We start from the raw sequence: 288,358 nt of genomic DNA on the forward strand, positions 1-288,358 counted from the left end.
CACACACACACACACACTCTTTTTGCATATCTCCTCTGTTGCACTGCTGTCTGTCTTTATCTTCCCTGATTTCTAGAATCGTTCATGTATATTAGGCATTCATGCCCACATGCTAAGTCACTTCAGTTGTGTTCAACTCTTTGCGACCCTATGGACTGTAGCCTGCCAAGCTACTCTGCCCACGGGATTCTCCAGGCAAGAATACTGGAGTGGGTTGCCATGCCCTCTTCCAGGGGATCTTCCTGACCCAGGGATTGAACCTGCATCTCTTAGTCTCCTGCATTGGCCGGTGGGCTCTTTACCATTCGTGCCACCTGGGAAGCCCTAGTTTACTGTAATATGTTTCTGGACATACATGTTTTAAAATTTCCTAATTCATAAAATTCCAATTTTCTGTTTTATATCCTTTCATTTTAACCAAATCTTTAATCAAGTGGATAGGAAACTCAAATATAAGGACCAAAATGTTTCTGAATTTTGTTTTATTATCTTGTGGGCAAATACACTGGCATATTTTCTCCATGTGAAAAAACATAATTCCAAACTAACTGATAAAAAGCCAAACATGATTGAGGTAACAGCAATCCTTAGTTGATCCTTAATAAGGTATTTTCTTTAAAAAATTTTTTTTGTAATTTAAATTTATTTATTTTAATTGGAGGCTAATTACTTTACAATATTGTACTGGTTCTGCCATACATCAACATGAATCCACCACGGGCATACATGTGTTCCCCATCCTGAACCCTCCTCCCTCCTCCCTCCCAGTACTATCCCTCTGGGTCATCCCAGTGCACCAGCCCCAAGCATCCTGTATCGAACCTGGACTGGCGATTCATTTCTTATATGATATTATACATGTTTTCATGCCATTCCCCCAAATCATCCCACCCTCTCCCTCTCCCACAGAGTCCAAAAGACTGTTCTATACATCTATATCTCTTTTGCTGTCTTGCATACAGGGTTATTGTTACCATCTTTCTAAATTCCATATATATGTAACACATATGTAACGCATATGTATTCCATAAATATGTGTTAGTATAGTGTATTGGTGTTTTTCTTTCTGGCTTACTTCACTATTTTCTTATGTATTGAAAGAACCTCTATAATCAAACTGAGCTAAACTTGACCAATTTCAATTTATTTATCTTTCTTTTCTAAGTAAGAGTTTCCAACTGATTGCACTCAGAAAAATGTGTAACACCATCATTATGTAAATATTTCCCCTTGTTTCTCTTACTATTTGCTTTTCCTAAAGCAAACTGATTAATATTCCTGAAGCTTAAAGAAAGGAGTCTTACATAACCTGTGAAATGTGGGACTTGAGAAGGTAGGAATGCAATTTTATGATAAACTATAAAGGAATTTAGGCACACGTGATTAAGGCATCAAACATTCATTAAAGACCATGGTCTGCTGTGGAACACAAGAGCATTTTTATTTAGGAAGCACGATTTATGTTCACTTCTTTAAATAGCATTTCAAGCAACATAATTGAAGCAAAGCTGCAGCAGTTGGCAGTGTGGTGATGAGGAAATTGGACAGGTAGGTGGGGAAGAGAGTTGCTGCATATAGTTGGATGCAGTACAGGAGTGGGAAAGAGAACATCAGAGGGAGGGAGAGTAAATTAGCAGCGAAGAGAATCAAGGTGGTGAAGTCGGGTGTTTATGTACTTATTTTATTCCCTGGGTATGTGTGTATGTTCAGTCCTGTCCAACTCTTTGAAACAATGTGGACTACAGCCCGCCAGGCTCCTCTGTCCATGAAATGTTCCAGGCAAGAATACTGGAGTGGGTTGCCATTTCCTTCTCCAGGAAATCTTCCTGACCCAGGGATCAAACCCAAATCTCTTGTGTCCCCTTCATGGGTGGGTGGATTCCTTGCCACTACACCACCTGGGAAGCCTTGTCACCTCATATAAGGAATTACAGGCAGTTTACAGAGAATATATGCTACATACCAAAAGAGCTAGCTTTCTTTTCCCTTCCTTCCTTCCTGTCTACCTGCCTTGTCTCCTCCTCCTCTTTTTTTTCCCCTTTCTTCTCTCTTTTTTTTCCCCCACAGACTGCTCCTTTTCAAGAAGGAATGAATTACTAAGAAAATGAAATATAAAGAAAACACTCAAATTGCCCCATCTTTTTTCAGTGAAATGAGTTCACTGAGCACAGGCTTGAATATCATGTCAACGTCAAATCATTCTTAGTTCTCAATTTCTTTACTTATGTGTCATGAACCATGCTTTTACAAGCACTGAGCTATTCAAACATAAATTAAAACTGAAGAAAGCAGACAGTCACCTACAGCATCCAGAAAACCACATGTTAGAGAAGGAAGCACTCCTACTCATTTGCTCTTGAACATGGTCCTTGGCGATGCTTGCACTTATATACGTGCCTCTGGTTTATGTGTAGTAGTAGGAGTCACTATTTTCTGCTTTGTAAACAGTTTTCAGTTGGAAATGCATTCATTTATGTGAATCCTAGGAAGAACAGAATTAGAACAGATTTCAGAGATTCATGGAACCTGGCAATGTGGTGACTACATAACCTCCATTTTCTTTTTCTCATCCTTCCTAAATGAGTCTCAGAGTTTGTTGGGTGAGGGGAGGTAAGTATGAGGGGAGCCTGACAGGATTTGGCTGTATGGGCTCTTCCCCAGTGTTTGAACCCTCTGTGTTACCATTTTCTGGAGGAGGAAATGGCAACCCACTTTAGTATTCTTGCCTGGAGAAACCCATGGACAGAGGAGCCTGGTGGCTACAGTCTTTGGAGTTGCAAAGAGTTGGACATGACTAAAGCAACTTAGTATGCTGCACGCACATGCTACCAATTATGGGCATAAAGAATCAGAGGGGAATGGATATTGACAACCTCCACCCTGCTGTGGGTTTCTAGCTTCTGAGATGTGGGGAGTTTAGATCGATCTCACATTTCCCTTCAGGGGTGGGAGAGGTTCTAGAGAAAGGATGGGATCGTATGCTTGTTCATGTGGAATAAGAGGCACATATGTCATAAGAATACAGTGGGAACAATTATGGCAGGGTAATGGAAGATATGGCTTATGTTACAAGAGACCAGTGATGCCCAGCAGAGTGCTACCGCCCAGCTACTGCAGCTCGCAGACAATGAGATAGAAAAGCAGTCACCAAGCAAACAAGGAGATGGGGGAGGCCTTGCAAAGATGGCCATAGAGGAGAGCACTCTGTCATCCTGGTCTCTTCTTACCCCAGATCCAAGGAGGGAAAGAGTCAGGAAGGACCAAGTCCTTCCACTCAGAGCCACGTGAACTGCCAGCACCTGCTGGCTGGTGGAGTGGGGAGAACAGCTAAATCTCACAGGAGATCAAAGTCTTCAGATAAAAAGATCTGAGTCTTAGAAGCTGAATGAGACCAATTGGGCAAAAGTGACTGAAACCTTACAGAATCAAGCTGATATATTGACCAGGAAGATACTCCTTAGGGGGAAACAGTGTCTCATCAAGTATTAGATTGTGTGTTGCGTATGTCTGCTCAGTCATGTCCGACTCTTCAATCCCATGGACTGTAGCCTGCCAAGCTCCCCTATCCATGAGATTTTCCAGGCAAGGATACTGGAGTGGACTGTCTTGTCCTTCTTCATGGGATCTTACTCCTGCATTGGCAAGAGGATTCTTTTCATAGTCATCATTGTGTTATGTAAATGTAGGTGTCATCTATACTGTAGTGAAGATAGCATTTATAGTATCAGACTACCTGAGAAAATTTAGGCAGAGAGAGAGAGCAGAGGGACCCATTTAAAGGCTCCAAGATGCTTCAGTATTCATAAGTAAGGTAAGGAGGAACTTGTGAAGGAGCTTAGAGGTGAAAAATAGGAGATTGGTATCATAGCAAGTTGAAGAATAAAAGCAAAGTCTTACCACCATAGATCCTTCTCAACCAGAGATGAATCTTCCTTTGGTTCCTTTAGTTCTTTGACAGACCTAGTCCATTCGTCCATTAGTTGTTGGGACATGTTGGGACATACTATAATTGATAGGAAGATTAAAAGTGTCAGTGAACCAAAAACTTCATGAAGCAACCTTTTAGACCCAAGTCAATTGTCTTCAGTTCATTTGATTAGTAACAAAATCTAACAGATAGAAAGCACCATGGGGCACATTTCAGTTTGAAAGTTTTTGTGGGACTGGGAGAAGAACTGAAACAAAAAAAGTGCAGTTGAAAATAAAAACAAAAAACCAACCAGCCAAGCAAAAAATGACTAGAAAATCAGCCAGTATTCATTTTCACTCCCATTTATCGAACTGCTAAACATAATTGCTGCTTCTCTCATTTGGTTCAGAAAGTTGACATTTGAGCAGAGACATCCATTTTTAGGCAGAGGTATAATAAGTATATTATATACTGATGGCTTTTACTGCCCAAGCACCGTTAAAGTGAATAATCTTAAAAATGTTTGTCTGGAATGAGTGAATATTCAAATGAATTAAAGAATGCATGCAATGTGTATCATACTCCAAACAACAAGAAAAATTTGAGAATGTATGAAAAGTTGAATTAATATTTCTCCATCTGCTTTCTAAGAAGGGCATCATTTTCTAGTTAAAGAATGTCATACAACTTATCCTAATAGAGCTTAGGCTCTGAGAAGCTTTTAATTATAAATTTTGTTTTGACTTTGTGGTTCAAATTATCTAGTGGAGCTAAAAAATTGTATATATAATTTTAAACAAAGATTTAGCTGTTAGGATTCAGGATTAATTTTCACAATTGTTTAGTTGCATTCTCTCCCTTTAAAAAGGCTCAAAACTAAGACAAAATGACTTAAACAATATTTTATCCATCACTGGAACATTATTGTCTGAAGCCACTTTGGACTGAAAGATAATTTTAGCATTTTCTAAACTCTAGAAAGCAACTTTAAACATTGGAATCTAGAAATTTCAATCAATGCATCAATTTCTTTTTAGGGAACAGTGGTAATTAGGTTTTTGCCAAGTAGAAAAGGGGCTTTCTGGCACAAAGATATACTTTCTTGATCATCAGTTCAGTTCAGTCACTCAGTCGTGTCCAACTCTTTGCGACCCCATGAATTGCAGCACGCCAGGCCTCCCTGTCCATCACCAACTCCTGGAGTTCACTCAGACTCACGTCCATCGAGTCGGTGATGCCATCCAGCCATCTCATCCTCTGTCGACCCCTTTTCCTACTGCCCCCAATCCCTCCCAGCATCAGAGTCTTTTCCAATGAGTCAACTCTTTGCATTAGGTGGCCAAAGTACTGGAGTTTCAGCTTTAGCATCATTTTTTTTAAGTAGCAATTATTGCCATCCAAGGCTATTTTTAAGTTGTTTGCCCCTGATTTAATGTTTGTGATAATCAGTTCTGGCTGAGGGAAAGCTTGATTTAATTACTTAGCTGGCATAAATATCACAAATGATTTGCTCTAATAAATGTGAACAGAAAGAAGTGATTCTTGTTTTCTTTAAAATCCTTAATAGTAGGAATTCACTTTTGAAATTTTATCATACTTTGTTCTCAAATCACTCATTTGCCAATGGTACATCTTGGTTCATTTCTGCAGATTTCCTATACTTGTGCTGCACTGGGGCCAGTTTTCCAGGAAGCCTGGCTAGATTTTCAGCCTCAGGGGAGTATGTTCAGCACAGCGGTAAATGTGGGGGGAATTTGGTTGGTGTTGAGTCAACTTGGATGGTTCAATTGCCAGGAAATGGAGAAGCGGAACTACGTCAGAGTTATTTGTTGGCCATGGGGCAGGGTCAAAGTTCCTAAAGGTTGCCAGCAGTCAAGTCAAAGGGCATCTGGTGTGGTATACTTGTAGACTCTCATGGCAGCCAAAATAGTGTGTGTGGAAAGTTAGTACTAAAGAGTTCTCCCCATCCTGGAGACAGGGCAGCATATTTGGGAATCAGCTATATATATATTTCCTTCCTCTTCTTAAAGAGTTATCTTGGTGGCTTAGTCTATAAGGAGACTGCCTGCAATGCAGGAGACCTGGGTTCGATCTCTGGGTTGGGAAGATCCCCTGGAAAAGGAAATGGCAACCCACTCCAGTATTCTTGCCTGGGAAATCCCATGGACAGAGGAGCCGGGCGGGCTACAGTCCATGGGGTTGCAAGAGTCGGACATGACTGAGCGACTAAACCACACATCTTCTGATACTTTTTATAGTTTTACTTAAATTTAAAAATGTTCACAGGTAATTACATAGAGGTAGTAAAATATTAATAAAGTAAAAATGGTATATAATGACAGGTAAGTACCTCTTCAAGCCTTCAGTTCTCTTTTCCAGAAGAAACCGCTGTACCGGTGAGTTGTATATCCTCCCTCCAGAGATAGTCTACGTATGCATGAGGACACATGTGTGTATATAAAGACAATTTTAAAACATACAAATTGTGTCATACTGGTTTGCTCTTTATTTCCCATTTAACAACATATCTTGGAGTTCATTCCTTATCAGTACCTAAAGACATTACTCCTTTCCTGCTTTGAATGGGTTCTGTTGTCTTTTTTTTCTTTTTTGGTGTATAGTTGCTTTAAAATGTTGTGTTAGCTTCTGCTGTACAACAAAGTGAGTCAGTTGTATGTATACATATATTCCTCTCCCTTTTGGGCCTCCCTCCCACCCTACTCGCCCATCCCACCCATCTAGGTCATCACACAGCACTGAGCTGAGCTCCCTGTGCTATCTATTTTACACATGGAAGTGTATATATGTCAATCCTAATCTCCCAATCCATTGCACCGACCCCTTCCCCTGCTGTGTCTACATGTCGGTTCTCTACATTTGCATCTCTAATTCTGGCCCTTCAGATAGGTTCATCTGTATCACTTTTTTAGATTCCACATATAGGTGTTAATATATGATATTTGTTTTTCTCTTTCGGATTTACTTCACCCTGTATGACACTCTCTGGGTCCACCCATGCATCCTATTCCAGTATATTTGCCTGGGAAATCCCGTGGACAGAGGAGCCTGGCAGGCTACAGTCCATGGGGGTCACAAAGGGTCGGACACAACTGAGCGACTGAGCATGCATGAGCTGTGCTGGGAGGCATTGTCTCCTGCATGGAGGACTCCAGGGCTGTGTCTCCAATCTGTGGCTCACACAGCTCATTCCCCAGGGCAGGTGTTTGCCTACCTACATAATCTCCCTTTTCCTCTGAGTCACCTCCCAGGGGCACAGGTTGCTTTTGTTCCCGTCCTACCTGATTATACGTGTGTCTTTCGTATAGCCTTGGCGGCATTTGAGTCCTGCCAGCTTAGAGTTAGGTTTCAGTAGAATTGTTCCATATGTCACTGTATTTTGCACGTGTGTGTGGTGGGAGGGAGGTGAGTTCCATATCTTCTTACTCTTCTGTGTTGGTCAATCTGGGCTTCATCATATTCATAGGTTCTATTTCTCTATTAAAATCCAAAAATGGACAAAATATAGTAAATATTTTGTATTTTTATGTATTTGTTCACTATCTCCTTTAGAAAAATAATCCTAGAAATTTTGAAGTTCTAGTCTAGTTACTCCAATGTTTAGGTTATCTATTTGCTTACTTCTATTGACTTTTATCTCTATATTATTAGAGATTAATCTTTTTTTTTTTTAGAGTTTTTTTTTTTAATTTTATTTTATTTTTAAACTTTACATAATTGTATTAGTTTTGCCAAATATCAAAATGAATCTTTTTATGCCTCTTAATTATCTGGTAATTTTATTCTATTTTATTATTGGAGTATAATTACTTTACAATGTTGTGTTGATCTCTGCAGTCCAATAAAGTGAATCAGCTATATGTATGCACTTATCTCCTCCTTCTTGAGCCTCCCTCCCACCTCCCCATCCCACCTCACGCCTCTAGGTCATCACAGAGCACCGAGCTGAACTCCTTGTGCCATACAGCAGCTTCCCACTAGCTGTCAGTTTACACATGGTAGTGAAATATGTCAATGTTACTCTCCCAATTCAACCTACTCTCCTCTTCCCTCCTGTTGGGTGCACATGTCAGTTCTCTACATCTGCATCTCTATTTCTGCCCTGCAAATAGGTTCATCTGTACCATTTTTATTTAGTAATTTTTATTGTATGTACTACAGACTAAAGGTCCATGTCCCTCCAAATTTTGTATGTTGAAGCCCCAACCCTCAATGTGGTTCTATTTTGGCATAAGACCTTTACAGAAGTGGGGTTAAAGGAGACCTTAAGAGTGGGGCCCTGATTTGACAGGGCTAATGTTCTCTTAAGAGGCGATAAGGTGCCGCTAGTGGTAAAGAATCCAGTAGTCATGTATGGATGTGAGAGTTGGACTATAAGGAAAGCTAAGAGCTGAAGAATTAATGCTTTTGAACTGTGGTGTTGGAGAAGACTCTTGAGAGTCCCTTGGACTGCAAGGAGATCCAACCAGTCCATCCTAAAGGAAATCAGTCCTGAATATTCATTGGAAGGACTGATGTTGAAGCTAAAATTCCAATACTTTGGCCACCCGATGCAAAGACCTGACCCATTTGAAAAGACCCTGATGCTGGGAAAGATTGAGGGCAGGAGGAGAAGGGGACGACAGAGGATGAGATGGTTGGATGGCATCACTGACTCAATGGACGTGAATTTGAGTAAATTCCGGGATTGGTGATGGACAGGGAGGCCTGGAGTGCTGCAGTCCATACTGCAAAGGGTCAGACGTGACTGAGCATCTGAACTTAATTGAACGGTGGTAAAGAATCCACCTGCCAATGCAGGAGACACAAGAGAAGCAGGTTCGATCCCTGGATCAGGAAGATCCCCTGGAGTAGGAAAGGGTACCTTGCTCCAGTATCCTTGCCTGGAAAATTCCATGGGCAGAGGAGCCTGGTGGGCTACAGTCTACAGGGCTGCAAAGAGTCTCATGCAACTGTGCACTGTACAGAGCACAGTAAGAAGAGATACCAGGGTCTCTGCAGTCTCACAGAAGAGGTCATGTGAGTACACAGTGAAATAACAGCCACCTAAGAGCCAGCAGAAGAAAAGGCCTCATAATGCAACCTACTTAACCAGAACCTTGATCTTGAAATTCACAGCTTCCAGAACTGTGAGAAATAAATTTCTGTTGTTTACTTTACTCTGTCTGTGGTATTTTGCTATGGCGGCCCAAGCAGACAAATACTAATGTCTGACATTATAGATGATGATTAGAGAAGCTCTGGATTGTGTTCTCTTTCTCAACAGTTTTGTTTCAGCAGGCAGTTAATTTACCGGTGGATTAGCTTGTCCCTCTCAAGGTCTCGCCTTAGTCTTCATTCAGGGGAGGGAATGTATTTCACATTTGCCATTCTTCTTAGATTCCTGTTCTTATTCCCAAGCATGACTCTCACTCCTAGGATATGGGCCTACTGAGGTCTCAGTCAAAGGTCCAGGATGTTCACCAAGTTCTCTGAACTCTGGCTTGGGTCAACTCCAGTGTCTCTTCGAGGACTCTGAGATCTCTGAAATCTCCGCCCAGCTTTCAGACACCACACAGCTGTTCTTCTCCTAGGTCTCCCAGAGACTCATGAGACAACGTGCAAGCTCATGGACTGGCCAAGGTCCCAGGGGCATGTCTATGCAAATATCTGGAATTCTATCTCTGTGACGATCTTCTACAAGATTTTACATCTGTTCCCAGGCAGAGGGAAAGTCCAGCCATGGCCCAAATCAGATTTTCCTTTGCCTAATATTGAAGCAACTGAGCACGAGCAATATCTAATTAAATAGAGAATAACAACAATAACGCCTATCCACAGACCAAAAAAAAAAGTCATTTGCAGCAACAAAATCAGGAAATGGGTTTGATTTCTTGCCATAAAACTTTAAAATGAATCTTCTAATGGAACAAAAGATTATGGTATAGACAGGCTCTGACTTCCTGCAGCAGTTTCAGTGAGTCATCAACTCCTGAGTATTCTTTTCACCAATAATGAATACCTCCAATTTTGGAGAGAAATAAACTGAGCAACTATCCTTTTCCTCTTCTAACAAGAGGGACAGGGTCAGTGGGAATGGCTTAAGAGAGAGTGTAGAGGGCTCCGAGAATGAATGGAGACTCTCAAGTCTGGGGGAATCTTTTCTTTGGAATAATGTGGATCCTGATTGCCTATGCTAAATCCTGGCACTCAGCCATTAACAAGGCTGCACAGAAACTGCAGTGACCTCTCCTCTTTGTTTTATCTTCACATCTCAGCATGATAGACAGAGTGAAATGCTTAGCCTTCAAGCCATGGCTCCACAGTAAAAAACAAACAGGTTTCAGATAAGGGAGGAACAGAGCCAGGAAGAATTGGTTTATTATGTATTGCAGCAAATATGATATCTGATTAAAATAAACAATATAATAAACAGAAAAATATGTTTTTCAAGAAAAAAGGAGGAAGGGGATTACATACACAAAAGAAGGGTAATAACAAAATAAATTAAAAATATCAAGGAAAGAAACAGTTGAATATACTCCATTATACAATACAGCCCATCCAAGACTTTCTTGAGAACATTACATCAGGAAGAAATGAAAAGGGATGAATCAAAATAATCACGAGTAGAAAAACTACAGTAAAATAATTGAATAAATTTATTTCATTTAAATATAGGACTAAGTTTAAACCCCTTTGGGACTTAGAGTTACAGAACAAATACAGATATTATAAAATCTTGATAAAAAATAATACAGAAGTAAAAATATAGGGAGAGGGATGGGGAAGTAAGAGGCTAATTTCCTCCTTATTAAATGGCAAGAAGTCAACTGACATTGACTAAAATATGTGGTTAAATATGAACCATATAGGGGTTTCCCCTGTAGCTCAGCTGGGAAAGAATCCGCCTGCAATGTTTGAAACCTGGGTTTGATCCATGGGTCAGGAAGATTTCCTGGAGAAGTAAATGGCAACCCACTCCAGTATTCTTGCCTGGAAAATTCCATGGACAGAAGAGCCTGGCGGGCTATAGTCCATAGGGTCAAAAAGAGTCAGACACGACTGAGAGACTAACATTTTTACTTTCAAAGTGAGTAAATATCTAAAGTGAAGACAAGCTTTTAAGGTTCACTTTCATTTCTTTATCTTCTGCTTAATTTAGTGTATTTATTAAACTAAAAAATAGCATTTATTTATTATTAAAAGGATATGATGGCCCTCAGCATATCTACATGCCATTTAATATCAGTATATACATCCATTGATTCATTTATGTTCTACAGCATCTTTAATGAGGTTCTCTTATGATAACAATGGTTATTTCTGGATGGCATCATTTGGAGTGTGATTTTCTTCTCTGTATTTTTCAACTACTCCAATTATTTGCAATGAACATGATTAGCAACTACATACACACACACACATTTCAGTCTGTAATGGGTATTTTGGGCTTATACTGATGATTCATCTACTAATTTTATGTTAGAAGTTTTAACTTAAGCCTGAAGTCAGGCTGAGGGACCAGCGGACAACAAGAGCTCTCTCAAGGGCTATTGCTGCCTAGCAAGCAAATATGCTGGGATATTACTCTCACAGAATACAGGCTACTGAAGATATTGAGGCTTCTCCAGTGGATCAGTGGTAAAGAACTCGCCTGTGATACATGAGCCACAGGAGACACGGGTTGGATCCCTGGGTGGGGAAAAATCCCTGGAGGAGGGCATGGAAACCTACTCCAGTATTCTTGCCTGGAGAGTCCCATGGACAGAGGAGCCTGGTCATCTACAGTCCATAGGGGCACAAAAAGTTGGCCATGACTAAAGCGACTGAGCACACATGTATGTGCTGAAAATATCATACAATGGGTATCAGGCTCCAATATGGTGGCTACTTCTCTGTGGGTACAGCATGTCAAGAGCTGTAGGTGTGCCTGCAAGTGCTTCCCTAATGAAAGGGGAATGCTGGCCTACCTACATGGGCTAAGTAGAAGGATGGAGAGAACAGATTTTGTAGACAAGTTCCCAAGAACTGTTATAAAAGAAGCCTGGCTTGGACCCTCTTCAATAATTCCAATTATGTAAGAGTGGCAAAGTAGGAATTCAACTTAAGTCTCTGTAAGTAGGAAAATAGGTATCTACATATAGATATGTAAATACAGATATTTTTGGTAACTCCTTCCATAAATACTGGAGAAGGAAATGGCAACCCACTCTAGTACTCTTGCCTGGGAAATTCCATGGATGGACAGTCCATGGGGTCACAAAGAGGCAGACACGACTGAGCAAATTCACTTTCTTTTTTCTTTCTTTCCATGAATACAGGGTTTGATAGGAGAGGAAGGTAACATGTGAAACCTAAACACCTTAAAACCATAGAATTCCATGTAATTGGATTTCTATAAAATTCCATATAATCTACCTGGATCATTCACCATGACAGAAGCTTTGAAAACTTCCTGTATGCTGAGACACTTCAATCTCTCTCTCAGACCTCCTTCCTGAGCTTCAGACTCATATGTTCAACTTCTTACTAGCTATTCTATCCCAAATTAAGCATGTGCAAATAAATCCAATACGCACACTCCCAATTTGTTCTCTTCATTCACTCAATGGTTTTTTGAACACCCACTATGTGCCACCATGATCATAGATCCTGGAGGTACAGAGACAATTATGCTATATCCCTACATTCAGGAACGTCAAAGTTTCATGGAGAAGACTGAGAAATAAAAATGAGTACAATGCAAATGTGATAATGGAGCACAGGGTGCTAGGAGACATAGAGTTGGGTCATCTAACGCAAGTGTGTTTTTAGCAGTAGGACATAGGTCTGTGATCAGAAAAGTCACAGAGGAGACAGTATTTGAGATTTCTCAAAGAATTCTTAGGACAACTCCTAAGCTGCAAGGAGATTCCTGCCTCTGTCCCAGACCCAACTGCTCTGGTCAGCGTGGCCCACAACTCATGGCTACAGTGGCTTTTCAGGTGAGCTGGCCCTGGAAACAGCCTCCCTGTTTACATCTCTCCCATCAAGAACACACTGCAGATTGTACACTCAGCCCCAGGTCCCTGTCTGCTCTACGTGATAGCTTCCTGGAGTCCACCTGGTATCTTGCGAAGGATACCTATGTTTCAAAGGAAAGAAATAACCTAGGTGTTTCCTGTTCCTCTAACCAGAAGTGTCATAGTCTTTGGAAAATCATTTAACCTCTCTGAAATGCACCTCCTCATCTATGAAAGGATAATAATTTTAAATATGAGTGCTTACCTCAAGGAGTGTATAAATACCAAATGAGATAAGAGATGTGAAAGGTGGTCTAGCATAGCATGACTATTAATTATCATTGCTAGGTTTTGAGGACGATGGACAGCGACTTCAATTCAACCATTATAAATGCTGATCTTGCAAGGAGAGTGTGAAGCTTTTGGAAATTTCTCAAATATACAGATATGAGTTTCCATTAAATTCAGTATGTGGGTCATGGTGGAGAGGTCTGACAGAACGTGGTCCACTGGAGAAGGGAATGGCAAACCACTTCAGTATTCTTGCATTGAGAACCCCATGAACAGTATGAAAAGGGAAAATGATAAGATACTGAAAGATGAACTCTCCAGATCAGTAGGTGCCCAATTTGCTACTGGAGATCAGTAGGGAAGTAACTCCAGAAATAATGAAGGAATGGAGCCAAAACAACACCCAGTTGTGAATGTGACTGGTGATGGAAGAAAGGTCTGATGCTGTAAGAGCAATATTGCATAGGAACCTGGAATGTTAGGTCCATGAATCAAGGCAAATTGGAAGTGGTCAAACAGGAGATGGCAAGAGTGAATGTCGACATTCTAGGAAGCAGCGAACTAAAATGGACTGGAATGGGCGAATTTAACTCAGATGACCATTATGTCTACTACTGTGGGCAGGAATCCCTCAGAAGAAATGGAGTAGCCATCATGGTCAACAAAAGAGTCCAAAATGCAGTAATTGGATGCAAAATGACAGAATGATCTATGTTCGTTTCCAAGGCAAACCATTCAGTATCATGGTAATCCAAGTCTATCCCCTGACCAGTAATGCTGAAGAAGCTAAAGGTGAATGGTACTATGAAGACCTACAAGACCTTTTAGAACTAACACCCCAAAAAGATGTCCTTTTCATTATAGGGGACTGGAATGCAAAAGTAGGAAGTCAAGAAACACATGGAGTAATAGGCAAATTTGGCCTTGGAGTACAGAATGAAGCAGGGCAAAGGTTAATAGAGTTTTGCCAAGAGAACACACTGGTCATAGCAAACATCCTCTTCCAACAACACAAGAGAACACTCTACACATGGCCATAATCAGATGGCCAACACCAAAATCAGATTGATTATATTCTTTGCAGCCAAAGATGGAGAAGCTCAATATAGTCAGCAAAAACGAGACCGGGAGCTGACTGTGGTTCAGATTATGAACTCCTTATTGCCAAATTCAGACTTAAATTGAAGAAAATTGGGACAACCACTAGACCATTCAAGTATGACCTAAGCCAAATCCCTTATGATTATACACTGGAAGTCAGAAATAGATTTAAAGGACTGGATCTGATAGAGTGCCTGATGAACTATGGATGAAGGTTCATGACATTGTACAGGAGACAGGGATCAAGACCACCCCCAAGGAAAAGAAATGCAAAAAAAGCAAAATGGCTGTCTGAGGAGGGCTTATCAATAGCTGTGAAAAGAAGAGAAGTGAAAAGCAAAGGACAAAAGGAAAGATATACCCACCTGAAAGCAGAGTTCCAAAAAATAGCAAGAAGAGATAAGAAAGCCTTTTTCAGTGATCAATGCAAAGAAATAGAGGAAAACAATAGAATGAGAAAGACTAGAGCTCTCTTCAAGAAAATTAGAGATACCAAGGGAATATTTCATGCAAACATGGGCTCAATAAAGGACAGAAATGGTATGAACCTAACAGAAGCAGAAGATATTAAGAAAAGGTGGCAAGAATACACAGGAGTACTATACAAAAAAGTTCTTCATGACCCAGATAATCACAATGATGTGATCACTCACCTAGAGCCAGACATCCTGGAATGTTAAGTCAAGTGGGCCTTAGGAAGCATCACTACAAACAAAGCTAGTGGAGGTGATGGAATTCCAGTTAAACTATTTCAAATCCCAAAAGATGATGCTGTGAATGTGCTACACTCAATATGTCAGCAACTTTGGAAAACTCAGCAGTGGTTACAGGACTGGAAAAGGTCAGTTTTCATTCCAGTCCCAAAGAAAGGCAATGCCAAAGAATGCTCAAACTACCGCACATTTGCATTCATCTCACATGCTAGTAAACTAATGCTCAAAATTCTCCAAGCCAAGCTTCAGCAATAGGTGAACCCTGAACTTTCAGATGTTCAAGCTGGTTTTAGAAAAGGCAGAGGAACCAGAGATCAAATTGCCAACATCTTCTGGATCATGGAAAAAGCAAGAGTTCCAGAAAAAGATCTATTTCTGCTTTATTGACTATGCCAAAGCCTTTGACTGTGTGGATCACAATAAACTGTGGAAAATTCTGAAGGAGATAGGAATACCAGACCACCTGACCTGCCTCTTGAGAAACCTATATGCAGGTCAGGAAACAACAGTTAGAACTGGACATGGAACAACAGACTGGTTCCAAATAGGAAAAGGAGTACATTAAGGCTGTATATTGTCACCCTGCTTATTTAACTTCTATGCAGAGTACATCATGAGAAATGCTGGACTGGAAGAAGCACAAGCTGGAATCAAGATTGCCAGGAGAAATATCAATAACCTCAGATATGCAGATGACACCACCTTTATGGCAGAAAGTGAAGAAGAACTAAAGAGCCTCTTGGTGAAAGTGAAAGAGGACAGTGTAAAAGTTGGCTTAAAGCTCAAAATTCAGAAAACTTAGATCATGGCATCCAGTCATGGATGGCATGGCAAATAGATGGGGAAACAGTGGCTGATTTTATTTGTTTGGGCTCCAAAATCACTGCAGATAGTGATTACAGCCATGAAATTAAAAGATGCTTACTCCTTGGAAGGAAAGTTATGACCAACCTAGATATCATATTAAAAAGCAGAGACATTACTTTGCCAACAAAGGTCTGTTTAGTCAAGGTTATGGTTTTTCCAGTAATCATGTATGGATGTGAGAGTTGGACTATAAAGAAAGCTGAGTGCCGAAGAACTGATGCTTTTGAACTATGGTGTTGGAGAAGACTCTTCAGAGTCCCTTGGACTGCAAGGAGATCCAACCAGTCCACCCTGAAGGAGACCAGTCCTGGGTGTTCATTGGAAGGATTGATGTTGAAGTTGAAATTCCAATACTTTGGCCACCTCATGCGAAGAACTGACTCATTTGAAAAGACCCTGATGCTGGGAAAGATTGAGGGCAGGAGGAGAAGGGGATGACAGAAGATGAGATGGTTGGATGGCATCACCAACTCAATGGACATGAGTTTGGGTGAACTCCGGGAGTTGGTGATGGACAGGGAGGCCTGGCGCTGCGTTTCATGGGGTCGCAAAGAATTGGACACGATTGAGCGACTGAACTGAAATGATGTCTCTTCTAGCATCTTAGCTTCCAATCTGGCCCAAAATTTCATTCCAACCGTTTACTAGCCTTGAGGACAAGTTTTGCGCTCAGTCGTGTCCAACTCTTTGCGACCCCATGGACTATAGCGCGCCAGGCTCCTCTGTCCATGGGATTTCCCAGGCAAGAATATTGGAGTGAGTTGCTATCTCCTTCTCCGAGGGATCTTCGCCACCCAGGGATCGACCCCGCGCCTCCTGCATTGCAGGCGGATTCTTTACCGCTGAGCCATCCGGGAAGCCCCAGGACAAGTTATTTATCCTCTGTTTTCTCTTGGGTCTCATGGGGATAATTAAACATGCCTCTAAAGGATGGTGTGAGGATGATTTGAAGTAGGGAATAGAAAACATCACGCAGTGGTGCATTCACACGCGAGGTTTTAACCAAGGGACGAGGTCCTTCTGTGAGAACCCAGAAGCCGGGAACTGAGGGGGGCCAAGCGAAGAGTGTCTCGGGTGCGGCGAAGGAATATGGATGCTCACACTCTGCAGCTGGAGGCAGCCTCGAGGGGGGAACCTGGCGCTGGCGCCGGTAGGGGGCGCCGGAGCGCCGCACTGCAGCATCCCGGCGGCCTCCCGGGCTGAGCTCGCGTCCTGCCGCAGTCCCTCGGCCGCTAGTCGGAGCGAGCGGCAGCGAGGAGACCCCGGCCGCTCCGCCAGCGCTTGCCGCCGCTCCCACCCACGATCTCAGCCCAGCGGCTGGGAAACGCCCCCCGCAGACTGCGCTGCGCAACGTGGGAGGGTTAGCGGTCCCGGGGACCGGCTTCCGAACTTGCCAGGGGACCGCAGCTCTCCCGGGCCTGGAGAGTGTGAACAGGTGAGTGTAATGCACGTGCCCAGGTGGCCCTTTCGGGATGACTTCCTGCAAACCCTTCGGAGCCCCTGAACGCTCGGCCTCTGGGGGCGGTCCTCTTGGTCCCTGGGTCCTCCCAGGCAGGGGTTGGGGGTCGCCGAGAGGGTGATGTGAGCGCCAACGCCAGGGGCTTAACAGCACCCTCCGTTCGGGGCTAAGATCAGAAATGCCTTTTTGACTCAGGTTCCATCCGCCGCCTAGATTGAGAGCAAGTGACCTGCAGTCCACCATGGGCTTGTTTATCATTCCAGGATACCTGTTGCTTTCTGAGCAACGCTATAGCCAGGGGTCTCCTACAATCTTCCTCGTCCCCGTGCGTGCTGCGTTGTGATAAGATGAGGGACAATTCCTGGTAATGAGACTGGCAAAACTTGGTTTCAGAGCTAGAGAAGGAGTGGCCCAAAGAGAATCTCATCCCACCGTCAGATTAGAGTCTTTGTTTCCCTAAATACCTGCACTTTATTTTGATGAGACCATAAACACAGAAGTTGAAACAACTATTACCTTATAAAGATGCTTGTGTTTCCCACCTCCCCCCCCCCACCCCAAGAAGATGTAGAAAGCAAGGACTGTGGTAAGTATAATAGTTTAGGGATTTACTGTGAATAAATTTTTTTTAAAAAAATAAATAAGATCAGCTTATTAGTGAACTAAATGTCATAGGCCTATTGGATTGTAAGCTCTTTGAAGATGACCATTTGTGATTAGCATGTATGTGAGATGAATCAATGCATGCATTAACAGTAACAGAATTTGGAGTCTTCCTAAGCTTTCTTTTGGTACCTTTCTGTTTCGGAAAAAGATCAATACACCTTTAATCCCTCAAATGAACCTCTTACCTGTGATTTTAGCTTTAGTAGTGACAGAAACTGAGAATTTTTTGTTCTATTAAAACACTGTCCACCTAAAAACTGAACGGCAGCTTCGAGACACAGACAGAAGACTTCTGCCCAACAACATGAAAACGAATGTTTTCTTCCATCCATGTTATGGAAGGTCTTGGATCTTGAATTATTTTGAACATCAGAGACTTGGCAACAGGTCCCTCATTAATACAACTGACACATTTATCTTTGTTTCCTGTCTTTATCAAATGTAACTTTTTCACATATTCATGTGAGAAAATGTTCAAAGATGTATGTCAGTTTTGTGTCTCCCTTTAGGGGGTTTTTCTTAACATAACCTAAAATTGATGCTAAGTAGCTGTATCTTTATTACGTTATATATGAAACATTCAACCCACACAATTTCTCTTTCTTATGTGAAGTTCCTATGCCTCTGAGGCCATTTGGGAATTACTGAAAAACTTGACTTAACAAGTGTTTGTTTATTTTTTTCAAATTACATTTGATGGCTACTCTCTTGAAGCATAAATCAAATAGTAAATTATTTGGATTTTTATGGGCATGGGAATGAGCAGTCCTGCATGAGATAGCAAATTGCTGTTTATACAAGCTCCAGACACTTGCATGTTCTATGTTTCAAAGAAATGCTTGCCATTCTTATTTGGAATTCATTTAGTTAATATATCTCAATAGATTATGCTTCTGTGATGCTTCTGTGATGAAGCACTGAACCTTAAACACAGAGGCCTTTTCTTAATGAATGCACATAAAATGACAACAAAGTTCTTTTATCTTTAGCTGAAAGTGTGGGACTGGACACATTACAGATGTTACAACTTCTGTGTTTTGTGCTACTAATGATCACGAAGGAGTTTTTTCATTATTTTGATGAAGTAAACAGCAGCCAATGCTAATGTTGACCTTTCTGTCCTTCGGAGGAAGCTCTGACACTGTGGAAGTCAGCAAATACATAATTTGTGAGGCAGAGGTCAGTGGTTTAGATGCATAGGGAAGGAAACAATTACATGTTAATGTCTTTGTAGAAATACTTTTTCAGGAGAACTTTTCCTTTTTTTCTTTCTCTGGAAAAGCTCTTTTAGAAAATTTGTAAATGCCAAAACCCTGGCAGGAGCGGTTCATATGTTTAGATAACAGACTTGAAAGTGAAGTCTTGTATTTAAGATGAAAACATCGATTGCAGAAGTTCAGAATGGGGAAGCCTGCAGTTCATGTGAAAAATGTGAGCCTTAATATGAATATAACCACCATGCCTTGATGAAGAGGAAGAATCCCATGAAACTTGTGCTGGGTCATTTGTCAGGTCACATTTCAAGGGGTTGAATGCAAAGGATGCCATGTTTTTAGAGTGATTAAAATGGCAAATGCCAGAGAAGGGAGCTGCATATGGTCAAAAGGGAAGGTGAGGGTCAAAAAGCATAAACAAGAACAGACGTCTCTGTGTAGAACCAAGGAAGAGGACTGGTCTCACTTTCCTAGAAGGTAGAAGTCTAGAATGGGACAAAGGCTCCTAGTAATTGCTAGGTACTTGAAGGGCTCTGAGTGAAAGAAAATAAAAAGTTGATGTTATGCTGCTCCTCCCCTCCCTCCTGGAAGTGGTAAATTCGACCCTGAGTGGTTATTAGATGGTTGCCTGGTCATATGAAAGGGCTCCTGTGATGGCTGGAGGATTTTTTTTTTTCATTAACTCCAAGACTTTCCAATTTTACATTTCCATGGTACCAAGGACCTTGGCGTCATTCCTAAAGCACCCATAATATAAAGTGGGCTTGCATCCGTGCTAAGTTGCTTCAGTTGTGTCTGACTTTGTGTGACCCTATGGACTGTAGCCTTCCAGGCTCTTCTGTCCAGGGTATTCTTCAGGCAAGAACACTGGAGGAGTTGCAGTGCTCTCCTCCAGGGGGTCTTCAGGGACTGAACCTGCATCTCTTAACGTCTCCTGCATTGGCAGGCAGATTCTTTCCCACTAGTGCCACCTGGGAAGCTTACGTTTACATAATATCACTTACCAGGTGGTACTAGTGGTGAAGAATCTGCCTGCCAGTGCAGGAGACATGCAGGAGACGGGGGTTCTGATCTCTGGGTCAGGAAGATCCCCTGGAGGAGAAAATGGCAACCAACTCCAATAGTCTTGCCTGGAGAATCCCATGGACAGAGGAGCCTGGCAGGCTACAGTTCATCGGGTCACAAGGAGAGACATGACTGAGCACCCAAGTATTAGGACAATGCTATAAACTAATGTACTTGAGGTTGTTATAATAGCATTTATCTTTTGTGTTCCAGGGCATTGTGCCTAGGAAAATGTAAAAATATCTAGATGTTATGTATCAGTTTTAGGAATGTGGGTATCTGTCATATGACTTGACCTTGTGATCTAGTGAATGGAGATAAAACTTAAACCTTGAAAGGCAAATTCAATCATATTACAGTGGGGTTAGCTAGTAGAAATGTGTATTAGTCAGCCCAAAGGGAAATAGAATTCCAAATGTGACTGTCCCCATCGTGTGTGTTTGTATATTGGGTATTTACAGGCACATGATAAATACTTATATTTACAGACAAGGATTTGTTATCAATTACTGACATAAAACATTCTTTGAGGAAGTGCTTTTGAAAATGCTATCTTATGTAAAAAAAAAAAAAAAAGAAAGAAAAAAGGTATGTTTTAGAACCAGACAGATTGAAGAGCAAGTCCTGGAACTATCATTTTTTAGTTGAATGGTTTACAGTAAATTCCTCGAGCCCTCTTGCAGGATTGTGGTGGCGATCACAAGATCAAAGATACTGATCAAGTCAATGATTCTGGTACATAGAAGATGCTTAATAAATATGAAATTCTTTCTCCAGTCATTTGTGAATTCGCAAATCTCTTTTGTTTAAGGATTGCAGATTTACCATGATATGGTGAATCCCAGGGCTGGAACCACAAAGATCTTCTCAGCTCTTTAGTTTGAACCACAGGGAATTGTCTACCAGCACCCAGCATGGCTAAAAGTGCAGAGGTCAAACTGGCAATATTTGGGAGAGCAGGCGTGGGCAAGTCAGGTAAGGTGTTTGTTGTGGTGGTAGTAGTGTGTGTGTGTCTTTGTGTGTCTTTGTTACTGACTCAGCAGGTGTGGGGAGGGGAAGGGGCGGTTGGCATATCTCCTATTCTCCTATGTGGCTCTATTAGAATTCTCTTTAACTCAGATTTTCATTTTGCATAATCAGGTTTTATGTCCTCTTTTGCTTCTTTATGGTAAAGCAGCGCTGTTGATAATACACAAGGCAATGGATACGTCAGAGGTCTTGATATTCCAAGGAACGATGTCCGACTTCCAGAGAAATAAGATTGGATAAATTAAAAAATACATTTGCTCTTTTTTTTTTTTTTGTCTATATGAAATCCTGAGGGGCCAATGTAATATCTCATCAATCTCGATATGCTCAGCAACCGGCTCAATGTCAAGCATGTGTTGAGTGCTGAATAAATGCGTCTTTACAAGGAGAAGAATTCTATTATTGTTATCCAAAGCAGGGTTCGACTGCTTGTTGCTCAAAAGTCAATAAAGAGGACAGATTGGTCGAAAGGAAAGTTTGCTTTATTTTGGATTCTGGCAACCAGGCAGGGAGAGAGGACATCTGTCTAAAGGCTGACTTCCCTGCACCCCAATCAGGGCACATGAATTTTTATAGACAGAGGGAGGGGGCTACATGCAGGGACCACACAGTCAGCTCTAACAGTCATCTTGAAATTGGTCATCAGTGGTCTGACCAGCATCATCTTGATTGTTTTTAGTACAGTTAATTTTCAGTTCCCTGGGTCAGTTTGTTTCCATGTCCTTGAGGCCAGTTCTCAGAATTCCAGTACTCTTGCCTGGAAAATCCCATGGATGGAGGAGCCTGGTAGACTGCAGCCTATGGGGTCGCTAAAAGTCGGGTACGACTGAGCAACTTCACTTTTACTTTTCACTCTCATGCATTGGAGAAGGAAATGGCAACCCACTCCAGTATTCTTGCCTGGAGAATCCCAGGGACAGAGGAGCCTAGTGGGCTGCCGTCTATGGGGTCGCACAGAATCGGACACGACTGAAGCGACTTAGCAGCAGCAGCAGCAGCAGCAGCATGTCACAGCTACAGTCTGGTCATCCTGTAGTTAATCACTCCACCTGGTAGGGCTTTCAGTATCTATAAGACAGCTCACAGGATATGGCTCAGAATCTTATCTACAACCCTTGAGAAGGAACTAAGGGTCCTTGACTTTGCTTAATGACGACATTATTATTATTTGGTCTCCTCTGACTGTTTTCCTTTGTTTCTGCATGTTCTCACTTCTCTGATTAAGTGTATTCTTTGGCTAACGTTTTTCCACAGACAAAAGGCAGGCAGAGGACATGGGGGGAAGGGCCATAGGGTTCTGCTTCATTTCGTTGTCACTTGACACATCTAAAATCAGGGAGGACTGTGAAGGCTGGGATGTGTCTGAGCTCAAGTGAGACAGATATTGCCAGCACCTCTAGGGTGAATTCAAATGACCAGATTGTGGTGCTCCTCAGTAACTGAGAACCTTTAGTGTTTCACACCTGAGGAAAGGTTTGCAGACCTTTCAGGTAAAGGGCAAAATGGTGGAAGTGAAAAATGTGTCTAGTCCAACTTGAAAAACAGATCTCAGATTTTATAATTAAAGAGTGCTAAGCAGGTGTTGCTAAAATGCCAGGGTAACGTGTTTTTTCAGAGGACATTGCTTTAGTCTCTTACCGGAAGAAAGACTCATAATTGACTTTGTCCACTGAGATTTTCGGAGAAGGCAATGGCACCCCACTCCAGTACTCTTGCCTGGAAAATCCCAAGGACGGAGGAGCCTGGTAGGCTGCAGTCCATGAGGTCGATAAGAGTCAGGGACACGACTGAGCGACTTCACTTTGACTTTTCACTTTCATGCATTGGAGAAGGAAATGGCAACCCACTCCACTGTTCTTGCCTGGAGAATCCCAGGGATGGGGGAGCCTGGTGGGCTGCTGTCTACGGGGTCACACAGAGTCGGACACGACTGAAGTGACTTAGCAGCAGCAGCAGCAACTGAGCTTTTGGTTCTCAAGGAAGGGCTCTAACAGATATAGCGTGTGTGTGTTCGTAGAGAGAAGTCTGTTCAGATCATCCAATACAACAGGTCATCCATATAGTCTTAAACACTTACGTCGTTGTTGTTGTTCAGTCATTAAGTCATGTCTAACTCTTCACAACACCATAGACTGTAGCCCACTAGGCGTCCCTGTCCTCCACTATCTCTCGAAGTTTGCTCAAATTCATATCCCAAACACATATGAGCAGTCGTTAATTCTGTGACCAACCTCTCTTTCCAAATCGGCTCTCTGGTTTCATTTCAGCAGTAAATACTGCCTGCTGTAAGTCTTTCTCTCTCTTTTTCTCTTAATTTTCTTGAGAGGGCTCTTTGCCATCACTGTTTCCTCCCACTTGCTATTTGCTTTGGCCTTTGGCAGAAACCAGGTAAAGAAAGTAATAGACAGTTGGCAAGGTTAAGAAACTTCCAGCCTTCACAAGCTCTAAGATTGTTAAACTCCTCCCTATTCATCTTAGTTTCCTGACGGCAAGCATGCATGCTTGCTTCCATGCATGCTAAGTTGCCTCAGTCGTGTCCGACTCTTTGTGACCCTATGGACTGTAGCCTGCCAGGCTCCTCTGTCATTGAGATTCTCCAGGCAAGAATACTGGAGTGGGTTGCCATGCGCTCCTCCAGAGGAACTTCCTGACCCAGGGATCGAGCCGGTGTATCTTATGCTGCCTGCATTGTCAGGGGTGTTCTTTATCACTAGCGCCACCTGGGAAGCCTTCCTGATGGTGTAAGAACCTAACTTTTGTAGCTGGTGGAATGATCTGGAGAATGAGGAGAGTGTTTTATTGAGTGGAGGATGAGGCAGTGTGTGGGAAGATTCGTTCTGCCCACAAGAGCTGGCCTGAATTTTCACCAGTGAGGGATCAAGGGTTAGAGCTCACTGTTTAACATCCATTCATTCACAATTTTACACAGGCAATAAGGGAAGGGGAATTTTTAAACCTTATGTCATCACCAAAAGAAAGTCTACATGCTTTGGAAAGTGAATCATGAAAATAAAAGTACAGTTGAGAGAACAACTTACTTTCTGTTCCGTATGCATGCTGCGTGCTGAGTTGCTTCAGTCATGTCTGACTCTGTGCGATAGTATGGACTGTAGCCCACCAGGCTCCTCTGTCCATGGAATTCTCCAGGTAAGGATACTGGAGTGGGTTGCAGTGCGCTCCTCCAGGGGATCTTTCTGACCCAGGGATTGAACCTGCATCTCTGACGTCTCCTGCATTGGCAGGCAGGTTCTTTACCACTATCATCACCTGGGAAGTCCGTGTACCCTATAACCATCCCTTTTTCATCTGTATTATCTCTTAACAAACTGGGTGTCTCCTTCTGTCAAGACTGATCCATGAATCAGAGCATAGACCTCAGTTGGCTTTGTCTTCCCCAAAGTAGTTTCAATCCTTGTCTCAAGGATTCCTCTCATTCTCTACTGACCTTTTCGCCTGAGCATTTCTTTGTCCACCACTCCATCTTTTTCTTTTCTCCAAGGTTATTGAACATGGGCTCTGGCCTCAGTGTCTTAACTTTTTTTTTGACTTCCTGTTCATTGCTTAAACATCTTTCACTGTGATCATACTGCTAAAACTGATTTTATAAAAGTCAGGGCTTCCCAGGTGACCCAGTGGTAAAGAATCCACCTGCCAGTGCAGGAGACACAAGAGATGAGGGTTTGATTCCTGGGTCGGGAAGATCCCCTGGAGGAGGAAATGGCAACCCATTCCAGTATTCTTGCCTGAAAAATCCTGTGGACAGAGGAACCTGTTGGCCTACAGTCCATGGGGTTTCAAAGAGTTGGATATGACTGACCACACACACACCACTGATCAATAACCAACCAATCTAATGAATCTTTCCCAGTTCTTAGAACTCTTGTTACCGTTTAACACTACTGCTTACTCTTTCCTAAAACTCCTGCCTTCCCAGGCTACCATTACATCACCCTGCTTGGCTTTCCTGCCACCTCTTTTTTGACCCTAAGCAGCTGTTTCAGGGCTGCTGTTTACTGGCCTACCTCTCAAAGATCGGGGCTTCCAGCTTCCACATACTATTCTCTGATCCTCACGTTCCATACCCTCAGGGAATGAGCCCTCAATGCCCAGAGCTTGAAGATAATACCTGCACAAGAAGTCCACATTCTGCCGACCTTGGTTTTAATTTATGGAAAGTGCAGAAGTGGAACTTGTTTGTTAAGGTCCTTCCCAAGTCTTAAATCCTATGATTCTTGATTAATAACTCTTCTTTGGACTGCTTTCTCATTCCACCTTATATACATTCTGCCATGGGTGTTTATTTTCGTTTAGGTGAAGATGACAGTGATAGACCACATGCCTTTAAACAATTGCCTTTTTGTCTGTCATCTATAAACAGGCAGTGTTTTCCTATTTCAACATGAGACTGTTTTCCCGAGACCTTGTAACCACACCTCCCATTTAAAAAGAAGTGCTGGTTTAACTTATGTATGGGAGTCAGTTCTGAGACCTTTTCCCAGAGTTCAGTGAAAACAACCACAGAGGACTTGATAACCTATCAGCTTTGAAACCAGACTCTAGCCATGGTGAATTCATGTTTATTCTAGTTCTTTATTAATATGGATTGCTCATCTCTGCCTTGTCATTGTACTCTACCTTCACCTTCCTATTGTACAGATTGTATCTGTTTTGTAAGTAACTTTTGTGTTTTTTTCAGTCTGCAAGAAATTATACCTTCTGGAATGTATTTGGCTCCTCACCTACTCAAATGCCTCCCCAAATGACCATGATCTACCTGTGGGCTCAAACAATCCATTTCTTACCAAACACCCAGCGGAAAAAGTATTCCTAGGAAGGGCGGGCCAGCAGGTGACCTTGGAGTGGTAGAAACTGGGTGTCTCTGCTTTGAACCTGGGTCTAAGTGTCAGACACGACTTGGCAACTGAACAACAGCTGTGTGAATTGCTTCAGAGGCTCCAAGCCTGACATGGCCTATCTGCTTTCCCCCACACTCAATACCAATTTGGAATTTAGTGTGCTTAGTTACTCAGTCATGTCCAACTCTTTGAGACCCCTTGGACTGTAGCCCACCAGGCGCCTCTGTTCATGGGATTCTCCATGCAAGAATTCTGGAGTGGGTAGCCATTTCCTTCTCTAGGGGGTCTTCCTGACCCAGGGATTGAACCCAAGTCTCCTGCATTGCAAGCGGATTCTGTACAGTCTGAATCTCCAGGGAAGCCCAGGCATTTAGGGTAAATAAGACCAATTGTCTATTTGCTAACAGTGGCTTGGGTGGCCTGGAGTCAAGTGCAAAAGCCCCTGAGTCCTACTGTTAGGTCTGACTCCCAGTTCTACACTTTATTAGCTGTGTGAACTTGGCAACTTTGACACGGCACTTAAATCCTCAATTTCTGCAATTATACAAAGATTATAATAGTGCCTATCTCAAAGAGTTGTTGTTAGAACTGAGTGAAATATTATACACAAGTTTTTTAGATTGGTATCCGGCACAGCGTACGTGCTCAAGTATATTACAGTTTTCAAGGTGTGCCCTTTAAGTTTGTTAGTTAGTTGTCTAATGAAAACATCCAAAGATATGTTTCTACTCAAGTGAGTGTTTGGGTTTTCATTAAAAGTCAGAAAACTTATAATAACAAAATTCTGTATCACTGCTCAGCACGCACACACACACACACACTTTCTGTCTCTCTCTTCTTAAATCCACCGTCTGGTTTATGTCAATTACAGCTTGACCACTGATGATCATAACAATACTTCTCCTGGCTAATATCTTGGAAATCTTGGGGAAAAACAGCCAGAAATATTTTGGTGTCCTTAATAAATTAAACCTCTTAAATTTGAAAGCGCTTCTGGTATGTAGTTGATGGCTTCCTAAGCCCAGGTAACAGATAAGCCCTCCATGTTTAAAACAGACTTTAACGGTAACCAGAACTCTTTGGTTGACAGGTTGACATTAGACGCGTCAGCACGGACGAAATTTAATAATGTGTTAATTACCAAACACATGGGGTATGTCTGTGTGTGTCTGTGCATTGCAGTATTTACAGGGTCTTTTGGATCAGGAAGATTCTTCTTCCTTCTGTCTAGTCTTGGCAGTTCTTGCAGTCCTGTCTTCAAGTGATCTTTCTGGCTTAGCAAGCTCACTGGTTCAGCATGGGGAGCACTGTGTGGATGCTTCAAAGTGTAGAGTCAAGGGAAGCCCCGAGTTTTCCCAACCCTTTCCTTTTTCTGTTGCCCCAGCAGAGCAAATGTTTTTCTTCTCTGGCTAAGGATAAGGCAGCCAGTAATAACATTGCATGTAGGACATAGATTTTCCTTACATGTTTGCAGCAGCCTCTAATGTGACAAGTAATGAAAGCAAAAAGACCTGTTGTAAAACCTAGAATGCACACCATATTTATTATGTAAATGCTTCCTGGATTCACAGTATTCAAATAGGTAGTATGTGTGGGAGGAGCCGGAACAGTAACAACTGAAATTTTCAGCTCCGTTTCACAGTTGACATTCTCATTTTAGGACTGAAATATTGTGTGCCTTACCTAAATATATTTCTTGAAAGGGCTAGTCTCAAAGTTAATGGAGTAACGCTTGTTCTCTAATTCAAAAGCCAGTTGATTCACTCATCCGTGAAGGCCTAAGTGCATAGATTCAGATTGCTGGGCTGTAAATTGGGGTGCCAAATGCAAACAAGCATGTGATACCGTTTCCCTTGGCACAAAGAGATTTCTTTTTTCTCTTCCCGTCTCTTGCTCTTGTTTGATTTTCCCTCTCTCTCAATTACAAAAAGTTTTGAAAAGTTCTTTTCATTTTTTCTTCAAGTAGGACAGGCAAGGACAATGCTGATTTTAAATGTAACTCTTCCAATATGTATCAGACACTGCTTTAATATGTATGTGTCCTTTATGGCTGAGTTATGTTTATGAGATCACATATAATTAATGTATTAAATAAGAACAATATTAGTGGTGTCTTGGGTAGGTCAATTTCCTTAATGCTATAGAACTAAGCTTTATGTTTTAGAACTTTTTCTTTACCCAAGTAGTTGCTGCTGCTGCTGCTAAGTTGCTTCAGTCATGTCCGACTCTGTGCGACCCCATAGACGGCAGCCCACCAGTCTTCTCCGTCCCTGGGATTCTCCAGGCAAGAACACTGGAGTGGGTTGCCATTTCCTTCTCCAAGTAGTTACACCAGTCTATATCCTTCATTTATACTGAACAGTGTAGTGTGATGCTTCTTAAACATTGTCTCCAATGTACTTTACAAAAGAAGGAGAAGGGGACTTTCCTGGTGATCCAGTGGTTAAGACTTTGCTTTCCAATGCAGGGGGTGTGGATTTGACCTCTTATATGTAAACTAAGGTCTCATATGCCTTGAGGCTGAAAAACCAAAACATGAAACAGAAATAATATTGTCACAAATTCAATAAAAACTTTAAAAACAGGCCACATCAAAAAAATCTTAAAAAAATAAATAAAGGGAGGAGAAAGATCTAGGGGATTGGGTCATATAAGCATCTCATTACAGTCACGTAATTCTATTGCATGTTTTATTGATTACATAAATATAGGCAAAATTTAATATCAATAGTAACCTAGATAGCATATTCAAAAGCAGAGATATTACTTTGCCAACAAAGGTTCGTCTAGTCAAGGCTATGGTTTTTCCTGTGGTCAGGTATGGATGTGAGAGTTGGACTGTGAAGAAGGCTGAGTGCCGAAGAATTGATGCTTTTGAACTGTGGTGTTGGAGAAGACTCTTGAGAGTCCCTTGGACTGCAAGGAGATCCAACCAGTCCATTCTAAAGATCAGTCCTGGGTTTTCTTTGGAAGGAATGATGCTAAAGCTGAAACTCCAGTACTTTGGCCACCTCATGCAAAGAGTTGACTCATTGGAAAAGACTCTGATGCTGGGAGAGATTGGGGGCAGGAGGAGAAGGGGACGACAGAGGATGAGATGGCTGGATGGCATCACTGACTCGATGGACGTGAGTCTGAGTGAACTCCGGGAGTTGGTGATGGACAGGGAGGCCTGGCGTGCTGCAATTCATGGGGTCGCAAAGAGTCAGACATGACTGAGTGACTGAACTGAACTGAATATATAATATTAACTAAAATAGTGTATATAATATTATCATTAAATTATTAATAGTAACGTGTGAATATTAACATATCATGCTGTTTGAATATAAAAATTATTTTCTCTAAAAATCAGCGACCCAAAGGGACTCTTCATAAAGATATAGCAAGTTGATCTGTGGCTTCCATACACCTAGGCATCGGGTGCAGTTCTAGGAACAAGCAGGTTCAGCTGTGTGCATCACATGATGTGAGCATTGACTCCTGTACTTTACCTACTTAAGAGCCAATCAGCTCTTCAAATTCTTGTTTATTCTTGCCCTAAGACTACACAGTATAATCTTAATGGTAAATTTTCTTTAGCTATTTGTTTAGGTAAAAAGAAGGACAGATTGTGTTTCAGGTGGGGGCAGAACTTCCATGGCTCCTGGAAGAAGTCTGTGTGTGTATGTGTGTGTGCATATGAAGACGCCTTTCCTAAGTAGTTGTTGAAATTTAAAGATTACCAGCAATGAGCTCCATTGGTTATTGTGCAGTTAGTTGATGGTTAGAGAAGTAGTTGTTTCTTTTTTTGTGTGGATTGTATCACAGAGAGGAAAGTGGCATTGAGATGTTTCAATGGGGCTGGAAAAATAGTTGTTCTTTTGTCATAAAATATGGTAATGTGGCCTTGGAGGTTTTATACCTTCCTTTACCTGCAAAGATAGAAAACCAGAAAGAGGTAAACAGCCAAAACAAGTTGATTTTCTTTCAGTTGTTCTACCCCAAGAGGAATAAAAGGGTGTTTTCAAATTGCAGGTGTCTACCTATGTGTGAGTGCTAAGTCACTTTAGTCGTGTCTGACTCTTTGCAACCCTATGGACTATAGCCCACCGGGCTCCTCTGCCCATGGAGTTCTCCAGGCAAGAATGCTGAAATGGTTTATCATGCTGTCCTCTAGGGGATCTTCCCGACCCAGGGATTGAACCCACGTCTCCTGAAGCTCCTGAATTGCAGATGGATTCTTTTACTGCTGAGTCAATGGGGAAGGCTATCCCTAGGGAAATGTACAAAAACTCAGACTTCTATGCAAGGCGTAAGTCACGGTGACCTTTATTGCATGCCCAGGAAGTCAAGCAAAAATGAGGGATCATGCTTATAAGGGTTTAGAAAATGGAAAGGAAAGAAAGAAGAGGAAAGAAAAAATTAAAATCATCAAAATCAGTTGCTTATTGGTGGCTAAACATTTTTGTAGACTGGCAGTGACCAATTCTTAAACTTTTCTTTTAAAAATATATATAATTAGGAAGAAATGATACTGGAAAACAAACAAAATCAAGAACTGTTTTTCAAAGTCAAAAGGGCATATCTCTGTCCTAGATTTTTTCTGTTGAAATATATTATTAGAATTCAGTTGTCCTTTATTTTTATCTGATAGCTAATTTACTCGTTGAAATACTTCCCTGTAGTTAATTATCAGTTGCTAGCTGGTTCCATTTTGATCTTGTTTTCTTGGCAACTGACAAAGACGAACTTTGAGGAAAGGGAGGGGAGAAAATTGTAAATCATCCTTGTAATTCCCCTTTTTATTACTGGTATTTCTCCAACTTATGGGTTTGGGGAAATCAGCCAAATTTTCAAGGTGGTACTGGCCTTGAAGCCAAAATTCCAGTGCAAACGCGTCCTTGTTGCTTGTGCTGCCTTTGAAAATTGATGTGGTTTCAGAAAAACAGCCATAATATCCTCCATCCCATTAAAAATGAAAGTAGTTATATTATGAAAACAAGGCAGCCTGAAATAGCTAATTTCAGCCTGGAATAAGAAAATATCTAAAACTCCTATACATACATGTGAGAGAAAGGACTTCCCTGGTGGCTTAGACAGTAAAGAAGCTGCCTGTAATGCAGGAGACCTGGGTTTGATCCCTGGTTTGGGAAGATCCCCTGTAGAAGGGAATGGCTACCACTCCAGTATTCTTGCCTGAGAATTCCATGGACCAAGGAGCCTGGTGTGCTACAGTCCATGGGGGTCACAAAATATATATATATGTAAAAGATTATTACCTAGATCCTCTGGCTCCATAGAGCCACAGCCAAGTCACAAAACCCAGTTTATGACTGTGCAAAGCTTTTGCAACTTTGCTACTAAATGTTTTCATTTTGTAATACCCTATTCCTTTCAAACACCGTGTTAGAAAATTAAATGATCATTAGAATTTTGTAATATGAATTTTGTTTAAAAAAAACTAAAGAGTTTATTTTTTTAAATTTTATTTTATTTTTAAACTTTACAAAATTGTATTAGTTTTGCCAAATATCAAAATGAATCCGATTTCCAGTAATCAATGAATTACCAATGCGTGACAAAGGGCCCTGGGAGTCCCAGATAAGTTGCCAGTCAATTCAGTTAACATTCTCAGCAACCTTGTGTATATGGACGTTCCCCTAAAATGCAATATTCCATTTCTCACAGCTTTGGATTGAACATAAGAAGGCTGTTGAATCATCTCCTATGAAAGGATACAGTTTTTTGCTATTATCAAAGAAGAATGTGATGTACCATATTCTGTCAATATGATCTAATTTTTTAAAAAAGTGCCCAACCGAACTGACTATCAGGATTGCGGTTTAAACTTCAAACCATCCATCACTCTGTCTTTTCATTCATCTGTCAAATGATACATCTATTTGCTTTTTTTCCTGTGATGCCAGTCAGGTTGTGAAGGTGCTTTGAAAAAGTACAAGTGTGATATAAAATATGCTCCTAATATTATCATATTCTTTTAAAAATTAATTAATTATTTATTTATTTAATTTTATTTTGGGCTGCCCTGGGTCTTTGTTGCTGCATACAGGCTTTCTCTAGTTTTGCAGAGCAGGGGCTACTCTCTAGTTGCGGTGCACAAGCATCTCACTGTGGTGACTTGTCTTGTTGCAGAGCCTGGGCTCGAGGGCATGCAGGCTTCAGCAGTTGTGGTGCATAGCACAGGCTTAATTGCTCTATAGCATGTGAAATCTTCCCGGACCAGGAATGGAACCTGTGTCCTCTGCACTGGCAGGCAGATTCTTATGCACTGTACCACCAGGGAAGTCATCATGCTCTTGTTATTGATATCTGTGCAGTTCTTCCCCTGTGTTCCTTAACATTTGTGTTTGGAAAAGCAGTATGGTCAGTTTCCTGGCTCTCCATCACAGGGGGCTGGATGGATACGCTCAGGCCAGTAGTCATCTGTAAGTGTTCTTCTGCTGAATGTATACCGTTACAGACTATCGGAAGGTTATAGATTTTCTTCTGAAGGGATTTGTACTTTCAAATGTGTGAAATGAATGCACGTTGAGTTGGGGTATTTTTTTAGGATCATTATGTAAGAGAGTCAAAAAGGGAGGTGGGTTTGGGAAAATAATTTGAACTTATGCCTTATTGGAGAAGGAAGTATGGCATATTATAGAATTTTTTGATAGTCAAATTTTATCCTTATTAAAAAATTAAAGTTTTAAACATTTACACATTTTTGATAGAAAGATTTCTCAAAAGTATATATAAATATATGTATCTATAAAGTGTTAGTTACTCAGTTGTGTCTGATTTTTTGTGACTCCATGGACTATAGACTGACAGGCTCCTCAGTCATGGAATTCTGGAGGCAGCAACAGTGGAGTGGGTTGCCATTTCCTTCTCTGGGGAATCTTCCCAACCCAGGGATTGAACCCAGGTCTCCTGCAATGTAGGCAGATTCTTTTACCATCTGAGCCACCAGGGAAGCCCATATGTATCTATATGTTTCCTTATAATCTTAAACTATGCTTTTGTTCATTCAATTATTCATTCAACAAGTATGTGTTTAATACCAACTCTGTGTTCTAGAATAGCTTGCTCATGGTACAGGATTCATATACATTCTAAAAAGGCAGAGTAGCTATTTCTGCTCTTTATTATGTCCCCAGAGCAGATGAAGACAGCATCCTCAATACACTGAATAAACTGAGTTGGACTTATGTGGTCAGCAAATGCCAACTGTCACTGGAGAAGCCCAGTTGTCTACGAAGCCTCTATTGCAAGATGGTATCTCCTCTCTTCTTTGAAACAGGAAAGTAAGCAGGAAGCCCAATTGTGGAGAGCTCAGCTATTTTTATTCTTGGTTTTCCATTGCCTTCCTTCTACAAGTATATTAGAGAACCATTGGAGAGAGAAAACTATGAAGTGTTGCTTTTTAGAAATTATGAAAGCTTTTATCACTGCTGTACCCTTAAGAGCCTAAGCTCTACGCTTTTTGAAATTTTAGGAAGAGTGAGCCTATAATTTCAAGATACCTTAAATAGCAAAATGTGAACCATGTCTCCCAAGTGCCTTTCTTCAAAAATCTATTTAGAATCAAACTTAAAAATCACCACCAGCAAATCATTTTTGTAGCCTATATGGCAACTGAACTTTCTTCTATTTAATTTTTCAGCACTGCTTTATTATAAGACATAGGTTGTAAAAAATAAGCTATTTGTATTGTAAGCTGAAAAGAATGAGAAGCATAGAGTAGATTTGCAGCAGTCTGTTCTGAGGATAGCAAGAAAAATAAACATTTCAACTGTGCCTTTAGATTTGCAGTCAGGTTGATGGAAACAAATAGCCCCAGGTCGTTCACCTTAAAAGCTAAATAAAGAAACAATTGGCCAACCAGAGGTGTAGAATTGGTATAAAATTTAAAGACTCAAGAGGCAGTTTTCTATAACAGGTTAACCTGGGGTATCCTCTAATGCACATTAATGAAGTCTCCTTTATATACAGTTGGGAAGGTCCCCTGGAGGAGGAAATGGCAACCCACTCCAGTATTTTTGCCTAGAGAATCCCATGGACAGAGGAGCCTGATGGGCTACAGTCCATGGGGCCGCAAAAAGTCGGACACGACTGAGCAACTAATACTAAAAACACCATGTGGTCTATACATGCTACCTAATTTCATCAAGAATCATATATATATATATATATAAGTGTGTGTGTGCATTCGTGCTCAGTCCTGTCTAACTTTTTGTGACCCCACGGACTGTAGCCTGCCAGGTTCCTCTGTCCATGGAATTCTCCAGGCAAGAATACTGCAGCAGGTTGCCATTTCCTATTCCAGGAGATCTTCCCAACCCAGGGATTGAATCCCAAGTCTCCTGCATTGGCAGGTGGGTTCTTTAACACTAGTGGCACCTGGGAACCCACTCTGTGAGGCAAATGGGATCTCAGTCCCCCAACCAGGGATCAAACCCTTGTCCCTGTGAAGTGAAAGCATGGAATCTCAATCATTGGATTGCCAGGGAAATCCAAGAATCACATATTTTAAATGTGATTTTTAAAATCACATATTTTAAATGGTCTCTTTATCATAATCAAAGTGGTTTCCTCGCCTGCCTTTGAATATCTTGGGTGAAGGGAACTCAGTATGATGGGAAATAGACCATTCCATTCTTGGGCAACTGTATCAATTATAGTCTTCCAGAGAAACAGAACCAATAGGACATACACTCACTTGCACAAATTATGTATGTCTGTATTTATCTGGGCTAGCAAGACTGACTTGCCTGGAGAATCCCAGGGATGGCAGAGCCTGGTGGGCTGCCGTCTATGGGGTTGCACAGAGTTGGACACAACTGAAGCGACTTAGCAGCAGCAGCAGCAGCAAGACTGAAATCTGTAAAGGAAGGTGGCAGACTAAAAACTCAGGGAGGAGTGAATATTGCAATCTCAAAGCAGAATTTCTTTGACTCTGGGAAACCTCAGTTTTTGCACTGTAAGCCTTCCAATAATTGGATGAGGCCCACCCACATTATTAAGAATAATCTTCCTTGTTTAAGGTCAACTGATTGTAAATGTTAACCATCTCTACACAATAGCTTTACTGCAACTCCTACAAGATTTGATTGAATAACTGGGTCCTAGAGCCCAGCCAAACTGTCTCATGAAGTGATCACAAGTCTTCCAGTTTGTTATTTTACCTTCTTTGGAACCAAAGGCCGTTCATCAGCTTTTACTCATTAGCTTAACTCCCTTAAAGTTCCACTGTTATTGTTTAGTCGCTAAGTTGTGTCTGACTCTGCATCTCCATGGACTGTAGACCTCCAGGCCCCTCTGTTCATGGGATTTCCCAGGCAAGAAATGCTGGAGTGGAGAGTTCAATAGAGCACTTTAAATCCCTCTTCCTTAAGATAGCCCTGAACATATTTGAAGACAGCTATCATGCCTCTGGGGGCTTCTCTGGTAGCTCAGCTGATAAAGAATCTGCCTGCAATGCAGAAAACCCTGGTTTGATTCCTGGGTTGGGAAGATCCCCTGGCAAAGGAATAGGCTACCCATTCCAGTATTCTGGGGCTTCCCTGGTGGCTCAGATGGTAAAGTATCTGCATGCAATGCAGGAGACCTGGGTTCGATCCCTGGGTTGGGAAGAACCCCTGGTGGAGGAAATGGCAACCCACTCTAGTGTTCTTGCCTGGAAAATTCCACAAACAGAGGAGCCCACTGGGCTACAATCCATAGGGTCAAGTCAGACACGACTGAGCACAAACGCATGCATAGCCTGCCTCCACCCATGCCTGAGTTTTCTCTTCTATCGTCTAGTACTCAGAGGGTATTTCATTTGCTCTGCAGAGATCACAGTTTCTGGCCACAGCATCATCCTTTCTGTCCTATCCCAGCTGTGCATACCATGAAGTGTGGGGCTTAGAAATGAGTGCAGGTGTTTCAGATGTGGGATGCCCAATCCAGATCAGAGCACAGCTGTGGTTTTGATACTAGATCCTTTGCTTCTGCTTAGACATTCTAAGGTCACTGTTGCTTTTACAGTGACGATGGGCACAGTGTTGACTCATGGAATGTATACTGCAAATGAAGTATATATGTTCTTTTATATACATTTTGCTATACATATATGTATGTATATATATATTGCTATATATATATGTATATGTATGTGTGTTTATATATATATATATATATATATACTGCTGCTGAGTCAAGTCTTCCCAAGCCTATACCTGAGGGTATGTATATTTCATTTAGGAATAGAAGTTAATTTTGTCCCCTTAAATACTGTTTTGTTAAATTTAATTCATTCTTCCAGCCTGTCAGGAGCCTTTTGGATCCAGCATGTGTATCATCCTTCACTCCTTTCTGTCATCTAGAAATATGTTGGTTTTGGAACATTTTAGGCCCTGGATGCTCTTACTGAATCATAGAATTTTCCACTTTGGTATTATTTAGCTCATAGAAATGATGAAGGATCCCAGTGAGTTTTTTTGGATTATTTTCAGCTAGTAAAGAAAAACAAAGCTCTTTGGTTCTTGGTGTGAGGACATTAACACCATATCACATTACTTCTATGTTCATTAACTAAGTTCTGTTTAGATGTGCCATAAAATAGGTTGTCTGGGAGAAAGCCTTGCAGTTATAATCTCTTGTTTGCCATTTTATTTAACATTTTTTGTCTCACACATTCTTGTCTTAGGATTCAAGTTATCTTGTTATATATAAAGGGCATAACAGTGATATACTCTTATTGGTCCAAATATCTATTCCATACAGAAAGTCATTTTCTAGTCACATTCCAGGATATGTATGTATGTTCTGTACTAAAATAATTGAACTTCAGTTCAGTTCAGTTCAGTTGCTCAGTCGTGTCCTATTCTTTGCAACCCCATGAACCGCAGCATTCCAGGTCTCCCCATCCATCACCAACTGCTGGAGTCTACCCAAACCCATGTCCATTGAGTTTGTATGCCATCCAACCATCTCATCCTCTGTCGTCCCCTTCTCCTCCTGCCCTCAATCTTTCCCAGCATTAGGGTCTTTTCAAATGAGTCAGCTCTTCACATCAGGTGGCCAAAGTATTGGAGTTTCAGCTTCAACATCAGTCCTTCCAATGAACACCCAGGACTGATCTCCTTTAGGATGGACTGGTTGGATCTCCTTGCAGTCCAAGGGACTCTCAAGAGTCTTCTCCAACACCACAATTCAAAAGCATCAATTCTTCAGCTCTTAGCTTTCTTTATACTCCAACTCTCACATCCATACATGACTAGTGGAAAAACCATAGCCTTGACTAGATGGCCCTTTATTGACAAAGTAATGTCTCTGCTTTTAAATATGCTGTCTAGGTTAGTCATAACTCTCCTTCCAAGGAGTAAGCGTCTTTTAATTTCATGGCTGTAATCACCATCTGCAGTGATTTTAGAGCCCAAAAAATAAAATCAGCCACTGTTTCCCCATCTATTTGCCATGAAGTGATGGGACCGGATCCATGATCTTAGTTTTCTGAATGTTGAGCTTTAAGCCAACTTTTTCACTCTCTTCTTTCACTTATGTGATGCAAATCAGAGATGACTTTGGGAAAGAGTTTTCTCCATTGGGTTATATGGGTAGAGATAACAAACTTCAATCTGCCTCAGGATAAGCTAAGATGTGTGTGTGTGTGTGTGTGTGTGTGTGTGTATGCGCACATGCATGCATGCTCAGGTATATCTGACTCTTTGCGACCCCACGGATTGTAGCCCATCAGGCTCCTTTGTCCACGGGATTCTCCAGGCAAGAACACTGGAGTGGGTTCCCATTTCCTCCTCCAGGGGATCTTCCTGACTCAGGGATCGAACCAGTGTCTCCTGCATTGGCAGGCAGATTCTTTATCATTGAGCCACCTGGGAGGCCTCCTAGAATCACATGGAAGACTTGTTAAAATATAGGATTCAGGTCTCCATCCCTGAGGTTCTGATTCAGTAGGGCCCGAGCATTTGTATTGCTAACAAATTCCAAGAGGATGCTGGTGCTGCTAGTCTGGGGACCGCATTTTGCGAACCATTGTTTAAGTTTGTCGAGTGTTCAGTTTCCATTTGAAATAGGTGTTTTCAGCTTTGAAAAGGCATATAGCTTTTTGTGAGCTGCATGTAATAAACACTGAGTGCCAGGACTGTCATGAGTAACCAATGATACAAAGGTAAATAAAACAGACAATCTTTCTGCCCTCCTGAAGCTAATATTCTAGTGGGAGTAGACCTGGTGAGCCAAAAATACTCCGCTGGGGCAGAGCGAATGTGAGACTTTTCTGTAGTTTCTTAAGAGTACACTTTTTATTCACTTTGTAGCAAGATAAGTTTTGTTTAAAACATAAAACAGTGTAAGCCTCAAAAACTGTGACACACTGAGCTTTGTTTTTAAGATGATACCTTGAGCTATTTGGCAATAGTAGGGGTATATTAGGGCTTCCCTGGTAGCTCAGTTGATAAAAGAATCTGCCTGCAATGCAGGAGACCCAGATTTGATCCCTGGATCGGGAAAATTCCCCTGGAGAAGGAAATGACAACCCATTCCCGTATTTTTGCCTGGGAAATCCCATGGACAGAGGAGCCTGGCGGGCTACATAGGGTCACAAGAGTTGGATACAACTTAGCGACTAAACCACCACCACCACAGGGGTAGGTTGGGCTATATTACTGGAGTCCGGGAATTAAATATGGTCTAAGACCATGGTACCAAATATTATACTGAGAAAAGCTAAATAGACCACATAGGAATTGAAACTGATAAGCTTGAGTTTATTAAACCATGCTGAGGACTTCCCTAGTGGTCCAGTGGTTAAGAATCTGCCTTCCAATGCAGGGCATGTGGGTTCAATCCCTGGTTGGGGAACCAAGATCCCACCTGCCACAGGGCAACTAAGCCTGCGAGCCACAACTAGAGAAGGTCAGCATGCCACAGCTACTAAGCCTTCATGCTCTAGCGCCTGCGCTCCACAAGAGAAGCCCATGCACCGCAGCTAGAGAAAGCCTCCTACTGTAGATTAGCTTTAATTAATATACAATAGTTATTCTTTCTCCAACATTTGGAAAAAATAATTTTCAATCATTTGCTGACAGTGGCATTTATAAAACTTATGCAATGGTTGTATAGACAGAACTGCAATATTGAGAAAAGTTCATGAGTTTCCACTGTTTTGGATTGAAAGATAACATCTTTTTCTCAATGATGCATTTCCTGTTTTTTTTTTCAAAATATTTTTCAAAAGTCCTCTTTTGTTTTATGCCATTGGGTAGTCATTTAAGAGGTGAAGCCAAAAATTTTAAAGTTAGAATAAAAAGTTGGGACTATGTATCTGTCTGAAAAGCATTTGACTTCTTTTTGCATTAAGAATCTCATAAATTACAACTGAACCTAATAACTGAGCCAGCTTCCTAGTCATTTGGCAACATGTGTTGAGTTAGATGTTTTAAAGGAAGACTCAGCCACACTTGGTAGTATGAGTAATGGTTGTCTGTTCCAATGCCTGGGACTATTTTTCCATTCAAATGTTTTATATCTTGAATTTATTTTTCTAGCAGTGTTCCAAAACGAGGTGAAATCAGGAGGACAGTAACCATGCATTTAAGTACTTGAGTCCCAGAATTTAACCCATGATTTCTTAAAGTCTCCCATTTAACACTTTACAAAGATTTGTGAAATTCCTTCTATGTTCCCAACTCTCCACCTTCCCATCATATTCCCAATAAAATGCCAGTGTTTGTGGGAGAAGTCCAGAGAACTCTATGATTGTCCTTGTCTCCAAGGACCTTAATGTTTTGTTGGACCTGTCTGACTAGAACTCAGCTGGTGATGGTTTCTAGCCCCTTGATGGACTTTGACAAATTTCAGTTCAGTTCAGTTGCTCACTTTTGTCCGACTCTTTGTGACCCCATGAACTGCAGCATGCCAGGCCTCCCTGTCCATCACCAACTCCTGGAGTCCATCCAAACCCATGTCCATTGAGTTGGTGAGACCATCCAACCCTCTCATCAATTTATGTCTCAAAATATTTTTAGAAAATTGTCAGAGTTGCAGAAACAGAGAGCACTTGTATACCCTTCACCTAGCTTCCCCACAATGATTACACCTCACATAACTACAGCTCATTATCAAAACCAGGAAACTCACATGGACAGGGTATCAGTTGTATAATATGGATACAACTAAGCTGCAGCTCTTAGAATGATTGATTTTTGACACCATTCAGTCTCAGGGTCCATTTGAAAAGACAAAGGGAGAGCAATACAGAAGGAGAGACTTCAATTGTTTTAAAATTTGTAATTATTTATTTTGTAGTTTGTTTGAAACAGGCTTTTACTAAGGGCTGTGGATTGTAATTTTGTTTCATATGTTTCTTTCATTTCATAAAAAAATTATGAGATTTAAGTTTTCTCCTCCATCAGTTTTTGAGGTTTATTTTTGTTAAGGAAAATGGATCCACAATCTTTGGACTTTGCTGACTGGATCCTCATAATGTTGTGTAACAGTCCTCTATCCCCTGTATTTCCTGTAAACACAGGAAATTGGTAGTTGGATCCAGAGGATTCATTTTTTTCAGTTTTTTTGTTTATTTGTCTGTTTTGTAAGGTGCTATTATGTATCTCTGTCAATCAGTGTCTGGTGGAAATTGACATTCATTGTCTAGAGTTATGCTTTCTAGAATAGCACTTTCCAATAGAAATTTATCTGGTGATGGAAGAGGTCCATATCTATTTTTACTTATTAGTTGTAGTATTTTTTATAAAGAGAAACTTCCTCTTAACAACTACTTTGCTACTATGAAGTTCAGTTTATACAGAAAAGATAGAAAAAAATTGCTTACTTCTTACTATTATCAGCTGTCAGAATAATAAGTTGTTTCCTTTTCTTTCTCAAAAAGTGATACATCTTCACTCTTCTGTGGTTTTTGCTGTTGTCATATAGTGACAATGTGTATTTTATTTTACTGTAGTCATTCTTGTTGAAGTTCAAATTTGTCCATCCTTGGCTGGAAGGGGTTTACTCAGATCTCATCATGAGTTTTTAAAAGGTGAAATTCTATAAGCTATTTACTATCAGAAATTATATTTGTTGAGATCTGTGCAAGTTAGTGTCTTAAATTGTACATAAGATGGCATTCTAGCAGTTGAGTTCAGACCATATGTGCTATAGGGATTAAGAAGAGAGAGAAAAATCAGTGGGAAATACTTGGGGAGGTTTTGGGGGAGGCACTGAGACTGAAATACTGTACATTCATTGGGGTTTTTATGATTCTCTCTCATTTCTTATCTTTCAAAATTATGATGTTTTCTTCATACCAATTCACATATGTCATTAATATTGGAGTTATGAGGGGAAAACGGATAACCAAGTGATAAACGAACGGGATAGGAACTGGATAATGCTTAGGGAGAGTGAAGAGCTTTGGGAATCCTGCTGATTCAGTTACAGGAAAGGCCCTTTTAAAGCTCCCCAGTGCCAGCTCTTCAGCCCTCATTTCCCTTCAGTGGCAAGAACACAGGTTTGGAGCCTGACAGGCCATATGTTAACTGTGTGTGTGGTCAGCTTGCTTAACTTTGGTGCACTTCAGTTTTGTCTTCAGTAAAATGCAGAGGATAATAAGCATCTTTTATTAGGGCTGTTGTGCACCAAACCCATGTGAAATCTGATGATAACCAGCAATCATAATAATTAGCTAATGCTTATAGCATTGACTATAAGCCAACCACTGTTGGAGGGCTTGACACATATGAATTCATACAATCATCGCCACTCTTCTATGAACTGGCCCTATTATTATCCCTTCTTAACAGATGAGGAGATTGAGGAGGATATAAATAAGTTGCCCACGGTCTTACAGGTAGAGACGGGACTCCAGCAGACAAGATTCAAACCCAGGCAGTTTGTCTCCTGTGTCTGTGCTTTTACCTTCAGTAATTGAAAAATGTCTAACAAAACGCCAGGCCAGAGTTGTAGATGCTCAGAGAATGCCTTCTTTCTTTCTCCTTCTCTTGTCTTCTCTTCCCTGTTACTTGGGAACTTTCATTTAGATTAATCAGTATCTATGAAAAGTACTCTGGGCTTCCCAGGTGGCTCAGTGGTAAAAAATCTGCCTGCCAGTACAGAAGCCACAGGAGATGTGGGTGGGATCCCTGGGTCAGGAAGGTCCCCAGAAGGAGGAAATGGCAGCCAACTCCAGTATTCTTGCTTGGAGAATCCCAGGGACAGAGGAGCCTGGGGGGCTACAGTCCACGGGGTTGCAATGAGCGGGACATGACAATGATCGCACATGCATACATGCCTGAAAAGTACTTTAGGGTACTTCCGTGGTGGCCAGTGATTAAGACTCCAGTTTCCAATGTGGGGAACATGGGTTCAATTCCTGGTTAGGGACCTAAGGTCCCACATGCCACAGGGTGTGGCCAAAAATTTAAAAATGAATAAAACAATTTAAAAAAAGAAAATGAATGCATTTCTTAAAGAAAAGAGAAGTGCTTCACTTCACTGGAACCACTACTAAGGAAAAATGAATCAGGACAGAGGAAACTGTGATTAAACTACCAAGAGATATTCTGGCTTTATATTACAGTTTTCTTCAGCTCAGTTTTTAAAATAATATTTCTATTCCAAATTCTGCCTATGATTTCATGCTAAAACCTCTTATTGGACTTGGAGGCGCAACTATATGTGAAGGAGGTGTTACTGGAGGAGAGTGGAAGTTGTAAAGAAAGATGGGAGAGCTTAACATTGAATATGTGAAAAATGTGAAGTGTGTTAAATATCCTCAGTGGGAAGGGAGGATACATTAATAATTTGACCTGGAAGGGCACCAAAAGCAAAACTCAGAAGCGATTTTAAAATGTGCAAGTCCTGGGATGTCAAGATTAAGGAAAATAGAGAGTCAAGTCAAAATTTTAAATGATGGGATGTGTTAAAAATATTGGATTGCAGAGTTTCTTCATTATTTATCACAATAGGAGGTTGTTTTTTTCCTCCACTGAAATACAAGATGTTCTTGTGAACCAAATAGCTGAAAGACTCAGGCTCCTACACAGGGCAAAATGCCAGAAGTCTTCAAACATTTTATGAGGGCAGATTGGGTAGGATTGGATCCCATCAGATAACTGGAGATCTTTTATCTGCTATGAATAATTCATAATTAATTATTGCTGGAGAATTATAGGTCAATAAATATTGAAGACTAGGATACTTATAAAGGCAAAGGGACCACTGTCATCACTGTTGATGATTGTTTTTGATTCTGTAATTCGTTATTCAAAATTATGTTATGGTGGTGTGTTTTGGGTGAATAATTGCTGTAAATAGCCTTGATGGTGAAGTGGAAACTTTACATACAATTTTCTTAAGTCATTTTTTTCAGATTCAGTGAAAAGGAGATTTTGTTCCATATGAATTCAGAAATTTCTCAAACCAACCATCACAAGGAAACATGAGCTTTTGTTAATTGTGTTTTATTTAAGGTGTAATGAAACAAGATTTTGAGGAGGGGTATGAAATTGCAAGACGCTTACTCCTTGGAAGGAAAGTTATGACCAACCTAGATAGCATATTCAAAAGCAGAGACATTACTTGGCCAACAAAGGTCCATCTAGTCAAGGCTATGGTTTTTCCTGTGGTCATGTATGGATGTGAGAGTTGAACTGTGCAGAAGGCTGGGCACCGAAGAATTGATGCTTTTGAACTGTGGTGTTGGAGAAGACTCTTGAGAGTCCCTTGGACTGCAAGGAGACTCAACCAGTCCATCCTAAAGGAGATCAGCCCTGGGATTTCTTTGGAAGGAATGATGCTAAAGCTGAAACTCCAGTATTTGGCTACCTCATGTGAAGAGTTGACTCATTGGAAAAGACTCTGATGCTGGGAGGGATTGGGGGCAGGAGAAGGGGCCGACAGAGGATGAGATGGCTGGATGGCATCACTGACTCGATGGATGTGAGTCTCAGTGAACTCTGGGAGTTGGTGATGAACAGGGAGGCCTGGCGTGCTGCGATTCATGGGGTCGCAAAGAGTCAGACACGACTGAGTGACTGAACTGAACTGACTATCTTTTATTTATGCAGTGTAGCCTTTTCATAGTTAGTTAGTGAACACTTTTATTTAACTTGGTCACCTCTGGTTTATTCATTGTTGTTGTTCAGTTGCTGTGTCATGTCTGACTCTTTTATGACCCCATGGACTGCAGCCCTCCAGGCTCCTCTGTCCATGGGATTTCCCAGGCAAGAATACTGGAGTGAGTTGCCCTTTCCTTCTCTAGGGACCTTCCTGGACCAGGGATCAAACCCTCATCTCCTGCATTGGCAGGAGGATTCTTTTACCACTGAGCCACCAGGGAAACCCCCAGTATGTTCATTATAATCTCCCAAATACCTTTGTCTGTCTGCTCAGTCAAGTCTAACATACCTTGTGCCCAGTGCCAGTAGCATTCACACTGTAATAGGTTTTATTTCTAACGTGTTCTAGTTCGAATGGCTCAAAAATTACTGTAGAGTAATTTTATTGGAGTGAAAGGATTTCGTTTTATTGAGAGACACATGCAAGCAAAAAGAATTTTCCAGGAAATATCCAGTTCATTTTAATCTTGGAATGCTGTTTCTATAAAGATGTATTGATAAAGTTAGAAACAAAACTGAATTCTTCAAGTCCCACATTTTAAAGATACTGGACTAGCCATTAGATCAAATTAGATAATTTTCAAATCTCCACTGTTATCTGATGAGTGTGTATATGTGACTATGTGTGGCTATATGTGTGTGTCTGTGTGTTAGCTAAGAGTGCTAGTTCAGAAAATCTGAACCTCAACCAATTATGAATGGCTCTATTTTCTACATTTTAAACCCATGAAAAATTTTAAGATACTAGTGGGTTTAATATTTAGTCTCTACTTAATCTCATACTTAGCATTTCCCTCCATATGTGGCAAGCACGAACCTAGAATATAGGAATATCAGAAAAAAACATGTAACTAGCTCTACCCTGGGAGCAGAGAGTTGTAGTCAGAATGGGAAGATAATAATGGCCTAAAGTGGGCATGGTGGAACATGCAAGAAAAAAAACACTTTCAATACAAAAACACTTCCAAATATAGTTTCATCACCAAGTGGAAACCTTGATAAAATGTGTAAACTTTAGAGACAGCAATTGAGTTATTTTAAAACACTCATATTGGAAAAAAGGCTACCTTATGTTGCCACCTAGAGTCTCAGCCATCCTAGTTTATCTGAAATAGATAATAAGATTCCAGACTTTTGATTTGGGATTTTTGGACTTTAGTAGATACTGGAATGCGTTGAAAATATTAAGGATCTTAGGATGGCATGAATATATTTGCACAAAGAATTCCCTTTAGGGGCCAGAGAGAGGAATGCAATGGATGGAATAATGACCGCAAAGATGTACAAATCTGTACATATTTACAAAGATGTACAAAGATGTCCTAATCTCCAGAATCTGTGAATATGTTACCTTACAGGGCAAGAGGGACTTTACAGGTGTGGTTGGAGTTATCAACCTTAAATTGGGGAGTTTAGCCTAGATTATTCAGGTGTGCCCAGCTTAGTAGGGAGTCACATGACTCCCTATGACATAGAAGAACCTTTCCAGGCTGAGGTCAGAGACCAAGGTTAAAAGGAATTGTGAATAAGAAGAAATGGACACAGATATGTAATGCAGTTGGCTTTGAGGGTAGAAGAAGGTGAACTTTAGGCAAGAATTATGGATAGACTCTGTAAGGTGACCCTGTGGGCTATAGCCCACCAGGCTCTTCTGTCCATGAAATTCTCCAGGTAAGAATACTAGAGTGGGTAGGCTTTCCCTTCTCCAGGGGATCTTTCCCAGTCCAGGGATCCAACCCAGGTCTCCTACACTGTAGGAGGATTCTTTACATCTGAGTCACCAGTGAAGCCTATTGAAAACTCACAAATGAAGCCCAAATCAGACTTGAGGGTGACCAAGTGGATGGGGATGACCAATATCCTGAAGAATCCTAGCTGGTTAGTTTCCAAGTTTAGGGAATTGCCTTGAGCAATTTCTTGGATGAGGCATGACCTGAGAGGACTTGAGTCCTGCATCTTTCTTGGTAAAAAAGGGGGTTGCCTATGAGTACTGCACAGAGAGGAGGCTACTAAGATCAGACCATATAGACTGACCAGTGAAAGCATCCCCACGAAGAGAGGGGACGGGAAGATAGAAACCAAAGAAAGTTAGGTACAGGGGTTGTAAATGAAAGAGGACCAAGGGCCCAGGGGTAGAGCAGCCAGACCAAGAGACAGCCTCATAGACGAAATGACAAGTGAGCTTCAAGCATCTCTGCTTTCAGTGGGCCCTGGGTGATCAGGTCATGTTGAAGACAGAGACCTAAACAGCTGATGATAGAGGATGAAAGACTCAGGCTCCTTGACACAGGAGCTCCCTTTCAGTGCCCCTGGGTAATGCAGGGCGCTGTGCCTTCTTTCTCTCTCTATTGCCTACATCCATGCACACGCACACTGAAGACAGATGGGGCGGAGACCTCCACTCCCCTCAGCCTGTGCAGTCAGGCATTTATCCAGTACAGGGCCGACATTCCAAGATCCCTTCTTTCAGTTTCTGATATTCTCTTGCCTGGGTTTGCGGACACCTAAACAAGAAAGAAGAATGCTGCTGCTGCTACTGCTAAATCGCTTCAGTCGTGTCCGACTCTGTGCGACCCCATAGACGGCAGCCCGCCAGGCTCCTCTGTCCATGGGATTCACCAGGCAAGAACACTGGAGTGGGTTGCCATTTCCTCCTCCAATGCATGAAAGTGAAAAGTTAAAGTGAAGTCGCTCAGTCGTGTCTGACTCTTAGCGACCCCATGGACTGCAGTCTACCAGGCTCCTCTGTCCATGGGATTTTCCAGGCAAGAGTACTGCAGTGGGGTGCCATTGCCTTCTCCAACTAATTCACTAGTTTATTATGCAATAAAATAACAGAGGCTTCGAATAAGTTAAACTGGCTAGTAACAACTAATCAGTTTTCTTCAGTGCTTACTGTTCTACATAGGCAGGATAATTAATTCACGGATGGTCTTTCTGGTCTATCTTCAACTATTCTTACACTACATAATCAATTAGGGACATCTTTTTACAGATATATGAAGAGAACACAGGTAGCTTTACGTAAGTTGAGTTTGTTAAATCTATTTGTTATGACGGGATTTCTGACACAAAAATTGCTCACTGCACACTGAACCCCAGAGAAGTGATGAAACAAGACAGCTGATGTTAGGAGGTATGTGGAAGTGGGGTAGGGTGAGAAGTCATGGATAAATTAAAAACTGGCAAGTATCTGCTGAAGCAGAGCCGCTTTTTAGGGGGCATAAGAAAAACTGATAAGTCACCATTTTGGTCTCTTTAGAGAAATCCATTTGTTGTTAAGAACTTAAGACCATTTACTACCATTCATGCTGCAAAATGCAGTAGTCACACTATTTCCAAAAGAATCCTAAAAACTGTAGTGCAAAAGAAATCGAAGAAGATAATTACAAAACCATCAACATTTTTCAAAGAAATGTGCTCAAAACAGTGACTTTTACAAAAAATGTGAATTTGTTTTAAATGAAAAAAGAAGAATAGTTTACTTTAAAAAAGAAAAAAAAAAAACAAAACTTTTTGTCTGCATTAGAAGGTATATGGGATCTTAGTTCCCCAACCAGGGATCATACCTGTGCCCCCTGCAGTGGAAGCTCAGAGTCTTAACTGCTGGACCACCAGGGGAGTCCCAGAATAGTTTACTTTCTATAATTCCAGCTATATCTCATTTAATAGCTCACCACAACACAGGAAATGCAGGTCTTGTTATAATTTCTGTCTTCCCTATGATGCTTGGAGAGGTTTAACAACTTGCCCCTAAGCATCCATGGTATAAATGGCAGAGCCAGGACTTGAACCCAAGTTGGCTGACTCCAAACACCAGCTCTCATCAGTTTCAGGCCCTGCTCCAACTATTTCCATGGAGATGAGCTCAGTCTCAGTAATCCAGCCACACCAGTCACAGAATACACATCTCTCCCAGTAGCTTCACATTTAACTCTTTGCAATCTAGGAGATTCTCACTGGTCCCCAAAAGATGCTTCGTTTCGTGACACCTGCTAATAACTATGATTTTACAGCCCAGCAGCCAGGCTCTTTGGATTCAAATCGTGGCTATGCTAAGTTATAGAATGCAGGCCTTTGTGTGTGTTGATCTGCACAGTAGCCCCAGCCCCCAGACTAGGTTTGATACATTGTTGTTGTTGTTTAGTCACTAAGGCATGTCCAGCTCTTTCCCACCCCCTGGACTGTAACTGACCAGGCTCCTCTGTCCATGGGACTTTCCAGGCAAGAATACTGGAGTGGATTGCCATTTTCTCCTCCAGGGGATCTTCCTGACCCAGAGATCAAACTCAAGTCTCCTTCCCTGGCAGGAGGATTCTTTACCACTGAACCACCTGGGAAGTCTTGACACTTTGTAGGTGCTAAATAAATATTTGGAGAATAAATGACTGCTTCAGTTGTCACTGTAACTACTAAGTGGAAGAATCCATGAACATACTTAGAATGGCGACTGACAACGGTACTCTGCCAATGTGAGCAATTGTTATTGTATATGAAACTGACGTGGCTGGTCTGTGGTCCAGAAGGTCTGTGATCCCTTGAGGAGGTATGGTTATTATACGATTCCTGACCTTTCATATTTCTCTTCTCAGTCTCACCTAGGACTGTTTTGTTTCAGTGGCAGCAATTAAAGATTACGCAGTATTTCTAAAATATAAACTGTGCTATGAATTCTGAAGAATAATCTCTCCTCTGCAGTATTGTTATATATAAAATACCTTTCTCCGAATGAATTACTGACAGTAATTGGCAAATCACCACTTCTAAAGGTCTTTCAAAATCATTTCTCAGCCCAGAGAGGTGGATTTTGCTTTCACTTTAAACCAAGAGCTCACAAGACATCAGATAGCTTTCCCTTCAAATGTGTTTACTTGAGTTGATTCTTAGCATATATTTTTGCATAAGATTCACAGCCTCTGTAGCAGAAAAGACCTGATTGACCTTACTGCCAGGGCTTTGAACTTGAGCATGGCTTCACTTTAATATGAAGCCCAAGCATGGGGTTGCATCTGTTTGAGAAACCCATGTTCAGGGGAAAATGATGATGCAGACAAGGTGTCATTTTTCTTACATGTTTCTGCCAACCTTGTAACAAGCTGATAATGTTAATTATCTCTTTCCCAGAAGCCAGGGTTGACTCTTCCATCAGAAATGCTCTGCCTGGGCAGAACAAAATGTTCTTTTTTTCTTGTAAATAAATAAAAACTCTGCCTCCACACCCTTTTATTGGGAAAGGTGGTATGCTCCTTCTCACAGCATCTCTCCTCCTGGGCTGCTTTCTCATTCAACTCAAGATGATTCCTGTTCACCAAATCATTGACTAGAGAGGTCTCACTTATGCAAACTTGTGAAGGAGTAGCAACCTCTTTCTTGGATTTTTAAATGTCCTAAAAGGAGGCAGGAAGTGATGGGATCATATTCTTCAGGTGGTTAGGGCTCACACACTCAGCTTTCATGGGGCATGTTTGCAGCCCACTGAGTTTCATGGGTGGATATGGCTATATCCCATCCACATGCTTGTCTGTTTAACCTGTAATGTGTCTCACGATATGCAAAACCTAAAATCATCTGACTGAGCGGCTCTTTGCCTTCTGTTGTCCAATTTAAGCCATGATCAGGGGACAGGAGCATGGGACAGAACAGAAGCTGTGAGCCTTCTGGACAGGAGGATGACATATGAGCAGTGTATCCATTATCAGTGATATAATTTCCGGCATCTGCTTCCCTCAGTGTGGTGCCCTGTGGCAACCAATGTTGGTTTCCTCCCACCTTCCTGAACTGATTTTCTTTTGACTTCAGTTCAATTTGAGACAAATAAATGCTGATGGATGTGGGTAATTAACTAAACCAACAAGAGAAAAAAAATTAATAATCCACAGCCAAGTTTTCTGTGCATTAACAAGGTAAATGGAGATTTTCCCATGGATGGCTACAGAACCAGGATGCATAATCATTCACAAGGCAGAATGAAGGCCACCTACTTAGCAGAAAAAAAAAAAAAAATGAGTGGGCAGAAACTACTGAGAGATTAACAATGACCCCTGTTGATCCAATTGTTCATTTCCTAATTAGGCATGCTTGGCATTCAGGGCAGCACCCTTTGTGTGTGAGGTGGGAAGTGGTGGGCGAGTGAGATGGTCCTATAGCTTTGACACCTCATTCCTTTACTGCCACTTTAGATTCATTCTCAGCTGTATGGGACCTTACCCAAAGCAGGACCTTATTTCTGAAGGCAGTATGGGAATCTCAATTCTGCCAGCATCTCCAGGTGGCTAATTAGAATCTTTCCATTTCAACACATGTTTGTTTGTTAGCCATGACTCTAATGATGTTCACAAGGGCTAGACCCAAGTCACTTTGCAAGCATTCATTTGAGAAGCTCTCTAGCTTTCTGGTTGATGCATTAAACTTTTCCATGCAGTGTATTATGGAAGATAATATAGATAGGATATTTCAAAAACCAAAGCAATCCTCAAAACTCCATTTCTGATAGATGTAAAGGGATGACTCCTTGACATAAGTTACCACATACCATCTGGCAACTGGAAATTGGTTTTGCTAATATAGTGCATTTTGAGTTGGTTATGGAAATCATGGGCTTCCTAGGTGGCTCAGGGGGAAAGAATCTGCCTGCCAATGCAGGAGATGCAGGAGACTTGGGTTTGATCCCTGGGTTGGGAAGATTCCCTGGAGGAGGAAATGGCAGCCCACTCCAGTATTCTTGCCTGGAGAATCCCATGGACAGAGGAGCCTGGTGGGCTACAGTCCATGGAGTCACAAAGAATTGGACATGACTGAGCATGTATGCATGCATTCATGCATGAAGATCATGGCTGGAGAGCATAACATCAACGGTATGATTTTTTCTGTGGATTTCATCAAGTTCTCAGTGGTCAGACCATCGACCCAGTATCCTGCAGCAACCAGAAGTTGAAAAATTGACAGAGCAAGGGATCCTGCTGTTGTCAGCAGCATTGCTCTAGCCAATAAAGCAAATGAGGACTTCTTTCTTGGTAACTGCTAACTGGACATCATGCGAAGCATGCCTGGAAAAGATGAGATCCAGGCTTTTAAACCTCACCACGACTGTATATCGGAGAAGGCAATGGCACCCCACTCAAGTACTCTTGCCTGGAAAATCCCATGGACGGAGGAGCCTGGTGGGCAGCAGTCCATCGGGTCGGTAGAAGTCGGACACGACTGAGCAACTTCACTTTCACTTTTCACTTTCATGCATTGTAGAAGGAAATGGCAACCCACTCCAGTGTTCTTGCCTGGAGAATCCCAGGGACGGGGAGCCTGGCGGGCTGCCATCTATGGGGTCGCAGAGTCGGACACGACTGAAGCAACTTAGCAGCACGACTGTATATACGGTGCAAGAGTCTGAGCTAATGAAATGCCAGTAAAAAAGTAAAGCATTCCTCTTACAGATTTCACTTGAACACCAGTTTTATTTTTTCCAGATCAGAAAACTTCTTTTTTTCTCTTTTAATTAAAAACATTCAGTCTAATAAAGCCTGTTGTCAAAAGCATAGGTTCTGGAAGGAGAATGTGGAGAACTGAGGAGCAGCAGACCGTATGTGAGAAGGGATAGGAAAAGGGTGTTTAAAGAGATCTGTTTCTAGGGACCTGGAGAGGATCATTTACGATCCTCCTGGAATGCCTTCTGCCTTTGCTCCCTGCACAGCAGGCCTGGAATGTGTTGCTGAAGGAAGTCAGGGTTTGTTGTCTAGAGTCCAGCCTGGATCCTGTAAATGCATGTCAGGCAAGTGTGGCTGTCCAGCTCCACACGGTTTCTTTTTCATCCTTCAGCAAATAATATAACATAATCCCCGAAGTTCTCAAACTAGGGAAATAATCTTAAATCCCTGCCCTGAGTTTGTGAGTCATTGTTTTGATTGTTCTTGTAAGGGTACTTACCTTTTTTTCCTGCTGGCAAATAGAAAATCTCATATTCAAATTCTCTTGAAAGAAGGGTGGGAAAGTCGAGAAGAAAAAGAAGCAAGCCTCTTTTCCCCATTCACGCCATTTTATAGTATAAAAATATGAAATTTAAAGACACTTGCTCCTTGGAAGGAAAGCTGACAAACCCAGACAGAGTACTAAAAAGCAGAGATATCACTTTGCCAAAAAGGTTAATATAGTCAAAGCTATGGTTTTTCCAATAGTCTTACATCCAATAATATGGATGTAAGAGTTGGACCATAAAGAAGGCTGAGTGCTGAAGAATTGATGATTTTGAATTGTAGTGCTGGAGAAGACTCTTGAGAGTCCCTTGGACTGCAGGGAGATCAAACCAGTCAATCCTAAAGAAATCAACCCTGAATATTCATTGGAAGGACTGATGTGGAAGCTGAAGCTCCAATACTTTGGCCACCTGACTCGAAGAGTGGACTCATTGGAAAAGACCTTGATCCTGGGAAAGACTGAAAGCAAAAGGAGAAGGGAGTGGCAGAGGATGAGATGGTTGAATGTCATCACCGACTCAAGGGACATGAGTTTGAGCAAACTCTGGGAGATAGTGAAGGACAGGGAAGCCTGGATAGTGAAGGACAGGGAAGCCTGGATAGTGAAGGACAGGGAAGCCTGGATAGTGAAGGACAGGGAAGCCTGGCTTGCTGCAATCCGTGGGCTCACAAAGAGTTGGACATGACCTAGCGACTAAACAACAACAATAACTGGAATCTTTTGCCTGCCTCTGAAATGTGAGAATGTGAGAATGAATGGTGAAATAATAGCCAAGTGTTCACAGGCAGATTTTTCTCACTTGAAATAATATTCATCATTTCCTTTACTTACAATATCTTTTCATTCCAATCCAGACCCCGAGTCAGAATGCCAGATTATTCAAAATATCTCTCAGCTCTAGGTTCAGTGCTCTTTCTACTACACTGTACTGCCATGTCTCCATTATTGTGTCCTGGACCCACAGAATTTCTAAAACTCATTGTAAGTGTGTCTTTCTTTGAAGAAAACAGAAGAGAGGACCCCATTGTGGGGAATGTGGGAATGAGTGCACAGATAAGACTGTCACAGTGTCAGAGGAACAGGTATAATTCTGTACTGAAAGGAACTGGAATTCCTTGGAGAAGGGGTCCCAAGGCAGAGCCAGGTGAATGAAAGGTGAGCGTCTTATGGCACCAGAAAGTGAGGAAGTGCTGAGAAATAGGAGAGGAGAGAGGCATATTTACCAACTTGCAAGGGCTCCCACTGGCCAGAGCTGGAAGAATTCAAGCAAAGTAAATAACAACATAAATCCAATAACAGTATTGATTATAACCCAATGGATAACATGGGTATCCTTGAGTCCACACTGATGGAAACAAATAACCAAGTAAATAAGTAAAAGAGGAAGAAATAGCAAGCCTTCTTTACAAAACAATTCCAGTGAATAAGTACAGACTGAATGAAGGGAATAGAACACCAGAACATCACTGTAATTATTTCTGCAGGCAACCATGGATGGATTTCATGGGTGAAAGTTTAAGCCCAAATGGGATATCTGCATAGTTTCAAGAGATCTCCCCTAAAATAAACATTTGCTAATTGCAAAAGAAAAAAATAGTAAAGTTACAATGAAAAGACTTGACAAGCACCACTTTAAATAAGCACTAAAGGGGAAATTAAATCAATAAGTAAATAAGTTAATCAATTAAATAATCACTAGGTATAAGGCATATCGAAATGGTACTATTCACCTCAGTGTCATTCTTTCCAATAATGTATAATCCTGCTCTAATCATGGATTAATGCCAGACAAACCCACATTGAAGGATAGTCTGCAAACCAGCTGGCTAGTACTCTTTAAAAGTGTCAGGAAAGTTGAGAAAAGGGAAGTCTGAGGAACTGTCACAGAATATAGGGAAACTAAGGAGACATGACACAGAATGCAGCATAGCATTCTGATGGTATCCTGGAAGAGGGGAAAAGGGGCGTTATTGGAAAACCTGGTAAATTCCAGATAAAATCTGTAGTTTGGTTAATAGTATAATATCATTGTTAATATATTAGTTTTGATCATTTGATCATGGTTACATGAGGTATTATCATTACATGGATGTGGTGAAAGGTATACGGAGCTCTCTATTTTTATAACTCTTCTGTAAGTCTCAATTTACCTCAAAATGAAAAATTACTGCATCTGTGATTTTTATTTAGTGAAAGTTGCTCAGTCATATCCAACTTTTTGCAACCCCATGGACTATACAGTCCATGGAATTCTCCAGGCCAGAATACAGAAGTGGGTAGCCTTTCCCTTCTCCAGGGGATCTTCCCAACCCAGAAATCAAACCCAAGTCTTCCTCATTGCTGGCAGATTCTTTACCAGCTGAGCCACGAGGGAAGCCCAAGAATACTGGAGTAGGTAGCCTATCCCTTCTCCAGTGGATCTTTCTGACCCAGGAATTGAACCGGGGTCTCCTGCATTGCAGGTGGATTCTTTACCAACTGAGCTCTCACTTTGTATTTTTCAACACTGGAAAATACATGAGTGTAAGACATCAAGGATGGTGGCAAGATAGCAGCTTTCAAGAAAACTTGGCATTTGTTCATTTAACAGTTACTCAGAGATTTAGCAGCTAGCTGGCCAGGTAGATCCTAACAAAGCAGTAAGTGCCAGGATAAAGGAAGTACATAGTTCTATATGAAAACACAGAAGCAATGCTTAACTTAAGCTTGGAGAATCAGACGTCACGAAACTGAAGAAGAGTACAAACAAGCCAAGTTGGTTGACTGGAGGGGGGATATAGGGTTGAGGGGGGTGGGTAAAAGACACTAGGAACAGTATATCAAGGTGGAAGCAAGAGATGACTTCCTTGGTGGTCCAGTGGTTAAGACTTCACCTTCCAGTACAGGGGGTGCAGGTTCAATCCCTGGTTGGGGAGCTAAGATCCCACATGCCTCAAGGCCAAAAAACCAAAACATCAAACAGAAGCAATATTGTAACAAATCCGATAAAGACTTTAAAAATGGTCCATGTCAAAAAAATAATTCTTGAAAAAAAAATTAGAGCAAAAGAAAAAAAAAGCATAGAACTTTTGAAAAACAAAGAAATAGCTAACTTGTTATTAGTTTTGTATTTTAGAAAACACTCTGGCATCCTTGTGAGGACCAGGTTAAACAGGAGGGTGGGACAGTTAGAGAGGCAGGGAGACCATGTAGGAGACTACTGCAACAGTCCAAGCAAGGGAAAGCAATGGCCTTGACGCCATGGTGAGGGCAGGTCTCCTGCATTGCAGGCAGATTCTTTATTGTCTGAGCCACCACAGAAACTTTAAAGAGAAAGTGGAGAGATTTAAGAAGTTTCAGGAAGGTATAAGCAACAGAAATCAATGCTAGACTGTAAGAGGATGGTGAGGCAGAGAGAGGATTTACTTTTGTTCAGTTCTAGATGTTCAATTCCACATCTAGAATCTATGAATCATTTCTTAGGCTACAGGTAGATTGATGCTATCTTGTATGGCAGTGGCCTGGGACTCAAATATGAGTATTTGGAGATTTAGGATGATGCTAGTGTGAGTGTGACAGACACACCCTAAGATGATCCCTAATGAGTTAGGTCCCTTTCCCCTTGAGTTCAGATAGAACTTGTAACTTGCTTCTAACCAACGGAAAATGGCAAAGGTAATGAGTGTCACCTCCTGTGATCAAGTTACATTATAAAAGACTATTTCTTAGCAGACTAGAGTGAGAGAGACCCTGATGCTGGCTTTGAAGGAGTAAGATGCTTTGTTTTGAGAAGGCTAAGTGGCAAGGAATTATGGGGTAACTTCTATGAGTTGAGAGCCCCCCACCACCAACAGCCAGCACAAAATGAAGAACCCACAGCCACGAGAAATTGAATTCTACCAACAACCTGAAAAGACTTGAAAATGAATCTTTCCCAAGTCAAGCTTCTGAGGAGACCACAGTCCCCAACTGATCCCTTAATTGCAGCTGGTGAGACCTTGAGCAGTGTAGTGAGACAAGAAACTATGAGCTACCTTTAGGAGGCTTTGAGCCCCTATGTTTGTTGCAATTTGTTATGCAGCCACAAAAAATGAATACACTTTTTCAGGTGCCTTTATTCCCTCTTTTGTATTTCCTATCTTAAGCTCTGTTCGTTTTCTCCGTATCTTCACCAGACATCTTCTTGTTTTTATCCATACTTAAATTTTCAGCAATTTAACCCGAATGTTCCAAAAATCAGAAAATCTTATGATCCAAAAATCAGAAAATCTTTTTGGCTGTAGTACCAGAATCTGGGTTAACTTAAAAATTAAGGAACATCTTACCACCTTTGGACAACTCTAGAGCTTGATGTGTACATAACCCATGATCAGTGTCATCTGCTTCTAGATTTTGGAGCAACCCAAAGGTCTTCCCATTGTTCAATCTCTGAGGGCCTGTCATGGACTCAAGCTGCCTTGCATGCTCTCCTGCATCCCTTACCATAGGCCCTGTCAAAAACATCTGATGGAAGATGTTTTTAGGATTTAGGCTGTCAACATCTGCCTTAATTTTTGCACTTCTTAAACCTCCTAATCTAATCGCTCAGCTGGACTCTATATAGGGCAGCCTCAACTCCTCTCTGTCTTACTATTACAAAGAAAAGTAACATTTTAAGTTAATATTAGGAAATGGATAGATGATTATGAAAAGAGCATAATTAGAAATGTATGGGAGAAGGCAATGGCACCCCACTCCAGTACTGTTGCCAGGAAAATCCCATGGATGGAGGAGCCTGGTAGGCTGCAGTCCATGGGGTCGCTAAGAGTCAGACATGACTAAGTGACTTCACTTTCACTTTTCACTTTCATGCATTGGAGAAGGAAATGGCAACCCACTCCAGTGTTCTTGCCTGGAGAATCCCATGGACGGAGAAGCCTGGTAGGCTGCAGTCCATGGGGTCGCACAGAGTTGGACATGACTGAAGAGACTTAGCAGCAGCAGCAGAAATGTACAGCGTCTAAGAAATCATACAGATTCCTTAATGTCTGGCTTGTATCCTGACTGAAGTAGGTGATAATTGGGAGACTGTGGCTTTCTGTCTTATTCATGAATTTTTGAGGATGGGATTTATTCATACCAAGTTCTCCCCCTTTTTAAAAGATTTTTTTGATGTGGACCATTTTTTTAAAAGTCTTTATTGAATTTGTTACAGTATTGCTTCTGTTTTATGTTCTGGGTTTTTGGCTGCCAGACATGTGGGAAATTTGCTCTCCAGTGAGGGATTGAATCTGTACCCCTTGTGTTGGAAGATGAAGTCTTAACCACTGAACCACCAGGGAAGTCCTGCTCTCTACTTCTCACTTATAGAGAAGGTCATGTAAATTTCTCTCCCAGAAGTGCTTTCTTCCTAACACTGTAGCTATAGAACCATTTACTCAACCAATATTTATTTACCATCTACTAAGGCAATGGCAGCCCACTCCAGTACTCTTGCCTAGAAAACCCCATGGACAGAGGAGCTGCAGTCCATGGGGTCACAAAGAGTCAGACATGACTGAGCGACTTCACTTTCACTTTTCATTTTCATGCATTGGAGAAGCAAATGGCAACCCACTTCAGATTCTTGCCTGGAGAATCCCAGGGACAGGGTAGCCTGGTGGGCTGCCGTCTATGGGGTCACACAGAGTTGGACATGACTGAAGCGACTTAGAAGCAGCAGCAGCATATACCAGCCACCTGTCTGAGGCTCTGGGAATATAGCAATGAACAAACTATTAAAAACAATGGAATTTGCATTCTAAAGGGTCAGAGATAAAAGTGAATATTTGTAACGTGTGTTACATCAGATGATGATGGCTGTAATGGGAACAAAAACACAAATTTGGGAATCTAAACAGTGTGTTGAAGATTGCAATTCTAAATAGACTAATCAGAGAAGATTTCAGTAAGACTGCATTAAAGCAAAGATTTGAAGAAAATAAGGGAGTGAGTCATGTGGTTATCTGAATAGAGAACATTCCCAGCAAAGGGAACAGTGAGTACAAAGGTCTGATGTCAGCAAGGACATCGAGAAGGAAGCCAGTTTAGTTGGAGAGGAGAGAAGGAAGAGAAAGACATCAAAGTGATTCTTGAGGCTGATGAAATCATGCTGGTTCTGGGTCACTGTAGAGACTTTGACTCTTACTGGAATGACACAAAAAGCCATTTGAATATTTTAAGCAGAGGGATGACATGATGTAGCTTATGTTTTAATACAACTACTCTAATTTCTACACCAAGTATGCAGTATGGTGTGTGTTGGGGAAAAGAGATTGAAACCAAAGGTTGGAAGAGAGAGGCTAGTCAGGAGACTATTTAATAATTCAGGTAACACAGTGCAAATACAGAGCAACTGCATCATCACAGAAAGTTCTATTTGATTTATCAAGAAGAGGGACAGTCTGCAATACCTTGGCTGCTTCTAGGGACTGATGTCAAGAAATTCCTTGATCTCTTTACTCTGAAAGGATGTGAGGGGCTAGGGTGTTCTCTTAACTCATGCCAGTGGAGAACAGAGAGCTGTGGAAGGAATTCCTCCTTCTATTAAGTAGAACATTTAATTCTCTCTAAGAATTTTAATTTGGGTAGAAAGGCAAGAATACTAGAGTGAATTGCCATTTCCACCTCCAGGGGTTATTTCCAAGCCAGGAATCGAATCTGGGTCTCCTGCATTGCAGGCAGATTCTCTACCATCTGAGCCACCAGGGAAGCCCCCTTATTTCTCTCTAAGAATTTTAATTTGGGCTAGAAAAGCCATTTGAAGGAATAGCAAATAAAATCTAGCTATTGAGCATTCATTACATGCTAAATACAGTTTAAGTATCACATTGGTATAAGAACACATTATATGTGCCCATTATATATGAAATACAGTCAAAATGGTATCTCATTTTTTAAATTTTATTTTTATTAGATTAATTTATTTATTTTAATTGGAGGCTAACTACTTTACAATATTGTGGTGGTATCTCATTTTTAGTTCCACACTAAGTATATAAAGCATATCTTCATTTCTTGGTAAAGTCACAGTTCAGAAAAAAATTAATGACATGTTCAGAATAGGAGCTAGTGTTGGAACAAGAACTGATCCCAAAGACCATTCCCTGTTCGTCGCCGTACTTTGTACTGCCTCCTTTCTGAGCATTTCTTCATGCATGATGATCAAAGAAGAATGTTAGTAGATTTGAATTCTCTGTATATCTGTGTAACTTCCTCAATATAGTGGTAGAAACACTGTGACCTTCTTCAGGTAATAGTGGTTACTCAACCTTGGATCTTTGAGCAGACTGTGCTTTCTTATCCTTTGTTGAAAGCCTGTTCTGTTAGAGCGTGAGAGAAAAACATCTCTTCACTGAGAAGGCATTAAAGCTGGCCATGTGAGCAAAAGAAAACACTGGTGGCAGTACATGCACATTGGATTGGGTGAAGGAGGGGGACATAAGTTATGGTCTTGACTTTGACACTAATTAGCCTTGTGACTTTGAGCAAGTAAGTCATCCATCTCTCTGGATATCCATAGCTCATCCTTAAACTATGACTACTGCCTGTCTAAGAACCTTTCTAGCTCTGGCACTCTAGAATTCAGTTTGGTATTCTTTAGTCTTATTTACTTATTATTTATTTACTTATTATTTATTTATTTAGTCTTATTTACTCTGACAGGAAGAAATTTTCTAGGTCCTGTATCTTCGGTATTTATTTCCTGATAATGTAGAGGATAGCAATATGCAGTCTTATAAAATTATCATAAAGTTTTGCTTCACTATAATTCCCCTAGTATAATGTCAAACAGGGTCTCAGAGTATTTCATTTTGCTATTGAAAATGGGACTTTGCTGGCGATCCAGTCATTAAGACTCTGTACTTCCAATACAGGGGGCATGGGTTTAGTCCCTGGTCAGGCAACTAAGACCCCACATGTAATGCACTGTGGCCAAAAAAAGAAAAATAAGCAAAATACCAAGAAGCAGCAGTATATACAGCAGTATATATGTACTACCTTAATTCCCGTTTGTACCTAACATTGTCAAACTTAAGAGCTGAAAATGTTATATCTGGTTGTTGACGTGTGAGCAAATTAGTTACAGTGCTAAAACTCCAAACCTAAAACCTTTCAGACTGCCAGTCAAATGATATTTAAATTTTGCATTAATATATTCATACTTAGCATTTGGTTGTGCTAAATACTACATTTACTCTCAGGTGCATTGTAAGCTTTGCTTTCCAAAAAGAGTAGTGTCTTTTACTTAGGATTCATCATGATGCCTTAACTCAAACTCTGATTCTCCCACCTCTTGAAATCTCAATTTTCATAATGTCTATTCATCCCTCTTCCCACCTTCTCAAGAATGATCTTGATCGTGACTCCCAGTTTAGCCTGGGGTAACGGAAAAGTTTTACCCCTAGTTCAGAGACTCGAAGAGTGAGAGATGAAATAGGCAGTCTGATTATCTCTGGAGGAATCTTAATTGAAACCAAATTGTCCCCTTTGTTAATTTTATTTTTTAAACAGGAGGAGAGAAAGAAGAAGGCAAAAAACCAAGCACCCAAGTCCTCCTCCATTTTCCGCTTCATAGCGAAGTTAACAAGAGGCTTTTCCTGGGTATTATTCATTGACTGGGATCATTTTGGCTGTCCCCAGGGCCATCGACTCTTCCCAGCTGCTCCATTAATCTCCGGGAAATCCCCAGGGCTGCAACTGTCACTGTATAATTAAATGCTTTGTTATTTTCTGCGTGGTCCTGTACTTTAGCAGCTTATTTTCATTAATAGCAGGGCCTGTTCTTTGTCACTTACCCCATATGGCTGTGAAAAAGTAGCCTCTAAATCTTTCCTCTTTTTTATTTCTTCCTCTTTTCCTTATGAATCAAGCAGTTCACTTCCCTCCTCCTCTATCACCCTCCTCCCCACCCTTTCTCCTCCTCCATCCCCTCTCTCTTCCCCCTTCCCACCACTTCCCCCCTCCCCCTTCCCCTCCTCCTCCTTCCTCCTCCTCCAACCACTTTCTCTCCCCCTCCTCCCCCTTCTTCCTCCTCCTCCAGCCACTTTCTCTCCCCCTCCTTCCCCTCCCTCCTCCTTCTCCAACCACTTTCCTTTCCCCTCCTCCTCCGACCTTTCCTTCTCTTCCTCTCCTTCTTCTCCATGCTCTTCTCTTCTCCTTCATCTCTTTGACACCAAGACAAATTCTCTAAGTAGTGTATCAGATTGATATTCACCATTTTCTTTTCCTGTTAACATTTTCCTCCCCAGAAGATCTAAAGCTTTAGAATTTATTTTGCATTGCTTTTTTATCCCCCCCCCCCCCACAGGGGGTTAATCTTTATCTTGAGCGAAGAAGGACTCAGCAAACATCCAGACACCATGGATGGCTATGAAAGCAGCATAGGAGAAAGAATCAGCAATTTCACTTCTTAATGTTGTCATCATGCTAGTAATTTCTTTTTGAAAATTTTATTTATTTTTAATTGGAGGATAATTGCTTTACAATGCTGTGTTGGTTTCTGCCATACATCAACATGAATCAGCCATAGGTGTACACATGTCTCCTCTCTCTTGAACCTCCCTCCCATCTCCCACCCCATCCCACCCCTCTAGGTTGTCACAGAGCACCAGACGGAGTTCCCTGTGCTATCAACTTCCCATTAGCTGTCTATTTTACACATCATCATGCACTAGCATTTCTTAATTGCAGTAACAAGGACTATACTTTGATAATAATACAGGAAGATCTCTTAAAATCATTATTTTCCCCAGAGTCCAACCTCAGAATTTTTGCCTAAGATACCTTTTGTTGTTGTTTTTCAGTCACTAAGTCATGTCCGACTCTTTTGCGACCTCATGCACTATATAGCCCACCAAGCTCCTCTGTCCATGGGATTTCCCAGGCAAGAATACTGGAGTGGGTTGCCATTTCCTTCTCCAGGGGATCTTCCTGACCCAGGGATTGAACCTGCACCTCCTGCCTTCGCAGGCAGATTCTTTACCACAGCCCCCCGGAAGCCCAAGATACCCTATTATTGCTCAAAAGTGATGCCATTGCTTTCACACATGTTGAAGGGGTTTCTTGACAGTAAATGAAATCTTTTCCTCCAGTGAAAAGTAGTGGCTTCCCAGGAGATCCAGGGGAATGAGGGATTCTAAGGGCAAATTTTCACTGATTTGATCTGCAAGCTCCCTATGGAATGTTCCTTCCCATCTTTGTTTCCCCTGTCAAGTGATTCTCAGTCTTTGGGGGCACATTAGAATTAGGTGGGGGAGCTTTCAAAATCTTGATGTCTAGATCACAGCCAAGACCAATGCTAGAGGGGACTGTTACAGGGAGAGGTTACTAATTTCATAACTCCAAAGGAGACATGGGTGGTGAGAAATGACTAAGAACTCTCCCGGGAGGCCCAATGATTACATGGTTATAAATTTGGCACCTGCCTAGCTGTATCACCTTCTCCTTACATGGAGACAGTATAGTGGATCAAGTGATGATTAGACTCTGGAATCAGACCCGGATAAGAACTACCACTGCTGCCTACAATCCTGGAGCGATGCCCCTGGCCTCTCTGGCCCTCAATCCTGTCATCTGTAAATGGAATAATTTTCCTAATGCATATATGTCCCATGAAGTTTCAGCAAAAATACATTTTAAAAGCACACACCTGATCTGTGACACTTCCCAAGAACCTGGTAAATGATGAAGGCCTTGTTTAGCACCTTGTTTCTGTTCCTACAAACTCATATGGATGATCCAGTGCTCACTCTTCTCTTTTGTGCCTCCATAGTTTTATTTTTGTTTTTCATTCTAACCATAAGAAGCCATCTCCTTGTTTACTAGGCAAAGTAATATATATCCTTCCAGGCTTAGCTTGCTTTCTGTGTGTGAAGCATTCTTCCCCTTCTCTAATCTGGAGGAGGGCATGGCCACCCACTCCATAATCTTGCCTGGAGAATCCCATGGACAGAGGAGTCTGGTCAGCTGCCATCCTTAGGGTCGCAAAGAGTCAGACACAAGAAGCAACTGAGCCCACAAGCAATCAGACTTAAATTTTCTTTTGGTAATTTTTCTCCTGCACTTTATATCTTCCTTGAAAAGTGTAAAAAGTATGCTATTTATTAAAAGATTCATCTATCTTTCCACTGAGGCTTCTCCAGTGGCTCAGCAATAAAGCATCCACCTGCAATGCAGGAGACGCCAGTTCGATCCCAGGGTCGGGAAGGTCCCCTGGAGGAGGAAATGGCAACCCACTCCACTCCTGGAAAATCTCTTAGACAGAGGAACCTGGCAGGCTACAGTCCATGGGGTTGTAGAGTCAGACATGACTGAGCGACTGAGCATGCATGCATGCTATATTCCCACTAGATTCTAGTTACTAAGGCAAGAACTAAGTGATTTTGCTTAATATCCCACTGCCAAGTATAATACCCAGAACAGAGTAACTGTTCAATAAATATTTTTTTGAATGAGAACGAATGAATTCCTTTAATACAGTTTTCACACACACACGCACACACACACACCCAAAAGGCTGGAGTTGCCCAGAATGCTGTCATGAGTCAGGAAGGAGAAGACATAGACTTCCAAAGGTGGAGGTTATCTGGTAGGTAGAGAAAAGAAACTCGAAAGTTGAAAAGAGGTGGTCAAAAACTGCTGACCTCTTAAGGAAAACTGGTTTTTGTTTTTTGTTTGTTTCTTTTGCCATGTGGCATGTCACATCTAGATCCCCAACCAGGGATCAAACCCATACCCGCTGCAGTGGAAGCACAGAGTCTTAACCACTGGATCAACAGGGAAGTTCCAGGAAAAAATATTTTGATTGTTCTTTGAGGGTTCAAATTTTATTTCATTAAATTTGAGCCTGGAAGATAGTTAAGGATAGGGGAGCCTGGCATGCTGCAGTCCATGGGTTCACAAAGAGTTGGATCCCGTTTAGGTACTGAACAAGAACAACAAATTGAACTGAATTGCAAACTTCCTGAGGGATTTCATATCCACTTTGGCCCCCTTATCCACTGACTCCCACGCTGTCAGTGTATACTGGAATTATCTGGGAGCTTTAAAAAAATTCTTTGACCACATCCTAGACCCAGCATCAGTATTTTTTAAAGTCCCCCTCTAACTTCAGTGAGAAGCCAATATTGAGAGCTATCGCCTAGCACAGAATCCAGCTTAGTTTGTTGCCCACAGTGGAGGTTCATAGTCTGTTTTCTAATTGCATAAATGAATCTCTCACTCGTTACCTAACTCCTTTCTAGCTTATCATAGCTGAGAATGAGAGCAAATAGCAGTGTTTTCCAAATAGTGAATTAATCAACCCTACAAGTCTTCAAAACAGACAGGAACAACTAATTTGTAGCTTTGGGGAATGAATGTTTGTTATTACTATTGTTTTCTTTTTTGCATGTGCTCATCTCTGCTGTCAAATTAATATATTATGTTCTTAGAGTAGTCAGACAACTCTAGAACTACTGTGGCAGAAGATGGTGATTCAGGAAGGGAAATAGAGCAATGGGAGCCTCTGTTTCTGCCAGTTGATCATTCAGGTATTGTTACCCTTACCAGAGCAAACAGATGATTTGCCTCTCAAGAGGCCATTGACCGTTCAACACATAAAGCTTGGTAGGAATTTCCCGAAACTGCTGCTCTGGAATTAATTATTAGTGTCAGTGAAGGATTTCCCAGCAACATAAGGTAAAGGGAAGAATCCCCAAGGATCGGGACTTCCCTGCTGGTCCAGTGGTTAAGACTTCACCTTCCAATGCAGGGGGTGCGAGTTTGATCCCTGCTTAGGTAGCCAAGATCCCACATGCCTCCTGGCCAAAAGAACAGAACATGAAACAACAGAAGCAAAATTGTAACAAATTCAATAAAGGCTTTTAAAAAATGAAAGCATAATTGTTATTAAAAAAAAAAAAATCCATGGGGCTCAAGGTAGCATTCACTCCCAGAAGTCAGAGAATGTTTACTGTAAATTTGGAGACAGCAGGTGAAGGAAGAGAAGAGATTTAAAATGAATATCACTTTTCCACTCTGGTTTCCTTACCATCTCAGAAATCAAGGAATTCTGACTTCCAAACCAAACCTCAGAGCCAATGGATTCATGTTGAAGCGCGCAGTGCCAGTGTGCTGCTGATGGCTTCTGCAACACTTGCATGCCATGGAGGGAAACTCTTAAAAGCTCATCTTTCGTTAGCATTCCTTGAGGGGGTGGATAGGATGTGCCTTATAGATTGGCACAGATGAATATCATTAAGGAGACTGACTTTGCATTGTTCAGAAGTGCGTTACCATAGAAGAAGCAGTTTAACTCTTTCATCTTCACAGACCTTGCATGTCTGAGGCCTTGTGTGTTATGAAGATATGTAATATTTGTACTAGCTTTCTATTGCTGTATAATACATTTCTGCACATTTAGTGGCTGCACACAATTCCTAATTATGATCTCAGTTTTCATGGGACAGTTGTCTGGGATCATCTCAGATGGGTCCTCTGACCCTAAGGGGTCATCTTAGATGGGTTCTCTTTTCAGGATCTCAATCCAGGAATCACTGGCATACAGTTTCATCAAGAGGCTTGACTAGGGATAAAATCTGCTTCTAAGCTCATTTAGGGTTTTCATAGAATATATTGCCTTGCAACTGTGTGTCTGAGGTCCCCATTTCCATGCTGACTATCAGCCAGGGTCCTCTGTCAGCTCTAGATGTGCCCATAGGTCCTTGCCACACAACCTTCCTGCAACATGGCAGCTTACTTCTTCAAACCCAGCCAGGGACTCTCTCTCATCCCAGTCTTGTGTAACATATGATTATGGGATGGACATTCCAACACCTTTGCCATATTTCATTGACTCGAAGCCAAACACAGGCTTTACACTCAAGAAGATGGGTGGCGGAGTGGCTTACACATGTTGTGACTCAGTGCTGTGACTGTATTGTGTGTGTTGACCACAATATTCTGAACAGGCATTTTACTGAAGTTGTTGATTTATTAGAACCAACTCAGTAAAGTTGTCATTGTGTGGAGTAGAAGAGAGAGCCTTGGGATTAATGTGCTTTGCAATCACGTATCTCCATGGTCTTTGACTAGTTACTTAAATTCTGAGACTCAGTTTTATTTTCAGTAAAGTGGGAACAACTAACATCTGCTCTATAGAGCTGTAAAGATAAAATTACACGTGCATTTGGAAATTCCTGTATGTTGTCCAATCAATCTTAGTTTTCATTAAAAAGCATGATCAGTAGAGATTATTTTAGTATGTCTGCATTCTTTAATCCCAAAATTAAGTCAACAAGATTAAATTCTTCTTTAACTCAATATCTGGAATTTAACAGCCTATCTGGCAACAATATAACTTATTTTCTCTAGATAGTATTAATTCCCATAGGGAGGGGAAGCTTTCTGTTGAATCCTCCAGGGCTAACTTATGTAGAGGGAAAAATAATCAGACAAATTGAGGTAATTTAATTACCCACGACTTTTCCCTCCCTACAAAAAGGGTGAAAGAAGCACATTTTTTTTAACATGAAGTTTATAATGAAAGTCTTAGAATATCAAGCTTTAACTCACGGAATTCTATCCCAGTCCATACTACTCCTTTTTAAGGAATGCATTTGAGGTTTAGCTTGTTAACAGATAGTATTTTAAGAATATAGAACATACCTTCAGAGCAAAGAAACTAAATATTTTGTGTTCTAGATTCTAGTTGTTGCAACATTGCATGATTTGGATTCAAAGTATGTGTATTCTGGCAACTGTGGCAATCAACATCGGATCTAAGTGTTTTAGGGGGAATGGATATTATATAAATATAGCCACAAGGAAAAAAAAATACCATGGACATGCACCCTTCCCTAAGATGTTGCCTGCTTAGGAATAAAGTAAATATTGGGGAAATTATAGGGAAGCTTTTTGTGCCATGCATAAGAAACACACATGTCTGTGTTTGACAAATTACTGGAGCTGCTTTTCTGTCACTTTCCGTTAGAGTTGGGTTAAGAGAAAATAAAATTATATGTAAGACAGACTATCCTTTATGCCTGCCACCACTCTTCTCTGTGGTATTTCAAATTTTGTCACGTAAGGAAGACATTATGAGTATCTCAGTTCATACTCTGAAAGAACTCCTGAGGGTTAGCCCACTTAAGAAGTATAGTTGCCCCCAAACTGATTCAGTACTATGCATTTTTCATAATTCGCTTCTGACGGCTTTGATAACACACACTCTGTCATTGTGATTTGGTGTCATTGGATGCTATTAAATTCGTCAGTTCAAACACACTCTCTTCCCAGGTTTACAGCTTGTAATAATGATCTGGATCTGTGTGCATTTCTGATGCATTAGGCTGGTATGACCACGTAGCATGCATAAGGAAAGTTAACTGGGTTTAAAAGCTCGGTCATTATGACTTATTGTGTCTTCTCTAAAAAAAAAAAAATCATAGGTCAGATTTCTTTCTTTCTTTTTTTTTTTTTTGAAGAAGCAAGCCAAAATTTTAGAAAAACCAACAAGATCCATTTGAGGAGAAATAAGACCTGCTTTCCTGCAAAACTAGTCCTATATACAAAGGAGCATCTTCTCTTTATGTTTGAACTAGGTCCATTTAGTTTCATTACCTGGCACTATCAGATCAGATCAGATCAGTCACTCAGTTGTGTCTGACTCTTTGCGACCCCATGAATTGCAGCACGCCAGGCCTCCCTGTCCATCACCAACTCCTGGAGTTCATTGAGACTCACGTCCATCGAGTCAGTGATGCCATCCAGCCATCTCATCCTCTGTCGTCCCCTTCTCCTCTTGCCCCCAATCCCTCCCAGCATCAGAGTCTTTTCCAATGAGTCAACTCTTCGCATGAGGTGGCCAAAGTACTGGAGTTTCAGCTTTAGCATCATTCTCTCCAAAGAACACCCAGGGCTGATCTCCTTTAGAATGGGCTGGTTGGATCTCCTTGCAGTCCAAGGGACTCTCAAGAGTCTTCTCCAACACCACAGTTCAAAAGCATCAATTCTTCGGTGCTCAGCCTTCTTCACAGTCCAGCTCTCACATCCATACATGACCACTGGAAAAACCATAGCCTTGACTAGACGAACCTTTGTTGGCAAAGTACCTGTCACTATGTTACTGATATATTATTTTCATCATAGAAAAGTATAAAATGTACACATTTTTAAAAGATGAGATTAAAATTAATAGAAAGAGCAGTTTGAATTTTTTTTTTTCCTGCGTCCCTTGGAAGACTATTGGTGTGGGTGAGGAAACGGGATAAAAGGTGTGGTGATTCACGGCTTTCTTCCGTTCTCTGATTGGTGCTCCCCATCACATTCTGACAAGTGAGTGTCACTGGGTTTGAGGTGGGTGTCTTGGTTACAGGAGATAAGGAGTGACAGTGCTGTAGAGTACATTTCCATAAATTCACATCATATGCTTAATTTTTGGAAAAGTCAGTTGGCTTCCTACAAAAATTTGATAGTAGGACGGAGAAGTGATGGCAGAGATATTAGGGCTCTTCATTAGACTCTTCGGAGAAGATGAAGGGATACATAGTTGAAATAACTAATGAGAACCTACTGTAGATCACAGAGAACTCTACTCAGAACACTGTGGTGACCTAAATGAAGTGAGTGAAAGTCACTCAGTCATGTCTGACTCTTAGTGACCCCATTGACTTTACAGTCCATGGGATTCTCCAGGCCAAAATACTGGAGTGGGTAGCCTTTCCCTTCTCCAGGGAAATCTTGCCAACCCAGGATTAGAACCCAGGTATCCTGCATTGCAGGTGGATTCTTTGCCCACTGAGCCACAGGGAAGCCCAAGAAACCTGGAGCAGGTAGCCTTTTCCTTCTCCAGTGGGTCTTCCCGACCCAGGGATCGAACTGGGGTCTCCTGCATTGCAGGCAGATTCTTTACCAACTTGAGCTATCAGGTGACATAAATGGGAAGGAAATCTAAAACAGAGGAGAGATATGTATATGTATAACTGATTCACTTTGCTGTTCAGCAGAAACTAATATAACATTGTAAAGCAACTATACTACAGACAACCTGGAGGGATGTGGTGGGGAGGGAGACAAGGGGGGTGTTCAGGATGGAGGAGACTCATGTATACATATGGCTGATTCATACTGATGTATGGAAAAAATCATCACAGTATTTTATCATCCAGTTGAAATAAATAAATACATTAAAAAAAAAAACACACACACAAACCTGAGCATTATTCCCAGCTGGGTTCATGGCAGGCTAATCCTAAAATGTGTGAGTTTACGCTTAATCAGGATGAGCTTTTTCTTCTACCCTATTCATGGGCCTGTGTAATAACTTTGCTTTTTATGGATTTAGGATAAACTGTAATAAAACAATAGAATCGGAAAGACTAGAGATCTCTTCAAAAAAATTAGAGATACCAAGGGAACATTTCATGCAAAGATGGGCTCAAAAAAGGACAGAAATGGTATGGACCTAACAGAAGCAGCAGAAATTAAGAAGAGTTGGCAAGAATACACAGAAGAATTATAGAAAAAAGACCTTCAAAACCCAGCTAATCATGACGGTGTGATCACTCACCTAGAGCCGGACATCCTGGAATGCAAAGTCAAGTGGGCCTTAGGAAGCATCACTACAAACAAAGCTGCGGCTGCTGAGTCGCTTTAGTCGTGTCCGACTCTGTGCGACCCCATAGACAGCAGCCCACCAGGCTCCCCCATCCCTGGGATTCTCCAGGCAAGAACACTGGAGTGGGATGCCATTTCCTTCTCCAATGCATGAAAGTGAATAAATAAAGTGAAGTTGCTCAGTCGTGTCTGACTCCTAACGACCCCGTAGACGGCAGCCCACCAGGCCCCTCCGTCCATGGGATTTTCCAGGCAAGAGTACTGGAGTGGGTTGCCATTGCCTTCTCTGACAAACAAAGCTAGTGGAGGTGACAGAATTCCAGTTGAGCTATTTCAGATCCTAAGAGATGCTGCTGTGAAAGTATTGCACTCAATATGTCAGCAAATTTGGAAAACTTAGCAGTGGCCACAGAACTGGAGAAGGTCAGTTTTCATTCCAATTCCAAAGAAAGACAATGCCAAAGAATGTTCAAGCTACCACACAACTGCACTCATCTCACATGCTAGCAAAGTAATGCTCAAAATTCTCCAGGCCAGTCTTCAACAGTATGTGAACCGTGAACTTCCAGATGTTCAAACTGGTTTTAGAAAAGGCAGAGGAACCAGAGATCAAATTGCCAACATCTCTTGGATCATTGAAAAAGCAAGAGAGTTCGAGAAAAACATCTGCTTTATTGACTATGCCAAAGCTTCTGACTGTGTGGATCACAACAAACTGTGGAAAATTCTTCAAGAGATGGGAATACCAGACCACCTGACCTGCCTCCTGAGAAACCTGTATGCAGGTCAAGAGGCAACAGTTAAAACTTGGCATGGAACAACAGATGGTTCCAAATTGGGAAAGGAGTATGTCAAGGCTGTATATTTAACTTATATACAGAGTACATCATGAGAAATGCTGGGTTGGAAGAAGCACAAGCTGGAATCAAGATTGCCGGGAAAAATATCAATAACCTCAGATATACAGGTGACACCACCCTTATGGCAGAAAGCTAAGAATAGCCTCTTGATGAAAATGAAAGAGGAGAGTGAAAAAGTTAGCCTAAAGTTCAACAGTCAGAAAACTAAGATGATGGCATCTGGTCCCGTTGAGTTCAGTTCAGTTAAGTTCAGTTGCTCAGTCCTGTCCAACTCTTTGTAACCCCATGAACTGCAGCACACCAGGCCTCTCTGTCCATCACCAACTCCTGGAGTCCACCCAAACTCATGTCCATCGAGTTGGTGATGCCATCCAACCATCTCATCCTCTGTCATCCCCTTCTCCTCCTGCCCTCAATCTTTCCTAGAATCAGGGTCTTTTCAAATGAGTCAGTTCTTCACATCAGGTGGCCAAAGTATTGGAGTTTCAGCTTCAACATCAGTCCTTCCAATGAACACCCAGGACTGATCTCCTTTAGGATGGACTGGTTGGGTCTCCTTGCAGTCCAAGGGACTCTCAAGAGTCTTCTCCAACACCACAGTTCAAAAGCATCAATTCTTCGGCACTCAGCTTTCTTCACAGTCCAACTCTCACATCCATACATGACCACTGGAAAAACCATAGCCTTGACTGGATGGACCTTCGGTGGCAAAGTAATGTCTCTGCTTTTTAATATGCTCTCTAGGAGTAAGTGTCTTTTAATTTCATTGCTACAATCACCATCTGCAATGATTTGGGAGCCCAGAAAAACAAAGTCTGATACTATTTCCCCATCTATTTGCCATGAAGTGATGGGACCAGATGCCATGATCTTAGTTTTCTGAATGTTGAGCTTTAAGCCAACTTTTTCACTGTCCTCTTTCACTTTCATCAAGAGGCTCTTTAGTTCTTCTTCACTTTCTGCCATAAGGGTGGTGTCATCTGCATATCTGAGGTTATTGATATTTCTCCCAGCAATCTTGATTCCAGCTTGTGCATCCTCCAGCCCAGCGTTTCTCATGATGTACTCTGCATATAAGTTAAATAAGCAGGGTGACAATATACAGCCTTGATGTACTTCTTTTCCTATTTGGAACCAGTCTGTTGTTTCATGTCCAGTTCTAACTGTTGCTTCCTGACCTGCATACAGATTTCTCAAGAGGCAGATCAGGTGGTCTGGTATGCTCATCTCTTGAAGAATTTTCTACAGTTTATTGTGATCCACACAAAGGCTTTGGCATAGTCAATAAAGCAGAAATAGATGTTTTTCTGGAACTCTCTTACTTTTTCAATGATCCAGCGGATGTTGGCAATTTGATCTCTGGTTCCTCTGCCTTTTCTAAAACTAGCTTGAACATCTGTAAGTTCATGGTTCACGTTTTGCTGAAGCCTGGCTTAGAGAATTTTAAGCATTACTTTACTAGCGTGTGAGATGAATGCAATTGTGTGGTAGTTTGAGTATTCTTTGGCATTGCCTTTCTTTGGGATTGGAATGAAAACTGACCTTTTCCAGTCCTGTGGCCACTGCTGAGTTTTCCCAATTTGCTGGCATATTGAGTGCAGCACTTTCACAGCATCATCTTTAGGATTTGAAATAGCTCAACTGGAATTCCATCACCTCCACTAGCTTTGTTCCCAATATTTCATGGCAAATAGATGGGGAAACAGTGGAAACAGTGGCTGACTTTGTTTTTGGGAGCTCCAAAATCACTGTGGATGGTGACTGCAGCCATGAAATTAAAGGACACTTACTCCTTGGAAGGAAAGTTATGACCAACCTAGACAGCATTTAAAAAGCAGAGACATTACTTTGCCAACAAAGGTCCATCTAGTCAAGGCTATTTCCAGTGGTCATGTATGGATGTGAGAGTTGGACTGTGAAGAAAGCTGAGTGCCGAAGAATTGATGCTTTTGAACTGTGGTGTTGGAGAAGACTCTTGAGAGTCCCTTGGACTGCAAGGAGATCCAACCAGTCCATCCTAAAGGAGATCAATCCTGAGTGTTCAGGACATGACTGAGCAACTGACCTGATCTGAACTGTAATAAAATAATTTTTCTAAAATGATATATGCAGATCAGTTATCTAAAGAAAAGAAAATATCTTAATAGCTTTCTAATTTCTTTTTGACATCTCATAATGACAAATTGTAAAATAAACATATTCTAAGGCATAAAACTTTACATAACATCAGGAAAATACCCTTCCTGTGTTAGTAACTGTACACCTGAACTAGAAGTTTGGATTGAATGCCGTATTTCCTGCCTTCATTGGTTTTCTTTAACAATAGAGATGTTGTTGAGTTGCTTTTGTTCCTAGCACATGAAGAGATGCTCATTGGTGACCTTCCTTACCCCTTGTGAGACCAATGGCAGCTGAGAGAGTCCTTTCCAAGGTTTTGTTCTGTTTTTTCCTTCTTTGTTGTTATGCTTAGCTGTGTCCGACTCCTTGCAACACGGTGGACTGTAACCCGCCAGGCTCCTCTGTCCATGGAATTTTTCAGGCAAGAATACAGGAGTGGGTAGCTGTTCCCTGTGCCAAGGGATCTTCAAAAGATCGAACTTGCATCTCTGGTGTCTCCTGCATTGGCTGGCAGATTCTTTGCCAGTGTACCACCTTCCAAGGTTTAACATGACCTGAAAGTCGCTCAAGTAGTGTCCAACTCTGCGACCCCATGGACTGTAGCCTGCTGGGCTCCTTTGTCCATGGAATTCTGCTGGCAAGAATACTGGAGTGGGTAGGGGTTCCCTTCTCCAGGAGATCTTCCCAACCCAGGGATCAAACCCGGGTGTCCCCCATTGCAGGTGGATTCTTTACTAGCTGAGCCACAAGGGAAGCCCAAGAATACTGAAGTGGGTTGCCATTTCCTTCTCCAAACAATTTCGATAGACGCTTACATGTTTTGGCTGCCAAAAAGAAAGGCTTTTGTGTATCAGTATATATTTCAGGAAGATGGCAGAAATTTTTGAGTTGCAAACAAGACAAATAATGAGTATACATTACACATTTAAATTTGTAAACAAAATTATTTTTATTTAGCATTTACTTTTTAAAATTCTAAACTAAATTGCTTAGTCAGTGTTAGTACTCTGCTGCTGCTGCTAAGTCACTTCAGTCGTGTCCGACTCTGTGCGACCCCTTAGATGGCAGCCCACCAGGCTCCCCTGTCCCTGGGATTCTCCAGGCAAGAATACTGGAGTAGGTTGCCATTTCCTTCTCCAATGCATGAAAGTGAAAAGTGAACGTGAAGTCGCTCAGTCGTGTCTGACTCTTAGCGACCCCATGGACTGCAGCCTACCAGGCTCTTCTGTCCATGTGATTTTCCAGGCAAGAGTACTAGAGTGGGGTGCCATCACAGATTAGTATATGTTCTGTTTGTGCCACAGGTTTATGTTAAAATTTAAATAGAAATGTGACTCAAAAGATGTTTTAAACCATAAAAAAATGACATGATATGGCTTATTATTACATTATATATTATTACATACATTATTATTACATTTCAAGTTATTATTACCTTCACTGCAATTTATGTCTTTCAGCCCGCATATCTTCCATCATACTTTTTCATAATGTTTGGACACAAATCTCCCTTTAATACCCTCTTAATGAGATAATGTCTGTTAAATATTTTGAGGTCATCAGGAAGTGAAAGATCATTGTTGTTAACTCAGAACATAAAGATGAACTGTTTATATCACTTATTGTTGATGTCATTCTGAAATCAACATGTCTATGTAGAAAGCACATGTTTTGCAGTTTTGCAGTTTGGCAGTTGACTCATCTTTCCTAGAATTATATATAGTTTAATGGCTTTAGAGGAGGAGAGAAGAAAAAAGATATGTAATTTAGGATGTGATCTTACATCTTTGAGTCAACATTTGATTTTTTTTTTTTAACTTCTGAGATTCTTACTAGCGAACAGCCTTCCTTTGGTTCCAGTACGTTTAACCCTTGGCAGGACTTTCTTTGTATGGATGGACTGTTCTTTTAGCAAGAAGCCAGGAGGCCTTTTTCAAGCTTAATCTGCCAGTTAGTTCTTCTTCTGAGATAAAGTTGTCTCACGAACTATAATTTAATTCTTCAAAGTGTGAAAGAGAGGGACTTCCCTGGTGGTCCAGTGGCTAAGACGCTGCACTCCCAATGCAAGGGGTTCAGGTTCCATCCCTGGTTGGGGAACTAGATCTCACATGCTGCATATGGAAGATCCCACATGCCACAACTGAGACCTGGCACAGCCAAATACATAAAATAAAAATAATATTTCTTAAATGCCTTCTCATAATAATTTTTTAACAATATGATAATTTAAAAAATATATATATAAAAAAAAAAAGTGACTGAATTTCCTGGTGGCTCCTGCCAGTGGTCACAGTGACAGTCTTCCAAACTTTAGTGTATGAATACCAGAACCGTTTGGCCGTACCTTTGTAACAACCTCCCTGGGCATTTTTCACCTGGCTATAAGTATGACCTCCCTTCTCACCTTCTTTTTCCTATTCTCCACTCTCTTCTCATTGATGTAAATTTAGAGGGCCATCTCAGCAGGCTTTTGTCTTTTCCTTTCTTCCTATATGGGATGGAGAGTATGTTCATACAGATATAATAATAAAATCTAACATTTACAGAGCTATTCTAAGGTTCCAGGAATTGTTCTGAACATTATATACATATATATATATATATGTATGTAAATTTATGCTATAACAGCTCTCGGAAAGTTAGCATTATCCCTTGCTTATTGATGGGGAAATTGAGGAGAGGAGGTTAATTTTAAGGAAGTGGCACAACCAAGATTTCAAACCTAGCAACACGGGCACCAACACCCTGTGTTATGTCCCTGTTGTTCAGTGTCCAACTCCTGGTGGCCCCATGGGCACATGGCTTCCCTGTCCTTCACTATCTCCCAGAGTTTGCTCAAATTCACTTGAGTTGGTGATGCTCTCTCCCTGTAATTATTTACTGTTCTGTCTTTAAGTCTTCAAATCCCAACTATTAGCCAACTTGATAAATGGCATATCTGTGAATACAAACAAGAAAACAAACCCCATGCCAGCTTTTGAATTGGGTGTGGAATTTCATAAAAGTGTCCTAGCTTACTATTTCACATATTGTTCCAATTGTTAAAATTCTTCATGACAGAGAGGACTCCTTTACTGGCAATTGGGTTCCTGGGTTAACTCCACATGACTCAGTCATTATGGGAATAGCTCTGGGCCTCCACTGGGGGGGTTGAGGGCTTTCTTTGGATTGCTACGTATATGCTGGTTCTAAATGAAATCAGAGTGTCGGAGGCAGAAGATGAACCAAAAACAGATTTTTCGAAGCTATTGATGTCTGTGCTTGGTTTCTTCTCAAGAGAAAAAAATAAATAAGTTTAAAAAACAAATGTCTGGACGCAATAGAATAGTCATTCTTCATCATTTGTACATGTGAGAAGAATTGAGACTGAGAATGCATGAGTTATCTTTATAATTCATGGTCTGCCTAAGAAACTAGGAGCAACGTGGCTGTGTGGTCTTATTCCCCAGTTTACACAAAGAATACTGAACCTAACTGTGCATGCATGAAGTTATTTTTAGTCCCTTGTAGTTTCTTTGTATTTTGTTGCTCGAGGAGAGGTGTGTCCAAGTGCAAGCATTGCAGCATTGCAAAGGGTCCCATATCCCAGCCTGTCTCATTCTCCACAAGACACTCTACACCCTTATTGTTAAGGACTAAAGAGCCACAGGCCTCTTCTGAAACTTCTTCCTGCTGGACAGGGGCCTCAGACTCTGGCCTACCCTAGAGGTATAGAAGTTCCTCGCTGACTGTTACAAGGACCTGGGCCACTTTCTGCTGGAATGGGCTGAATTCCTTGAGCTATGAGCCTTACTTCAAATTGTTGGAACCTAAAAGACACAAACTTAACCAAAAAGTTAAACAAACAAAAATAAGGAAAAGAACAACAATAGCCACTGAAGGGCCTAAGAGGGGAAGAAACCAGGTGAACTTTGGGCTTTCTTAACTGTTAACCAGACAAGGGAGGTGATACTTCCCTGCCAAATTTATGAAGCTGCTCTGCCTGGGTATATAGCAGTTAGGGCAAATTCTGGACAAAAGATACCGAGACTGAAAAAACCAACTGCCACTTCTGAAGAGCCTGAACAAAAGCGGGTACTACTCATGCCCCTTGCACACAATACCACCTAAGGAGTGGGCCGACTACATAATCCACCCCTCTCACTTGACCCCTGCACACATCCCTACCCTATATAAGGAACAAACTCACCCCCACCTTGGGGAGCAAGCAAGGGAAACTGTTGTTTGTTCTGACTCCCTACTGCTGCAGCAGGGGCCCCAAGAAAGCCTTGCCTGGAAAAAAAAAGAATACTCGATAATTCTGCTTTCCTCTTTGAAAGCTAGGGCCCCCCACCCCCAGTTCCATGCCTCGCCAAATCTAAAGGGGAAAATATGTCCCCATGGAGTCTTCAGTGAGGCTTTTACCACTGAGTGAGGCTGACAGCCATCTCGGGTTTATCAGCAGTGCTGTGAACGAGCTTGAGTCACCCAGCTTCTAGCAGACAGGAGGGCTCCACATTTTCCCTGTTGCCTTCAGCCAGTATGACTTCAGTCTCCAAGCCTGTGCCTCCAGTTGGAGGCTGTTGGGGATGATTTATTAGATTTGCCTTAAGGGTGTAGAGTTTTGCGTTTGAACATTCTTGGCCACAGCCTGGGCAGCTACTGCTCACAGGAAGCTTGGCTGTTGGGACTGCAGAGAGGCAGGGTTCTTTCTCCTGCCAGAGTCAGAGCTGGGGCCTCAGGCCTCCCCCACTCAGGGCCCCAGGTCTCCCCTCCGCACTCCAGGACTGGAAGGGGTGGTTTGAAGAGGGCTCCTGAGGGCCTGAATGGCCCTAGGAAGGGGCTCTTAGGATCCACAGTGGATGTGACTTATGGGTTCATTTCATCGGAAAATCGGGCTGCAGCTTTTTTTATAATTTTTCATTGAAGTATATTTGATTTACACTGTCGTATTAATTTGGTGCACAGCAAAGTGATTCAGTTATAGATAGATATTCTTTTGCAGATTATTTTCCCTGATGGGCTGTGCTGTGCTAACTCACCTCAGTTGTGTCTGACTCTTAAAACCCCATGGACTGTAACCCGCCAGGCTTCTCTGTTCATGGAGGGAGGTTGCCATGCCCTCCTGCAGGGGATCTTCCCAACCCAGAGATTGAACCCACATTTCTTATGTCTCCTGCATTGGCAAGCGGGTTCTTTACTACCGTACCACCACCACCTGGGAAACCCATTATAGTTTACTACAAAATATTGAGTATAGTTTCCTGTGCCATGCAATAAGCCCTTGTTTTTTATCAATTATATATATATAGCAGTGTGTACATGTTAATCCCAAACTCCTAATTTATCACTCCTAATATCTTTGGACTTTCCTGGTGGCTCAGACGGTAAAGAATCAGGCTACCTGGGTTCAATGCTGGAGACTGGGGTTCAATCCCTGGGTCAGGAAGGTCCCCTGGAGAAGAAAATGGCTACCCATTCCAGTAGTCTCTCCTGGAGAATTCCATGGACAGAGGAGCCTGGTGGGGTACACTCCATGGGGTGCCAAAGTGTTGGACACATTTTAATACATCTTTGTAATTTTATAATTTAAAAACCATTGTTCGCTTCCTATAGCAGTCTTTTACGGTAAAATTCCAAGATCTCCTGTGAAATGACATTCTTCTCTGTTTGATGAGATTTTTTTTGACTTTTCAGTCTAGAAAAAGTTCAATTCTAGCCAAGAAATACTGTTTGTTTGTTTTTTTTAATTATTTTCTTGCACTGGAAACCTCCCCAGCTATGTTCATGTGGGTGAATTTCTTGTCTCTTCTTTCTTCTTCCCCAACTACTAAACTCAACCCATCTGCTTTTCATTACAACTTTGGCCTGGCCACTGACCCTGATGATCTGGTCCAAGCTTGGGAAGTGCTGTTCTATGTGCTTCCAGACACGATCTTTCGAAGCTCCTGCTGTGTGGTGGAGAAGCTGCAAGAAAGCATGACCAGAATTGCAGCTGCCCACACTGTATCCCTCAGTGCCTCATTTAGCTTTCTCTGTTGATCGGTAATTTTCTCCATGAAAAGCCATGAGTCACTCTGTTGTGACTTTCAGAGATGGCAATTGGAATAAGAAAACTCATAGGCATTTTCTCACACATCTCTTAATGTCTTGATATTTGGGGATGTTACATGGCAGCAAGCAAATGTTTCCTAACAAATTTTTGGAGAAAGAGGCAACCTAAATTTGGAAGCTAATGCATTCAGGGGAATCAGCCAGACACTTCAATTTTTTTTAATGGAAATTCACAAAATCTATACATTGAACTGAAATATGGTGGGACAGAAGGTTGCTTTCAACCAGGTACAGAACTCTCATCCTGGCTTGAACAGGGATTGCTAGCAGAGACCTTAATGCAGTTCTACAGTTCAATTTATTAATAGTTAGATAAAAATAGTGCCTAGCCCTAGCTTTCAGCCTTGCTCCAGATTACACTGGTTTTGAAAATCCTTCCCTTCTAAACTGCCTTTGAGATTGCAAAAAAGTTATGGCTGATCAGGTAAGAGAAAATCACTGCTGTCTTTAGAAGCAATTGAATTTAATTAATATAATACAAATTTAACTCTGACAATAGAAGAGTTTAATTTGGTCCCAGGATAGCTAAGTAGTAGCCACCCTCATGAGCTTCTGTGGTGGCTCAGTGGTAAAGAATCCACCTGTCAGTGCAAGAGCCGAGGATTGGATCCCTGGGTCAGGAAGATTCCCTGGAGAAGGAATGGCAACCCACTCCAGTATTCTTGCCTGGGAAATCTCATGGAAATAGGAGACTGGTAGGCTACAGTCCATGGGGTTGCAAAGAGTTGGACACTCTTTAGTGACAAGACAACAACAGCAGCCACCCTCAGCCACTCCTCACTACACACACACACACACACATACACACACACACACACACTCATGCTTACTTTCTTCCTCATCCCCTCACCCCATATAATTACACATTCTTGCTTGCTCTCTCTCTTCCCTTCCTATTATTTCTTTTCCTTTTATATCTCTGATGTCCAAAATCTTCATTTAACTGGGACATGGGGAAATGATTATGTTTTAGGCAACACACCAACTAAAGAAATTAAAGTTATAATTTCAACATGAACTTTTAGTAAATAGTTAAGAAACTTTCACTGTAGGTATTCACGTCTTATAACTGAGATAAAAGAGTTGACCTGATTTCTGTAACTCTAGAAAAGCACACAGTTATTTACAGAGCCTCTTCAGTAAAGGCTATTTTTTTTTTCACATCTTTAAAAGCAGAGACATCACTTGGTCAACAAAAGTCCTTATAGTAAAAGCTATGGTTTTTCCAGTACTCATGTATGGATGTGAGAGATGGACCATAAAGAAGGCTGAGCCCCAAAGAATTAATGCTTTCAAACTGGTGGTGGAGAAGACTCTTGAGAGTCCATTGGACAGCAAGGAGATCAAGCTAGTTAATCCTAAAGGAAACCAGCTCTGAATATTCATTGGAAGGACTGATGCTGAAGCTTCAATACTCTGGCCACCTGATGCAAAGAGCCAACTCACTGGAAAAGCCAACTCACTGATGCTTGGAAAGATTGAGGGCAGGAGGAGACGGCAGAAGATGAGATGGTTGGATGTCATCACCAGCTCAATGGACATAAGTTTGAGCAAACTCCGGGAGATGGTGAAGGACATGGAAGCCTGGCATGCTACAATCCATGGAGTTTTGAAGACTCAGATACGACTGAGCAACTGAACAACAAGGGTTGATCCCTATACCTAATCTCTAAAACACAGAGGAATCTGGAGAATGTTGCAGTGTACATGTCCTGGATGAATGTCCTGGGGTTTGTAGGAGTCAAACTTTTGTTTCAATGCAATCATTTAATTTATGTTTATGATTTGGCCCTCACATCAGGTTTTGTTATCCATATTTTACAGATGAGAAAATTAATGCTCAAATATAATACATAACTTGTATAAGATCACATGGCAAGAGAACTTGGAACTCAAATATGAATCCAAAGCATATTCTCTCCCCAAATAAAACAGGCTGTAAAATTGATGAAAAAAAAAAGAAAAGAAATAGATGGATATTGTTTTGGGTACTTTCCTTGATACTATATCAATCATTTCTGATATTCTTTTCAGAGTATAGATCAAGCCTATTCACTACTGCCAAGGTCCCAGTCTTCATATTTTTACTATAATCCTTCAAATATGTAACAATAAATATTGTAGAAAACCCAAGAATGTCATTTTAAATGGAGTGGGAAAATACAAACTTCAGTCAGAAGAATGGTTGAAATAATAGGAAGAATGTCATCAGTAAATTTCTAAAGAGCTTAAAGCTACTCTTAAATCTTTTATATTGTAGAATCAAGTTCTTAACACATAGTCAAAATACAAGATACTGCAGAGTATCTGTCCTTTATACCATTAGGCTTTCCCCTTCCTTGCTCTAATTTAGCATTAAAAATGTGAACTCTGTTTCCTCAGTCATCCAGGGAAGGGCTTTTAAATATTTTGGGAAAAATACTGAAAAAGGCAAATCTGGAAATGATAGCATGCAAATGTCTAAATATATGCTTCCAGCTCCCTTTGTTCTTTGGGCTCTGAGTTTCTGGTTAATACAACAAACAGTAAAGTGTGATATCATGTTTTTAAGCAGCAAAAATAATAGATGATAAAAATAGAAAAGAGGTGGAATCAAGAGACATCACAATTTTAGCCTCCTATGTCTTTTGCATCTTTATTCCTCATGTCCTTCATATAGGTTCTGTCTTTATAATATAATAATATATATAATATATTATAATACATGTAATAATTATATATAATAATATATATAATATAATAATATATATAGTAAGTCCCTTATATAAAAATGAGTTCCATTCCGAGAGCACAATCATAAGTCCAGTTTGTTTGTAAATCCAACCAAAATTAGCCTAGGTACCCAACTAACACAATTGGCTATATAGCCTGTACTGTGTAGGTTTATAATACTTTTCACACAAATACGTAAACAAGCACAAAAAATTAAAAAAAAAAAACATTTTTAACCTTATAGTACTTTGAAAAGTACAATAGTACAGGACAGCAACTGGCACACAAGGGCTGGCAGCGAGTGAACAGGCAGGAAGAGTTACTGACGGAGGTGGGAGGAGGTGGGAGACGGCAGAGCTGAAGGATCATCAGTGATATGAGACAGAGGGCAAGCTGCGATTTCACTCACACCTGACGTTGATGGCACAGGTTCTGGTTCCTTGATGGTTTCAATTCTATCTACCCTCTTGAAAAAACAACCCAGTGAGTTGAGGTAGTACTGTACCAGCCACCTCACCGCTGCTTTTAGGCTTGTTTCCGGACATTTTGGGCTTGAAATAGAGATCCTGTACCACTGTACTCTATACAGTACAGTCAGTAAAGTACACAAAAGCACAACCACTTGAAGATGCACACACAGGACAGTGTGTGGACACGAGACACGTGAACTAACTTACGTGATTGGACATGCAAACCTATGTTGACATCTTTGAAAGTCCATAAATTGAAGTTTGTGTGTAAGGGACTTTGTGTGTGTGTGTGTGTGTGTGTGTGTATTTGGCCTCTCTAGATTTTCAGCTGTAGTCAATGTGTTTGTAGGCTGTGAGACTGATAAAAATGCTCCTTTAAGCGGACAGTTGCCTTTAATTCTGAAGTACTGTGATTATTTTTGCTGCCTTTAATGGTCAAACATGGAGACTTTGGACTTACTAGAAAGACATGCACTTCGAGGTGCTCTCTTCGCAGGTGGCTCTAGTGGTAAAGAACCCTCCTGCCCGTGCAGGACATGCTGGAGACGTGAGTTCGATCCCTGAGTCAGGATGATCCCCTGGAGGAGGAAATGGCAACCCACTCCAGTATTCCTGCCTGGAGAATCCTGTGGGCAGAGGAGCCTGGTGGGCTACAGTCCATGGGGCCATAAAGAGTCGGACACGACTGAAGCAACTTAGCATGCACAGTAAGCAGTGGTATGAATTACAGAAGAAATTCGTAAACAAATTGGCTAAATTATAGAGGGAGAGTTTTTCTATATGAATGTTAAAGTTTTTAAGAAATTAGAAGTGATCATGTCAAAATATACTCTTAAATTGATTTGAAAGTAAATGAAAAGATTATACACACCTGTATAGCATTTAGATGTAGAAAAATTGAGTGATGACATTTTAAGGAAAATCATTTTCATACATTATGATAACATTTTAGTAAGATATCAGAAAGATAGTAGTCAAGTAAATATGTTTACCCTTTTTGTTTGTATTGTTCGTACTTAAGGGGTGTAAGGGGTAATTAGTTAATGTGTGTGTGCTTAGTCGTGTCCAACTCTTTGTGACTTCATGGACTGTAGCCCATCAGGCTCCTATGTCCATGGGATTTTGCAGGCAAGAATACTGGAGTCGGTTGCCATTTCCTTCTCCAGAGGATCTTCCTGATCCAGGGATCGAACCCATGTCTCCTGCATCTCCTGCATTGGCAGGCAGATTCTTTACCACTAAGCCACCTAGGAAGCCCAGTTAGTTAATGGGAGTGAGTTATTTTTTTGAAAGATCAAATATTATTAGAAAAGTGTTCTAAGGCAATGCATTTCCCAATGGAAGAAGAAACTAGATTAATCTAGGATTTAAAATAAAACAATTAAAATATCTTTAAAGAACACAAAAGAAAGTACCAAGTAAAATTTTGTGTGTGCTGGTATTTTAAATTATATCCTTATAATCATGAAAGATGGGTGGAATTTTTTCTTTCCATTATTTCCTAAAGTAGTTATTCATCATGGTAGGCAGTTTGAAAGATATGTGTCAGCATTCTGACCGTTAGCCTTCTGACCATTTTCAAACTGCAATGTTCCTGACCTTCAATAGTGAAAAACTAACTTTTTCAGCATATGTTTTACAATTTTCATTTTTCAGTGTCCTATTTCAAGCTGATAAGAATCTATGCAGGTTCATGTACTCAAACAGGTGTGTACACTGAAAAACAACAGCAATATAATTATAATACCTGTTACAGGAAGACAAAAAAGTTCTCCTATGTTCTGCAAAGATCTGAACACAGCATAGAAATACTGTGTTCTGTTCTGAGTACCAACAGCAACAAAGGCACAATCAAAATAAGGGAAAAGAAAGGAGGGCTACATAGGAGATTTAATGTTATTTGTAATATGAGGAACCATGTGATATGAAGAAGGGACTGGAAAAAGTTGGAAAATTTATGTTTATGCCATATGTCATAAATTCGTGAACTTTGAACTACATGTAATCTCCTAAATTATATGAAAACAAAGATCAAAAACTACTTATACTGTATGAAAAGTTTCAATTGAATTACATTTGTCTTTAAATATGAATAATGGTAGGAGACTCATGGAGTGGCCAGATGAAGACCTCTGTAAATTCACCTTCCCAAACAAGCAATGAAAACACTGGCAAAACCATCAAAATTAACGATTTTAGACCACAAGAAATTAGCTAAAGTCTTGTAACAATCTGAGAATAGTTTATTCAGGAAGAAAATACTGAACCTTAAGAACTATAGGGTTTGTGGCATTTTAACTTGGTCGATCTACTCTTTTATCACTCTTTTCCCAGCTCTGCACAGTGACCTTGGACAGCAGTGTCACAACCGTGTAACTGTGAAAAACGGCAGGCTCAGAGTCACTGGAGGGACAGGCAGGTCAGGTTTGGAGCCCCACAGAAAGTTCTACCTAGAGAGCATTGTCCCTGTTTGACTTTTCTCACAGTCTGGGGAAAAGCCCAATTCAGGATGTTGTTATTTGATCAGACTCAGGACACCTGCTGGAGAAAAAAAAACCCTATCTCCAGGGCATTTGTCAGAAAAAAAAAAAAAAATCAGTAGTGATTGTTTAACATCACAGACAAATGAGCTTGACTAGGAACATAAAAAGGAAGAAGATAAGGGAAATGTGACATTCACAGGAGGTTTTGAAAAGTCTGTAGTGTTCCTGGGGATCTGGAAGGTTGGACTCGTGTACAACTATATGCATGCTCAGAAAAGACCTGAGAGGGCCTCAGTCTCTCATGTGTGGCTGATCCTAAAGCTCTGTGCAAGCAGAAAATGAAGTCTGAGGCAGAGTCATAAACTGACTGCCCAGACCTTGAAGTTGTGTCCCAAAACACAGAGACAGCCTGATAGAAAAGGTTGGAAGGCTTATTTTTGCTGAAATTTTTAACTTGGTCCTAAAATTCATATGGAAATTTAATGAATCTAGAGTAGCTAAACAATCTTGATAAAGAGGAACAAAATTGGCGACTCATATCCCCAGATTACAAAACTACAATAATCAAGAAAGTATGCCACTGGCATAAGCATAGAAATATGGAACAGAATTGACAGCCCAGAAGTAAATCCATATTTATGACCAATTAATATTTGACTGAAGGATCAAGACAATTGAATGATGAAAGGATAGTCTTACCAACAATGGTTTTGTGACAAGTTAATATACACATGTAAAAGAATCAATGTGGCCATGTACCACACCATATAACATTTCTAACTCAAAATGGATCATAAATCTAAACATAAGAGCTGAACCTATAAATTTTTAGAAGAAAAAAGAATAATAGTATTTATGACTTTGGGTTTGTGAGATGTAAACACAAGCTACAAAAGGAAAAAATAGATATGTTTGACTTCACCAAAATTAACTATTTTTCATGCATCAAAGGACATTACAAAGAAAGTGAAAAAACAACTCAGTGTGTGAGAAAGTACATCCAAGTCAAATATCTGATAAGGGACTTATATCCAGAATTTTATAAACAAGCTTTATACTAAATGATAAAAAAGATGAATAACCCAAATTAAAAATGAATAGAGGGTTTGAATAGACATTTCTCCCTGGAAGATATACAATGAACAATAAGTACACAAAGAGATGCTCAATGTCATTAGCCATTAAGGAAATGAAAATCAAAACCAACAATGAGATATCACTTTGTACTCACTAAAATGGCTGTGATGAAAAACAGACAATGATAAATATTGACAAGGATGTCAATCCCAACTTTAAGTTGGGATTCTCAAAAAGTGCTGATAGGTGTGTAAAATGGTGTAGCCCTTTGGGGAAAAAAATGACAATTCCTCAAAATGTTAAACAAAGAGTTACTATTATGGTCAAGCAAGTCTTCTAGCTATGCCAAGTTGCTTCAGTCATGTCTGTCTCTGCATGACCCCATAGACAACAGCCCACCAGGCTTCTCTGTCCACAGGATTCTCTAGGCAAGAATATTGGAGTGGGTTGCCATTTCCTTCTCTTTCTCTTCTAGCTATATACCCACCCAATAAATAAAAATAAAACATGTGTTTACATAGAATCATACAAGTGAATGTTTATAACAGTATTAGTTATCAGTTCAGTCATTCAGTCTTGTCCAACTCTTTATGACCCCATGGACTGCAGCATGCCAGGCTTCCCTGTCTATCACCAACTCCCAGAGCTTGCTCAAACTCATGTCCATGGAGTCAGTGATGCCATCCAACCATCTCATCCTCTGTCGTCCCCTTCTCCTCCTGCTCTCAATGTTTCCCAGCATCAGGGTCTTTTCCAGTGAGTCAGTCCTTCCCATCAGGTGACCAAAGTATTGGAATTTCAGCTTCAGCATCAGTCCTTCCAATGAATATTCAGACTGATGTTCTTTAGGATGGACTGGTTGGATCTCCTTGCAGTCCAAGGGACTCTCAAGAGTCTTCTCCAACACCACAGTTCAAAGCCATCAATTCTTTGGTGCTCAGCTGTCCTTATAGTCCAACTCTCATCCATACATGACCACTGGAAAAACCATAGCTTTGACTAGACGGACTTTTGTTGGCAAAGTAATGTATCTGCTTTTTAATATGCTGTCTAGGTTGGTCATAGTTTTTCTTCCAAGGTGCAAGTGTTGTCAGTGTGTCTATTAAATACTTATTTTGACTCATCATCACTCCTAATCACAGTTTTACTGAAGTGTGCTTTCTTGCTTTCACTGTTTCTCAGTGTTCGTGCCCCACTGAGAACCCTTTCTCGGTTCCAATGGCCAGCCTTATTTGCCATTCTTACATAAACCCTGTAAATCATGCAAATTTGGTCTCTGAACTCATCTGGCATTTATTCATCATTTATTTCATTAGTCTTTTAATTAAAATATTTGTTAAATATCTCCTATATAAGTACTATAAGCTCAAGGTCTAGATATGTGGGGAAAAAACAGAAGACCACAAGGCGGAGTAAAAAATAATGGTATTAATTCACACATATGCAGCAAGAAGGCCCCAAATCAGCTCTAGTCACCAGCTCTGATTGTTGTTGTTGTTCAGTCACTCAGTCAAGTCTGATTCTTTGTGACTCCATGGACTGAAGCACACCAGGCTTCCCTGATCTTCACTATCTCTTGGAGTTTGCTTAAACTCGTGTCTGTTGAGTCGATAATGCTATCCAATCATCTTGTCCTCTGTCGCCTCTTTCTCCTCTTACCCTCAAACTTTCCTGGCATCAGGGTCTTTTCCAATGAGTTGGCTGTTCACCTCAGATAGCCAAAGCATTGGAGCTTTAGCTTCAGCATCAGTCTTTCCAATGAATATTTAGGGTTGATTTCCTTTAGGGTTGCCTGGTTCAATATCCTTGCAGTCCAAGGGATTCTCAAGGGTCTTCTCCAGCACCACAGTTTGAAAGCTTCAATTCTTCAGCACTCAGCCTTCTTTATGGTCCAACTCTCACATCCGTACATGACTACTGGAAAAGCCACAACATTGTCTATGGAGAAGGAAATAGCAACCCACTCCAGTACTCTTGCCTAGAAAATTCCATGGATGGAGGAGCCTGGTGGGCTACAGTCCATGGGGTCGCAAACAGTCAGACACGACTGAGCGACTTCACTTCACTTCACTTGTCTATACAGATCTTTGTCGGCAGAGTGATATCTCTGCTTTTTAATATGCTGTCTCGGTTCATCATAGCTTTTCTTCCAAGGAGCAAGTGTCTTTTAATTTCATGGCTGCAGTCACCATCCACATTGATCTTGGAGTCCAAGAAAATAGTCTGTCACTGTCATTGCTTCCCTATCTATCTGTTTTGAAGTGATGGGACTGGATGCCATGATCTTCGTTTTTTGATTGTTGGATTTTAAGCCAGCTTTTTTACTCTCCTCTTTCATCTTCATCAAGAGGCTCTTTAGTTCCTCTTCACTTTCTACCATAAGGGTGGTGTCATCTGCATATCTGAGGTGGTTGATATTTCTTCCAGCAATCTTGATTCCAGCTTGTGCTTCATCCAGTCTAGCATTTTGTGTGATGTACTCTGTGTATAAGTTAAATAAGCAGGGTAACAATACAGCCTTGACATACTCCTTTCCCAATTTGGAACCAGTCCATTGTTTCATGTCCATTTCTAACTGTTGCTTCTTGACCTGCATACAGGTTTCTCAGGAGGCAGGTAAGGTGGTCTGGTATTCCCATCTCTTTAAGAATTTTCCATAGTTTGTTGTAATCCACACAGCTTCCCAGCTGTGATTACAGCTTCCCAAACAGAGGGATGCACACATCCCAAAGCAAGATAATAACATCATGCTGCAGTGATCCTCATAAGCCAAAGAGACCTGAAAATCGTCATTTGTGCTATTCAGAGTGCCAATAAATACATCAATTTGTGTTGGTAAATCAAAGACAATAATAACCTATGCATATAGGTGAGTTTTTCTAAAGCTCCCTTAAGTTGTCTGCAGAGCAGACAATATGCACAAATATAGTAAAAGAAAAAGGTAATTTCTGTTTCCCCTGGTTGTTAGGGAAGTGATTTATATTTTTAAAAGGTGACTGTTGGGACTTCCCAAACTGCACTTTCAGTGCAGGGCGCACGGGCTCAATCCCTGGTCGGCGAACTAAGATTTCTGCATGCAGTATGCAGCCAAAAAAAAAAAAAATGTGATTGTTTAGGGTCATTTTCTCTTTGGGGAGCTAAAGTATTTAGGAGGCACCATGTATGGGAAAGCTATGTTATCTTCAGTGAGAGCTGGTAGTGTCATTTTGACCTAGAGTGCCTTAACACTGCAGAATTCTGCAGGTTTCCTTAGTTTGTGGCTGCTCATAGTCTGCTCTACAAAACACGTTCGTTCAGAACAAAGGTCTGTGCCCAAAAGTTACACTAGAATCTAGCCTTCAGACATATTGCACTTAGAGATCAGAAGCATTGGCCCCTGCATGTTTAAGAAATGTACTATGGTCCTAAAACTTATGACTCCAGAAAGTGCACCTTAAAAGTGAAGACTATTTCTTTTTTACAATAGACTGTGTTTTAGAGCAGTTTTACATTCATAGCTAAACTGAATGGACAGTATGGAGAGTTCCCATGTTAATTTCTACTGTCCCTCCTGCCTCCCCAGTTTCAACATCCCACACCAGAGGGTGTATTTGTTATAATTAGTGAGCCTACAGTGACATATCAAGTCACCCAAGTTTATGTTAGGGTTCACTCTTTTAATATTTATTTTTAAATGATTTAGAACATAAATTTTATTTAAATAAAATTGTGTTTTTGTGTTAAAGTGGTCCAAAGTCTTGATTATCATTAGAGTTGTTGAATTCAGTCATAATGGCCATTTTTGTATGTTTATGTCTTACTTTATATTTGGTGGGGTTTACAAAGATTAAAAATACAAAACACTGTGCAATCTGAGTCTTAATATCTGGTCTCAGAATTCCTGCATTGAGATCCCCCTCTCTCGCTCTCTCTACCACACATTTAGATGGATGATGTCTTGGTGTGTGCCCTCCTTGTTTCATTGCTTATGTCTACATTCTGTTAATGTTCCCACCTCCTGCTATCTAAAAGGAGTGTGGATTAGTCATTAAAAGAGGAAGTTTAGTATAGGTAAAGAATTGCTGTTACATGAATGCCTGGCTAGGAACTCATAAAAATAAAATTCTGCACACATTTCAAGGGAGCGCTTTCTAGCTGAAAGAAATGTTACAGATCTGTCTTTATAGGCTGGCACACATTGAACCTGTCATGAGCTGAAACCATTTAAACCACACTGCTTTGGGCATTATAGATCAAAATTTGGGCTTATGGCTCATTTCTCTGGCAAATCAGAGGTAACTCCCATTCTCTTGTCTTACTTTCCTGCTTTGGGATCCCTTGTGGCTGTTCGTTGTCTCTTCTACAAAACACGTTCATTCAGAACAAGGGTCGGTGACCAAAAGTTACACTAGAATCTAGCCTTCAGACCGATCTATTGCACTCAAAGATTGGAGGCACTGGCCCCTCCATGTTTGTGAAATGTACTTAATAACCATGATCCTAAAGCCTACAACTCCAGAAAGTGTACCTTAAAAAATGCTAGAAACTAAGTCAAACTATTTCATCCCAAAAGTCATTAAAGTAATTTTCTTCACAAACAAAGGAGAAAACTTTAGTATATGGATGAATCACACCCTTTGGTTGGCTATCTGTCTATCTGCCCATCCATTATTTATCTATCTACCTATCACCTATCTATCTACCTACCTACCTGTTCTTTAATTATTTAAATGTGGTTTCCCATAAGAAAAGCATCTTAGTGACAGAAAGACCATGGACTTTTTGAGAGGACTGGGTTCTGCTCCTTACTGTATGCTTGGGAAGACAATAAGAATCTGTATGTTTGTTTATCCATCTGTAAAGTGGAGGAAATCATATTATAACTGTACAGGGATTTAAGAGCTGAGAGGGACCATGTATCTGAATGTGACTTTATTACTCATACCACAGCAAAGAAATGTCAGCACTGCTGTGATGGTCAGTGAGTGTGGAGCCATCATCCTCTCTCATCAGAATCCAGGCATACATTTGAGAAACTGCTCACTATGAACAGGGACCAGGGCGAACTAACAATCCATCACTGTGAATACAGGGCACCTGTAACACACCACCAAGAAGAAGGAAACCTTGCTGTTTTCTAACACAAGTTTCCAAAATGCAGTCACTCTTGTTATCTCATTCTTATTTTGATCATCAAAGCCGCACAGTGAAGTAGTCCAGGCACTGATTATTGGCTCCACTTTACAGTGGAAAAATGTCTGGGAGGTCAAGGGCTTCTCTGGGTTTTGGAACCAATGGGCATTAAAGCTGGATAGAGGCTGTCTTTAGATTCAGAAGAGGACATGTACTCTGCTGAGCTGCTCACTGGATAGTCAGGCAGGTGGACCAAGTGAGGCAGAGGTTGGACTGTGCTTACACTTCACTCTGGTTAATAGTGGGTGATTGAAGCTAGAGGGACACAGCCATGTCATTAATACTGAGAATGAAAAAGAGCACATAAATTTCAGGAAATGTAGCCTTTTTAGGAAATTAGGAACTGTACACATTTTGTTGTGTACAGTGGAGCCTTGGAGCTCTGAGTGTGACAACAAGAAAGGCTAAGAGCTTAATTGGTTAATTATTAATGGATGGGCTTCCCTGGTGGCTCAGACAGTAAAGTGTCTGCCTACAGTGCAGGAGACCCAGGTTTGATCCCTGGGTGGGGAAGATCCTCTGGAGAAGGAAATGGCCACCCAATCCAGTACTCTTGCCTGGAAAATCCCATGGATGGAGGAGCATGGTAGGCTACAGTCCATGGGGTCACAAAGAGTCAGACACAACTGAACGACTTCACTTTCACTTTCACTTTAATGGATGGGAAGCAATCATAAGCCAAACTTGCAAGTATAATGAAGGGGAAAACAGATCTAAAAGGGACCTTACCTTCTCTCAAGGCCTAACTCTTATAAGACTTTCAAAGGACAAATTGTAAATCTGTGTTGCCCATCTGAAAGCCTTTGACCATTTGAAAGCAATGGTTTCTATTGTGGAGAATGGGCTCTAAGGCACGTGGGCTCAATAGTTGAGATTTCCAGGCTCAAGAGCACAGGCTCAATAGTTGCGGTGCAGGGACAGAACCCATGTCTCCTCCATTGGCGGGCAGAGTCTTCACCACTGAGCCACCAGGGAAGCCTCATCTTCTACATTTTTAAATGTGCTTTCTTCTATGCTAGGTGCCATCAGAATCAACTCACGAGACTGCCTATTTTTGAGGCACATTTAAAAAGTGATTTTGGATACCAGCACGTGAGTTTGAGTAAGCTCTGCGAGTTGGTGATGGACAGGGAAGCCTGGTGTGCTGCAGTCCCTGGGGTCGCAGAGTCGGACATGACTGAGTGACTGACCTGAACTGAGCTGACAGATGCTGGCCCTGAAGAATGTGATTCTCAATGTGTGGTCCTTGGAACACAAATGTCAGCATTGTCTTGGAAACGCAAGTTCTCAGGTACCACCCCAGACCTACTAAATCAGAAACTCTAAAACTGGAGGTCCAGGAATCTAGATGACAACCCCAGCAGGTGATCCTAGTGATTCTGAACTTTGAAAACAACTGCTTCAAAAGAGTCAGGCTTTGTCGTGGGGAGGTGGAGTAGGGTTCTTCCAAGGCAGAAGAGGTTGATAATAATAGAAGTGTCTTTGGAATTTTCGCCCAGACTACAAATGACAGTCTACATTTGACAGACTGCAAATGATAGGGTCCTCATGAGTCTAAGGCCTTCTCCACCCTGTGCATACAGAAATGAGTGTCTTGCATGATCTCCAGTGGTGCTGACTGTCTACCACTTACACATCCTCCCTCAGAGCTCCTGTAATTACACTGAGGAGATGATCAGGGCAGCTCAGTATAGTCATGGAGCAGACTGTGATCCAAGCACGTCCTTCTATCTCAAAAAGACTGACAGGGAGAGATGGAGAGGATAATAGTCTAAGATGAGCAAATTGCAGATGAATCCTGTGGGGTTGGAGTGATGGGGTTAGCTGATCCCTGAAACCAGAGTTAATTTGCAAGGAATCTAAAAATGTACAAGCTGGGAGTGTTATGGTTATTGCTATTTGTTTAAACTTCTTGGGTCTCCCTGATACTAACTCCAGGGCACCATAACCTGGGTTTGGGGGAAAAAAAAAGGTTCTACTTGTGAAAGCCTACATCACAAATCTGGGTAGGACTGTTATTTAAAGCGTCTCTGGTCCTTGCATGCTGCAGATGGAGACACCTTCCCATGGTAACTCGTAGCACCACCCGTGACAACAAAACCAGTTGCCCAAGGGTAGACAGTGCGTGTGTGGAAGGAGGGAGCCCAGAATCCCACATCATCCATTCTGTGAGGACCCTCAGGGAAGCACAGAGTGTATATTTTCTGGAAGTACAGTTTATTATGTTGTTTGAAAATGTTACTCTGAGCAACAGATGTTATTTTTGGAGGCCGAGCAACTTTGTTTTAGTGAGAAAAGCCTTGGCAGAAGTTAAAAGATTGTTGGCTAGAAGAAGGGGTTGGTATGTGAGCTTCCAATCCTGGTCTCTTGAGTGGTACTGGGACAGTTTACATGCAGAGGCAGAGGGCTGTAATTTGCAGTCTGCCAGTGGCCGCTGCTCTGTCATGACTAATGCCACTAGGGCTTAGCAGCAAAGCAAGGACCCTTCCTCTTATCTTCAGCTCTCAAGTGCCATAGGGAGAAGGAACGGGGTTGACAGCTGATTGTGTCCTCAGATCCACTGGGGTTTCAGGACACCCTGTTTCCCATCTTTATTTAACTCAGAGTCTGCTCTGAAGGAGCAGATTGAAACCTTGAAGAAAGAGCAGAATCCTCAGTGCTAAGAGGATTATGTGCCATCTGCTCTTCTATTTACATTTTCAGAGTGACGCACTGACTTCATGGAGAGAGCACTTCAGTGGAAAACTTCAATAACACCCTTTTTGATTCTCCTTGGGGCTTCCCAGGTGGCACTAGTGATAAAGAACTTTCCTGCCAATGCAGGAGACACAAGAGACGTGGATCCAGTCCCTCCATGGGGAAGATCCCCTGGAGAAGGAAGTGGCAACCCACTCCAGTATTCTTGCCTGGAGTATCCCATGGACAGAGGAGCCTGGCGGGCTACAGTCCATGGGGTCTCAAAGAGTCAGACATGACTGAAGTGACTTAGCTCACATGTGATTCTCTCCAGAGAGAAAAGGTCAAGATTCCAAAGTAAATTTAGTTGTGTTTCCATCTTATTCTCAGACCCCTTTGAATCTTTTGTGTTGATTAACCTGTCTCATGGATAGCAAATAACTGAAGGACAGATAGAGAAGGAAAGCTCAATTTGACTGCTTATGGACCAGGGGCAATCTGAGTGCAGAGAACTGAATGGCGGCTCTGTTGCCCCCAAGGCTGGTAGTCTCAGAAAGAAAGCATGGTGCTTCTTGGGAAATTCTTATATTGGCTATATCCAGGAGGTCCAATCTGGTGGGTGGAGACACAGATCCTGGGGTCATAATGGTGATGATCCAGGATGTCTCATAGGTGGCTGATGATCTACTCGTTGTGGATCAATATCTTCATCCAAAATTAAGGGTTTAGGCCTTATATCCCTTAGAGGAGGGAGTTAATAAGAGCTGCTTACTAACAGGCTTTCAGAGTCTCAGAAAAATGCTTCAGGATCAGAATGGATTCTTGTGGTGAGCTGGAGGTTGACTTTATAATAGCCCAGACACTTTGGTTGTTTAGGGAAACTCTAAAGTTTGGCAAATAGACAATGAGTTTGGAGCTTACTTCAAAAGTACTGAAGAGGAGGATGGACAAATACAGACCCGTTGGTAACAGAAGTCCTAATGGAAAACTTGCTTCACTTGGGACTGGCTCAGAGATCAATGCAATGGGGATCTGCTGGAGTCAGACTTTATTAACTCTGCTATGTGTTCTGGTCAACAAACAGTAATTTCAGATTCATTTCTGCCCTGTTTCTGCCTTGGAAATGGACTACATTGCAAATGGACTGCATTGTTTAGGCTCCCATGTCCTTTGCCCGGAGAAGGCAATGGCACCCCACTCCAGTACTCTTGCCTGGAAAATCCCAGGGATGGGGGAGCTTGGTGGGCTGCCGTCTATGGGGTCGCACAGAGTCAGACACAACTGAAGCGACTTAGCAGCAGCAGTCCTTTGCCCTCCTTTTATGTTTGGCCAGTATGAAGCAATGACAGAAGATTGAAGGGCTAGAGGAGGGAAAAACCACCGAATGTCTCCGTCTTTCTGTGTCTGCTCCTTGTTGTCTCCTGTAGTAACAACATTTCTTCTTAAATTCTCATCACTTCAAAAGAGCCCCTCCTTCCATGAGACACACTTCCTTCTGGAAGGCTCCAGATGCTTCGCCCTGGTTACCTATTTCCTCCTGTTATTTCATCACCTCTTCTTGTGGTTACAGCTTTCCACTTCTGCCTGTCCATCTCCATCTCGCTTTTCCATTCTTTCATTGTTTTCAACAGCAATTCCTCTCTATTAAAGGTCTTCTCTTTGAAAGACCCATGGTGGTTTCCTGTACTCCTGGCAAGACCCTAGGGTACACTCCTGCTGAGCAGGTGTGGAATTGCATCAGAGACCGTCTAACTATTAAATTACTTCCTTTCCCCTGTTTCACATTTATGTCCTATCCTCTACTGGAAACATTTCCTCTTTCCTTTTTTTTAAATTGAGTTATTTCTGATGTGTTTCAAGATTATTTTATTTATTATTATTATTTGCTGTGCTGTAGCATGTGAGATCCTAGTTCCCCAGCCAGGAATTGAACCCACAGTGGAAGCTCAGAATCACAACCACTGGACCACCAGGGAGGTCCCACGTTTCCCCTTTCTAGCCTTATCCTTCACATCCATGTTTAATTTTAGTTTCTTGGTGTCATTGTGTCCTTTTCATCTCAAATCTGTATATTCATCTTAAAATTAGCTGGCACCGCTTGAAATACAACCTAGGAAAAATGGCTCTATGAGTCACAAAATGAAATTATAGATGTTAATTCCCATCCCTTCTTCTCTGCAGCCTGAGTCATCTACTTTTCCTACTATGTTATTCCTTTCTCCTATCTGAATATCAGGCCACCTGGCAGGGGTAGCATCTGCCCAAATTTGTGCAGTGCTTCTGGCGTTGCTGGCTCATCGTGAAAGGAAAGCACTCATGATCTCCACCTACATCTGTCATGTTTCAACAAAAGGCAGAAATGCCATGTCACCACTGGAGCTAGGGATCCTCATTAACACAGCCGGGGGCTCCAGAGAAAACAATAACTTGCATTGCTTCAGCAAAGTCTGTTAGAATTTTTAACAAAAATTTATACTTATCATGAATATTCCATAAAGCAACTGCTAATGGTAGAATTTAAATTTTTCACAACATAGATGTATATTATAGGATTCCAAGATCTGGTACTTATTCATGATGTCAATAATTAGCTGTGTGACCAGAAGCAAGACTTTCATTTCTGAGTTTATTTTCACATTTACAAAATAAGGTAATTGAACTCAATGGACATGAATTTGAGCAAACTCTGGGAGACAGTAAACGATAGAGGAGCCTGGCATGCTGCCGTCCACGGGGTTGCAAAGAGTCTGATACGACTTAGTGACTGAACAACAACAACAAATCTCTAAGAGCCCATGAATATAAAGTTATAGCTGTACAGTAAGTTTGGTTATTGCTTGTACTGCTTCAGCGAAGTTTGTCAAATTCTTAGCAAAAATTTATGCATACCACGAATCATCCCATAAAGCTACTGCTAATGGTAGAATTTAAATTTTTCACAATATAGATGTATATTATGCACTCATCATGCTTTATTTTTCCTCCTTGAGAGCAAAAGAGATTGTTATGAACAAAGAAAGAAAAACCTGTCTCTTCTGGCTTTTCCTTCTTCAATACTCTTACCTATATTACCCCCCTTTTCCTTTAATGTATCATGCATACTTAATATTATCCTTCTACCCTAGAAGCAGTGCTAAGGGTGAGACAAAAGCCTAGTGGGGTTTTTGGTTCTGCATTTTCAGTTTGCGTAGTTAGTTTTCATATACTCAAGCTCTCCCACCCTTCTTAGCTTGGAATATCTTAACTTTGGTATAGTGGAGGACTTGATTCCCTGATTTTTTTTTTTCTTTATCTTGATTGACCCACCCATTCTTTCTCTTGGTGGCAGTGCTCTGTCAGGGTGATGTATGGGCTTTGTTCCATTTTGGGCATAATTAGAGTGGGCAGCCATTTCAGTGATGAGATTTGAATTCTTCTGCCCTCAAACTTTCCTCTTTTCAATCCCCTCCTGTTGTCCTGCATGAGGACATTGGGTAAGAGATTCATTTTGACAAAGATAGTGTCTCATTTTTCAAGTCTCAGTTTATACAACACTTTCTCAGGAAACCTTTTCATTTCTATCCCTAGCGTGTGTTAGAGTATATTTCCTTACTGCCCTATATTTCTTTACCAAAGAGTGCAGGTACTGGAGCCAAGTTTTAAATTCTTCCTCTGCCAGGTAGTAACTGTGTGAAAGTTACTTCAGCTTCACAAGACTTAATTTTTAAAATTGTGAAGTGAGAATAATAACTGTATGTATGTATGTGTGTGTGTGTATTGCAGTGTAATTCTTTACCACTGAGCCACCACGGAAAGCCACATATATATATATTCCGTGGTGGCTCAGTGGTAAAGAATTACACTGCAATACACAAGACCCAGGTTCGATCCTTGGGTTGGGAAGATCCCCTGAAGGAGGGCATGGCAGTATTCTTGCTTAGAGAATCCCATGGACAGAGGAGCCTGGTGGGCTGTAGTCCATAGGGGGTTGCAAAGAGTCAGACATGACTGAACAACTGAGAATGCATATATATGTGTGTGTGTGTGTGTGTGTGTGTGTGTATATATATGTATGTACTCATGTTTTGGGGAGAATTTTTCACATGAAACACTTAGAACAGTGCCTGGCAATTAGTCAGTGCTCAGCAATATTACCTGTTCTTGTTAATATTATCATTTTTTTAATTAAAAAAATTTTATTTTGACTGTACTGGGTCTTCATTGTAATTTGTTTCATTGCAGTGGCTTCTCTTGTTGCAAAGCATAGGCTCTAGGGTGCATGGGCTCAGTTGTGGCTAACGGGCTTAGTTGCTCCACAGCATGTGGGATCTTCCCAGACCAAGAATCAAACCTGTGTCCCCACCATTGTCAGGCGGATTATTTATCACTGAGCCACCAGGGAAGCTCTGCTGCTACTGCTGCTAAGTCACTTCAGTTGTGTCCGACTCTGTGTGACCCCATAGACGGCAGCCCACCAGGCTCCCCCGTCCCCGGGATTCTCCAGGCAAGAACACTGGAGTGGGTTGCCATTTCCTTCTCCAATGCATGAAAGTGAAAAGTGAAAGTAAAGTCGCTCAGTCGTGTCCGACCCTCAGCGACCCCGTGGACCGCAGCCTTACAGGCTCCTCCACCCACGGGATTCTCCAGGCAGGAGTACCGGAGTGGGTGCCATTGCCTTCTCTGAAGGAAGCCCTAGTTGTTATTATTATGATTGTTGTTGACATTATTGATTGTTTGATCACCTCTCCACCACCAAACTGTAACTACCCGAGAGCAGAGATTGTATGTTTCTTCTGCATGATCAGAGCCTGAACTGCTAACACAGAACTGGTGCTTGATAAATATACAGTGAGTGAATGAATGTCTCAAATCTCTTCTAAAATGAATGTATCTCTGGGAGAATTAATTGAGTAACTCAGCCATTCAGACTGAGTGAAGGGAATCTGGCTAGATCCTGAAGAGGCAAAATACAAATGAGAAGAGGGCAGAAGTGGGGTCCAAAGCATGTGGAGAGCAGATCTGTGCACTGCACCAGGGTCTTCAGTGACTAGCTCACTCCTTGAAGAAGGAAATGGCAACCCACTCCAGTATTCTTGCCTGGAGAATCCCAGGGACAGAGGAGCCTGATGGGCTGCTGTCTATGGGGTCGCACAGAGTCGGACACAACTGAAACAGCAGCAGCAGCAGCAGCTCACTCCTGAGATAAGAGAGGCTTCCAGGGGAGATAAAGAGGCTCCAAGCGATATACTTCTGTTGACTCTGAGGTTTTCCTTACGATAGCCCATTTTTATTGGTGTTCAGTCGTTAAGCCGTGTCCAGTTCTTTTGCAACCCCATGAACTGTAGCCTGCCAGGCTCCTCTGTCCATGGGATTTTCCAGGAAAGAATAGTGGAGTGGGTTGTCATTTTCTTCTCCAGGGTATCTTCCTGACCCAAGACTCAAACCCATGTCTCCTGTATTGCAGATGGATTCTTTACTGCTGAGCCACCAGGAGAGTGTGATGCAGTGGCATACTTTATTTATACCAGATAAACTGGAACATTCAGTGATGCCCCTGCTATTGAGAAGCATTATTCCCTAAGGTTTTAATGATTGTGGAGATTCCCAAATGTATTTTCCCAACTCAGTTCTGAAATTTCCATCTCTCCCATGTGATGGGAGCAATTAAATTCTTAATCCAATAATCAGTGTAATGTCCTCAAATGTCTTTGAACAATGTGTGTGATCATAATTAATGTGACTCTGTCACATGCAGAGTATTTTATTGTGCAGATTTTCTTTTACTATAATAACGTGTGGGACAGGTAAGGTAAGTATTATTATCATCCCTTTTTTAGAGATGATGGAATTATGATTAAAAGCTTAAAAGACATTTTTAAGGTCACATCCCAAATTCTACATACCTTCTACTGTGCGGTTCTTTTAGGTTTTCTTTATGGATGGAACATTTTCAGAATTTTCCAAATATGTGGGTTTTAAGGAGCCACATTTCAGTTGTATCTGCATGTCTCTTACATCTGCTTCAATCCTTGTGTGCTGCATTCTAGCTCATGAAGTGGCCTGGGAACAGCAGGGTTACTATACTACCCAACGAGGGTCATAGTGCTTCAGACTGAGAACCAGTGAAATCAACACAATCTAAGACTAATTCTTTAAGTTCAGTATCAAGGAAAGGATTTAAAAGAAAAATGACATAAATGTGCTACTATATATATATGTAAATAATATATACTTTACATATATGTATATAAACATATCTATATATGCATCTATATGTATATATATATATAGATGATACATGCTATGTATATACTATACTATATATATATATATATATGCTCAACTACAGAGAAAGTATATCAGCCATTAAAATGAAACACATTTCCAGTTTTATACAAAACAAATTTGTCATAGATGTGAACTAGCTATGATTATTTTTCTCTTTTCCAACATTTAAGGCAATCTCTACTGCTCTCTTCCTTCTTCTATGAATGATAGAATATCACAATTTTCCTTCCTTGTCTAAACCATCTGTTGAGTCTCTAAGCCCCTAAGTCTCTGTTTTTCTATTCTCAGGAAGATAAGCTTGGTTAAAATATTTTTGTCATTGGTTTTGTCTTTGGCCTGATTGATGCTCATATCCATAAGTATAAAGAAGTGCTTAAAATCAACAACTGATATAAAGAAAACCACAAATCATGAAAAGCAAAACACATAGTTTAAAAAATACACATATATAGTTAAATCAATCATTAATCATTATTCTCCTTCCTGTTAAAGCAAAATGAATCATCTTTATCAAAGAATCAAAGATTTATTTCTGTATTAGCAAGGCAACAAATTTTGCAGAAGAATGAAATACTATTATTGTTGTGTTCAACAAATAAATAATGGGAGCCTGTCAAAAGGACATAGGATTCATCTTGAAAGGGTACTTGCTAGACAATTCTGGGACAAAATAAATATTGATAATAATGGATTTCAACCTTGAAAAAATAATATATGAGTCCATGTCTTTTAAAAGTATCTATTTTATTATTTGGCTGCATAGGGTCTTAGTTGCATCACATGGGGTCTATCGTTGTGGCCCACAGACTCTCTAGTTGTGGCTCATAGGCTCAGTAGTTTCAGCACATGAGTTTACTTGCTCCAGAGCATGTGGGATCTTAGTTCCCTGACCAGGGATCAAACTCACATCCCCTACATTGGAAGGCAGATTATTAACCATTGGACCACCAGGGAAGTCCCTATGAGTCCAGGTTGATACAAACAAACGACTTACTTAGGAATATCAGTTGTGAAATGAACAGCAGATTTAGGCAAGTACCATTTGAGAACCACTGTAGTGCTAATTGATTAAAGTAAGAGTTGTATGTGGATACTGAAAGTTCCAATGGGTGAAAGTTTGATGAGGATCAGGGTGTTAATAATTGCATAGTCTTAGAGGATCTCTCACCTATTATTTATTCACTGGAAACAGAAAAATAGCAACTTTACAGTGGAGAAATCTGAACAATGCCACCTTCATCAGGTGATTAAAGTTAACTTCACCAATGGAGGCACAAACCAACCTGTGCCTTCTAATATAATTGACTGAGAAGGACGCACCATAACTTTTGTTGTATTTCTCTCCCCAGATGTGTAAGCTGTATCTAGTCAATTGCCTTGTACTCTCCAAAAATGTCAAAACCTTGAAATATATATATATGTATATATGAGTAAAGAAATATTCCAATTTTAGAGCAAGTTGAAATGATAATAGCTAATTTCAATGTTTGCTCCTGGATTAGATACTGGACAGAAAGAAAAAAGTAACTATATAAAGAGTATTATGAGCACAATTGAAGAAATGTGATATTGACTGTGGATTAGATAATATTAGTGTGTCAATGTTAAATCTTCTGATACTGGTAATTGTTATAATACAAAATATCCTTGTTAGGTACACATATTGAAATATTTAGAGGGAAGGATGCACAATATCTCCAACTTACTCTCTATCGGTAAAAAATAAAAATGCAGATTGTATATAGTATATATTACATAAAGAGAGAGAGAGAGAATGATAGAACCAATGAGGCAAATTGTAAACAATGGGTGGATCTCAATAAAGAATATATAAGAATTATTTATTCTATTCTTGTAGATTTTTCTAAGTTTTTCTAAGTGTCCCCCAAAAAGTGACCAAAATATTGGATAGCAAAATTTCCTCTTCAGCAGACACCATCATTTGTATTTCACTATGATGAAATGCAGCGAAAGAAAATAAAACCCAGTCTCCAAAAATAAGCAGCCAAAGCTGTCATTTCCTAGTCATCAGTTATCTTTGTGTATGAGTTCTGATTTAGTTTTGTTTGTTTGTTTGATTTGTTTCGTTTTTATTCTTTGCATCCTTAAGTATAAAGTGGAAACCAAAAAGAGTGAAAAAGGGACATTCCTATTAAATTTAGCCCTACCACTTTAAGACAGGAAGCAGTTGATCAGTTTTAGGACCATATTTTTATGAAACGGGAGTATGGTTGTTTCCCAAGAATGGCCATAAATTACATCCTTCAACTCAGCCCCAACTAGTGGGAATTCATATGAAAAATTACTTGCTAGTTCTCTAGCTTCCTGCACGTCCCTCATGACATTTTGGCAAAGCAAAAGTAGGGGTGGCTGGATTGTAAACTATTTCCCAAAATTACAAAATATTTTGGAGCTGATACCAGACCTATGCTCTTATCTGCTGACTGCACATAGTTTTAAACTATTCTGGTATGCCCTGCACATCTGCCTCAAATGCAATCTAAGTGGCCTCTTTTCTTTAGCCCTCTTGAACCAAGAGGTCCAGAGGTCAGAACAAAAAACAGAGCTCATCCGCTAAAGGGAAGATCCTAGAGCAGGTCCAAGAAAAGGAGCTGAATAGGAAGACAGGCTGAGAGATGTCTGTTAATCTGTAGCTGCTGCTACTGCTGCTGCTAAGTCGCTTCAGTCATGTCTGACTCTGTGCAACCCCATAGACGGCAGCCCACCAGTCTCCCCCGTCCCTGGGATTCTCCAGGCAAGAACACTGGAGTGGGTTGCCATTTCCTTCTCCAATGCATGAAAGTGAAAAGTCAAAGTCGTATCCGACTCCTAGTGACCCCATGGACTGCAGCCTACCAGGCTCCTCTGTCCATGGGATTTGCCAGGCAAGAGTACTGGAGTGGGTTGCCATTGCCTTCTCCAATCTGTAGCTGGTCCTCCTTTTTTCATTTCATGACAGGTGAGGGATACTTTATGGCAGGCACTGGTTTAGTACATTTGGGTACATTGTCTCATTTGGTCCGTTAATATTTCTGAGATGGGCACTACTTTTATTTCCACTTGGTAACTCAGATAACTTAAGTTTAGAGTAATAAAATGTTTGACAGGTGTGAGCTGAAGGGTTGTGATTTGAAAAATTTGAATGAAATGTTGCCTGACTTCAGAGTAGGCTTTACTAGGCTTTGCGTGCATGCAGTCTCTTCAGTCATGTCTGACTCTTTGTGACTCTATGGACTGTGAACCGCCAGGCTCCTCTGTCCATAGGGTTCTCCAGGCCAGAATCCTGGAGTGGGTTTCCTTGCCCTCCTCTAGGGGATCTTCCTGACCCATCTCTTATGTCTCCCACATTGGCAGGCTGAGACTTCCCTGGTGGCTCAGATGGTGAAGAATGTTCCTGCAATGTGGGAGACCTGGATTCTATCCCTGGGTTGGGAAGATCCCCTGGAGGAGGGCATGGCAGCCCACTCCAGTATTCTTGCCTGGAGAATCCTATGGACAGAGGAACTTAGCGGGTTATAGTCCATAGGGTTGCAGAGTCCACAGAACTGAGCAACTTTCGCTTTTGCATTTGTTTACCACTAGAACCACCTGGGAAGCCCATGTACCCTGTTTTATTAACTGTAATGGATCCCCTGCTCTACATTTTTTCCCCTGAGGACTCACGGTGCAATGATAATGTCAATCACTCTTGCAGAATATGTAGCACATCTTGGTTTAGAAACTATTATCTGTTTTCTGAACCCAGTGATTTCATCAACAAACATTCCTCCAATCTACAGGCTGATAGTATTTGATCCTTAATGGTGTTACCTCTTGGCATACTATTAATATAAGATTTTTAAGTGACTTCTGAATCCTTAGAGAGATAGAGATTAACACTTCTTTGATGTGGGCCCTTTTAAAGTCTTTATTGAATTGTTAAAATATTGCTTCTGTCTTATGTTTTGTTTTTTTGACTGTGAGGCATGGGGTATCTTAGCTCCCGGACTAGGGGTCGAACCCGTGTCTGCTGCATTGGAAGGCAAAGTCTTAACCACTGGACCATCAGGGAAGTCCCAAGTTAACACTTTTATGAAGTGGGTAGTCATAATATGATTGCTCTAAAACTGATGAGGTGTTTGTGGCAAACTTCTGTATCAGGATGGGTAAACCTCTATAGCAGTGTTTCTAACCTGAGGTCCAGACCCACCAAACAGTCTTCAGAGGGTCTGTCAGCTTGGATGGGAATATATTTCATCTTCATTTTCACTAACATTTAAATTTCATATAAGTGAATCTTCCATTATGACGTTGATACAGATCAAAGTGTTGTTAGCAATACCATGCCTGTCGACACTAGAAATCACAGATGTTTTCAGTCATATCAGTTGCTGCTCCTATTTCAAAATGTCACTTGTACTCATAATTAACTTGAAATTATGATAATTATTAGATTATTATTAAACTCATGACTAGAGCTTATGTAAAATGTTCAAGAAGCATGTGTAATTGCTATATCACAAGTTTGTTTCTTTAAAACAGTACATCAATATTTTAATAGTGGTATTTCAACCCAGGTTTTATTTGTATTTATATTTTTATATTTTAAAATGTTATCCTGTTAATTGATTTACTAGCTATCCCAAAATGGTGCATGGCATGCAAATGGTTAGGAGTTCTGTTCTCTAGCACAAACCCCAACATAGACTGAGTAGGGAATAGCCTGGCTTAACAGCTGGCTGCTTTCAGGGTACCCTGGAAAATTGCAGTGACCCCAGGAATGAATAAAAGTTCTAAATGCTAGAACAAGATAATTGTTAGGTTCTACCAAGTACATCCTACCCAGTGCTGCAGCAACCTTCTCCCCGCTCAGCCCCAACCCCTTCCAGAATCCAGAAGTCTGGGCAGTTAGTTATTCTGCTCAGCCCCACTGCTGTACTCCTTCCTACTCAATTTTAATGAAAGCAGCTCTCCTGGCAGCAGCTCAAGTGCAACCCCAGTGCTCTGGGGAGCCGGGCCTGTGTCAGCAGGCCATGGGGGTGGATCAGAGCCAAGACTTTTGTGACTCTCTCCACCCTCATTTTCCCGAGAAAACACAGCCCAGGAGGACTTTGCTGGAGGGTTGATCAATTTTAGCTATATATTTACTTTGTTGAAAACTTCAGTTGTTCTTTTATGTGTCATTTTCTCTAATTTCATGTGTTTTAATCCTTTCTTTTGCAACAAGCGGAATTCTGGTCACACCTACACAAGGGCACCAGGTGTGTGCATATTCTCCAGATACTTACAATACATCACAGGCACTTGCTAGAAAATGAAAGATGGAAAAGTTAGTAGGGTTAGATTTCTTTATATGTTCCAAATAAAATGCCTGCTTCCTTTCCTTTTTGTTTTTTTTTGTCTGTTTGTTTTCTTATTGCTTCATATATTCTTCATCTAGGTTTCCTTATTTGATCTTTTTATTTTACTTTATTTATTTATGCAATCTGAATAGTTCTTGGCTGAGCTGCTCATCAGAACTGTTCATTTTATATGTAAACTATTCAGTTTCTTTCCTAAGTCTCTATGGAGCAAGGATCAAGACAGTGTGGCATCAATGTCTAAATGCCTAAGTACATGTAACTCATGGGACTTCCCAGGTGATACTAGTGGGAAAGAACCCGCCTGCCAGTGCAGGAGACTTAAGAGACGTAGGTCCGATCTCTGAGTTGGGAAGATCCCCTGGAGGAAGAAGTGGCAGTCCATCCCAGTGCTCTTGCCTGGAGAATCCCATGGACAGAGGAGCCTGGTGTGCTACAGTTTATTAGGTCACAAAGAGTCAGACACGACTAAAGCGACTTAGCACAACAGCACATGTAACTCACATTTCAAAAATGGAAAATGTGTGATACTATCATCACATTTAAACTAGCTTCTTTGAAGCTCCTTCATCAAATACTAAGACAAGTCCCTTCTGAGGTTTAATATATCTTAAAAATTATAACTTAAAAATTCCACTTGCATGCAAGTTTTAAGTCTTCATCTGACCCAGATGATATCAGAGATAATGTTCATAAACATGATTTTTGAGTATGACCGAGGCAAGTTCTAATCTGCGTTATTGCCCGATTAGGCACGGGACCAATGAACTGCCACATTATGGAAGTACCAGATGTATCAATGGATGTCCATGATCGCTTCTTGTAATCCCAGTATTTTTTACATTCTACAAACTATTCCACGAATCAGACCTACTCTAGCCATTTGGCCAAATTTTCCTTGAAGATCATGAAATGCAGTAAACCTCATATTCTTTTCTAATTATTTGAACAATAATCAAAATCGAAGGTATTTGGCTTCATAAGGCAATATATGAGTTTCTGCAGCAGATTCACCCTCCCAATTGCTTTGCTCTGGCCAATTCTAAAAGGAACTTGCCTAATGTGAATGGTAGAGTGAGATGGTCCAGCACTGGACCAGATGGTTGGCTCTGAGGGCAATCTGGATACAACTTTTGTGCTCTGTTAATTGCAGGAGACTTGGTGGTAAATGGCAAACTACAAGACAGACATCAGGAATAGATATCTGGATTTATTTCTGGGGGCTGCATAACAAAGTACCATAAACTGGGTGTCTCAAACCACAGAAATGTGTTATGGTTCTGGAGGCGAGGAGTCAAGTTAAGGTGTCAGCAGCATGGTTCATTCCTTCCTTTCTAAATATTTGTTTATTTATTTGGCTGCGCGGGTCTTCCTTGTGACATGTGGGATCTTTAGTTATGGCCTATGAACTCTTTAGTTGTGGCATGTGGGACCCAGTTCCCTGACCAGGGGTCAAACCCAGGACCCCTGCATTGGGAGCCTGGAGTCTTAGCCACCGGACCACCAGGGAAGTCCCAACTGTGTACCTATGGAGGCTGTAGGGGAAATCTGTTTCTGCCATTCTCCCAGCTTCCTGTAGCTTCAGGCATTCCTTGTGTTGTAGACGGCGTTCTCTCTGTGTCTTCACACTATCTCCCCTCTGCACATGTCTGTCTCTGTGGCCAGATTTCTCCTGTTTATAAGAATGTGGTCACATTGGATGAGGACCCACCCTAATGATCTCATCTAAACTTGATCATCTACAAAGACTCTATTTCCAAATAAGTTCTAATTTCATGTTCAAAGGCAGTGGGAGTTAAGACTTCAATATCAATTTCAACTCAGTCCATGGAATTCTCCAGGCTAGGATACTGGAGTGAGTAGCCCTTCCCTTCTCCAGAGGATCTTCCTGATCCAGGGATTGAACCTGGGTCTCCTGCATTGCAGGAAGATTCTTTACCATCTGAACCACTCTAGACCCTAATATCAATTCAACTCATAACAATATCTTTTATGAAAAACCACCAGAGAGAATAATTTGTAACTATAAGTAAAATTTATGTGAATCCTACAGTTTAGCTTCTGTTAATTTTTTTAATCCTAGACATCTTATTTAGATGATAGAATGCCAAAAGTATCATGAATGTTCTTGTTCTATAAATTATCAAAGCTATTCAATTATTCCTACATTTTCCAGGAACTGTGGTTCTCTATTGTTTTCTCATAGACCTTGTTGGCATTTTTCTGAATTTCATTGCTCCCCCTACATTTCATAAACCCTAGACTCTCCCTCTTTAATGCCAGATAAGCACATGTTTAAATAATGGGTAAAGGATTGCTTTTGTAAGTAAAATACACATCTGAGATCCTGCTATTTGGGAAACTTGATTCAATTTCATTCATTTGAAACACTCAGAGTCTGTACCACTGCTTAATATTTTTCATTGTCCACAACAATAACCTTCACAGTGGTTATCTATGTTCTTTTAAAGTAGCATAGAATTGTAATAAAATTTAAAATTGAGCACCCATCACAACTCCCCCCCATCCATTGTTCATTTTCGGCTGCACTCTGTGCAGCATGTGGCATCTATTTCTCCAGTCAGGGATGAACCCCTGCCCCCTGCAGTGGCAGTGCAGTCTTAATCACTGGACCCCTAGGGAAATCCTTCCCCGTTCTTCCATTCAAGAAAAACTAAAGAAACCGTGGGTAATCCTAAGACCCTGTGAATTGCCTGGAAAAACACTGACCCAGAAAAGAAATGTGTAACAAGTCACATTTTTTTCCATTACTTAAGGGAAATTGTGGTGTTAATTTTTTTCTTAATCTCTGGGCTAAGTATAAATCTGTGACTCACCCAAACTACCTCATTCCTAGACCATAAATATTAGGAGTGATGACTTATAAGGGAGGTCATGTTGACGTGTGGTGAGTAAATGCTTGTCGGCACATATTAATTTAACAAGAAAATAGCACTTTCCTAAGTAGCATAACATAAACAGTAGAGAAGTCAATGTAAGTGGAAAGCAGTGTTATTTTTGTAAAGCTATGATGGCAAAAGAATCCTTTTTTTCACCCCCAAATAATAATGCAATTGTATTAGTCTTTAGAACCTAATAATACGTGTGTAGATCTGGTTCCAATCAAAAAAAGTTCTATTAAGTTTCCAATCCTATGGGAAAATTAAATTTAAAATATATATATATTTTGTTCATTGCAAATTTTTATTCCTAGTACATGGAAAACCCCAAGGAGGTGTTCCAGCTGCACTGAATTTTCTCAAGTCAAGTTATCCATGTTAAACTTCACTCCTAGGGCACTGCTACGTAACTTGAGTTTCAGAGGCAGAAATGGGATGGTGTCATGTGTTCTCTGTTCTTGGAATAAAGCTCTACTGTGTCCAGGATCAGGCACGACACACCGAGGACCTCAGTCTCCAAAAGGTGGCTTGCTTCGTAGTCTACTCTGTTAAGAAAAATTGAACACTATAGAAAACAGCTTCAGAAAAGAAAAAAGAAAAAAAAAAAAAACCCACCTATTACAGTAGGTGGGACAGGAATATCACTTGATCTCTAAAGCAGGTAAATTGGTGCATTTAAAAGTTTTCTAAGTCCATGTAGACTGTCACAAATATTAAATGAAGGGCTTTGGTTTTCCTTAGTCATGAAATTTCTACTTCTGTAACTTTGCTAATGCTGGTTTCTGCTTTCTTTTCTGCCTGTTTTAGTAGTACATGGTTCTCTGCTTTTCTCAGATGGCTTTCCAAAATGACCCTGGCTGATATTCCCATCGGTCAACCACAGTATTTTGCAGTGCACAACAAAATAGCATCAACCTTCTATATTTTATAGTTCCTAGGTTATCTCATGTGCCTCTTGGTTATCTCAGAAGCTCTTTGTCTCCAACGTACAGGCAAGAGGGTGGTCTTGGAGTTAATTTATACCATGGTGGTGACAAGCTCAGGACTTAGCCCATGAGAAACACTCAACATTTGTTGTAAAATGACATATTTACAATCAAATGATTATGGCAGTTTAAGAGTCCTAAGAGTAAGGGGACCCTCTGTCCATCAAACCTTTCACAAGGAAGAAAAACCTCATCTAATTTATGCAGAAAGAGCAAGCAAAATAAAAGTGGAATTCTGTTGACCTAATCCCGTCAGCTTTCTCTGCTTAGAACTAGGGGGTGAGAAGGATGTTCATGTCTGTCTTGAGGGCTCAGACAGTATAGAATCTGCCTGTAATGCAGGAGACCCAGGTTGGGAAGATCCCCTAGAGTAGGGAATGGCAACCCACTCCAGTATTCTTGCTTGGGAAACCCCATGGACAGAGAAGCCTGGCGGGCTACAGCCCATGGGGTCTCCAAGAGTCAGACACAACTAACATATTGACTTTTTTTTTTCCTCAAGGAGGTTCATACCTTTCCTGAGGAAGTGTTGTTTATACTGGTAGTGCCCTCTAGCGGCTGATAATGAACTTCTTGCTGCTGCTGCTGCTAAGTCGCTTCAGTCGTGTCCGACTCTGTGCGACCCCAGAGACGGCCTTCTACCAGGTTCCTCTGTCCCTGGGATTCTCCAGGCAAGAACAGTGGAGTGGGTGCCATTTCCTTCTCCAATGCATGAAAGTGAAAAGTCAAAGTGAAGTCGCTCAGTCGTGTCCCCGCCTCTTACCGACCTCATGGACTGTAGCCTACCAGGCTCCTCCGTCCATGGGATTTTCCGGGCAAGAGTACTGGAGTGGATTGCCGTTGCCTTCTCTGAGAATGAACTTCTTGGGTCACTCCAATCCATTCCACCTTCAACTACCAGTTAGCACTCTCCCAATCCCACTCCATTTCAGCAGATTTCTCTTTCAAAGGGACTTGGGATGCTACAGTCTACCACAAATGTTGCTAGTGTGCCCTTTCTGAATTCAACTGAAGTGAATACCAGTTTTTACCCTTCCAAGTCATTCAGATGCCTGCGCGTGTGCAATTTAACTGTTGCGTGCAAACCCTTGGCTTGGGTGTGTTTATGTAAACAGTTCAAAGCTGTGGACTATGTGTCTGGCATGCTGCTTGCAAGACACAGAAGAAAAATCAGCATGTTTTCCATTTACAACACATGTGGTTCTTATTGCCTTACAGAGATTGGTTCTTGTTTGTACTTCATTTTATTTTTTTAAAGTGAGTTTTCCACGGTGAAATAAAGTGTGTTCATTATAGAAAATGTTGAAAAGACAGAGGAAAAAAAAAAAAATCACCCAGAATTCCACCAAAGCCAAGGCAGATTTTAGATGTAGCCTGACAAGATAGCCTGCTTCCCTGAACCAGGGAACGTTAGAGCCTGTCCCCTGTGTGTCCTCAGGGAACAGGTTCTAAGGGACTGAGAGTGAACGTGTCATTAACCTCCCTTGCAGCTGTTTTCTCAATTTATAAAGTGCAATGATAATATGGGATTTGTTTACTTTCATTTTCTGTCTCAAATTAGGTCCAGTAATTGCATAATAATAGCAGCCGTTTATTTATTTAGCACAGAATTTCAAAGTCTAACCTTAGAGTTGCCATTTGCCTCCTGGAGAATAACAATTCAGCCCAAGCTTGATTCATCCCTATAATCTCCCACATCTCTGCCAGGATTTGTTCTTGTAATAATAATAACTGCCATTGATTAAGTTCTTATTATAGAAGATAATACAGTGGTTAAGTATGTGGCCTTGAATTTTAATTCAGGCTTTTCCCCCTCATAGCTGTGTGATCATGCACGAGCCTAAAGTCTGTTCTACAGTTTCCTGGTTTGTCAATAAAGGCCCTGCCCCACAGGATTTTTAAGAGAAAACTAAGTCTTTAGAACAGACCTGGGTACCTGGGAAGCACTCTGTAATTGTTAGGTATTATTACTATATTGTAATGACATATTTGACATTATGCTGTGGGTGTATGTTTAGTTGCTAAGTCGTGTCCAATTCTTGCTACCCTATGGACTGTGACCTGCCAGGCTCCTCTGTCCATGGCACTTTCCAGGCAAGAATATTGGAGTAGGTTTCCATTTCCTTCTCCAGGGGATCTTCTCAACCCAGGGTTCAAACCCACATCTCCTACACTGCAGGCTGATTCTTTACTGCTGAGCCACCAGGGAAGCCCCAGACATTATACTACATTCTTTTTAGTAATTATGCCACTGAACCCTCGTAGCAATCCTGTGAGTTAGATGTGCTCTACCCTGTTTCAGCTAACAAAAATAAAGCAGAACCTCAGTGACTTGTCCAAATCACACAGCAAGTTACCAGTAGACCTAAATCCTAGCCTGGATTTGACTATCATAAAGCCTGAGCTTGCCATCCTTTTTGGATGGAGTGGGTTAACTATCACTTTGTTTCTTTAATTTTTCTTGAAGTATAAGATATGTGTGTGTATATATATATATATATATATATATATAAATGCACAGATCACAAGTTTAAAGCTATGTGAATTTTCACAAATGAAGTCAACTGAGAAGTGAGCATCACAACTTTGACAGATCTTTTGGACATGTCCTTATGGCTGCATCCAGTCACTAATGCTTCCAACAGTCACCACTAAGCTCATTTCCAAGACATAGATGGGTTTCCCTGTTTTAACCCTTTTTGTGTCTGACCATTCACTCAGTTTTATGTTTGCAAGATTCATCTTTACTGTTCATTTTCATTACTATATAGTTTATATCCATTGACAAATCCCAGTGTATCCATTCTACCCTTGGATAGTTGGAAGATTTCCAGTTTGGGACTAATATGAATATTGTGCTATGTGCTATTGTGCTAAGTTGTGTCCAACTCTCTGCAACCCCATGGATGGTAGCCCACCAGGCTCCTCTGTCCAAGGGATTCTCTAGGCAAGAATACTGGAGTAGGTTGCCATTTCCTTCTCCAGGGAGTCTTTCTGACCCAGGGATCAAATCCAGGTCTCCTGCATTGCAAGGCAGATTCTTTACTGACTGAGCTGTGAAGGGAAGCCCCAAAATATGAATATTGTTATGAATATTGCTGCTATAATAGTGTTTGTACATGACTTTTGGTGACTATACATATACATATAAGACATAGGAGTAGCGGGTGCGGGAGAGGACCTCCCTGGTAGTCCAGTGGTTAAGACTCTGGGCTTCCAGTGTAAGGGGTGTGGGTTTGATTTCTGAAAGGACAACTAAGATCCTGGATGCTGAGTGGTGCAGTCAAAAAAAAAAAAAAAATCTAGTAGCGGAACTGTTGGGTTTTTGAGCAAGCATATTTTTAGCTTTAGTATTTATTGCCATATTCTTTTCCAAAATAATTGTAGCAATTTATACTCCTTAGGGAGTTCACTTTTAACCTACTTAAGATAATTCGAGGCTACTTTTTATTTTTAAAACCATTAGGACAAAGATAATTTGTTCTAAATAATTTTTGGATTTAAAAAAGAAAATCAGTTAATAATTAGCTGCTCCTGTAAAAGCACATGAGTTTAAATTTACTTACACAATAGAAATGACTCCTTTTTGATGTAGTTAAATACTATCATGTGAATAAACTATCAAGAAATTTAAAGGAATAAAAAAAGTAAGCAAAGCTGTGGTATTTATGGAAAATTAACTCATGGACAGAATAGCTTGCTTGCTGATGTGCTTGGAAGCATATTACACAGTCATCCATAAACTCTGTGCATCCACACAGAACTAGCTGTTTAATATCAGGGATCTTGTCTTTATCACTTGCGAAGATTGTGGAAAGATAGAAAGGGATCACATTAGAAAGTCCTAATAGTTTGCAAATTCTTAGTAGAAAATCCACTGCTCAAAAGAAATCTTATTTTGAATTGCAAAATGTTAACCAGAGGAGCTGCTATGTTAAAACAAATGTGAGAAGCCTCTCATCTCCACCTGTACTGCTTCCCTTCATTGCTCCTGGCAAGCTCCAAAGACAATGATAGATCCAAGGAGCAGGACATGAGAATGAAGGCCTATATCCTGCATGATAAAATGCACTTGTGTTGCATGACCTCAGTCAGCAGGTAGCAACTCTCAGGAACAGTATGTCAAGGAAGGATCATAAGGCCACAGTGAGCGCACAGGGCAAAGTATGCCATGATCAATTAGTAATGCCTGTCACAGGCATGGAAAGGGGTAGTGAGTGTCTGTAGGCTGCCCTTAAATATCATTCATATATATGATATATATTGATATAGACACACTTTCTTTTATGTATTTTATTTCCTAGTAACTCCAAACTCAGTAACAGAGTGGTTGATATGTTGGCATAGTTAAGCAGACAGCTAATTGTTTGGTAAAGATAGGCTAAATTGTAACATAGGAATCACCGAGGTACATATTATCTTTTTGTATTTGTCCAGAATAGCTTTGGGGATAAATTACTAAAAGTGGAATTTCGTCCATTAGCATTAAATCTCCCATACTCTTCTATAGAATTGAACTCTGCCTCGCTGATGTGTAACTCAAGTCGCATTTTTCCCTATGCTATTGTTATGGTGAATATCTATTTCTGCATCAGAACTGCAAAGCCCCAGGGTTTAAGTTATGCCTTGTTTATCTATATTTCATCCCTCTCTCCCACCAACTGAGCCTAGCACAGTGTTTCCTTTTTCCATAATAAATGTGGATGCATATTTTTTGCTTTAAATAATAATGATACATTTTAAAGACATGCTAAGAATTGTGTCATAATTCAGCTTATGTAAGGAAAGCCTGAGGTGAATTAATAAAAACTAGGAGAACATTTTCTATGTTTTAGTATAGAACAAAGAAACAAACACTGTCTTGTTCTTCTCAGTTACGATTATGGACAACATTAACAGTTAAAGGACCACTAATGAATTTAATGGAACTGTTGTCCTGATCATTGATATTCATTGTAGAGACCAAAATTTCAGAGCTTAATATCAGAGCGGGAATATATGAATATTAAAAAAAAAAATCTCTAAATGCCTACAAAATCACTGGTTTTAGCAAAAGTGACCTTGTCTAGTTCACTTCATGCACCCCCCTCAGTGCCTCTGCCCTTGGCATCAATGACTGATTTATCAAGCCATCTCACATAAAGCTTTTCCCCTGATAAGTAATATGTTTAGATTATTTTATATGAAGTTTCTTGTACTGACATCATAAAGACATTTTTCCAGGGTGTTTAAGTGTTTATGATTGCAGGACTCAGCTCCACATTCTTTCAGAAACAGGAAGGTTCACTAAAGCAGACCATTACTGGCGTTGTTCATCACTTACTATTTGTTTTGTTTTTGTTTTGTTTTTTAGGCCAGTTTGGGTTTGGTATCTACTTTCTTTTCCTTTTTTTTTTTTAGTTTTACATTATGATTTTATTATGTGTTTTCACCTAGAATACTACAGCAGTGATGGTATATCTTGTGTGCTCAGTCACCTGATAATCATTTCCCCCATTATGCCTGATGTTCACTGTTTCTTGGAAAAAAATATTTATCATTTGAGTTGAACTTTATTTCAGAAACTTAACATAACTGAGCATACATTAATAACATGATTCTTGTAAAACTGTTTGAAAATACCAGAAGTGATAAGAATATGTGTTACATAAGAGCAGAGTGTAATGGAAACTTATAAGAACAAGGCTTGATCAATTACAGGCTCCACTGGTCTCTACATATTTTATTCATCCCTTCTTGTTTTTTTTCCAGTAAAAAGCTGGAAAATATTCTGTATTTTCCTTTTGGAAAATACAAAAAGTCCCCATGATGGCCAGTCTACCTAGTCTTCTGTGTCCTTTGCTTTTATTACCTACAATTCACTTACAGTTTGTTTTGAATGCACCTGTAACCCTTGTCTTCTGGAAAGTTTCTCCCTCTGGCTTTTTTCTCTCTGTTCTGTTGTTTAAGAAGATACTGCTCTCATTGGCTGTGTTGTGTCTCTCCTTTCAATTTTTGCAGTGCTTTCTTAGATCTACCTAACCACTTTCTCTTTGAGATATCTCAGATTTTATATGCCTCCAATGTTATTTTGAGGGAACCTACTGTACTTTACATATATGTTTGACATGTTTCATGTGCACAGACTACTATTATCCATCAAGACTCATAGACATGTTGCCTGACTCCAGAGACATATTTTTATAGAAGTGGTAGGATTAGCCCCAATTTTATGAACATACCTTTTTCAAAGTACAAAATAATTCAGTGGTCTCTCTTTTCTGGTTTGGCATCTTAGTACATGAAATTCTCACAATCTACCTTCTAATGCATTTGGATCTTGTCTTCAGTTAATCATTCTAGAGCAATGTTTTGTTTACTGTTGAATGTTGCTAAATAGTTCATCACATTTTGATGGAGGTATTCTGGATCAGTGGGTATAATTTCAGATACAAGTTCTACACATACATGTATTATTTTTTCAAAGTTTCAGTCTCCCCTCATCTTATAGAAGAGGATGCTAATTTATGCACTCTTCTAAAAAATAAATATATATGCAAAATTACAGTTACAAAATAATTTCATTTTATTCCATCTTTATTCAGATTATTTCAGCCTAAATTAACTAAAGACTATCCCCCCAAATAGTCATCTCATTTGGCTCCTAAAGACACAGTATTAGTTCAAGAATGTTACAAAACAATCTTTTGCTTACAGAAAATTTTACAGTATGAATAATGTTCATTTTCAGACCCAGATTTTTGTCTTTTTGATTTATAGTATTAACTTAAGGTCACAGAATTCTGTGAACCAGAGTCTTTCTGGTCACCGTATAATTATAACTTTCATCCTCTGTTTACCAGGGGATAGTGAATTCATTTTGTTAAGATGAGATCTGGCATGAACCTTACTCCAGGCTTCACTAAGCAAACATAGCTCCCCTCCTTTTTTGAGGTTTCACTAAATTAGATTTACAAACTGGACATAATTAAAAGCTTTAGAATACCAAGGAAAAGGCAGATTTGAGGGAGATGGAGATTTTCTTTTAAGAATGATTGACTGAAACCAAAATAAAAAGAAAACTGAAGAGAAGGGTTGTTAATGTAATTTTTTTCTAAGTTGATTTTCTTATAGCTAATCTGCATGCTTTTGTATGGCTTGCCAGTCCAATGTAAAGGCCAAATCCCTAAAGATAAACAGGATTTGGGAGGCTGCCTGCTCAGAAATTCAAGGATTAACCTTCACTGTGTTCTTGACTTGCTACTTTCAGTCTAGGTGGGTCCCATCTTCTGTGCCTCAAAAAAATTGGTTTCAGTTTATATACACCAAGGGCTTCTCAGGTGGCTTAGTGGTAAAGAATCTGCCTACCAATGCAGGAGACCTGGGTTTGATCCCTGGGTCAGGAAGATTCCCTGGAGGAGGAAATAGTAACCCACTCCAGTATTCTTGACTGGATAATCCCATGGATAGAGGAGCCTGGCAGGCTACAGTTCATGGGGTCGCAAAGAGTTGGACATGACTTAGCAACTGAGATGCTTGCAGGCAGTTCTAAGGCAAATCAAAAGAGTAACTTTGTACTTTCCATGATGGCACAGTAGATAGAACAGCCTGACCTTTCAAGTTGGTGGGCTTAGATTTGATTTCTGATAAGGCAGTGTAACCCACTGAGAGAGCACAGGTAAATTGCTCAGGCCATTTGAACTTTAGGTGCCTCATCTATGAAAAGAAAATAAAAATATCTAATTTATCTTGCAAGGATATTGCATGAAACATATATACAGGGTGACCATGTAATTTATCATCTAAATCAAAAATACATTTGAGAGTAAAAGTGGCATTTTTAAAAATTATGCCAAGGCAATAGCAGTAAAATAAGGCTCTCCTGGCAAAACAAAAATATAATATAACATAATATAATGTAATGCAATATAATTATGTGCATGCTAAGTTGCTTCAGTTGTGTCTACTCTTTGCAACATTATGGACTATAGCCCACCAGGATCCTCTGTCCATGGAATTCTCCAGGCAAGCATACGGGAGTGGGTTGCCATGCCCTCCTCAAGGGGATCTTCCTAATCCAAGGGTTGAACCCCACGTCTCTTACTGGCAGGTGGGTTCTTTACCACTAGTGCCACCTGGGAAACCCTATAATGTAATTACTATATATATTAAATATAACATAATATATATGATATTTATCATAATACAAGGAGCCTGGTACATTGTAGCATACGGTGTCAATTTCTTTACCTTTTATTTGGAACATTTATAGTTTTTAAAACACTTTTATATATAGCATGGGATTTTATAATCACAGCAGTCTTGTAAGGTATATTTACTTGTTCTGCTTTTACAAATAAAACCACTGGAGCTCAGAGAGCATAATTTCCTTGCTTTAAATTCTTTGGAAAGTTGCAGAGGTAGGACTCAAATCTAATTCTTACCATTTCAAGTGTAGAGTATTGTATTTCCCTATACCACAATTTCTCCCAAAGAGCTTGTAAACACACTTTCTGTGTAATTTTGGGCTCATGTGGCTGGTATAATTTTTTCTAAGACCACCTAATTTCAATCTCCAATCGTATTCTGTTTTCTGACATAAACTTAAAATAGCCAATTTTTATGCGTTTAGTCTGAAACTTCAGATTTTTTGCAGTGGACTTAGAGTCCACTGTGGGGTTTTGTTGTGATGTGGAAGATATTAATGCATGGATTTCCATCAAGCACTGGAAGTTCTTCACCATTGTCCCTGTAGGTGTCTGCTGGCATTGATATTCAGGCAGGTTCATCCCTCTGGGCTCTCTAACCATCTCATCCTCTGGTTAGAGAGTACAGAGGGATAGCATCACCAACTCAGTGGACATGAATTTGAGGAAACTCCAGGAGATGGTGAAGGACAGGGAAGCCTAGCGTGCTGCAGTCCATGGGGTCACAAAGAGTTGGACACAATGGAGAGACTGAACAACAAAACAAAAAGAGTACGTAGTTTATATATATACGTATGGGCTTCCCTAGTGGCTCAGATGGTAAAGAATTTGCTTGTAATGCAGGAGACTCAGGTTCAGTCCCCGGGTTGGGAAGATCCCCTGGAGGAGGGCATGGAAACCCACTCTAGTATTCTTGCCTGGAGAATTCCATGGACAGAGGAACCTGACAAGCTACAGTCCATGGGGTCACAAAGAGTAGGACACGACTGAATGACTAACACTAATATATATATACATATATATGTTATATATATTCACATTCACATATAAATATATATTCATATATATATATATGTCCCCAAAATATTTTTTCACATAATCTGTGAAATTAGGTAATATGAGAAACTTGAGTCATAAAAAGCTAAGTAAAACTAAAAATGAATTATTAAATACTTGTTAATTGAACTGTTTCTAGTCCTAAGATGCCACTATTGGTCAGGGAAATCCATTTTGCATCGCCCACATGAAAAATGCTGGAATATATATAACATACGGCTGAGCTAAAAGAATAGTAAGAGAGTACTGAAGAGGCAGAAATAACAATAAGATCAAGAAGCCCTGGAATCTACTTATCCTGTAAAAAAATCTAAATTGCAATCTGATTTCAGTCCTGAAATGTAAAGAGCTTCTAAATCATCACTTTTATCCTTACAACAACAACAACAAAAAGCTGAACACACAAAGTTAATTACTTTTTCTGGTCCAACCAAAAAAGTGAAGTTGGTAAGCAATATACCATATTCTGAAATCTAGAAAGACGAGTACAGAAAATGATATCTAAGATTAGCTTACCTGGACATAAGCTAATGGAACTATCTCATGAACAGGCAAGAGAAGAGAAGTCACAGAATCATAGAGGTACAAAAAAACACTTGACAAAATCCAACACTCATTCATGCTGAAAACTCTCAGCAACCTAGGAATAGAGAGGAACTTCCTCAACTTAAAGAAGAATATCCACAAAAAACCAACAGCAAACATTATAATTAATGATGAGACACTAGAAGTTTTCTTGCTAAAATCAAAAACAAGGGAAAAAATGATTCTTTTCACCACTCCTTTTCCACAGTGTAGAATGTTCTAGAAAATGCAATAAGGCAAGAAAAGAGTAGAAATAGATTGGAAAGAAAGAAATAAACTGTCTTTGTTCACAATGACATCATCATATATGTAGAAAATCTCCAAAAGTAGACAAAAAGAAAGAAACCTCTTGGATATAATAAATGATTATAGCAAGGTTGCAGCATATGAGATTAAAATACAAAAGTCCATTGTCATCCTTTATACCAGCAATGTGCTTAGTTGCTCAGTCATGTCCTACTCTCTGCAACCCCATGGACTAGAGCCTGTCAGGCTCTTCTGTCCATGGGGATTCTCCAGGCAAGAATACTGAAGTGGGTTTCCATATCCTCCTCCAGAGGATCTTCTCAACCCAGGAATTGAACCAGGGTCTTCTGCATTGCAGGCAGATTCTTTACCATCTAAGCCACCAGGGAAGCCCTTATACTAGCAAAGAACAAGTGGGATTTGAAACTAAAAGCATAATATAATTTTTATTAGCACCCCAAAAATGAAACAATTGAGTAGATACATAATAAATATGTTTATGATGTATAGGAGAAAACTACTAAACTCTGATTTTAAAAACCCAAAAACTAAAAAACTCCATGTTTATGGATAGGAAGACTCAATATTGTCAAGATGACAGTTTTCCTCAACTCAACCTAAAGATTCACTACAGTACCATTCAAAGTCTCAAGGCTATTTTGTGAACATAAACAAACTAATCCTAAAGTTTATGTGGCGAGGGAAAAGACCCAGAATAGCCAACCCAGTACTGAAGGAGAACCAAACTGAACTGATACCACCCGACTTCAAGATTTACTATAACCTGAAACAATGGAGGAGGCTTCCCAGATGGCTCAGTGGCAAAGAATCCATCCAATCCATCCAAAGAATCCAATGCAGAGACGCAGATGTGGGTTCGATCTCTGGGCTGGGAAGTTCCCCTGGAGAAGGAAATGGCAACCCACTCAAGTATTCTTGCCTGGAAATTTCCATGAACAAAGGAGCCTGGCGGGCTACCATCCATGGCATCGCAAAAAAGTCAGAAACAACTTAGCAACCAAACACAACAGAATCCTACTATGATCCAGCAATTGTACTCCTAAATATTCACCCAAACTGTCTGGTAACTTCTGTTACATAAACACCTTCATGTGAATATTCATGATCAAAACATAATTGCCAAAAATTGGAAGCATCCTAGATGTTCTTCAGTTGGTGACTGGATAAACTATAGTATACCCATACAATGGAATAATCTCACAAGCCAGGGCCTGACACTGAAGAAGTTAAAATGCACATTGCTAGGGAAAGACCTCAGACTGAAAAGGTCACATAGAATTCCAATTATGACTTGACACATTTACTAGTGGATAGGAGTGAAGGAGCAGTCATTCTGTCTTTTTATTTTTTCTTCTGTAGTACTAAAATAGCTCCTTCACCAGTCCTCCTATCTCCAGCTTTACCTACATCCCCCTAGTTCATCTTGGCACTGAAACAGCAGTGACCTTTGTAAAACAAAAAGCCATCATGTCATCTTTGTGTTTATACTATGCTAATGGCTTCTCATCATCTTACACTGTCTTAGCTTGGTATCATTTTAAACCTAATTGGAAATGTCTTAGCTCTTTATAATGTGGGTCCTTTTCCAGCCCAATCACTCACAGCTCCTATTAGTTACACTCTTATTTTGCCAGGCTCTAGTTCTCCATGTACATTGTGACTTTTTAAGGCCCCATGTTTTGGTTTTATCTTATGAGGTTATGCAGGTACCTGTAGGAGTGATGATGGGGCTACAAATGGAGACACCTAACTGCTAGAGGTGAGACCCCTAGACTAGAGTCATAGGCACAGCCTCTTATTTAAGGCTATTAATTTCAGTTCAGTTCAGTTGCTCAGTCGTGTCCAACTCTTTGTGACCCCATGAACTGCAGCACTCCAGGCTTCCATGTCCATCACCAACTCCCGGAGCCTACCCAAACTCATATCCATTGAGTCGGTGATGCCATTTAACCATCTCATCCTCTGTCATCCCCTTCTCCTCCTGCCCTCAATCTCTCCCAGCATCAGGGTCTTTTCAAATGAGTCAGCTCTTCATATCAGGTGGCCAAAGTATTGGAGTTTCAGCTTCAACATCAGTCCCTCAATGAACACCCAGGACTGATCTCCTTGAGGATGGACTGGTTGAATCTCCTTGCAATCCAAGAGACTCTCGAGTCTTCTCCAATACCACAGTTCAAAAGCATCAATTCTTCAGCACTCAGCTTTCTTTATAGTCCAACTCTCACATCCATACATGACTAGTGGAAAAACCATAGCCTTGACTAGATGGACCTTTGTTGGCCAAGTAATGTCTCTGCTTTTTAATATACTGTCTAGGTTGGTCATAACTTTCCTTCCAAGGAGTAAGCGTCTTTTAATTTCATGGCTGCAGTCACCATCTGCAGTGATTTTGGAGCCCAGAAAAATAAAGTCAGCCACTGTTTCCTCTGTTTCCCCATCTATTTGCCATGAAGTGATGGGACCGGATGCCATGATCTTAGCCCATATAGGCAGGAGGCAAAATGAGTCTGGAGCAGAGGCCATGTGAAAGCAGAATAAATTGCAAGATACTTGGTTCTTTATAAAAGAAGGCATTCGGTGGGGATCATATGAGATATTCTTCTGCTTGTCTGGGATACTGAGTCACTCTGAATCACTTTAATGCTCCCACAAATTCTATACATTACAGTTGCCAATTTCTTGGGTGTTCTAGTAATACAAGCACAGGAAAAGAAACTCAGAAATTAACACCAAATGTGTTCCTCTTCCAAAAATGAGTAAAAATTAAAAATTCAAAGTTTAAGACCAAATCCTTTGATAAATTTAGAAAAATCCTTAATATAAGATACATAATTCTATTTCAATATAGTGCCTTGGTATGAAATATTATTCTAATGAAAATAATTATAAATTATTAAATTAAAAACTATAGCCTAGGAAATTTAGTGACTTATTTCTTAAGCATCACTTACAATTACATTATAGTTGAAATGAATAATAATTTCCAACTTATATAAAGCTGGTTTGAATTCCTTGGCACAGAATCCAAAGCTTTTCACTTATTAACTTTCAAATACAAACTAGGAAACAAAACCAAATCAGTTGATTACCATATTTCAAAGTTAACTTCTCTTGTTTCTATTTTCAAGTTAAATTCAGGAAGAATTTATTGTTAGTCAATCATACAAGCTAATTTTTAATTTAAAATTAAGTTTTTTTTTATTTTGCATTCTTTATAAGCATCCTCAAACCTCTACTGTCTATCAAACATTAAGTATTACAAGTCATGGTCCTGCCATTTTCCCCATTCTGATTTGTCATCCTAAGGCCCTATTGTCAGTACCAAATCCTTCCCTTACCATTCCATAGCAAAATAAGTCAATTTTCAAGACTTGAAATGCACTGAAGCTAGACTCCGTGGCTAGGTTTCCAGATACAAAAGCATCTCTAATAATTCTTGAAGATTACACCATTTATCTTTAAGAATTTCCCTGTATAGAGAACTGACATTAGTTTTGTAACTCTTTCTCAAAGTGATATTTTTGTCAGAATACAGGACAAGTCAAAATTTTCAGGCTTAAACAAATAATAATTTAAAAGCAATACTTAGACCCCCATCTGGAACCAATTTACTTCTCATCTGAACTTCTGGCATTATAAAGCACCCACTTTTATATTGCATTAATTTTAAATTTCCATTAAATTGCTCAATTTCCATGTTTTTATGGAGCTTCAATTTTTTAATTTCAGTTTATTTTGACCATCACAGGAAATGGAGCAGGGAGTAAAGGATTGGGGGTGGTACTGCTTCAGAAACTATATGAACAAATTTTTGTCCTCTGACTTGATCTGTTCAGTTTTTTAGTTCAGCTAGAAATTTGAGGAGTTGACATGGAGAAGAAAATAGGAAGTGAAAGAATGAGAGAACCAATTCAGCGTTAAGATGAGACTGAAGATAGAGTTCTGTGCTCAGTCCTCTGTTCTTATTTTAAACTTTCTACATGGGGCATCTTAACCATGTCCTTTGCATTTGCAAATCCCTAGATCATTCTAGCAGTGATCAGTTCTGTTCAGCTTCATGCTGTGATGTCAGCTGCCTGTGGGACAATGCTTACCTATAACTGGGATATGACAGGTATTTAATAGACATACATTGAATGTATGATAGATGAGTGAATGAATGAAAGGATATAAGATAGATGGATGGATGGATGGATGGATGGAAGGAGAGATAGTATTTCTCTACCTGGATATTGTCATTAATGTCTCACATTCAAGTCCAATCTCACCTGCTCCTAACTGATTTTTTCATTATATTCTGCCTCAGAGAATAGTGCTACTCCTATACTTTTATTCCGTATGGACCAGTCCCTCTATCACTCTCTACAGCTAGTCAGTGAACAGTTTCTATAGGTAACCAGCTCAAATTAGGCCACCTTTCTACTCAGAATCTGTGTGCCCATAGACTTCAGAGTAAAATTCAAGCTCTTCAACGTGATGTATAAGCTCCTCACAAACTACCCCCTACATAGTTCCACCCACATACCACTCAACCTACCCTGAGCCGCTTGCACTCCTAAACCAACCAGAGTCTCTCATGTCTAGGCCTTTGAACATGATGCTCTTTGCTCACAGTGCTCTCCCTAAGTTAGCAAACTTTCAATTATCCAAGACTCAGCTCTCAATTTAGGTCTAATATGAAGTCACTGCAAAGATCTTGCTTAGGGAATCCTCTCAATCTTGCTTTCTTTCATGTCTAGCACAGTGATCAATAAATATTTAATGATTAAATAAATGTGTTTAAAACTCATATCTGTGGGGAGGAGAGAAAGACTTAATGAGAGAACCAGATGGAGAAGCATTTGAAAATTACTGAATTTAGATATTAGTAATTCTATCTGAAATCTGAATTCTGTGTATACATTTATTGCTCTGAACCCCTCTGTAAGATCTGACATCTCAGAAGATAAAACAGAATATATAAATGTGTATAACAAAATCACTTTGCTGGGCAGCAAAAATTAACACAACGTTGTAAATCAACTATACTTCAATAAAATTTTCAAAAATTACAAAAAAAAACCCCCTGACATTTCAAGTCGCACAATTTCCTGGTGCTTTTTTGACATCTCATTTCCAGTCCAGCCTATCTCTATCCCTTTTCGGTTAAATTTCTCAGTTCAGAAAACGCTTTTAGCCCCTTTGAATAGGGGTCCTAAGATTCCACAGTGCCATATTCTTGGTTTCAGCCATCACTTACAACTGTTAAGCCCCGATTTCAAAGAAGTGTGCTGGCCTCCACAGGTCTTTCTAGATCAATTCTCTGTGCTGAGATTTGCATAGTTTTCTCCTTGATTTGAGGCACAGTGGCCCATGTTTCTTGGGGGAGGTTAGTGTAGTCACAGAAAGAGAAGACTGCTAAAAGGAAGAACAGAACCTTGGGTTGGTGGTTCAAGAGAGACCCAGGAGTAAGGTACAGAAGTGTCAGATCCAGGTGGGATGGAGCTGGGGAGAATAAGGGAATTTGATTTGGAAGCTTAATTTGACAGGAGGATGATAGAGGTCCAGGTGAGGGAGGAAGAAGATAAAACTGAACTTCCTCTTACCCTTTAGCCAAACCCCATCCATCTTGAAGATGGAACAGAAGCAGTCACAGGATTGACAATTTATACATATTACTCTGATTTTGTCTCTTACACTTTCCTTTCTGGAAAACACAAGGCTTTCTCACTTTGAGGCACTTAAGTTGGTTAAACTCACCTCAGTCTGGCCTCCTTTCATTTACCTGGGCATCATAACAGGACTCAAATTAGATAATACTCTAAATTAGCTGCATGTCTTTTGATTTTTCCTGGAATATGCAAAAGTACAAATTCTAAGCTTCTCAAAAATAGGAACTGCATCTTATTTTCTGTGCTGTCCCCTTTGCTGCCTACCATGTTCCCTGACACCCCATTTGCGTCACTGAAAGAAGGAACTTGTTAATGACAGAGGAAATGAGTAAGAAAACAGTTGTTTATCACATACTAATTTATGTCTGTATCATTACATACCTGTTTTTTTTCCCCTTTGCTGCATCTTTTAAAGACCTTTTCAAGAGAAAAACAAAGATCTTATTTATGTAAAAGTTTCCTTCTTGCATCTTGAAATTGATATTCTCTTTCTATGTTGCCATGGTTTCTGCTCATGGATATTCCCTCCACTCTGGATGAAGAAATCTAGTCAAAAAATGCACTTTTCAAAGCGTGCTTCTTTGTCAGATGTAAGCTCATAGGGAAAAAAATTTAAACCATTCAGAATTAAATCATATTCATAGAAATATTAAAATATAGTGGTAAATATTGGACATTAGAAAAAGCATGCATTTTAGAGTAAATGAACCCAGTTCAATCCAGTTCTGTCACTTGCCTGCTCTGCAAAACAGACATGTTTATTACTTTTCAGTTCAGGTCTCTTATGTGTAAAATAGGAACATTAATTCCTACTTTTGAGAGTGCTTATGAGAAATAAATAAGCTTGTAGTCAATATTCAATATAAACTCCCTTTTGGTAGTTACCATTCCAGAAATCCCATTAATGTCTTTATTTAAATAATAGCTAAAATCTACTTAATGGTGTTCCTAAAAGTATATATACTTTAATCCAACAGCTCATATAATTATTAACTGGGTACTGAGTTCTAAAAAATTAATTTATTCAGCAATAAGCTGTCTACCTAGATCTAGAGTAGAACTCAACCTGCTTTTGTAAATAAGCTCATTTTTATTTCTCTGAAGCTTATGACCACTGAAGGTTTGGTGTTAGGGGTGATGGTAATAAGAGGTCTAGGACAGTGGTTCCCTCTGGCCCAAAAGAAGGGACCTGGTGGGTCTTGAGGTTGACCAATCAGATTTTCAATAGGCATCGGAACTAGGCATTGAACCTGAGAAGTGATGCCTTATAGTCAATGGAAGTTCCACCGTAAAGAAGATTTTTGCAAATAATAAAAGCACACTAGAGTACTGACTTGAGTACAGTAGTAATATGGGGGTCAAATAGTTTATCCAGATTTTAATTGTTTCCTCACTCATCTGTTTAAATATTTATTGAGCACATATTATGTATCAGGCAGTATTCCAGCCCCAGGAGACAAAGGGGAACAAGGCTTAATCTCTGACCTCAGATTATTCACAATTTGTAAGACATACAGGAATATAAGTGAATATTTTGTATGGCAGTTGTGCACATTCTATAATAGAGAAGAAACAAATGACAATTTCGTATCGCCATGGGCAGTGATTATGGCTTGGGAAAGTCAAGGAAAAGGAAGTGATATTTCACTAGTTACTATAAATAGAAATGCTCTGGTGAGCAGTAACTATCTATGAGTTCATTGCTTTCTAAATACATATTTCAATATCCCTTTCTTTGATTTAGTTCCATTCTGGGTTACCTACATAATATGCTTACTAGGTTTTAGCTTCTTTGGGCAGGGTGAAAAATTTTAAAAAAGGACCAGCCTGGAATCGTTTATGTGCCGTGCTGAGTTGCTCAGTCATGTCTGACTCTCTTGCGGCCCCGTGGACTATAGCCCACCAGGCTCCTCTGTGGGGATTCTCCAGGCCAGAATACTGCAGTGGGTTGCCATGCCCTTTTCCAGATGATCTTCCCAACCCAGGGATCGAACCCAAGTCTCCCACATTTCAGGCAGATTCTTTACCATCAGACCCACCAGGGAAGCCCAAGAAAACTGGACTGGGTAGCCTATCCCTTCTCCAGGGGATCTTCGCAACCCAGGAATCAAACTGGGGTATCCTGCATTGTTGGAGCATTCTTTATAAGCTGAGCTACCAGGGAAGCCCTGAAATCATTTACATAACACTCAAGTGAGGATCTCCGCATTGTATGTAAAATTGTAATAAATAGGTGGCAAAGGGGGTGACAGAGGATGAGATGATTGGACGGCATCGCTGACTCAGTGGACATGAATTTCAGCAAACTCCAGGAGACAGTGAAGGACAGGGAAGCCTGGCATGCTGCAGTCCATGCTACAAAGAGTCGGACCCAACTGAGTGACTGAACAACAAAAACAACCACCAACTACATTCAGATGAAGCGAAATATACCATGAAGATGATTGCATTGTCTGTGTGTTAGAATGAAAAGAGTGGGTCACTGCTTCATACGGAAGTGATAAAAGAAGCCCAGGAATGTTCAGAAGCATGTGTCTAGAAACTCACTTTTTTCTAGAGACATTTCAAGCCTTTATTTTCACCACAGTTTTGATCCCTTTTTTGTCACAAAAGCAGTGTTAGGTAACAAAAGAATGTATTTTCTTCAAAATGGAACCTATATGTAAAATACATACAACTTTCTCCCAGAAATTTTTCAAATTAAGAGTTTAGTAACAGAAGAGGTGGACACCAATAAGAGTTTCCAGTGGCAAATTCCTCATCCGTATTTAAAAAAGAAAAAGAAGCATCATCATACACTGAATGAATGAGGGTGACACACTGAAAGAATGTGGCTCCTGGTGTCAGACAGGAGTTGGCACACATTTCAGGAAGGAATGTAACTAATCTGAGCTTCAGTTTCTTCTGTGAGGTACACACATACCTATATATAGGTGTATCTCTATGCATAGTCACATCCTGTACTGTATGCGTCCCATGCTGTGGAGCAATGAAGAGTAAAGATAAACATGTAAAGATATAGCACAGCACCGACCTGAGAGCACACACTCAATAAACAAAACTTGATAACAATATGGACAAAAACTGCACTGTTTTTTGACTCTTTTCCCGTTATAATCTTTATGATATTGTTTAGATTGGTGTTGTGCTTAGTAGAGTGAGAAAACAATTCCCAAGTGGTATTGAATTCTTTCATCCTTTTCCATTATTTTTCAAATACTTTACTTATTGTGGTATCTTCCCTATATATCATAAAATTCAAGCTGAAAGCAATTTAGTATTGATTTTTGCCACCCATTTAATCTTGGTAATCACCATTTCTTCTCATTTTTGCTGGCCAAGTGGTTACGTTGTAAGTAGTGTGATGAAGTGCAGAGGAGGAGGAAGAAGAAAAGAGATATTCTATCTTCTATGTGTTACAATATTGAGAAGTTTCACATTTAAGATACTGTGTAAGTTTATTATAATGTCTTTTCATGGTTTTTAATCTTTTCTATTCATTTAAACACTGAAAAAAATGGTTGCAAAAAAATTAAAAAAATAATTCAGATAACAAGTGGTAAATATACTTACAACCCAGAATGGACTTTTATTGTGCTAATATCGCCCATATTTCCTTTCTTTTCCTATAACAAAATTTTTAGTTTTTCACAGAATGATTAAAATTTTTTGTGAAGTAATTGTCCTAAATTTAGTAGACTCTTGTAGAAAGTCATTTAAAATTATTTAAAAGTTACCTGGTTTTACAACTTGGAAGTAAATATATTTTTTAATGAAAGTCCTACAGGTTACAAACAAAAACCACATACATCACTTAACACATATTATTCATGATAAGTTTTCATTATGATGTGAATAGACAAGATAATAAGCACCATCTTAGCATATATGACATCAAGGATTTTCACTCAGTGTGTTACCAGGATCAATGGCAAGTTCAAAAGTTATCCAAAATGGCAGGTGAAAATTAGTATTCCTTGAAGTACTCTCAATTGAAGCAGAAATTCTTTTCTTATCCTAAAAATTCTGACCTAGCCATTTAAAACACTTTTCAGCTGAATTCTTTTCTTCAATCAATTGCCCAAAATTCTATAAGCGCGTGGTAACTTTCCTATAATAAATGCTTATTCTTATATGCTGCTGAGCTTTGAAATATATTTGTTACATGGCAATTCCTAATTGATACAGAAAGGAAAGCTTTCATACAGGAGGTTATATTTGGGTTAAATTTTGAAGGACGATTAGGATTTCACTAGTTGGATAAAGACTTTCAAAGCAGCAGTAACAATGTGATTAGAAGCATTAAGAGATGAATCTGTATGTTCGTTTAGTACAGTGAGTGTCCTGAGGTGATGTAAGGAGTGCTGTGAAAAGTGACTGAAATTCATGTTGCAGAGGAGATGAGAGTGAGGATCCACAAACTACAGGGTGATGCTCTTATCCTTACATTATTTATGAGAAAGCCAGAGTTTGGAGAGGACAAGTAATTGGCAACTGCTTTAACTGAGAACACATTCAATACACATCCATAAAGAGATAAAAGTTCCTTTCAGACAAAAAGACTATATTTTTAATAATAAGAATACATCCTTAAGAGAATATAGAAATGACAATGATCACAAATATTTAGGGAGTTGAGTACGCCTAAGTGTCTTATGAAACAATTGTATCAGATACCTTGTTAATTAGGCTATTTCATGATTGCATAAGTGAAAAATAATGATATAACAGGACTTTTTTTTTTTTAAAGAATATGAGCTCAAAAAGTAACCTTTGAAAGTTCTTTCTGAATGTCTTTTGAGGATATCTCTTAACTATTTTTAAAGTGGAAGAAAATCATGGGTGTTAGTTTTCATTTACTTTGAAAAGTTCATTTTTTTTTAAAGCTAGTTTACTGTGCAGATTATATCTGGTCATTTTTCATTTAAAAATATTATTCTAGTCCTTAAAGCTTATACTTCTAATGTCTGCTTCATTGTGATAATGACATCAGGAATTATTCTGAATAACTGGCCCAGCCTTGTTAACCTTTAGAAATAGTTTGACTATTTTAATGTAGAAATTTTACCTGCTAACTCTTGCTTTTAAACAGAATTTTAATCCTATTCATTTATTACCTTGATGTCACTTTTAATAATTTTAATAAATTTCTTTGGATCAAATTCTACTTAGTGAATTTTCCATTTCACTGGAAACTAGCTTTCATTGATAATTATGAAATTTAGTGCCAGGAATACCAAAAATAAACCACATGTAAAGAAGAATTACTCAAGTAGGTTATAATTTAGGCAAAATGAGGAAAATGTTACTGTCTAAATTAGAGATTTTTTACTTATTTAATGGAAAGTTATGGGTTTTCAAGGCAATGGGGAGAAAATAAGATATTTTATAATACAGAGACTTACTTGTAACTAATAAAAAATGTCAAACCTTAAAACTTAGGAAAAAACAAAACCATATGTCAGATTCTTAGTGGAAGTAATTATTATCAATACCAACATTTTACATCAAAAGAAGACCTTTGCTCAGGATTGTTGGGATGGAAACCACAGAATATTTAAAAGATAATTAGATCAATTTTACAGTTTTAACAAACTTTAAGAAATGTAATTTGTATAAGCATCATAAAATAAACATTTCAGCTTGTATATTTACATGACATTTTAGGAAAACATTATAGCATGATTCTGCTATAAATTCTCTTGGGTTAATTTTTCTGCTTATTCTCTCGATGACTGGTTATTACTTAACTATTAAGAGGAGTGAATGGTAGATTGATACATCTTTTTTCTTCTATTCAGCAAGTATTAGTATGTTCAAGTCTACATGTGCCAGACACTAGAAAATAGTGATGAACAAAGCAGATCCCATGCCTTCATGAAATATACATTCTAGAGAAGGAATCAAGTAAAATGATAACAATAATGATAATAACAAAGAAGCATTTTAGTTGTTTTAATTATTAGTAGTAGTGGTGAGGGTGGTGATGTTGATGGTAGATTTATGGAAGGGGAAGGCATGACTGAAGGAAATAATCTAATCAGCTTTGCTCACTATTGTTCATTCTACTTTAGCCATACTGGCTTGCTTAATGTTCCTTGAGCATATCAAGTGCATATTCCTGTTTTAGGACCTTTGCAATGGCTGTTCCCTCTTTTTGAAATACTATTCCCCCCACATATATTCCCTCATCTCTTTCTTCTATCAGCTTCTCAGCAAGAATTACCCTGGTTACCCAATCTTAAATAGCAACTCTCACACCTTCATCTCCCAATGTGGAATCCCCCTTACCTTACTCTCCCTCTTTTATCCCTTAGCACTTACCACCTCTAACAGACTATATAATTTATTTATTTTTTTAATCTGTCTCCTAGTAGAATATAAGCTTGGTATGTTCAAAAATCTTTGTCTCAATTGTTTACTGGATTATTTGTTGTTGTTGTTCGATCCCTAAGTCATGTCCAGCTTCTTGGGACCACCCCCCCCTCCTTGGACTGCAGCACACCAGGCTCCCCAGTCCTTCACTATCTCATGGAGTTTGCTCAGATTCATAGCCATTGAGTCAGTGATGCTATCTAACAATCTTGTCCTCTGCTGCCCTCTTCTCCTTTTGCCTCCTGTGTGTCAAATGCTTATCACATGTTATGCAGGCTTCCTAGGTGGCTCAGTGGAAAGAATCCACCTGGCAATTCAGGAGACCCAGGAGACACGGATTCAATCCCTGGGTCAAGAAGACTCCCCAGAGAAGGAAATGGCAAACCACTCCAGTATTCTTGCCTGAAAAATTCCATGGACAGAGGAGCCTGGTGGGTCACAGTCCATAGGGTTGCAGAGTCAGACATGACTAACTGAGAACACACGCAATATGAAAAATATATAGAACCAAAAACTAAAATCATTCAAGAACCATAGCACTTTAGAATTGTTCTGCCTCTACCACTCTGCAGCTTCTAGAAGTATTTCCACAACTACGCAGGGCACTAATAGATTCTTAACTAAGATCTGGACATTTAATAGTGATTTAGTTCTATTCAGTATACTAGGTTTTGAAAGGTAGTGGCATGTCTAAAATATTTTAGAAAGATTTCTTTGAAAAATTATTAAAGTTTAAATGGTCTAGGAACCAGGGTACTTCAAACTTCAGTTGTATGAGAAATTTTGTTAATTTTAATAGCTCATGGCTTAAAGATGCCAGATAAATGAATTTTGCTAGGTCACAAACTTTCAAGCTAAAACTCCATATTACAACAAAAATGTGAAATGCTTTGAATACTGCAGGCAGTTATGTTTACTAACACTGACAACTGAAAAGCAGAAAAATTCTATCTAGAGCTTTCTACTTACATGCAAAAAAAAATTTTAAATGACTCAGTCTCAAGAGAGTGAATGGTGACAGACTCTGCAAATTGAAGATAAAACCACAAGTACATGCACTGTGGGAAGTTCCACAGGGTCAGTGGCCTTGCTACTTTTGGCACTGCAAATATTTTGGCTCAAATCCAGCCTCACACTCTGTAATTAGAAAGAACATTGCAGCTTTCGGTCTACAGCCAAGCCACGTATCCTTGTGGTCTGTCTCATGAACTTTTCATTGCTATTTGCACTGCAATCTCTCATATAGGCCACCATGGCAGGGAGTATATACCTCTGTTGATCTTAACAGAGGCAGTAGGAAGAGGAAAGACTGACAGTGCCTTTCAATTAAATAGTCTTGTTTCTCCAAGGAGTATCTTTAGAATACTACATACAGGGCATTTCAGTAAAAATAAATAATGTAATTTCAGTAAACACTGATTCTTTAGTTAGGGTCAATGAGATCCCAGGAAGACCATGAGGGTATTCAAAGGGCTAGTGAGCCTGCTGAAATTATATACTAGACTGTGTGTATATACATTTCTCCAGGGAAAGAACCCAAAGCTTTCATTCTAAAGTATCAGTGATGCTGTCCTCCAAAAATACTTTTTTTTTGTAGATTAAAAACCATTGTTTTCACCTATAATACAAGTCTAAGAAAATGTCCAGCATTTGTCCCATCAGTTTTTTAAGAATAATAGAATCCACCTCTCTCAGCATCACTCTTTGTCTGACTCATCTTCTAGTTAAGTGTTAGCCAGATGGCCTCAGCCTTAAAATCAGTATTAGACAATGGAGAAATTACAGGTTTTGGAAATAGCCTTTTTGGAGTCACATCCTGGCTCAGCCACTAACTGGCTAGATGAGCTTAGTTGAATGAGTTAACCTCTCAGAGCCTCAGTTTCCTTATCTGAAAAACGGGATCAATCCTAGTACCTGCCTCACAGGGATGAAGTACTGGTCGAGGAGATCATGGAAGTGAGGTGCTTAGCATAAGTCCAGATCCTGATTCTTTCTATAACTACCTCATCAGCTTTACTTTTGATGGGCTTTAATGATTCACTAATAAAATCCTTAATTTTGAATATTTTTATAATACAAATGGGGCTTCCCTGGTGACTCAGTGGTAAAGAATCTGCCTGCAATGCAGGAGATCCAGGTTCAATCCCTGGGTCAGGAAGATCCCCTGGAGGAAGGCATGGCAACCCAATCTAATACTGTTGCCTAGAGAATCCCATGGACAGAGGAGCCTGGCATGGGACAGTCCATAGGGTCGCATAAAGAGTCGGATATGACTGAAGCGATTAAGCAGAAGCAGCAGCGTGACACAAATATCTTTTCATTACAGTAAAAATAATCACATTTTAACTGACCTGTATCAATCATTATCAGTATTCAAACTTTAGACACCAGTATTGTGATGCTTTATGGTTGAATTCATTGTTTTGCTAAAAATTGAGTATGTGTGCATTTTCGCATTGTGATATTTTCAGCTCCAGGATTAAAGGGAAAAAATCTAAGCTGTTCATTAAGGTACAACAAACCGTTAAAACATTATACCAATTTTTAGGCCACAATATGAAATTTTAAAATATTTGAATAAACATAAATAGATATATTGAGTTTATTTGCCAAAGAACCATAAAACACATATAGTTTTATGGGCTATTCCTCTTTCTGGAAGAGGGTTAAAAGCTATGAAGAAAATTAACAAATTTGATTGAAATGTTGTTCTTTTTTCCCACAGCTCTTGTAGTGAGATTTTTGACCAAACGATTCATCTGGGAATATGATCCCACCCTCGGTAGGTCAAATTTTGTTTCATCCTCCTCTCCAATCAAAGTTTTGACCTGAAAGAAAGAATGACATTTTCTGTTGCAACATTTTTAAGCATCTTGCAGCTGTTTGAGAAGTGCTTTATCAAATCACGCAAAGAGCCCTGTAAGAAGATGGATGTGTGTTGTATGCTGTCTGTGCTTAGAACTCTGCAGGATTTTAATGCATAGGTGAAGAAATCAGGTCAAACCTGAGACAAGAAGGAAATGGGTACAACGTGATGCTCTTCCATCAGGAAATGAGCATCATTCTAGTGGGAGAAAGAGGATGCAATGGGTGTGGCTAATTGGGTATGGGAGAGAAGGGCATGGGGAGAAGAGAATAATAGTAATATAAAGCTTGTGAATGCTCATTTTGGGAAAATGTATAAATAAACTATGTTTTTCCCCCCTCTTCTCTCCAATGAATCTGATTTAAGCCTATTCAAAATATAAAAAAGAAGCAAAAGTTGATATCTGTAGATCTTGAAAGTAGCAATAATATTGATGGATGAAGTATTCATCAACTGTATTTTTTGCAGTCCAGAGCAGAGTCCTTATTGGTAAGCTATTTAGTTCTCATCTTCAAAATAACACTGAAAATCCATGGGTTTCAAATTGAGCTTAAGTTTGACTCTGAATTAAGCCTTTGAGTTTTTGTTTGTTATGATTTGGGACCCTAGTTGGTTTTGTAAAGGTCAACATCGTTGAAATCCAGAGGAAGAAGGAAAGGCATACATCATTTTATTACCAAGCACAGTGTCCCAGACCAAGCTGGCCTCACTCAGAATGATGAAATGGGTAAAGATGAGTCCCAGGTTCTTTTCTGCTTTTGTGTTTGTTACTACAGGTTTACACCATCCAGCTTAAAAGGGGGCTTTCTTTGCCCTTGTGAGCTCCTCTTATTGCTTTCACTCATTCATCCCACAAATATGTATTAAATGCCTCCTATGAGTTGAATGATTCTCGATGCTGAGGATAAACCAATAGGCAGAAGGGGAAAGCATGGGCTTTGTTAAACTTACAGTTTAGTGAAGAGAGAAGAGTCAGTAAACAAATATATGTCAAATAGTGATAAGCGCCATGAAGGGAAACTGAACAGGAAAGGGGATAGAGAGTGATCTTGTATTTTATCTAACTTCTTAACTTTTTAATCTATAGAATTGATTGTAGTGAGAAGTACAAGGTAAAGATGCAACATTTTTCCCAAAGAGTTGACCAATTGTTCTCCTATGACTTACTAAATTATCTCCACCTTTCCCCACTACTTTCAATGCTACCTTTTAAAAATACATGGAATCATGTACCCAAGGATACAATTCTAGATTTGCTTTTCACACCAATGCCAGTACCACACTCTTCTGATAACTGTAGGTTCCTTAGGACATGTTGATACTCAGTACAGAAAGCCTTTCTTCTTTACTTTTTAACAGAATTATCTTGTCTCCTATCTCTAGTTTATTCTTCCAGGTCAATTTTTAAAACTATACCATAGCATGAAATAATTTTGATTGGAATTGCATTAAAATTATACATTCCTTTGAGAAGATTCACAGCTTTATGATATCCATTCTTTTAATCTAAGAGAATAGCATGTCTCTACATTTATTAGTCTTCTCTGGTTTTGCTTTTAAATAAAACGTTTTTCAACATCAATAATTTTTGACATGGTTTTAGTATAGACACAATTTAATCTTAAGATGATATATTTGTATCTAAAACATTGAACTTGGTTTGAAAAAAAATCATTATCTATTGTTTACCCCATCTATGTAAATGCTTACTCTCCTCTTATAATTTTATTACTTATATAAGCTTTAAAAAGATTATAGCCCCTGAGAACCTTAATGATTTATGGGAGTTTAATAGAAAAATACTAATTTTATTTATTGATATCAGTACAACTCAACAAAAGATGAAGCTTCTAAAAGATGATCTTAAAATTTTTTGGATGCTGTCTGAGATTTGTTTCGGTAACTAATGTTGCTTTTTAATTAGTCTTAGGTCAACCATTTTCCCTTTGGTTTTATTCCTTCTGAAAAACAAATGCTATTAATAGAAATCTCCTGCACCAGTTATTTGTACCATGGGCTTCCTTCACTATGAATAATGAAACTTTATTGAGTGACCTTGTACTGTTCTGCTCCACAAGAATTGCAGCTGCTAGGCAACAAGGGGGCTCATCTGACTTCAGGCGTATCAGATAGATGACTCACTCCCAGGTGAGGCTTTCATTCAGTCACCCTGGAAACTGGATGTGTGTGTGTGTGTGTGTGTGTGTGTGTACACTCATATACAAGAAGTCACTAATGTTCTAGCCTAGAGGAGTTCCAATCCATTTGATTCAAGATGAACCAAGCATTTCCTGGGCAAGCGTGCATGTGTGCTAATTCGCATCTGTCATGTCCTACTCTTTTCTGCTCTATGGACTGTAGCCTGCCAGGTTCCTCTGTTCATGGGATTTCCCAGGGAAGACTACTGGAGTGGGTTGCCATGCTCTCCTCCAGAGGATCTTACGGACCAAGGGATCAAACCTGAGTCTCTTGTATCTCCTGCATAGGCAGGCAGGTTCTCTACCATTAGTGCCAGCTGGGAAGCCCTTCCTGGGCATAACTTCATACTATTAGAGAGTTTCAAGACCCCCACCCAAAAGGAAAGCTACCTTTGAAAGCAAAGTAGCTTATTTGTAAAAAAAAAAAAAAAACCGTTTTGAATTCTGAATCCAGAGCCGTCCTCGAAAATACAGTGCTGTTTTTCAACCTGTAACAGAATTTTTGCTCCATGAGAAACTGAAGACTGTGAATGTCCTTCAGCATATTAACAGCCCTGGAATATCTATTGCTCTGAGATAATTCTGTAAAGAAATTGTTTGCTAGTATAAGCACAAGTGATTTTCAAACTTTTAGATTTTTTTTTTAAGGAGAGGAACTCTCATAAGAATTCCAGTTACAGATGGAGGGCTCAGAGGGTGAGGGAGAATTAAAAATTCTAGTGGCACTTCCATTTTCGTATAAGAAGGAACTATTGTTAACATCCACGTGTTTTGAAGGATATAAACTAAGAAAAAAATCAGTCCTTGACATTGGACAATGTTATTTTTCCTTAAATTTTTCTCATTTCACCATGGACCAGTAAAATCTTTGTCAGAGGTCAGAAGTGGTCTGTGAATTGCATTTAAAAACTACCCATTCTCAGGTGGTGCTAAAGAATCTGCCTGCCAGTACAGGAGACACAAGAGACTCCGATTTGATCCCTACATTGGGAAGATCCCCTGGAGAAGGAAATGTCAACTCATTCCAGTATTCTAACCTGGGAAATCCCATGGATAGAAGAGAAGAGTCAGACATGACTGAGCACATATACACACAGACATACAGACACACAGACACACATACGCTGAAGCCTAGAGAATTTGGGACTGGACCACCTAACCAAGAAAACTCCCTGCATGATGGAAGTGGCAGCAGTTTTCTGGGTGCAGAACAGCTTCTGTGTCCTGTTTAGATTCCAAAAGAGCTGAGTATCTACCTACCAGTCATATTACCTTCAGAAAATGCTGATCGTGGTAGAGAATACAAAGACTTAGATCATGTACAGTTGTGGTGTGTTTGTGTGCTTGTGTGTGTGCGCACACCTATGTGTGTTGGGGGCAGTTGGAGAGAGAGAGAGAGGGAAACTATCACTACTTAGGAGGCATTGTACTCTGTTTGAATGGATTAAGGCTCACATACAAATGAGAGTGGGAAGTGGGAGACATATTGGACCCACTGGTGCTCTGATTTTGTGACTGGTTCTCCCTACCTGAACTACAGTTCCGTTTGATTGGAAAAACTCATAATAAGAAAGAGACACACTCAGAACAAATTGTCTCAACTGGATACTAAAGCAGAGGTGCTTAGCCAACTTGCAGAACTGGTTAATATTGGCACAGCAAGGAACTTTGAGATCGTCACTTGGCAAATAATAAAACAAGTCCAATGAAGTCAGTTTATCCAAGATTACATGGCTATTTTGTGGTTAGATCAGCAATAGAACTCCAGTTAGTACAATTCCCACTCTAGCACAAATCATTACTAACTGTTGTTGTTGTTGCACTAGCCAAATGTCCATATTAATATGTTGAAATTTGCAAAAGAGCTAAATTATAAAAGGATTAATGGTATGAAACATCCCTCTGAGCACCAGTTTCTCTTAGTATGCAAAATATACTTCAGCTTATAAAATTATATGGAATGCAGGTTTTCAATCATGTATCTCTCATATACACTGAACTTGAGATATATATTTAATATGCCTAATTCCATCTTGGACTTCCCTGGTGGCTCAGTCAGTAAAGAATCCACCTGCAATGCAGGAGACTGCCTGCAAAGCAGGAGACCAGATTCAATCCCTGTGTCAGGAAGATCCCCTGGAGGAGAAAATGGCAACCTACTCCAGTATTCTTGCCTGGAGAATCCCATGGAGAGAGGAGCCTGGTAGGCTACAGTCCAGGGGTCACAAAAAATCGATCACAACTACATCACTACCACCACCAGCACCACAATTCCGTCTTGAAACTAATGTTGATGTTGTTGTTCAGTCACCAAGTCGTGTCCGACTCTGCAACCCCATGGACTGCAGCACACCAGTCTTCCCTGTCCCTCACTATCTCCTGGAGTTTGCCCAAATTCATGTCCATTGAATCGGTGATGCCAACTGTTGATCTTACAGTATTCAATATTTGGTTCATTTTGAAGTATATCTTAAACAATCATCCCCTTACCCTTCAAGAAAAAAAGACTAAAATAATCATTTTTTTGTGAGTATGAACGAAAAGTATTTCCATTCTCCATTTTTTCTTAACTTTCTTCACAAAAACTTACACATTTTTTCTTAACTTCCAGAATGAATAGTAGAGTTTCATTCCATTCTAACAGTACTTAGTGCATTTTTTAGAATTATCTTCAGAAAAGCTAGCACACCAATGTACATTTTGCCTCTGTAAGCAATATTTCCACTGTTTTGCATGAAGCCATGAGTTCCTAATGAGAGAGAGAAGGGACTTAAAGAAAATATTCTTCCAATGGCGTGAAACCAGCGTTCAGCTTAGATGAAATCACTGCTGCCTCCCGCTGCTGTCTGTGGCCGACATTCCCTCATTTCCTGCCTTTCATCGTTTCATTTCAGTTAACAAACAGCCAAAGAATCACACAACTTCATACCATTTTCTTTATATTTTATTTCCCCCCTACTGTGGCCTTCTGTGGTTGAAATACATATCCTATTTAGCATGGAGGCAACTGAGAAAAATGTCCCTGTCTGTCAGACAACTTGTGGTGCAAAGAGATGGACTAAAGCCCAGAACTCTGTTTTACAGGCTCCAGGGCTGATGCCAGTCCTTTAAAAGGGAAAGCAGCACAAAGGTCACAGCAGAACAGTGGAGAGAGAAACAGAAAGGGCCTGGATCCTGGCATGTGCACTGCCCTCTGGGCTTCTCCTCTCAGAATGGAGCCCAGAAGATAAAAAGGAAATAATTGAGAGAACGCTTAGAAATGAGTAGTGGCTGTCAGTGGTATTTTAGAGCATTCAATTATACAAAACAATAATCTCCCATTTAACGTAACAGAGGGGAGTGGAATGATTTAGAATTGAGAATCATACATACCCTGTAAGGATTACATATTACAGGAGAATGATGATAATATAAAATACACTTATTAAAATATATTGAACATAATCTCATTTTCATTTTTTTTAATTGACAAATAGTCACTTACAAAATTATATTAGTTTCAGGTGTACAACATAGTGATTTGATATTTTATAGATTACACACTATATAAAGTTATTATAAAATATTGGTTATATTCTCTGTGCTGTACAGTTATTTACAATAGCCAAAATAAAGAAGCAACCTAAATGTCCACTGACAGATGAATGGATAAAGAAGAGGTGAGATATATACACGTACACATGCAGGCAATGGAATATTGCTCGGCCGTGAAAAAAGAATTGAATCTTGCCATTTGCCACAACATCGATAGACCTGCTTAGTGAAATAAGTTAGATAGAGACAAATACTATATCTTATCACTTAAATGTGGAGTCTAAAAAAAAATAAAACAAACATAACCTCATTTTAAACTTTTATTTTTCAGAAAATACATCTGCAGTGTGTCGTGCCTTTGTGAATGATGACCACATAAGACTGATGACTAGGTTACACTACTTAGCTAAGCTTCCTTTCTGTGATTTGTATTTTGAGTAGGAGATTAGATTTACAGCAAAGTAACACAAAACTGTGGTCAAGAAAGAACTATAAGATAGTTGATGAGTTGAAAAAATGAAAGAAACATGAGACATATAATAGATAATAGGTAGGTAGATAGATTATAGGAAAAAATAAAAGCAATGGCTTACCGGTTACCCCTTTAGGAAAGAAATTTCTAGGTTTATTTAGTTGGTTGATTGGTTAGTAACTTGAGTACTTCAGGGGCAAATAATTGAGTTAATACTTAAGTCAATCATGCTGCTCTGTTCCCAGCACCATGTCATGTGTATGTGAAGGCTTTCTATTTCTTCACTTTATTTTTCCTGCATCCCCTATTCTGACACCATTGCCTTCCTCTGTTCCCAAAGGCATATAATCTAATACAGTTGATACTTAGCACAGTGGTTCAAAATCTACATTCCCAAAGCCAGTCTTCTGAGCTCCAGTCTTAACTGTACCATTTACCACTTAACATCTGTGTGACCTTCGGCAACTTATTAAATGTTGCTGTGCCTCAGTTTCTTCACATAAAATAGATCTGATAGTATTACATACTTCATGAAATATTTGTAAGGAATAAATAAGTTAACATGAGTAAGGCATTTAGAACAATTTGTGTTCAAAGGGTAAGCAGTATGTGTTAGTTATTAAATATTTTTTGAAAAAAATTCTATATATGCACATATTTTAAATTTGTATACATTTTACCATGCTATAGACCTACCTGTAGAGGTACTCATGTGATTTTCTTTTTTTAGTTCTTTAATGTGTTAATTGCACTGATAGTTATAAACACTTTGTATTCCTGAAATAAACTCTACTATTTTATAATGTATTTTTCTTATTATACTGTTGGATTCAACTGGATATTACTTTTTTAGAATTTTTGAATCTATGTTCAAAAATAAAATGAACCTACATTTTTTTTTTCTCTTCTCTTCTTATTACTTTTCTAACATTTCTTGTTGCAATTCATAGTGGGTAGCTATCCCTTTCTTTTTCCCCTAGAACAACTTGTTTAATGTTTAATAGAAATCTATAAAGCCAATTGGGTAGTCATTTTTTCTCATAAGAAATCTACAGTTAACATTTAAATTTCACAGGCTATTGACTTAGTTAAGTGTCTTATTTCTCATTGTACCAATCTGTGCATTTTTTCCTCAAAGAATTAATCAGGCTTTGAAATTTGTTTGGTATACAGTTCATAATGTTATTTTATTTCTATTTCACCAGAATGTGTAATTACTTCCTATTTTTATGCTCATTTTTGTTTGATTGCACCTTCTCTCTTAATTTACCAGTTAGTTTTCTCTGATCTTTACCTCTTCCCCCACCTACTTCTTTTAAAATTTTCAAGTGCCATGCTTTGCTTTTGTTAACCTTATCTAATTTTTTCTGCTATTTTTTCTTTTATTTTTCTCATATCTTCTTGGATTTGCTTTGTTTTCCTCTTCTAATTGTTGAGTTGAATAATTTGTTCACTTTTTTCTGTTCTAAATACCTTTTTATTATATCATCATTTGGAATAATACAAGTACATTAACTCCCTCAAACCTGCCTCTGGTGTCTTCCCTCATCTCCACCCTGGTATTTTGGTATCATCTAGAATTATGGTTCTGAATTGCTTCTGGTATAGTCTTATCACTTTGCTTGACTCCATTAGGACCTTGAATTCTGTTTTGCTGATGAGAAGTCCAATGTCAATCTGAATCACGTGCTTTTGTAGGTGATGGACTTTTTTTTCTCTAGATCTTTTAAAATTTCCCTCTTTGTAATTAATATCTTTACATTTTGTCATAATAGGTTGAAATTGGGGCTTTTCCCCTTGTGTGTCCAGTCAGTCCTTTTTAAAAACTTTTATTTATTGAAGTATAGTCAATTTGCAATGTTGTGTTAATTTCTGCTATCTGGCAAAGTGATTCAGTTATACATATGTAAACATTCTTTTTCATATTCTTTTCCCATTATGTAAACCATAATGGGAAATTATGGGAAAACCATAATGGGAAATTATTCACAGAATATCGACTATAGTTCCCTGTGCTATACAGTAGAGCCCTGTTGCTTATCTAGTCTATCCTAATAGTCCTTTTAATGTGAAGTCGTTCAATGGCTCTAGTCCTGGGAAATTCTCAGTGACTACAGCCTTAGCTTCAACTATTTTCCACTCTTCTGTGTATTTTATTCTCTCTTTGAGGCTCATTTTATAGGAGAAAATAACATGTCTATTTCTTTCCACACCTCATATTTTGCTTTCATACTTTCCTTCTTTTTATCACTTACTAGTATTTTCTGGGAGAATGTTTCACCCTGAACTTCATCAACTCAGTCAATCATGTGTTGAGTACTTTATGTCATTTGTTTCATTTTCATGTAGAGCAACACCATTTTAATGCCTGGTTTTCGTTTCATGTCAGAACCCTCAGAGCCACCTAGTGGTTGTATTCTTCCTGATTTCTCCTGAGCCCAGCAGAGCTTGAAGATTACTCTGATATTATCTTGAAGTGAAAGTGTTAGTCTCAGTCCTGCCAGACTCTTTGCAACCTCTATAGACTCAATAGCCCTCCAGGCTTCTCTGTCCATGGGATTCTCCAGGCAAGAATACTGGAGTGTGGAGCCCTTCCCTTCTCCAGGTGATCTTCCCAACCCAGGGATGGAACACAGATTAGACTGCAGGCAATCTATCCTGCATTGCAGGCAGATTCTTTACTGTCTGAGCCACCAGCCTCCAACTGGTACTAAGCAGCCTCTTCTATCTCAGCTTTGTTCTCTCTCTCCCTCGGTCCTCTACTGTGGGTGACTGTTCCTTACCAACCCCTGAACACCCAGGTCCAACCACCTTCTACCACCCCAAGGGTTCCTCCTAGCTTTCTACAGTCACTTTTTAAATGAATAGCGATCTGCCTTCCTCTAATGTTTAATACATTCCTAGAATGGAGGTCTAGATGGAAATGAGCAGCTCCTGTCTGTCTGCTATTGTGTCAGGAACAGGAATTAACATGATTCCATAAACTGTATTTTTAGGAGTCTCAAGGTAGAATGCCATTGTGGGAATCACTTTCTCTTTTTAGGATGTGGAAGTCTCATTTTAGAGAGAAAAGAGTGTTAGAAAGCTTGCCTCACAGGAGAATAAAATAATAGAAAAAGGGAATCTCCCACGCTATATCCTGAGCATCTGTGGATCCCATATTAGAATCTGTTACTCCCAAGAACTTAAGAGTATAAAAATGGCACCTTCTTCCACCTCTTAGGCTGCACGTTTTTTTTTAATGCTTTGGAAACAGGTATACATTGGAGACTAATTTATAATATCAAGGATCAAATCTAATTATGCATTTATTTACCATTTTACCTTCGTTTTGCTCATTCCCTCAGAATCAACCTACCGACACCAAGCAACCATTGATGATGAAGTTGTCACCATGGAGATACTAGATACTGCTGGGCAGGTGAAAAAAGAATTCAGCTCTAATATTTCTGGATAAATAAAAATGAAATGTGCATAATATGAACAGAATTAAGACACTTTTCTATAGTTAACTAATGATGCCGAAAGATTTATCTAGTTATGCTTTATATTAGTTTATTTGCAATAGCTTATATATATGTCCTGATATAAATTACTCAGTGCTCCAAGTGTTTTGAAAATACCCTAACATTCATATGCTATCATCTAAAGTAGAATTGCTCACCTCTATTATGGGGAGATCACAAGATATTAATATTAGGTTTTCATGGTTAAATGTGTTTTGAAATACTCTGATCAAGTTAAATATATATCTTTACTGGAGAAGTTCTCAGCACCTTTATTATGCTTATATATAAGTTGAATCTTAAAGAAATCTACAATATTTATATTCTCGACTTATATAACCTTAGAATGTTTTTTCAGAATACTTTAAGAATCTTTTCTGTAATATTTTTTCTAAACCTCATCACATCAGATTAAAAATTTGAGCCACATCATTGAACGCTAACAACTGATTTTAAAATGAAACTAACATACATTTGCTTTGCAGCCAGTCAGTTCTGAAATTATAAACAGTTTATAGGAAGGCTTGGTTCCCAAGAATACAAAGAAGTGAGTGAAAGTTGCTCAGTTGTGTCCGACTCTTTGCATCTCCATGGACTATACAGTTCATGGAATTCTCCAGGCCAGAATACCAGAGAGGGTAGCCTTTCCTTTCTCCAGGGATTCTTCCCAACTCAGGGATTGAACCCAGGTCTCCTGCATTGTGGGCGGATTCTTTACCAGCTGAGCCACAAGGGAAGTCCTCCCAGGAATACGGGTGACCACTAAGAATGAGAGTTAGGAAGCTGAAGGATATCATGGTGCTTTTTAGTTACTACTTGATAAAACTATTTAATCCAAGAAATATATTTGCAGCTAGTTATACAGTTTTCCTTCTCATCACTACCTGCTCCCTATATATGCTCTCACCTTCCAGTACTGATTCTAAAGAGAGAGACAGCAGGAAAATACATGCCTGGAGAAGTCATCTGAGCCTATAATGGCAATGGCAATACATTTTCAAATCACACCTGCTTAAGAACGCTTTCAAATGCTACCTTCCTAAGAAGGAGGGATCACCCCTTTTGAGAATCACTGCAATTGAGTTTCTATCATTATTGAGACTGCATAATATATCAAAGGTGCTGAGATAGAAAATGAAGCCCAAATCCCTTAGCTTTTACTTTGACTCTATACAATTTTTCACTTTTTTTTAACTTGGTGGCTAATTGTCTCTAATCTGAAGAAACAATTAAAAAACAAAACAAAAGCAAAACCGCTTCACTAAGCCATGCCTCTAATTCTGATCTCAGAGGATGGGGTAAGGTCTACTTGTTTGTTACCTATTGGCCAATTGTTTAATTGTAATGAAAAATCTCAGAGGCAGTGTGCTCAACTAGGAGGATAATTTCTTTATAGTCCTTGCAATTACACATTTAATGATGTGGCAAGAAAAAGTTAGAAGCACAAAGTTAGGTTCCGTGCAGTTAGAAAATGTTTAGTACCCTAAGTTATGCTTCTGTTCCAAACTGAGAGGGTCAGCTTGTTCAGGCAGTTTACCAAGAATTTCAAACACTGCTGAATGTAAGGAATGGTTGTTAAAGGATCACTGTTAGCAATTGCAGCATCTATACACTGCAATTACTTCCAGGTCTCCCGACTGCTGTTTTTTCCCTGCCAACAGGAAGATACCATTCAGAGGGAAGGACACATGCGATGGGGGGAAGGCTTTGTGCTGGTCTATGACATTACTGACCGAGGAAGTTTTGAGGAAGTGCTGCCACTTAAGAACATCCTGGATGAGATCAAAAAGCCCAAGAACGTGACTCTCATCTTGGTTGGAAACAAAGCTGACTTGGACCACTCCAGACAGGTCAGTACAGAAGAAGGGGAGAAGCTGGCCACAGAACTGGCATGTGCTTTTTATGAGTGTTCTGCCTGCACTGGAGAAGGGAACATCACCGAGATATTCTACGAGCTGTGTCGAGAGGTACGTCGCCGGAGGATGGTCCAGGGCAAGACGAGGCGACGCAGCTCCACCACGCACGTCAAGCAAGCCATTAATAAGATGCTCACCAAAATCAGCAGTTAGGCAACTTCGTCCTTGGGAAGACCCTGCTCAGCTGGGTTTGGGTAATTGGAAATATTTTCTTGCCCTTTTTCTTCCTCCAAAGAAAAGAAGATACTACATTCCTTGTTCTGACTCTGGGAAAAGTTTGGGCTTCCCACTGGTCCCAGCCTTCCGTATGTTGGGAAGTTGCAGAGTGTTTTAATGCAATTTCATTTGACAATCTCTCTTTTGCCTGCTTGAATAAAACATGCTCTATTGCAGTTTGAACATGTAATCACCAGATTCTAAAATGGCTGGGTTCGTATTAAGCTATTTTTAGGCATCTTCACCTTGCTTCCATAGGTTGAAGTCTTTTCAAAAGCATTTTAAATTCTATTCCTTGTCAAAACCTACAAATGATCATCCTAAAAATCTAAGATAACAGAAAATACAGGGCTTCCCAGGTGGCGCTAGTGGTAAAGAACCTGTCTGCCAATGCAAGAGACACATTGGTTCTATCCCTGGATCAGGAAGATCCCCTAGAGGAGGGCATGGCAACCCTCCAATATTCTTGCCTGAGAGAATCCCATGGGCAGAGGAGCCGGGTAGGCTACAGTCCATAGGGTCACAAAGAGTCGGATACTATTGAAGCGACTTAGCATGCATGCATGCAATAGAAAACACGATGAAAACACAGTAAGAGTAGCTGAGACATTGTACTGAAGAATAGAGCCTTAGTTTCTATTTGAAGTGAGGCTTTTCTGAATGATCTTAAACCATCTAGTTTTTCTTTAACCTTTGTTCTGTTCTTAAATTCAAACATGCACTCACGAAGTTTTCCATTATCACAGAGAGTTTCATTTCAACTTGAGTTGACTGTCTCCTTGATCTGTTTATTGATCATTGCATCCTAATTATTCTTCTGTGATTCCAACAAGACTTAACTATAACAGAGACAGCAGGACCCCTCATTTCAAATCTGCCAGGCCATTTCTCATTAAGCCCAGGTGAAATAAAGACAAAAGGAATTTTTTCACCAAACCCTGACTTTATTGAATGCTAATAGAGGATTTAGAATTGGAAGTTTATTCATTTACATTTCTTTCTATGTTTATCATCTTAGCAGAAAGACAACATTCAAATAAACAGGGGAATTAAAAATGAAGCTTAACTACTCTTCTGTTGAGGACCCCAGGTTCTGTGCCAGGCACAGTAAGAAGAATTAGCCTCTGATTCATTTAAGCTGGCTACATGGCTTCTAATATTTTGGATAAATTAATTCACTTAGAATTCAGAAAAGAGTGAGTGGTTAGAGTTCACTATGCCTGAATAAATGTGTATAAAACAGATTCTTATATTGTGAAACAGTCTATAACTGATAAAGCTTTATGATTCTTTTTTCCCCTATTATGCCCCCATATATTAAGATTTGGGCACTTTATTTTAGAAGAAAATATATATCTTTTACATATGTGTGTATTTATAAATGCATAGATATATGTATAAAACTTTATAAGAGTTGGAGGCTTTAATTCACCAATGCATTTGGACAACTCGGTGTAATTGACTATTTTATGTGAATATAATAAAAAGCATAATTTTCACATTCTGTCACATTCAGGCAGTCTTTCTTGTGGTAACATGAGAAGTTTGCCATTTTAGGAGAGATTTTGAAAGACTATTGGATTGCAGAGTTGATGACTTATTGAATGTGATGCAAAGAAATAAGCACCTGTTCATAATAATAGCTACTATTTTTAGAGTCCTTACATGCTATTGTAGGCCCTTCATGTCTTATCTCATCATATTCTCACAATACCCCTATGCAAGAGATAGTATTATGGTCACAGTTGTAAGGATGAAGATACTGAGCCAAAAGGGAAAACAAGTTTGCACAGCTATTTAGTGGGTAAAGCCAGGATTTGAACTCAGAGAGGCAAAATCAGACTGTAAGCCTATACTGTGATCCACCATAGTGTCTTAGTAGACTTATTCTTGAGTCATCGGTATGAAGAAACAGAAAGGAGAAAATTTAGGGAAGACTTGTTTTATTCATGGGGCTTCCCTGGTGGCTCAGTGGTAAATAATCCACCTGCCAATGCAAGAGAGAGGGTTCCATTCCTGGGTCAGGAAATCTGCTGGAGAAGGAAATGGCAACCCACTCCAGTATACTTGCCTGAGAAATCCCATGGAGAGAGGAGCCTGGCAGGCTACAGTCCATGGGATCATGAAAGAGTCAGACACAACTTAACAAGTAAACAACAATAACAACTGTTTCAGTTATGCTTTCATTTGTTCATGAACAAACATTTACAGATAAACTGGGCATGTAACTTGACACATTAGTCCATCTGATGGTTTCTGAGCTGAACCTTGAAGAATGCAGTTAACCTTTGAACAGTGGAGGGGGTTAGGGGTGCCAACTCTTCACACAGTTAATACCCATATGTAACTTTTGACTTCTCCAGAACATAACTACTAATAGCCTACTGTTGACCAGAAGCCTTACCAATAATATAAACTGTCGACTGACACATATTTTGTATGCTTTATGTATTATATATTGTATTCTTACATAAATTAAGCTAGAGAAAATGTTATTAAGAAAATCATAAGGAAGAGAAAACACAGTTACAACACTATACTGTGGTGGGCTACAGTCCATGGAGTCACAAAGAGTCAGACATGACTGAGCAACGGAACACATATACATGCACTCTGTTTATCAGTACTATAAGTTTGTGTCATCTGTTCATAAAATGAATCATCTATCAGTACATACAGAAATATAGTCTTATGTATTACAAAGCACTGTAGATGTTATACGTATTATATTTGATGTCAACAATGGAAAAATCTGTGAAAAAGAAATTTATATTTATTTCATGCATTGATAACGAAGAAGCAGCAATATGATTCCTTTATAGTAGCCTAGTGTAATCAGTATGATTGCTTCATGTTGGCCTAGCCTATACACAATGAATGACTCCATCATAAAATTTGTATGGTATACAGTATTACAGTCAAATTCATAACACAGTATTGGAAAATTTACATTTTTCAAAAACTTCTTACCCATGACAATAAACTGATACATAGTTCCCTCAATTTTGGGAGAGTGGTATACTGTACTGTAATATGATTTCTTTTAAAACAAAGTTATAAATGGCAAGAAAACTAACACATTATTAATTTTATAGTAAATATCACTCACCTTATACCTATATGATCTCCATATCTACATATTTTTAGTGTATTCATGACATATCTTTTTCTTAATTATTTCTAGGCTATGTCTTTTATCTGCAAGTTTTTTCAAATTGTCACAAACCTCCAAAAAGCTTTCCAATGTATCTGTTAAAAAAAAAAATCTACACATATGTGGACCCTTGCAGTTTAACCCTGTGTTGTGCAAGGGTCACCTGTACATACAAGTTATCTAGGAAAGAAAGATGGTAAAAGTATCTAATCAAAAGTAATAGCACGGAACCAAAATATGGAGACATGAAAGGTGATGGTAATGTAGTAATTACGAGTTTAGAGAGCCACATATATCATTCTTCAAGAGGAAAAAAAGAAGGTGGGGAGACAGAAGGGATTATGAGAAAGAAAAAAAGATAAGGGATTCAGAAGTAAAGAAAACATGTCACATCTATTCATAAAACTACAGGTTTAGGTAACTACATGTTAAAGGACCAAGTAGGTAACTTAGCTGTAATTCATTTTCAGTAATGTCCATTTAGACAGGGCAGGGAAAATGAAAGCAGAGAAAATTTGTTTTTAAAATGTCATCTTCTAGAAATACAATCTCTTTCATTCTCTCATGCTATACTTGGGGATGAAACTCAGCCAGTGCCCGTTAAGAATATGCTGCTAAGGAGGCCTACTGTATGTAATATCTCGATGATCTCTTAGGTCAAACACTAACGAAGTGAACTTAACAGTCCCCAATACCAGCGTCTTCCTTAGCCAGATGTATACATATCCAGACCTGTTAAAACATAGAACTACTGGCAGAAGTCCCAACTGGTAATTACAGAAGAACTTGAGATTGCACAAATATAAATTAGTTATTCCTCTCATGCCTCAGGCTTCTCCACAAAAGATTATAAACACACATTGGTTCTTTTACACAGTATTTTCATGACAGAAACCTGTGTGTTCTTGAACAGTAATGATGGGTTGTTATTACCACACTACCACTACCGATATTTGCTTTCTTGTAATTGTTTTTCTTTCAACAGTCAAAAGACTTTTTCCATATATTGTGTTTGTACTCATATGCCTCACAGCACTGAGAGAAGTCAGGATCTTTCTTTTAAGTAATACTTGTGGTACATAACCATAGATAAATACAACATCTTGCATTCTAAGTGTGGTAACATTCAAGCTTTCTTATTAAAACAGCCTCTGTCCACTTTGAGGATAAGAAAAGTAGTCAGTTCATTTGGCCAAATGTAATCAAAGTAAAGTTGAATTAAGGGTAAAGTTGTTGAGCTAATCACTTATTGGGAGAGTCTGAGAAGAAAAAGGACAAATAATTTTTTTCTCCATAGGTTTGGCATTTTACATTTAGTGAAATCTGTATTCCCATATATATGGGTCTATTTGAAGACTGTTCTGTTTCATTGGTCTGTTTGTTCATTCTCTAGAACCATGGTATGTTAAAATTGTAGCCTAGTAATATGTAACAATTACTCCTATTATAACATGATTTTTTTTTCAAAGAACATTTGCTCTTTATTTTCATGTAAAATTTTGTGTTCACCCTGAAATATGTACAATAAGAGTGGTAAGCTTGCTTCTTTGTGACTGGAGTAGTGATACTCCCAGAGGTGATCAAAATTAAGAATAAATTTTTTTATTTGGGCATTACTGTACTCTGGGACTATGTAACTATTTGGTCTAAAAATAGAATCAGAAGGAAGATTTTCTGTTTGTGCTTAGAAGGTAGTGTCTATTTTTACCAAGCCTTACTAAGATATAATTGACAAAACATTGTGCAAGTTTAAGGTGTACAACCTGATGATTTAATGCATGTGTGTATTGCGACCACAATAATATTTCTTATCATGTTTATCACCTCACATAATTACCTTTTCCTTTTTTTTAATTTAAATTTATTTATTTTAATTGGAGGCTAATTACTTTACAATAGTGTATAGGTTCTGCCACACATCAACATGAATCTGCCACGGGCATACACGTGTTCCCCATTCTGAACCCCCCTGCCCCCTCACTCCCCGTACCAGCCCTCCGGGTCATCCCAGTGCACCAGCCCCAAGCATCCTGTATTGATACCTTTTCTTTTTTGTGGTGAGACTACTTAAGGTTTACTATCTCGGCAACTGTCAAATACAGTATTTTTAACTGTAGTCATCATACTGAATATTAGATTCCCTGAACTTATTCTTTTATAACTGGATGAGTGACTGGAACTTTGTACACATTGACCAAAATCTCCCCATTTCCCCTACTTCCCATCCTTGGAAACCACCATTCCACTTTGGTTTGGCTTTTTTAAAGATTCTAATGTAAGTGAAATCACATGATACTGTCTTTCTCAGACCTATTTCACTTAGCCTACTACCCTTAAGGTCCATCCACGTTGCTGAAAATGGCAAGATTTCTTCTTTTGCCTGGTGAAATAATATTCAGTAGTGTATGTGTGCATCTCCTTTTCTTTGTTCACTCATCTGTCAATGGGGACGCTTAGGTCCTTAGATCCCCAATGTAAGGCCCCTTCAAGATCTCCAGGGGTGCAGACAGGAGTGTTTTCTGCAGGGTTCCTGAGCCATCAGGATTGTTTATGGACTCTGGCTGGAATGGACTGGAGCCCAGGTACAAGACTCTTTCAGAGTTTGCATTCAGACTAAGTTTCAGAGGCTTACCTTTAGGGGTTCTCAGACTGTGGTCAAGAGGGGCTGGAGTGGGTTCATGAGCCTCTTCTGTTATCCAGTACACAGGTGGGCGTGACTCCTCCAGGCTTCCTCATCTGGTGCTAGTAACAGACCCAAACCCAAAGGGACTGTAGCTGAGTTGTTATGGGTATGGAACTGTTTGTCTGTAGGAGACCACAGTTCACAAGTTAGCCATTTGGTGATGAACCTGCCTTCTTAAAATGGCCCTCAGTCTTCAACTACACTTCAGTTTCACAGCCTCCAATCTGGATCCCAAAGCTCCCACGAAGACACTTTTGTCCATGCTAGTGCTGTGTGTTCAGTCCTGTCTGACTCTTTGTGAGCCCATGGACTGTTGCCTGCCAGGCTCCTCCATCCATGGGATTTTCCAGGCAAGAATACTGGAGTAGGGTGCCATTTCCTTCTCCAGGGAATCTTTCTGATCCAGGGATCAAACACATATCTCTTGCATCTTCTGCACTGGCAGGCAGATTCTTTACCACTGAGCCACCTGGGAAGCCATGTCAAATTATTATTGCCAAGGGGAGGATATATGCGAGGGACAGCTTATTCAGTCATTCTGCTGATGTCACTTCTAAATAAGTTAATATTACTGGATGTATGAATGGCAATGAAGCAAGATTCACTTTGCTTCAGTAGGCACAGTCTTATTTTCAGTGTTAAAATTATATCATTTATCTGGCCATGATGGCGTTACAGGGACCAGACCAGATGTTTTTACATATTAAACAACTAGAAAGAACCAGACAAAATATTTGAAACAATGGTTTTCAGTCTTTGAATGACAAGCAGTGCAGTATGATAATCCCTGAGAGAAGGGAAAGAATGAGGTAAACCCTATCGCTGTTCCAGTTTCCTGCCAAATGGCAGGTTCCAAGAAGCAATATATATCAAAACAGAGCTGGCAGTTGTACTGAGTTGAGGAGACAAAAATCGGAGTTTGGGGAGGCCAAGTTGATAAGACCGTGTTGGACAGAATGCTCTGACACGACTGAAGCAACTTAGTACAAGCACACACGTGGAGAGACCTTCAGAAGGGTTCCTTATAGTCTTTGGCTGAGTGTGGATCTTTGCATGGTGAGAAACAATTCCTCAAGTTTGGAGAAAAAAGCCCTGGAAAGAAATAGGCCAAAAACTGGGAGGTGCGTACATAGGGCTGACAGTACTATTCATATTCCCACTGGCCAGGGTGAAAACACCTTGTAATACACAGGGCATCAGGTAATATGCAGGACTTAAAAAGCATATTGTGTTAGTTATGAGTCTAAATTAGCCCTAGACCCAGCTGCCGTAAGAAAGCTTAAAAAGATGTCTGAATTTTTTTTTTTCAATCTGAGTCCAGGTAACTTGATTTTGTGCTGGAATAATACCTAACTCACTATACAAAGGTATACAATGAATCCTGCACTCAAGATAAAAATTGCAATGCCCGGCATCTAGTCAAAAATTACCATTTATGCTGGGAAATAGGAAAATATGACTCATAAATAGGAGAAAATTCAGTCAACAGGAGCAGACCAAGATATGCCAGAAGATAGCATTAAGAAACAAGTAATTTAGCTCTTCTAAATATGACACATATGCTTAAGAAGATAGAGACATTAACAGTATGAGGACAGAAATGAAAGATATAAACAAGGCTTAATTGTAACTTCCAGAGATTGAAGATACAGTATCTGAAATAACACAACAGTAGGATTAACACTAGATAAGGTCCTAAAAAAATCACAGGGGAATTTAATGACATAGTACTAGAAATAATCCAAAATAAAGAGAGGAAACAAGACAATAATAAACAAAGAATCAATGGCAGCTGAAACAAACTCAAACAATCTAACATACATATAATTAGATTCCCAGAAATAAAGGAAAAGGATGGTGGAATAAAGAACTATTTGAACAAATAATGGCTGCAATTTTCTCAAATTATAAGCTCCACAGCTCGAAGAAGCTCACTAGACATCAAGTAATGAAAAGCAGAGGAAACAACACCAAGGAACATCAAAATCAAATTCCTGAAAAACAATGAAAAAAAGAACATTTAAAAAGCAGCCAAGGGTAAGGATAGTAGGTAGAAACATGAGTACAGTGAAACAAAAGATGATAAATGTAATTATATTATTTGAAGATGTGCAATGATAAGTTCAATGAGTATCATGTAAACCTAACAACCATTTAAAACAAAAATGAAAGCAAGAACAAAAACATAGATGTAGCTAATAGGTCAATAGTGTTTATAAAATGGAAGAAATACTAAATTCAAAAAAAGACAGTAAAAGGAAATAGGAAAAAATAGCAGATGAGCTAAATAGAAAACATGAGCAAGATGGTAGCTTTAAATTTAATCATATCTTTAACTATGTTAATTGTAACAAGTGGAATAGACCATAGAAGGGCTCATGTGAACCTTCCAGGGTGAAGAAACTATCCTATATTATGATTACTCTGATAGTCATATGACTACATACATTTCTAAAGCTCATCAATTTGTAAGCTTAAAACTGGCTTATTTATTGTATGTGAATTCTATCTCAAGAATGCTGAGCTTTCAGTTGGCAATTCAGCAAGGGGGACATGTCAAAGAAAACCATCCTGAAATCTATTTAAAACAAATGTTCAATATCTCAGAATAGGTTTCTAATTTGTACTTTTCCCACTCTTAATAGAGTATCAATGTTGAATTTTAAAATAATAGTTCCATTTGAATTGTCCATGCTCCTATGTCATTTCGGGCTCCCTGGCCTGAATTACCTCTAGTCACCAGAGACCCATTGCAAGTGAATGTCATTCTGTTCTTTTGTGGGCCCAAAGACCTTTTTACTTTTCCTTTGGAAACACAAATGAGCACCTGAACTTATGGAATTTTGGACTGTGCATGTGTACATGTGTCTGTCTAGTCTTTCTTTACCTATTTTATGATAGAAGAAAATAATTTGGTTTATTCCCTGGCAGAGTATTTTTAAGAATAAAATCTCATTGTTCAGCAATCTAGGGAAGCGCTTGTTGATGCCTTCTTGATGCTCCTTAATGATTTATGAGAGCCTATAAACATTGTCACAGAAAACTTTTGTTCCATCATCCTCTTCATCTTCTCCTTGTTATGGGAACCAAAGGGCTTATTGAGAAAAACAAGGTAGGTATTGAAACAAATACAGGATATTGATTGCTTCTATTCCCTGAGCCTCTGAGTCAATCAATCTATACACAGGAAGTGTCCAACTACAATTTATGCTCCTAGCATTTGGTTGTAAATTGGCTTCTTGGGATGTTGAATGCAATTTCCCTGGAAAACAAAGCTATAAATCATATTTAGGTTCCCCAACCTATCCATGGCAGCCTGTTAACCCATAACATTGCACTTTTCTTGATGAGAAATACTTTTAAAATAACATTTCAAAAAGGATAAACATCTTTCCAGCATCCTCTCATCTTTCCCACACATTTTGGTATTCCCCCTCTGCTTCCCAGGTGGCTCAGGCAGTAAAGAATCCACCTGCAATGCAGGAGATCCTGGAGAAAGGAATGGCAACCCACTCCAGTATTAGTGCCAGGGGAAATCCCACGGACAGAGGAATCTGGTGGGCTGCATTCCATAGGGTGACAAGAGTTGACCATGACTTAGCTACTAAACCAACATCACCTGTCCCTTGAACCCTTCACTATATATACGTTCTTTGGAAAATGGGGCAAATCAGGGATTTTTTTAAGAGTAAAATTGATTACACAAACAAATCTAATGGGTGATATTTCAAGTAGCCTAGAAAAGTGAAAGGAAATATTTTATGCAAAATAGGGGAATGATTTTTTAGAAAAGAAGGATGCATATACCAAAAGAAGTACCGTTTATATAAACAAAAACAAAAGGAATTTGTTTATCACTTAATTCAACAGCATTTGCTGCAGTAACACCTTTCTTGAGCCTGCAGACTGCTACTGGTTATCATTTTTAAAAGAGGATTATGTTTCAAATGATTGGAAAACAACATGTTAATATAAGACAAGCATTCATTCATTCAAGCATCAATACTATGCTAACAAATGCTGTGAATTAGTAAGTGTTGCCTAAACTCACTTGGCTATGGGGTGCACCTCACTGGATTCTGTGAAATATACTTTAGGAAATAATGTTTTTATCCCATGAAAATGTGTCTTCTACATCATCATGGTTTCCCATTAATAATGGAGGATCTCTTTTAGGTTGTACTGTCCTTTTGAAGTAGTCCTGTCAGTGAAAATATAATGTGAGCCATACATGAAGGTCACAATTTTCTATTTTCAATTTATCAGATCATTAGTAATTGTCTAAATGATCCAGCAATCCCACTACTAGACATATACTCTGAGGAAACCAAAATTGAAAAAGACACATGTACCCCAATGTTCATTGCAGCACTATTTACAATAGCTAGAACATGGAAGCAACCTAGATGTCCATTGACAGATGAATGGATCAAGAAGCTGTGGTACATATATACAATGGAATATTACTCAGCCATAAAAGAGAACACATTTGAGTCAGTTCTAATGACGTGGACAAACCTAGAGCCTAGTATACAGAGTGAAGTAAGCCAGAAAGAGGAAATATAAATATCATATACTGATGCATATATTTAGGATCTAGAAATGTGGTACTGACGAACTTACTTTCAGGGCAGCAGTGGAGAAACAGACTTAGAAAACAGACCTATGAACACAGGGGGAGGGGAGGAGGGAGAGAGTAAGACGTATGGAGAGTAACATGGAAATGTACAATACCATGTGTAAAATAGATAGCCAATGGGAATTTGCAGTATGACTCAGGGAACTTAAACAAGGGCTCTATGACAATCCAGAAGGGTGGGATGGGGAGGGAGATGGGAGGGAGGTTTGTGGGGGAGGGGACATGGGTGTATCTATGGCTGATTCTTGTTGATGTATGACAGAAAACCACAAAATTCTGTAAAGCAATTATCCTTCAATTAAAAAAAATAAAGTGGCAAAAAATAAAGTATGTAAAATGATTTACATTTAAGGTAAAAAGAAACACATGAAATTTTTTTAATGTATTTTGTTTCAGCCAGCATGTCTGATATATGATCATTGAAGCCTACAATCAATATAAAATGAATTCACACAATATTTCACAATTTTTGGTACTACATCTTTGAAATCCACTGTGTACTTTTACACTTACAGCACATTTCAGTTTGCACCAATTATATTTAAGAGTTTAATAGCCACATGTGGCTAGTGGCTACTGTATTGGATGGTGCAGCTTTAAAATAGTGTAACATCTATTGCCTTAATCCTCCTTTATTCTGAAGAAGTCCAGTCATAAAAAATTGAAATTAGAATCGTAAAATTTTAGACATGAATGTGTTCTTGAGGTTGGTAGGCAGGTTACATTCTCTTGGTCCCTGATATACTGTATGGTTTTAAAATGGAAATGGTAAAGATCTGAATTTATAAAAAGAATCGCTGACTTTACCTTAAAAAACAATCACTACAGAATTCCCCTTGAAAATGGTCCACCTCCAGAAAATTTAATACATGATTCTTTAAAATACAAATTCAATTTGCAAACACATTTTCCAGACTTCATCTACTACATAAAGTGATGCCACCTGCTCATTTTTGCTGCGGGGCTAAAAATGGGGCATGGTTTGTAGATTAAAGAGCAATCCTTGTCTGTTGCTATATTTTCATTGTATGAGGCCCCAAAGCCAGCTGTACAAACATATAACAAACTCAGCAACCACAGCCAAGTCAGTAATATGCTGGTCTTTCTCCATTTCTCTCAGGAGAAGAGGCAACTAGCTTCCATTCATGTGCTCAGCTTCTGTCCTTAAGCCAAATGATGTCACTTAGAGCTTGAATTTTAGAATTTACTTTGTTAGCTTCTCTAGCCAACTCATTCTATTGGCTTTGGGGAAAAAATAGAAATAGGAAAAAAAAATAAGACATGTACTAGGCAAATTGAGATTTATTTATCTATGCGATCTTTACCAAACTATTCTTCAATAAAAAAATTATAACATTTCACATCCATACTGATTTTCTGTAATAAGTGGGTTTCTAGTTTTTCTATTACTACTACTACTAAGTTACATCAGTCATGTTTGACTCTGTGCGACCCCATAGACGGCAGCCTACCAGGCTCCCCCGTCTCTGGGATTCTCCAGGCAAGAACACTGGAGTGGGTTGCTATTTCCTTCTCCAATGCATGAAAGTGAAAAGTGAAAGTGAAGTCACTCAGTCGTGTCTGACTCTTATCGACCCCATGGACTGCAGCCTACCAGGCTCCTCTGTCCATGGAATTTTCCGGGCAAGAGTACTGGAGTGGGGTGCCATTGCCTTCTCAGTTCTAGTTTTTCTAGCGTAGCGTTATTGACCTAATCGCTAGTTAACTGTCAATACATACTGAACATGTACCCCTGAGAAAACCAAAATTCAAAAGGGCATATGTACCCCAATGTTCATTGCAGCACTATTTACAATAGCCAGAACATGGAAGCAACCTAAATGTCCACTAACAGATGAATGGATAAAGAAGACGTGGTTATACATACAATGAAATATTACTCAGGAATGAAAAGGAACGAAACTGGGTCATTTGTAGTGATGTGGATGAACCTAGAGTTTGTCTTACAGACTGTAGTTAAGTCTGAAAGAGAAAAACAAATATCAAATATTAACACATATATATGGAATCTAGAAAAATGGTGCTGATGAATCTATTTGCAGGGCAGGAATAGAGGCACAGGCATAGAGAATGGATATGTGGACACAGAGAGGGAAGGAGAGGGAGGGTAGGATGAGTTGAGAAAGTAGCATTGACATATATACACCATGTGTAAAAGAGCTAGGTAAAGGGAAGCTGCTCTATAGGACAGGGAGCTCAACTTGGTGCTCTGTGATGACCTAAAGGGATGGGATGGGGTGGTGGGAGGGAGACTTAAGAGGGAGAGGATATATATACACAATAGGCTGATTTGTGTTGTTGTACAGCAGAAACTAACACAACATTGTAAAACAATTATACTCCAATTTTAAAAGTAAAAATAATAATAATAATAATAATAAAAAAAGGTAAATATGAAGCACTCAAACCAACCAGTGTATCAAACAAAAGCTTTTATGGGAATAAAGGAATATGATCCTAGGATATGTGAGAACAAAGCAGACAAAGCCCTACCCACCCAGGTATCTTAAGAATATAGAGTGCTGATAATAATATTCCTGATATTATCTTAGGAATAATGCCCCAAAAAACAAATAAGAGAGGTGCTATTGTGATCATCTTTCCAGCTGAAATTATTAACAGTGAATCAACATCCTGTCTCCAGCTACCACCTTGGCTAGAAACAATCCATTAAAGTCACAGCTCAGAGTGGGGCACAAAATTTCTGCTGGACAAATGATGCTGATAAATGACCAGATCTTGACCATAAAATTTCATGACCAATTAAAGCAGATTTGAACTCTTCTCACTAACTCTAATGACTGGGCACCTGTCCACAAACCGTATCTGATTTCTGCAGGGACTAGACCTAAACTGCACTCTGGATTGCCAACCCACCAGATGTTACCTCCATGTTGCAAATCATGTCCTTTCAAAAGAGTCAAGGGTGAATCATGAGTGCAAAAATCTGAACCCGTAAGTAGATAACTGTTTCTCCTGGAACCACTTGGTCAAACCCTACTGGCTGCATACCACAGCTGAGCATCACGTCCCATTTCAATAGAGCTTGTTAGAATACCTGGGCTTCCATGATGCAGCTGAGTACATACTCCCTATGGCAGAAAGTGAAGCCTCTTGATTAAAGTGAAAGTGGAGAGTGAAAAAATTGGCTTAAAGCTCAACATTCAGAAAATGAAGATCATGGCATCTGGTCCCATCACGTCATGGGAAATAGATGGGGAAACAGTGTCAGACTTTATTTTGGGGGGTTCCAAAATCACTGCAGATGGTGATTGCAGCCATGAAATTAAAAAACACTTACTCCTTGGAAGAAAAGTTATGACCAATCTAGATAGCATATTGAAAAGCAGAGACATTACTTTGCCAACAAAGGTCCGTCTAGTCAAGGCTATGGTTTTTCCTGTGGTCATGTATGGATGTGAGGGTTGGACTGTGAAGAAGGCTGAGCACTGAAGAATTGATGCTTTTGAACTGTGGTGTTGGAGAAGACTCTTGAGAGTCCCTTGGACTGCAAGGAGATCCAACCAGTCCATTCTAAAGGAGATCAGTCCTGGGTATTCTTTGGAAGGAATGATGCTAAAGCTGAAACTCCAGTACTTGGGCCACCTCATGTGAAGAATTGTCTCATTGGAAAAGACTCTGAGGCTGGGAGGGATTACGACAGAGGATGAGATGGCTGGATGGCATGACCGACTGGAGGGAAGTGAGTTTGGGTGAACTCCGGGAGTTGGTGATGGACAGGGAGGCCTGGCGTGCTGCAATTCATGGAGTCGCAAAGAGTTGGACATGACTGAGTGACTGAACTGATAGCAATGTTTCTCCAAATACAGCCCATGGAATACTTTTAATAGAGTCATCTGGGAAGCATGTTTAAAATTTAAACTCTGGGCCCACTCCAGTCCAACTAAGCCAGAATATATAGGAGCAGAGCCCAGAAATCTGCATTTTAACCAACTCTCTAGGCGGCTATGACCCGCGCGCTGAGCTCAGGCGGCTGCGACCAGCGCACTGAGCGCGGCCAAGAGGAGTTACCCCACGTCCAAGGTCAGGGGCAGCAGCTGAGAGTGCCAGACTGCGATGGCGCAGGAAGGGCAGAGAGGAGCTAACCCACGTGTGAGGTCGGGGGGGTGGCCGAGAGGAGATACCCAGCGTCCGAGGTCAGGGGCGGCAGGCGGGAGGAGCTACCCCATGCCCCTAAGCCCCAGGCCAGGGGCCGCGGAGGAGCAACGCCACGCCCGAGGCCAGGGGCTGTGGCCAGGAGGACCAACCCCATGTCCACGGAGCTATGTCTGCGCAGGCGCAGGAGGACCTAGAGGAGCTATCCCACGTTGAAAGTCAGGAAGGCCGGCGTTGAGGAGATAACCCTCGTCCAAGGTAAGAGAAACCCAAGTAAGACAGTAGGTGTTGCAAGAGGGCATCAGAGGGCAGACACACTGAAACCATACTCACAGAAAACTAGTCAATCTAATCACACTAGGACCACAGCCTTGTCTAACTCAATGAAACTAAGCCATGCCTGTGGGGCAACCCAAGATGGGCAGGTCATGGTGGAGAGATCTGGCAGAATGTGGTCCACTGGAGAAGGGAATGGCAAACCACTTCAGTATTCTTGCCTTGAAAACCCCATGAATAGTATGAAAAGGCAAAATGATAGGATGCTGAAAGAGAAACTCCCCAGGTCAGTAGGTGCCCAATATGCTACTGGAGATCAGTGGAGAAATAACTCCAGAAAGAATGAAGGGATGGAGCCAAAGCAAAAAGAATAACCAGCTGTGGATGTGACTGGTGATAGAAGCAAGGTCCAATGCTGTAAACAGCAATATTGCATCAGATCAGATCAGATCAGTCGCTCAGTCGTGTCCGACTCTTTACGACCCCATGAATCGCAGCACGCCAGGCCTCCCTGTCCATCACCAACTCCCGGAGTTCACTCAGACTCACGTCCATTGAGTCAGTGATGCCATCCAGCCATCTCATCCTCTGTTGTCCCCTTCTCCTCTTGCCCCCAATCCCTCCCAGCATCAGAGTCTTTTCCAGTGAGTCAACTCTTCGCATGAGGTGGCCAAAGTACTGGAGTTTCAGCTTTAACATCATTCCTTTCAAAGAAATCCCAGGGCTGATCTCCTTCAGAATGGACAAGTTGGATCTCCTTGCAGTCCAAGGGACTCTCAAGAGTCTTCTCCAACACCACAGTTCAAAAGCATCAATTCTTCAGCGCTCAGCCTTCTTCACAGTCCAACTCTCACATCCATACATGACCACAGGAAAAACCATAGCCTTGACTAGACGAACTTTTGTTGGCAAAGTAATGTCTCTGCTTTTGAATATGCTATCTAGGTTGGTCATAACTTTCCTTCCAAGGAGTAAGTGTCTTTTAATTCATGGCTGCAGTTACCACCTGCAGTGATTTTGGAGCCCAGAAAAATAAAGTCTGACACTGTTTCCACTGTTTCCCCATCTATTTCCCATGAAGTGATGGGACCGGATGCCATGATCTTCGTTTTCTGAATGTTGAGCTTTAAGCCAACTTTTTCACTCTCCACTTTCACTTTCATCAAGAGGCTTTTTAGTTCCTCTTCACTTTCTGCCATAAGGGTGGTGTCATCTGTATATCTCAGGTTATTGATATTTCTCCCAGCAATCTTGATTCCAGCTTGTGTTTCTTCCAATCCAGCAATATTGCATAGGAACCTGGAATGTCAGGTCCATGAATCAAGGCAAATTGGAAGTGGTCAAAAAGGAGATGGCAAGAGTGAATGTCAACATTCTAGGAATCAGCGAACTGAAATGGACTGGAATGGGTGAATTTCACTCAGATGACCATTATATCTACTACTGCGGGCAAGAATCCCTCAGAAGAAATGGAGTAGCCATCATGGTCAACAAAAGAGTCCAAAATGCAGTACTTGGATGCAATCTCAAAAACGACAGAATGATCTCTGTTCGTTTCCAAGGCAAACCATTCAATATCACAGTAATCCATATCTATGCCCCAACCAGTAACACTGAAGAAGCTGAAGTTGAATGGTTCTATGAAGACCTACAAGACCTTTTAGAACTAACACACACACAAAAAATGTCCTTTTCATTATAGGGGACTGGAATGCAAAAGTAGGAAGTCAAGAAACATCTGGAGTAACAGGCAAATTTGGCCTTGGAATACGGAATGAAGCAGGGCAAAGACTAATAGAGTTTTGCCAAGAAAATGCACTGGTCATAACAAACACCCTCTTCCAACAACACAAGAGAAGACTCTATACATGGACATCACCAGATGGTCAACACCGAAATCAGACTGATTATATTCTTTGCAGCCAAAGATGGAGAAGCTCTATACAGTCAGCAAAAACAAGACCAGGAGCTGACTGTGGCTCAGACCATGAACTCCTTATTGCCAAATTCAGACTGAAATTGAAGAAAGTAGGGAAAACCACACTAGACCATTCAGGTATGACCTAAATCAAATCCCGTATGATTATACAGTGGACGTGAGAAATAGATTTAAGGGCCTAGATCTGATAGATAGAGTGCCTTATGAACTATGGAATGAGGTTCGTGACATTGTACAGGAGACAGGGATCAAGACCATCCCCATGGAAAAGAAATGCAAAAAAGCAAAATTGCTGTCTGGGGAGGCCTTACAAATAGCTGTGAAAAGAAGAGAAGCAAAAAGCAAAGGAGCAAAGGAAAGATATAAGCATCTGAATGCAGAGTTCCAAAGAATAGCACGAAGAGATAAGAAAGCCTTCTTCGGCGATCAATGCAAAGAAATAGAGTAAAACAACAGAATGGGAAAGACTAGAGATCTCTTCAAGAAAATTAGAGATACCAAGGGAACATTTCATGCAAAGATGGGCTCGATAAGGGACAGAAATGGTGTAGACCTGACAGAAGCAGAAGATATTAAGAGATGGCAAGAATACAGAGAAGAACTGTACAAAAAAGATCTTCACGACCCAGATAATCATGATGGTGTGATCACAGACCTAGAGCCAGACATCCTGGAATGTGAAGTCAAGTGGGCCTTAGAAAGCATCACTACAAACAAAGCTAGTGGAGGTGATAGAATTCCAGTTGAGCTATTCCAAATCCTGAAAGATGATGCTGTGAAAGTGCTGCACTCAATATACCAGCAAATTTGGAAAACTCAGCAGTGGCCACAGGACTGGAAAAAGTCAGTTTTCATTCCGATCCCAAAGAAAGGCAATGCCAAAGAATGCTCAAACTACCACACAATTGCACTCATCTCACAAACTAGTAAAGTAATGCTCAAAATTCTCCAAGCCAGGCTTCAGCAATACCTGAACCATGAACTTCCTGATGTTCAAGCTGGTTTTAGAAAAGGAAGAGGAACCGGAGATCAAATTGCCAACATCCGCTGGATCATGGAAAAAGCAAGAGAGTTCCAGAAAAACATCTATTTCTGCTTTATTGACTATGCCAAAGCCTTTGACTGTGTGGATTACAATAAACTGTGGGAAATTCTGAAAGAGATGGGCATACCAGACCACCTGATCTGCCTCTTGAGAAATTTGTATGCAGGTCAGGAAGCAACAGTTAGAACTGGACATGGAACAACAGACTGGTTCCAAATAGGAAAAGGAGTACATCAAGGCTGTATATTGTCACCCTGTTTATTTAACTTATATGCAGAGTACATCATGAGAAAGGCTGGACTGGAAGAAACACAAGCTGGAATCAAGATTGCCGGGAGAAATATCAATAACCTCAGATATGCAGATGACACCACCCTTATGGCAGAAAGTGAAGAGAAACTAAAAAGCCTCTTGATGAAAGTGAAAGTGGAGAGTGAAAAAGTTGGCTTAAAGCTCAACATTCAGAAAACGAAGATCATGGCATCCGGTCCCATCACTTCATGGGAAATAGATGGGGAAACAGTAGAAACAGTGTCAGACTTTATTTTTCTGGGCTCCAAAATCACTGCAGATGGTGACTGCAGCCATGAAATTCAAAGACGCTTACTCCTTGGAAGGAAAGTTATGACCAACCTAGATAGCATATTCAAAAGCAGAGACATTACTTTGCCAACAAAGGTTCGTCTAGTCAAGGCTATGGTTTTTCCTGTGGTCATGTATGGATGTGAGAGTTGGACTGTGAAGAAGGCTGAGCACTGAAGAATTGATGCTTTTGAACTGTGGTGTTGGAGAAGACTCTTGAGAGTCCCTTGGACTGCAAGGAGATCCAACCAGTCCATTCTAAAGGAGATCAGCCTGGGATTTCTTTGGAAGGAATGATGCTAAAGCTGAAACTCCAGTACTTTGGCCACCTCATGCAAAGAGTTGACTCATTGGAAGAGACTCTGATGCTGGGAGGGATTGGGGGCAAGAGGAGAAGGGGACGACAGAGGATGAGATGGCTGGATGGCATCACTGACTCAATGGACGTGAGTCTGAGTGAACTCCAGGAGGTGGTGATGGACAGGGAGGCCTGGCGTGCTGCGATTCATGGGGTCGCAAAGAGTCGGACACGACTGAGCAACTGATCTGATCTGATCTGATCTAAATGAGGATGGTGTACATCTATGTATACTGGGTAGAATTGAAATGTTGTTACTGAATCACAGGAAGACACCAGGATTCTTGGCCCCTGGAGGAGAAGAATTCAATCCGGGGCCAGAGACGAGGCTTGATCGCTCAGAGCTTTTGTGTAATAAAGCTTTATTAAAGTATAAAGGAGATAGAGAAAGTTTCTGACATAGGCTTCAGAAGGGGGCAGAAAGAATACCCCCTTGCTACTGTTAGCAATGAAGTTATATACTCTCCAATGAATCAGAAGAATGTCTGGAGGTTGTAAAGACCTCACCAGACCTACTCCCACAATTTACATTTTAAGATAACAGAATTAGCCAGAAGGTTTAATCCAGAGATGGTCTTCAGGCAGGGTACATTATTGTTATATAATCCTTGTAAAGACCAGATCTACTCCCATAATTTACATTTTAAGATAACAGAATTAGCCAGAAGGTTTAATCCAGAGACTGTCCTTAATCCAGAGACTGTCCTCAGGCAGGATACATTATTGTTTTATAATCCTAAGGAATGTAGAGAAGGAAAAAAGTTTGTCCTTTCTTCCTCCTTGAGAATTCCAGACCCCTCTCTCCTTGGGGACCCCTAGATTCCTTATCAACCTGCCTAGGAAATGACTGTCTCAGAATGACAGTCTTTTCTGGAGTGCCAATGAGACAGAGCAAGAAACCCATATCACATATATCGAGTAACTATTTTCTGAAAAATCTGTGAATCTCATGGGGGTGAGAAAGTATCTCTAAATTGTTACCATTTCTTGCTACCCTACAAAACAGTATGCCCTATCTTCACATTTCTGTGAAGGAGACAGAGTTCTCCAATGTCCTCTGAATTATAAGAGCTTTGACAAAAGCACCTGGATAATTTGTATAGCTCCTGGAGACAGGATGAAACTGAGATGCTAATGAAGTCTCTCACTTCCAACTTTACAGTAATACTTGTTTAATTAAAATGGTATAAAGAATAAGGCCACAATCCAGCACCTGAATACCAAAGTCTCTCTATCCATATTTTTTTGTATCCAGAATAGACCTTGTCTCAAAATAGCTTTGGCATCAATTTATCAGGTTTCTTTAATGGGAAATTCTTACTTAAACTGGGCAGAAATGGTTCTAAGGTATGGAAGGAAGGAGACAGATTAATTTCTGATTCTTCTGATACCAACCAGGGTTCTTGGCCTTCCCCAATCAATAGAAATTAACTAGATGTCAAACAAGAAATTCAGGCAAAGCTTTATTGGGGTTCCTGTGCCTGCTATAGGAGGGAGAGAAAACAAGTAACAGATTCCCTTGCTTGCTCCCTGGGGGGTGAACTGATTCTTCATATCGGTTGAAGGCAGGGGTATGTCCAGGGATTGGGATGGAAGGGTGGCTTAGGTGGTTTGTCCACCCCTATGTGGTGCTAAGTGCAGGGGGACATGCATAGTACCCTGTTTTTGCTCCTGACACACAGTTTTTTGCTCCCAACTCTTCAGAAATGGCAGTTGGAATTTTTTAGTCACTGTGTCTTTTTTTCAGCATTTGCCCCAACTGCACATGCACACAGTTATCTTTACTGCCATACAGCTTCTTCTTATTTTGTTGCTCAAGTTGAGGTGTGTCCAGGTGCAAGCTTTGCAGCACTGCAGTAAAGGGGTCCAGGTACCAGCCTGTCTCACCTCCACAGGGCAGTATGCCATAAGGTCAGCATCTCCCAGCAGGCTGTAAATAGTTAAACTGTTAAACATCTTTAGTGACATTAGTACAAGGATAGGGACCTCTTCACTTAACTCTGCAGAGGGAAAAATAGAAGCATTTTCAAGCTTGTGAGGAGATACCAAAGCCAAATTATACCTGAACTTCCCTGGTGGCTCAGATGGTAAAAAAAACTTGCCTGCAATTCAGGAGATACACGTTCAGTCCCTGGGTTAGGAAGATCTCCTGGAGAAGAGAATGGCAATCCACTTCAGTATTCTTGCCTGGAGAATTCCATGGATTGAGGAGCCTGGCAAGCTACAGTCCATGGGGTCACAAAGAGTCGGACAAGACTGAGCGACTAACATGTAAAGGGAAAAGGGAATATTGTTTAACCCAGGTATTGGGAGAGTCATGGAGAGATAACTACAACTGTCATCTGAAGCTCTTTTTATATCAAACATCCAGATTATTCTGCATATAACAAAGATCTTGTATCTAGACACCAATAATTAAAAGTTATAAAATCTAGAAAGAATTGACTACTTGGAAGGAAATGTAGAAGGAAGTGGGTAGCCATTTCCTTCTCCAGGGGGATCTTCCCATCCCAGGGATCAACCTAGATCTCCTGCATTGCAGGCAGATTTTTTATGATCTGAGCCACCAGGGAAGCCCAAAAAGGGACCATTTCTGGCTAAAGAATATTAATACTTCTTAGCATACAATAAAGCAAAACAAATTTACAGATACTTTATTGGAATTGTAGAGGAGAGATAAGCATAAAACTTTCCAGCAAACAAAGATTAATATATAGAAATTCGCTGATATCTATTATAGAAAAGTAAAGGGAGGTCCAAGAGGGAGATGATGTATGTAGACATATAGCTGACTCACTTCATTGTACAGCAGAAATTAACACAACACTGTAAAGCAGTTATAGTCCAACTCAATAAAATAAAAGGCATTGAGATTAAAAAGGAAAAAAATTAATAAGATGTTCATTCGATGTTGAATTTGTTTGACTTTTTTAAATGTAATAAGCATTTGTAAGAGTCTTTGACCATCTAGTCTTGTTTTTATTACAAGGAATTTATTACAAATTCCTTGAACTTTTCCAGGAAAAGTTCTTCTATCATGGGGAAAAGGAAATGGTAATCCACTCCTGTATTCTAGCCTGGAAAATCCCATGGATGGAGGAACCTGGTGGGCTACAGTCCATGGGGTCGCCAAGAGTCAGACACAACTGAAGCAACTTATCATACACGCAAGCATTAGAAATATTTTTATCAGTACATGTTCAGTCATAGCTGACAGAAACTGCAATCTAGCTTAAGTATGATTGTGAAGGTTAGGGATAAGGGCTTCAGGCATTGATGGATCCAGGGGATTAAAATACAAAAGGATTCTGTCTCTCTTTATTCTCTGTGCACAAGACAGGAAAAAACAGTTACTGAACCTGAGTCATCTCCAACCGCTTTTCTCAGCTCCTTCTGAATCAGTGTTGTAATGACTGGCACTGCAAAAAATTTGAAGCAGTTTAAATCTTTCCTGTATCTAAAATTTTAGTATAAACACATAACATTAAATTTTACTTAAAACACTGGTGTGCACACACAAACATGAACACACCAACTCTTAAAATCTCACTCCATCAACAACAAAAAAGAAAATGATTAAAAAGGGACTAAAAGACTTAAATAGACATCTTCAACTTTAATGAGAATATATATTTAAAGTACTGTATGTGATTGTCCTGTATCCTGATTATTTTACTCATATTTCTGTTTTCATGCAAATAAATATGCAATTACAGCATAAAAATAGAAAGAAAAAAAAAAAACAAACAGTTACTGGCCAGCTCGAGAGAGAGAGTTTTTGATGATATTTTCTGCTAGGAAAAAATTTCACATACCTTGCTTTTCCTGACACATGTATTAAACTCATCCTTAAACCATTCATTGTATTCAGTGGGTTGAGTACTCTAATTACCCACGATCATGTTTGCTGCCAGCCCCTCTAGCTGGAGAAAAGCTCAGCTGCATCCAGATAACAGGCACTGACTTCCCTATAAGAAAGAGAGGTTCTAGTTCTAGGAGAATGGGAATCTAGCAGTGGGTATTTCTGTTTCTAAAGCACAGAAGCAAACAAAATGGAGCTCCGTGTGAAACAGCCAGTGTGCTAGTACATGTATTTCTCTTTGTTGCTATCGCTCAGTGGCAAAAAGTGTTAGTCACTCAGTCATGTCCTACTCTTTGTGACCCCACTGACTGTATGTAGTCCACCAGTCTCCTCTGTCCATGGGGGAATTCTCCAGGCAAGGATACTGAAGTGGGTAGCCATTTCCTTCTCCGGGGGAATCTTCCCATCTCAGGGATCAACCTAGATCTCCTACATTGCAGGCAGATTTTTTTTATCATCTGAGCCACCAGGGAGCCCCAAAAGGGGCCATTGCTGGTTAGAGAACATCCCCTGGCCTGCTGTTTTCTTCTATTACAACCATCACAGCTAGTAGGAAAGGACTCTCAACTCTTCAGTCTTTGTAGTTGGGTTGGGCACACTGGTGTTTCCTGACCTGGTAATAAAAAGATCTTCCAGCTAGATCTGAAGTGGTTTCATGTCACTCAGCAGCTAGGCTCCCCCAAAAAACATCCAAAAATTCCTCCCAAGGTTCTTTCCATGATCCCTCTGTTCTAACCAAAAGAAATGGGCTCGGGCTTCCCTGGTGGCTAAATGGTAAACAATCCACCTGCCACTGCAGGGAGCATGCGTTTGATCCTTGATCCAGGGAGATTCCACATGCTGCGGGGCAACTAAGTCCTTGTACCACAGCTACTGAGCCTGTATCTAGAGCCGGGGAGCCAAAGCTACTGAAGCCTACACATGCCTAGAGCCTGTGCTCCACAGCAAGAGAAACCACCACGATGAGAAGCCCATGCACCGCAACTAGAACGTAGCCCCCCTTGCTTCACCTGGAGAAGGGCCATGCAAAGCAACGAAGACCCAGTGCAGCCACAAATAAAATGAACAAATATTTATTTTAAAAAAAGAAATGATCTCATGGGCCCATGCCTGGGTGGTTCCAGTCCACATCTCCTCTTTCAGCCTCACTGTTTCATCCCTAGAAAACTAAGATCATCTTTAGATTTTCTGTATGAATTTTGTTTGTCCAGCAGCTCACCATTAGCTCTTCTTTTCATGATTTTTGAATTAAGGATTCTGGATACTATGCATTTAGCGATCTGGAGCCCCTCCATTAGCAAGTCGTGTAACTGACAGGCTCCATCATCTTAAAATCACTTTTAAAATATTTTTTAACTTTATTTACTTATTTTTGGCCCTGCTGGGTCTTCATTGCTGCATCAACTTTCTCTAGTTGCAGCAAGCATGGGCTACTCTCTAGCTGTGGTGCTCAGGCCTCTTCTTGCAGTGGCTTCTCTTGCTGTGTGTGGAGCACAGGCTCTAGGGCACGTGGGCTTCAGTAGTTGCAGCTCCTAGGCTCTAGAGCACAGGCTCAATAGTTGTAGCTCAGGAGGGTTTAGTTGCTCTGGGGTGTGTGGGATCTTCCTGGATCAGGAATTGAACCCGAGTCTCCTGCATTGGCAGGTGAGCCACAGGGGAAGCCCTTAAGATCACTTTTTACTTTTAACTTCCAAACCTCTGACCACTGGACTAGCTGTAAGTTTCTCTTTCTCTCATTGGGAGGTATCTTATCTCTGTTAGTATATTCAGCTATTATGAGGTCTTTATCATTTAAAACATGCCTGCAGATTTCTGCTCTGTTTCTATGTACAGAGGACTCTATATTCACATGTTATGTAAGACTATGTGGAAAAATCATCTCTGCATTTCACGGTCATCTTTCTAGATGAAATTTACATTTCCATAGTCATTTTTAAGCCAGGGAAATAGTCTGCCTGTGATTATGCTGCTTCCTGTACCTAGAATCTTATTTTTGTCTCTACCCCTTTATACCTCCAAATATTTACACTCAAGAGTCTACTTCTAGAAAACTATTTTAGAGAAAGAAAAAAAATGCAGCAAAGACAATACCAAAGGTATTGAGGTAATCACACTGTCTCATAACAAAAACAACAACAACAAATAATGAAAGAAAGAAAAAAAAAGAGACAGAGGAAGTCATTTACATATCCAGTAATGAGATGTATTTAAAATTATAGTAAAGGCAAATACATTTTATAGACATTGAATATTATTTACAAGTTTTAAAAAAATATAAGAAAGTGCTTATGACAATTTTTGAAAAGATAAATGGGATATAAATAATTCATGTAAATCTCAACCACATAAAAACTATGCATAAAAAGAAGAAAAATGCAATCTTTAAATAAGATTATCTTTTACTAGTCTTGGTGTTTGTCAAATAATCTGCATATGCATAACTTTCAGAAGAAAAATAAGTTATTGGCAGTACTAAAAATAAATACAACCTGATCTTAAGGATTAAACTTAAAAACATCTTTTCAGTGAAACTTCCACTGACCTTTTTCCTTTTCCTCCTTTGTATTCACAGATTACTTGGCTTATGATGAGCCCTTTTTAACTTCCATTGTGGTGATTAAAAAGCAGAGACATTACTTTGCTGACAAAGATCTGTCTAGTCAAAGCTATGGTTTTCCCAGTAGTCGTGTATGGACATGAGAGTTGGACCATAAAGAAAGCTGAGCACTGAAGAATTGATGCTTCTGAACTGTGGTGTTGGAGAAGACTCTTGAGAGTCCCTTGGATTGCAAGGAGATCCAACCAGTCAATCCTAAAGGAAATTAGTCCTGAATATTCATTGGAAGGGCTGATGCTGAAGCTCCAATACTTTGGCCACCTGAGGCAAAGAACTGACTCATTGGAAAACACCCTGATACTGGGAAAGATTGAAGGCAGGAGGAAAAGGGGACGACAGAGGATGAGATGATTGGATGGCATCACTGACTCGATGGACATGAGTTTGAGCAAGCTCCAAGAGTTGGTGATGGACAGGGAAGCCTGGCGTGTTGCAGTCCATGGGGTCACAAATAGTCAGAAACAACTGAGCAACTAAACTGAACTGTGGTGATTCATAGTTTTTTCAGTCTCATGAATCAGATAACTGTTCAGTTAACTGTAGAAGTTGTGCCTTATTTGCTTTTGGTTTCCATAACCCTGAGGCCAGGGTCTTCTAAAAGCTTAGTACTCATTTGCAATGTGTTATATTAAATTGAAAGCATAAAAATTGCTGTTCTCTCAGTTTTTTGTTGCGACAGCTTCTATCTTCTATATGATGAGCTTCTGAGGATGTGGCAAAGCACTTTAAAAAAAAAATTAAAATAGCATCTGATCACAAGAGCCATCAGATATCAGGACCTGAATATAAGACCAGTCTCTGGGTGAAAATTGATATTGCTCCCAGAAAAGAGTGAAATTAAAGGGACAACATACCAGAACTAGAATTATAGCCCAATGACAAAACCAAAATTTAAACCTTGGGAGCCTATACTCTTAATCTCTGTCTGAGATAGGAATGTCACTTTTGATTTGATATGTCTGTGTCCACACAGTCACCATCAAGGCTTGGTTTTGATCCTTGATCCTAGCTGTGACTACCGAGCCAAAACCACTAGCTTAAAAATGTCTGCTTAGTCAAGTCAGTCATTTGTTTCCAGGGGACCCAGAATAAACCAGAGTTGTTAAGATTTTTTTTTTTTTTAATCTGGGGTTAGTAAATTGATCTGTGGTCTTGGTTTGCCAAAAATATGACCTTACATGTGAACTCTGTATAGTTAAATATGGACCCAACCAACTCAGATTGCAGGATTGGACCAGCCTCAGTCAGAATTTGGAAATAAGCAATTTGCCTTAAGTCTCCTCCTTTTTCCTTATTCGTCTCTGCTCTTTCTGTCAGTCTGTTTCCCTTCCTTTCTCTCTTTCTCTCTCAATGTCTGCTTATCACAATTTGCTGTATAGCAAATGAATGTTTATAACTAAGACCTAATCTCAGAAAATAACGTCTTAATTATATTCCTTAATATCTTGAAGTGAATAGATAATCCACAATAATATGCTTTTAAATCCCCTTTCTTCTTTTTACTCCTAGTAGAGCTCTTTTGGCACATTTCTGCTCAAATCCTAAAAAAAAAAAAGCTAAAACTCCTCCCCTTCTTTCTCCTCCTGTTTGCATATTTCTCCAGATTTTGCGTTATAGAAGCTCAAAGGACAAACCTAAAAGTGACAGGCTTTTCTTTGGGTGGACAATAAAGAGGAAAAAAACAGACAGAGTAAAGCTGAAACCAGTTTTGGTGACAAGGGAGAGAGGAAACACCTGGAAATGGTTTATATTTTTCAATTTACTGACTATGCCTGCTTTCTATAAATACCCGTCAGTCTTCACATAGGAAAGAAAAACTCATTTTCACTTATTACCCTCAGTCTATATTACTCTCCTTTCCCACTTTCTTCATATCAGTCATTAGAAAACCTGAAAACAAATACAGCAACAATGTAAATATTGAGTGCTTCCTGTGTGCTAGACACTGTGATCAATAAATTTCATGCATTATTTAATCCTCAAATCAAACTTGTAAGTTAGAATATTACCACATTTTAGCAGATGAGGACATGAAATTTTATGTAAGGTGGTACTTTCCCAAGGCCATTCATCTAGTACATAACAGCAGACCAAGGGTTAAACCTCTATATCTTTGACTGTAAATAGCCAAATTATGAAGTATTGCTTTATACTCTATGAATATAACAAATTAAAATATAGTATATATTGATTATCCCTTATTTCTCATACATTGTATGGGACTTGTTTCTACATGCCTACTGGAAAAGAATAACATACCAAGAAAAATATTCACATGTACTCCCAAATTATATCTTTAGTTTATTTTAGGACTAGGTCAATAAATTGTGGCTTTCAGGAATCTTAGAATATGGCTTTAACCTCAGCTTTGAGTTCAGTATCTAACATATAAAAACCATGGCTAAGTTTCAAAAAAAATTTTTGGTGTAGAACACTTGGAAAATTTTAATTAATTTTAAAATGTGGTAGTTATTGTGGTCCATTTCTGAAGCATTGGGTTGACCAAAAGGTTCATTTGGATTTTTCTGTAATAACTTATAGAAAAACCCAAGCAAACTTTTTGACCAATCCATAGTAATAGGAACTTGAACTTGGAATATAAGACAGTATTATTACTAAAGCACAAAAGTAAAAGAGAATCAGTGAGGTAAAAGTCAGGTCAGGTACAGGGGAGAAATTAAGGTAAGAATTTTATCAGAATGTGAGGAGAAACAATAGAATTTCTGTTTATGGTTTTGATAATCAGTCTTGGCTTCTCGTATGGCTCTAGAAGAAAAGATAAGGAATCTTATTGAAGTATTGTTTCTCAAATAGAAAATCATGTATTAAATTTTACAAACCTCTAAAGGTAAAGGCAGGGACCATATGTTCATTTTATTGTTAAAGAATTGGCTCATGAGAAAAATGTGTTCAAGGACACTGTGTTGTGCTGTACTTAGTTGCTCAGTCATGTCCGACTCTCTGTGACCCCATGGAGACCCAGAGGGTCCGCCAGGGTTCTCTGTCCATGGGGATTCTCCAGGCAAGAAGACTGCAGTGAGTCGCCATGCTCTCCTCCAGGGGATCTTCCCAACACAGGGATCAAACCCAGGTCTCCCGCATGTGGGCAGATTCTTTACCATCTAAGCCCCCAGTGTGGCAGACAGGATAATGGCCCTTATTATTGTGAATCATTGAATATGTCATCTTACTCAACAGAAGGGACTTGGCAGATGTGAATTAGTAGAGAACCTTGAGATGGGAAGTTAGCCAATCTAACTTAGATGGGTGTATCTAAGATTAGATGTATGTAATTAAGTGTATCTTAGATTAGATGGGTGTATCCAATCTAATCACTTGGGTCCTTCATTGCCTAGAGTCAGAGAGAGAGATGTACCAATGACAGAAGCAGGGTCAGAGAGCTATTGATTCAACCCACCACTGTTGGCTTAGAGGATGAAGGAAGGGAGCCATGAGCCAAGAATAGCAGGCTGCCTCTATAAGCTGCAAAGGACAAGTAAATATATTCTCCCCCTACCAACACCCCCTAGAAAGGAAACTAGCCCTGCTGGCTCCTTGATTTTAAGCCAGTGTCAGACTTCTGACCTCTGGGGTTGTTAGATAATAAATCAACATTGTTTTAAGCCAATACATTTGTGGTCATTTTTTCAACGGAAAATGAGTGCAAGTACACAAGTTAACATATGGTAGAATTACCCTCGGAGAAGGCAATGGCACCCCACTCCAGTATTCTTGCCTGGAAAATCCCATGGACAGAGGAGCCTGGTGGGCTGCAGTCTGTGGGATCGCTAAGAGTCGGACACAACTGAGCAACTTCACTTTCACTTTTCACTTTCATGCATTGGAGAAGGAAATGGCAACCCACTCCAGTGTTCTTGCCTGGAGAATCCCAGGGACGGGGGAGCCTGGTGGGCTGCCATTTCTGCGGTCACACAGAGTCGGACACAACTGAAGCGACTTAGCAGCAGCAGCAGAATTACCCTATTTCTACTGATATTTGAGTACTGCCATCTGTCAGCACTATATTCTCACTTCACGTATTACAGCCTACAAAATAACTTGCAAGAGGGATGTTCTTCCCATTTTTCAGATAAAGAAAGTAGTTAATTACACACCTATGTGCATATGATGGCTCAGCTGGTAAAGAATCTGCCTGCAATGTGGGAGACCTGGGTTTGATCCCTGGGTTGGGAAGACCCCCTCGAGAAGGGAAAGGCTATTCACTCCAATATTCTGGCCTGGAGAATTCTATGGACTGTGTAGTCCATAGGGTCACAAAGAGCTGGACCCGAGTGAGGTACTTTTCCTTTCACTTTCATGTTCATATGATATTAGTCAAAGAGCTGTCTTTGCCATTGACAATACTGTAGGTTTCTACCATCCCATACTGTTTTGCAGCTCAGGGCTTTTGCCTTCTAACAGACTGCCTTCACGATTCAGCCTATTGTTAGCAAAATGTTGAACTACATGGAATCTTTTTCCAAACATTCCTTGGTGTATGTTTAAGCAGTACATTTAAGTAGCTTGAGACCCCCTAAAGTAGGACTTCTAACCAATGTGTGCTATTCTGAACTGAATTGTGCTGTTCCCTGTCACCTGCCCCCACCCAAATTCATCTTTAGAAGTCTTAACCAGAGTACCTCAGATTGTGGCTATATTTGGAAGTGGGGCCTTAAAAGAGGAAATTACGGTAAAATGAGGACATGAAAATGAGCTCTCATCCACTGTGACCAGTGTCCTTATAAGCAGAGGAGACAGGGGCACAGACAACACAGATAGAAACATGATCATGTGAGGACACAGCACAAGAAAGAGGCCACCTCAAGGCAAGGAGAGAGGCCTCAGAAGAACATGAACACACCTTGATCTTGAACTTCTAACCTCCAGAACTGTGACAAACAACTTCTGTTGTTTGCCACTCAGCCTATGGTGCTTTGTTGTGGCAGCTGTAACAAACAAATACACATGCCCTTCCAAGAATAAGGTCTCGTTCCTGTTTCCCAGAGATAGATTTAATTGGTCTGAGTGCTCTTCACTTCACTTCAGTTCAGTCGCTCAGTCATGTCTGACTCTTTGTGACCCCATGGGCTGCGGCACGCCCCATGGACTGTAGCACACCAGGCTTCCCTGTCCATCACCAACTCATGTCCATCGAGTTGGTGATGCCATCCAACCATCTCATCCTCTGTTGCCCCCTTCTCCCCCTACCTTCAAACTTTCCCAGCATCAGGGTCTTTTCTAATGAGTCGGCTCTTGGCATCAGGTGGCCAAAGTACTGCAGCTTCAGCTTCAGCATCAGTCTTCCAATGAATATTTAGGGTTGATTTTCTTTAGGACTGATTGGTTTGATATCCAGCCAAATGAAAAGGTAAAGAGTGCTGCTTATGTACCAGGCTTTTGTTTATTTCAATTTAGATCAATTTTCTGGTGATTTTTTTGTTTTAATTTTAAGATTTACAGCATCTTTTTAATAATATTTATTTATCTTGTTTGTTTATTTGGCTGCACAGGGTCCTAGTTGTAGCATAAAGGATCTTTTGTTGCAGCGTGCTGGATTTTAGTTGCACTGTTGCCACATGTGGGATCTAGTTCCCCAACTATCAGTTGAACCTGGGCCCCCTGCATTGGGAGCGTGGAGTCTTAGTCACTGGACCACCAGGGAAGTCTCAGATCAATTCTGGTCCTTTTAGATAAATACAATCTTTAATAGATGGAGAAGAATAATATCCAATAATTCAGATGTATTTACAAAATGTTTCTTTCAATATTGTTGTTCAGTTGTGAAGTCGTGTCTGACTGTCTCTGACCCCATGAACTAACTGCAGCACTTCAGGCTTCCCTGTCCTTCACAACCTCCCGGAGTTTGCTCAAATTCATGCCCATTGAGTCAATGATGCCATCCAAACTTCTGTTGCCCCCTTTTCCTCCTGCCCTCAATCTTTCCCAGCATCCTGGTCTTTTCCAATGAGTCAGCCCTTCGCATCAGGTGGGCAAAGTATTGGAGCTTCAGCTTCAGCATCAGTCCTTCCAACGATTTTCTTTAGGAAATTGAATGCCTGAATACTATATAGGGCAATATTAGCTTTTGAAACAGTAGGAAATTAGCTTTACCTAGTTTTTGTACAAGTATTTTTACTGAGAATTTTTCTGTATCTGAGCTATGGAAGGTACTTACCTAAAGGAAAATTTGCTATTATAGCTTAAATGTTGAGAGAACAGTTTAAGTTCTGACTCTGCTCCCCTCTGGGGGTAGCTTTAGTCTACCTCACTTTCCTGCCTCTACATTTCCTACAGTCTTATACCCTCACCTTTTCTTGAGAGTACAGACAAAAGGGATGTTAGTGATAGAAATGACCGTGCTAAAACCATTGAACACAATTTTGAAATATCCTAGCTTGAGCTTCACAATAAGAAAAACTTGCTTCCTTTAATAAGGACACTTTTTTAGTTCCTCTTCTTACCTGAAATGTTGCAAATAGCAACCTTTTTTCTCAGTATCTCCTGAAGGCTTTAAGAAAAATCATTATTTTAGTAGCTATTTATGACAACTGCATGTATGAAAAGTGCTGCTTACTACTCTGGTCTCGGTAAATTGAAAGAGAAAAATTAGTATTATACTTCTAGAAAGAGAGGGTAAGGAACTAGAGGCTGCCACTCAGCTGATGCCAAGTTCTTTACATGGTCAAGGTCAGCTACCTTCATCCTGGAATGCAAAGACTGAAATGGTTCCAAGCTCCTTTCTGTTTTAGTATCTTCCTGAGAGGAGAAGGGTTTTTAGTAAATTCTCAGCATGTACTCACTTGCTCTCCAATTGAATCTGCAGCTTTAAGAAAAGCAATTCTAAATGTGGTAGCTATTTGAATTTTTCAAATTGGTGTTATTTAATGCCAGTTCATATCAATCCAATTTCTTCTAATGTTCTCAGAGCATTAATTACTTCAATATCCTCCTCCAGCTCTGTTTCTATGCCCAGAATTTCCAGGGAGCAGCTTTATTCCATGCAGAGGAAAATGGCCCCTAAGTCTGAGTAACTGATTCAGACATAAAAAGGCAGTTCTTTATTATGCCATTTGTTTCCTCAGGCTTCATATTGGGCAGCAGTTTGTTCAAGCACTTGGCATGAGTGATGATAAAACATTAGTGTTTGGCATATAAATGCCAAGCACAGGTATTTTTTGCATCATTCGAAGGCCCAAATAGCAGGCAAATTTTAGTTGCCTCCTCTAAAATGCCTTTAAATTTTTCAAGTCATACATTCTGTCACATAATCTTATATCCTATTTATTGTGAATCTACATTTATATAATGGTCTCATGCTTCTTCACTGAACTTTATGTCTCTGTATACTCTCTTGAACCTAAGACAGAACTAAGAAGAAAGTTGGTGCCAACTATTTCTTTTATTTAAAACTAGAAAAGAGCTTGTCAAAATATAACTTTTATGACAAACATGTTTATTGATATTGTGAAAGAGTACCTATGACTTAAATAGATAATGAACATAAGTAGATAATAATAAGCATAATAGATAATGAACAGCAGAGGGAAGACTCCTTGTACTCAAAAACTTTCTGCTCTTCCCTACATAAAGGACCTCTTTACTTATAAATATAACCCATAACACTTGCTTTCTTTTTCCTGAATAATTCAGAATTATTTGCTAGAATTTATCTGCACTGAAGACAGGAATAATTATAATCCAAAGTGTATTTAGTATGATGTCAAGTCATTTCTTCCAGATATAGAAGAAATTGGTGATAAATTTCCAGTTATCACTGATGAAAGGACTGGTGTGCCACACTGGTGCCACAGCTCAATTTTTGAGACCATTATACCATCAGTGTGTCTATGGGAGACCTTCTTGGAATCAGAGGCTAATTATTTGCTGAAGTAAATGCTTGTTGTTTGTCCCAACATTTTAGAGACTAGTAGCATTCAAGGAATGGGAAAATATTTCCAGCTTACTTTTTAAAATCACACCAAAATGTGATTTTAAATGAATATGGTTTACACCTGCTAAAAATAAGGTGACCATGTTTACCATCCAAACTGAAGCACTTTGGAGCCTAAGAGAGGATTATTTATAAGTTTGCCGAAAAAATAGGCATAAACTAAGACTGTCCCAGGAAAAATGGCTTCTACGTTCACCCTACTCATAAATACACTTTTGCCACAATACCAAGGAAAGGTAATTTGTGCTGTGAAGTATATTATTCCTCTAAGAGTACCATGGTTTTCATCAAAAGTCTGCAGTCTTTTACTATCTGCAGCATTTTCTCCTGCCTGCTGGAATCTAAATGTCAATCCAATGAATAGAACTCACAACTATGCAAAACAGAAAACTCAAAATCTGACCTGTCCAACATCAGAACTTGACCTTTTTCAATGCTCTGTCAATCCCACCCCAAACAACAGAGTGAGAAATAGAATCAATGGTTTTGTCTAGACAGTATCAATCAATGTCATCCCTCAAAAAAATGAACAAACATGGAAACTAATAGTGAGAAAGTTATCTTGAAGTGCTCACAATTAACTCATTGCATGTATCACCATACAGAGAAGCTCAAAAATATATGGCTATTATAAATCCATAAGCCTTGCCTAGGCAGAGCCCCTAAAAACTGTTCTGATTCTAGAATTTGAAACTTTAGGGAAAAAAGAATAGAGTAAAAAATTTATTCCACATAACTGAATTTAGAACAAGAACCTTGTTCTGTAATAGAAAAGAAAAAATACATTGAGTGTGAGATGCTTTTGCCTCGAGACCTCAGGGAAACAGGAAATTATTTCATTCATTTCAGATGACACTTCTGTTCAAATGAATGTGTATAGGTCTTAAGAACTAAGGTGCTCCTGGGACACAGATAAAAGAAGGCAAAGGCTACTTTCTTCTGGGTAGCCTGCCCTTCTGTGATGGGGAAGAAGAGAGACAATATCCCCATCTAAATCAGGCACTTCCAGTATCTTTGTACTAGAGAAGGCATAAAAGACTGGTCAAGGTCAATCTTTGGTTTGAGTTATACTCAATATCTGTTGTTACTATTCCAGGGTCTGGCTGATGATAGAATATTATAAAAATAACTTCTGGGGAAAATGTAACTGAATCACTAGAGCTTAGTTAATGTTCTTCACAAAAGGCTTGTGTGGCCACCTGATGCAAAGAACTGACTCCTTTGAAAAGACCTTGATGCTGGGAAAGACTGAAGGTGGGAGGAGAAGGGGACAACAGAGGATGAGGTGGTTGGATGGCATCACTGACTCAATGGACATGAGTTTGAGTAGACTCCGGGAGTTGGTAATGGACAGGGAGGCCTGGTGTGCTGCAGTCCATGGGGTCGCAAAAGTCGGACATGACTGAGCGACTGAACTGAACTGAACTAAACTGAAGTTGTGTCTGACTCTCTGCTACCCCATGGACTGTAGCCCACCAGGCTCCTCTGTCCATAGGGATTCTCCAGGCAAGAATATTGGAATGGGTTGTCATGCCCTCCTCCAGGGCATCTTCCCAACCCAGGGATCGAACCTGTGTCTCTTATGTCTCCTGCATTGGCAGGTAGGTTCTTTACCACTAGTACCACCTTGCAAGCCCCCACAAAAGGCTTACACACTTTCAATTCTGTAGTCAGAGAGTTTTCAACCTAGAAAAATCAGAATTTGCAGAGTAAGAGTATTACCGTGCTCTCCTTTGTAAGAAGAAGCTTAAATACAAATAGATTTTGTGGTTTACCTAAGATCACCCTGAGTGGGTGGCAGAGCTAAGGATGCAAAATACAAGTACCCTCTGTTTTGTTAGACTACTGGGAAGTGAAGGATATTTTAGGCATTTCAAGAACAAAGTGTTACCACAATGTTTTTGGTAAAGAGCACACAATATGTTTTAACATATCATGTTGACCGTTGATTCACAAAGTGTGCATCAGCGTCTCTGGGGAACTTGTTAGAAATGCAAAAATTTTGCCCCCCTCCCAACCAGATCTCCATGTTAGTTGCTCAGTCACGTCTACTCTTTGTGACCCCATGCACTGTAGCCCTCCAGGCTCCTCTCTGCATGGAATTCTCCAGGCATGAATACCAGAGTGGGTAGACATTCCCTTATCCTGTAATGCAGGAGACCCGGGTTTGATTCTTCAGTCAGGAAGATCCCCTGGAGGAGGGCATGGCAACCAACTCCAGTATTCTTGCCTGGAAAATTCCATGAACAGAGGAGCCTGGAGGGCTACAGTCCATGGGGTCTCAAAGAGTCAGACACAACTGAACAACTAAAACACACTTTTTTCCCCCAGACATTTCAAGTTAATGAATTTAGCCTTTTTGTATGTATGGGAAGATGCAAATTCTGGGCTCACTGAAATCATTCCTTTGACATACACCTCAGCTATCTGGGCCAATATTCTGTATTTTCCCATCCTGAGTCTCCTCAGAAACATTGGCAGGTTGCTGCAGTGGCTGAAGGCTTGATGGTAGGCATCCTGTTTCTACCTTGAATTCCCTCGGGGCTCACCATCGAGGCAGCTATACTACGATGGCTTGATAGCGGCAACATCCTTTGTTTACTGATACAGCAGGTAACATTTTTTCATTGATAGAAATAATGTGCAAGTCTTGTATATGCCTTCTATTTCCAAAGTATACTGTTTTTAACATAAATAAATTTGACCATCAGAGCAGAAAAGAATCACTACCACAATTCTATCTGAAACTTAATTTGGGAAGGTTTCTTCTAGCAATATGTAGAATACTTCTGGTCATTGCTAGCAGATATGATTGAATTTATTTCAAGAAATCCCATATGTGAGCAGTAGCAACATCAGTATCAGACACTCATCAGTATGCCATAATTTTCCAAGAAAAGAAACTTCAGTTTTCATTGTGGGCAGTCAATTAACTTTTATGAGTTCTTGTGACACTAATATAACCTCTGATTCCACCCCCAAGAGCTCATGTAACAACACTGAGTATAATCAATCTGAAAAAAATTAACTTTGATAACCAAGGAAACATAAAAACCAGTGTTTTTAAATAGGAAATTGAATACATGAATTTATAATTTTACTTAGCAATTCAAAATGAAAGGTCAAACCATATCCCTGGGCCAGGAAGTAGGAATGACTGTTGTTAAAGTGTAATTTAATAAGTGAATAAATGGCCAGATGATCTTGCAGTCATGGTAACTGATTTCTCTGTGACTATACTGAAAACAGATTTGCCAGAGAAAGTAAAAGCTCTCATTCTATTTACGCAGTCTAGATTTCACATAAGACAAAACATTAGGAGATAAACAGGCATTTGCTGCTAACATTTACAATATATGCTGTTGAAAAAATGATACCTAGGATGTCTGAGGCAATGATGCACACTTGATTAACCATTGTTCTCTCTGATTACTTTTCCAAAGCAGTAAATAGGCATATATTAAACTAAAAAAGCATAAAATTTTCAAACATGAATCCCAAGCTAGATTTCTGAATCTGCTGATACTAGAAGCAAATCTGTGGGACAGTGAGCTTACCTATAAAACAAAGGCTTTTGATTAGATTTTAGAAAAGACAATGATGAAAGGTATTCATAGATTTGAACATTCGAATAGGCCACATAGAGAAAGAATCACACTTCTCACATTATAATGTCATATAAACAATTACTACATTAGGTTTAGTTCAGTTCAGTTCAGTTCAGTTGCTCAGTTGTGTCCAACTCTTTGTGATGCCATGAATCACAGCATGCCAGGCCTCCCTGTCCATTACCAACTCCCGGAGTTTACTCAAACTCATGTCCATCGAGTCGGTGATGCCATCCAGCCATCTCATCCTCTGTCATCCCCTTCTCCTCCTGCCCTCAATCCCTCCCAGCATCAGGGTCTTTTCCAATGAGTCAACTCTTTCCAGTATGCATATACAATTTATATGTGAAAGTGATCCAGTCATGTCCGACTCTTTGCAACCCCATATACAGTAGCCTGCCAGTCTTCTCTGTCCATCGAAGTCTCCAGGCCAAAATAGCTATTCTCTTCTCCAGGGAATCTTCCCAACCCAGGGATCAAACACAGGTCTCCCACATTGCACACAGATTCTTTACCCTCTGAACCACTTATATACACCCTTAAATTAAATATCTATAAATTAAATACATATGTATATACACATATATATATGTATATGGTAATACATAATTTTCCTTGAAACCCCATGAACAGCATGAAAAGGCAAAAAGATAGGATATTGAAAGATGGACTCCCCGGGTGTTAGGTGCCCAGTATGCTACTGGAGATCAGTGGAGAACTAACTTCAGAAAGAATGAAAAGATGGAGCCAAAGCAAAAACAACACCCAGCTGTGGATGTGCCTGGTGATAGAAGCAAAGTCCGATGCTGTAGAGAGAAATATTGCATAGGAACCTGGAATGTTATGTCCATGATTCAGGGCAAACTGGGAGTGGTCAAATAGGAGATGGCAAGAGTGAACGTCGACATTTTAGACTGGAATGGGTGAATTTAACTCAGATGACCATTATATCTACTACTGTGGGCAAGAATCCCTTAGAAGAAATGGTGTAGCCATCAGAGTCAACAAAAGACTCCAAAATGCAGTACTTGGATGCAGTCTCAAAAACGACAGAATGACCTCTGTTCATTTCCAAGGCAAACCGTTCAATATCACAGTAATCCAAGTCTATGCCATGATCAGTAATGCTGAAGTTGAATGAGTCTATGAAGACCTACAAGACCTTCTAACACCCAAAAAGATGTCCTTTTCATTATAGGGAACTGGAATGCAAAATTAGGAAGTCAAGAAACGCTTGGAGTAACAGGCAAATTTGGCCTTGGAGTACGGAATGAAGCAGGGCAAAGGCTAATAGAGTTTTGCCGAGAGAATGCACTGGTCATAGCAAACACCCTCTTCCAACAACACAAGAGAACACTCTACACATGGACATCACCAGATGGTCAATACTGAAATCAGATTGATTATATTCTTTGCAGCCAAAGATGGAGAAGCTCTATACAGTCAGCAAAAACAAGACTGGGAGCTGACTGTGGCTCAGATCATGAACTCTTTATTGCCAAATTCAGACTGAAATTGAAGAAAGTAGAGAAAACCACTAGACCATTCAGGTATGACCTAAATCAAATCCCTTACGATTATACAGTGGAAGCAACAAATACATTCAAGGGATTAGATCTGACAGACAGAGTGCCTGAAGAACTATGGAATGAGGTTCATGACATTGTACAGGAGACAGGGATCAAGACTAACCCCAAGGAAAAGAAATGCAAAAAGGCAAAATGGTTGTCTGAGGAGGCCTTACAAATAGCTGAGAAAAGAAGTAAAAGGCAAAGGAGAAAATGAAAGATATACCCATTTGAATGCAGAGTTCCAAGAATAGCAAGGAGAGATAAGATAGCCTTCCTTGGCAATCAATGCAAAGAAATAGAGGAAAACAATAGCATGGGAAAGACTAGAGATCTCTTCAAGAAAATTAGAGATACCAAGGGAATATTTCTTGCAAAGATGGACACAATAAAGGACAGAAATCGTATGGACCGAACAGAGGCAGAAGATATTAAGAAGAGGTGGCAAGAATACACAGAAGAATTATACAAAAAAGATCTTCATGACCCAGATAATCACAATGGTATGACCACTCACCTAGAGCTAGACATCCTGGAATGTGAAGTCAAGTGGGCCTTAGGAAGTATCACTACAAACAAAGCTAGTGGAGGTGATGGAATTTCAGTTCAGCTATTTCAAATCCTAAAAGATGATGCTGTCAGAGTGCTGCACTCAATATGCCAGCAAATTTGAAAGACTCAGCAGTAGCCACAGGACTGGAAAAGGTCAGTTTTCATTCCAATCTCAAAGAAAGGCAATGCCAAAGAATGTTCAAACTATTGCCCTCATCTCACATGCAAGCAAAGTAATGCTCAAAATTCTCCAAGCCAGGCTTCAAGAGTATGTGAACTGTGAACTTCCAGATGTTCAAGCTGGATTTAGAAAAGGTAGACGAACCGGAGATCAAATTGCCAACAACTATTGGATCATCAAAAAAGCAATAGAATTCCAGAAAAACATCTACTTTTTTATTAACTGTGCCAAAGCTTTTGACTGTGTGGATCACAACATAGTGTGGAAAATTCTTCAAGAGATAGGAATACCAGACCACCTGACCTGCCTCCTGAGAAACCTGTATGCAGGTCAGGAAGCAACAGGTAGAACTGCATATGGAACAACAGACTGGTTCCAAATTGGGAAGTACGTCAAGAATGTATATTGTCACTCTGTTTATTTAACTTATATGCAGAGGACATTATGCAAAATGCCAGACTGGATGAAGCAGAAGCTGGAAACAAGATTGCTGGGAGAAATATCAATAACCTCAGATATGCAGATGACACCACCCTTATGGCAGAAAATGAAGAAGAACTAAAGAGCCTCTTGATGAAAGTGAAAGAGGAGAGTGAAAAAGTTGGCTTAAAATTCAGCATTCTGAAAACTAAGATCATGGCATCCAGTCCCACCACTTCATGGCAAATAGATGGGGAAACAATGGAAACAGTGAAAGACTTTACTTTTGGGGGCTCCAAAATCACTGCAGATGGTGACTACGGCCATGAAATTAAGAGACGCATGCTCCTTGGAAGAAAAGCTATGATTAGTCTAGACAGTATATTAAAAAGCAGAGACATTACTTTGCCTACAAAGGTCCGTCTAGTCAAAGCTATGGTTTTTCCAGTAGTCATGTATGGATGTGAGAGTTGGACTATCAAGAAAGCTGAGTGCCGAAGAACTGATGCTTTTGAGCTGTGGTGTTGGAGAAGACTCTTGTGAGTCCCTTGGACTGCAAGGAGATCAAACCCATCAATCCTAAAGGAAATCAGTCCTGAATATTGGAAGGACTGATGCCGAAGCTGAAACTCCAAAACTTTGGCCACCTAATGCGAATACTGACTCATTGAAGAAGACCCTGATGCTGGGAAAGATTGAAGGCTGGAGGAGAAGGGGATGACAGAGAATGAGATGGTTAGATGGCATCACCGACTCAATGGACATGAGTTTGAGTAAGCTCTGGGAGTTGGTGATGGACACGGAGGGTTGGCAAAGAGTTGGACACGACTGAACAACTGAACTGAACTGAATTGAATATACATATATAGGTTCAGTTCATTTCAGTCACTCAGTTGTGTCCGACTCATGTATTCTTACTTGTAAAGGAGAGAACTGATAAATGCCACTTGTTGTTTAGTTGCTAAGTTGTGTCCGATTCTTTGCGACCCTATGGACTGTAGCCCGCCAAGCTCCTCTGTCCATGGAATTTTCCATGCAAGAATACAGGACTGATTTGCCATTTCCTCCTCTAGGGCATCTTCCCAACCCAGGGATCAAAAGCCCATCTCCTGTATTAGCAGGTTGATTTTTTTACCACTGAGCCACTGGGAAAGCCATAACTATACATAGAATTCTGAGGCTATGGTGTTAGTAGAAGGATAATAAATACTACAATTTAGAACAAATTCAGGGTTTATTAGGATTCGTGATAAGGATTTATGATAAAATTCATGCTATGCATTCAAAGACCCCATCCCTTCCTCTTTTAAGTAAGTTCTCATGGAATGCTTTGTAGAATAAAGATTTTCTGACTGAAAAATTAAACATTTCCTTCAGTGGTTGTAGAAATAAGAGGTCAAAAAAGAGATGAAAAAAATTTTAAATATTGAAAAATATGTATATTCACAGGAATATTCCAGTCAAGAAGAAGAAATTTGTGATGCAAAAGAGAATGAAACTGTAAGACAACTAAGAATAAACAGATTTCATAAGGAGGTACATTGTACATCATGTTTAGTTTACAGAAAATGAACCTGAATTTTTAAAAGTTCTGTAACTTTCCCATAGAAATTTAACTTAGAGTCAGGAATAATTGTAGAACCCTCACCACACAATCTTTGTTTGAATGTGCTTTTAGTTATACTGAGCAACAGTTTTTTGTTTTGCTTTGTTAACTTTCTGAGGTTCCTGAGATACTAGTGTGATATGATCTGACTTCTGAGGCAGGAAAACAAACCACTATATCCTAAGGCATTCATTTCTCCACTAGGGCCTGGTATAGCTACAAAACTCAACTGATAAGGTTCCTAAAGGTAGAATTCCTTTGAGAAGGAACTTTCCTCTGGTCTACTTCAACCTGAAAAGGGTAATCAACTTTGAAACTACAAAGATAATGTTCCTTTAAACAAGTTTACTCCATAAGTAAATATATCAGATTTCTTAGTCAAAATTTTTCTCCCCAAAGAATAAAGTATGATAATTCCACAAAACAAAACCAATTAGACACATTAAAAAAAATAATATTTTCATGCTCCAAAAAACCTTGGGAGAAGACACATGGGCCTTTGGAAAATGAGGAAAGAGAAGAATCATTTTAAGAAATGGAGCCAAAGCAAGTGACCTGACTATAACAATTGTGTTAAAATTATTTATAAAATAAAAATTATGGAATCAGGTAAATTTGAGACACATTGTCTGTTTTCACAGAACTTAGGCAGAAGCTAAACAAGCCATCCAGTAGTTAGGCCACAGCCACTGTATGCACAGCAAAGGAAACCACAAATAAAGCAAACAACAACAACAACAACAACAGCCTAGATCTGTGAGAAAATATTTGCAAGTAATGAGACTAACAAGGGGTTAATTTCCAAAGCATACAGGCAGCTCATATAACTCAACAACAAATAAACAATCCAATCAAAAAATGGACAGAAGACCTAAGTAGACATTTCCTGAAGGAAGACATCCAGATGACCAAGAAGCAATGAAAAGATGCTCATCATTGGTAATTATTAGAGAAATGCAGATCAAAACTACAGTGAGGTACCACCTCACACAGATCAGAATGGTCATCATTAAAAATTCTATAAATAATAAATGCTGTAGAGGGTGTGGAGAAAAGGGAATTCCCTTGTAAATTGGTACAGCCATTATGGAAAAGGGTATAGAGGTTCCTCAAAAAACTGAGTTGCCATATGATCCAGCATGCCCACTCTGGAGCATATACCCAGATAAAACTACAATTCCAAAAGATACCTGCACCCCTATGTACATAACAGCACTATTTACAATATCCAAGACATAGAAACAACCTAAATGTCCATCAACAGATAACTTGATGTGGTGTGTGTATATACATATACAATGCAATATTGCTGTTGTTTAGTCACTAAGTTTTATCCAACTCTTTTGTGACCCCATGGACCAAGCTCCTCTGTTTATGGGATTTTCCAAGCAATAATACTGGAATTATTTGCCATTTCCTTCTCCAGGAGATCGTCCCGACCCAGGGATTGAATTCTAGTCTGCTGCATTGCAGGCATGCAATAAGGATATGTAAAAATCCTTAACAATTTTAGCATATTAATTTTGCAAGTGGTGTTTATTTTAGGAATGTAAAGTTGGCCTCACATTTGAAAATCAGTATGTCAGCACAATAACAGGTTAAAGGGAAAAGTCACACGGTCATCTCGTCAGATACAGAAAGGACCTGACAAAATTATTCACCAGGCTTACTAAAAATTCACAGCAAATTAGGAATAACACAGAATTTCCTCAGTCTGATTAACTGCACATATTAAAAAACCTACATCTTACTTAATGGTGCAACACTGAACACTTTTCATATTAACATTAGGAATAAAGAGGATATCTACTTTCATCATTTCTATTCAACACCTTACACAGTCTTATATAGTGCAACTGTATCAGTTCAGTTCAGTTCACTTCAGTCGCTCAGTCGTGTCTGACTCTTTGCAACCCCATGAATCGCAGCATGCCAGGCCTCGCTGTCCGTCACCAACTCCCAGAGTTCACTCAGACTCACGTGCATCGAGTCAGTGATGCCATCCAGCCATCTCATCCTCTGTCGTTCCCTTCTCCTCCTGCCCCCAATCCCTCCCAGCATCAGAGTCTTTTCCAATGAGTCAGCTCTTTGCATGAGGTGGCCAAAGTACTGGAGTTTCAGCTTCAGCATCATTCCCTCCAAAGAAATCCCAGGGCTGATCTCCTTCAGAATGGACTGGTTGGATCTCCTTGCAATCCAAGGGACTCTCAAGAGTCTTCTCCAACACCACAGTTCAAAAGCATCAATTCTTCGCCACTCAGCTTTCTTCACAGTCCAACTCTCACATCCATACATGACCACAGGAAAAACCGTAGCCTTGACTAGACGAACCTTTGTTGGCAAAGTAATGTCTCTGCTTTTGAATGGGCTATCTAGGTTGGTCATAACTTTCCTTCCAAGGAGTAAGCATCTTTTAATTTCATGGCTGCAGTCACCATCTGCAGTGATTTTGGAGTCCAAAAAAAAAAAGTCTGACACTGTTTCTACTGTTTCCCCATCTATTTTCCATGAAGTGATGGGACCGGATGCCATGATCTTCGTTTTCTGAATGTTGAGCTTTAAGCCAACTTTTTCACTCTCCACTTTCACTTTCATCCAGACGCTTTTTAGTTTCTCTTCACTTTCTGCCATAAGGGTGGTGTCATCTGCATATCTGAGGTGATTGATATTTCTCCCGGCAACCTAGATTCCAGCTTGTGTTTCTTCCAGTCCAGCGTTTCTCATGATGTACTCTGCATATAAGTTAAATAAGCAGTGTGACAATATACAGCCTTGACATACTCCTTTTCGTATTTGGAACCATATAGGTTCTGTCTGTTGTTTCATATCCAGTTCTCACTGTTGCTTCCTGACCTGCATACAGATTTCTCAAGAGGCAGGTCAGGTGGTCTGGTATTCCCATCTCTTTCAGAATTTTCCACAGTTTATTGTGATCCACACAGTCAAAATACAACAAATACTTTACATTTTATATTAGAGCCTAAAATCAGATCCTGAAATTCAATGGAGACAACTTTCATTTTGAAAAATAAAAATATTTTAGGCACAGTTTTTTAAATACTTTAAATATGGAATTTAATGTAATATTGAAAAATTTTCTATCAGTTAAATTTTATCATCCCCATATTATAGATGAGGAAACTAAGGCTTAGCAAGGCTAATTACTGTATTTGAGCCAACTTTTTCACTCTCCACTTTCACTTTCATCAAGAGGCTTTTTAGTTCCTCTTCACTTTCTGCCATAAGGGTGGTGTCATCTGTATATCTGAGGTTATTGATATTTCTCCCGGCAATCTTGATTCCAGCTTGTGTTTCTTCCAGTCCAGCCTTTCTCATGATGTACTCTGCATATAAGTTAAATAAACAGGGTGACAAGTACAACCTTGACACACTCTTTTTCCTATTTGGAACCAGTCTGTTGTTCCATGTCCAGTTCTAACTGTTGCTTCCTGACCTGCATACAGATTTCTCAAGAGGCAGGTCAGGTGGTCTGGTATTCCCATCTCTTTCAGAATTTCCCACAGTTTACTGTGATCCACACAGTCAAAGGCTTTGGCATAGTCAATGAAGCAGAAATAGATGTTTTTCTGGAACTCTCTTGCTTTTTCCATGATCCAGCGGATGTTGGCAGTTTGATCTCCGGTTCCTCTTCCTTTTCTAAAACCAGCTTGAACATTAGGAAGTTCACGGTTTACATATTGCTGAAGCCTGGCTTGGAGAATTTTGAGCATTACTTTACTAGTTTGTGAGATTAGTACAATTGTGCGGTAGTTAAAGCATTCTTTGGCATTGCCTTTCTTTGGGATTGGAATGAAAACTGACCTTTTCCAGTCCTGTGGCCACTGCTGAGTTTTCCAAATTTGCTGGCATATTGAGTGCAACACTTTCACAGCATCATTTTTCAGGATTTGAAATAGCTCAACTGGAATTCTATCACCTCCACTAGCTTTGTTTGTAGTGATCCTTTCTAAGGCCCACTTGACTTCACATTCTAGGATGTCTGGTTCTAGGTCAGTGATCACACCATGGTGATTATCTGGGTCGTGAAGATCTTTTTTGTACAGTTCTTCTGTGTATTCTTGCCATCTCTCCTTAATATCTTCTGCTTCTGTTAGGTCCATACCATTTCTGTCCTTTATTGAGCCCATCTTTGCATGAAATGTTCCCTTGGTATCTCTAATTTTCTTGAAGAGATCTCTAGTCTTTCCCATTCTGTTGTTTTCCTCTATTTCTTCGCATTGATTGCCGAGGAAGGCTTTCTTATCTTTTCTTGCTATTCTTTGGAAGTCTGCATTCAGATGCTTATATCTTTCCTTTCCTCCTTTGCTTTTTGCTTCTCTTCTTTTCACAGCTATTTGTAAGGCCTCCCCAGACAGCCATTTTGCTTTTTTGCATTTCTTTTCCACAGGGATGGTCTTGATCCCTGTCTCCTGTACAATGTCATGAACCTCATTCCATAGTTCATCAGGCACTCTATCTATCAGATCTAGGCCCTTAAATCTATTTCTAACTCCCACTGTATAATCATAAGGGATTTGATTTAGGTCATACCTGAATGGTCTAGTGATTTTCTCTACTTTCTTCAATTTCAGTCTGAATTTGGCAATAAGGAGTTCATGATCTGAGCCACAGTCAGCTCCCAGTCTTGTTTCTGCTGACTGTATAGAGCTTCTCCATCTTTGGCTGCAAAGAATATAATCAGTCTGATTTCAGTGTTGACCATCTGGTGATGTCCATGTGTAGAGTCTTCTCTTGTGTTGTTGGAAGAGGGTGTTTGCTATGACCAGTGCATTTTCTTGGCAAAACTCTGTCTTTGCCCTGCTTCATTCCGTACTCCAAGGCCAAATTTGCCTGTTACTCCAGATGTTTCTTGACTTCCTACTTTTGCATTCCAGTCCCCTATAATGAAAAGGACATTTTGTGTGTGTGTGTTAGTTCTAAAAGGTCTTATAGGTCTTCATAGAATCGTTCAACTTCAGCTTCTTCAGCGTTACTGGTTGGGGCATAGACTTGGATTACTGTGATATTCAATGGTTTGCCTTGGAAATGAACAGAGATCATTCTGTTGTTTTTGAGATTGCATCCAAGTACTGCATTTTAGACTCTTTTGTTGACCATGATGTCTACTCCATTTCTTCTGAGGGATTCCTGCCCGCAGTAGTAGATATAATGGTCATCTGAGTTAAATTCACCCATTCCAGTCCATTTCAGTTCGCTGATTCCTAGAATGTCGACATTCACTCTTGTCATCTCTTGTTTGGCCACTTCCAATTTGTCTTGATTCATGGACCTGACATTCCAGGTTCCTATGCAATATTGGTCTTTACAGCATCGGACCTTGCTTCTATCACCAGTCGCATCCACAGCTGGGTATTGTTTTTGCTTTGGCTCCATCCCTTCATTCTTTCTGGAGATATTTCTCCTCTGATATCCAGTAGCATATTGGACATCTACTGACCTGGGGAGTTCCTCTTTCAGTATCCTATCATTTTGCCTTTTCATACTGTTCATGGGGTTCTCAAGGCAAGACTACTGAAGTGGTTTGCCATTCCCTTCTCCAGTGGACCACATTCTGTCAGTGCAACTATATAAGACAAGAAAAATATAAAGTGCATTAAAAAGTAAAATTGTCTCTATTTTCAGATGTGATTTTTTATGTTAAAGTACCTGAGGTAATCTATGAAACAACTACCAGGTGAATTTAGCAAGTTCTCTACACAAGGCAATATGCACAAACAATTCGTTTCTACATATGTGCACCGTGTGTGCATGTGTGTATGTGTATGTGTGTGTTAGTCACTCAATCATGTCTGACTGTTTGCAACCCTATGGACTATAGCCCAGCAAGTTCCTCTGTCCATGGAACTGTCCAGGTGGGAATACTGGAGTGGGTTGCCATGCTCTCCTCCAGGGGACTCTTCCAGACCCAGGGACTGAACCCGGGTCTCCTGCATTGGTAAGTGGATTCTTTATTGTCTGAGCCACCAGGGAAACTCTATATTTGCATTATACAGGTAAAAAATCAAATTCAAAACTTCTACTTACAATAACATCTAAACAAAATATTTAGGAATAAATTTAACAAAATATCTGAAAGCTTATACACTGAAAACTACAAAGCAGTGCCTTAAGAAATTAAGGACCTAGGTAATTGAAGGGAATATTAAATTCATGGATTGAAACACTCATTACTGTTAAGCTACTAATTCTCTCCAAAATAGATTGGAATATACTCTAATTACAATCCCAGAAGGATTTTTATCAAAATTATCAATCTATTTCTAAAATTCAAATGGAAATGCAAAGAGACTATATTAGTCAAAGAGATTTTGACAAAATGATTGGAAGGCACATTAAGGTAGAGTAATTAAGATATTGTACTGGCATAAGGATCAAACAGAAGAGATAGTACAGACCTAAACCTATTTACACAATCGACTTGAAAGAAGACAAAAGTGTTCAATAAGATAATAAACATCTTTTCAATGAAAATTGCTGAAACAACTGGCTATCCACATGGAAAAAGCTAACCTCAACACTTACCTTACACCATACTGAAAATTTAACACAAAATGGACATAATATAAATGTTCAAGTTATAGACCAAAATGTAAATTTAAGTCCATAAAACATCTGGAAGAAAACATATCTTTGCAGTCTGGGGTAAGGCAAACGTTTCTTAGAGTGCAGAAAGCAACAGCAACAAAAGAAAAAGTGTTACAATTCTGTCAGTCAAGACTGCATTAGAAAATGAACAGATAAGCCACCAATGCAGAGAATACATTCATAATATATCTAGCAAAAGATCTGAATACAGAATACAGAAAGAATGCCAACAACTCAATGACAAAAGACAATCTTATTTAAAAATGAAGGAAAAGTTTTGACACCTCACTAAGATTCACAAATGGCGTATAAGCATGTCAAAAAAAGCTCTGCAAGTTAACCAAGAGAATGCAAACTGCAACACAACTCACCACAATGGTTACAATTTAAAATACGGACAATACTAAATGTCAACAAGGATGTGAAACACCTGAAATATTCATACCGTTTTGGTGGGAATATGAAATAGTACAACCACTTTGGGAAAATTTTGGCAGTTTCTTATATGTCCTGTCATCTAGCATGTAAACCCAGCAATTTCTGAAAAAAATACATGAAAATTTATATCCGTAAAGAAACTGGTACACAAATGTTTACAGCAGTTTGATTCATTGGCAAGAAAACAGATGAAGAAACTGTGGTACATTCATGTGATGGACTATTGCCTAGCAATTAAAAAGAATGAAGTTCTTATGCATGCAAAATGTGGGTAAATCTTAAGTTTATGCTGAGTGAAAGAAGCAAAATACAAAAGAGTATTTACTATAAGATTCCATTTTTCAGAAGGTTTAGATCAGGCAATACTGAGCTATGGTGGTTAAAAAAAGTCACAACAGTGATTACCTGGCCTGGGAGTTACAGGAAATGTTGCAGAAACAGAAATATTCAATATCTTGCCTGATGCGTTGGCTTTACAGGTGAATGTGTTTCTCAAAACTCAAATTGTGCACTTAGTATCTGAACATTTCACTCTAAATTTTACCTTAAACAAAAATTACAAAAACTAAAGCCATAAACTATAGAAAGAAACTTGCTCTGTGATCTAAAAAAGCTGAACATGAGTTCAGACTCTACCTAGTGACCTTAGAAAATCATTTTCACTATGCATACTTCAGATACTTACTTTAAAAAATAAGTCATGAATATCTGCGTCGAGGATGAGATGGCTGGATGGCATTCACCAATGCAAAATGGACATGATGAACTTGGGCAAACTTTGAGAGATGGTGAGGGACAGAGAGGCCTGGGGTGCTGCCGTCCATGGGGCCACAAGAGTCAGACATGACTGGGCGACTGAACAACAACAACAACAACATTAAAATCTACATTTCCTTCAGTCATTGTTTAAGGACCTATTAAAATCCAAGAGTTCACTAAGCAATTCTACTATTTCATAGCCTTATTATAAAGTTCAGATGAGAATATGAAAATGATTTATGTGATGAGACAGTGTACAAATACTGTGATTCACTACAAAGTAAAGTAAGGGAAACTACCTCCTGGGGGAAAAGAAAGATACACTCTGGACTTGAAATACTGTGCAGCAATGAGTAATTTCTGCTTTTTTTATAACATGAAAGAACATGAGAGATCTTAGATGAGAGGGAATATTTTAAAAGGTAAACTACAAATAGCCCTTCTAGTTTATGATCACAGAAAGTACTCTTATTTGTGTAATTAAAGCTGGTTGCCAAGGGAAATAGCAAACGTACAAACCTTTAATACCAAAAGTCTAAAGATCAAGAATTTAAATCTGTGAAGTAGAAGTTTTGACACACAGTGTCAAAAGGACAGACTCCAAATAAGGAAATGGAGGTAAAATAAAAATTTGAATAGATCAGTCCTATCTTTATCCATTAAAATTTTTTCTCATATGACTACAAATGGTGCCTGCAGCCGTGAAATTAAAAGAGACTTGCTCCTTGGAAGGAAAGAAAGTGTGGCACTCAATATGCCAGGAAATTTGAAAAACTCAGTGGTGGCCACAGTCAATCCTAAAGGAAATCAACCCAGAATATTCATTAGAAGGACTGCAGAAGTTCCAATACTTGGGCCACCTGCTGTGAAAAGCCAACTCATTGGCAAAAAACCCTGATGATGGGCAAATTTCTTTTGCCTAGGAAGAAAAGGGGGGGCGGCAACAGAGGGTGAGATGGTTGGATGGCATCACTGACTCATTGGACATGAGTTGAGCAAACTCCGGGGGATGGTGAAGGAAGCCTGGTGTGCTGCAGTCCATAGGGTCACAAAAAGTTGGATATGATTTAGCAACTGAACAGCTCAAGGGGCTTGCAGATACTTTGTGAGTTTCCTTCTATACTAGCACTTATTCGGCAACAAGAGAGAGAAATAAGCAGCAATGCTTTTGAAGAAACAAAGAGATAATTTATGCTTAAAGAGTGGATACTCTACTCTTGTTTTCCATTAAGTGAATATATTTTTCATTCAATATCACAAACATTGTGTTAGATCATTTGTCAAAGGGAAATGTCCCTGTCTTTGTTTATATTGGCATAGTCCTTGGATCTAGCTAATATTGTTCAGTTCTTAGCAGTCTTGGTGGTTTCATTTTTTAAAAGGTAACTATGTCTTGCCCAGATAACATAGGGGGACTTATATTGAACCAATCTGCCTTCAAAGAATTCTATATAAGTGAAAACAGAAACCCTTTAAGCAAGAAAATAATATGAGCAAAGATTTAATTTAGAGCCATATTTCTTTTTTTCCCCATCTTTCTTCTTACTCAACTTAAGTGTTCCTATACATTGGCTGTTTCCATGCTTCCTAGTACTCCCTGGACAGAAAATAATCCAATTTGCTTTAGCATGCAAGTCTTTGTCATTTTCCCCAAAGATAATTAGTAAAGGAAGAGACTTTGAGAACAACATGGGGAAAGGGGATATTCTTGGGACAGAGGAAAAAGGCTGTTTGGTGCCCTTCAAATCATGCAACATGAAACTCCACTGTAAATCTAGCTCTGAACAAAAAGGGAGTTTTCTACTGCAATTCTACACTTTGCAGTTTATGTTCAAATATTAGACATCTGAGTGCTTGGCTGACGTTTAAACATATGGCTAACATATGCCAAACTTGTATCAAGTTGTGTCCAAAAGTTCAAAAGTGGAAGACTAAAAGTCCTTATTCATGTTTTCTTATTATATTCTCCTAAAGATAAATCAGTGCCAATATGTCTGAGTGTGTGGCAGGTTTGGGGCGGGGAGGCAATGAAGGAGGATTAGAGAGCAAGTAGAAAATCCTTCTTTGTTTTTCCTTTTCCCTCTCTGGAAAATCAAGGTAGAATACTGAGAGTCTTGTAGCAGAACAAGACTTTGTATCCAGTAGAATACACATTTTAGATGATAGTTAAAGATAAAAAGTATAAAGTGAGAATGTTAATCACTTTGTGACCCTGTGGACAGCAGCCCACCAGGCTCCCCCGTCCATGGAATTCTCCAGGCAAGAATCCTGAAGTGGGTTGCCATTCCCTTCTCTAAGAGATCTTCTCGACTCAGGGATTGAACACAAGTTCCTGCATTTCAGGCATATTCTTTACCGACTGAATCACCAAGTAGGTTTTTTAAAGCCTGTATGGTAGTAAATTTTCAGTGCTAAAAAAAGATATTCAGTGGTAAATAAAGTAGGAAGTGTTTTACCATAATTATATAACAGCTTGTGTTCTCTGTGCCTAGCACTTTTAAAAATGCATGTATTAATTATTTAAATCTCAGAACAATCCAAAATGGTAGATATTTATTTATTATCTCCATTTTACAGATAAAAGTAGATGGACTGAGAAACTATATATTTTGACCAAGTTATCAGTGCTAGAAAATAGTGGAGCCAGGATTCAAACTCAGGCAATTTGTTCCCATAATTCATAATCTAAACCACAGTGTCATAGAAATGCTGAACTGAATCAAATCTCTGTTACTGTTACTTTGAGGAGAGAGGAAGTATAGCCCATTCTCAGAAATCTGAGAATTATTTCAGTACTTCTTATACCCATATATCCATCCTCCTCCAATCACTTAGTAGTAAGAAGAGCTAAAACAAACAATCATTGTGCTGTATAGCAGGTCCTTGCTGGTTATCTATTTTGTATATGGTACTGCGCATGTGTTAACCTCAGATTCCTGGTTTATCCCTTCTCTGCGTTTCCCTTTTGGTAACCATGAGTTTATTTTCTATGTCTATGAGTCTACATCTAATTCACCTTAATTTCTTACTTGTTAAACTACAAAATTTGTTGTAAATTATTTACCATAAATCATTACTATTACTAGAATATCATTGACATGGCATCAATAAAAGGTCATTATGAATATGTTATTTTTGAAAGATTAAATCCGTGTTTCTTAAATTCTTTAAAAAACTAAAAAATAAACAAAAAGAGATGCCAATATGACTTTCTACAAGAGAACTTTAGTTTATCAGCAAAGGGAACGGAAGGAATCCCTATGTGGGATTGAAAATAAGTTCTCCAGCAGACTCTGCCTGCAAAGCAGGAGACCCTGATTCAATCCCTGGGTCAGGAAGATCCCCTGGAGAAGGGAATGGCCACCCACTCTAATATTCTTGCCTAGAGAAATCCATGGATAAAGGAGCTTGGCAGGCTGCAGTCCAGGGGGTTGCAAAGAGTCAACTGAGCAACTAATACACACACACACAAACACACACACACAGCATCATTAATGTGACAAACACAAAAAAGTAGGTTGATGATAAACAGCAACTAGTGCAAATGTAGTCTTCAGCCTTCTGCCTTCTATCATGACTAGAAAAGAATGATCTCAGAGATCAGTACTAATTAGCACTATAAACATTCAGTGAACACGTTAAAATAAGAGATATGCTCTTAAAACACATAAAAGGAGCAACTTCAACATGACTTCTGTATTAGTGAATAGAATTTCATCAAAAAGGAAAGTAAATGTATAAATGTGTCTTTTTTAAAATACTGTGCTGTGCTTAGTCACTCAGTCATGTCCGACTCTTTGCAACCTCATGTACTGTAGCCCACCAGGCTCCTTTGTCCATGGGGATTCTCCAGGCAAGAATAGTGGAATGGGTTGCCATGCCCTCCTCCAGGGGATCTTCCCAACCAACCGATCAAACCCAGGTCTCCTGCATTGCAGGTGGATTCTTTACCATCTAAGCCACCAGGGAAAGCCCTTTTTAAAGTAATTCACAAATTTTAAAGGCTATACTCCGTTTGTAGTTATTATAAAATATTGTCTATAATTCCTTGTTATACAACATATCCTCATAGCTTATTTTATACTTGATTGTTTGTACCTCTTGTTCTCCTAACCCTACATTGCCTCTCCCCCTTTCCCTCTCTGCACTGATAACCATTACCTTGTTCTCTATATCCATCCAAGAATCTGTCTCTTTTTTGTTATATTCACTAGTTGTTGTTTTTTTTATTCTACATACAAGTGATATCACACGGTATTCATCTTTGTGTGAGTTATTTCACTTAGCATGATGGCCTCCAAGTCCATCCATGTTGCTGCAAATTGCAAAATTCATTTTTATTATGATTGAGTAGTGTTCCATTGTATATATGGACCACAAATTCTTTATCCTTTCATCTGCTGATGGACACTTAAGTTCCTTCCATAACTTGGCAGTTGTAAATGCTGCTGCTATGAACATTAGGATGCATGTATCTTTTACAATTAATGTTTTGTTTTTTTTTAGATAAGTGTGTTTTTCTCAAAAAGGATCTTAATTGAACACAAATCTTTCCTCCAGCAGATGTATCTATTGATAATTTATCATTAGTGATCATTCCTAACTTATTCCTGTGGCAATACCATAATTCAAATCATTCAGTTCAGTTCAGTTGCTCAGTTGTGTCCAACTCTTTGCGACCCCATGAATCGCAGCACGCCAGGCCTCCCTGTCCATCGCCAACTCCTGGAGTTCCCCCCAGACTCATGTCCATTGAGTCAGTGATGCCATCCAGCCATCTCATCCTCTGTCGTCCCCTTCTCCTCCTGCCCCCAATCCCTCCCAGCATCACAGTCTTTTCCAATGAGTCAATTCTTCACATGAGGTGGCCAAAGTACTGGAGTTTCAGCTTTAGCATCATTCCTTCCAAAGAAATCCCAGGGCTGATCTCCTTCAGAATGGACTGGTTGGATCTCCTTACAGTCCAAGGGACTCTCAAGAGTCTTTTCCAACACCACAGTTCAAAAGCATCAATTCTTCGGCACTCAGCCTTCTTCACAGTCCAACTCTCACATCCATACATGACCACAGGAAAAACCATAGCCTTGACTAGACGGACGTTTGTTGGCAAAGTGATGTCTCTGCTTTTGAATATGCTATCTAGGTTGGACATAACTTTCCTTCCAAGGAGTAAGCATTTTTTAATTTCATGGCTGCAGATACCATCTGCAGTGATTTTGGAGCCCAGAAAAATAAAGTCTGACACTGTTTCCACTGTTTCCCCATCTATTTCCCAGTCATAACCGTATAACAAAAATCTTGCCAAGTACATGAAACATTCTTTAGGGTTTTTCCATCAAGCCATTCCTCTTCTATGAAACCTTATATGATCATATGTCTTGTCTTTGAAATTTGTGACATTGAATACTTGCATACTGTCCTGTATGTTGTCCATATTTTATGTTATCTTGTTATCTAAACTTAAACTCATGTCGGTCAGATATTTTTGTCTGCTCAGTGATGTTATAAATGTACAAATTAGAGACACTCAGCATACTTGAATGGTTTCATATTTCTATAATTACCATGTAATCTTGAAAATCTGGTTCCAAATAGGAAAAGGAGTAAGTACATCAAGGCTGTATATAGTCACCCTGCTTATCTAACTTATATGCAGAGTACATCATGAGAAACACTGGGCTGGAAGAAGCACAAGCTGGAATCAAGATTGCCGGGAGAAATGTCAATAACCTCAGATATGCAGATGACACCACCCTTATGGCAGAAAGTGAAGAAGAACTAAAGAGCCTCTTGATGACAGTGAAAGAGGAGAGTGAAAAAGCTGGCTTAAAACTCAACATTCAGAAAACTAAGATCATGGCATCCAGTCCCATCACTTCATGGAAAATAGATGGGGAAACAGTAGAAGCAGTGGCAGAATTTATTTTGGGGGGCTTCAAGATCACTGCAGAAGGTGACTGCAGCTATGAAATTAAAAGATGCTTGCTCCTTGGAGGAAAAGGTATGACCAACCTAGACAGCATATTAAAAAGCAGAGACATTACTTTGCCAACAAAGGTAAGTCTAGTCAAGGCTATGGTTTTTCCAGTAGTCATGTATGGATGTGAGAGTTGGACTATAAACAAAGCTGAGCACTGAAGAATTGATGCTTTTGAACTGTGGTGTTGGAGAAGACTCTTGAGAGTCCCTTGGACTGCAAGGAGATCCAACCTGTCCATCCTGAAGGAGATCAGTCCTGGGTGTTCATTGGAAGGACTGATGCTGAAGCTGAAACTCCAATATTTTGGCCACCAGATGCAAAGAACTGACTCATTTGAAAAGACCCTGATGCTGGGAAGGATTGAAGGCTGGAGGAGGAGAGGACAACAGAGGATGAGATGGTTGGATGGCATCACCAACTCAATGGATATGAGTTTGAGTAAACTCCGAGAGTTGGTGATGGATAGAGAGGCCTGGCGTGCTACAGTCCATGGGGTTGCAAAGAGTCAGCCACAACTGAGTGACTGAACTGAACTGAATATTGAAAAGAGTGACACAAAATATGAAAATTGACTATAAATTATTAATAATAGCTAAGAACACAGGTAATGACATTGTTGCAGCAAAGCAGATGAGAAGAATAATTTTATAAATCACATTGTACATTGTACACTTGCCAAGATAAATTTGAATTATTCTGTCTCACAAAAGTCCAGACTCAAAAGGAATTCACAGCTTTCAATGTGACAAGTTTTGAACAGATACATTTGCTTTCTAAACCAGCACAACAAGCAAGTTACAGTACTTGTAACTTGTACGGCATATCAGCCCCTCATTTATTTATTTTGTAGGCAGCCACTGGAGTCATGAAACTGGCCAACAGAGGTTCTATAGAAACATTCAAAGCCTCTACCTCAAAGGGCTGGCATGCAGCCATCTTTACAGGTTTTGAGTTTCCCAAGCCACAATCCTACCCAAGGGGTAGAGTCCTAAGCATTTTGCTTATTCTGTCAGCATCAAGAATTTGTTAAATCTGCCAAGACCCACAAGTTTTAACACCTGCAGTCAAAATAGGTTTGGTTTGCATACTACCCTCAAGAAAAAATATTTGGGTAGCTTGCAACACACTAAGCCTAGGAAACTTTATTTAGACTACTAGGCTATTACAGCTGTTTCCTGAAGGGTTAAAAATGAGGAATGGGATGAGGCAAAAATGGGAACATTGATGGATTAGTAAGAAAACCTTACTCTGCAATACCTAAAACCAATATTCTAACACCTAAAGCCAATACTCCAATAATACAACTATTAACATTAGTGGTTAAACAAATGTGAAATACACAAGAAAGAAAATACATAACTGATTCTTCTCTAAGTCTTTTAAATAGTGCACTGTGCAAAAATATTTTCTCCAGTACACAATTAGGAAATAATGTATCTTACAATTGTAGGGAATAAACAAAATGATATTAATGCTTAATACAGTGCCAGACATAAAGCAAATACTCAAGAAAGTCAAAATTCCTTGTAAGTCTTTTGGTGAACAAATTCTTTTAATGGGGATCTCGAATCAACCTATCTTAAAGTATCTTCTTCTCTGATGAAAAGTATGTTAGTGAAGAACTATTGTAGCAACAGTGTACTTTCACTAGATCAAATGCTACTCATCAACACCAAGATAATATTAATAGCCTGCTTTTGATTAATTATGTCATTGTTCTCAACACTTAACTTAAACTAGCATATGTAAGCCTCAGAACAAAGCAGAAAAAAAGAAATTATCCCCACTTTTCAGACGGGAAAATTGAGGTCAAAAGGCATTAAGTAGACTTCTCAGGTTACAGATATAGGCAGAGCTGAGATTTGAACTGATGCAGTCATACTCCAAAACCCATGCCCTTTTAGCTACTAAATTATACCACCTCTGGCATTTGGGGAATTAGAGATAATAATCATGGTGAAATTGCACCCTTGACTTACAACTATAATAGTAGAGCAAAGGCATTTTTATTCTATTTCACTTTCCTAAAACAGTTGCAAATAAGCTTAATTTACAGGCAAGAACACTGGAGTGGGTTGCCATTTCTTTCTCCAATGCATGAAAGTGAAAAGTTAGAGTGAAGTAGCTCAGTTGTGTCCAACTCTTAGTGACCCCATGGACTGCAGCCTACCAGGCTCTTCCGTTCATGGGATTTTCCAGGTAAGAGTACTGGACAGGGGAGCCATTGCCTTCTCCATTAAATAAAGATACCACCACCCAAAAATATAAACTTTAAAAACTATTTACTACATAAGTTTGCAATAAAATAATGGAGTAATTCAAACTGATGCATGTTCTGATCTTATTTTTTCACTCATGAAGTGTGGTTTCAGAAAAGTTATTCCACCTTTAGCTTTTTAAAAAAATAATTTTATTTATTTATTTAATTTTGGCTACACTGGGTTCTCGTAGCTGCACAGGGCTTTTTCCTAGTTGCAGCAAGCAAGGACCACTCCTTAGTTGTGGTATGCAGGCTTCTCATTGCAGTGGCTTCTCTCGTCGCTGAGCATGGACTCTAGACACACAGGCTTCAGTAGTTGCAGTGTGTGGGCTCAATAGTTGAGGCTCCTGGGCTCTGGAGCACAGACTCAATAGTTGTGGTGCACCGGCTTACTTGACCAAAGGCATGTGGGATCTTTCTGAACCAGGGCTCAAACCAGTGTCTCTTGCACTGGCAAGAATTCTTTACCATTGAGCCATCAAGGAAGCTCCTCCATTTAGCTTTTGATTCTACAATTAGATGAAAATATAACTATTGTGGTGAGTATTAAATACCTGAAACTATACTGGTTATGGCTCTTGGGAACACATAATGTCTATAAATTATTAATGATAGCTCTTCTCCTGTTGAGGACACTAGAGTGAAGGAATGGGAGAAGAAAACAGAAGTCTTAATGAAAGGAGCATTCTTAGTACTGGGAAACCTGTTCCCTGTCTGTTTCAGGGGAAGAAGATTTGTTGTTCAGCTTCTGATTTTATTTAGGTCTCAACTCTGCATGTTTAGAAACTCTTGGATTTTTATGAAACCATTAATGCTAAGACTCGAACTCAGTCCAGTTAAAGCAAATCTGTGGGGAGTAGGACTGGACATTATAATTTTTTAAATACCTCCAGGGAATTCTAGTCCAGACTTGAGACCCACTCTTCCATGTGCTTGTCAGCTTGGCCTACCAAATAGCATATCAATGTGGTCATGGTTGGCAGCTACAGGTAGCTCATATCTCATATACTGCACATATCTCAACTTACTGCACAGTCATTCAGTGAGTTGGGAAGCCTTGTGAAGGAGGGAATGGCAAGACTCACCATCCCATAGTTAATAGAGTATAGGTACAAAGACAGTATAGTTAATGAGACTCAAGATGTCAGATTTTTTGATGGTCAGTCACATTGCTCATTTCTCTCCTAAAGCACAGTGTTCTTTGGCAAGATTGATTTTAGCACAACCGTAGGCCATTTTTTCCCTAACCCCAAACTGCAGACATCAAAAATAGGCAGGGCTAATCTGGGGTAGTCACCCAATTGCAGGCTAAAGAAGTTGGAACAAAGAGAGCAGAAATAGCTGGACCTTTCTCTTTCATCAAGGAGACTAGAAGAACAAGGGACATCAACTGCCTTTTTTGACAAGAGTGTTGCCATTTTCCTCATATTAGAGCAAAGTATCCTGGATGCTTAGATGGGAAAGAATCTGCCTGCAAAGCAGGGGGCCCAGGTTTGACTCCTGGGTCAAGTGTATCCTCTGGAAAAGGGAATGGCAACCCACTCCAGTATTCTTGCCTGGGAAATCCCATGGACTGAGGAGTCTGGTGGGTTCAATCCATGGGGTCGCAAAGAGTCAGACATGACTGAGTGACATTTCACTTTTTTTTCTTTTACTTTTTTTATCCTGAAGTGAAAGTGGAAGTGTTAGTTGCTCAGACATGTCCAACTCTTTGAGACCCCATGGACTGTAGCCTGCCAGGTTCCTCTGCCCATGGGATTCTCCAGTCAAGAAAACTGGAGTGGGTTGCCATTGCCATTTCCTTCTCCAGGGGATTTTCACGACCCAGGGATTGAACCTGAGTCTCTACCAGGGAAGCATGTGACGATATAAATAATACCCCAAATAATACAATGCCCTAAAAATTAATGACATAAATTATCTACATATGAGGTTGCCAGAGAGATTAAATCCCTAAATGGAATACCCTTCTCATGCACTAAAAAGATGTAAGTTCAAAATCAGTTTTATCGTTAGCCCAGCTCAGAGGATACTCACTTAATCTGGGTTTCTTCAGCAGCTTGGTGCATCCTGTCCTGTCTTCCACTGGCAACTCCCAAACTGTTGCTATTTCAACTTTAAAACTTGTGGTACCTCTTTTCCAGTCACACTCAATAGGCTATACAGTCTATCATATCACTGTCTTCATACCCATAAGACCTGTGAAACAAATCTTTGGCCCCTGTGGGTATATTCCTAGGGGAAACTATATATATATATATATATATATATATATTCCAGAATTTAAGGCTATGCATACCTACAGAAGTGTCAGTATTATCTTGGAAAGAATAGTAGACAGGAAGTATAAGAGATAAAGGGAGAAGTGTCTAGCCTTCAGGACTAGATAGGGATGCCTAGATAGGGATGCCATTCTGTCCGTGAACAGTAGTCTGAAGCTCACGATCTGTAAGTTGAAACTCATTTCTAAGAAGCCTTCCACTGAGAGGTTAATTGTCATAATATGCTTGCTCCATCCTGGAGGTAAAATCCGTCTATATGCACTGCTTTATCTCTCAGAGCATTTGAGACATTTGAGTATCCATAAGCCTTCTTTTTGCCCCTTGATCCCACATATTTAAAAAGTCTTAATTTCCATTTTCCCTTAGAAAATCGACTTAGTAGCCCAGGCAAGAATTTGGTGTAAATTATTTCTCATGTAACCACTGGTGCTTGTTTATAAGTAGAGCTTCTCTAATTTTTAACACACAACTTCTCCAAGCAATTTACTGCCCTTCTTTCTTTGCAGCCTTTTTTATCCCTTTCTGCCTCCCAATAAGATCTCAAGACTTTGCAGCCATATGCTGCCTATGAATCCTGTCTCCTGGGACCAATTTCCCCATTGACCTTACACACGTGCCAGCTGGAGAGTTACTCTCAGTGGATCTCAGATATGAAGCTGCTTTGGATCCTACCAAAACCCATGCCCTCAGAAACACCAGGAGGTTCAAGGCTTTCCCTCACCTTCTAGATAGTACCTAGAAAACTAAGCAAATGAAAAAAAAAAAAAAAATCCATTGTTAACTTCAAGAGAAATGAAAAGTTACACAAGACAAAATGTAATGGCAGTGTACCAAATGCCTCCGTAGACAACAGGTACATGGTTCTAGCAATCTAAACCTAATGCTGATTTAACCAAATGTGTTGAAAGGATGAGAAATTGAAGTGCATAGGAGCTGTATATAAAGAAGAACTAAATCTTCATCTTCCAGAGTAGGAAGCCATCATTTAAGTTGAAAAAAAATCAAGAAATAGCCAATAAACATACAACATGGATGTAAATGCTAGAAGCAGTATCCAAAAATGTTGATCAACCCTTCTCCCTAAGAAGTAGCCCTCAGGGATAAGAGATGGGTCATGTGATTACTCCTTGCATGTTTGTGTGTATGTGTATTTAGAATGAGCCTGTAACGTTACAGAAATTTCCAAACCATATTCAGGTACCAAAATAAAAATTTTAAATTAATGTATAATATGACACATAGCAAGCTGAGAGAGTCTGTCTTTCTAATTTTTGTCTTTGTCAAGCCACTTCCATATACCAGAAATGCAGTGCTGAGAGTTTAATGGCTAAGAACACATCTCCAAATATTTAACAGAGCCCATATCTTAATTCTAAACACAATAGAAACAGACTAATTACTCGGGTTCCCCTCCCTTATTTTTCTTTCTCATGTATAAGTAATTTCTCAGCCTTAAGCACAGAAAAGCTATGTGCAATTTTACATTTTCATGAAGCAAAAAATAAGAACCATCTGAAAACCCTGTCTCCCAGCCTAAACACTTCAAGGAAGCTTTACTTGCTTGGGCTTCCTAGTGCCTTGAATTAAAAAAATAAAGTCAAGGAAAAGAGATCAAGATGGGTAAGTGAACACTCTATAGAGGAAGACATTTCTGAATTTAAGCCAATGGAAGGATTACAAAGTCCTGCCTTGCAGATGGCAATGAAGCCTGCACATTTGGAAAGAGTTCTTCTCACATGCAAATCCAACTGACAAGCCTGCTGAGCCTGACGAGGACTTTACACAAGCAAAAATGTTTCTTTTTTAGACCTCTCACCGTGTTCCCATTAAAAAAAAAAAAAAAAAGATTACTTTCCCTTTCTGGATGCAGTACATAGCTTTAGAACTTCTTTATTGACAGCTTTGCTCTGTTGAAAATGCCAGTGTAATTTGAACCATTATCTTTAGTTGCAGGTCAATTTCATATCCCATCAGTTCATGTGATTCCCATTTAATGTGCAGAATTCTTGTGTTTTATTGAGCCCCTGTTCTTATCCCATCAGATTTACTGATATGTATATGGTATTTTGTCCTGTGTAATTAAAATGTAGATTGTGAGGCCTGAAGATGGGAAGAAAAATAATGAAGGGATTGCAAAAGGAACCTAGGAAAAGCTAACTGAATTCTGATTTTTGAATCTGAGTCTAAGGTTGAGATGTCCATTCATCATGTATTTCAAGGTACTTAAGAAATTGCTATCAGGGAATAGTGTTCATGAATTTTTTCTGTCTCATTGAATAAATGCCAGAAACAGTTGTAGCTTACTTCAACTGTGGATTGAATACATAATTACTTGTTGGTTTTATTTTATCCTGAAATAATCAAACAAGGAGCAAACTTCATATTAAGCCTGGCACATTCTCTTTCTGCCTCCAACAATGTGGTCTGTTGAGACCAGCTCTGGCTGTGTTTCCAGAGATCACATCTGCCTGGGATGTTGCTATTTCCCTGTATTGCACTGCCTCACAGCCAGCTGGTTCCCTTCATGCTCTCCCTGATGGCAATGGGCAGGCTTAGCCCTCTTTGTGATCAGTAGCCCACACAGTTCATTTAAGACGCTTTTTATCTCTCCTTGCTATTCTCTGGAACTCTACATTCAGTTGGGTGTATCTTTCCCATTCTCCCTTGCCTTTCACTACTCTTCTTTCCTCAGCTATTCGTAAGGCTGCCTCAACCACCTGCTTTGGCTTCTTGCATTTCTTTTTCTTTGGGATAGTTTTGGTCACTGCCTCCTGTACAATATTATGACCTCCATCCATAGTTCTTCGGGCATTCTGCCAATCAAATCTAATCCCTTGAATCTATTTGTCACCTTCACTGTATAATCATAATGAATTTGATTTAGGTCATACCTGAATGGCCTGGTGATTTTCCCTACTTCCTTCTATTTAAGTCTGAGTTTTGAAATAAGGAGTTCATGATCTGAGCCACAGTCAGCTCCTGGTTTTGTTTTCACTGACTATATCGAGCTTCTTCATTTTTGGCTGCAAAGAACACGATGAATCTGATTTCAGTATTGACCATCCAGTGATGTCCATGTGTACAGTCATCTCTTGTGTTGTTGGAAAGGGTAGTTTGCTATGAGCAGTGTGCTTTCTTGACAAAACTCTGTTAGCCTCTGCCCTGCTTCATTTTGTACTCTAAGGTTAAACTTGCCTGTTAATCTGGGTGTCTCTTTACTCCTTACTTTTGCATTCCAATCTCCTTTGATGAAACGGATATCTTTTTTGGTCTTAGTTCTAGAAGGGCTTGTAGACCTTCATAGAACCTGTCAACTTTAGCTTCTTCAGCACCAGTGATCGGGCCTTAGACTTGGATTACTGTGATGTTGAATAGCTTGCTTTGGAAGTGAATTGAGATTCTGCTGTTTTTGAGATTGCACCCAAATACTGTATTTTGGACTCTTTTGTTGACTATGAGGGCTGCTCCATTTCGTCTAAAGGATCTTGCCCACAGTAGTAGATATAATGGCCATCTGAATTAAATTGTTCCATTCCCATCCATTTTATTTCACTTATTCCTAAGATGTCAATGTCTTAACTAATATACTGAAAGTTCAAGTCATAAGAGGAAAATTAAATATATACATTATATTACATCAAAATTGAAACTGTTCTTCAATAAAAGACATCTTAGACAAAGTAATAAATAGACTGGAAAAAATATTTGTATTTTTTATAACTGACAAGAATTTAATATTGAGCAAATACAAGGAACGCCTGAAATAAGTAAGGAAAATATTGGAAACCCAATGTAAATGTAAAGTTCATATACCTTTTAATTTGGTCATTTTATTCTTAGACCAAAAATATCCATCAAGATGTTGAGTGCACCAAAGTATTAACAAGGTATTTCTTGTAGTAGCAAAGCTGGACATAACCTCTGGAGTATCACCAGTAGAATGGCTAAATAACAATATACACATACAGTGGAACTATTATTGCCACAGTCAGAAGTCATGAACTAGAATTCCTAACATTGATGGTCATTGAGAACCTAATATTGTGGGGAAATGGTAAGAAAGATAATGCAATTATAACTTTTCTTTTACAGCATTAAATCTAAATGTATTAAACTGACAGAAAATCACACCTTATATTTTTCAAAAATTAAAGTATGCTATGAAAGGTGGATTGGAAAGACTTACACAGCAGATACAAAGTGGGTACCTACCGAAGGGATAAGAAAATGGGGTTGGGCATGGTTCCTAGTAAAGGAAAATAATAAATATCACAAAATAAACATGGCCACAATTAACCATAACTTGAGGAGTATAATCAATTTTCTTCTTTTCCCCCAAAGGAACAGAAAAGTAGTATTCAATGTGTGACTAAGAAAAGAGACTGTAGTGATCAGGAATAAAAGCTTGAAAATAAGAAACACTGACTTTGCCATCCACTGTTTCAAGATTAGAACAGCCTGATGGACTCAGATGTCCTATTTGCCTTGCACACTGGGCTGCTATTCAGCAAGTATGAACCATTTTGGTAGATTATAGCCAGAGTCCTAACTGAGGACAGTACCCATTTGTTTGGGCTGAGGTATGTGTTTACCTATTATAGAGGCAACCCCACTGCAGAGATCAAAACAACAAATTATCAGAATTTGATAATATTAATTATTTAGAGCATATAATTAATTCTTTTGTTCTGAGACCATACCTCTGGGTAACATCATCATTAGTTTGCCTGTAGGAAAATCTGTATGGATTAGGAAAAAAGAGAACAATTGTACCAAACAGCTTTATTTCATAGTGTAAATTAATAATGTTGATATTATGGTTAAATTTTATTTTATTTATTTTTTTTAATATAAATTTATTTATTTTACTTGGAGGTTAATTACTTTACAATATTGTATTGGTTTTGCCATACATCAACATGAATCTGCCACAGGTGTACATGTGTTCCCCATCCTGAACCCCCTCCCTCCTCCCTCCCCATACCATCCCTCTGGGTCTTCCCAGTGCACCAGCCCCAAGCATCCTGTATCATGCATCGAACTTGGACTGGTGATTCGTTTCATATATGATATTATACATGTTTCAATGCTATTCTTACAAATCATCCCACCCTCTCCCTCACCCACAGAGTCCAAAAGACTGTTCTATACATCTGTGTCTCTTTTGCTGTCTTGCTTACAGGGTTATCGTTACCATCTTTCTAAATTACATATATATGCATTAGTATACTGTATTGGTGTTTTTCTTTCTGGCTTACTTTGTATAATAGGCTCCAGTTTCATCCACCTCATTAGAACTGATTCAAATGTATTCTTTTTAATGGCTGAGTAATACTCCACTGTGTATATGTACCACAGCTTTCTTATCCATTCATCTGCTGATGGACATCTAGGTTGCTTCCATGTCCTGGCTATTATAAACAGTGCTGCGATGAACACTGGGGTACACGTGTCTTTTTCAATTCTGGTTTCCTCAGTGTGTATGCCCAGTAGTGGGATTGCTGGGTCATAAGGCAGTTCTATGGAGAAAGCAATGGCACCCCACTCCGTACTCTTGCCTGGAAAATCCCATAGATGGAGGAGCCTGGTAGGCTTCAGTCCATGGGGTCGCTAAGAGTTGGACACGACTGAGCGACTTCACTTTCACTTTTCACTTTCACCCATTGGAGAAGGAAATGGCAACCTACTCCAGTATTCTTGCCTGGAGAATCCCAGGGATGGGGGAGCCTGGTGGGCTGCAGTCCATGGGGTCGCACAGAGTCAGAGACGACTGAAGCAACTTAGCAGCAGTAGCAGCAAGGCAGTTCTATTTCCAGTTTTTTAAGGAATCTCCACACTGTTCTCCATAGTGGCTGTACTAGTTTGCATTCCCACCAACAGTGTAAGAGGGTTCCCTTTTCTCCACACCCTCTCCAGCATTTATTGCTTGTAGACTTTTGGATTGTAGCCATTCTGACTGGCATGAAATGGTACCTCATTGTGGTTATGATTTGCATTTCTCTGATAATGAGTGATGTTGAGCATCTTTTCATGTGTTTGTTAGCCATCTGTATGTCTTCTTTGGAGAAATGTCTATTTAGTTCTTTGGCCCATTTTTTGATTGGGTCTTTTATTTTTCTGGAATTGAGCTACAGGAGTTGCTTGTATATTTTTGAGATTAGTTGTTTGTCAGTTGCTTCATTTGCTATTATTTTTTCCCACTCTGAAGGCTGTCTTTTCACCTTGCTTACAGTTTCCTTTGTTGTGCAGAAGCTTTTAAGTTAAATTAGGTCCCATTTGTTTATTTTTGCCTTTATTTCCAATATTCTGGGAGGTGGGTCATAAAGGATCCTGCTGTGATTTATGTCAGAGAGTGTTTTGCCTATGTTCTCCGCTAGGAGTTTTATAGTTTCTGGTCTTACGTTTAGATCTTTAATCCATTTTGAGTTTATTTTTGTGTATGGTGTTAGAAAGTGTTCTAGTTTCATTCTTTTACAAGTGGTTGACCAGTTTTCCCAGCACTACTTGTTAAAGAGATTGTCTTTAATTCATTGTATATTCTTGCCTCCTTTGTCAAAGATAAGGTGTCCATAGGTGCATGGATTTATCTCTGGGCTTTCTATTTTGTTCCATTGATCTGTATTTCTGTCTCTGTGCCAGTACCATACTGTCTTGATGACTGTGGCTTTGTAGTAGAGCCTGAAGTCAGGCAGGTTGATTCCTCCAGTTCCATTCTTCTTTCTCAAGATTGCTTTGGCTATTCGAGGTTTTTTGTATTTCCATACAAATTGTGAAATTATTTGTTCTAGCTCTGTGAAAAATACCATTGGTAGCTTGATAGGGATTGCATTGAATCTATAGCTTGCTTTGCATAGTATACTCATTTTCACTATATTGATTCTTCCAATCCATGAACATGGTGTATTTCTCCATCTATTAGTGTCCTCTTTGATATCTTTCACCAGTGTTTTATAGTTTTCTATATATAGGTCTTTAGTTTCTTTAGGTAGATATATTCCTAAGTATTTTATTCTTTTCATTGCAATGGTGAATGGAATTGTTTCCTTAATTTCTCTTTCTATTTTTTCATTATTAGTGTATAGGAATGCAAAGGATTTCTGTGTGTTGATTTTATATCCTGCCACTTTACTATATTCATTGATCAGCTCTAGTAATTTTCTGGTGGAGTCTTTAGGGTTTTCTATGTAGAGGATCATGTCATCTGCAAACAGTGAGAGTTTTACTTCTTTTCCAGTTTGGATTCCTTTTATTTCTTTTTCTGCTCTGATTGCTGTGGCCAAAACTTCCAAAACTATGTTGAATAATAGTGGTGAAAGTGGGCACCCTTGTCTTGTTCCTGACTTTAGGGGAAATGCTTTCAATTTTTCACCATTGAGGATAATGTTTGCTGTGGGTTTGTCATATATAGCTTTTATTATGTTGAGGTATGTTCCTTCTGTTCCTGCTTTCTGGAGAGTTTTTATCATAAATGGATGTTGAATTTTGTCAAAGGCTTTCTCTGTATCTATTGAGATAATCATATGGCTTTTATTTTTCAATTTGTTAATGTGGTGTATTATATTGATTGATTTGAGGATATTGAAGAATCCTTGTATCCCTGGGATAAAGCCCACTTGGTCATGGTGTATGATCTTTTTAATGTGTTGTTGGATTCTGATTGCTAGAATTTTGTTAAGGATTTTTGCATCTATGTTCATCAGTGATATTGGCCTGTAGTTTTCTTTTTTTGTGGCATCTTTGTCAGGTTTTGGGATTAGGGTGATAGTGGCCTCATAGAATGAGTTTGGAAGTTTACCTTCCTCTACAATTTTCTGGAAGAGTTTGAGTAGGATAGGTGTTAGCTCTTCTCTAAATTTTTGGTAGAATTCAGCTGTGAAGCCATCTGGACCTGGGCTTTTGTTTGCTGGAAGATTTCTGATTACAGTTTCAATTTCTGTGCATGTGATGGGTCTGTTAAGATTTTCTATTTCTTCCTGGTTCAGTTTTGGAAAGTTGTACTTTTCTAAGAATTTGTCCATTTCTTCCATGTTGTCCATTTTATTGGCATATAATTGCTGATAGCAGTCTCTTATGATCCTTTGTATTTCCGTGGTGTCTGTTGTAATCTCTCCATTTTCATTTCTAATTTTATTGATTTGATTTTTCTCCCTTTGTTTCTTGATGAGTCTGGCTAATAGTTTGTCAATTTTATTTATCCTTTCAAAGAACCAACTTTTGGCTTTGTTGATTTTTGCTATGGTCTCTTTTGTTTCTTTTGCATTTATTTCTGCCCTAATGTTTAAGATTTCTTTCCTTCTACTAACCCTGGGGTTCTTCATTTCTTCCTTTTCTAGTTGCTTTAGGTGTAGAGTTAGGTTATTTATTTGACTTTTTTCTTGTATCTTGAGGTATGCCTGTATTGCTATGAACTTTTCCCTTAGCACTGCTTTTACAGTGTCCCACAGGTTTTGGGTTGTTGTATTTTCATTTTCATTCATTTCTATGCATATTTTTATTTCTTTTTTTATTTCTTCTGTGATTTGTTGGTTATTCAGCAGCATGTTGTTCAGCCTCCATATGTTGGAATTTTTAATAGTTTTCCTCCTGTAATTGAGATCTAATCTTACTGCATTGTGGTCAGAAAAGATGCTTGGAATGATTTCAATTTTTTTGAATTTACTAAGGCTAGATTTATGGCCCAGGATGTGATCTATCCTGGAGGAGGTTCCATGTGCGCTTGAGAAAAAGGTGAAATTCATTGTTTTGGGATGAAATGTCCTATAGATATCAATTAGGTCTAACTGGTCTATTGTATCGTTTAACGTTTGTGTTTCCTTGTTAATTTTCTGTTTAGTTGATCTATCCATAGGTGTGAGTGGGGTATTAAAGTCTCCCACTATTATTGTGTTATTGTTAATTTCTCCTTTCATACTTGTTAGCATTTGTCTTACATACTGCGGCGCTCCCGTGTTGGGTGCATATATATTTATAATTGTTATATCTTCTTCTTGGATTGATCCTTTGATCATTATGTAGTGTCCTTTGTCTCTTTTCACAGCCTTTGTTTTAAAGTCTATTTTATCTGATATGAGTATTGCTACTCCTGCTTTCTTTTGGTCTATATTTGCATGAAATATCTTTTTCCAGCCCTTCACTTTCAGTCTGTATGTGTCCCCTGTTTTGAGGTGGGTCTCTTGTAGACAACATATATAGGGATCTTGTTTTTGTATCCATTCAGCCAGCCTTTGTCTTTTGGTTGGGGCATTCAACCCATTTACTTTTAAGGTAATTATTGATAAGTATGATCCCATTGCCATTTACTTTATTGTTTGGGGTTCGAGTTTATACACTCTTTCTGTGTTTCCTGTCTAGAGAAGATCCTTTAGCATTTGTTGGAAAGCTGGTTTGGTGGTGCTGAATTCTCTCAGCTTTTGCTTGTCTGTAAAGCTTTTGATTTCTCCTCCATATTTGAATGAGATCCTTGCTGGGTACAGTAATCCGGGCAGTAGGTTATTTTTTTTTCATCACTTTAAGTATGTCTTGCCATTCCCTCCTGGCCTGAAGAGTTTTTATTGAAAGATCAGCTATTATCCTTATGGGAATCCCCTTGTGTGTTATTTGTTGTTTTTCCCTTGCTGCTTTTAATATTTGTTCTTTGTTTGATTAATATGTGTCTTGGGTTGTTTTGCCTTGGGTTTATCCTGTTTGGGACTCTCTGGGTTTCTTGGACTTGGGTAATTATTTCCTTCCCCATTTTAGGGAAGTTTTCAACAATTATCTCCTCAAGTATTTTCTCATGGTCTTTCTTTTTGTCTTCTTCTTCTGGGACTCCTATGATTCGAATGTTGGGGCATTTAACACTGTCCTGGAGGTCTCTGAGATTGTCCTCATTTCTTTTAATTCATTTTTCTTTTTTCCTCTCTGATTCATTTATTTCTACCATTCTATCTTCTAATTCACTAATCCTATCTTCTGCCTCTGTTATTCTACTATTTGTTGCCTCCAGAGTGTTTTTTAATCTCATTTATTGCATTATTCATTATATATTGACCCTTTTATTTCTTCTAGGTCCTTGTTAAACCTTTCTTGCATCTTCTCAATCCTTGTCTCCAGGCTATTTATCTGTTATTCCATTTTGATTTCAAGATTTTGGATCATTTTCACTATCATTATTCAGAATTCTTTATCAGGTAGATTCCCTATCACTTCCTCTTTTGTTTGGTTTGGTGGGCATTTATCCTGTTCCTTTACCTGCTGGGTATTCCTCTGTCTCTTCATCTTGTTTATATTGCTGAGTTTGGGGTGTCCTTTCTGTATTCTGGCAGTTTGTGGAGTTCTCTTTATTGTGGAGTTTTCTTGCTGTGGGTGGGGTTGTACAGGTGGCTTGTCAAGGTTTCTTGGTTAGGGAAGCTTGTGTTGGTGTTCTGGTGGATGGAGCTGTATTTCTTCTCTCTGGAGTGCAATGAAGTGTCCAGTAATGAGTTATGAGATGTCAATGGTTTTGGAGTAACTTTGGGCAGACTGTATATTGGAGCTCAGGGCTGTGTTCCTGTGTTGCTGGAGAATTTGCATAGTATGTCTTGCTCTGGAGCTTGTTGGCCCTTGGGTGGTGCTTGGTTTCAGTGTAGGTATGGAGGCATTTGATGAGCTCCTGTCAATTAATGTTCCCTGAAGTCAGGAGTTCTCTGGTGTTCTCAGGGTTTGGACTTAAGCCTCCTGCTTCTGGTTTTTAGTCTTATTTTTACAGTAGTCTCGAGACTTCTTCTTTTATACAGCACCATTGATAAAACATCTAGGTTAAAGATGAAAAGTTTCTCCACAGTGAGGGACACCCAGAGAGGTTCACAAAGTTACATGGAGAAGAGAAGAGGGAGGAGGGAGTTAAAGGTGACCCAAATGAGATGAAGTGGAATCAATAGAGGAGAGAGCAAGCTAGCTAGTAATCACTTCCTTATGTGCATTCCCCAACTGGACCACTCAGAGATGTTCATGGAGTTATACAGAGAAGAGAAGAGGGAGGAAGGAGACAGAGGTGGCCAGGAGGACAAAGGGGGGGAATCAAAAGGAGAGAGACAGATCCAGCTAGTAATCAGTTCCCTAAGTGTTGTCCACCGTCTGGAACACAGAGATTCACAGAGTTGGGTAGAGAAGAGAGGGGATAGGGAGGAGACAGAGGCGACCTGGTGGAGAGAAAGGAGAGTCTAAAGGGGGAGAGAGCAGTCAAGCCAGTAATCTCGCTCCCAAGTAAAAATGGGTACTGAAGATTGGGTTCCTAAAGATACAAAAAGCACAGATTAAAAATCTAGAGTAGAGTTTGGAATTTCAAAAATACAATATTAAAGAAAAAAGAAAGAGAAAAAAAGAACAAAGTCACAAAAAGTATAATATATATATATATATATATATATATAAGGTTTGCTTTTAAAAATAGGGGTTTTTTTTTTTTTGCAAAGTAATAAGTTATAAGAGTGAAAATTAAAGGAGTAATAGAGGACTTAAAAATTAAAAAAACTTAAAAAAAAGAAGAATGATCATAGAAATAGTAAAAATATATCTAGGACTTTCTCTGGTGTTGTGGGTATTGTGGGGTCAGTTCATTTTCAGATAGTTCCTTGGTCTGGCTTATATTTCTCAAGATCTATAGGCCCCTTCCCATGTAGTCAATACTAACGACAGGGTTTTAATTTATTGCATCTGTCACTTCCAAGGCGGTGCCCTCTATTTTAGCTTCTTCTGTTTGCTGGTCTCTTCAGTGTCTGATTTCTGCCCTGACACAAAGGGGACGGTGGTGTACACTTTTTTTTAGGCTCACTTGTTCAGTCGCACTACGGGGAGGGAGGGACGATGCAAACAAATAACACTGGCATGTGCTCGCAGTGCCTCAGCCACACTGGGCCTGCCCCCACTCACGGCGCGTGTGCCCTCCCTGTCCACACTGCTCAGGCTCTAGGCTGCTCCTCCGGGAACCGTCCGAGGCTGGCCCTGGGCTGCATGCACCTCCCAGGTCTAAGCTGCTCAGATTCAGGTACTCGGGTAGTCCTCAGAGGTGCAGACTCGGTTGGGCCTGCGTTTTGTGCCCTTCCCAGGTCCAAGCAGCTCAGGTAATGAGGTGTTTGGCGGTCACGGTCGCTGCGACTTATCGCCTCCCCTGTCCCTGCCACTCGTTTTTCTGGGTGTACAACCGGTGCACCTTCTCAGGCAGACGTTGACTATCTAGAACCCCAAGAAGTCTTAGATAGCAAAGAAGCCTGCTTGCAGTGTGGTAGATAATGTCTCTTTGGGCTGCGATTGCCCCCTTCTGGCTCTGGCTGCCTGTCACCAGAGGGGATGGTCAGCAGCCGGCTATCTCTGTTCAGTCCTTTGTTCTGTACGAGGGCCTGGCGGTGTCTTAGGTTAGGGCTGGCTTTGCGCGCGGTAGCTATCCTGCAGTCTGGTTTACTAGCCCAAGTTAGTTCCCTCAGATTGCCATCAGGGCATTCCAGGCCCGGTTCTTACTCTAAGCCATGCAGCCCGCACCTCCCTGCCCAGCCCCCGCTTGCTAGTGGCAAGTGCAGGCATCTGCACTGCTTCTCCGCTGGGGGAGTTACCCTTGGGCTCATAATCTGTGGGTTTTAATTAATTTATTTTTCCTCCCTGTTACATTGCCCTCTGTGCTTCCAAGGCTTGCCACAGACTCGGCAGTGAGAGTGTTTCCTGGTGTTTGCAAACTTCTCTCTTTTTAAGACTCCCTTCCTGGGAAGGAGCTCCGCCCCTCCCTCTTTTGTCTCTATTCTTTTGTCTTTTATATTTTTTCCTACCTCCTTTTGAAGACAATGGGCTGCTTTTCTGGGTGCCCGATGTCCTCTGCCGGCATTCAGAAGTTGTTTTGTGGAATTTTCTCAGCGTTTAAATGTTCTTTTGATGAATTTGTGGGAGAGAAAGTGGTCTCCCTGTCCTATTCCTCCACCATCTTAGGATCACCCTCCTACCATAGTTAAATTTTATAACACAGTATCTTGAACATACAAAGCTGAAAATGAAATCTTGGATCCCAATAAATTCATCAAGTCAGTTTGTTGTTTTTAATGTCTACTTCATCTAAACATTAAAAGCTTGTTTTGATTATTAAACGTGCTTATTGACCCCATTTCAGTATTTATGAGAAATCTGAATTTAAATGATTAAACATGGAATTTCCCAGTTACTTTCCAGTGTTGAGGAGATTTTCCAATAAAAAAGGAATTTTATTACCTGGGCCATTGTCTGAAGTGGACTGTTATAATAATCAGTTTCTCTATGAACTTGCAAAACAACCCATGACTCCTGCTTGTGTCTTCTGAAGTAACTCACAAAAACAAGCAATGATTTTTGATCAACTGCCTTTTTTCTTTTAATGTCTTCTTGAAGTTGACATTTTCATTTCACTAGAATGGGTGAATTTAACTCAGATGACTATTACATCTACTACTGTGGGCAAGAATCCCTTACAAGGAATGAGTAGCCATCATAGTCAACAAGAGTCCGAAATGCAATATTTGGATGCAATCTCAAAAATGACAAATGACCTCTGTTTGTTTCCAAGGCAAACCATTCAACATCACAGTAATCCAAGTGTATGCTGTGACCAGTAATGCTGAAGAAGCTGAAGTTGAATGGTTCTATGAAGACCTACAAGACCTTCTAGAAATAACACCCCCAAAAGATGTCTTTTTCATTATAGAGGACTGGAATGCAAAAGTAGGAAGTCAAGAAATACCTGGAGCAACAGGCCAATTTGGCCTTGGAGTATAAAATGAAGCAGGGCAAAGGCTAACAGAGTTTTGCTGGGAGAATGCACTGGTCATGGCAAACACACACTTCCAACAACACAAGAGAAGACTCTACACATGGACATCAACAGATGGTCAATACTGAAATCAGATTGATTATATTCTTTGCAGCCAAATATGGAGAAGCTCTATATAATCAGCAAAAACAAGACCAGGAGCTGACTGTGGCTCAGATCATGAACTCCTTATTGCCAAATTCAGACTGAAATTGAAGAAAGTAGGGAAAACCACTAGACCAATCGGGTATGACCTAAATCAAATCCCTTACGATTATACAGTGGAAGTGACAATAAATTCAAGGGATTAGATCTGATAGAGTGCCTGATGAACTATGGATGGAGGTTCATGACACTGTACAGGAGACAGGGATCAAGACCATACCCAAGGAAAAGAAAGGCAAAATGGTTGTCTGAGGAGGCCTTACAAATAGCTGAGAAAAGAAGAGAAGTGAAAGGCAAAGGAGAAAAGGAAAGATATACCCATTTGAATGCAGAGTTCCAAAGAATAGCAAGGAGGGATAAGAAAGGCTTCCTCCAAGATCAATGCAAAGAAATAGAGGAAAACAATAGAATGGAAAAGACTAGAGATCTCTTCATGAAAATTAGAAATACCAAGGGAACATTTCATGCAAAGATGGGCACAAGAAAGGACAGAAATGGTATGGACCTAACAGAAGCAGAAGATATTAAAAAGGGGGGCAATAATACACAGAAGAACTATACAAAAAAGATCTTCATGATCCAGATAATCACGATGATGTGGTCACTCACCTAGAGCCAGACATCCTGGAATGCAAAGTCAAGTGAGCTTGAGAAAGCGCCATTATGAACAAAGCTAGGAGAGGTGATGGAATTCCAGTTGAACTATTTCAAATCCTAAAAAGATGATACTGTGAAAGTGCTGCACTCAATATGCTAGCAAATTTGGAAAACTCAGCAGTGGCCACAGGACTGGAAAAAGACAGTTTTCATTCCAATCCCAAAGAAAGGCAATGCCAAACAATGGTCAAACTACCACACAAATTCAATCAACTCACACACTAGCAAAGTAATGCTCAAAATTCTCCAAGCCAGGCTTCAACAGTATATGAACTGTGAACTTCCAGATGTTCAAGCTGGATTTAGAAAAGGTAAAGGAACCAGAAATCAAATTGCCAGCATCCACTGGACTATCAAAAAAGTGAGAGATTTCCAGAAAAATATCTGCTTCTTTTTTATTAACTATGCCAAAGCCTTTGATTGTGTGGATCACCACAAACTGTGGAAAATTCTTCAAGAGATGGGAATACCAGACACCTGACCTGTCTCTTGAGAAATTTGTATGCAAGTCAAGAAGCAACAGTTAAAACTGTACATGGAACAATAGTCTGGTTCCAAATCAGGAAAGGAATATGTCAAGGATGTATATTGTCACCCTGCTTATTTAACTTATATGCAGAGTACATCATGAGAAATTCTGGGCTGGATGAAACACAAGCTGGAATCAAGATTGCCGGGAGAAATGTTAATAACCTCAGATATGCAGATGACACCTCCCTTATGGCAGAAAGAGAAGAACTAAAGAGTCTCTTGATGAAAGTGAAAGAGGAGAGTGAAAAAGCTGGCTTAAAACTCAACATTCAGAAAACTAAGATCATGGCATCCAGTCCCATCACTTCATGGCAAATAGATGGGGAAGCAATGAAAACAGTGACAGACTTTATTTTGGGGGGCTCTGGGAGAAAGTGAAGAGAAACTAAAAAGCCTCTTGGTGAAGGTGAAAGAAGAGAGTGAAAAAGTTGGCTTAAAACTCAACATTCAGAAAATGAATATCATGGCATTTGGTCCCATCACTTCATGGGAAATAGATGGGGAAACAGTGTCAGACTTTATTTTTGGGGGGTCCAAAATCACTGTAGATGGTGACTGTAGCCATGAAATTAAAAGACACTTACTCCTCGGAAGAAAAGTTATGACCAACCTAGATAGCATATTGAAAAGCAGAGACATTACTTCGCCAACAAAGGTCCGTCTACTCAAAGCTATGGTTTTTCCAGTGGCCATGTTTGGATGTGAGAGTTGGACTGTGAAGAAAGCTGAGCACCGAAGAGTTGATGCTTTTGAACTGTGGTGTTGGAGAAGACTCTTGAGAGTCCCTTGGACTGCAAGGAGATCCAACCAGTCCATTCTGAAGGAGATCAGCCCTGGGATTTCTTTGGAAGGACTGATGCTAAAGCTGAAACTCCAATACTTTGGCCACCTGATGCGAAGAGTTGACTCACTGGAAAAGACTCTGATGCTGGGAGGGATTGAAAGTGGGAGGAGAAGGGGAAGACAGAGGATGAGATGGCTTGATGGCATCACTGACTCGATGGACGTGAGTCTGAGTGAACTCTGGGAGTTGGTGATGGACAGGGAGGCCTGGCGTGCTGCGATTCATGGGGTCGCAAAGAGTCGGACACGACTGAGCGACTGAACGGAACTAAACTGAACTGAAAATCACTGCAGATGGTGACTACACCATGAAATTAATAGATGCTTGCTCCTTGGAGGAAAAGTTTTGACCAAGCTAGATAACGTATTAACAAGCAGAGACATTACTTTGCCAACAAAGGTCTGTCTAGTCAAAGCTATGGTTTTTCCAGTAGTCATGTATGGATGTGAGAGTTAGACTCTAAAGAAAGCTGAGTGCTGAAGAACTGATGCTTTTGAACTGTGGTGTTAGAGAAGACTCTTGAGAGTCCCTTGGACTGCAAGGAGATCCAACCAGTCAATTGTAAAGGAAATTAGTCCTGAATATTCATTGGAAGTACTGATGTTGAAGCTGAAACTCCAATACTGTGGCCCCCTGATGCGAAGAACTGACTCATTGGAAAAGACTCTGATGCTGGGAAAGATTGAAAGTGGGAGGAGAAGGGGATGACAGAGGATGAGACAGTTGGATGGCATCACTGACTCAATGGACATGAGTTTGAGTAAACTCTAGGAGTTGGTGATGGACAGGGAGGCCTGATGGGCTGAAGTCCATGGGGCCATAAATAGTCGGACATGACTGAGTGAACTGAGCTGAACTGAAGTTGACATTTTCATTACACATTCAAGCATTTATATTTTAGTCTTGCCAGAAATAATTTATGATTCCTTACTATTTGAAATACTCAAAACTTAAGGGATCTCTGAATTAAAATCATGTTTCTTTTTTCCTAGAAAGAACCTCCTTGACAATATGTGACCTGGCCTTTTAAAGAGAAGAAGACCCAAAGCAGAGTCTTTTTGCTGCTTAACAAATGGTACTCCTCATTTCAATCCACAGCATCTATATCCCCTGAGAACACCTGAGCTCCACTACCCTCATCCACCCAGGTCCATAAATTGGAAACTCCATTTTAATAAGAGCCCTGGGTGAATTATGCACACTTTAAAGTTTAAAAAGCACTAGTTTTCCCAAATCTGGCCAATCATCAAAATCGCCGTGAAGAGATTTTGAAAATTTTGAGCCATGTATCTTGCCCATGGGAACTCTGATTCACTTACTTTAAGATGGATCTAAATCTCAGCTTTTATAACTTCTAAATCTTGGTCAAATTTCGGAACCAATGCATAAAATGTTTTCATCAGTAATGCCCAGAGATTAATCCCACCTAGTGGAAACAACTATTTAGTTGCACCGAGGAAACGACTCTGTTCTAACATGAGACACGGAGGCAACTTTGGAGAACCAATCTAGGTACCTTTTGGAAGTAAACATTCTGCTCTATAGAAGAGAAAATTGTAGCTAAGAGATATAAAGTGATTTTTTTCTAAATTACATTGTTAGTAATTCTAGGACCAGGGATTGAACATAAACATACTGCTTCAAAATACAGTAATTTCCCCACCATGCCAGAGCTGTCCTTTCCTTCTTTGTTTTTCACAATCATGAGAATTCCCTTATTGCTCCTTGCAGGATGGGGAGGAGTGTGAGAAGACCACACTTCCATAAAAAGTCCTGTGTTCCCTTCTCTCTAGAAGTGGGTAAATTGGACCAACTAAAATCCCAGTTACACCTTTTGTTTCCTATCAAAGCTATAAGGTATACAATGTATTAAGTTCCAAACTCTAAATTTGAATATTATTTCAGAATTCATGAGGAAATAAAATCCCATTACCTCGCTATGCTACAACAACTTTTATATTGGTATTGTCACTTCCAGGTTTGGTGTTATATATATTACATATATTTATATAGTGACAATTACTATAGCTTTAGCTCCATAAAATCCTCAAAAATCTCCCTTTCAAAAACATTGCTTGTGGTAACAGGAATATCATTGGATTTACACTGGTACAGAAGGACAGCATCAGAGGGCAAAAGAGTCTTTTAACAAAACTTGTATGGGATCTGTATGTGGAAATAAGAAAATTCTAAGGAAAACAATCAAAGAAGACTTTAATACTTGGAGAGAACATGCCATGTTCATGGATTGGAAAATTCCACATAATAAATGTATATTTTTCCTAAATTTATCTATATGTTTATCAAAATTCCTATCAAAATCTCTGAAAATTTTATGCAAAAATGGATAAGCTTACTTTAAAATTTATACAGAAGGGAAGAGACTCTAGACTTCTATTTTTCAAAATAATTTTGAAAATTAAAAATAAACTGTGAGGAATCACTCTTCCCAATATTCAGGCTTAGTATATAGCTGAAATAATCAAAAGAGTACAGTATTGATACATGAAAAGATCAATGAAATGTTAATTAAAATTTTTAGAAATTGGTCTTCTGATACAAAGTGGGGACTTCCCCGGTGGCTCAAAAGGTAAAGAATCTGCCTGCAATGGAGGAGACCCAGGTTCGATCCCTGGGTTGGGAAGATCCCCTGAAGAAGGGAATGACAAGCCACTCCAGTATTCTTGCTTGGAGAATTCCATGGACAAAGGAGCCTGGAGGGTTACATTCCATGGGCTCGCAAAGAGTCAAACACGACTGAGTGCCTAACACACACACACACACACACACACACACATTTCTGATACTACCTCTGATGCTGAGAAAAATCAATTATGATACCATGTTTCTCTGAATGAGAATATCTATGTCTGCTCTTCCACTTTTGAACTCTGTTGGAGATACTATGATGTAGGCCCTGTAAGTCCTCACTCACACCCCTTTTGATCTTATCACTGCAGTGAAAACTAGCCAATTTTCAACTTTCTGAGGACTTTCTCTGCAGGCTAGAGCTTGCATAAATCTGGCTAGAAGTGCTGAGGAATCAATGTTTCCACCTCACACCCACCTCTGTGACATTTCTGAACCCTCACCCTTTGGAGGAGCAAACTATGAGGTGCATTTTCAACATACTGAATTACACTCCTGTTACAAAAAGTGGTAACTGAATTGATTTGCACCCTTTATTAACTTATTTCCCTCCATTTTTTTGATTTCCCACTATCCATCTGGTTTTTCCTGGAATCACCACCTCTCAATCAAATTTCTTGCATTAACATCCTTGCACTTGGATCTGTTCATTATGTGCCCAAAATAAGACACATTCACTCCACAAATCTAAGAGTGAGTTTTGATGGGTTTACGTGATCTTTTCTTCCGCTGCATGTTTTTGCACTTCATATACCCTTGCCTAGACCTTGGAAGTGGAATATCTGAGGTCCAGTGTTTCCTTCTATTTGATTTGACCTAATGAGCAATGAGTACAGAACCATCCCTGTTTCTAGTACATTTCCCACTGCTTATTAGCTCCCTGAACACAGCCCAGATAATACCTCACTGGCTCTGATATTTTTTTTTTCTTGAATAAATAGAAATACTAGTACCTGCCTTATTGCAATCACAAATTTGTCATGAGGATAAAATGTGAACATGATTGGGAAAGAATAAAGCACGATGAAATGTGAAGGTAGAGCATCCGTACCTTTGTTTTTCCAGGGAAAATTCTCTCTGAAAGCTTACTGCCCTGGTGTGACTGGCTGCAGAGAGGGGAGAGGCTCTGAGTCACCCATTTAATCTTTCCCCTCAAGGCTTTCTCTGCATTCCACTTAGTGCCAAATGGCTTTTGTAAGCAGTGTGAGTCTGGTTGTGTTCTATCTTGTTGGAAACTTCAAGATATCTAATTCCCTTTTCAGAAACCCTGCTCCAACATTGTTTCATGTTCAGCTTAAGCCAGCAAAGGAGCTTCCATTCTGCAAAAAGCAATCACATGCTCCCTTTGTTGTTTTGTGTGAATCTCTAACAAAGGGATCTGAGTTTTATGAATTTTCCCTTCCCCACATTCATAACAGAGATATACAATTTTCTCTCTCTTTTAAATTCAAAGAGAAGATGTTGCCCAAGGCAGAGAATACTTATCAGATATTCATTTTTCATGTAGTTTTCCCCCTGCTGTGACTTAATATAGAGATAATGAAGCTACAGCTCTCATTTAATCTGGGTTTTAAAAAAACAACTATGACAAAGGTCTTTCTCACATGTCTTGGCTGAAGTGGCACAGATCTCTTGAAATGAGGGAAAGTTTTTGGAATAAAGAAATGAGAAATGTTCAGTATATCAGGTCCTAAGAAGTTAGGTCTCCAAACCTTCTCTCACTTCCAAATTTCCTTTTTCTACATTCTCTTAGAGGCGGTAGTAACTATAATACCAAAGAGGTTTTCACATTATACTTCTGTTTAATAGCTGAGTGACCTTCAGCAAGAGATTTAAGCTTTGTGAGCCTTCATCTGGAAAATGGGCCTAATGATGACATTTATTTCATGAGTAAAAATGCTTAGTTCCTGGCACAGGATAAGTTTTTCAACAAATGTTCACTGCTGCTATCATTACCATCATCATCAAGAGAATTAAAATTTTTAAAATATTACTATTATTTTTATCTTTTATATTTATATTTTTTATATTTATATTTTATCTTTTTTATCACAGCACAGATCCCTTGCTGTGCAGCATGTGGGATCTTAGTTCCCTAACCAGGGACTGAACCCATACCCCTTGCACTAGCAGCAGGGACCATCAGGGAAATCCCAAGTTTACTTTTTCAAATGCAGTAATATGGTCATTAAGATTCTCTTCTTGAAAGATATATAGCTATTAACCAAATACTTTTTCTTTGCTTTAAATGATAGACTATTCATTCGCTGCCAATGGTATGCCAGTGCTGGCTCATTTGAGAGTCTATTCCACTTCACAGAAAGACAAAATTTTCATGAATGTCCCGAGAATCACCAGTTTTCCCCCCATAATGTTTGGCACTATAACAAGGCCAAGAAATAAGTGTCGGCTGGTGTTTCCCTGATACCGTCTTTAGTTTGTTAACACTCCTGTGTTCAGTATTATCAGGGAACCAGTTTTAACAAAGCAGGCATAAATGGTAAACAAACTGATTACTTGCCTGTTTTCAGGAATTAAGGTGTATTTTTAAAATATGTAATAAACTATTTTTTTTTTTTAGTACTTTTAGGTTTATGAGGAAAGTGAGCAGCAACAACAGAGTTATCAGTAATAATCAATAAAATAATAAAAGAATAGCCATGAGTCACTTATAAATAGGACTCCATCTGGCTAAGAAAAGTGCATCTCTTTTATAAAAGAGTCTCAAACTAAAGAGTTCAATCCTGCTTGAGAGTTGGATGCAAAGGTAACAAAAGTAAGAGACAATGCTTTAAGAAGAGGGCAAAGAGAGATCTCAAAAGACATTGACAAGGGTGAAGATTTTGTCCTAGAGGTAATGGGAAACTATTAAAGAATTTTTCCCAGAGAAAACAACATAATCAGATTTGTGTGGCATGGTCAGTCTGCTAGCAATGCGTCAGATGGATTAAGGAAAGTCAAGCCAAGGAGGGTGGAAACTGATCTGTCTATTGAAATAATCCAAATGCGATCATTCAAATGAGAACTCAAGCAGCGACAGCAGGATGAAAGAGAGGATGAATCATATTTAAGCATTATTAAACAGAGGAATTTAACAGACTATTTTGGGTCCTTCTTGGTGAGGACAACACAGAGGAAGAAATATAGAATGACTCCCAAGTTCTGGCTTGGGCAATTAAATTACTGATGCTGTCCTTTCCTGATAAAAAGAAGCATGTAGGAAGAAAAGAATATCAGAAAAGAGAATAAGTTGAGTTTTAAATCTGTTGAGTTTGGGACGTTCAGGTAGAGCTCTCTGATAGTATATAAGTTGTAGCATTCTGGAGCCCAGATAAAGATGTTTAAGCTGGAGGTAAGATTTGAGGGTCATCAGCTAATTGATGGCTCAGATGGTAAAGAATCTGCCCACAGTGTGCAAGACTCATGTTCGATCCTTGGGTTGGGAAGACCTCCCTGGAGAAGGGAATGGCCACCCACTCCAGTATTCTTCCCTGGAGAATTCCTTGGACAGAGGAGCCTGGCAGGCTACAGTCCATGGGGTCACAGAGAGTCAGACCCAACTGAACAACTAACACTTCCACTTTCACTTCAGTAAATTGATGACTTTTCCTAGGGTGTATGTACTTGGAAGAAAGGGGGGTCTAGGATAAAACCTTAGAAAATACCAATATTTATGGAGTAGCTAGAAGAAGCTGCTGAAGTTAAAAAAGAATCAGGTGAAGGTAAAGTCAAGGAAGCCAACAGAGAATAAAGTTTCAAGAAGGAAATAGTCAGGCTCTGTAAAAGTGAAAGTGCCGACTCTCTGCAACCCCATGAACTGTAGCCTGCCAGGCTTTCCTGTCCATGAGATTCTCCAGGCAAGAATACTGGATCCCTTGAATTCCTATACACTAATAATGAGAAAACAGAAAGAGAAATTAAGGAAACAATTCCATTCACCATTGCAACGGAAAGAATAAAATACTTAGGAATATATCTACCTAAAGAAACTAAAGACCTATATATAGAAAACTATAAAACACTGGTGAAAGATATCAAAGAGGACACTAATAGATGGAGAAATACACCATGTTCATGGATTGGAAGAATCAATATAGTGAAAATGAGTATACTACCCAAAGCAATTTATAGATTCAATGCAATCCCTATCAAGCTACCAACAGTATTCTTCACAGAGCTAGAACAAATAATTTCACAATTTGTATGGAAATACAAAAAACCTTGAATAGCCAAAGCGATCTTGAGAAAGAAGAATGGAACTGGAGGAATCAACCTACCCGACTTCAGGCTCTACTACAAAGCCACAGTTATCAAGACAGTATGGTACTGGCACAAAGACAGAAATATAAATCAATGGAACAAAATAGAAAGCCCAGAGATAAATCCACGCACATATGGACACCTTATCTTTGACAAAGGAGGCAAGAATATACAATGAATTAAAGACAATCTCTTTAACAAGTAGTGCTGGGAAAACTGGTCAACCACTTGTAAAAGAATGAAACTAGAACACTTTCTAACACCATACACAAAAATAAACTCAAAATGGATTAAAGATCTAAACATAAGACCAGAAACTATAAAACTACTAGAGGAGAACATAGGCAAAACACTCTCTGACATACATCACAGCAGGATCCTCTATGACCCACCTCCCAGAATATCGGAAATAAAAGCAAAAATAAACAAATGGGACCTAATTAACCTTAAAAGCTTCTGCACATCAAAGGAAACTATCATCAAGGTGAAAAGACAGCCTTCAGAATGGGAGAAAATAATAGCAAATGAAGCAACTGACAAACAACTAATCTCAAAAACATACAAGCAACTCCTACAGCTCAACTCCAGAAAAATAAATGACCCAATCAAAAAATGGGCCAAAGAACTAAATAGACATTTCTCCAAAGAAGACATACAGAGGGCTAACAAACACATGAAAAGATGCTCAACATCACTCATTATCAGAGAAATGCAAATCAAGACCACTATGAGGTACCATTTCACACCAGTCAGAATGGCTGCAATCCAAAAGTCTACAAATAATAAATGTTGGAGAGGGTGTGGAGAAAAGGGAACCCTCTTACACTGCTGGTGGGAATGCAAACTAGTACAGCCACTATGGAGAACAGTGTGGAGATTCCTTAAAAAACTGGAAATAGAACTGCCTTATGATCCAGCAATCCCACTGCTGGGCATACACACTGAGGAAACCAGAAGGGAAAGAGACACGTGTACCCCAATGTTCATCTCAGCACTGTTTATAATAGCCAGGACATGGAAGCAACCTAGATGTCCATCAGCAGATGAATGGATAAGAAAGCAGTGGTACATATACACAATGGAGTATTACTCAGCCATTAAAAAGAATTCATTTGAATCAGTTCTAATGAGGTGGATGAAACTGGAGCCTATTATACAGAGTGAAGTAAGCCAGAAGGAAAAGCACCAATACAGTATACTAATGCATATATATGGAATTTAGAAAGATGATAACAATAACCCTGTGTACGAGACAGCAAAAGAGACACTGATGTATGGAACAGTCTTATGGACTCTGTGGGAGAGGGAGAGGGTGGAAAGATTTGGGAGAATGGCATTGAAACATGTAAAATATCATGTATGAAACGAGATGCCAGTCCAGGTTCAATGCATGATACTGGATGCTTGGGGCTAGTGCACTGGGACGACCCAGAGGGATGGTATGGGGAGGGAGGAGGGAGGAGGGTTCAGGATGGGGAGCACATGTATACCTGTGATGGACTCATTTTGATATTTGGCAAAACTAATACAATTATGTAAAGTTTAAAAATAAAATAAAATTTAAAAAAAAATAATAATAATAAAAAAAAAGAAAGTCGGTACCAGAAAAAAAAAAAAAAAAAAGAATACTGGATCGGTACCCATTCCATTCTCCAGTGGATCTTACCAACCCAGGGATCAAACTCAAGTCTCCTGCATTGCAGGAGGATTATTTACCATCTGAGCCACTAGGGAAGCCTTGTAAATCAGCTTTAATGTAATTAGTCACTAGAAGGTCATTGACAACCTCAGCAAGAGGAAATTTGCAGTAGACTGAAGAATGAAAATGCAAATCAGTCTTATTCATCACTGAATCCCCATCACCTGGCACAATGATTGGCCTCCTCTTTGTTCAGTAAATATTTTTTGGAAGACTGCATGGTACATCTTTTTCTAAGTCACTTAATCAACAGGGAGCAGTAAAATTGGTGTTCTTTTGTTGTACTCAAAATTTAGTGATTCCCCTTCTCTGATCCAGGCTTCCCAGGTGGCCCTAGTGGTAAAGAACCTGCCTGGAAAAGCAGGAGACACAAGAGATGTGGATTCAGTCTCTGGGTTGGGAAGATCCTCTGGAGGAGGGCATGGCAACCTACTCCAGTATTCTTGCCTGAAGAATTCCATGGACAGAAGAGCCTCGTGGACTACAGTCCATAGAGTATCACAGAGCCTGACATGACTGAAGCAATTTAGCATGCCTGCACATATATATATATGTATATATATATATATATATATATATATTTTTTTTTTTTTTTGGAGGGGTAGGGTTCCCTGATAGCTTAATTGGTAAAGAATCTGCCTGCAATGCAGGAGACCCCAGTTTGATTCCTGGGTGGGGAAGATCTGCTGGGGAAGGGATAGGCTACCCACTCCAGTATTCTTGGGCTTCCCTTGTGGTTCAGCTAGAGAATCCTCCTGCAATGCAGGAGACCTGGGTTTGATCCCTGGGTTGGGAGGATCCCCTGGAGAAGGGAAAGGCTACCCACTCCAGTATTCTGGCCCAGAGAATTCCATGTACGGTATATCCACGGAGTTGCAAAGAGTTGGACACTGACTGAGTGACTTTCACTTTCACTTCTCTGATCTGAAAACTTATCTGATAGACTGGTATCATCACACTCACTCAGCTATCGCCTTGACATCCTGTGCTCCTACTCAGTTATTCTTGTGAGAGTTTTAAAACAAAGTATTTTTCTTTGCCAAAAGTTTAAAATAAATTTTTAGTACTTTAAAAAATGTAACTGTGTTAAAGACATTCAAATGACCATCCTAACCATTTCCAAGTGTTTGGTTCCTTCATGGTAAGTGTTTTCACTGTTGTACCAAGTATACATATAAAACTTTTTCATCTTGCAAATTTGAAATTCTACAGCAGTTAAACAACTATTTCTCCCTCCCCCAGCCACCAGCAACTATCATTATTATACTCGCTGTTTCTATGAGTTTGGTCTCTTCAAATACTTCATATAAGTGGACTCATACAGTGTTTGTCATTTTGTAATGGGCTCATTGTCCTCCAGGGCTTCCTTGGTGGCTCAGTCAGTAAAGAATCTGCCTACGATGCAGGAAACCTGAGTACAATCCCTGGTTCAGGAAAATCCCCTGGAGAAGAAAATAGCGACCCACTCTACCTGATGGCTCAGATGGTAAAACGTCTGCCTGCAATGCGGGAGACCCCAGTTCAATTCCTGGGTCGGGAAGATCCCTTGGAGAAGGAAATGGCAATCCACTCCAGCATTCTTGCCTGGAAAATCCCATGGATGGAGGAGCCTGATAGGCTACAGTCCATGGGGTTGCAAAGAGGCTATAGTCCATGGAGTCACAAAGAGTTGGACATGACTGAGCGACTTCACTTTCTTTCTAGTATTCTTACCTGGGAAAACCCATGGACAGGGCAGCCCAGCAGGCTACAGTCCAAGCGGTCGCAAGAGTCAGACACCACTTAGCGACTAAACCACCACCACGTTGCTGTCCTCCAGCATCATACATGTTGTATCACATACCATGGACCTGCTTTTCAAACATGGCTTCAGCACTTCTCTCCCAAAAGTTCTAAGAAGCCAATATCATGTATAAATCATGCAATTTAAAGTTAAGTGGAAAACATGAGGGTCTGTCTATCTGCTTTGTGTGTTTCTTTAACAGGGAAAGAAATCATTCTTCTTATCAGAAATCATTCGGTGATAGGGAACCCACAAACTTTGAGGGTGCCTACCCATTTTTTAATAAACCTCACTATTTAAATTTAACACTGCTCTCTATACTGTCCTGGAGATGCATTTATTGAAATCCCAGAATTTGACAGAAATAAAGCAGCTACCCAATGCCAATATAAAGCAAGGATTTTCCTCAAAATCTTATAACATCTTTCAAATCACCTTTACCTTTTGGGCAACTAGCCCTTCTATTCATTGTATAATTAAACTGGGGGTTACTGATTAATTATACCCCAGGAGATGACTGCAATAACAATGTTTTGCAAATAGGTTAAGCTTTCTGGTTTGGAGGAATGAAATTTGAGACAGGTATAAAAGGGGAAAGTTGGAATTTATCTACAAGGACCAGACAGAAACAAAAAGCAGTCTTCTATCTCAGCAGCTAATGGCTACCTCCTACACTACCAAATTTTACTATAATTAAGCTCTCAGTATCTAATTTAGCACAACTGCAACTTGGAACAGTATTTCAGAGGCAGAAACCCAAACATGTTTTCCACACAGACTTTATTTGTAGTTTGTTGCTGTTGCTGCTGCTGCTTAGCTGCTCAGTCAGGTTCAAGTCTCTGTGGCCCCATGAACTATAGCCCACCAGGCTCCTCTGTCCACAGGATTCTCCTGGCAAGAATACTGGAGTGGGTTGCCATTTCCTCCTCCAGGAGATCTTCCCAACCCAGGGATCAAACCTGTGTCTCTTGTGGATGGCAGGCAGAATCTTTAACACTGGTGGCACCTGGGAAACCCTATTTGTAGTTTGGGCAACAGAAAATTTGAAAATGAGAAAAGGTGATGTTCAACTTCCTACATAAATAGAAAGTAAGGACAATCCAGTTCTTGTGCTTATACCTACACTTCTCAATTCTACCACACATACGTTCCAGAAAGAACTGGGTTAATCTTAGCTAACATGGTTCTTCCTTTTGGCCAGGTACAATAGTCTAGATTCCTGAGGGCAAACATGTTTTAGTTATTTTTACTAGAGTTAGACAAATAAGCACTGAATCTTTCTTTTAAACTCGAGCTGATCCTCCACATAATCTTTTAGGAAGTTCCAAAAGGTTTTGATGTCTTAAGTTTTCAACCTGGTGTTTTCACTTGCTTCCCTGTTGTTCACTGTTCTCCACTAGCCAATCCTCATCTTAAAAAAAAAAAAAAAGTCTTGAGAAATATTATCAGCTCTCCTAAATTATGAGAAAAAAATCCACCATTACTCTGAATACAGTTCAGTCAGTTCAGTTCAGTTGCTCTGTCATGCCTGACTCTGCAACCCCATGAACTGCAATACGCCAGGCTTTCCTGTTCATCACCAACTCCCAAAGTTTGCTCAAACTCATGTCTATCAAGTCGGTGGTGCCATCCAACAGTTTCATCCTCTATCATTCCCTTCTCCTCCTGCTTTCAATCTTTCCCAGCATCAGAATCTTTTCCAACGAGTCAGTTCTTTGCATCAGGTGGCCAACGTATTGGAGCTTCAGCATCAGTCCTTTCAATGAATATTCAGACTGATTTCCTTTAGGATGGACTGGTTGGATCTCCTTGCAGTCCAAGGGACTCTCAAGAGTCTTCTCCAACACCACAGTTCAAAAGCTTCAATTCTTCAGCACTCAGCTTTCTTTATGGTCCAACTCTCACATCCATACGTGACAACTGGAAAAACCATAGCTTTGACTAGACAGACTTCTGTTGGCAAAATAATGTCTCTGCTTTTTAATATGCTGTCTAGCTTGGTCATAGCTTTTCTTCCAAGGAGCAAGTGTCTTTTGATTTCATGGCTGCAGTCACCATCTGCAGTGATTTTGGAGCCCAAGAAAATAAAGTCTTTCACTGTTTCCATTGTTTCTCCATCTATTTTCCATGGAGTGATGGGACCAGATGCCATGATCTTCATTTTTTGAATGTTGAGTTTTAAGCCAGCTTTTTCACTCTCCTTTTTCACTTTTATCAAGAGGCTATTTAGTTCCACTGTGTATGGTGTTATCTGTGTACCTGAGGTTATTGATATTTCTTCCAGCAATCTTGATTCCAGCTTGTGCTTCATCCAGCCCAGCATTTCACATGACGTACTCTGCATATAAATTAAATAAGCAGGGTGACAATATACAGCCTTGACGTACTCCTTTCCCAATTTCCAACCAGTCTGTTGTTCCATATACAGTTCTAATTGTTGCTTCTTGACTTGCATACAGATTTCTCAAGAGGCAGGTCAGATGGTCTGGTATTCCCATCTCTTAAAGAATTTTCCACAGTTTGTTGTGATCCACACAGTCAAAGGCTTTGGTGTAATCAATAAAAAAGGAGTAGATGTTTTTCTGGAACTCTCTTGCTTTTTTGGTAATCCAAAGGATGTTGGCAATTTGATCCCTGGTTCCTTAGCCTTTTCTAAATCCACCTTGAACATCTGGAAGTTCACGGTTCATGTACTATTGAAGCCTGGCTTGGAGAATTTTGAGCATTACTTTACTAGCATGTGAAATGAGAGCAATTGTGTGGTAGTGTGAGCATTCTTTGGCATTGCCTTTCTTTGGGATTGCAACAAAAACTGACCTTTTCCAGTTCTGTGGCCACTGCTGGGTTTTCCAAATTTGCTGACATATTGAGTGCAGCACTTTGACAGCATCATCTTTGGGATTTGAAATAGCTCAACTGAAATTCCATCACCTCCAGTAGCTTTGTTCATAATGATGCTTCCTAAGACCACTTGACTTCACATTCAAGGATGTCTGGCTCTAGGTGAATGATCACACCATCATGATTATCCTAGTCATGAAGATCTTTTTTGTATAGTTCTGTGTATTCTTGCCACCTCTTCTTAAGATCTTCTGCTTATGCCCCGTCTATTTTGTGGTGAGATGATAGTGTTTCAAGGTGTCGTTTATTGACCCTACTAAGCGGGGCAGGGAAGGAGACATTCATTACACTATTGTTTCTCATGGGAAAGAACATCTGGTTTTATGGCACACGGCTGCAAGATGTTTCCCAGGTTTCAATGGTCCTGGTAGATAAAAGAAAATTAGCAAGGTCAGAAGAGAGAAGAGATTTATCATGAAATAGAAATGATAACTGTATACAGTTACTTAAATTTTTTTTTTAAGTTTTTGCCAGGCAAGTATCTTCTTTCTACTATAGAAAACAATACAAAAAGTATCGTGGACTTATTACTCATATTTACTACGGTTTTCCCTTTCAGAAGAAGCATAAATATACATTGAGACTAACAGAAATTCCTTTATATGGAAGATATTAACAGTAAAATTTTACTGTGCTATATACTCAGATATATACACTCTTTTTTAAATTAAAAAAAAAAAAATGACCATACCACACAGCATGCAGGATCTCAGATCCCTGACCAGCGATCAAACCTGCACTTCCTGCAGTAATAAAGCAGAGTCTAAACCACTGGACAACCAGGGATGTCCCAGATATACACACTGTTAATAACTGCTCCAGATGCCCAAGAATCCATATGAAGTATGACCTGGTTTTCACCAAACTACATGATTCTACTCTAGGATGAACCTGACTCACTCCAGCCCCAGGCCCTCTACAGATCTAAGAAACATCCTCTCAGCCTTCTGACTTATATATGAGGCACAGCTGTACAAAAACAGTAATTCTTGACACTTTCATAGAGAACACAGTTACAAAACATGTTCTCATATGTTACCTCAACACAACAATCTGAGATAACCAGGTCTGGAAACACTGCTACAATTTATAGATCAGGAAACCAAGGATAAACCCGTGGTCTAAAAACGAAGAGGTGAGCAGAGTGGAGACCAGATCCTTGGTTTCCTGACTATTCACTGTGGTTTTCCTTCTGGAAAGAACACGCCTGCCAATGCAGGAGATGTAAGAGACATGGTTTCAATCCTGGGTCAGGAAGATCCCCAGGAGGAGGGCATGGCTACCCATTCCAATATTCTTACCTGGAGAATCCCATGGAGAGAGGAGCCTGGTGGGCTAAGGTCCATAGGGTCACAAAGAGTTGGACACGAGTGAAGTGACTTAGCATGGAAGCACACATGTGTAAGTCATAAAGTGAAAGCAACATTGTTCTTAATACTTCTCTTTCTATTCAGTTGTCTTTGTGCCCTTATCTCTGTCTTCCCCTCATCAGTCTTCTGATAGTGGTTCTGGAAGTTATCTCTGCCCCATAAGAGCCAGTGTGTATTTATCCTTTGTAGCCACTTCCTGAGGCTTCCTGAACTAATGATTTCCCTGAGCTCCAGAAACCTCTCATTTTTCTCGGTGCCCTGCTAGACTGTTGGGACTGATTCGTAAGTAACTAATGGAAGACAATGCTTTGGGGGTAGTGCTTCTCAATCACTGCGGGGTGATTGAGAAGGTGATTTTATCCCCAAAGTGTCCTTTGGCAATGTCTAGGGCACAACATCTACTGAGTAGAGATCGACTGGTGTTATTCATTTTCTAAGTCATGTCTTACTCTCTGGGACTCCATGGACAGCAGCACACCAGTTTCCTCTGCACTCCACTATCTGGAGTTTGCTCAGATTCATGTCCATTGAGTCAATGATATAAACTAACCAACTCATCCTCTGCTGGCCCCTCTTCTTTTGCCTTCAATCTTTCCCAGCATCAGGATTACTTAGCCCCAAATGTCAATAGCATCCCAAATGTAAAGATTGAAAAACCTTGACTTAGAGCTATAATCTACCCTGAAATATTTATTACAACCATTTCCCCCAAAGAATGACTAACATCAGGACTTTCTGTCACCATGGAAATTGGAGAAAGTAATAGGATTCAATGGAGTGGGGAGTGGAGAGTGGCAAGAGGGGGTGGTGTTTTCAGTGAGGTCACTGAAGTAATTGCCTAGTTGGACTGTGTGACCTGGTCATTCTTGACACCATAAAACCATGTTAGCTTTGCAGGACTGCTTCCTGGTGACATAGCAGACTAGCCAAGTGAGGAAAACAGAGAAGTGAATGTGACCATGAGGTTCTCCATCTCAGACATACTCAAGGCTTGTTGTGTGAGCTCCACAATGGATCTCCTGCTTCCAGGGGTGAGTTCTGGGCAAAATGAGTCCCAGGCAACTACAGGAAATGATTATGCCTTCAGAATTAAAAGACAAAAAAAATAGTATCCCATGGTGAGGAGCACAGTGCAGACGTGAGAACCTGAATGTGAAATTCGTGGTCTGCCTTTGCTCAATCTTTCAGAGCTGGAGGTCACCTAATTCCATTCCATCTAGAGAATTAAATATTTATAAAAACATTCTGAGACCTATGTCATGTAAATTTCTAAACAGCAGAGCAAAATTCCATTTCATCTCAAGGACAAAACAACAGTTTGCTCTGAGTTACAAGCTTCCTTTCTTCCCTCTCTGGCATTGTCAATTCTGTTCTGAGTTCCTCCTGTCTACCCTCACGTGGGACCAGCTCAAAGGACAAAGATGTCTTTTCACACCATTGTCCCTCCATTTTTGCATTCATGACATGTATCACAGTATTTTAAATGCATTATCACTGCCAGTGGAAATTTGCTGTATGAAGCAGGGAGCTCAAATCAGGTGCTCTGGGACAACCTAGAGGGGTGGGACGTGGGAGGTTCAAGAGGGAGTGGACATATGCATACCTATGGCTAATTCATGTTGATGTATGACAGAAACCAACACAATATTGTGAGCAATGATCTTCCAATTAAGAATAAATAAATTTAAATAAATAAATAATAAATGTGCTATCATTACTTAAGTCTAATGTTTTTTTCAAAAAACATTTTTTGTTCAAAAATAAATGGATGTTCAAAAAGCATTCAAAAACATTTTCCTTAAACCTCTTTCTTTCCCATTCCAGTTCACCCAATCCAGTGCAATTTCTCCCTTCCCACATAGCTTAAATCCAGGGACCAATCTTTGTTATCTGCCCTCTGGACCCTTGTTTCACATTTGACACTTTTCCACGCTCTCTACTTGACATTTTTCCAGTTTCAACTGCAGAGGCATTTAGTTTTTAATCTTCCCTCTCTTACTGCAGCTTTCTGTTACCAGAACATCACATGTGCACACATCAGTTCTTTTCCCTTGGTACAATAGGATTGAAACTGTATGGGTATTTAAGTTCTACTTGTTGCTGCTCATGAAAAACAGCGTTTATTTTGCGCTTTTGTCTCATCTAACTACAACCCACCTGTCACAGTCTGATTCATCTACTGAGATAAGGGGGCTTGAGCTCTCCTAACATTTTTCTTTTCCATGATCAGTTTTGAGCAAAATTAACAAAATTAGCAAAATTAACACCTATGGGGTGTGTGTAAGTGACTGTATGTGTATGAGAGAGAGAAAAGGAGACCATCATAAAAAAGAGAGAAAAGGATATTATTTTCAGATATTTAAAGGTCATAGAATGGGGCTTCCCTGGTGACTCAAGCTATAAAGAATCTGCCTGCAATGCAGGAGACCCAGGTTGGACCCCTGGGTTGGGAAGATCCCCTGGGGAAGGGAAAAACAACCCACTCCAGTATTCCTGCCTGGAGAATTCCATGGACAGAGGAGTCTGGTGGGTTACAGTCCATGGGGTCACAAAGAGTCGGACACAACTGATCAACTAACACTTTCACACAAAGGTCACAGAAATTGTTTCTCTTAAATAAGTTTCTACCTGTGTGCCTGGCTGCTGTAGTACATCCAACATAATACAATGACCCTTTGCTCTTCCATGTCAAGGTTCCAAGCTTAAGGATCATGCTGAGAAGAGGGATTTAGGACTGCATTAGTTTCTATTCACTATTGGAGTCTATCCCAATGCTTGACTGTTTTTTATCCTTTGGCAAAGACAAGTTTTTGCTTTGTTTAGAAAGTTCTTTGCTGTTGGCAGTAGCACATATTTCAAAAAAAAAAGATAGAATGAAGGAAGTGGAGAGAACTATGTGACAACATTTTTCTTGATTTTTTCCCCTCAAAATGGAAGGATAGGGGTCATTTAGGATAAGAAAAATAAGGTGTCCTCTGACCTTTGCAAAGTAAACCCTGAATCTATTTTTCTTGCTGTTATTCAGTATCTCATTCGTGTCTGAGTCCTTGCAACCCCACAATCTGCAGCACGCTAGGCTTCCCTGTCCTTCACCATTTCCTGGAACTTGCTCAAACTCAGGTCCATTGAGTCAGTGATGCCATCCAATCATCTCATCCTCTGTCATCCCCTTCTTCTCCTGCCTTCAATCTTTCTCAGCATCGGACCTATTTTACCACCCCACAAAACCTAGTTTCTCTAACAAGTCAGTGTCAGGTCAGTATTATCACCAGTTTGTTTTTGTTCTGAAAGTCTAATTTTAAAATAGTCAAAGAACTTCTTGTGAAAGTATACATTTTACCTTCATAAAAAAATACTGTATAGAAGGTTAAACGGATCCACCCAGTGGAAGCATACACAAAGGCTTTACAACTTTCAGTGTGCTGCTCCCTAGTGAGCACTTTATAGAAAGACATCTCTGCCTGAATGTTTTATTCCACGAGCCAGAAGAGGAGCCACAGACTGTGGGGCCAGGTTGGTGCTGATTGTAGTGCTGATACAGGGAGCAGATCAGGAGAGGCAGGAAAGCCACCAAAGAGCCTGAGACAGAACTACAGAGACCAAAACTGGTGTGGAATGACTACAGAAGTTTCTCTGATGCATTAAAAGACTGTGTGGACTAAGCCAGCCAGATTTAAGCAAGTTCCAGTGATATAGCCAGCACTCTATTTTGGAAACCAGGGACTAACGGGAGGGGTTGAGAGGCAGTGAGCAAGAAGCTGATCTCTCAGGTGGTTTCAAACTAACCCATCTGAAATTCACATATAGTCAGAATCCTGAAAGATGCTATCTGAAAGACATGGCCAGCTCTTCAGAAATTCTTCAACTTCCATGCATTACCCTCTTTGCACAGCAAAATTATTGTGAGCAAGGGAGGGTTACAGAGTGGAATTTTTGCCACATTGTGAAGAGCAGGTCTGGGCCTGGGAGTTCGCAGGTCCAACACAGCTACTCTGCCAGAGGTGAGACATGGGTGAGCTGAACACAGCTTACAAAGGATGAGGAGTTTGGAGGTCTGACCACCACAATAAATACTGAATCTTTTGTTTCAGCATTCTAAGATAGCCTACTCTTCCCTTCTTGGGTATGGAATATAGGATTAACTTCCTCAAAATTGTGAAAAGATGAAATGCATTTTAGATGCCATTTCTATCTCTTTGGGGTAACATTATTAATATTGTATTATTATTAATTATTATTGCTACTATTACTACTACTAATGTAGGAAACATACTAGCCATTATTTATGAATACTTACTGTGTCTTTCTTTAATCCTGAAAATAATCAAACCTGGATGTAAATTTAATTTCCCAAAGATTGCTGCCAAGAGAGTTTCTCATGATTAGGAAGCTAGTACACGGCAGTACTGAAACTCAAACTGTTAGTCTAACACTAAAAATTCAAGTCTTTCCACCATACTCAAGCGGCTGTCACTCCTGTTTAACAATCATTTCTTTTCAAGACATACAAAATTCTATTTGCTCTTCAGAAAGGTAATTAGCAAAGCTAATGAATTAATCTGAACAAAGTAACCCTCCCTCTTCTCCTGGGTCATAAGGACATTTGTCACCACGACTACTCTTGCCTGGAAACTCCCATGGACGGAGGAGCCTGGTGGGCTGCAGTCCATGGGGTTGCGAAGAGTTGGACACGACTGAGCGTCTTCACTTTCACTCTTCACTTTCATGCATTGGAGAAGGAAATGGCAACCCACTCCAGTGTTCTTGCCTGGAGAATCCCAGCGTCGGGGGAGCCTGGTGGGCTGCCGTCAGTGGGGTCGCACAGAATCGGACACGACCGAAGCGACTTGGCAGCAGCAGCAGCAGCAGCGGACTAAAGGAGATCATTGAATATTTCCAATCAGACATAAAAAGAGACTAAAATTGTGACAAAACAGTACAGTAAGCCCCCGACGTATGAATGAGTTCTACTCCATTCCAAGAATGCTTTCAGAAGTCAAATTTTTTGTAGGTCTGAAGAAGCTAGCCCGGGTACCATATGTAATACTGCGATCGATTATATAGTACTGCACCATGGTAGGTTTTCGGGCTTCCCGTGTGGTGCTAGTGGTAAAGAACCCGCCTGCCAATGTGGGAGACAGAAGAGAGGTGCGTTTGATCCCAGGGTTAGGAAGATACACTAGAGAAGGAAATGGCAACCCACTCCAGTATTCTTGCCAGAAGAATCCCATGGACAGAGGAGCCTGGCAGGCTACAGTCCATAGGTCTCAAAGAGTTGAACATGACTGAAGCGACTGAGCATGCATGCTTGCATAGCTGATTTACAATACATTCATTTCAGGTACACAGCATAGTGATTCAATATTTTTTGTAGATTATATTTTATTTAAAGTTATTAAAAATAACTATACTTCTCTGTTCTGTACAATTTATACTTGTTGCTTATTCATTCTATACATGGCAATTTGTGTCTTTTAATCCCATACCTCTATTTCACCCCCACCCACCAGCCTGGTAATCACTAGTTTGTTCTCTATTTCTTTAATCCATTTCTGTGTTGTTATACTCATTAAGTGATAACATAAAATATTTGTTTTTGTCTGACATTTCACTAAGCATAAAAATCTCTTAGAGGATATTTTTAAAATCACTGTATTTCTTTTAAGTTGTGCCTTAGATATTTTATGTAAATAAAACCAGTTTTCCCAATAAAAACATTATCTAACAAACTTTGATTCCAATATGCTGAACCAAAACATACATTTTTAGATAAACGAGAGATTTTTTTTAAATAAATAAACTTCAAAAACTGATATTCATATGAAGGCCTTCCTAAAGTCAACAGTAAATGTACGTTTATATTAGTTCTAGCCAGAACACTCTTTCAAGACAGTATTTGTACAAACAGTTCTTTGCTTAAGGTTTCATAAAACCCTTAGTAAATACTTTTGGGGGCTCTTTAGAAAAACAAAGTTTGAGTTAAAGTTAATTACTTTCTCAGAATAAGCAAGCAGGAGTCTCAGATGGAGCATGGAAATCCTTTCTAGCCCCATTCATTATTAAGGAGAAAACAAAAAGACCTCGTACTTTAATAAAAGGAGCCTTGTGCAGAGAATCAGGGGGCTCCAAATGAATTATAGCCCAGGCTCTGATAATGATTTAGTGTAAGAATTAAAGGCAAATATTTCACCTCTTGCTGTCTCGAGTTTCACAGCTTTGCTGTGTAATGTTTGACAAGTTCTATAATAAGGCTCAAACTCAGTTTCCTCATCTATTAAGTTAAATAACGCCATCCTCTTATAGGGTTACTATGAGGATTAAATGAGTTAACACGTGTAAAGCATTGAGAACAAAGCCTGGCACAGAATAGCTAATATTAGTGATTGCAATCACATGTCTTCTCTCCCCTTTGAAATTTTTTTAAAAAAATAACCGAATTTTTTTTAAATAGCTATCTCATTATCTTGCTTTTTTATTTTTTTTTCCTCCTGTTTTTTGGCCGTACCATATGGCATGTGGGACCTTAGTTCCCTAACCAGGAATCGAACCTGCATCCTCTGCAATGGAAGCATGGTGTCTCAAGCACTGGACCACCAGGAAAGTCCCTCCTCTTTAAAATGTTAAACTTCCTGAGTACAGGGATCATATCTTACTCCATCTTGATACTCTCAAAATACCTACAATGTATCTTGTATATAGTAGCTGCTCGATAATTATTTACTGACCTGAATTTAAACATCAAGGACAATGGCCACATACTATGTAGGTTATTGGGGTTGTATTCATTTAATTTTTTTTCAAGATGCAGCTATCCGGGAAAATAAGAGAACTCTTTGGGGAAAACATCTGTGAACAAAGCATTCCCATGAGAAAGTTTCTATCAGGTTGGAAAAGTACTTTAAAAATTCTTCCCCCAGTGAGGGCAAGAAACTTTTGGTCTCTCTGGGCGCCAAAGTCTGCTCTCTTAGGGCAGCCTGGGATATGCCCACTGCCTGGAAAAGCCAAGCTCCTCTCTTTATCCCCTTCTCTTCTTTCTACTTTCCCCATCCCAGGGCCATGAATCACCCCAGCTTCTTCTCACTCTGCTGGAGGCCTCCTTCTCCCAGGAGAACTAATTGTAAATTCTTTATTACTTTAGCTTTATTGCTTTTAGCTCTGGAAAGAGCATGCTTTAGGTGGTAATTATATTTCATTTATAAATATTATCTCTAAGAGAATAGCTTAATAGCTTTTTGGTAATGCTATCTGTAAATTTGTAGCTGCTAAATTTATGTGTCAACCAGAAACTTGAAGTAAACAGAGTTTATAAATTTATTCCTGTAGAATGATTTAAGATCTTGCTTGACTCTTAATATGGCTCAGATGAGAAAAGCAGAGCCCATCAGCTAAGCCAGCAATGAAATTAAAAATGCAATGAACATTCTGAGCACTCTTCAAGAATCAGGATGAATTAACAGTGAAACTCAGCATGTGAATGTCAGTTGTTCTGTGAAGTCAGGTTACAGGTTACTTTGCCTTCAAAGGTTCATGTGTTTTTTCACAAGTTAGGTTCAAGTTAGCTTTTCCCATTAAAAAAAAAAAAAAAAAAGATTCTGATAGAAAGTGCCTTTAACCTTCACAGCAAAGAATTTCATGGAATTGTGAAGAAGAATCTAAGTCACAGGTAATGCTACTGACCCCTGTGGAAGGTCAGCAGACGGAAATGCTTCTCAGTAAGAAGTTAATGTCCTCTCTGATGTCTTAGCTGTAATGACAGGGTCAGGATGAGGGTAGGATGGTGATTAGATCCCATTTTTGTCTGGAGGGACTCCTAAGGAAAACTACATGCCGTGGCTTCCCAACACTAAGGTGTATTAAATGTTAACAAACATCTGCATACTTTGATAAGGTTCACTTTCTCTCAAGAGGTAACCTTACGGGATGATAAACTGCATAAGAACTAAGGACAAAGCTTAACAGATTTATAATCAAAATACTGTGTGAATTGGATAAGCTGTGTTGGTTTTCTCCATTTATAAAATGGGCAGTAGTTGCAAACACTAAATGTGTCAATACAACTGAAGGGCCTCAGTTCAGTTCAGTTCAGTCTCTCAGTCATATCCGACTCTTTGTGACCTCATGGACTACAGCACGCCAGGCTTCCCTGTCCATCACCAACTCCCAGAGTTTACTCAAACTCACGTCCATTGAGTTGGTGATGCCATCGAACCATCTCATCCTCTGTTGTCTCCTTCTCCTCCCACCTTCAATCTTTCCCAGCATCAGGGTCTTTTCAAATGAGTCAGCTCTTCTCATCAGGTGTCCAAAGTATTGGAGTTTCAGCTTCAACACCAGTCCTTCCAATGAATATTCAGGACTGATTTCCTTTAGGATGGACTGGTTGGATCTCCTTGTAGTCCAAGGGACTCTCAAGAGTCTTCTCCAACACCACAGCTCAAAAGCATCAATTCTTCAGTGCTAAGCTTTCTTTATGGTCCAACTCTCACATCCATACATGACTACTGGAAAAACCATAGCTTTGACTAGACAGACCTTTGTTGGCAAAGTAATGTCTCTGCTTTTTAATATGCTGTCTAGGCTGGTCATAACTTTTCTTCCAAGGAGTAAATGTCTTTTAATTTCATGGCTGCAGTCACCATCTGCAGTGATTTTGGAGTCCCAAAATATAAAGTCTGTCCCTGTTTCCCCATCTACTTGCCATGAAGTGATGGGACTGGATGCCATGATCTTAGTTTTCTGAATGTTGAGTTTTAAGCCAACTTTTTCACTCTCCTGTTTCACTTTCATCAAGAGGCTCTTTAGTTCTTCTCTTTCTGCCATAAGGGTGGTGTCATCTGCATATCTGAGATTATTTATATTTTTCCCAGCAATCTTGATTCCAGCTTATGCTTCATGCAGCCCAGCATTTCTCATGATGTACTCTGCATAAAAGTTAAAAAAGCAGGGTGACAATATATAGCCTTGACGTACTCCTTTCCCGCTTTGGAACCAGTCTGCTGTTCCATGGACAGTTCTAACTGTTGCTTCCTGACCTGCATACATGTTTCTCTGGAGACAGGCCAGGTGGTCTGGTATTCCCATCTCTTTCAGAATTTTCCACAGTTTATTGTGATCCACACAGTCAAAGGCTTTGGCATAGTCAATAAAGCAGAAGTAGATGTTTTTCTGGAACTCTCTTGCTTTTTCGATGATCCAGCAGATGTTGGCAATTTGACCTCTGGTTCCTCTGCCTTTCCTAAAACCAGCTTGAACATATGGAAGTTCATGGTTCATGTACTGTTGAAGCCTGGCTTGGAGAATTTTGAGCATTACTAGTCTGTGAGATGAGTGCAACTGTGCAGTAGTTTGAGCATTCTTTGGCATTGTCTTTCTTTGGGATTGCAATGAAGACTGATCTTTTCCCGTCTTGTGGCCACTGCTGAGTTTTCCAAATTTGCTGGCATATTGAGTGCAGCACTTTCACAGCATCATCTTTTAGGATTTGAAATAGCTCAACTGAAACTCCATCACCTCCACTAGCTTTGTAAATATTGATGCTTCCTAAGGCCCACTTGATTTCACATTCCAGGATGTCTGGCTCTAGGTGAGTGATGATACCATTGTGATTATCTGGGTCATGAAGAGCTTTTTTGTATAATTCTTCTGTGTATTCTTGCCACTTCTTCTGCCTCTGTTAGGTTCATACCATTTCTGTCCTTTATTTGTGTTAGGTCCATACCATTTCTGTCCTTTATTTGTGTCCATCTTTGTAAGAAATGTTCCCTTGATATCTCTAATTTTCTTGCAGAGACCTCTAGTCTTTCCCATTCTATTGTTTTCCTCTATTTCTTTGCATTGATTGCTGAGGAAGGCTTTCTTATCGCTCCTTGCTATTCTTTGGAACTCTGAATTCAAATGGGTATATCTTCCCTTTTCTCCTTTGCCTTTCTCTTCTTCTCTCAGCTATTTGTAAGCCCTCCTCAGACAACCATTTTGCCTTTTTGCATTTCTTTTCCTTGGGGATGGTCTTGATCCCTGTCTCCTGTACAATGTCATGAACCTCATTCCATAGTTCTTCAAGCACTCTGTCTATCAGACCCAATCCCTTGAATCTGTTTCTCACCTCCACTGTATAATCGTAAGAGATTTGATTTAGGTCATACCTGAATGGTCTAGTGGTTTTCCCTACTTTCTTCAATTTCAGTCTGAATTTGGCAATAAGGAGTTCATGATCTGAGCCACAGTCAGCTCCCAGTCTTGTTTTTGCTGACTGTATAGAGCTTCTCCATCTTTGGCTGCAAAGAATATCATCAATCTGATTTTGGTATTGACCATCTGGTGATGTCATGTGTAGAGTCTTCTCTTGTGTTGTTGGCAGAGGGTGTTTGCTATGACCAGTGCATTCTTTTGGCAAATCTCTACTAGCCTTTGTCCTGCTTCATTCCATATTCCAAGGCCAAATTTGCCTGTTACTCCAAGTGTTTCTTGACTTCCTACTTTTGTATTCCAGTCCCCTATAATGAAAAGTACATCTTTTTTGGGTGTTAGTTCTATAACATCTTGTAGGTCTTCATAGAACCATTCAACTTCATCTTTTTCAGCAGTACTGGTTGGGGCATAGACTTGGATTACCATGATGTGGAATGGTTTGCCTTGGAAATGAACAGAGATCATTCTTTCATTTTTGAGATTGCATCCAACTACTGCATTTCAGACCCTTTGTTGACTATGATGGCTGCTCCATTTCTTCTAAGGGATTCCTGCCCACAGTAGTAGATATAATGGTCATCTGAGTTAAATTCACCCATTCCAGTCCATCTTAGTTTGCTGATTCCTAAAATGTTCACTCTTGCCATCTCTTGTTTGATCACTTCTAATTTGCCTTGATTCATGGACCTAACATTCCAGGTTCCTATGCAATATTGCTCTGTATGGCATCAGACTTTCTTCTATCACCAGGCACATCCACAACTGGGTGTTGTTTTTGCTTTGGATCCATCCCTTCATTCTTTCTGGAGTTATTTCTTCACTGATCTCCAGTAGCATATTTGGCACCTACCAACCTGAGGAGTTCATCTTTCAGTGTCCTATCTTTTTGCCTTTTCATACTGTTCATGGGGTTCTCAAGGCAAGAATACTGAAGTGGTTTGCCATTCCCTTCTCCAGTGGACCGCATTTTGTCAGAACTCTCCACCTTGACCCGTCCATCTTGGATGGCCCTACATGGCATGGCTCTTAGTTTCATTGAGTTAGACACCAAAGGGCCTAGCACATAATAAAAGATCAATGAGTGTTTGCTATTATCATATTATTATTGTTTAGAGTTATTTTTATTTAGAATAACTTCTTAGGGTTATTTCATTCTGAATAGTTCTATTATTTATAGTTATTTTTTAGTTCTCTCTTAGTTCTTGCCACTTTTATTTCAGCTAAGCTACTGCCAAGCTGCTGCCACCATCTTGACTATCCTGAAAGTCTCTCATTTTTTTTTAATTAAAAGACCAAACAAGAACAAAAACAGTTAAATCTGAAAAGAAAGATAATGAAGAACACAGCCTTCCAAAGTGACTTTTTACCACTGCTAAGGGAACTGAGGTCCCTCAGGAGCTTTTGTCACCCCCGGTGGAGGAGGGGGACTGGGGGTGGAGAGGGAGACTCTATTTCAGGAAATACAAGGAATTTAGGCAGTTTTCCCCTCCTCTGAGCTGTGACTTCTGTTTTCATCTACTGGGATTTCTTTTTCTTTTTTAATATTTGTTTGGCTGTATTGGGTCTTAGTTGTCCAGAGGCATGTGGAATTTTAGTTCCCTGACCAGGGATTGAACTCACACATCCTGCCTTGGAAGGTGAATTCTTAAGCACTGGACCACCAGGGAAGTCCCTTTACTGGGATATCTATTTCCTCAAGACTGGTTACAGAGTGGATCACAATTCTCCCCTAACTTTCTTCCTTTGTGCTGTCTCCCCAAACAACACTTTTCATTCCAAGAATTCTATTACTATAGAGCAAAAAAAGGAAAAAAAACTACTTAAATTTTTAAAAAATTTAAAAAAAAATTCTAAAAAAATTTGGGAAGCTGCAGAGCTCTCCAAATTCTTAGGAAACTTTGGGATTTTGACCCTGAATGCCTTTCTTGCATGGAACACAGACCCCAGTGTCCTCCCATTTTTCTGTCACTCTTAAAAGGTGGAGCTAAATTTTCTCAAATCCTTTACTTTTTAAAGACTTTATAAAATAAGCATAAATATATCATTAAGGTGAATGATGGATGGCATCACCAACTCAATGGACATGAACTTGGGCAAACTCTGAAAGTGGTGAGGAACTGGGAGGCCTGGCGTGCTGCAGCCCATGGGGTGGCAAAGAGATGGACACTACTGAGTGACTGAACAACAAACAACAACAACAAGATGAATGAACTAGGCTCTCCTCAAATGAGTGCTGTGTACTTCAGATGAATTCCAGACATACAGCTCTCATTTGGGGCCACATTCGTGCTCCTGCACTTCTGTACATGAAAGGTCACTGAGGGAAGTCCATTCGTTTCACCTCATTCTCATCCTTAATCCAGTGGTTTTCAACTTGTAGTGTGTATCGCGGTCATCTGGAGGGCTTTAAAAAGCACAGATTACTGGTCTCCACTACCAGAGTTTCTCATGCAGTAAGTCTGGGAAAAGCCCCGAGAATTTGCATTTCCAGCCAGAATCCAGATAATGCTAACTCTGCTGGGAGCACTCTGAGAACCATTGACCTATGCTCTTCCTATCCTGGCCCTTCCTTTTTGCTCAAATAGAAAGAGATTTTCTGCAGAATGAAGCCAGAGTGAGAAGCACAAAATCAAGAGAAAGGAAGCAGGCACAGAGATAGAAACAGAAACAAAATTGTGCAGCTCTGGGACCCACCAAGGTCTAAAGGCGACTTCAATACTCCGCTTCCCAGTTATAGGTTAAAAGTTATCAATATCCTTTTTGCTAAGCGATTGTGAACTGGGTTTATACCACGTGCAGCGAAAGAAGCACAGCCAGTATAATCTCAATAAAATGTACAGTTATTACCATGTCCACTCGAAGGCATTTCTCACTGCTCCTGAAAGTAATCAGAGAAGTTATTTCTCTGCATCAGTTTATCAGATTCGTCACCAACAAATATCTGTTATCAATGTGACAACCACCACATGTTTAATGATGGAGATCTGACAGTAGTCGAAGCAGATGGAAATTCCCCCAAGGTAGATCAAGCACTGAAGGCAACGTTGAGCATATGTTTGGTGAGCCTGGAATCTTTCATCCATTTATTCAATGAATATTTGTTAAATCCCAGCTACATGCTCTTCATTAGGCCAAGTGCTGGAAGAAAACAATGAAAAAAGCCCTTCCTGTCAAGTTGGGGTGACAGAAGTAAGCAGTCCTTTACAATAGAGTTAGATCAGTGTTCTGCAGGCATCAACACAGTACTGTTGGCTCTGGAGTGAGCAAAAGCACCAGGGAGCCAGGGATGTGTTCTGTGAACCATTGCTTTTAGACAAGTTCTGGGTGAAGGTGAGAGCACGGTGGATATGACAGACACATGGATTTTTGTGTTTGGGGGGACAAATTTATGGCTTTGAATAGATTTAGGTTGGAGGCATGGCTCCACTGTCCTCTCATCTAGCAATTACAGAAAGTCCCTTCCATATGAACAAGTGTCCATTCTGATAGTGCATTCATAAGTCTAATTTGTTTGTAAGTCCTACAAAGTTAGCCTAGGCACCCAACCTACACAATTGGATATAGAGCACTGTACTGATATCGGTTTAAAATACTCTTCATACAAATAATATACAAACACAAAAAAAGAAAACATTTTTAATCTTACAGTCCAGTGCGTTGAAAAGTACAGTAGTACCAGCTACATCGGGCTGCCCAGGTGGCGTAGTGGTAAATAACGCACCAATGCAGGAGACACAGGAGATGGGGGTTCGTTCCATCACTAGGTCAAAAAGATCTCCTGAAGAAGGAAATGGCAACCTGCTGCAGTATTTTTGCCTGGGAAAGCCTATGGACAGAAGAGCCTGGCAGGCTATAGTCCACAGGGTTGCAAAAGAGTTCACCACAGCTTTGTGACTAAATAGCGACAACCAGCTACATCACTGCTACTTTAATGCTTCTGGATGTCCTGGGCTTGAGATAAAGATACTGTACTTCTGTATTCTATGCCCTGTGCAGTGAAGCACACAAACGCACAGCCACTTTAGAGGATGAACGCACATGAGAGTGTACACCAGACACGTGAACTCCTAATAACGTACGTGATTGGATAGGTGAATGCACCTTCACATCCCTGGAAGTTTGCAACTTGAAGGTTTCTATGTAGGGCACATAATGTAACTGGAAAGCCTCAATTTCTCTTATTTATAAATCAAGCTATTTTTACTTATTTTAGGCTAATATTTCAGTAAATGCTGCATACCAGTACTAAATATATGGGCTTCCCAGGTGGCGCTAGTGGTAAATAACCTGCCTGCCAATGCAGGAAACATAAGAAACTTGGGTTCAATCCCTGGGTAGGGAAGATCCCCTGGAGGAGGGCATGGAAACCGACTCCAGTATTCTTGCCTGGAGAATCCCCATGGACAGAGAAGCCTGGGGGGGCTACAGTCCATAGGGTCACACAGAGTCAGACATGACTGAAGTGGCTTAGCATGCATGCATCAAACATATAATAAATGTTCTATCAATGTTGGCTAACCAAAATACCCCCAAATTACATAATTTTAGAAAAACAGTATAGGAAGCCCTCATCTTCCAATGGAAAGCTGATTATGGAGGAAATGTGAAACCTGAAGTTCCAAAGACCAATATGATACTAAAATTAAATAGAAGAGAAATTTTGAGTGATCAATAGCTTCTAATGGCCAGTAGTGTTAGGTCCATGGGAAAAAATGGTATATTCAATCCACATCCTTTCCCTAATGTGATGAACGAAAATTTTACAAAAATAATCAATTTCTCCAATTTACCTGAATTGACATTTTACATTAACTTTCTCTCTGCCATAAGCCATTGTTTCAACTGTCAGTGGCTCAGGATAAGCAGCCCGATTGACAGCATGTACCTGATAAAAGAACACCTAAGATTTGTTGCTTTCTGGGAAGAGCCTTAAGACAGACACATCAGCTCAAGGCCAGCTCATTGAGTTGGGTGGGCTGCATACTTTCTTTGACGATGTTCTAGTGTCCCAGACATATTCCATGGGTGTCTGAAATGATCCATCTCAAAGAGTTTTTCTGATGAGCCGCAGGTGCAGATTTTGTAGGAGAAATTAAAACCTAGAGAAGATGTTTCAGGGACTGATGCTTCTTTTAAAGCTTCAGTGACAAATCACCTATTTGTAGCTTACTCCAAATTCCTAGTGGCTACTGCTTGTAGATGTCATCTAAAATGTAGCACAATCTCTGGTTCTGCTCAGTCAGCTTTACCCAGTTCCGTCACCTACTGGCCCTGGAGGTATTTGAGCTTTTCAGACTCTGTATTCTACTGAACAGCTCAGAAGAGATATTAACAATATTTAATAACCAGTAAGGCATGGGCAATAGGGCCAAATTCTAAAGGTCTTAGGCAATGTTAGGTATTAACCTCTTGGTTTCTGATTCTGAGGAGAAGAGGCTAGGTTGTGGGGGTGCAGGGAAAACTTAGGGGGCTCAGGGTGGTAGTTACTTGCCTATGTTGTGAAAATATCAATATCTGAACAACCCACATGATCATACTGATTGAATGTCAGATCTAGGTGAACACTTTAGGCAAAGGACTTATGAAACTTCTTCACGAGTTTAAGATGACTATTGAAAGAAAAGAAGATATAGAAGTGAAAGAAAAGATGGAGTGAAGAAAGAAGATATGGGATCTTCAGTTGAATAAATCTAGAGAATAAAAGAAGAGGATGTGTGTGTGTATACCAGAAAATCTAACTAAGGAAAGCCTGTAGAGAGCAGAAAGTGAAACAGGAAGAAAGGGGGCAGGGCACAACCTTTCAGTTCAGTTCAGTTCAGTCGCTCAGTCGTGTCCGACTCTTTGCGACCCCATGAATCGCAGCACGCCAGGTCTCCCTGTCCATCACCAACTCCCGGAGTTCACTCAGACTCACGTCCATTGAGTCAGTATGCCATCCAGCCATCTCATCCTCGTCGTCCCCTTCTCCTCCTGCCCCCAATCCCTCCCAGCATCAGAGTCTTTTCCAATGAGTCAACTCTTCGCATGAGGTGGCCAAAATACTGGAGTTTCAGCTTCAGCATCATTCCCTCCAAAGAAATCCTAGGGCTGATCTCCTTCAGAATGGACTGGTTGGATCTCCTTGCAGTCCAAGGGACTCTCAAGAGTCTTCTCCAACACCACAGTTCAAAGGCATCAATTCTTTGGCGCTCAGCTTTCTTCACAGTCCAACTCTCACATCCATACATGACCACAGGAAAAACTATAGACTTGACTAGACAGACCTTTGTTGGCAAAGTAATGTCTCTATTTTTGAATATGCTATCTAGGTTGGTCATAACTTTCCTTCCAAGGAGTAAGCGTCTTTTAATTTCATGGCTGCAGTCACCATCTGCAGTGATTTTGGAGCCCAAAAAATTAAAGTCTGACACTGTTTCCACTGTTTCCCCATCTATTTGCCATGAAGTGATGGGACCGGATGCCATATCTTCGTTTTCTGAATGTTGAGCTTTAAGCCAACTTTTTCACTCTCCACTTTCACTTTCATCAAGAGGCTTTTGAGTTCCTCTTCACTTTCTGCCATAAGGGTGGTGCCATCTGCATATCTGAGGTTATTGATATTTCTCCCAGCAATCTTGATTCCAGCTTGTGCTTCTTCCAGTCCAGTATTTCTCATGATGTACTCTGCATATAAGTTAAATAAGCAGGGTGATAATATACAGTCTTGACATACTCCTTTTCCTATTTGGAACCAGTCTGTTGTTCCATGTCCAGTTCTAACTGTTGCTTCCTGACCTGCATACAGATTTCTCACAACCTTTAAGAGAATGAAATAAGCATAAGACATGCATGACAAAAAATGATTAGTACCAAATAGGTCCAAGATGACAGATGAGTCATCTTCCATGAGACCTTGAGCCTCAGTATATGCTCATTGTAACTTATCAGCAAGCTAAATCACACACCCACAGGCTCCATGACAGACAGTTCCAAGGCTGACTATAAAGGTCAAAAAGTAGGCAGTGACCCAATTCCTGGAAATCTCCACCCCTTCCCCAAAATAGCTGGAATACTCCTACTCATTAGTGCTGGGAACCGGCATATTGCATATTGAATGCATATTGCATATTGAGTGCAGCACTTTCCACAGCATCATCTTTCAGGATCTGGAATAGCTCAATTGGAATTCTATCACTGCCTGGAGCCAGTGTGAGGAACTCCGCCCATGGCAAAGGTCATGAGGAAGGAGGCTCAGCATATGCAAAGGCGGGATCGAGCCTCAGGAGTCCCCCTGGAAATTCTCGAGCATCTACCCCCAAAACCAGAGTCTGCCTACTTTCTGCTTTGTGCTTTCACCTACACCTCTGACTTTACGGGGGCTGTCCCAGACTACCTCTCTCTGAAAAAAGAGTTAGCTTACAGCTCCAGTTAATAATTCCTGGGTGTGACAGTGTTTCAACCTACAAACTCCTTTGGAAATCCTCTAGCCTGCCTGAATAGGTTTTTCCGGCCACATGTGATTGTTCAAAGCCTCCCAACTGTGAGAGGCATGAGATGTTCTAAACTGTCTAAACACAGATTCCTTTGAGTAGTTAAAAGATTGATTAGAAATTGTATTGGTGAAGGGTTTTTCACTTATTGGGCCAATGTTTGCTGCTAAGTCTCCATACCCCTTACCTACTGTGTCCTTGACAGTGTATTGATTGATATAATGGGTGTATAGAAATGTAAGTAGTAGCCTCAATGTTTGTAACCTTGCACCCTTGAGTTAATTCTTTTCTTGATTGAGCCCACCTCACCTTTGCCCTATAGGAATGCAGCTTTGTCCAGTGCTTTTTGGAGGCTGGCGCCTGACTTTGGAATAATCACCTTTAGAGAAAAATAAGTTTCTTAAAATGTTAACAGGCTTCCTGGCCAGAAGATGATGTAAATCACCTAAACTTTTGCATATGATAAGTTTGAAAGCCTGGCTTCGATTAGGACCAGGAACTGCTGTCCTTGCATGACTCCATCCTTTCCCCCATTATCCTCTATGCACAACTTAAGGTATAAAACTACTTTGGAAAATAAAGTACGCCTCTTTTTGTTCACCGAAATTTGGTCTCCCCATGTCGTTCTTTCTTTCACCTTCTCGCTGAATTTTTCCTCTGAGGCAGGGAAACTCATCAAGCCTACTAATTTTGCCTGGGCTTCTAAGATCTGACCGGGGAGGCCTTAGTGTCTCCTCTCCGGGAGAACGGGAGGACGCCTGCGGCCTTTGTAGGTGACATAAATTCCTTGCTTTGGAATTTTATTCCGCCTCTTTTCTTCACTGAATTTTCCTACTGAGATATCCTTATTTCAGCCTCTTTTCTCCACTGAATTTCCTCACTGAGCTATCCTCATTCTATTACTCATTATATCTTTGATAAATATTTAAATAAATAGGTCGCCTACGCCGTCTCTCCTTCGAATATCCTGGATCAGCTGGGGCTGGACCCCAGCACATTAGCCTATGAAATTCAGTCCAGTTCAGTTCAGTTCAGTTCATTCACTCAGTTGTATCGACTCTTTGTGATCCCATGGACAGCAGCACACCAGGACTCCCTGTCCATCACCAACTCCTGGAGTTTACTCAAACTCAAATTCATGTCCATTGAGTCGGTGATGCCATTCAACCGTCTCACCCATCTCATCCCATGGGTATGAAATTACCCACTCTTATAAAAACTGACAAGCCCGTACCCTGGGGCTGCTCTCACCTTCTGAGATGACCTACACTCTGTCTGTGGAGTGTGTTTCTCTCTAAATAAGTCCACTTCTTACCTGTCATTTTGTCTCTCACTGAATTCTTTCTGTGATGAGACATCAAGAACCTGAGCTTCATTAAATCCTGAGACCAGGTATGTGATCTCAGTTAAAAGACTGTGGGTTTACATCCCAATGTGAGTTACATGGCTTCAAGAGAATATTGTTTCTGAGGCCCTGAACTTTGAGCTCTAACAGATGCTAGGAAACAACTAAGAGACTCCTGTCTTAAAATGGATAAGAAAAGCAGTGATTCCCTGGGCCTGCAGGCCTCATAATGGAAAAACTCAGGCAACAAGACCTCTATTAGATCCCTTATTCCACTTATCTTTCCCTTTCCACTGGACTGAGAATTTCTTTGGACTTTGTATTTTCCATACATAAGACAGAGCCTGGCACATGGTATATTTCTGCCCATACCCTTCCAATTTCAAGCTGATTTAGATGTTCTCCTTTTGTTCCAATTTATCAATCTCCACTGGAAAGTCCCTGAGGGAACAGACTGTGCCATTTACTTATCATTGTGATAGCACTTGGCTCAGAGTAAGGCTTAATATAAATATTTGTTGAATAGATAAGTAGATGAATATCAATCCATAAACTATCTTGGCAAATCCTTGTAGGGAAAATCCATAAGCTTAGGCATTTATTTGTTTAAAATATGCTGCTGATTTATGGGAAAATGGGTCAGACATTAATGACTGTACCCCAAAGCTATTCCCAACCCCTTCATCCTAGCGGTCTCTTTGTATAGCAGCTGAAAAGCTTCATAGTCCACTTTGCTTAGAGGTAACCATGTAATGTAGCTCTGATCCATTAACGAAAGTCTACTGGGGTGAGGATAGGTGTAAGTGTTTTATTCTCTGGCTATTTTTGGATCTTTTCCATATTTTCTTCATCCTGTCTTAAACATGGATGTGATGGCTGGTACTGAAGCAGCCATCTTGAAGTCATGAAAAAGACATGAAAATCCAGTCCAGGACATCTTTGAGCACCGGAACTGTCACTAGAATCTACATATGTCCACTCTACATTTTATGATTAAAGAAAGTGGAGGTTAAAAAATAAACACATGTCCTATTACTTGCAACTGGAAACAATACTAATTAACAAATTGCAAGTGTTAAAGTTATACAGTTCTGGAATATAGTCTCTGGTGAGCACACTGTGGGGAATGTAAATGCATTTAGATCGAAGGATTTGAAAGAGTGGGAAAAAAGTTGGAAGCCAAGGTGTGTTTCCTGAATTTTCTCTACAGTCTTTAGACAATTTCCTTCCTACACACACTAAGAATGAATCTACCTTGCTGAAAAATGAAAAAAATAAATAAACTTAAAAATTTATTACTCCATTTTTCTGAAATGAGACACTCAAGCCTCTAGTTAAGCTCATTCTCACATTGAGAATGTTCCTAAACTTCTGGGTATAATTATTTCTCTCCTTTCCCATTTCCCCAGTGGCCTTTGCACCTGTTTTATTGACTAAGAATAATAAGTTTAGCCCTGGCCCAAACTGTAGTCCTTCTACATTTTCACAATAAGACTCTTATAAGAAGTGCTTTATTGCCCTACTGTGTGTTCGTCACTCGGTCATGTCCAGCTCTTTGTGATCACATGGACTGTAGCTCTTCAGGCTTCTCTGTCCATGGGATTCTCCAGGCAAGAATACTGGAGTGGGTAGCTATTCCCTTCTCCAGAGGATCTTCCCAACCCAGGGACTGAACCCAGATCTCCACATTGTAGACAGATTCTTTACCATCTGAGCCACCAGGGAAGTACCTTCTACAATGTTATAAAACCAATTACAATAGTTAAAAGATTAATCATATTGCTACCATTAATATTTATCATTGAAAAACCAGTGAATATTGATTAATTCAACTCTGCCTGTCCATGACATTCATTTCCAGCAGCTTGATAGCTTCTGGATTAAAAATGAAATAGGCTAAAAATTTATTGAATAATCTTTAAAAGGAGACTTGGAGATTCTATCACCTGATTTTACAAGTGAGGAAACTGAGTGACCTAAAATGGGAGTCATCTTTATGTATATTTTCATGTTTCCATCAGCTGTGTTTATTTATGTAATCTAATCAGGACAATTTGAAGGTGAGAGCCATTTGAAAGTGGCTCAGATGGTAAAGAGTGAGCTGGCAATGCAGGAGACCTGGGTTTGATTCCTGTGTGGGGAAGATCCCCAGGAGAAGGGAATGGCAACCTACTCCAGTATTCTTGCCTGGAGAATCCCATGGACAGAGGAGCCTGGCAGGCTACATACCATGGGGTTGCAGAGTTGGACAGGACTGAATGACTAACCCTTTTACCTTCACTTTCAATGAGGGACAAAGATTGCTTTCTCACATCCTTTTTCCTGTTTTATTCATCCAGTGCCTGACATAGTACTTTGCACATAGAAGATGCTCAATTCATGTTTACTAACTGAGGACATGATTCCACACATTTGATTAGGTTTTGTTTCATTCATCAGACAATAAAAGGCTGGCCTCCATCTAGTCCTCATGGGCCTCAATGGACCTCTGAATGTACCTTGATCATTCTCACCCACCCATCTTCTCTCTGACTGTGGTCCCCTCTTCAGCTCAGATTCTAGCTCCCCTAAGAAGTCATCCATGCAATCTCCAGGCCTTATGTTTCTCACCCAGCTAAAAAAGCTCAAAGGGCAATCAGCCTGTTTTATACAATTTAATATTTCATGATGTAATGTCTTTTATTGATTTCTCTTTTTCTTGAATAATCGTGTCCCTGCTGTATCTAAACTCCCAGAAGGCAGGAATAATATGCTATGTTTTCTATGTGCCAAAGTGCACATCTTGTTCCGGAGTACATGAAGGTCTTCAGTCCGGAAGAGACAGAAACTGCCTCCAAGTTCCTTTGTGAATTCCTACTCTAAAAAGTAGGTATGAAACAACTTCCATATCATTAAACCAGCATCCTAAAAACACAAATACACAAATAAGAGGCAGAATATTTTATTGAGAATCAGAAAGCCACACTAGCACTAATAAAATACAACAATTTAACATCAAAAGGATTCTAACAAATTGTTCAAGTTGCTGGACTGGCTAAGTGTATTTATATGCTGTACCTCCCAGAACACACTGAAATAGTTCCAAAACACACACACACACACACACACACACACACACAATCCAGAAAACAGCAGGTATAAGGGACGAAAATAACCAATAGATGAGAGGTTTCAATAAATTCCTGGAAAACAGAAAACAATTGGGATTATATTGATGGACCACTCTAAAGGAAGTCAAAGCCTGAAATGTTCCATAAGGGGGCCAATATGGGGAGGGGTTGCCATGATCTGCCAACTAGAATCTCAGTGGGGCTCTGGACTCAGGAGGAAAGATTGGTCTGAGTCCTAGAAAAAGATGGCTTTATTGAACATATAAACAGAGAAGAGGTATGACAGTTCATTTCTCCTCTCTACACCTCCTTCATCTGGGGAGCTGAGGCTTCTAGCTGGTGCCCACAGTAAAGTTTTCTCACTCTCACTTTTGAAGGAACCCCACCTGACAGCCATCCCCACATCATTTCATTTTACATTTCATTCCACAAGCTCCCATTTGTGTAAACAACTCCATCTCAGAATTTCCACTCCATGGAGCAGCCTATCAGGAAAGCAATTGGAAATCAATTTAGCAGAGGGGATGCCTGTACCAGATGCCATCTCTCATTCTTAAATATGAAGATAATCAAAGATAGCCAGACATGAGAGCACCAAAAAGAGAAGAAAAGAAGAGAAAAACAAAAATGAAATCACAAGGAAAAAAATGAGAATTCAAGATATTCGAAAAGACTTTGTGTCCATGAATCTATGCAAAGAAAAAGGAGCAAGCAAAGGACAGTAAAGAGGTTAAAAATAGAATTGCCAACAAACCCAATAAATAATAGAAAAATAAAAAAGAGAAATGTCAAAAAATGGAAGCAAAACAATAAAGAGAAAGAAATATAATACAAGAGAAAAAAGAGAACCTATCTTTTGATTTAGAATTCCAGAGAAAAGGGGACAGAGAAAATGGTGGAGAGGATATTATCAAAGACAGTTTTAATAGAAAGAATCCTCAAACTTGGAAAGACAGAACTTTTCAACAGAGAAGGATTCCCTGATAGCTGAGAAGGATGTGTGAAAAATCTTTGTCATTTTTAGATCACCAAGGATAAAAGATAATCATAAACATTTCTAGAAAGGAAAACACAAGTGTGATCTAAAAAACGAGGGTGTCTGGGATGACACAGTAATTCTATGAGGTTGGAAGATAACGAGTCCAGAGTGGTCCAGTAAGACAGAGGCTCTGGTAGGGACTGAATTTAGGGAATAAGAATAGATGGGGCAAGTAGTCAATGGTATAAGATAATATTTCATCTTTTATAGCAAGAAGTCTCTAAATGGTGATTAAATAAAGATATAAGCCTATTACTTAAAGTTGTGGTAACTACAAGAAGATAAAAAATAGAAGCAAAAGCATAGAAAGAGTCACCTCTAAGAAGCGGAGAAGTGAAAACATATAATGAGTACTTTGCTGGTGGAACAAGCTCTTTAGCTTTACAAAACATGTTTTTATACTGTTTTTATAACACTAAGATTGTGATAAAATAATATATTAAGAACAATCTCTCGCCTCATTCTCATTCTTGAACCTCATCCTATCTTTTAGTTCTGTTCAGTCACTCAGTCGTGTCCGACTCTTTGCAACCCCATGAATTGCAGCACGCCAGGCCTCCCTGTCCATCACCAACTCCCAGAGCCTATCCAAACTCATGTCCATTGAGTCAGTGATGCCATCCAATCATTTCATCCTCTGTTGTCCCCTTCTCCCCCTGCCCTCAATCTTTCCCAGCATCAAGGTCTTTTCAAATGAGTCAGCTCTTCTCACCAGGTGGCCAAAGTATTGGAGTTTCAGCTTCAACTCCGACTGAACACCCAATTGAACCTTCCAATGAACTCCCAGGACCGATCTCCTTTAGGATGGACTGGTTGGATCTCCTTGCAGTCCAAGGGACCCTCAAGAGTCTTCTCCAACACCACAGTTCAAAAGCATCAATTCTTCAGCCCTCAGCTTTCTTTATAGTCCAACTCTCACATCCATACATGACTACTGGAAAAACCATAGCTTTGACTAGACGGAATTTTGGTGGCAAAGTAATGTCTCTGCTTTTTAATATGCTGTCTAGGTTGGTCATAACTTTCCTTCCAAGGAGCAAGTGTTTTTTAATTCCATGGCTGCAATCACCATCTACAGTGATTTTGGAGCCCCCCAAAAATAAAATCAGCCACTGTTTCCACTGTTTCCCTGTCTATTTGCCATGAAGTGATGAGACCAGATGCCATGATCTTGGTTTTCTGAATGTTGAGCTTTAAGCCAACTTTTTCACTCTCCTCTTTCACTTTCATCAAGAGGCTCTTTAGTTCCTCTTCACTTTCTGCCATAAGGGTGGTGTCATCTGCATATCTGAGGTGATTGACATTTCTCCTGGCAATCTTGATTCCAGCTTGTGCTTCATCCAGCCCAGCATTTCTCATGATGTACTCTGCATATAAGTTAACTAAGCAGGGTGACAATATACAGCTTTGACGTACTCCTTTTCCTATTGGAACCAGTCTGTTGTTTGATGTCCAGTTCTTTAATCTCACCCCAAATCTCATATCTGTCCAACCTGGGACTTACTCAGTCTTCATTACTGAGCTGGGAGTGCATAGTTGATATATCAAAATTGCCCATCAGACTGACCAAATGAAAATGTCACGAGGTCATTTCATCCTCTGGGCCTCAAGCTTTTCTTCTGCAACATGAGGGCCTTCAGTGAATAATCGAATCTCTTCCAATAGTTTTCACATACCTTAAAAATGAATGTGTACATTTGTTTAGCTATTTGTTTTGTCAGCACTAGATTGCAAATCCAAACATCCACAAGATGGCAGTCTAAGTCCAGTTCTATGAAGATTTTGCCTTTGTTTTGCTTTATAGCTCTCTTAGTCTTGCTGGTAGGAACTACACACCATAAAGAACTAAGAAATATTTTGAGGAAAAATCATTGTAGCCATCAACACCACCCACAGACCAGGCTTACTTCCCCTAACTTTCAAGTATTTATGATAAATAAACGCTCTCCAACAGCTTGTGAATTGTGTTGTTGTGCTTTCCAGGTGGTTCCATGGTAAAGAATCCACCTGCCGATCCTGAAGACGCAGGTTCAATCCCTGGGTTGGGAAGATCCCCTGGAAAAGGAAATGGCAACCCACTCCCGTATTCTTGCCTGGAGAATCCCATGGACAGAGAGGCCTGGCTGTCTACAGTCCATGGGGTCACAAAGAGACTCAATTGAGCAACACACACCCACACAAACACACACAAGTTGTAACAGCTTGAGTGTAAACGTGGTTTCAAAATAATAATCATAGGGAATTCCCTGGTGGTCCAGTGGTTAGGACTCAGCACTTTCACTGCTGAGGGAGCAGGCTCAGTCCTTAGTCAGGGAATTAAGATTCTGCGAGCCATGCAGCATGGCCAAGAAACAATCACAAAACCAAATTCTCTGGTTTGGACCTCACCATCACTGAAGGAAGTTGAGTCTGCTGCCCATTCCCCCAAGCCACCCAGGTATTTCTGAGATGCCTGACAGGTGCTTTATCAGCCAAACCTATTACACCTTCACTTCTGTGTCAGCCTCAAGTCTCTAAGGAAGCATCTTTCCCTGCTTCACCCGGCTTCTGAGAGTACAGGTGTTTCTTGGCTGTCACAGCACAACTCCTATCTTGGCCTTTATTGTCACATGGCCATCTTCCCTCTGCATGTCTGTGTCTGTGTCCAAATTCTCTTTCTCTTTTTTCCTTTTCTATTGTTATTTATCTACTTATTTATCAAAGTACAGTTGATTTACAGTATGACATTAGTTTCAAATGTATAGCACATTGATTCATATATATATATATTCTTTTTTGAATTTTTTACCCTTAAAAGTTATTACAAAATATTGAATATATAGTAATATATTAATTATTGAATATATATTAATATAATATGTATATGTGTATATAATATATATTAATATAATAAGATTAGTATAATATATTGCGTGTGGGTACTAAGTCACTTCAGTCATGTCCAACTCTGTGAGACTCCATGGACTGTAGCCTTCCAGGCTCCTCTGTGCGTGGGATTCTCCAGGCAAGAATACTGGAGTGGATTGCTATGCTCTCCTCCAGGGGATATTCCTGATCCAGGGACTGAACCCATGTCTCTTATGTCTCCTGCATTGGCAGGTGAGTTCTTTACCATTAGCTCCACCTGGGAAGCACAATATAATATCTTAATATATGTTAATTAATTATTATATAGTCAACATTTTGTAATAACTTATAAAAGTAAAAAATGATATGTAGTAATATATAATGCTAATTGATGTACTAATATATAATAGTCAATATTTTCTAATACTAAGGGTAAAAATTTTGATGCATATTAATATATAATGTATACATTATGTATATAATATAAATATAATACATAATGAAATATTAATATAGTATATATAGTCAATGTTTTATAATAACTCATATGGGTAAAGATTCAAAAAGAATATATATATATATATATATATATATATATATATATATGTATGTGCTATACAGGTCCTTATTGATTATCTATTTTATATATAGTAGTAGTATCTATTAATCTCAACCACCTAATTTATCCCTCCCCTTCCCCTTTCTCCTTTGATAATCATAAATTTGTTTTCTATGTCTGCAAGTCTCTTTCTGTTTTGTAAATAAGTTCATTTGTATCTTTTTTTAGAGTCCACATATAAGCAAGATCATATGATATTTGTCTTTGTCTGGCTTACTTCACTTAGTATGATAATCTGTAGGTCCCCATGTTGCTGCAAATTGCATTATTTCATTCTTTTTTATGGCTGAGGAATATTCAAAAAATGAAAAGATCTAATAGACATTTCTAGAAGAAGAAGACATACAGATGGCCAACAGGCACAGGAAAAGATGCCCAAATCGCTAATTTTTGTGAAGTCGCTCAGCCATGTCCAACTCTTTGCAATCCCATGGACTGTAGCCCACCAGACTCCTCCATACATGGAATTTTCCAGGCACAAAAAACTACAATGAAGTATCACCTCACACTGGTCATAATGGCCATCAAGAGAAAGTCTACAAATAATATTAATAAATACTGAGGGGCAGTGGAGAAAAAGGAAACCTCCTACACTGTCGGTGGAAATGTAAATTGGTACAGCCACTATGGAGGACAGTGTGGAGGTTCCTTTAAAAAGTAAAAATAGAGTTAATAGATGATTCCTATAATGCCACTCCTGGGCACATATTCAGAGAAAACTATAATTCAAAAAGATACATGCACCCCAATGTTAGTTGCAGGACAATAACAAAAACATGGAAGCAACCTAAATATCCATCAACAGAAAAATGGGTAAAGAAGATGTGGTACATATATACAATGGAATATTACTCATTCATAAATTCCCCTTTCCTTAAAGGTAACGGTCACATTGGATATGAACATAGGGCACTGAGTGGAAACAAGACTTACATTGAATTTATGTTCACTTGTATACTCTTTCAATGTTTATGTTCACTTGTATACTCTTTTAATGTTGTGGGTAGACAAATATGTACATGATAAATATGAATAAGACTTCCCTGGTGGCTCAGACGGTAACGTGTCTGCCTACAATGCAGGAGACCCGGGTTCAATCCTGGGGTCGGGAAGATCTCCTGGAGAAGGAAATGGCAACCCACTCCAGTATTCTTGCCTGGAAAATCCCATGGACAGAGGAGCCTGGTAGGCTACAGTCGATGGGGTCGCAAAGAGTCGGACACAACTGAGCGATTTCACTTCACTGCACTTCAAATATGAATAGCCAAGTGGCATAACAGTTCAAACTGGTCAATAGAAAGGAACAAATTCAGAATCAGCCCAATGGATTCAAAAGTCTGTTAGATAAGGTCTTCACAGTGTTCATGAAGTGCTCATTCATGACAGCAGGTGGCAGCACTACATACGATTTAGTTTAGGGGACCCTGGAGAAATGTGAAAGTAGTTAACCATTCAATGCAATAAGCTGGAAACAGGCTCAGCGCCTTAGGACTTCTGGCCATAAAAAGAAACGGTTTGTTCATGTTTGAAATATGTCTAGATTTATTACCTGGTTTTTAGCATTTTATACTTGTCAATTATTTAATGCAATAACCTTGCTTTAATTCTCACACACTGGGCCCAGAGAAGATGAGTGAATTCCTGATTACTTAGCAGGCTCTGTGCAGCACAGCCAGGCAGAGGCCTGGCTTCCTGTCTGTTTTTCCCCAAGGAGATGGTGTGACTGATGTGGAGAATCTTCCCCATGATCCTCACTTGTAAATTTCAGTTTTCAGCAGTCTGACTCTGCCATAGTGATGTTAGAAATCAAGCAGCTCATTTCCAGTTGCAAAAAGCACAAGCGAGTTTACACAAACATGCTATTTTTGTGGCCTGTGTAACCCTTCCCCTCTAGTCTTCTATAAAACATAAGCCCTCCTCTGTGTCTCTGTTTTAAATAATTCAGTGTCATATTTGCTTAGTTCTCATAATATTTGTTTTGATGTTGTTCAGTCTTGTGTGATCATTTTCCTTCTTGCACTGAATATTGGGCTTACTGATTATTCTTGTCTGTGTGTCTTTTCCCTTCACATCTCTAGTTGTTGAGAAAATGCTCTCCTTTCCTCAGTTTACAGTGCTTCTTGATTTTTTTTCACAATCAAGGTCAACAGCACCATAGCAATTGTTTAATAGCAGCTGTGTCTATCTGCCTCAGGTATGTATACCAGAGGAGCATTTTTTTTTCCTTATATACTATTTTCTGCTCTAACTGTGATTCTTGGAACTCTGGAATGGGGGTTGGTGCCTACCTCACCAGCCCCATCACCCCCAACTTCTACCCAAGGATACCAACAAACAGGAAAGAGGTGGAGGATAAGTGGGGTTCACTGCCACCACCTGTCCAGAAAAAGCTCTTTATGCCCCTGGTCCACCTACTCCTGCCAGAGGAGGCAGACAAGGACAGGGAGTGACTGAGGCTACAGAGGGAGAGTGGCCACTCAAGGCCACGGCAAGAGGTCAGCCCTAGGAATAATGGTGCCTATTTGGCTCTAGCTTCTTGGAATTTGTCCAACACTTAGATTCTGAACTCTTTGACATTCTCTGCAACTGGAGAAGCACTTAACTGGGTTAGGTGTGGAGGAGGGAGGCATTATCTATTCTATTAGTCAACACAACAGTCTGAGTCAGAACTCACGCTATTAGGCCCTATTCTCACACATTACGTATGTTACTAGAGACAAATAAGGGCTTCCCAGAAGGAAATGGCAACCCACTCCAGTGTTCTTGCCTGGAGAATCCCAGGGACGGGGGAGCCTGGTGGGAGGCCATCTATGGGGTCGCACAGAGTCAGACACGACTGAAGCGACTTGGCGGCGGCAGCAGCAGCAGCAGCTGGTGGCTCAGACAGTAAAGAATCTGCCTGCAATGCAGGAGACACAGGTTTGATTCCCTGGGTTGGGAAGATCCTCTGAAGAAGGGAATGGCTCCCCACTCCAGTATTCTTGGAGAATTCTATGGACCGTGCAGCCTGGCAGACTACATACAGTCATGGGGTCGCAAAGCATCAGACACGACTGAGTGACTAACACAGAGAACCACTTAAATCAGTCACTGGGTGGCAACATGTTTGGCATTAGCTAATTCCTAATGTTTAAAATGTAGTCTTGGACCACATCAGGGTGCAAACTGGTACAAATATAAGAATCATTGGGGAGGGACTTCTCTGGTGATCCAGTGTGTAAGACTCTGCACTCCCACTGCAGGAGGCATAGGTTTGATCACTGATTGGGGAATTAAGATCCTCCATGGTGAAAAATACAAAATAAAATAAAGGTGTTTTAAAAAAGAATTATTGGGGACTCGTTAAAAATACAGATTCTAAGATATCTTCCTTAAAGATTCTTATTCAGAAAACCTGGAGTGGGGCTCAAATTTTGTGCATTTTAACAAGAGATTCTCAACAGCTCTTATTTATCAACAAAACATAAAAGATTTTTTATTAATCCTCCAAATCCTAAAAATTGATGAGAATTTCTGCAATTGTTCTCTTTCATCTGTTGTGTTCTTCATATTTGACACCGTGCTTCCTCCACTTCCAAGGTTTATCTTTAGAATCACATTTGGAGGTTTCAAGTACCCATGCTATTTCCCACTTCGAAGTGAACATCACTGGCTGACAAAGTGTCTGCACTTTCCACCCTTCTCCACCTGATCTTTGGTGTTGAAAGTGGACCCTACTAATCACATTGATAAGCTCCTTTGCTTCAAAGTTAGATTTATCCAACGGGAGGCATCAGGGCAAGAGTAGAGCACAGGAGAACAACGTTGGGGTATTAATTAGCCTCCTCCCTCCCCTCCTGACTGCCCATGTGATCAGGGTGGGTTGGCAGTATCTCACTACTAAAGACCACCTCCCTTTCACCAGGTGGGTGGTGGATGGTGGTGGTTTCTTATGATTAGAGCTGACCTTAGGGTTCCTCTAGGTCTAATTTGGTCATGTAGCCCCAGGTACTCTACTACCTTTTGTAGATTCTGCTTAACACTTCCCAAATTTTGCAAATAGTCCCTGCCCGGGACCAGCCCCGGCTGATCCAGGGTATTCGAAGGAGAGACGGCGTAGGCGAAGATCAGGAAACAATTGCTTAATTAAACATTAATTAAGGATATAAAGACTAATAGAATGAGGATAGCTCAGTGAGGAAATTCAGTGGAGAAAAGAGGCTGAAATAAGGATAGCTTAGTGAGGAAATTCAGTGGAGAAAAGAGGCTGAATAATTCAGCCAGAAGGTAAGAGAAAGAACGACATGGTGAGACCAAGTTTCGGTAAACAAGGCCTGCGCTTTATTTTCCAAAGTAGTTTTTATACCTTAAGTTATGTATAGAGGATAATGGGGAAAGGGGTAGAGTCATGCAGCAAGCCAGGCTTTCTTCCTGCAAACTTATCATATGCAAAAGCTTAGGTGATTTGCATCATCTTCTGGCCCGGAGGCCTGTTAACATTTTAAGACCCTTTCTTCAGAAAACTTATTTTTCTCTAAAGGTGATAAGTCAAGCGCCACCCTCGAAAAGCATTAGATAAAGTTGCATTCCTACAGAGCAAAGGTGTGGTGGGCTATAACAAGAAAAAGAATTAACTCAAGGGTCCCAGGTTACAAACATTAAAGCTACTATTTACACCAATTATATTAATCAATACACTGCCAGGGACACAGCAGGTAAGGGATATGGAAACTTAGCAGCAAACATTGGCCCAAAAAGTGAAAATCCTTCACCAATACAATTTCTAATCAATCTTTTAACTGCTCAAAGGAATCTGTGTTTAGACAGTTTAGAACATCTCATGCCTCTCACAGTTGGGAGGCTCTGAGCAATCACATGTGGCTGGAAAAACCTATTCAGGCAGGCTAGAGGATTTCCAAAGGAGTTTGTAGGTTGAAACCCTGTCACACCCAGGAATTATTAACCGGAGCTCTAAGCTAACTCTTTTTTCAGAGAGAGGTAGTGGGGGACAGCCCCCCGTAAAGTCAGAGGTGTAGGTGAAAGCACAAAGCAGAAAGTAGGCAGACTCTGGTTTTGGGGGTAGATTGCTGGAGAATTTCCAGGGAGACTCCTGAGGCTTGATCCCGCCTTTGCGTATGCCAAGCCTCCTTCTTCATGACCTTTGCCAGGGGCGGAGCTCGCTCCCCGCAAGTCCCTTTGTTAAAAATCTCCTCACTCTGTCTTAATATGGCATCTCCACTCCTGGGACTTTGATAGGGACAATAATTTAGCTTTATCTGTTTCATATGTGCTGTTTGTGCAATCAGGATTTTCTTGTTTCTTATTAAAATACTAGAAAAGATAGATTTAGAATTTAAGAATAGAAAGAATGAAACTTTAGACTTTGAAAGAGCTTTATGTCTATTCCACACCATGTTTTGTAACAGGAACTAATGTAGTGTTGTAGGTAAAATATACTTCAAAGTCAAACAAACAAGCAAACAAATTCATAGAAAAAGAGAACAGATTTGTGGTTACCAAGGGGTGGGGTGTTGGGAGGAGAGGGAATTAGATGAAGACAGTCAAAAGATACAAACAGTTATAAGATAAATTAGTACTATTGGTGTAACCTGCATGCTGTGTGCTCAGTCGCTTTGGTCATTTCTGACTCTTTGTGACCCCATGGACTGTAGTCTGCCAGGACCCTCTGTCCATGGGATTCTCCAGGAAAGAATACTGGAGTGGGTTGCCAAGCCCCAGGGGAGCTTCCCAACTTGGGGATAGAACCCCTGCCTCCTGCATCTCCTGCATTGCAAGTGGATTCTTTACCCACTGAGCTAAAAAGGAAGTCCAAAAATTGTATAACAGGCCCCAGAAAGATGATAAATATAGTTAATACTGCTATATGTTATATGTAAAAACTGTTGAGAATAAATTCTAAAAGTTCTGTCGTATGAAAAACATTTTTTTCCTATTTCTTTAATTTTGTATCTATAGAAGATGATGGATGTTCACTAAACTTATTGTGATAATTGTTTCATGACAAACTTAAGTCAAAATCATTATGTAGTACACCTAAATTTATATAGTGCTGTATGTCAATTATATCTCAATAAAACTGGAAATACTAAATAAATTATATCTATTCTAACTTACCATTAATTACTAGAATTTTACAGGAAATCCTGTTCACTACAACTTTTTAAAAAATTTGCTGGCAACGATCATTTTCTATTTCAGCCTAACTGTTACACATTCTTCAACAGGTCTTCATGTAGGGTGGTTTCTAGATCCTTCTCCATCGGGGCCCTTGGCTGTGTTCCTTTGGGTGAATTGTGTTGTGTCAAAGTTAGTGCTTCACATTTAGAAAACATTTGCAAAGTAAGATGAATGTGGACAGGCTTCCAGCTGGAGAAGAGCACAGGCCTCCCTAAATGAAAGGCACACCCTTCCACTGGGAAGAGCAAGTGCAGACTAAAGGTTCTGGCTGCCAACAAAGCAACTCCTCGAAAACAGGCACACTAGTGGAGGCAGGAGTTCCTGAGGGTGGTAAGGCATCCTTACCACTAGTCACCTTGCATGTCATAGTTTCACTTTTAAATTTAGACCTATGGTAAAGTGTCTGCCTGCAATGGAGGAGACCTGGGTTTGATCCCTGGGTTGGGAAGATCTCCTGGAGAAGGAAATGGCAACCCACTCCAGTACCCTTGCCTGGAAAATCCCATGGACAGGGGAGCCTGGTAGGTTACAGTCCATGGGGTTGCAAAGAGTTGGACACAACTGAGCAACTTCACTTTCTTTCACTAAGTGTACTGCTGCTGCTGCTAAGTCGCTTCAGTCGTGTCCGACTCTGTGCCACCCCATAGACGTCAGCCCACTAGGCTCCCTGTCCCTGGGATTCTCCAGGCAAGAACACTGGAGTGGGCTGCCATTTCCTTCTCCAATGCATGAAAGGGAAAAGTGAAAGTGAAGTCGCTCAGTCGTGTCTGACTCTTAGCGACCCCATGGACTCCGCCTACCAGGCTCCTCCATCCATGGGATTTTCCAGGCAAGAGTACTGGGGTGGGGTGCCATAGGGAAGAACAAATGTGACTCCATATTGGATCTGCTTCTTCTACTTTAACCTTTCTATTCTAGTTCTTTTGCTATAAGTTAATCACTAAAGGGATGTTACCTATAACTTGAAGTATACATAGGGCTTCCCAGGTGGCTCAGTGGTAAAGAATCCACCTGCCAAAGCAAGACATGCAGGAGACTTGGGTTCTCTCCTTGGGTGGGGACGATCCCCTGGAAAAGGAAGTGGCAACCCACTCCAGTATTCTTGCCTAGAAAATTCCATGGACAGAGGAGCCTGGTGGGCTGTAGTCCATGGGGTCACAAAGAATCAGACACACCAGAGCACGCACACATGCAAAGTATACATGACAGCCCATCTCTGGGAACCCTGGCTCCCATGTCTGAATGTTGGGCTAAAATATCTTTGTTTAAGCTCACTGGAAACATCCTGACCAGGCCCACTTATAAATGGATGCAGGAAAGAAGAAATTAACAGTTTCCTTTGGATTATGGCTAAGATCAGAAAATACTTGAAAAAATTTATCACCTTTTAAAATTTTACCTCCTGCTGCTGCTGCTGCTAAGTCACTTCAGTCGTGTCCAATTCTGTGGGACCCCATAGACGGCAGCCCACCAGGCTCCCCCATCCCTGGGATTCTCCAGGCAAGCCATTTCCTTCTCCGCATGAAAGTGAAAAGTGAAAGTGAAGTCACTCAGTTGTGTCCGACTCTTCTCAACCCCATGGATTACAGCCTACCAGGCTCCTCTGTAAATGGGATTTTCCAGGCAAGAGTACTGGAGTAGGTTGTCATTGCCTTCTCCGTTATCTCCTGACATCTCTCCTACTTTGTTCTATAAAATAAAGTAGCATCCAAACCTAGGCAACACAGTTCTTCAGGACTCTAGTCCACCATCTTCTAGGTCTGCTGGCTTTCCAAACAAAGTCACCATTCTTTCCCAAATGACTCATCTCTTGATTTATTGGCCTGTCATGCAGTAAGCAGTATGAGCTTGGTCTCAGCAACATAAAGAAGAGACAAATGGAATTCTATCCGGGCAAGCTAGACTTCAACAGTACTTGAACTGAGAACTTCCAGATGTTCAAGCTGGATTTAGAAAAGGCAGAGAAACCAGAGAACAAATTGCCAACATTCATTGCATGAAAAAGCAAGAGAAGCCCAGAAAAACATCTACTTCTATTCCGTTGACTATGCTAAAGCCTTTGATTTTGTGGATCACAACAAACTGTGGAAAATTCTCAAACACTTGGAAATACCAGACCACCTTACCGGCCTCCTGAGAAATCTGTATGTAGGTCAAGAAGCAGCAGTTAGAACCGGACATGAAACAATGGCCTGGTTCCAAACTGGGAAAGGAGTACATCAAGGCTGTATATTGTCACCCTCTTATTTAACTTATATGCAGAATACATCATGCAAAATGCCAAACTGGATGAAGCACAAACTGGGATCAAAATTGCAGGAAGAAAAATCAATACCCTCAGATATGCAGATGACACCATCCTTATGGCAGAAAGTGAAGAAGAACTAAAAAGCCTCTTGATGAGAGTGAAAGAGGAGAATGAAAAAGTTGGCTTAAAGCTCAACATTCAGAAAACTAAGATCATGGCATCTGGTCCCATCACTTCATGGCAAATAGATGATGAAACAATGGAAAGAGTGACAGACTTTATTTTGGGGAGCGACAAAATCACTGCAGATGGTGACTGCAGCCATGAAATTAAAAGACGCTTGCTCCTTGAACCCAAAACTCTTTCCCCTCTATCATTCTGCCTTTCTTTTCAGTTAATTTACTTCATTCTTTTACCACAAATTACAAAACTGACATGAAGAAATGAATACTGCTAGTACCCTAAAGCATCCAGGTCAGATAGAAAGCCCCTGAATTGCACAACTGCCTTGAAAGTATTGGGGAAACATAGCTGTGTGCACATATTACATTTGACACAACTTTGGAGTGAAGCAAAGTGAAGTCGCTCAGTCATGTCCAACTCTTTGGGACTCCATGGACTGTCACCTACCAGGCTCCTCAGGCGACAGTCCACGGAGTTTTTCAGGCAAGAGTACTGAAGTGGGTTGCCATTTCCTTCTCCAGGGGATCTTCCTGACCCAGGGATCGAACCTGGGTATCCGGCATTGCAGGCAGATGCTTTACCATCTGAGCCACAGGGAAGCCCGGGGTGAAGCAAACCATCATTTTATCTTTTGGATTCCATAACCTAGCTTTTGTATGTAAGTCTAAACTTTAAAGGATAAACAGGTTTTCAATCAATGGAACCAAGGTACTGAAAAGAAGACTCATTGTCAGGGTCTTGAGTTTACATCTCCAGTTTGCCACCAGCTCAAAACTGTACAGTTTAAAGCTGCATCAGGTCTCAGGGATAACCTGGTGCAATAAAATTTAGACCCCGAGAGATCATGACAAAGTCAAATCAGAACTTGCCTATTAATCCCACGCTTTTTTGCACGCACGGGGCTTACTTCCTGTGTAAATGTGCCTTCTTTGTTTAATTGGGTCTCAGAACAAGGCCACAGATATTTGCTTATAGCATTTAATACAACTTCATCACGATATTCAAGGTAAATATATCCTTTATTAAAGAAAAGGGGAGAGGAGGGACATAAATGATATCTTAAAAGCCTTCTACCAAAAGTAATGAGTGCCTAAGCAAAAACAGATATGAAGGACTTTAGAGAAATATGGATGACTTCTAACCAGCTGATAGGAAAAAGGGGTGATGTTGGAAATGCCTCATTGCAAGTTGATTTCACTCACTATTCTGAGTTAAACTATACTGCATGAAAGAGTCTGGCACTAAGACAACTCTTAGTAGTCACTTGAAGGAAGTGAGTTTGTGGTGAAACCACTTCCGACACCTGCATGTCAAAATTCCGGCAGATCCATAGGGCAGAAGTAATTAAAGTTGCAGCAGATGCTAATGAGAGCGGCAGAACCTCCAGTGGCTCAGATGATCCCAAACTGAGCCAGCTCGTGCAACTCCAAGTGGCTGAATGCCTCCCAAGGACAGATCACAGTTATATCTGCAAGAGACAGAAGAACCATAAGCCAACCTCACCCCCCAGAAGAGCCTCTTCTGCACAAAAGGACATGGTTCAGGCAGAGACACCTCGCCCCTGTTTCCCATCTGTTGCCCAGATGATGGGGAAGAATGGGCCCTCATCCCAGGAAGGATCAGAACAATTGTTTCATTAACCCTCCTCGGGGTTCTGATTCCCCCTAAACAGGCTCCCCCAGGATCTGTGTTAGTTTTATTTGGCATCCTTTCTGGGGAGATGCTCCAAGACTTTGGACTGGGACTATTCTGTGGGAGTGTAGTTCTCTGATCATTCGAAGTCTCACCAAAACACTAAGGAGGGGACAGAGGTGGAATTCTAGTTAGGCCATGGGTTACAGTGAGAAGTTGTTGCTGTGGTTGTTTAGTCGCTAAGTCGTGTTTAAAACTGTCTGTGACTCCATGGACTGTAGCCCTCCAGGCTGCCCTGTCCATGGGATTTCCCAGGCCAGAATACTGGAGTGGGTTGCCATTCCCTTCTCCAGTAGATCTTCCCAATCCAGGGATCAAACCTGTATCTTGGAGTGCTTTAAATTCGCATGGTCTGGAAATCTGGTTTCCCTACTACCTACCAACCAGATGCATTCCTTGGGCTTCTCTGACTGCTCTCAAGCTCCTTTATGTATTGTTAAAAGTTATAATATTGTTCCCAAGTTACAGAGAAGCTAGCTGATACCCAAAGAGGTTAAATACCTGGAGAAAAAAAAATCTCATGGTTGTAGAGACTGAACTAGAACCAGGTCAAAGACTTCAGAATTTCCCTCAGAATAAACCTCTTGTCACTATTCCAAATAGTTTGGCAGAGTTAAGAATATATTCCAAAGTCCAAAGTGAATTTGCCGGTCTTAGATACACATGGTCAAAATAGAGAAGCATTTGATTTAGAAGAATAGCAGATGAGCTTTATCAAAGTAACTAGAAATTCTATTTGAGATCTGAGGAGTGGCATCAGACAATAAAAAGTAAATCATATGTATGCTTACGACTGATCCATGTGGATGTATGGCAGAAACAGACACAATATTGTAAAGCAATTATCCTCCAATTAAAAATAAATTAAAAAAGTAAATATACTGAGAGTTACCCAGAAAGGAAACTGATTGCTATGAATGCCATCATTTGTCAAAAGTGTATTGGATGAGTTGAAAACTTGTGTCCACACACAAAATCTGCACAAAGAAGTTTATAGTAGCTTTATTCATAATTGCCAAAACCTGGAAGCAATCAAGATGCCTATCAACAGGATAAATAAACTGTGATACAACCATACAATAAAATAGCCAGTGATAAAAAAGAAATGAGCTATCAAATCATGTCAAGACATGGAGGAAGTTTAGATAAATATTACTAAGTGAAAGAGCTCTTACTATAGGATTCTAACTGTAGAACTATCTGGAAAAGGCAAAACTATAGAGCAGGAGGAGAAGGGGGTGATAGAGGATGAGATGGTTGGATGGCATCACTGACTCAATGGACATGAGTTTGAGCAAGCTCTGGGAGAGAGAGAAGGACAGGGAAGCCTGGAGTGTAGCAGCCCATGGGGTCACAAAGAGTCAGACACGACTGAGTGACTGAACAACAGCAACAATAGAGACAGTAGAAAGATTTCTGGTTGTCAGGAGTTTATGGAGAGAAAGGAATGAACAGATAGAGCACAGGAGATGTGGGGGCTAGTGATTCCATATGAACCTGTAATGGTGGATACCTAAGAACTGGACAACACAAAGAATGAACAAGCAATTTCAGCTAATAAAAATGTGTTAATATTGGTTTATAAAGTATAACAAATGTACCACACTAATGCAAGAGGTTAATAATAGGGGGTATGACTGATGTACGGGGGAAGAAGGTGGCAGAAGGGATCTGTAGGAATCCCTTAAAAATTCTGCCTAATTTTTCCACAAACCTAAAATTTCTTTAAAATTTAAAGTCTATTAATTTTTTAAAGAGAATGTGAAGTAGTTTGCATGCATCATCCAACAAATAAAAATTCTAGCCAATTAAAACTTATTACTCCAGATACTTTAGTGTCTAGGGCCCTGTTCTGAGCACCAGAGGATGTGTAAAAAAGAGGAAGCTTGTGAGGAAGTGGCTGGCCCGGTGCAGAGGAAAGGCTCTCCAGGCCCCACCCTTGTTTCCAATAGCTCACTCTGTGGCCTAAGATTGTCATTTAATTCCTCTATGTTTCAGATTTCTCTCCTGAAAAATAAAGGAGTTGGGCTAGACTCATTCTGAGAGTTGTTCTACTGTGAATGTCTACAATTCACCATTGTATGCCTGAGAAAGAGAGAGAGAGAGAGAGAGAGAGAGAGAGTGTGTGTGTGTGTGTGTGTGTGTGTGTGTGTGTGTGTGTGTATGTGTACACTCAGTTGTGTCTGATTCCTTTGTGATCCCATAGACTGTAGCCTGCCAGTCTTCCCTGTCCATGGGGTTCTCAGGCAAGAATACTGGAGTGGATTGCCATTTCCTCCTCCAGGGGATCTTCCCACTACCCGTCCACCTCCTGCATTAGCAGGCAGATCTTTACCACTGTGCCACCAAGGAAGCCTACACCTTCTAGAGTATATAATGAAACACAAGGATTCACTGAACTTTGGGACTAGTCTGATTTCTCTGAGTTTTTGCCTCTGGGCACACACATACTTATTTAGGAAGTTAAATTAAAACCCTACATTCCTAGGTCTTCAAAAAAATCTGCTGCTTTATGTATTTCCAATAACGTTGAACTGCTCCTTGAGGCCTGAAGCAGAAAAAATGGTCAAAGTCCAGGGGTAAGATTAAATATTCAGATTGCTCACCTGTTCCTAGTCCCTCCATGCCTGGAATGTCATCTCCAAATCTAGGGAAAAAACACAAGAGAAGTTAGCTGATACCGGGGCCAAAAGATCCTGGAATGAGTCATGTGAAGAGTTTCCTGATTCAAGGGGAAAGAAGAGGCTTCAGTTCTTGTATTTGAGAAAACCCTTTTGTTTGCATTGAACTCGGGGAAAGGAAGTGTCACTCAAGCAGGTTTTAAACAATGTGTCCCAGAAGAGAGTTTCCCTCTGTAAAAATGTAACCTAAGACAATTGAGACCCAGAAAGAAAAAAAATAAAATGATCAGTGGGGCAACGTGGTCAAGCTCTACTTTTTAAACTAAAAATTGGAATGAGAAAGCAATATGAAAAGTCATTAAAATGATTAATTTATCCATTTGTTTAGTTTATCCAAGAGTGCATATTAAGCATCTGCTTTGTTCCTGAAATTGTATTAGGTACTGAGAGTTAAGGAAAAAACAAACACACAAATTTTCTCTCAGGGACCTCAGTCTTAGGCAACAGATGAAAGAAATAGATGCACTATAAAAAAGTGCAAGTTACAATAGCTGAATGTACAAAATGCAAACATGGAAGGAATGATAATGTTTGTCTAAGAGAGTCCGTAATGGTTTCCAAAAGAAATTAACATGAGTGTGTGTTGAAAAATAAATCAGATTTTGCCAGGGAGAAAAAGAGAAAAACAAAGAACTGAAGAGAGAAAATCTGAAGGCAGAAAAATAAACTGTGTTCTAGAAGCAGCCAGTGATTCTGTGCTCCAATTAAAGCACAGTTTACATCAGCAAAGGAGAGTGGTCAAGAAGAGTCTGGAAGGTCAAGCCAAAGGTCACTGTGAAAGGGTCCATTTTCCACGTTAAATTTGGCTGTATATGTGGGAGCTGAGAGAGAAAGGATTCCAGGACTGAAAAAATATGATTCAGCAAAGATTGTGTTAGGAAACAGAGGGTGAGGTGGAAAAGTTTATATCTATTTAATATGGTGAGCATTAATCTCTGAAAAAACTAAGAAACCTTTTTCATTTTGGTCTTACCCTTTCACACCTTTCTTAGGAGGCTTGCTCTTGAACTGACGAGTCTGCCTCTGCTTGAACTTGGGGGGCCCTTTGCGTGGGGTGGTGGGACCCTGGTTTGAAGTTGGAGGAGCCAACACAGTATTGTCGCTCATTCTGCTAATGTTTCGACGGCTGATGGTTTTCTTTCCGGCTCTTTGGACAGTGGGAGAGAGAGAAAGAAAGATTATTCAATGTATGAAGACCATTGTTTACTAGACCTTTACAATAATCTTCAGGGGCAGGGGGACGGGGAGAAAAGCATCTTGATAAAGAAGTTTGGCATTTTTTATTGACAGCAAAAGGGAGAAGTTACCATCTTTTAAAGAAGTTACTATCTAAGAAAATAAGGTATACGTCAATGGAGGCAGCCAGCAGAGTGGGCTATAAGCCAAAAACTGATAAATCTAGGTAGATTTGTTGTTCCAGTAAGTCTGCCACCAGCTTTCTGTGTGAATGTATAATAATTATGTCCTTTTCATTGACCACCAGTTCCACCATCTGTAAGGGGAGAGAAATGTGCTGAAGACTATCTAGCCTTGGCAGCACTGAAATGTTCCGTAAGCTTTACATATTTTTCCATCTAACTGTAAAGTATTCTGATTCTAAATGTTTATTGACCCATTCTTATGGCCTGTGTTCTTTATGGTCCATATTTAATTTAATCCTCATGTGATCCAAAGACTTCTTTTCTAGTTATGGGAGGTGGCAGTGTAGCTGTCTGGATAGGGGTAACTCTGAACCAGGTATACTGACACTACAAAAGCATTCAGTACATTCCCAATACACACTCACAAACACACACACACACTCACACACACACACGGAAGACAATAGGAGATGATTAAGTCATAAGTTTGTACTTTAAATCCCCTACCAGATAAATTCTTTAGCCACTTATTTCTCGGGGAACTTCAACTTTTTCTCCTATCCAAATCAAGAACTTATCCAATATGGTTTTCCCAGACTCACATTTTAGCTACAAAAAGATACATTGTCATTCTTTAAGTGCAAAGAATGTAACAAATTACTGTTATTACATGTTACAATACCATGTGATAACAAATTAATATGACAGGCTAAACTAAAAGATTTTTTTTCTTCTTCCTTTTCTATCACAAAGGTTGATAGTGCTTAATCTGGGAAGGGAGACACTGAAAAAGCTCCAAAACCTTAAACTCCTACCTTGAACCAACCTCTTCCATGACCTACTGCCTGTCTTCATAGATAGGCATATTTCATATTTCATCCATTATAAATTTATGCTAGTATCCTTAACTTCCTTCTCCCTGACGATGCTAGGCTCATGTAACCATGTTCTCTCTCTCTCTGTCTCTCTCTCTCTCTCTCTGCTACAACAGTAAAAGTGAAAATCACTCAGTCATGTCCAACTCTTTGCAATCCCATGGTCTATTGGGATGGTAGCTGTCAGTGTTACCTTACACATGCTAACATTTACATAGCTACTAGATTTCAGGTAATATTCTAAATATAAACATGCCAACGCATTTAATATTCAAGACGAGCGAAAGTCTCTCAGTTGTGTCTGACTCTTTGTGACCCCGTAGACTACACAGTCCTTGAAATTCTCCAGGCCAGAATACTGGAGTGCGTAGCCTTTCCCTTCTCCAGGGGATCTTCCCAACCCAGGGATTGAACCCAGGTCTCCTGCATTGCAGGCAGATTTTTTACCAGCTGAGCCACAAGGGGAACCCAGAATACATCCCTCAAATCTTGCTCAAGGAGACGGAGTGGGAGCCCCAGCCTTGTCCCTCCATCAGGGTCGGGGCCTCAGCAGAGAGGGCCTGACTGCCCTCCTTGTGTCTGAACAGATGGACACCGTGCTGGCCTCTTAGCACTTTTATTTGGTGGCAGTTCCAGCTGGTGGGCTATGGCCTCCAAGCCTTGGCCTTTCTGGCTAGCTGCTTCCCACGCTCCCCATCACCTCTGTGCTCATCCCTGCAAGTGCGGACACTGAGGCCGGCCTGGGGAGACCCTCCTCCTGTTCTCTAGGTCGGAGACCCTCCTGCCTGCCCCAGGCCGTGTCTGGCACCTGCTGTGGGTCAGTACACGCACACTGGCTCTCTTACGCCAGCTCCTCTGTCTTATCTTACAGGTTTTGGTGTTTGAGGTCACACCCCTCAAATCTTATATTGTAAAATTTATCAACTTTTTCTTATGACTCTCAAAATCAGGTTAAATTATTAATAAATCCTTGCCTCTAAGATGTTTTTCCTATTTTCTTTTCCTCAATTACTATTTTCATTCTCTCCTGCCAGTCCTCAACTTGTCTGATAGAAACACACTGATGACGCTGTGAGCTAGAACCAGGAAGGATGGTGAAGCTGGCCAAGGCCCTGGATCACCTGTGCGTGCAGTTGATCTTGTCTTTTTTCTTTCTTTATTTATTTTTATTTATTTATTTATTTTGATGTGGACCATTTTTAAAGTCTTTATGGAGTTTGTTACAATATTGCTGCTTTTTTTTTAAGTTTTGGCTTTTTGGCCATGAGGCACGAGGGATTCTTAGCTCCCTGACCACTGATTAAACCCACACCTCTGCATTGGAGGGTGATATCTTGAGCACTGGAGTGCAAGGGAAGTCACCAGTGGATCTTGTCTTAATCCTTCACTGGAATATGCCCCATGAAACTGTTTTTTTCAGTATTTATTTATTCCTGTACCCTCAGAACCTACAGGAGTACCCAGTACAGAGTAGGTGTGCCACATATATTTGTCCAATGAGTGAATACATAAACGAAGAGACTGAACAAATGCCTTGAACCCTGGGTCTTGAGATCCCAACCGTGTGATCTTCTCCATCAAGCCATAGGGGAGACATCAGCCGACCCTCACCTCATAAAGCCCTCAGTGGTTTGGGGAAATGTTCTGCCAGCTCCTCTGCCCACTGAATCCAGTTCTGTGCTGCAGGTCCTCTCATGCCCTGGTAAACAGGCCTAGTCTGTGCCTCTCCCAAGTGTGGTTGGGACCATGGGACTGGCTGGAGGGCAGCCAAGGGCAACATTACTCTCACCCTGTGCCATCAGTGACTGATACACCCCAACTCTGCCAAAGCCACAAAGGAAAACTGGAGAGTTACTCTCAGATCAACCTTTCTATACTTCCCGATTCTTTCAAAGCAATGAGAGACTACAAACTTTTCTCCAATCTGGAGAGCCTACTAAGCTTAGGATTGCCAGATTTAGCAAATCAAGATACAAGACATCCAGTTAAGTTTGAATTTCAGATAAACAACAAACGATTTTATTTGGGATAAGTATATCCCAAATATTTCATGGATTTCATGGTACATACATAGAAACTAGGAGAAGGAAATGGCAACCCACTCCAGTGTTCTTGCCTGGAGAATTCCAGGGCTGGAGGAGCCTGGTGGGCTGCCATCTATGGGATCACACAGAGTCGGACACGACTGAAGCAACTTAGCAGCAGCAGCAGCAACTTAGAAACTGTTGTTGTTGTTTTTCTGAAATTCACATGTAACTGGGCATCTTCTATAATATCTGGCAACTGTAACTGGGGTCCAACCAAGTAAGACCCCAAATCTATAATGTGGCTCGGTGGTAAAGAACCCGCCTGCCAATGCAGAGGACACAGGTTCAGTCCCTGGGTCAGGAAGATCTCCTGGAGAAGGAAACGGCAATCCACTCCAGTATTCCTTCCTCAGAAATCCCATGGACAGAGGAGCCTGGTGGGCTGCATCCATGAGGTTGCGTAAGAGTCGGACAGGGTTTATCAACTAAACGACAATAGCAAAGGTAAATTTGCTTCATCAGCCAAATCACCCTTTGGGGGCAAAACAGTGTCAAGAGTAGATGCCTTTGGATCAAACAGAAATAATTTCAAATTCCTGTTCCACCAAACTGTTTAATATGAACTTGGATAGGTTGCATAACTTCTCTGGATCTCATTCTATCTAAAAATGAATCAAATATTTTTTTCTTTTTAGGGTAATGGGGAAAATAAGAGGAAACTATGTACAGCTTTTGGTGAAAAGTACTCAAAACGTAGTAACTATGTAGTAGACCTTCTGACAGTCAAGGGAACCCTGAAAACAAATTTATGGTTGCAGCACAGGTTCATCTGGATCCACACCCATTCCCCTGGGACCATGAAGAGTCCTTGACAAACACCAGAGAAGTAATTGCTATCTCCACTTCTTGGGTAATCCTCTGCATCATTCTAACACTCTAACTATTCCCCACTTCTGGTCTCAAAATTCCCTCTTAAGCTGTCCTTGGATTTCTTTGATATCTGTAACGGTAACCCCAAAGAATTTGAAATTGATTTCTATGTCCCCCAGATTACACTTCCCCCTTTCTCTGGCGAGTTTCTTTTGTATGTTTATCTAATTCTGAAGTTACAACTCTAGGCCAGGACCGAGTTCATGTCTAATTTTAAGTGCAATGCATTCTGTAAAAGAATTCTCCTCGGAAAGTTATGTAACAGTTGCCTGGCTAATCTCTGGATCCTCATGGCACTCAAGATTTGCCCTATGAATAACTCTTTCATATTCATTGTGCATTTCAGGTACAGTATTTCATTTCTGAGTGTGTAGGACTGTCCACCAATTGCTAGGGTGTTTCTGTCATAGATTTACCCTCCAATTTTCCCTGTAAAACCCTTGGGAGGAGCAGAACAAATATGACCCTGTCCTGCCTTGGAAGTCAGTCCTGTCAGCCACAGGTATCACCTATGGCTGAACTTATCCTGACCATGTTTTCCTGGGAACTCCAAGGACCTCCATGGAGCTGAATAAACCTGAATACAGTATCAGACATGATTTTAGCTACAAGCTGACGTTTCATATTTTTGCCTCCAAAGGGTCAAGTAATTCATTCCTTTGGGAGGCAGAATGTTTTCCTGTTTTTAAAACAATGTTAGCCCTTCCCCTTTTGAAGATTACAAAGTGTTCTCCTGATGAGAGAAGTGGATGCAGCAATGTAAGATTTCAAGGCATAGTTTTGCAGGGAACTGAGCTTGGCATTGCCTTAGACCCAAGGCAGCAGAGCTCAGTCGTAGGAAGCAAGAGGGTACGCTTCATAAACTCCAGCTAAATAAGGGCAGTTTCTGAAGATTCTTGAGTCAGGCTCTTGGATGCTATGATTATCATCCTAGATTTCTTTTCCCTCTTTCTTAGCAAAGATATGAGCAGATAACCAATTCTGTTGTTGATGGCCAAGGATGGGGAGAAGACAGGCAGAGGACCTGTCTCCTCCACTGATGCCCTTGGACCCAGAGATGTCACCCAGAGTCCTGCTGAGGCAAAGAAAATCAAATAATTCAGAGAGTCAAACAAGACCCAAACCAAAGCCATTAAAAAACAAAAACAAAAGTCCAGCAAGTACGTTGCTTCAGCTAGGAACAAACATACACTTTGACCTTGGAGGGAGATGGTTGGGCACACCCTCCTTGCACTGTGGTCATTCCCCGGCTGACTCTGGGCTCCTTACCCTCATCCTCCCTCTCCCCTGTCATCCTCTTGATGGCTGGACCAAGTTTCCAAGCACATCCTGGGAGTAAAGGACTGTTTGTTCTGTGGTCATCGAGTGCCCCAGATCCCTCCTTTTCCAGAAAGCTGTTTTCTACAGAGCCGCCAAAAAGGGAGGGTCAGTTTGGGGTTAGTAATCAAGGTTTGCAGTGACCTTGTAAAAATGAAGTTTCACTTACTAGCTTGTCACATAAGGAAGTTTTGATGTGTTTTCTCCATGTTTTTGCCCATTTCCATCCCCAACCCTGGTCCAGACCCACAGGTTCAGTGTGTTATTTTCTTCTATTTCTTGGTTTTAGAGCCAGATTGAACCCCCAAACTCCCACAAAACCCCTTTGATTACATCCTGTTTAAACTGTCCAGAAGTTGAGAAATACTCACAGAGTTAAATGTTTCTCTTATAAGCTGTCCAGCTGCCTTCTTCACAGTAGATGAATAAAGGATCTTGCATCCTGATTTATCTCTCTGTAATACCCTCATGCTACCTAATCGCATCGTCATAGGCTTAAGAGCATCGGCCTAGGTGCAAAGAAGTTGGAAGAGTGTGGGGTGAGACTGGGGCAGGCTTTGCTGATAATCGGATGCTCTTACAAACTGACTTGGGCTCTCTCCTATCCACAAACAGGTATTGAATTCATAAACATACACAAAGTGTTGATTTCCAAGGGGGAGATTTGCAGATTATAATTCAATACCTTTTTCCCTTCTCCATTGTTACCTTTAGTTTTTACCCCCCACCCTTCCCTTTCTTTGACAAACACACACACTCACACATACTGTTTCTCTCTCTCTTCTCCCTCTCTCTCACACACATACACACACACATCATTGTCACGTAATTCTTACGCTGCAAACTGCCTCACTGAGAACTGATTGTGTGAACCATGACAATGAAAAATACCAGCATCTCTCCCTAAATCATGTTATATTAATTTTTCTCTGAAAGATGAAACCACAAATCAGGAATAACCTAAGGTCCAGTGATATGTAACTGAGAAGGAGCCCAAGCTATAGCTGGAGACTCTTAACTGATAACTCTATATTTGAGAATTGATTACTGGATCTTTTACACCCAAAGGGTCCAGGCTATAATCCCACTCAGTGTAACACTTGACTTCAGTCTTCCAATTGCATTGAGCCACTAGTATGAATTTATACTCACTTTATACAGTTTTGAAAGGATCTTAACTCCAAGGCCTGGAGAAGGAAATGGCAACCCACTCCAGTCTTCTTGCCTGGAAAATCCCATGGATGGAGAAAACCGGCAGGTCCCAGTCCATGTGGTCACAAAGAGTCGAACACAACTGAGTGACTAACACACACAATAACTCATATGTCAATACCATTAAGCTCTCTTGACAAATTCATCATACAGAAATCAAAAGATTTATTCAAGACTGCACATATAAAAAATAAAAATATTGAAAATTGGACCATAAAGAAGGCTGAGCACCAAAGAATTGATGCTTCCAAACTATGGTGCTGAAGAACACTCTTGAGAGTCTCTTGGACTGCAAGAAGATCAAACCAATCAATCCTAAAGGAAATTAACTCTGAATATTCGTTGGAAGGACTGCTGTTGAAGCTAAAGCTCCAATACTTTGGCCAGTGACCCTGATGCTGGGAAAGATTGAAGGAAGGAGGAGAAGGGGACAACATAGGACAAGATGGTTGGATGGCACCACCGACTTAATAGACACGCTGCTGCTGCTGCTAAGTCGCTTCAGTAGTGTCCGACTCTGTGCGACCCCATGGACTGTGGCCCATCAGAGTCCTCTGTCCATGGGATTTTCCAGGTAAGAGTACTGGAGTGGGTGACATGAGTTTGTGCAAACTCTGGGAGATAGTGATGGATAGGGAAGCCTGGCGTGCTGCAGTCTGACTCTTTGTGACCCATGGACTGTAGCCCACTAGGATTCTCTGTCCATGGATTCTCCAAGCAAAAATACTGAAGTGGGTTGCCATTTCCTTCTTCAGGAGGTCTTCCCAACCAGGAATTGAACCCAGGTCTCCAGCATTGCAGGCAGATTCTTTACCTACTTAGCCACCAGTAAAGACCATGGGGTCACAAAGAGTCAGACATGACTGAGCACCTGAACAATAATGATGATCTATACTTGAAACCAATAAGGTATTTTAAGTCAATTATACATCAATAAAAAATAAAATATTTTTAAAAGGCTGCATATAAAGTTAGAAGGGGAGCCAGTAGTAAGACCCAACCCTGCAAGTATCTTGCATATTCAGCTACCTTTCTACTATATGAATACAAAGTGAACCTGGACCAAGATTCCTTGTTCTGGTCACTCTTACACATTGCTGGAAAATTGCAATGTGCTTCTCTAAATTGTCACTTTTAAGAAACGTGTACTCTGTAAGATTATACAGAAAGAAGGTCAATTTATCCTTTCTAGGCAAGAAAAGATTCTTAACCTGCCCACCCAAGCAGATTACATGGGCAGCTAACCAGCTTAAGGGTTCTTTTCAGTAAGCTTTCCCTTGGTAGCTCCCAACATTAGAGGAGTTTTGACGGCAGCAAGCACCTCACAAAGGTGGCAGGGTGCTTTGTCTCTGGATGGGTCCTTCCACTCTTCTTTGTCTCCATCATTGTTCAGTCGCTCAGTTGTGTCCGACTCTTCAGGACCCCATGGACTGCAGCACACCAGGCTTCCCCATCCTTCCCTGTCTCCATTATTACTCCCATCTTTCTCTCCATCAGACCCATGGATGTTTTGATACTTCTCTGCTGAACCCTCCCACCATCTCCATTTTTTTTATTTTTTGGTGAAGGACAGAGGATTTCTCATCAAAAACAGTGGGGGCTGGAAGGAAGTGGCACATTTTTCACATCTCAAAAGAAAAAAAAAATGTCAACTTTTGAATTCTATTATCAAGTGAACTGATCCTTCAGGAATGAAGGAGAAATAAAGACATCCTCAGAAAAAGGAAGATTAGAAGAATCTGTCACCCAAATACCCCATAAGAATAATAAAGGAAGCTATTGAAACAGAAAAAAAAATGACAGAAGGAAATGTTGAACATCTAAAAAGAAACAGCGATGAAAAAATTATGGGATTTGAGGTGGAGTGTGAAAAACAGGGAATTCAGTCACTGTCAAGAAGGTTATATGGAGAATGAAACATTGTTCAAAACACTGACATTCTAGATTTCCCTGGTTAAAACTCTGCACTTTTACTGCAGAGGGCATAAGTTCCATCCCTGGTCAGGGAAGTTCCCTGTGCTGCATGGTGCAACCAAAAAAAAAAAAAAGTTTAATTAAAAGAAAAACACTGCCATTCTAAAGATCTGGTCACCTTGTACTTTCAGGAAGTGCACCCATGTTTTCCTGCTCCAAGTGGATGCTCTTCCTGCCACTATCTCTACGACTCCTGCTACCGCTGAGTCTTAGAGGATGGGAATAGGCTGGTCAGTCGGTCAACATGCTCTGCCTTTGTTGGACAGAGTTCTCCTACCACGTCACTTCACCGGTCATTGCCTTGCCTAGTGTGGCATATTTTTCGTCAGTTATCTGTCTCTGATCCTACCTATCAGGTAATAGGGTCACACAGCCTTGTTCAAAGCTGTTTCATCTTGTTTAAGATGATCAATGGCCAAGTAATTTCCTGGAAGAAGTTTGAGTGTGTCTTGATTTCATAGGCAAAAGAAACAAAGCCAGCGGCTTCCCTGGTGCTCTAGTGATTAAGACAACCTGCTTCAAGTGAAGGAGATGTTGGTTCGATCCCTGGTCGGGGAACTAAGATTCTACATGCAACATGTTGTAGCCAAGAAATAAAGGAAAAAAGCCAGTGCAAAAACACTAAAAATGTTTAAAAGAGAGAGAGAAAGAAGAAGCAAAGCCAGCAGGAAACTTGTTGAGTGAGAACAAAAAGAGAGAACTTATGGATAGATGAAGTGACATAGATGTCATGACATTATTTAATAGATAAATATTAAGCACATTTTTCCAAGTGAAAGAATCAAAGTCAAAGGCTCTATGCTGTCTGATTTTATTTATGATATTCTTGGAAAGGTAAAGCTATGGCATGGGCAAACAAATCAGTGATTCCCAGGAGCTGAGAGGAGGAGCTGACTATAAAGGGAAATGAAAGGAATTTTTCAAGGGTGATGAAATGATATTAGAGGTAGATATACAACTCTGTGCACTTGTCAAAACCTATAGAATTGTATACCACATGAGTTTCCCTAAAGCCAGTTTAAACCTAAATATCATAAAATACCTATTTAAAAAAAATCTTTGCTCCCTAGTGCTATAATCCTTGGTTCTTGATCTTTTCCAGTGGATGGGGAAGTGTTATTAATTATATACAGGAAAAAAGTTAAAGGGCAGGTACTAAGTCATTAGAATGTGATTAAAATTTTAGCTATCCTATAAGCTGCTTACACGAATGCTAATCTCTAATCTTTCTTTAGTGTTTCTTAAAATACCAGGGAGTCGGAAGACACGTATCAAAGTCACATCTCTTCCACATTTTGAACCTCCTAGACTGAACTTCCCCCTCTATTAATGCACAGTGGACTCTAGAGAGGAACATTCTAAATGTGAAGGAGGAATGTACAAGGCTGGTCCCTCTTCTCTTAACACTTTCCATGTTTAGGAATTCTTCAGAACAACATTCTTTTTTTTTTTTTTTACTTTTTATTTTGTATGGGGTATAGCCAATTAACAAACAATGTTGTGACAGTTTCCGGTGAACAGTGAAGGGATTCTGTCATACATATACATGTAGTCATTCTCCCCCAAACTCCTCTCCAATCCAGGCTGCCACATAACATTGAGCAGAGTTCCCTGTGCTACACAGTAGGTCCTTGTTGGTTATCCATTTCAAGTACAGCAGTGTGTACATGTCCCTCCCAAACTCCCTAACAATCCCTTCCCTGCATCCTTCCCCCTGGCAACCGTAAGTTCGTTCTTTAAGTCTATGAGTCCCTTTAGTTCATTTGCATTATTTCTTTTTATATTCCACATGTAAGGGATATCATACAATATTTCTCCTTCTCTGTCTGACTTACGTCACTCAGTATGACACTCTGTAGGTGTATCCATGCAAAATAACACTCTTAATCTTGAAAAAATAACCTCATTAAAAATACAATATTCCCTTTCAGAAAATAGAAGAGTACACTTCTCAACTCATTTTATGAGACCAGTTTTACCCTCATGGATTTTTAAAATTATTTTTATGTAAGATTCAGGTGGAAGAATTATAGTTTAACATCTGTATACACTACAAAGTGATCACCACCACAGGTCCAGTTACCATATATCACCATATAGTTGACCCCTTTACCCGTATCTTCATGAAACATTTTGACACCAAAATCAAACAAAAACAGCAAAAAGGAAAAATGCAGACCAGTATCTCTTGTGAATTCAGATGTAAAAACCCTTAAAATATTACTTTATCTAATACTGCTACTGCTGCTAAGTCACTTCAGTCATGTCCGACTCTGTGTGACCCCATAGACGGCAGCCCACCAGGCTCCCCTGTCCCTGGGATTCTCCAGGCAAGAACACTGGAGTGGGTTGCCATTTCCTTCTCCAATGCATGAAAGTGAAAAGTGAAAAGTGAAATTGAAGTCGCTCAGTCGTGTCCACCTCTTAGCCACCGCATGGACTGCAGCCTACCAGGTTCCTCTGCCCATGGGATTTTCCAGGCAAGAGTACTGGAGTGGGGTGCCATTGCCTTCTCCGTTATCTAATACAGTAATATATAAAAATGCTAATACATCAAGACCTAGTGGAGTTTATTCTATATATGCAAGATTTGTTCAATATCCAAAACTCAGTCAACATAAGGCTCTACATCAACAAACTAAAGAAGAAAAATTGTATGATCATATTAACTGATGCAGGAAGCATTTCACAAAATCCAGCATCTATTAATGATAAAAACTCTCAACAAACTAGAAATAGAGAGAAACTAATAAAAAGCATCTACAGAAACAGCACATTTAATTGTGAAAGCCCGAATGCTGTCTCTCTAAGATAAGGAACAAGTCAAGAATGTCTGCTCTCATCACTCTTACCAACATGGAACTGAAAGCTCTGGCCAGTGCAACCAGGCATAAAATAACAGAAACCACAAAGATTGGAGACAAACAGGGAAAAAAAAAAGCACCTGTTTCTAGTCACAGATGACATGATTAGAAAATCCTAAGAAATCTATATTTTAAAATCTCCTAAAGCTTATAAGTGAGTTCAGCAATGGAATATCTCATCCGTTTTCATGGTTTAAACCAGTGTTTCTGAAACTTTACAATTTACCTCAG

The 288,358-nt window shown here is 40.0% G+C and overlaps 2 protein-coding genes across 7 annotated transcripts; one reads left to right on the forward strand and one right to left on the reverse strand.

The window, feature by feature from the left end:
- Positions 1 to 16,874: 16,874 nt before the first annotated feature.
- On the forward strand, positions 16,875 to 150,599 carry RERG (RAS like estrogen regulated growth inhibitor). 6 transcript variants are annotated; one of them, XM_086401899.1, is made up of 6 exons: positions 17,104 to 17,319; positions 21,100 to 21,263; positions 91,848 to 92,119; positions 133,842 to 133,898; positions 143,534 to 143,607; positions 145,354 to 150,599. In XM_086401899.1, exons 3-6 carry the CDS (start codon positions 92,086 to 92,088, stop codon positions 145,759 to 145,761), a joined length of 573 nt encoding a protein of 190 aa, XP_086258025.1. In that variant the 5' UTR covers positions 17,104 to 17,319; positions 21,100 to 21,263; positions 91,848 to 92,085; the 3' UTR covers positions 145,762 to 150,599. The 6 variants fall into 6 exon arrangements, 5 of the variants coding, with proteins under 5 accessions (XP_086258025.1, XP_086258027.1, XP_086258023.1 ...); XM_086401901.1 differs by lacking the exon at positions 91,848 to 92,119 and adding an exon at positions 131,392 to 131,547 and having other exon boundaries at positions 145,354 to 147,325; XM_086401897.1 differs by lacking the exon at positions 91,848 to 92,119.
- Positions 150,600 to 272,194: 121,595 nt separating this feature from the next.
- Positions 272,195 to 282,614, reverse strand: PDE6H (phosphodiesterase 6H). Its single transcript, XM_086401903.1, has 4 exons — positions 282,449 to 282,614; positions 276,541 to 276,714; positions 275,493 to 275,533; positions 272,195 to 272,662 (listed from the first exon to the last, which is right to left on the reverse strand). Exons 2-4 carry the CDS (start codon positions 276,672 to 276,674, stop codon positions 272,586 to 272,588), a joined length of 252 nt encoding a protein of 83 aa, XP_086258029.1. The 5' UTR covers positions 276,675 to 276,714; positions 282,449 to 282,614; the 3' UTR covers positions 272,195 to 272,585.
- Between the last annotated feature and the right edge of the window lie 5,744 nt (positions 282,615 to 288,358).

Source organism: Bos grunniens, chromosome 5 (assembly GCF_055505025.1).
Source record: "Bos grunniens cultivar Pamir isolate PY7600 chromosome 5, Bosgru_T2T1.0, whole genome shotgun sequence".
Taxonomy (NCBI): Eukaryota; Metazoa; Chordata; class Mammalia; order Artiodactyla; family Bovidae; genus Bos; species Bos grunniens.

Excerpts from the sequence above, each read along its gene's own strand:
- RERG (XM_086401897.1), top strand. The coding sequence starts at position 21,203 with ATGGCTAAAAGTGCAGAGGTCAAACTGGCAATATTTGGGAGAGCAGGC. Across the intron at positions 21,264-133,841 it reads AGCAGGCGTGGGCAAGTCAG|CTCTTGTAGTGAGATTTTTG; the intron begins GTAAGGTGTTTG and ends TTTTTCCCACAG. Across the intron at positions 143,608-145,353 it reads TACTAGATACTGCTGGGCAG|GAAGATACCATTCAGAGGGA; the intron begins GTGAAAAAAGAA and ends CCCTGCCAACAG.
- PDE6H (XM_086401903.1), bottom strand. The coding sequence starts at position 276,674 with ATGAGCGACAATACTGTGTTGGCTCCTCCAACTTCAAACCAGGGTCCC. Across the intron at positions 275,534-276,540 it reads CCTAAGAAAGGTGTGAAAGG|ATTTGGAGATGACATTCCAG; the intron begins GTAAGACCAAAA and ends TTTTTTCCCTAG. Across the intron at positions 272,663-275,492 it reads CATGGAGGGACTAGGAACAG|ATATAACTGTGATCTGTCCT; the intron begins GTGAGCAATCTG and ends TGTCTCTTGCAG.